Source organism: Gopherus flavomarginatus, chromosome 7 (genome assembly GCF_025201925.1).
Source record: "Gopherus flavomarginatus isolate rGopFla2 chromosome 7, rGopFla2.mat.asm, whole genome shotgun sequence".
In the NCBI taxonomy this organism is placed as follows: domain Eukaryota; kingdom Metazoa; phylum Chordata; order Testudines; family Testudinidae; genus Gopherus; species Gopherus flavomarginatus.
The window spans coordinates 82,820,449-83,108,806 of NC_066623.1; the positions used below are offsets into that span (position 1 = coordinate 82,820,449).

The 288,358-nt window shown below is 42.2% G+C and overlaps 4 protein-coding genes and 1 non-coding gene across 15 annotated transcripts; 3 read left to right on the top strand and 2 right to left on the bottom strand.

Annotated features, from left to right (window-relative positions):
- The first annotated feature begins 41,089 nt into the window (after positions 1–41,089).
- DIPK1A (divergent protein kinase domain 1A) lies at positions 41,090–79,248 on the top strand. 2 transcript variants are annotated; one of them, XM_050963614.1, is made up of 6 exons: positions 41,134–41,208; positions 64,527–64,620; positions 70,675–70,809; positions 72,178–72,285; positions 75,132–75,308; positions 78,343–79,248. In XM_050963614.1, exons 3-6 carry the CDS (start codon positions 70,690–70,692, stop codon positions 79,153–79,155), a joined length of 1,218 nt encoding a protein of 405 aa, XP_050819571.1. In that variant the 5' UTR covers positions 41,134–41,208; positions 64,527–64,620; positions 70,675–70,689; the 3' UTR covers positions 79,156–79,248. The 2 variants fall into 2 exon arrangements, with proteins under 2 accessions (XP_050819570.1, XP_050819571.1); XM_050963613.1 differs by lacking the exon at positions 64,527–64,620 and having other exon boundaries at positions 41,090–41,208.
- A 4,341-nt stretch (positions 79,249–83,589) lies between these two features.
- On the bottom strand, positions 83,590–92,723 carry RPL5 (ribosomal protein L5). 2 transcript variants are annotated; one of them, XM_050963615.1, is made up of 8 exons: positions 92,606–92,723; positions 91,417–91,486; positions 91,190–91,305; positions 89,715–89,849; positions 89,056–89,258; positions 87,789–87,966; positions 84,516–84,604; positions 83,590–83,751 (listed from the first exon to the last, which is right to left on the bottom strand). In XM_050963615.1, the coding sequence occupies exons 1-8, from the start codon at positions 92,606–92,608 to the stop codon at positions 83,652–83,654; spliced, it is 894 nt and encodes a 297-aa protein (XP_050819572.1). In that variant the 5' UTR covers positions 92,609–92,723; the 3' UTR covers positions 83,590–83,651. The 2 variants fall into 2 exon arrangements, with proteins under 2 accessions (XP_050819572.1, XP_050819573.1); XM_050963616.1 differs by lacking the exon at positions 91,417–91,486 and having other exon boundaries at positions 92,606–92,698.
- Positions 88,203–88,298, bottom strand: LOC127056105 (small nucleolar RNA SNORD21). The gene has a single exon (XR_007775746.1). It is a non-coding gene; the product is annotated as a small nucleolar RNA SNORD21 (small nucleolar RNA).
- Positions 92,724–109,519: 16,796 nt separating the features above from the next.
- On the top strand, positions 109,520–239,076 carry EVI5 (ecotropic viral integration site 5). 6 transcript variants are annotated; one of them, XM_050962150.1, is made up of 20 exons: positions 109,520–109,654; positions 131,486–131,715; positions 134,685–134,874; positions 140,545–140,769; positions 142,914–142,988; positions 143,941–144,066; positions 144,681–144,824; positions 145,953–146,042; positions 146,143–146,240; positions 147,799–147,859; positions 151,012–151,065; positions 153,964–153,996; positions 154,565–154,708; positions 162,166–162,300; positions 165,015–165,155; positions 165,768–165,926; positions 169,914–170,060; positions 181,439–181,534; positions 203,022–203,117; positions 237,811–239,076. In XM_050962150.1, exons 2-20 carry the CDS (start codon positions 131,567–131,569, stop codon positions 238,123–238,125), a joined length of 2,478 nt encoding a protein of 825 aa, XP_050818107.1. In that variant the 5' UTR covers positions 109,520–109,654; positions 131,486–131,566; the 3' UTR covers positions 238,126–239,076. The 6 variants fall into 6 exon arrangements, with proteins under 6 accessions (XP_050818107.1, XP_050818109.1, XP_050818110.1 ...); XM_050962152.1 differs by lacking the exon at positions 154,565–154,708 and having other exon boundaries at positions 109,521–109,654; XM_050962149.1 differs by lacking the exon at positions 181,439–181,534 and having other exon boundaries at positions 109,562–109,654.
- Positions 239,077–258,118: 19,042 nt separating this feature from the next.
- GFI1 (growth factor independent 1 transcriptional repressor) lies at positions 258,119–273,975 on the top strand. Of its 4 annotated transcripts, XM_050962198.1 has the most exons (8): positions 258,125–258,200; positions 258,307–258,483; positions 261,954–262,188; positions 262,899–263,105; positions 268,553–268,968; positions 269,059–269,196; positions 270,993–271,158; positions 272,558–273,975. In XM_050962198.1, exons 3-8 carry the CDS (start codon positions 262,074–262,076, stop codon positions 272,734–272,736), a joined length of 1,221 nt encoding a protein of 406 aa, XP_050818155.1. In that variant the 5' UTR covers positions 258,125–258,200; positions 258,307–258,483; positions 261,954–262,073; the 3' UTR covers positions 272,737–273,975. The 4 variants fall into 4 exon arrangements, with proteins under 4 accessions (XP_050818157.1, XP_050818155.1, XP_050818158.1 ...); XM_050962200.1 differs by lacking the exon at positions 258,307–258,483 and having other exon boundaries at positions 258,119–258,200; XM_050962201.1 differs by lacking the exons at positions 258,125–258,200; positions 258,307–258,483 and adding an exon at positions 261,221–261,509.
- The last annotated feature ends 14,383 nt before the right edge of the window (positions 273,976–288,358 follow it).

Consider the following 288,358-nt stretch of genomic DNA (forward strand, 5'->3'; position numbering starts at 1 on the left):
GAAGGCAGGAGATGGGAAGTCATATGAGAGAAGGAATTTAGACCCAGCTACCCGTCCTAATTCTAAAATCACAATAATAAACCTCTTGTACATTTATATCAAACATCAGAAATGGCCACTAATGGATGGATAGCAACTTAAAATCTTAAATGTAATTTTTAAGTCTTTTCTCAATAGATTTTTTTTTTTCACTTTGGATCAGTATATCCTTTGGCCCTATCAGCACTACAGAAGAAGTGTGTAAAGTGTCTCTGACATACTATCTGACATAGTTGCACCTAACACAGCTTAGTGCTTCCATTCAATTGCACTTTTTCTGATGCTAGCCTTTCTAGTCCCCTCACACAGCAGAACCGTGTTTGCATCAGATATCAGTGCACTCTGGGAAAATCTGTTCCATATTACCTCAGTTTCTGGTGTTCATAAGTATTTTTAGGGTGCAGTGTTCTTAGAACTACTAATTAAATATCACATTTTTAACACTATTATAGACAGGATGTAACATCTTTACAAACATGTTAGCTGTCATGGTCAATCTAAGGGCATGTCTTCACTAGCAACATTAAAGCGCTGGCCGTGGCTGTGTAGTGACGGCATAGCTCCCAGCATTATAAAAAAACACCTCCACCACGGGAATGGCTCCCTGCACTGTCTACACTGGCACTTTAGGCCTTGGCTACACTCACACTTTACAGCGCTGCAACTGGGGTGTGAAAAAACACCCCCCTGAGCGCTGCAAGATACAGCACTGTAAAGTGTCAGTGTAATCAGGGCAGCAGCGCTGGGAGCGCGGCTCCCAGCGCTGCACGCTACACCCGTAAGGGATGCGGTTTACATGCAGCGCTGGGAGAGCTCTCTCCCAGCGCTGCCGCTCTGACTACACTCACACTTCAAAGCGCTGCCGCGGCAGCGCTCCCGCAGCGCTGCTGGGGCAGCGCTTTGAAATTCCAGATGTAGCCATACTCTTACAGTGCTGAAACTTGCAGTGCTCTGTGGGGGAGGGGGGGTGAGGCAGTTCACACCCCTGAGCGAGAAAGCTGTAGTGCTGTAAAGTGCCAGTGTAGACAAGTCCTAAGGCTCCCTACTAGGTTTGAAATTAGGGTAAGTCATTCGTGCACGCTTAACAGTGGTGCAATGCATCTACCCAGGGGGAAGGGTTGCATTAGGGTGTTAGAGCATATTCCTTCACTCTCCCACTTCCCTGGTCCTTCTTGCATGAATAGAGAGCAACAATACCCGAAGTCCAAACATGCAAACAATCGGTTTATTGGGGTGAACTTCCAGCAAGCTTAAATCAAAGTTCCTTTTCTCTTATTTTTGAATCCCAACTTACTTCCTGTTTGCCCCTAATTTATACAGTAATATTCTTAGCTATACCTTAACCAATCATTCTAAAATTTACCTAACCAATCCTAACATTGTAACATGATTAGCTAACCAATTATATCCCACCACCTTAATTAGTTTACACCCATCAAAATTAATTATACAGCAGACAGAAACAATCACAGAACCAGACAGTGACCATGCAAATAAACATAGCAAAGTAGGAACTATAATGACAAAACAATACAGAAGTGAGGATTTCACAACTACATCTATACAGACATAAGGATTTCCCAGCTGTTGTGTCCACTGACAGAAAACTATCAAACTAAATTTTCTTTTACATCTTCTAGGCTCTTCCTTTTCTCCGGAGGTGATGGATCAGATCACCTTCCTAACAGCCCCAGATAGCCTTATTTCAATATGGCTAGTTTGGAATGGGAGGCTGTGACTGCATGCTTCGTAGCTTATGGCTGCCGCTTAGCCAAAGGCGTTGGCCTAAGAACAGGGCCTCAAATTGTCACAGAGAGAAGGCCCTTACACAGATTCTTTCTTTTATCTCTGTAACTAGCTAAATTATAAACATATACCTAAATTCTTAAAGTATAGGCCTTTACATACAGGCTTGAATATCGATATCCTAACATAGGGTAGCTATATCCTTAGCCAAATTACTTGTATTTTGATCACTTGGATCAGAATAAAGCCATCACTTCCCATTCCAGGATTAATCGTGTAGATTTCCCTTATAATTCAAATATACTTAATCACATAGTACAAAAATATAAATATGAATTAATCAGTACATATGACAGGTAGATCTAGATAAAAGTAAGCATTGCCATATGGGGTGTTGAAATTTTTATAGTGGGGAAGGCTGAAAGCCATTGAACAAAACAGTAAACCCTGTATTTGATGGTTATTACTACTTTAAGCCAAGGGGTGCTGCTGCAGCCCCAGCACCCGTAACTCCAGCATCCCTGCATCCACATTGATCATCAAAAAGTCTCCCTTTATTCATATTTGTTAAAGGTTAATTTAAAGCTTAATTGGAGCCATTCAGATGCTAACCTTGTTGCATTCAACAAAACAAATCAAATGAAGAATTAATACATTTGTCTCCATAAAATCCTGATCATTCTGCTTACTTGTTATATCCTTTCCTGTCCCATTTCATCTGTCTTGTTAAACCCATAGATTGTAACTTTTTGAAATGTGGGTTGTTTTAACATATGTTAGTATAGCCTAGCAGAATGGGGCTTTTAGACGCTACCAGAATACAAATTATTGCAATTATTATGAACAATGGGATCATAAACCTCTAATGGCCTGCATACATAATCCCTAAGAGCCTAAGTACACTAGCTGTGTGTGTCAGGGGTTGTCTATATTGTAGCAATAATTATGCTAGGTGACTTGTGTCTTTAAACCATTCTACAGGCATGGTCAGGCCAAACTTCAGTCAGGTCTACTAGGAAAAATGCAATGAATAAACCTCTGGATCTAACAACAATGCACTTCAAACTTATTTTAAATTGCTGAGAAATATCTATCCAATAAGAGGTCAATTTTAGAGATTCCCTAATATGCTGGCAGATCAGGAGCCAGTTCATGTCAAGATCCCCGGCCTCATTGAACACTGACAAATGCATAGCTGGAAACCAGTCTGGCTCACCTGTGGGTTAGTATAGTTAAAATAGATATTCTTGTTATAAGACTGTGTTTAGACTTTATGGAATGCTTTTAGGATGCTGCATGTATTAATCTTACTTATAATATCTGTATCCCATGCTATAAAAGTAATTATTCTATAACTGCAAAATGTTCTGAAACACTGTAACTCACCAGATAAGAAAAAAGCTTCACCTAATACAAAATGCTGGATTCCTTCAGAAAGTGTTATTTCCTCTTGTCAGTCATGGGGAACTATTGAATTGGAATGGGCCATTGTGGAACAAAGACTTTGCTGATTGCTCCTCCCACCTACCTATAAACCGCTTATGTGCAGAAACACTCATCCTCTCATCTTGGACTCCAGGGACATGGGGATAAAAATCTCTGACCAGAAGGAATTAGGGTCTTTTCAGGCTGTTTGGACTCTAAGGGTCAAAGTTCCTTAAACATAAGCAAGAGATCCCCAGGACTAACCTGGATTAGCCCTAATGGACATAGAGTTGCTGAAATATGCCAGCTCTCTATCACCATCTGAAACCTAAAACTGAAACTCATTTGTGTGTATATGTTTGTTTTTAAATAAGTCTAGTAAATAAGCTTCATTTCTTTTTCTAATCAGTTTATTAAAGGATTGGCTATAAGAATTGTCTTTGGTGTGAGATGGAAGATGCAAATTGACCTGGGGTAAGTGATTGGTCCCCTGGGACTGGGAGTAACCTAAATATTTTATAATCTTGGGTGTAAAATGAACATCATTACAGAGTCAAGCTTCCCTGGGTGGCAAGATAGATGGGAATGGTGAAAAGGATTGTCTGTAATGCCATGTTAAGGCTGTATAGTGCCTGAGAAGTTCATTCTTGTTACTTGGTTCATGAAATCTAATTAGAGAACTCACCAGGGCTGGCTCCAGGCACCAGCGCAGCATGCAGGTGCTTGGGGTGGCCAACGGAAAGGGGCGGCATGTTTGGCTCTTCAGTGGCAGGTCCCTCAGTCTTTCTTGAAGTGAAGAACCTGCAGCCGAATCGCCGCCGAATAATGAAGCGGTGGCGGTAGAGTTGCTGCCAAAGTGCCGCCGACTGTGGCTTTCCCCCTGTCCCGCCACTTGGGGCGGCAAAAATGCTGGAGCTGGCCCTGGAACTCACAACCTGTTTGGGGATTGTCCTGCTTCTAAAATCTGCCCTGAAGTTGTTGATCTTGCTCATGCGCCACTCCAGACAGCATAATAACATACACTTACTAAATTTATGCAAAAGAATTCAAGTCCAGATTCTGTATCACTGAATTTAGTTTCTTCTACTTGTATGTAGATTTTGATCAGCAGGTGGTCTGTAGCTTGCAACTGAAAACACTTACCAGCTGTTAAATTCTCACATAGTTCTAATTTAAAAGCTTAATTATCTTCAATTTGCAGTTCAGATGCCCCTCTCAGATGGCTGAAAACCCATTTCCCAAAATGAAATCTAAAATTAAACGAACTATGCTGTTCCTAGAAGAGTGGAGGTGACCAAATAAGGAGTCTAATCCTGTAAACCCAGTATCTACATTGGTTGTCTTAAGTAGGACTACTCATCTACTCATATTAGTACAAGGGTTTTGGTTTAGACACCCCTCTGCTTTTTTTTTTTTTAAATGTGAGTTCATGCAAACACAGGGTTTGTTGCCATGTAAAATTGTGAATAAAGATATGGAGGAATTTTCAGTTCTTGTTGCATTTCCATTCTCTGCCACAGTTGAGGTTAGCAGGAGTGCTCAAACTGGGACACATTTCACATATAAGATAAGGTGCTCCTGACCCCTCAACTTTGAAATTCACTCCCCTTCCACAAATCTGTTGGTCTTTCAGGCAAGCTGCAAAATCATCATCTTTTTGAGCAGGCCCTTAGGGAGGGATGAGGTGTCTAGCATTACGTTCAGATATGTGAGGGGTAAGAAAATTTATATTTGGCCTGTAACACATTTTTGCTAGCTGGTGCTGTTATGAGCGTAAGGAATGTGCTGCAGCTTTCATTTTCATAATGATTTTTGCATGATATTTTTAACTAATCACAAGGGCACGTAGAGCTCAGGGCAGGCAGTATTTTATGAGTGCTATTTAAATTCAGATAAAAAACAACATAAGAGGGTCCCAGGCTCAAAGGACAGAGCCAGAAATCTATGGTTGGGGATACATGGTGCTGGAGGGAAGATTGCCAAAAATGGAAAACAGAAGTTAAACATCTCTGAAATGGGAATTGATTTTAATCCTGCTTCTAGATTGCTTTTTGGCCAAATACAAAGCAGCAATGCTGTGTTAGAACAGAATCAGGATTGTCAGATTATATGGTATGAATGTGAAGAGATTCAAAGTATGAGTGAGGTTTTAAATATTGTTTCAACAAGACCAAAATGCTTAGACTGCACCTTCTGTCTGAGATTCTCAGTGTTCACAAACTTGGAAAGTGTGTACCCCATTTACAGATAGGAAGAATGAGGCACACAGAGGTTAAGTGACTTGTCTAACATAACTGGAAGATAACTCTGTAAAATCTGGGATTACAAAACAAGTCTCCTGATTCCAAGTATTGTGTTCGTTGGTGATTATACAGTTTTAAAGCACTCAGTGCTTGATGCAGAACACAAAATGAAAACAGTCTGTACCCTAAAGATTTTTACAATCCATTAGACAGTTGAGAATCTGATAGTCTTTTTCAGAATAAATTGACAATCTACTAGCAAATTTACAGTCCAAAGCCCTGATCCTCCAAACACTTACACAAGTGCGTAGTTCCACTGAACACAGAGGGACTGCTGAAGTGCCTGCAGAATCTTGTTGTAATTATTTCCGAATCATAAGACCTTAATGCTTCCATCTTCATAAGAGAGATGCCATAAAAAGTACTTGTTAAAATTAATGGTAAAACAAGGGAGTCTGCAGATAAGTGGGACTTGGCAAAGTCTGCTGAAAGGTTGAGGAAAAAGACAAAAGCTGCATTCCAGTTGGTGGGAGCAGAGAAGGAATACTATATTAATTCTCCCTGCAACCACACTCATGTCCAGGAGATATTTTTATTGTAGATAAAACAGCAATACTCTATTATGTAACTCTGTCGTGAAGGGATGTTAAACATTTTTTGCTTCAGTTTAAAAAGTTAAGGAGTTTGTTTGTACTGCAGTGAGTGCTAACCAGTGGTGCAAGTAGATTATAGCTCTTACTGATACAGTTCTCAACCTCCCCACACACAATTTTTTTTCCCCCTTGACTAGAGCCCTGTGGAAGCAGATATCCACAGAGAGAAATTGGTATCTGCTGAACTGCAGGGCCCTCCCAGGAACTGCAGAGGTGAGAGGAGCAGAACATGAGGCTGCCGTTCCAAGGAGCCAGCGCCCCACGCCAGCAGCTCCTCCAGCACAGCTGCATCTCCCATCTGGGGTCTGTACAGCCCCACTGAAGTACAGAGCTGGGGGCAGGGCTGAGGGTGGTACACCCACATCAAAGGAGCTGCTGGTGGGAGGAGCTGGCTCCTCTGAGGGGGTGATCTCACATTCTGCTCCTTTTGCTACCCCTGTGCCAACAGAACTCCCGGTGTAGACACAGCTATTGTGTTGGAAGAGTGCTTCTGTCAGTGTAACTAATGTCATTCAGGGAGATGGGGTTCCTACTCTGACATCCTGACATATCTGTTCCTGACATACTATTCCCTTTACTTCCATCAGCCCCTGGACTTTTTCCATGGGGCACACTCTAGTCCAAGCCCTGGTCTACACCTAAAACTAAGGTCAACCTAGCAACATCACTCAGGGGTGTGAAAAATTCAGAAAATTAAGCCGACCTAAGTCTCAGTACAAACACATCTAGGTATTCCATTGACTAGATACCATCTCTCAAGGGAGATGATTATGTACAGCAATGGAAACTCTTCTGTCGCTATAGAAAGTGTCTACAGGCACAGCTGCTAGGGCTGGCCTTACCATGAGGTGAACTGAGGCGGCTGCTTCTGGTGCCAGACTGGGGGGCAGGGGAGGTACTACTAGGACCCAGAGTGTAGAAAATTGTGTCTGCTGCTGGTGCATATGTATTCTCTCTGCTCTAGGTGCACAGAGATGGTGGAGTGCTGTGCTGGAGGAAGGAGGGTACAAGAGACATAACAGGCAGGCAGGAGAAAAGGTGAGAGGGAATAACAGAAAGCAGCAGGAGCTGCAGGGGGAGAGAGGAAGAAGAGCCTCTTAGGTACCTCTCTCTAGGAGCACCCCCAGAAGCCTGGACTGATTAACACCAGCTTCTCATGGAGCTTCCTGTTTCCTGCTGCCTCCCTGAACCCACTTGAGGAGAACAGGCAATCCACTGACATCGTAGGAGCCAGTTAGGCCCTTAAAACGCTGATATCTTTCCTCACTCAAGCCCTGCTACCAGCCTGCTTGTTTGTTCCCTTCAACTGAATGAAAGCCACTATAGCTGGCACAGAACAGCAGTCATAAGTGAAAGAAGAAAACACCCATCTGGGGCAGCATTCAGAAAAAGAAAGAAAGCAAAGGAAGCTTTTCTACCTAAGCAGAAAGGAGCTCTCCAGAGAGACATAGACACAAATGTTCATGGTGAGCCTTCCGGCCCCAGTGAGGATGTGAGTGGTGAGGAGATACCTGATCTTCTAGTTAGTCAGAGTGCAGGTGACCTGGCAGGTACTGCAGCATCCATATCTCCATCTCAAATGGATGTAACCATGCACATTCAATAAGAAAGTGTAGATCAGAGAAGAGTGTGGTGGAGGTGCAAGAAACAGCTGCTGCTGAGTTTAGTTCCTTAAGTCTAGATGATCCAGGACTGTGGACCCACTTGAGCAGTAGCCTGAGGGACTTCCTTGTACTGCATGGGCCACAGCAAGTGAAAAACGTCATGTTCCCCAAAGACAAGGAAAATAGAAGTTTCCATCCAACACATTACTGGTGTGAAATCCCCAATGGTGACCAAGTGGAGAGGCCATGGCTTATGTACTCAAACGCCAAGAATGCTACATGCTGTTTTTGTTGCAAACTCTTCCAGTCTAATGTTCCAGCCACACTGGGTTCCACAGGAAAAAAGGACTGGAAAAATCTGGCTAGAAATCTGGCATGCCATGAGAAGCAAATCACCAGAGAGCATTCCATAGGTGGAAAGAGCTTGAGATGAGTGTGATGGGTTGGATCACAGAAACCCTCTTGGGATCTGCCACCTAAAGCACCACTTTAATTATTCAAACAGATAAAAATGCCACTGTTTACTATGCAGACAAGAAAAGTTACATTTGCTGTTCAGGCATTTGAAAGTTAAGTGTTACTTAACATTTTTGAACAAGGCATTTTAAGTTCTTCTTTATTGGGGTAGGTAGCAGAGCAGTACCATGAGAGGAGTAGAACAGGAAGAAGGCAGAATTGAGACCTTTCAAAGTTTTGGCCCAAGCGAGGGGGCATGAGGCGGGGAGCTCAAATGATGCCCCCAGGTGCCAAAATGTTGTGGTCCGGCCCTGACAGCTGCAGCACCATTGCTATGTCACTGTAGTGTCTGTAGTACAGAAATACCCCAGTGCTGCTTGCCTTGCATTGCATAGTCTGGAAAAGTGGGCTTGGACATTGTGATGGGGGCAAATAAACCACACAAGAGCATGGAAGGGGTAAGGAACTGCTTTTGGGCTGGAAGGGCCCTGCCCCTCCATACCTGCATATCATGCCAGCACTGGAGGAAAAGTTAAAATCGAGGGAACTCCCCTCAGACCCAAGCAACCCTAGGAAGGGAACAAACAGTTGAGACTTCTGCCCTGAAGACTTGCAGAGCCCCTGCAAGGAGAGTGCAGGACCCCTGAGCTGAAAGGGAAAGAATGTAATGCCTCTATATAAATCCATGGTACACCCACTGCAGATCAGGTTGCCCTATCTCAAAAAAGGTATCTTAGAACTGGAAAAGTACAGAGAAGGGCAAAAAAAAAAAAACAAAAAAAAAAACTAGGGATATGAAACAGCTTCCATATGAGGCAAGATTAAAAAGTCTTTTCAGCTTGGGAAAGAGACAACAAAGAGGGGATATGATAGCAGTCTTTAAAATCTTGTCTGGTGTGAATAAGGACAAGTTACTTTTCCTCCTTCATGTATTACAAGAACTAAGAGTCACCGAATGGAATTTATTAGGCATCAGGTTTAAAAAAAAGAAAAGGAAGTACTACTTCACACAATGCACAGTCAACCTGTGGAACTCATTGCCAGAGGATATTGTGAAGGCCAAACTATAATAGAGTTCAAAAAAGAACTAGATAAGTTAATGGATGATAGGTCCATCAAGGGCTATTAGCCAGGATAGGCAGAAATGCAACACCATACTGTGAGTGACTCTAGCCTCTGTTTACCAGAAGCTGGGTGTGGACGACAGGGGATGGATCACTTTATTACCTGTTGTGTTTATTCCCTCTGCAGCACTTGGCATTGGCCACTGTTGCAAGACAGGATACTGGGCTAGATGGACCATTGGTCTGACCCAGTGTGGCATTTGTATGATACTTACATTGGAACCCCAGGGAACTCTGGAGTGGATGGTGACACTCCAAGGGCCTTTCTGAAGTAGGGCAGGCACATATCCTGGAGAGAGCTGCTTACCAGTTTTCTTTTCCATTCTTTTGTTTAACCCCCTTTACTGACTGCTAGCAGTACTGCGGCTCTGCCTGGAATCTTGGGAGGGGATGAGACTCCAGAGGCCTGCTAGAAAGACACCCTGTAACACCTGCTAGGGTGGGGGATAATTGGACTCACATATGTGCTCCCCTTGTAGCTCCTCAAGGTGGGGCTCTACCACGGACAGGTTTGTGACTTGCATTAACTCCTTTTGTGCAGCTGCTCTGCAAAACAAAGGAACTTTAGAAAAGTTAACTGCCCACTCAGACAAAGGAGAGTGCTTGAACTCATACAATCCCCTCAACCACTGTCTGGGCATAGAATTGCATTGGGTAACTTTTTAATTCTTTCTCTGTCTAGTGAGTTTGGTCCTGAGTCCTTATACAATGATGACTTGTAACCTTCATGACAGTAGCAACTCCGGTCATAACAATAGATATAATAAAGTTTGTCTATATAAAAGATAAATTCAGCCCATCTATTAACTCAGATTTTCATGCCTACATTGCTTTTCTTTCAGAGATTCATGTCATACATTTAAGTGAATAAAAGTTTTCATTTAGCTGGGCTGTCTGTGTGTCCTTTTTACATGTCTACTATTTTCATTATAGTTACTTTTCAGAAGAGTAGGTTACATTTAAAATGTAATTTGCAAAACAAAATTGCAGGGTACAAGCAAACCCAGCCTAGTAATGACTTAGTTTCTGTTAAATCGCAGGGATGATTCTGAGCTGGTCTCTATCCAAACAAACCATCAAATATCATATCATCTAATTTGGATACACCCGGGGCGGCTCTAGGAATTTTGCCACCCCAGGCACGGCAGGCAGGCTGCCTTCGGCTGTGTGCCTGCGGAGGGTCTGCTGGTCCCGCAGCTTTGGACCGAAGCCGCAGGATCAGCAGACCCTCCGCAGGCAAGCCGCCGAAGGCAGCCTACCTGCCGTCCTCGCGGCGACTGGCAGGGCGCCCCCTGCAGCTTGCCACCCCAAGCACGCACTTGGCGTGCTGGGGCCTGGAGCCGCCCCTGGATACACCACTTAGACACAAATATAAAAAAACCTCTAAATCTAATTTCTTATTCACAGTATAACTATAACTTCTTTGGCCAAACCACTATAAAACAGTAGCCTATGACTCTACAACAGTGATGATACATAATTTTATCAAACTAAAATCTCTAATTACAGAAATATTATACATTATAATTAGCAATTTCTAAGGTGCTTCTAACCCCAAATTACCTGCTGTTCAGTGCAATAAAGAACAATTAGAAACTGAAATACTAAGAAGTTAATGTCTTAACATTACTAGCGTATAGCTACATCAAAGGTACATATTGTGCAAAAGTGTGTATATATAAAGGAAATCTCATCACAAGACTCCCCCTGCACATTCTGTCCTTTTCTATCTACTTTGTTTGTTTTTTATGGTGTTGTGTTGAGTGTGTCTGTGCATTCAGATATTCAAACAATTGCAGTTACGCTATTAATACTTTATGGCATCTTTTATGCAAAAGATCCCAAAGTGCTTTACAGAAAGTTGTACAGTAATTAATTAATCTATAATTGAAATGCAGCTACCTCTGGGGAAGAAACACAGCTGCTATTCTGTGCCAGAAATTTACTTAATTATTACTTTGAAAAGAAATGAGAAATATTATATCAAGTTGAAACCACAATGAAAATATAAGTAGATTGTAAATATTGGTATCTGATTTAGAATTTAACCAGAGCATTGACATGTCCTGCATAATGTGGGATTTTTCAGAGATTTTTCAGAGAAAAGTTAACATGATATACAAGTAACCTCAGATTTATCAGGTTTAAGAAAATATTAAAAACCAACAGATGGTTACATTGCTCTAACACACACAAGCTTTTGAATCTTGAGGTTAGATACTCCATGAAGGGGATGAGTTATTTCCTAAGCATGCTCACTGATAAGAAACCTCAGATTATTCATTGCAAAACTCTTACATTCCTAACATAAAGGTCTGTGCATGATGGAAGACTAATACACGAAGAAAAAAGTGGAGTAAGATTATTTTATTTTCAATCATTAGTGCAAATGTTATAAAGGATGTGTTATGCAAGGCCCTGGGACATGCTCTCACTCTTATTCGTGGATTCATAGGACCAGACTCTCAGCTGGCATAAATTGGTGTGGCTCCACTGAAATCAATGAAGCCATGCAGATTAATACTGGTTGAGGAGTTGATCCATAGATTTTTAAGGCCAGAAGGGTCCATTATGATCTAATTGTACCTGTTCCATAAAATAATGTTTTACTTGGTGATTTCTGCATCTAGCACAAGAAATGGTAGTTTGAACTAGAGTGTATATTTTATAAATATTTATATTTTACAAAGATTTAGTCTTAACTTAACAAATCCACATATTGAAGAATTTACCTCATCCCTTAGCAATCTATTCCAATGCTTAATTATCTTCAGTGTTCAAATTAGAGATAAGATGTAAATTTTTAACTTTGCTGACTTCAGCTTCCACTGTTGGAACTCGCTATGCCTAGGTGTGTTAGGTTAAAAATTGTGAACAAGTTGACTCTTAACCTTCTCTTCGCTAAACTAAATAGTATCAGAAGGGTAGCCCTCTTAGTCTGGATCTGTAAAAGCAGCAGGGAGTCCTGTGGCACCTTATAGACTAACAGACATATTGGAGCATGAGCTTTTGTGGGTGAAAATCCACTGCATCCGACGAAGTGGGTTTTCACCCACGAAAGCTCATGCTCCAATACGTCTGTTAGTCTAGGGTGCCACAGGACTCTCTGCTGCTTTTAAACTAAATAGATTAGTCTCTCGCTGTAGGTATGTTTTCCAAACTGTGAAAATTTTCTTAACTCTTTTTTGATCCTTCTCCAATTTGTGTACATCTTTTTAAAAATGTGGACATTATCCTTGGAGACAATATTGCATTTGTGGTCTCATGAATACCATATACAAAAATAATTGGAGTCTCAGAGTTTAAGGACAGAAGGATCACCAGATCATATAGTCTGATCTCCTGTATATCATAGGCCATTGACACCACCAGGCACCCACACACTAAAACCCATAAGCCCATCTTCCATTCCTGCTTGATAGTCCCCTGTCTATACATCAAGAGATTAAGTTTTTGCCACAGCATCACCCTGGGAACTGATGTTCATCTGGTTATCAAAGTCCTTTTTGGAGTCACTGCTTTCCAGGATGCAGTCCCCACCTTTTTGTAAGTATGGCCTGTGTTCTTTGTTCTTCTATGATTTACCTTACATTTGGTTGTATTAAAAAGCATGTTGATTGACTGCACTCATCTTACCATATGATCCAACCTGCCCACTATCAGTGCATCCTTGACAAAATTTATCACCCCACCAATCTTTGTGTCATCTACAAACTTATCAGTAATGATTTAGTATTATTTTCCAATTCATTGATAAAAATATTGAATAGCTTCCTCTGCCTCCATTTTAAAAAAACTGTTTTTTTTTTGTTTTGCTTTGTGCACCCATGCCTTTTTAAATCTTTCAAAAACATGCTTGAAACTTAACATTTGTCCTACCAAATAATAAATAGGCAGTATGGCATTACGTTTTGGGAAGGTATCTAATGGGACATTATACAAATCCTAAAATTATCCCATCTTGTTCAATATCTTCACTAACTACAATGAAGAAAAGTCAAAAGCACATTAATTAAATTTGAGGACGACTCTAAATTAGGAGATGTGGCAAACACCAGGGAAGATGTACCCTAGGAATAGTAAAGAAAGGGAGTTAGAGAGAGTAAAAAAAAAAATGAGCAGAAAGTAACAATGAGATTCAACATGGAAAAATATAAACTAATCTGAAATCTACATATTCAATGAGAGATTCTTAGGCCATGTAACCTGCATCAACCAAAGTTTGTAGTGTAGACATCAGCAAAGAGTCACCACAGTGAGTATGCATACTTGGCTCTTTGCACTAGCGCTGTGTGTATTCACTAGGAGTGCCTGAGACGATGCACAGTGAGGTGCACCATGGGTAGGTATCCCCGTGTACAACTTGCCATTGTCAAGTGCACTGTGTTTTGCATGATGGGGCAGGGATCACAGGGAATGAGAGACCAAGTTCCTCTCACACACCTTTTTCCATCTCATAATGCCATCCCTATGCCATAATTCTCATGCCTTTGAGTTAAAATCCCACAAAACCACTTGGCACTTATCTGCCATCTCTGACAGAAGCATGGAGCCTGTAAAGCTCCGTGCTATTGTCATGAGTGTTGCAAACACAGAATGTACGATCCTCCCCCTCCCCCCCCCCACTTTCCTGTTGGGGCTCCTGGGCCTTTCTTCTGTCCACTCTTTTTCCTTCATCATACAGTCTGAAATATTCATCCTCCAGGCCCTCCATTCATGGCCCAGTACAGCACTGGCTTAAAGGGTCTCACTGTACATGTCATCTTGAGTCCTCTTCTTTCCCCTCCTTACCTGGCTCAGGCATTCCATGAGTGTGGAACGGGAACCCCTCAAGGCCACAGATAAAACATACAGAGGTACCATTATCAGCACAGTCACAGCGAAAGTCAAGTTTCAGAACTCCCTTCCCTTTGACCCCCATGTAGAGGAAATAGAGAAAATGGACTCCTGTGTCAGTTGGTTTGAACTCTGACACTTTAGTAACTGTTATCTGGAGACAGCAGCAACAGTCCCATGTAAGAACACCCTTTGGTGCACTGGTGTCATACACAGAGCAGTATGATCTCATGCCTAGATGGCAGTATACTGAATTTGGGTAAGACTAATAAACAACATGTGGGACAGTATTATGTTTATAGCCTGGACTAACAGAGTCAGTATAGTGTGTCAGTTTATATGTTGAAAAAAAATATATTCCTGGTGGAGAGGGCCAGTACTGTGTAGTGATCAACCATCAACGGTATTTTTATGGTCAATTGAAGCACAAGACCTCAAATTCAAAATTTGTATTACACCAAAAAGGCATATATATAGATTTGCCGTATGATCAATGTCCCCTGAACCTGTTATCTTCACTATATTGTGGTGTATGCATCAGAAAATCAGGGCTTTAAGCAAAAGGTATCAAGTACTACCCCACATATTTCCTGTGGGAAATCAATCCCAAATTATATATGCACCAAAAGAACCATTCAACCTCAGGTAATCACTCAACCTCAGGTAACAATACAAATAACTGAATAATTATGTTTTCATTTGGCCTGCAGTTACAGCAAGGGTATAGCAGGTACCAGAACACCCTTATGCAACTAGTCATCCCAGACAGTTAATCACAGCCTAACAAATGTCTTAGCCTTGTCCTGGAAATCCAGTAAGGCCCTAAATTTATGTGATAGGGTTTATTAATAATCACCCTATCAAAGGGGCAGTGGGACTTCTAGCCTATACATAAGGCATAAGTATAAGTTAAAGTAGTAAAGCAATGAGCCTACAATCTCAAGACCTGTAAGATAATAGCTGAGCTAAACTAATCAAAGCATAAGGCCCAGAAAGCTTTAACATAAGCAGCTATCAAAGAGGAACCTTAGATCGTAAGGTATCACAATATAGACAGCTGCTAAACTGCTGACAGGTAACCACAACATCTAGTTTATGCCAGTTTGAGATATTTTAAAGTTAGGAAAATCAGCAGATGCCCAACCACAAAGATGCTATGGTAACTAATTGATGTTTATGCTAATAAGCTTGAGGTAAAAGGATTAGTAACCTATGGGAGAAAGGCACCCCAACATTAGTAGGGTGAGGAAATACAAATAAGGAAAAGGGGAGAAACCTCTACTGAATATGCATTAGGCATAGTGGTGTCAGCTAAAACATTATAAAAGTTATAGCCTGGTCTGTGTGCTTTGGGAGATGTAACTCTTGGGAGATGCCAGGATGATGACCACTGGTTGATGGTAATGGTGAGTCTGATGATGAGGAAGACAATGATTAACATTTCAAGTTGTTTTGCAAGGAATGGTGTGAGTGTATGGATGCTCAGATGCACATTCTATATTATCTCTATCTACCTTGCTGTGTTGGAGTGTTTTCAACTTTGCTAACTGTGTTAATAAAACTTTTACAAATACAGAGGGTTTTTCCTAGGTGTGAGCGTTGCAACTGGTGCACATTGGGGTTACCAACTGAACAGTAATTTTAATAATACTAGGCCTGATTTTAAGACAAGAACCTGTCAAATCTCAGAGCACTAACTGGGATGTTAAGTAATCAATATAATTAATATACAATCAATAGATCAGGCAACTATCCCCTAAAGTTTTAAACAAGATACAGTAACTCCTCATTTAACGTGGTCCCACTTAACCTTATTTCAATGTTACATGGCTGCTCAATTAGGGAACATGCTCATTTAAAGTTGTGCAATGCTCCCTTATAATGTTGTTTGGTTGCCTGCTTGTAAGATTCTGTGGAAGAGCAGCGACTTTACAAGGGAGTATTGCACAAGTTCCTCTTCTCCAGCACTTCCCCCACCACTAAACAGCTGTTTGGCGGCCCTTAGGACTTTCTAGGAGGGAGGGGCAGGAGCAGGGAAGCGCCTCGTCTCGAATCCTCCCCCTCCCTCCTGGAAAGTCCTAAGTGCCACCAAACAGCTGTTTGGCAATGCTTAGGACTTTGTGGGGGAGGGATGTGGCGTGCTCCAGAGAGAAGGTGGAGTGGGGGTGGGAAGAGGTGGGCCTGGAATGGAGTGGAGACAGGAAGAGGCAGGCCTGGAGCATTCCCGGCAAAGTCCAAACCTGTTCTTCTCTGGGGAAGCTGCTGCTGCAAAGGTGCGTCCTTGCCTGCAGCGGGCTGTGCCTGTGTGGGGTAAGCCAGGGTACTTCCCAACCACAGTACAGTACAGTACTCTACAGTATATAATGCCTTTTGCTTGCCCAAAAATTTCCTTGAAACCTAACCCCCCGCATTTACATTAAATGTTATCGGAAAATTGGATTCGTTTAACATTGTTTCACTTAAAGTTGCATTTTTCAGGAACATAACTACAACGTTAAGTGAGGAGTTACTGTATGCTCATTGACACTTCTGTTTCAGAGCACTTGCACACAGCACTGCTCTCCAGTCTCAGCCATGGGGAGTATGGCTTGCCAGAGGTGAGGGGGTGAAGAAATGAGTAGGGAATTGTTCGGTTGCATGAAACAATAGGAATATAGGGCAATGGCACTGAGTACTAACACTTTCCCACAGGTGGTGGTGATTTTAGATCAGGGGTGGGGCAAACTTTTTGGCCTGAGGGCCGCATGGGGTTTTGTACATTGTATGGAGGGCCAGTTAGGGGAGGGGATTGTGGTCTGGCCCTCCCCCAGGACTCCTGCCCCATCCAACCCCCCCGTTCCCTGACGCCCCCCCCAGATCCCTGCCCCATCCACACATCCCTGCTCTCTGTCCCCTGACTGCCCCTGGACCCCCGCTGCCCCATCCAACCCCTCCCCTCATTCCTGATGGCCCCCCTGGGACCTCTGCCCCTGACTGCCCCCTTTCCTCCCCAACCCCTATCCACAACCTCTGTCCCCTGACCACCACCCCAAACTCCCCTGCCCTCTATCCAACTCCCTGCCCCCTTACCGTGCTGTCTAGAGCACTGGTGGCTGGTAGCGCTATAGCTGCATTGCCTGGCTGGAGCCGGGCCACATTGCTGGTATCACCATGCAGCACAGATACTGGGTCAGGCTGGGCCTGCAGCTGCGCTGCCCCAGGAGCTCACAGCCCCACTGCCCAGAGCATAACACTGGCAGCGGAGTGAGCGAGCTAAGGCTGTGGGGCAGGGGGAACGGTGGGGGAGAGCCTGGGGCTAGCTGCCTGGGGCAGGAGCTTGTGGGCCAGGCAGGATGGTCCCATGGGCCGTACTTTGCCCATCTCTGTTTTAGATGATACCTCATTCCTCAGGGTAACAAAGGCAGTGAGAGCACAGCTGTTGCTGGAGTCCAGAAGCCATTCAGGCCTGTATGCTGCTAACCTGTTTACTGCAGTAGAACCTGCAGAGGAAGAAATAAGGCTGTCATCCTTAGAAACTTTCGGAAGAGGATTGCAGAGTACCTCCTTGGAAGTTTCATTGAGACCTCTCAGGAGGATTCAAAGGACATCCTTGGGTACACAAACAAATTGCTCCACATTCCAGGCTCCAGCCTAACTCTAAGGGAATGAAAAGCAGGTAACAACCTCTCTGTTGTACTGTGACCTCTTCTAGTACTAGTAAATTAGTGAAAAGTCAATAGCTCTGTCCTACTACACTAGAGTCTAGCACCTTCAGTACATTAAATACTAATGGGAAATATATTCACACACTTACCCAAGGCTCCTTCCCTGCATCCAGCTAGCCCATGCGTGACTGCTGGGACCAGCTAGACTGTGGTCAAGCCTTAAACAGGTTCTGGCTAGTGGCATAGCTAGACCTCCTTGGTTGCATGTCTCCCATTATCCTTCTTCTTGCTGTTCATGGCAGGGCTCTGGCTTGGGCTTCTGGGAGGTATCCATGGTGGTCTGCAGGGTACTAGTTGTAAAAGCAGCAGGTCTGTGGCTCAGCACTGGATTAATGGCTGGCCTCCCGGGTCTTCTGACATGCCTGACATAATTCCTTCACTTTCACACGCATGGCTGCTGATCCCAGTCATACCCATTCACTTGCATCCCCCAGGCAATCTGCTTGTAGATGTCAATGTTACTATGACTGCTTCGTAGCTGTGCCTGCACAGCCTTTTCTCCCAACATTCCCAGGAGATTCAATACCCCGATCTACTCCAGGTAGGAATGCATCTGGAGCATATAGCTGGCCTGATCAGGTTGGCAGTTGTGCACAACAGGGGAGAGCTGCTAGATGTTCTTGCCAAGCTGGACAATCAGGGAAAGGCTTCCAGTCTCTGTGACCTCTAGGCAGTGGATGTCACAACTGAGACCAGAGTAGTCTGGTCAGTGTTGGGCATTGTGGGACAGTTGCTGAAGGACTGTTAGGATCAACATAGGTCATAGAGTGTCTACATCTGCATTGTGTTGACATCAGTATGTCAACCATGGGTCAATGCCATTTGGAGAGGTGGTCTTACAGCATTGGTGAAATGGGGTACTGTAATGTTGGTGGGAGACACATGCACAATTAAGTTAATGCAAGGTACCTTACATCAACCCAACTTTGTAGTGTAGACAAGGCCTTAGAAAGCAACAGTTATGTTGAGACTTATATGTATAACTCTGTAAAATGATGTGGGAGTAAAATAGGCTAATGCAGTTTTGGTGTATACATGAAGAGGTATCACAGTCATGCAGTAATAGTCTCTCTCTCTTTCTCCCTCTTTGGATTTGGGGTCCTACACATGAAATTTAAGTTCAGTCTGGGCACTACAGTAACAGCAAAGGCTTTTCCCTCTCCACCCAGCATAACTGGCTTTCACTTACTTTTCTCCCACCAGGATCCCTGCCTCAGTTAGTGCACAGGATGGATGCACATTGGGTCAGAATTAAGGTTGCCTGAGTAACCATATAGCTGGCATTTCCTAGCTTTTGAATGCATGACTTTACAACCTAAATAATGTTCTTTTAACATAGCTTTTTTGTTTTGTATATATGTGGCTTGCCTAACAATGGATATATAAGGAGAGGGAAAAATGATACATCTACAAATATTTCAAAGATTAAAAGGTAAGGGATTGCTTTAGGATTTTGCTTTCAGTATGAAGAAGCTGAACCATTTTAGTGGGCAAAAGAATTGCCCTGCAAAAGTGTACTAGGTTGAATTACTGCTATGCAAGAAAGGGAAAAATGCTTATCCACGATGATTACCTGGGAAGACTATTAAGGCACTCTCCAGAGGGACCAGGGCGGCTGTATAATATCTGGTGCATGTGGAGTTCTACCTCTGGTAACCTTTCCTCAGTGTGTTGCCAGAGACAAACAAGTACTTTGAGGAAGAATTTGTAACTGTGAACCAGACATAGAGTTTTCTTTTAGATCAATTGTCAGCCTTTTTACAGAGTTTGACCAGAGCCATCTTTATTTTTTTAAAGAAGATTGGGTCTGTAAGAGGAAGAAAATCTCAGGGTTACATTGTACCCCAGGCTGCACAGCCATTTAGGGGCATAAGACCTCCCCCAACACCTCTGAGTAGCCACCTGTACTTGGAACTGGGCATGTATTAGTAAACAGGTACTGTATTCCTACTCTCCCTAAGTAGGTGAGGGGGTGGGAAGAAGGTAGAGCCTGTGCTTCCCTTCCCCTCTGTCCTCCAGTATGTTGGCCAGCACAGCTAAGGAGGCATGGTAGGGTGGTTGTGGTAGACTGCTACTAGTGAGGATTTATAGCAGATTATTTCTCTAAAGCAAGAGGGGAGAGAGGTATGTGATGGGGTGTTCATCTCACACTTGTCCTGAAGGGGTTAACGTAGGCTAAGCAGGGTAATTAATGATACAGGCCACAGTTGAAGGAGATCAAGTAGCTTAAGTAATCCACTGACTGAATAAGGAAAGAACATGCCCAGCTGAAGAGGAATGAGCTAGGCTGAGGCCTGGTCTACACTATGAGTTTAGGTTGAATTTAGCAGCATTAAATCGAATTAACCCTGCACTTGTCTACACAAAGCCATTTTTGTTGATACTCCTCCTCGAGGGGAATAGCGCTGAAATCAACACTGCCAGTTTGAATTATGGTTAGCGTGGTTGCAATTCGACGGTATTGGCCTCCGGGAGCTATCCCACAGTGCACCATTGTGACTGCTCTGGACAGCAGTCTGAACTCAGATGCACTGGTCAGGAAGACAGGAAAAGCCCCGCAAACTTTTGTATTTCATTTCCTGTTTCCGCAGCGTGAAGAGCTGATCAGCACTGGTAACCATGCAGAGCTCATCAGCACTGGTAACCATGCAGTCCCAGAATCGAAAAAGGGCTCCAGCATAGACCATACAGGAGGTACTGGATCTCATCGCTGTATGGGGAGACTAATTCATTCCAGAAGATGGAATGCCAAAACATTTGAAAAAAATCTCCAAGGCCATGACGGACAGAGATCACAACAGGGACTCAACACAGTGCCACATGAAACTTAAGGAGCCGAGACAAGTGTACCAGAAAGCCAAAGAATCAAATGGACGCTCCAGGACAGAGCCACAGACATGCTGCTTCTACAGTGAGCTGCAGGCAATACTGGGGGGGGGGCCGCGACCACTACCCCAACCCTGTCCGTGGACTCCGATGATGGGGTACTCGGAGTCGCCATGCCTGAGGATTTTGCAGACGGGGAAGATGAGGAGGACGACAAGGTTGAGGAGACCACACAGTACACCATTCTCTCCCCAACAGCCAGGATCTCTCTCTCACTCTGACTGAAATACCCTCCCAACCCAGTATCTGAGACCGTGAAGCCATAGAAGGGACCTCTAGTGAGTGTACCTTTGTAAATATAAAACATGGTTTAAAAGCAAGCATTTTTAATGATTGATTTGTCCTGAGGACTTGGGATGCATTCATGGCCAGTGCAGCTACTGGAAAAGTCTGTTAATATGTCTGGGGAATGGAGCGGAAATCCTCGAGGGACATCTCCATGAAGCTCTTCTGGAGGTACTTTTTGCAGAAGGTTTCTGGGGAGAGCAGCCTTATTCCATCCTCCGTGGTAGGACACTTTACCATGCCATGCTAGTAGCAAGTAATCTGGTATCACTGCATGACAAAGTCTGGCAGCGTATGGTCCCGCTGTTTGCTGGCATTCAAGCAACAGCCATTCTTTATCTCGCTGTGTTATCCTCAGAGAGATCGTTCATGGTAACCTGGTTGAAATACATGAATTTAATTAAGGGGACATTCATAGGTGGCCGTTCCTACTGAGCTGTTTGCCTGTGGCTGAAAAGAAATCTTCCCTGCAATTAGCCAAGCAGTGTGTGTGTTGGGGGGGGGAGGGCATTGGCACTGAGCTGTTCATGTTTGGCTAGCAGGGATTGTCCCTGATACCAGCCACGTGGTGTAGGGAGGGTTAAAGTGGTCATCCCAGAGAAAAGGGGGGGGGTAGTGTGGTTTCTGCTGCTGCACGTTAACACAAAAACCACAGCCCTAAATGGGCAACTCAGTGGGCTTTGCTTGGTATAGGAAAGGACGGTACTGCTGTTATGAAGGTTGCAGAAGTTGAAAGACTATTGCTTACCATGGCCTCCTGCAAACTGAATTCTGTTGCCTGGCATGTTTGATCTCAACACCAAAGCTGCAGGCACTCAATATAAGATGCAAAAAAATGACCTTGTACCAAAATCACATGCGTTATGTAATGTGAATAGTATTGTTCACTGTGAAAGAATACCCATTGTTCTGTAAGATGTATCTTTTGCAGCAGCAAGGAAAAAAAAGGGAGAGAGCTATTTAAATGTTTCAAGCCTCCCTCCTCCATCCCAAAGGCTCTCAGATAAGGTGGTGGAAAAAAAAAAAACACGTGTGATAAAGAGTTCTGAGCTCATGCAGGCCACCCACACTGAAAGAGCTCAGCAGAAAGGGTGGAGGGACACAGTAGCATAGAACAGGAAAGTGGCCCGTGAACATGAGGAGAGGTGGCAGTAGGAAGATCAGAGGATGCATACAGCAACACTGAGGCTACTGTAGGAACAAATGGACATGATTCAGCATCTGATGGAGGTTCAGGAACATCAGCTGGAGAGACTGCTGCTGCAGCCCCTGTTTAACCACCCTCCCTCCTCCCCATGTTCCATAGCCGCCACCTCACCCAGATGCCCAAGAATACGGGGCATAGGCTCCAGGCACCTCAGTGGGCAGAAGGCTGTCATTTGACAAGTATTGAAGTGGCCTCTTCCTTCCCTCCTCCCCCACCCCACCCAGGCTACCTTGAGTTATCTCCCTATTTTTATAATTAATAAAACAATACATGGTTTTTAAACAAGTGACTTTATTTCCAATTTGTGATCAAAGGGGTGGGGGGGGGAGGGTGGTTTGCTTACAGGGAATTTTAGAGTCAATCAAGGGCATGGGTTTTCATCAAGGAGAAACAAATAGAACTGTCACACCGTACCCTGGCCAGCTATGAAACTGGTTTTCAAAGCTTCTCTGATGCGCAGCGCTTCCTGATGTGCTCTAATTGCCCTGGTGCCTGGCTGCGCGTAATTGGCTGCCAGGCAATTTGCCTCAACCTCCCCCACTACCATAAGCATCTCCACCTTACTCCCACAGAGATTGTGGCACACATAGCAAGCAGCAATAAAGGTGGGGATACTGGTTTCACTGAGGTCTGAGTGAGTCAATAAACTGCACCACTGACCCTTCAGATGTCCAAATGCACATTCTACCACCGTTCTGCACTTGCTTAGCCTACAGCTGAATAGCTCCTTACTACTGTCCAGGGTGCCTGTGTATGGCTGCATGAGCCATGGCATTAAGGAGTAGGCTGGGTCCCCAAGGATAACTATAGGCATTTCAACATCCTCCAACAGTTATTTTCTGGTCTGGGAAATAAATCCCTTCCTGCAGCCGTTTAAACAGACTAGAGTTCCTGAAGACATGAGCATCCTGAACCTTTCCCAGCCATCCCGTGTTGACATTGGTGAAACATCCCTTGTGATCCACCAGTGCTCACAGCACCATTGAAAGGTACCCCTTGTGGTTTATGTACTGTCTGCCTTGGTGGTCCAGTGCCAAAATAGGGATATGCATTCTGTCTATTGCCCCACCAGAGTTAGGGAATCCATTGCAGCAAAGCCATCTACTATGACCTGCAAATTTCCCAGAGTCACTACCTTTGATAGCAGCAGCTCAGTGATTGCATTGGCTACGTGCATAACAGCAACCCCCACAGTAGATTTGCCCACTCCGAATTGATTCCCAACTGGCCGGTAGCTGTCTAGTGTTGCAAGTTTCCAGAGGGCTATCGCCACTTGCTTGTGAACTGTGAGGGCTGCTCTCATCTTGGTATTCTTGCAGTTCAGGGCAGGGGAAAGCAAGTAAAAAGTTCCATGAAAGTGCCCTTATGCATGCAAAAGTTTCAGAGCCACTGGGAATCATCCCAGACCTGCAACACTATGCGGTCCCACCAGTCTGTGCTTGTTTCCCAGGCTCAGAATTGGTGTTCCATGGCATGCACTTGACCCATTAACACCATGATGTCCACATTGCCAGGGACCACACTTTGAGATAAGTCTGTGTCCATGTCCTCATTGTGCTGCTGTCACCTCCTTGCCTGGTTTTTCAGCTTCTGGTTCTGCATAAGTGTGTGAGGTGTTTACAATGCTCAGAACTGCTGTGGTGAGCTGAATGGGCTCCATGCTTGCTGCGCTACGGCATCTGCACAGAAAAATGGTGCAAAACAATTGTCTGCAGTTGCTCTCATGGAGGGAGGGGGGACTGATGACTGTAGCTATCCCACAGTTCCTGCAGTCTCCACCAACCATTTGAATTCTGGGTTGAACTCCCAATGCCTGATGTGGCAAAAACATTGTCACAGGTAGTTCGGGTACATGTCATCAGCCCCGCCTCAATGAAAGCAACAGGAAAAAAGTCTCACCTTTTTTCATTGTCACCGTATGTCTACTGGATGCTGCTGGCAGAGACAGTACTGTAGCACTGCACAGCAACATCTCCTTGCCTTGCGGACAGTAGATGGTACAGTATGATTGGTATCCATCATTGTAATCCCGTGGGTGCTCCTGGCCAGCCTCGGTGAGGTCGGTCAGGGGCACCTGGAAAAAAAGGGAATGACTTCAGGTCATTCTCTCTAAATTGTGTGTAATGGAGATTCAGTCCTGCCTGGAATATCATGAGAGCTGGAGGCTTCTGCCCCAGGCTGCTCTCCCAGTTGGCAGCACTGCACAGTCACACCTACCCCAGCCTACCCCTTGCTCCCATGGCTCATGAAGCCTGGACAGCAGTAAGGAGTAGTTCAACTATAGGCTGAGCAAGTGCAGAATGGTGGTTCACTCTCCCTCTCCTCCCCGCTTTGATCTCTGCTTGCAGAGGCAATAAAGTCAGTGTTTCAAATTCATGCATTCTTTTTTACTTCATCACACAAATGAGGGGATAACTCCCAAGGTAGCCCAGGAGGGAAGCAATGGGTGGGGTGTTGTACGGGCACCCCCTAGAATGGCATGCAGCTCATTGTTTGTGGGATGTCTGGGGCTCTGACCCAGAGCAGCCACTTGTACCTGTGGTTCTTCAGTAGGCTTGCCTGATATTCTAGGCAGCACTGAATCTCCATTAGACAACATTTAAAGAGAATGACCTGAGGAGTCATTCCCATTTTTGTCCACATGCTCCCAACTGACCTCACAGAGGCTGGCCAGGAGCACTCATGTCTGCTTAAGCACCCCCGACAGACCTCACTGAGGCCAGCAAGGAGCACTCATGACAGCAGCAGACAGTACAGTATGACTGGTAACCGTCTTTGCAAACTTGTAAAGGCAAGGAGCGGCTGCTGTCTAGCACTGGAGTACCATGTCTGCCAGCAGCATCCAGTAGACATACGGTGACAGTGAAAAAAGATTGAATGGGCTCCATGCTTGACATGCTATGGCATCTGCTGAGGCAATCCAGGGAAAGGGCACAAAATGATTGTCTGCTGTTGCTTTCATAGAGGGAGGGTTGACTGACAACATTTTACCCATAACCACCCGCAACAAATTTTTGGCCCCATCAGGCACTGGGAGCTCAACCCAGAATTCTAGTTGGCAGCGGGGACTGCAGGATAGCTACCACAGTGCACTGCTCTGAAAGTCAGCACTTGCCATGGTACTATGGATGCACACCGCTGAATTAATGTGCTTAGTGTGGATGCATGCACTCGACTTTATACAATCTGTCCCCATAAACTGACTTCTGTAAAATCAGAGTAATTTCGTAGTGTAGACATACCCTGAGCTTAAAAAAGCCAGGAAGTAGTTCTCACTGAAGATTACTTAATTCACACCACAGTTATCTGCAGGCACTCTTTGGGAGAAATGAGGTGAGGTTGCAGAGGCTATAGAGTCAAAGTAGCCCACAATACCCCCCACCCTCCAGGATGAGAGAATTTCTGTGTTGGTGAACAGGGGAAGGGAGCCCAGATGGTTAGGAAAGGCTTAGGGGAAAGGCAATAAGGTACAACATGGGACAGACTGCAGCTGCTGATTAGAGGGTCCTGAAGCTGGAGTAAGGGGTGGGCCCATGTTCCCCTATCAGCCACTGGGGAAATGGCACTGGTTGGGCAGTGAAGAGGAAGACTGCCTGAGCCTGCTTGGAATAAGGGGCTTTGATAGCCTGCAAGGGGAGAACACATGTGACTTGGTTGGAGGCAAAGCCACAAACAGAGCATCTTGTCTTGCGGAGAGTCAGAAGGAGACGGCAGGGCATATGGCAAGCAGTGGAAGGGAGGTGTGAGACCTAGAATCAGCTAATCTCCAGAGCAACCAGGAGGAAACAGAGTAGTAATGAGTAGATCCCATGACAAGGTGCTGCTTTTATAGGGCAGCTTGGAAAATTGCAGTGGAGCCCCATGTTAATGTCAGCTGGAATATTTACCTTAAAGAGCAAATACACAAAAAAGAAAAGAATTAAGTCAACATTGACAAAATTATTTTTCAGTGGATGAATATTAAACACAAACTAAGTAAACAAGTATTTCTGTAAAAAAATGCAAAAATTTTAAGCAATAAACATGTGTATTAAATTACTAACTCAGATGGGGAACAGCCATAGACAATCAGCCAAAGTACCCATAATGAAAATTTGGTAGTCCTCTAACATTAGGTTAAAGGACTTTTGTGAAGATTTTCAATATCTGATTAAAACCTTTCCCCAAAGCTTATAATCTAGAGGACTCTTGAACAAGAGAAATACAATAATGTTAGCAACTGTGTACCAATCGAGCCTTTTAAAATTCATCTCTGAATGAAAATCCTGAACCTAAGGAAAATTAGCAATTAACGAAGGAAGTAGGCTGGAAAGGATGTGTATATGTGCACAAAGGAAGACTTTTTTTTAAATTGGCTGACTGAATCTGAACTGTGTAGTCTTTGTAGACTTTGAAACAATAAGAACACAGATACAGACTGTTGTATAGATTTGCTAACAATTGGCCATTAATGAGGTCTTCATTTTCATGACTACAATCAAACCTTTTCCTCTGAACAGAGCAACTTTAGAATATCCTAAGTGCCCTAATATATGCAGCCTGCTATATTGAATTTATTAAAATAGATGTCCAGTAATTTAATTGATAGATACTTCTTGTAAAACATCTGGTGAAGCTCAAATTGCTTTGAAATTCAGAATTGAAATTAGATGGTAGTGTTTGAGTAAAGAGCTCCAGTCACTTCGCAAACATAACTGATTTCACTAACTCTATTTTCTTAATAGCTAAGTCCACTACATGATTAACTTTGATGAAATAATGGCTATATAGCTCTTGTTTTAAGATGTAGGAACATGTTGGGTCTAAACTCTTGGTGAACTTTGGGGAGCCAAAACACACCCAGACTGGCTGTCTCTGCATAATTCTTCCTGAACCCTTTTGAACAAAGCTCTGACCTGCAAACTACTCATGACACCCCCTTTCTCAAGTAGCCATTAGCCTTTATCTCTATGCATTTACTTGTTAACTTGCTTTTCCTGTAAAATCTTGATTGATTATGCATGACCATTATCTTTTGTTAATCACTTTGTTTACTTCTGTGTATAAATATTGATGCTCACCCCTAATAAAGGGGCCACACTTAATCTAAAGCTTTTAGAGCTAAGGATAGTGTGAGCCCGTTGATCAACGCATTGGTGTCTGGTCTCTGACAGAATTGTGTGCCCCATACCAACTCCGCACGAACTCGGGTGCTGGAGAGGTGAGTGAGGACTTGCTTTATTTACCTAACAATTTGGGGGCTCGTCCGAGATTCCTTCTGGTGCGGTACCTCTGTCCAGTGGTCAGACCACTCATATATGAATTGGCAAGGCGCCACAGGAGATTTCTCCCAGCCAATTCAATATTGAGGGGTCGTGTACTGGACAGCAGGGTAAACGCCAGTTGGAGGGCTCCTGTCAGACACCATGGGTCAAGGGACTAGCGTGCCTCTTGAGAGTCCGTTGGGGATTGTAAATAAGTTATGGAACGAAGGGAAACTCCCAGTACAGACAGGAATGTCTAGGAAGAAGTTGTACACACTATGTGTAAGGAATTGGACTGGGTATACCGCGGTATTGGCCGACCCGGAGATGAGGTGGCCTTCGTATGGCTCTTTCGAACAGGCTGCCTTAAGAGGAGTAAAGAGCCAGATCGAAAAAGACCATCCGGGACAGTTATGTTACTGGTTTTGTTGGGACACAGCAGCAGAGCTGTGGAAATCTTTAAAAATTATGGCAGTCAGGTACTCTCCCGAGAGTGAACCCCCTCCAGGTTATTTCGATGAAGGGTGTAGACCACGGCGTGTTTTGACTCGTCAGCTGGTCCCCTCTGCACCTGCCCCTATTCCTCCGCAGGGGGACTCTCTCCATGTAGCAGAGGGGAATCTGCAGGATCCCAGATTGGAATTTCTGCAGAAGGATGAGGAGGAAATGAAGGGGCAAACCTCGGGAGGAGTAGTTACTAGGCTAATGTCCAAGCAGATACAGCAGGGTGCATGCCCCCCCCATGAGGATAGCCCAGAGGATGTCCCCGTCAAATCTCTTGCGAGTAATAAAAGTATAGTTAGAGAGATGCCTTTACAGGTGCACGATCAACCTTATATGGGCAATGATGGACGGTTACAACATGCTAATATTGTGGAATATAAAGGATGGCTAGAATGGGACTTGAAAGAGTGGGGACAGTTGTCAGGGTCTTTTGGGGAAAATCCCCGAAAGATCATAGAACTTCTAGAAAGATTGTTTTTAAGTTATAATCCTACTTATACGGATGTGGATCAGTTGTTAAGTAGAGTTTTGACCGGAGAGGAACGTAGTAGATTGTGGATGGCAGAAAGGACATGGGGAGATAGCAATGCAGTTAATCGTACTTGGATGGATAGGCGGGATCTGGCCGCTGGCTGGAATCCCCTAGACTGGACTCAGCCAAGGCTGACTCAGCTGCGAACAGATCGAGAGCGATTGTTAGAGAGACTCAAGGAAATGGCTCGCCGCTCGCCTAATCAGGCTAAGTTCATGCAGATTCGGCAGGAATCTGATGAGCTGCCCAGAAAGTTCTGGTCGAGGCTATTGGAGGGGGCCCGAATGTTCACTCAGATGGATCCTGAGAGAGAAGCAGACCACCCTACTCTTATTTCGTTTTTTGTGAATCAGTCGGTGCCCCCTGTAAGGGATTACTTCTTAAAGTTTCGCCCTGGTTGGGGAGGTGAGTCAGTCACTTCAGTGTTGGACGTAGCTGATTTTGCCTGGGAGAAAGAAAGGGAAAGTAGTAAAAAGAAAGAGAAAAAGGAAGAATATAAGCTGATGGCTTTAGCTTTTCATGGCGGTGTTCGAGGCAAAGGCCGTGGCCGTGGCAGGGGATTCCAGGGTGCTCGGGGAAGAGGGTCCTGGCGACCCCAGCCATCAGGAAATTGTTTTCAGTGCGGACAGCCCGGTCACTTTAAATGTGAATGCCCCTGGGGACGCCCAGAGGGTCTGGTTGCATCCACAGATGCTTACACAAGTGAGGAATACACCCCTGCACCACCAGCTCAGCCCATTCCCCAGGCCTGGATCAACTACGGGAAACAGCAGCGGCCGCAGCAAACTCAGCCTCCTCAATGACGGTACCCCGGGGGCGAAGGCAAACAATGTGATGGTCTTATTTCCTTAATGTCTTTAGCCGGCTCCTTTCTCACTTTCTCCCCTCCCAGCAAAGAGCCTCGTTTAACCCTTTCAGTCCAGGGACTGCCTGTCTCTTTCCTCATTGATACTGGGGCTACTTTCTCTCTTTTAAATCATGCCCCCTCTCCCTGGCTATCCTCTGAGGTTAAAACTGCGACTGGGGTGGAGGGCAACCCACAGTCTCTGGAACTCACTTTGCCTTTGAATGTTATTTATGCTGATAAATGTTTTCCTCACCGTTTTCTTTTTTCCCCAGCTTGTCCGATCCCTTTGATGGGCCGGGATTTACTCTGTAAGCTTGAGGCTACTTTAACCTGCACTCCTGAAGGGGTAGGATTATTGATGACAGTGTTAGGAGATTCGGCCCCCACTCAGGGTAATTGGGAAACACCCCCCTCTCTCTCCCCTGACCTCACTGACTTGCCTTCAACCCTCTGGGGAATTTCTGACACTGATGTTGGCCTGCTCCTTTCGGCAGAGCCCGTAAGGATTCAGGTGAAGCCTTCCTTAACCCCCCCGTCAGTCCCTCAATACCCCCTGTCGCTGGAAGCCCGGGAGGGCATCCGCCCCATTATCGAGGGATTCATTGCACAAAAGCTAGTCCGCCCTCAGCGCACTCCCTGTAACACCCCTATACTGCCTGTCAAAAAGCCTCCTAAAAAGGACGGAGACCCTGTTCGTTGGCGCTTTGTACAGGATCTACGAGTTGTTAATCAGTATGTGGTCCCTCTTCATGCAGTAGTTCCTGACCCAGCTACTATCATCAGCCAAATCCCCTGGGATGCTGAGTGGTTCACTGTTATTGACTTAAAATCAGCTTTTTTCAGCATTTCTGTGCACCCAGACTCTCAGTATCTCTTTGGTTTCACCTGGGAGGGACAAAGTTATGTCTGGCAACGACTTCCTCAAGGCTACAGAGACTGCCCCACGATTTTCAGCCAGTGCCTCCGCCACGACTTGGAAGGTTTCACCAGTCAGCAGGGATCCACATTGGTCCTATACGTAGATGACATCCTATTAGGTAATCGTGAAGAAGCTGCCCTCCGCATCGATGGTAAGGCACTTTTATTATACCTACACACCAGAGGCCACAAGGTAGACCCTAAAAAGATTCAGTGGGTCTCACAGAAGGTCCGATATCTGGGCTTCCTGTTAACCCCAGAGGGAAGACAGATGGACCCAGCCCGCATAAAGACTATTCAAAACTGCCCTCTACCGAACACCAAGAAACAACTTCGAGGTTTCTTAGGATTAATTGGCTTCTGTCGCCCCTGGTTGCCGTCCTGCGGGGAGTTAAGCAAACCGCTCCACCGACTCACTGCTAACCTTGCTCCTGACCCTTTGCAGTGGTCCCCGGACACTATTCAAGCCTTTCAGTTACTCAAGGACAGTGTGGCCTCCTCCATGTCTCTCCGCCCCCCCAATTACAGCAAACCCTTTCACCTTTTTGTCCACGAGAGGGGCGGAATTGCTAGTGGTGTCCTTACCCAGCTGAGCGGGCCCCACCATTTCCCGCTTGCTTTTTACTCTCAGCAAATCGACCCTGTCGCTCAGGGAACCCCATCCTGCACCCGGACTCTGGCAGCAGCTGCCCTGCTGATCACAAAGGCAAAGAGCCTAACCCTGGGTCATTTTACCACGGTTTGGACCTCTCATGCCTTGTCAGCCCTTCTGCGTAGGGGCACAACCCAAGTCTTTTCGGCCCATCGTAAGCAACAGCTAGAGGCCGAACTCTTAGAAGACACTAACCTAATTTTTGAAAGGTGTGGACCCCTTAATCCAGCTACCTTGCTTCCTGACCTGCCAGTCCTCCAGGATCAGCACGACTGTGTGGAAGTAGTTTCCAGCATCTTACAGATAAGAGACAACCTGTTTGACGTGCCACTGGACAATCCCGATTGCATCCTCTTCTCGGACGGAAGCTCCTTCTATGTTGATGGCAAGCGTTTCACTGGTTATGCTGTCACCTCTGAATGGGACATTCAAGAGGCCGCCTCACTGCCAGGCAACTGGGGAGCCCAAGCCGCTGAACTCTATGCCCTGGCCCGAGCTTGCCAGTTGGCCGCTGGTAAGACCGTTACCATTTTTACTGATAGCAAATATGCTTTTGGAGTTGTGCATTGTCATATCCACCTCTGGAAGTTTCGAGGTTTCCAGACAGCTGCCGGTAAACCCATTCAGCACCTCCGCCTCATCCACAAGCTTTTGGACGCCCTCCAAAAACCCTCTGTCCTGGCTGTAGTTCACTGCCGGGCCCATACTAAAGATAGTAGCCCCATTACCCGTGGGAATGCCCTGGCTGACGCCTCCGCCAAGAAGGCTGCCACCTTACCTTTAGCCATGCCCACATTGGCTATTGCAGCCTCCTCCTTTACTCCACCGCACCCCGTACCAGTACCCGCTGCTGAACTACAATCATGGGAGAGCCTCGGGGCCACTCTGGTCAAAGGGACCTGGCTTATGCCAGATGGCCGAGCCTGCCTCCCTCGCTCCACATACCCCGTGGCAGTTCGCTGGCACCATGATAAAGGGGGTCACTACGGCACGCACGCCCTCGTGGACACCATCGCTCGCTTTTGGTATGCTCCAGGCATTCAACCCTATTGCCTATCAATAGTGAAAGCATGCAGCACATGTCAGCGTAATGGACCTGCTCCGCCTCTTAACAAAATTAAGGGTGGAAGACCTCCGCCTGCTGCTCCATTTCAACATCTTCAAATTGACTTTGCAGATATGCCAAAGGCTTTTGGGAAAAAGCACCTCCTTGTTTTGGTTTGCCCTCTGACTTCCTGGGTCGAAGCTTTTCCTACTGCTAATTGTACTGCTGCCACAGTGGCGAAGATTCTCCTTAGAGATATTGTACCCCGTTTTGGCATCCCTCTTGTGCTCGACTCAGATCGCGGACCTCACTTTACTGGTCATGTCCTTGGCCGTTTAGAACAAGGACTGGGCATTTCACACTCCTTTCATACACCCTACCACCCCCAGTCTAGCGGGAAAGTTGAGCGTATGAATAGGGAACTTAAGTTTACATTGGCTAAATACTGTCAGGAAACAGGATTAAAGTGGCCTCAGGTACTTCCTTTGGTCCTGTTTCACCTTCGTACTCACCCAACCCGCGCATTGGGATTATCCCCCTTTGAACTGCTCTATGGACACCCCCCTTTCAAAGGCGGGGCGCTACCACGTGCTGATGTTTCACTATTGGGAGGGGATCATATGACCGCGTGTCAGTTTCTCTCCCTACAGGCTCGCCTCCGTACCCTTTGGAAAGCCTCGCAGTTTTCCCAGACCGTGCCGCTGGAGGAACAGATCCACCCATTCCAACCAGGGGACTTCGTCTGGGCCAAAAAGTTCGTTCGTGACGACACCCTCCAGCCAAGGTTTACTGGACCCCACCAGGTTCTTTTGACAACCCAGACGGCAGTGTTCCTGGAAGGACGCAAATCTTGGATCCACCACTCCCACGTCAAGCCAGCCGTAGTGGACCACAGTGACGGACCAGCAGCTCTTGTCACCACTGAGGACACTGCCTTCGACCAGTGGACCAGCTTACCTCTCTCAGACATTAGACTTAAATTGACTCGAAAAAAATGAGAGGACCCTTTATTCTGACAACTGTATGGTTTTTTTTATGCTTTTTTAGTTTATTTTCTGCTTACGAAGATAATGCTTTTATTAGATATTCCCACGAGGTTAAAACTCGTATTTTAGGAAATAGAAGTGATTGCTGGGTATGTACTCAATTTCCAGTAAATGCAGCACAGGGACTCCCCTTCACACGCATTCCCCTAACCACTGCTAATATGACTTGGATGCCACCGACTAGAATAAAAGATCCAGTCCAACCCAATCTTACATGGGACAAAACAGGAGTGCCAATTAACAAATATCTCAGGGTAACCAATCAAACAGGATCACTGTGTTTTGTTAAAGAAAAAGGGTCAACTTTTGTGGGAACAAGTAAATGCAACATATATTTTAATGGCACCGCCTTTAGTAAAAATCTTGGCTTCAAGCCTTGCGCATCCCACTTATCCCATATGTGGATCCCTCACCCCGATCCAACCTTTTCAACTTTTTCATGGAGGGGCAGGTTTTCAGAGTCAGTTTTTAAAAAGCCCTGCTCAGATCTCAAGGGTGTCCAACTAATTGTTAAAGGATACACAATTGCCTTCTACAACTGCTCAAGCAGTACTACACTGCCCTTTGAGAACAACACTACCAAATTGTGCCTCTGCAGTTCACACAACGACCCCTCTGCGTTACCAGGGGAACAGTGGTACAACGGGTGGTGGGTTACCTCCTACTTTGAGAAATGGAATACCCAAAACGCATTATATGGAACATACTGGGTGTGCGGGCCCAAAGCTTATTATTTTCTCTCCCCTGATTGGGCAGGGTCATGTTATTTGGCATGGCTAGCACCGCCTTCTCGCATCTCCCTCACTCCCCCTCATTTTCCCCACGTTCGTAACATCCGTGAAACTGACAGAGATATTAATCTCCGTGATGGTTTGTCCTGGCAGCGGTGGGCTGGTCACACTAGCTTGAAGGGTGCTATCATCCGTCTACAGGGACTATTAGAATCTTTGACAAATGAAACTGCAACCCTATTTGAAAATCAGGCCGGGGAAATGTCCCAGCTGCGCCAGTTAGCTTTGCAAAACAGAATGGCTTTAGACATAATGTTAGCAGCCCAGGGAGGAACTTGCGCCCTCATAAATGAAGAATGCTGTGTTTTTGTAAATGACACCTACTCTGACACTTTTCAACGTACCAAACACCTAAGGGAAATGGCTAAAAACTACTCCTCTGGCCAGCCACCTTATGATTGGTGGGGAGCCTTATGGAATTGGCTGCCCGAACTTGGGTGGGTTAAAAACCTCTTGGTGGGTGTTGTTGGGGCCATAGTAGTCCTTATAGTACTGTGTTGCTGTATTCAGTGTGTCCCCTCCCTCATAAACTCATGTAAGTCAGTTTATTCTTTTCCCACTTCAGCTAAAAGCCTTACTCTCTTCGAATTGGCCCAGGCTGAAATTGCCAAGCGGCCCTTAAGATCTTGAAATAGGGTGTAGCTTTTTGATTAATAGTTATCCCAAAGCTACAAATTGAGGAATGTTGGGTCTAAACTCTTGGTGAACTTTGGGGAGCCAAAACACACCCAGACTGGCTGTCTCTGCATAATTCTTCCTGAACCCTTTTGAACAAAGCTCTGACCTGCAAACTACTCATGACACCCCCTTTCTCAAGTAGCCATTAGCCTTTATCTCTATGCATTTACTTGTTAACTTGCTTTTCCTGTAAAATCTTGATTGATTATGCATGACCATTATCTTTTGTTAATCACTTTGTTTACTTCTGTGTATAAATATTGATGCTCACCCCTAATAAAGGGGCCACACTTAATCTAAAGCTTTTAGAGCTAAGGATAGTGTGAGCCCGTTGATCAACGCATTGGTGTCTGGTCTCTGACAGAATTGTGTGCCCCATACCAACTCCGCACGAACTCGGGTGCTGGAGAGGTGAGTGAGGACTTGCTTTATTTACCTAACAAACACAAATTCAAAACAGCATTATTTGCTCAAGTAACACAGGTTTTCTTCAAACATAGATTAGACCAAGCTCTTTATTTAGGAGTATACAAATTCTACTGGATGACTGTGGAGAGCTTAAATTCTTCCTGAAATCTTCCATGTTGTTAGTCCCACACTCTCTTTCAACCTATGGCCAAAGCACACTGCACTCTGGATGTTCCAACAAGCGTAACAGCCTTCAGACTGTTTTAAATTATGCTGGGTCCCTAACCAGCCCCAACAGGGCTGGCACTTCTATTTAGGTGACCTAGGCAGTCGCCTAGGGTGCCAGGATTTGGAAGGGCAGCAGACTGCTCTGGTGGACCTCCCGCAGGCACGCCTGCGGCAGGTCCACCGGAGCCACAGGACCAGAGAGAGCCGGCCCTGCGCCTAGGGTGCCAAAAACACTCGTGCTGCTCCTGAGCCGCAAGCTGTCTCCAGAATCAGGAATGAGTATGAGAAGTTGGTGTGCCAGGTACTGTTTAGTGCACCTGAGGATTGAGCCCTATCTAATTGTAAACAGAGTCAGGATGAGCTCTACCCTGACATCTGGTGGTGAATTGTGGCAAGTTGTGGAAAAGAACTTCAGGGGCTGATCTTGTTTGCATAGGCACACCCACCCCACCTAACATGAGTCCAAATGTTCAATTGGGTTGCTATAGGATCCCCAGTTTCTCTGTTATTGGGGCAGGAAGAATAAAGCATTGTTACTCTGATTATGTGAATCAAGGACAATGAAACTGTTTTATGACAGAGGGACTCGCTATCAACTAAGTAGCGCTCGCTAGACAAGGGTTCCAAAACTCTAGCCCCAACCTCTCTCAATTTACTGGTAGTTGTACTTGATTGTGTGGGTCCGCTTTGAGGGCCTGCAATAACATTTGCACCTTTTTCTTAGTCTACTGTAGACTATTAGAGCTAATTTTAATTCTATTAGGAGTCTAGTTACAGGCTGCTGAGCTGAATTCACTTTGGGCCAATGGTGTACTGGCACTGAGGCTCCCCACTACAAGCTGAAAGAGATAAAGTTACTGAGTGCTGGGGGAGGCTGAAGGTATGTTGCTAAGCAGCTGGCAGAGCAGTTTGCAGAGTGGAGCAATTCACGGTGAAGGCTGCAGCAGAACCCCATGGAGAGGCAGAGCAGTTGGCCTCGGATCACATAAGGTGCCCTTTACCACCACCATGTGCTGCCCTCCCCCCTCCCCTGGCTGGGAGGTAAGACTCTGCAGGTAAACTTTTGAACTCTGTGGCTCTACTGACCAGGAACAGAGATTTGTGGTGTTGGACTTAAGACTCCGAGGGGAAAAGGATACTGCCAAACTTACTTGGGGTGGGGTGGGGTGTCTTTTGTTCATGGTTTGTGTTATAAATCCTATTTGTGGTGTTTCCCCCCCATAATGCTGCATTGTTTCCCTCCTTTATTAAAAGCATTTTGCTATACTCAGACTCCGTGCTTGCAAGAGGGGAAGTATTGCCTCTTAGAGGCATCCCGGGGTGTAGTATGTAATTATCCAAGGTCACTGGGTGGGGGGTTTGAGCCAGTTTTGCATTGCGTTATTGAAATGGAATCCCTAGATACTGAACCCGGCCCTTCTTGCTGCCAACTCAGATGGGCAGAAGGGTTACATAATTACTACAAAAACCTTGGTTTTATTTGGAAATGACACTGAATACAATGGATGAAGTTCAGTGTTGACATAAATTGTGGAGAAAGTTACATGTTGGGTGTAAGTAGTAAAGCAGTGTAGCTTGTATTGTTCTGACAAAACACAAGTTGCAGAGCAGAAGGATGTGTATATCAGGAAAAACCATCAGGAGTGGGGGAGGGATGGATGGCTTTATGTTGCACCTTGTTTGATTTTCCTGCTGTGTCCCTCCCTTTCCATTCCTTCAGAACATTCCATTTGTTTTGCACTCCCCCTGAATGCCAAGTCAGTAAAAGCTATACCTCTTCTGCTGCTATTACTGCTAAATTGGCCTGGAGATTCCATGTGAATTGCACCCACATACACTAGCCTGAATTTGGCCAACTCTATTTACAATATAACCAAAAAAAGTTTACCTGACCCTACATAAGGGAACAAAGAAAAAATAAACTCCAGTGCTGGAAAAAAGCATCTACTCCTATAGTCAATAATGTGACTGAAGTCTCATGTACTGAGTGAGAAACTTAGTTAACACATGCCTGGATATGGTGGGATCCAGACATAATCAGAAATGTGACATCTAGACCTCTGACTACCATGTGAGAAACCCTGGCCCAATGCACTGGATGAAACAATTGCTTCAGATTATTCAACAAGATTTTCAACTTTTGCTCTGTGTTGCCTCTAATGCTCTCGCCCTCTCCCATTCGGAGGGAGGCCACTCAGGCTAGTCCTATAGGATCCAGACCAGAGTCTGAGAGACAGGCAAATAGTCAATAACAGGCTTTAACCTGGTCTGGTGTAGCTCAGGTAGAGTTAGCCCTTAACTACAGTTTATCAGGGCTGTCTTTGGTCTGGGCAGAACTTGTCAACTAGCAAACCAACAGTCTCAAAGGGGCTGACTGTAGCCAGAGTGGAGCTCAAGTGGCCAGCAAACAAACAGTCTCAACAGAGCTCAGGCCAGTCAGCAAACAGTTTCAAAAGTGAATGAGTTCCTACTCTTGCACCAGGGTGGAGGGGGACACCAGCCCACACTACTCCACTGCATCTCAGCCCAGAGCCCTGGCAGGGGCAGGGGCAGGGGCAGGACTGGCTGCCCCTGTGTCAGCAGGGGTCCAGACACAACACACCAACTGAGCCACACTGGGTTCTGCAGCCAGCTACTCCATGGCTGTCCCTGAGCTACTTCCTGCCTCCCCAGGGTTTAGTACCTGCAGCCTCCAGGCCTCTTCCCGATCTTTGGGGTAAACAGAAGCAGGTACTATGGGCCAGTTCTTGGTCATACCAGGGGATCAGGAACAGCCAGATATGGGTTCCTCTCAGGGCCTCCAGAGAGCAGACTGAGCATCCTCCTGTGCTGCAGGGCGGGCCTTTTATACTTCTGGCCCCACCCTGTCCTCCCAGTGAGGGAGGCGGGGTGATTGAGGCCCCGCCCCCTCAGGGACATGGATTGCTCTCGCGCTCTCCCAGTCGGAGGGAGGCCACTCAGGCTCATTACATTGCCTTTCTGTTCCACCCCCACACTGTAGCTGGACTAATACAAGGAGGTGGAGTGAAGAGAAGAGTAGAAATGATGCAGAAAGCATAGCCAGTGCTGGGCCTGTTGCTATAGGAAGAGAAGAAGAGAACATTCTAACTGGTAAAATGTTGACTGTTAAAGTCTGGATTACTTTAAGAGGTACTGATCTTGTTCATGAATTAGCAGGGCTTCATTTCAGAGAAGGTCCATCAGTGACTGTGTTATTCCAGAAGTGTTACTCACAGCATCCCTGGGCCTTAAAATGCAAGACACTTTAAATTCTGCACAATTCTCTACAGCTTCATAGCTTCACAACCATATGTAGTTTCCAGACTCACTTCCTTCTTTAAAAGAAGGTCCTGCCACAAAACCACTACTTAGAAGCTCAGCCTAGTATTTTTCTTTACCTTCAGTTTAATCAGAACAGCCTTCCTAAAAGAATATAATAAAATATATACTTGGTATATGCAGAATGCTTTTCCTCCATACATCACAAAGCCCCAGATTTTTAAAGGTATTTAGGCTTTGATGTGCTCAGTGCTGCAATGTCTAACTGATTTAGGAGCCTAGGTCTCCAAATCCCATACTGTCAAGGGGATTTAGGCTCAGGCATCTGCTGATATATGATTGTTTGGAGGAACCTAGTGACCTACAGATCTCTGGGGTACCGTAGGGGGAGAGTTGCTTCATGGGAAATCCTTGGGGGCCTGTGGGTTGGACACTGGGGATGCTCTTGATCAATGAGGGCTCTGAGTCTCCTTTTGGGCAATTCTAGGCTGTGGATCCCCACCTTGCTGGGGACAGCAAAGACTATTTTTGGGGAAAGTGGGGAGAGTGGTAACCCCTTGGGGTTTAGAGAGCATGTCCCCTTTAAAACCTCTTAAGGCAGAGGAAGTGCTGGTTGTTCCAGTGGGGAGGGGGCTGAGAGAGAGAGAGAGGTGTGAGTGACAGTGACAGGTGTGAGTGTGGTCTTTACATAGCAAAGCAGCCGAGAACCAGCCAAAATACCAGGTAGGACAGAGTGCCAGCCAGGAACATCCCAGGATGGGAGGCAGGAGGAGTGCTGTGCTGGGAAGGAAACACCTGAGAAGGACAAACTGAAGCCAGACCCAGTATTGCCACCACCCAGAACTATATGGGTCTGTGAGTACTGGGGCTTGTGACTTTGCACTGGGAACTAAGGAGGGAGGTTGTACCTAGTTAAGTGAGGTTGTTGCACTGCGTGGGTGTGCAGAGAATGGCAGAAAAGGGCACTGGAAGGGTTTGTTGGGGAAAGTTTACTGGTGCCAAAGACAATTAGGAGCACCCAAGAATCACTGCTGGACTGGAAGTCTGCCAAGGATTCCTGAGGTCTGAATCTAGATGCATTGCTCAGTGTCTATCCTTGTATACGAGGGTAACGTTGGGCCCGTGGGTCCTTGTGTTGGATGTAACCTTGCTTTACTGCTCCCCCTCCCTCTTCCCTCTATTTTCCTCCATTCATCTCACTGTCAATAAATATTTCCTTTCCCTGTAGTCATTGTACTAATCCACACTGTTATGTATTTAGTCAGTGGGGTTAGGAACAGGTGCTCCTGGGCTGGAAGGGGGATTCTCTGCTGTGTTCCTGCATGTGCCTTTTCTTGGCCAGAGCTGCCCTGTAGAGTGGACTCCATCTTGGCCATGAGAGTAGGGTGGCCAGATGTCTGGTTTTTGACCGGAAAGTCTGGTTGAAAAAGGGACCTGACGGTGTCCAGTCACATCTACTGACCAGACACCCTAAGTCCAGTTATGGTGAGCAGAGGAGGTGCCGGGTCATCACCTACTCCAGCCCCTACTCAGACAGAGCCGACTGTCTTCATCAGGCAGCTGCAGCTCCCAGCCCCAGCTCTGCAGGTAAGTCCCTCCTGAGCTGGGTGGGAGGAGGAAAAGCAGTGAGGAACTTGGGGCATGGGGGAAGAAGAGGGGATGGGAGCAGGGCAGGGGTGTGGGGGGGAAGAGATGAGGCAGGGGAGGTTCTAGCACTTCTGCTAGAGTGTCTGGTTTTTAAATATTACCAAGTTAGTAACCCTACATGAGGGTGCTGTAGTTATACTGAATGTGGGAGGTGACCCACTAGAGAGCTATTGCCAGAGCTGGCCTGCAAGATACTCAGAATTTATGGATGGTGAGGCCAAGGCCCAGTTTGCAAGTGCAGCAGAAAATTTGAACATGACTGCCTAGGTACTACTGGGACAGATGTATTAGAAATCCCATAGTGAGGCAGATAGGAATAGAGTTGTTGGAATAATCAGCATGAATAATGTATTTCAGTTCTTCCTCATCAACTATTCAATAAAGATTTTCATTATTCAAATGCCTCTGTACTACTGGGATATTATTTTGTGAATATCTTTAACCAATCTGACACATTAGTAATAACTTCCTCCCTTATTTGACCAGCACTAGATGGGACTAGACCTGCTGCTGCTGTCTGACCACATGGGTGGAGAGAAGGGAAAGGAGAGATTAGGGGAAAATTAACCACACTGGGACAGTGCCCAGTGCCCAGCAGCTTAACTCCAGATCTGGGTGCTACTCCCCCCCAAAGGCCTAGAACTACGGAGAAGGGCACCCTAGCTCCACGGCATTGGCCCAGGGCCTGCGGGGGAGGGGGGCGTGGATCTGGGCTCGTGACTGAGGGGGTGTCCTACCCACTATTGCAGTCGCTGCCCCACGTACTGGGAGGGTGCTCGGCACTAGGCTGGGGGGTGGGGAGCAAGCCCGGCCCCTTAGCGTTGGGGCGGCCAACTTCCCCTTTAAGCCGAGGAGGCGGCGCGGGCGGTCTGCGTCGGCAGAGACACTGGCCGGCCGCCCTTTAAGACTCCGCGCTGCCCTGCCAGTAGCTGCCGCCGTCAGCGCCGAAGGGCAGCGAGGCCGGAGCCGCTACCTGCTTCTCCTGCGCTGCGGGCCGCAGCGGCCCCCCGCCCCCAGCCCGTTCTCCCGGCGCCGCGGTGCGAGCGGAGGGGGCTGGGCGGCCGGGCGGGGAAGCGCTGCCTCCGCTCCGCCTCTGAGCGCAGCCCGCTGCGGGGATGTGCCATTGCCATGGCGAGGAGGCTCTTCCCGGGGGCCTGGCTCAGGAGACGCTACTACGCTCAGGTAGGCCGGCAGCGTGCCGCCCCCCGGCGCTGGGTCGGGGCCGGGGGTGCTGTACGGGGCGGGCACCTGGACCGAGCCGGCGGGGAGGGACGTGCCAAGCTCCCCGAAGCTCTGGTGGGTCCGGCCCGGCTCGGCTCCCCTCTGCCCGTCGTGCAGGGGCGCTGCCGTCGCGGCCCCTCTTGCCTTTGCCGTCTGTGCGCGGCACAGAGGTGCGGGCATTCCCCGGCCGGGCGTCCGCGCAGCTATCCCCGCGTGTCAGGCGGCGCGGGCCGGCACCAGCCAGCTGCCCGCAGCTGTGCGCGCTCCAGCTGGCCGCGGGGCTTGGGCAGCTTCCAGGAGTGGGGTGTGGAGCAGCCTCGGCCGCGTGGCAGGTTAGACATCCCGGGGCTGTGAGACCGGCAGTGTCGCAGGGGCACTGGACCTTGTAGCCAGATTTCATTGGTAAGATCGAAAACGCCAGCCGCTAAGCTGAAGTATCAGCACCAGTGTCATGTGCATGTCATGGGTTAATGCAGGTGTATAATGCCACACCATGCGCTCCCGCTCTCTCACTTCCTCTCTCTGTGTATTGACTGTTAAGACTAGTATATGTTGATGGCTGGGCTCACTGGTTCTTCATCAGGCCTCCTAACACACTGTCCTAGGTCTCTCATCAACTCTATCACTCACCTTAACCAACTCTCTTCAGCATTGCAGTATTGATGATCATGTAGTGTGTAAAGTCATCTCTGACATAAAAGGTTCAGAGAAGGGCAATTAAAATGATTTTGGGGTTTAGAACTGTTCCCATATGAGGAGGGATTAAAGAGGCTAGGACTTTTCAGCTTGGAAAAGAGGAGATGAAGGAGGGATAGGATAGAAGTATATAAAATCATGAGTGATGTGGCAAAAGTAAGGAAAAGTTATTTACTTGTTCCCTTAATATAAGAACTAGAGGCCACCAAATGAAATTAACGGGCAGCAGGTTTAAAACAAATAGAAGGAAGTTCTTCACACAGCACACACTCAACCTGTGGATCTTCTTACCTGAGGAGGTTGTGAAGGCTAGGATTATAAAAGGGTTTAAAAGAGAACTGGATAAATTCATGGAGGTTAAGTCCATTAACGGCTATTAGCCAGGATGGGTAAGGAATGGTGTCCCTAGACTCTGTCTGTTTGTCAGAGGGTGGAGATGGATGGCAGGCGAGAGATCACTTGATCATTACCTGTTAGGTTCACTCCCTCTGGAGTACCTGGCAATGGCCACTGTTGGCAGACAGGATACTGGGCTAGATGGACCTTTGGTCTGACCCAGTACGGCCAGTCTTATGTTATGTTTACAGGGATTATCAGAAACCAGAGAGAGATGCTGGTATGTAGACTAATGTGTGTAACAAGTTCCAAGCTGCTGTTCAGATGGCTAGCTGCACCTGTCATATTACCAGTGGCTTTCTGCCACCATTGTATTCATGTTATATATTTTAAAACTCTACAGACATCCATTCCATTGAGAAGAAAATGACAGGATTCAATAACCGTTTAGACTAAATGTAATTTTTTATATGGGCAGCAAGATGGTTCATTTTTGACACATCTGCCCTAAAAGCAAACCATTTGAAAGGGATCTGTATTTTGTTGTTGGGAAGAACTGTATCTTGTATATGCAACAGATGCTTCACCCTGCCTGTGTGCACATGCATGTCATTGTGTGTGTGTACCTCCGTATGTAGTGTAGGCAGTATAAATGTATGCTATGAATCTATATTACATAAATTGTCTGTGCATACACTTCCCCCATCTGTAATATTAGGGTAATAATAACTCAAGATCTTCTGGTAAAAAATGCTCTTTGTCTTAAGAATACTTTGTGATATGGAGTCTCATATTGAAATCCACAGACTAACTATGAGCTCAGTCTAGGAATGTCTTCAGGCATATGGGGAGGAAATTCCTTTTATTTGCTTCATATTTGCATTTTCATTTCAGTGAGTGTCTATTGCTTTTTCTGTTTTGAGAGGGAGTAAATAGAGCACTTGTCTAATCTTCTCTGTACTATTATTCAATTACTATGTCACCTCTTTCCTCATTCTTAAACCTAGTAACTCTAAACTATCTTTTTCATCTCTTTGTACTAAAGTATTTTCAGATCTCTAGTCATTTGAATTGCCTTTCTGTAGACCTTTATGGGGGTGTTTGGAGTGGAGGGGTGTAACAATGCTGGTTTTGGTGAGGCCCAATTGAGAGTGCCAGTTCAGGACAAATTGCTTAAAGCAGGGCGGTTACAGCCCAAGGCTGCGGGTTTTCCACCTCTAAAGCAAACCAAACCAGACAGGCAGAGAGGACTTTGATTTTACCCCACTGGCTAATCACAAGTCACACAAGCAATTCCCTTAGACACTTGAGTTTCCCAGTATCACCACCAGTGCCATTTGTTATAGGGACAAATGATTATGAAAACCAATGCCCCAGTAAAAGAAAAAAGGGTCTCCTGATCCCAAAAGACCAAGCCCCAGACCCACGTCAATATACAAATCAGATCTTGCCCACAAATCATGCTGTTGCCAATCCTTTAGAGTCTAAAGTCTAAAGTTTTATTCATAAAAGGAAAAAAATATAGATGAGAGCTAGAACTGGTTAAATGGAATCAATTACTTACAGTAATGGCAAAGTTCTTGGTTCAGGCTAATAGCAATGATGGAATAAACTTCAGGTTCAGTCTCTGGAGTACATCCCCAGCTGGTATGGGTGATCAGTCCTTTGTGTAGAGCTTCCGTTTGTAGCAAAGTCCCTCCAGAGGTAAGAAGCAGGATTGAAGACAAGATGGAGGAGCTGCAGCAGCTTTAGTCTCTTGCCATGTGGACTCTGCTTTCTTTATCCCAAAGAGAAGCTGTCAATCACATGGCATGGAAAAACCTCAGAGTTCTATCCATAGGCATGCCCCTTGTTGAGTCACAAGGTGTGTCAGCCTTCTCTCAAAGGGTCTGCTGTATAGCTTATGGTTCTTAATGGGCCATCAAGCAGGCTAGGCAGAGCTGACACCAACTTGTCTAGGGTGTCACCCAGAAGCATAGCATAAGTTTGAAATACAGACAGTATAGAACCAATATTCATAAGTTCAACAACAAAAAATGGTACATCCATATAGACAGCATAATCATAACCAACAAACCATAACCTCTCCAGAGACCCCTTGCATGACAACCTATTTTACAATATTTGCTGCAAATATATAACAGTGGTCACAACAGTCATCTATTCTAGTTACAGATTATGTCAATAACGGTCACACTAGACCTTTATAGGGGGTATTCGGAGTGGAGGGGATAGTATTGACTTCTGTAATGAAGCTGTTGTTTATTTTGCAATATTGTCAATAACATTTGCATTTAAATAGTTTAAGGATAACCCTTCCCATTTTATTTAGTTAAAGTACATGCTATAAAATACATTTAAAAATTAAATGAGACACTTGTACAGGCTTCCTAGCTAGAATCCTCCAAACTAGTTGCCTCCTCTACCCTAATATGACTCAATCTAACCACCATCAAATCTCACCATTTTACCTCCACTCACCCCTCACTGGGCTTGGGATGGGAAAACTTGGCTTTTGAAACCACTTTTTGCAGAGACACAATTTTGAAATATACAGAAAACATGAGTCAGAATGTGATAGAACTTCTCATTGGGATCCCTGGAACAATTATTTTTCCTTTTAGTTTCCTATTATATCTATTGGGGGGTGGGAGGGGGGAGAAGGAAAACTAGTAGCCATTGTGACTTTGGGCTGATGCCTCTAAAAGACTGTTTTATGGCTATGTTTTGAGAGGGTTAATGAGATAGCCTTTGAGTGTGAATTTATTTTGCTATGTTATATGTGCCTTCTGCCACTTGATACATGTGTAGAATTGGCAGGAGGCTGTCAATATGTTGGCTTTACTTCTTGTTATGTGGTGATATTCCCACAATATATAGCTCTTCCTTCTAAAGATCCAAAAGGGCTCACCAGACTTTATATAGAGGGTTCATTTAACCCATTATTGAAATGTAGTTATGTCTGGGATGGCGATTGGAAGACTCTAAACAACACATAGCAATACTACATAACAGTGCAGGACAGAAAGGGAATTTTATTGTAAAGAGGGAAAGCTATTGCCTAGTTCAGTGGTTCCCAGCTTCATTGGTTCTTGTACCACCTTCAATTTTTTTCTTTTTTTTTAAAAAAAGAATTGATTAACATCTCACTCATGTAGCAAGTTTGGGCCTCCAAAGGTTGGTTAAAAGTGAGGATGCAAATCTAAACACTTTACTCTTGTTTAATGTGTAAACCAGATAGACATTAGACCAAATTTTTTACTCTTATCTGGCCATGTTGTGTGCCTCAGGCTGTACAAAGGGGCTGAAATCTGGTTATAGTTGGCTGATGGATAATACCCTGGCCAGGGAGGATGGAGTGGTTTGATCTCTCAGCTGCTCTAAAGTCATCAAAGGCCCCTCCCAACCCTGGCATCAGGGGCGGCAGGTTTGTATAATTTTTGGTAGTGCCCAGAATGGGTCCAAGTCCTCCCCTACTCCCACCTAAAGCTCTGGGAGGGAGTTTGGGTGTGGGAGGGGTGCAGGCTCTGAGATGGAGTTTGGGTGCTGGGTGTAGTCTCTGGGCTGCGGCAGGGGGTTGGGGTGTGGGAGGGAGTTTGGGTGCAGGAGAGGTGCAGGCTCAGAGTGAGTTTGGGTGCGAGCTCTGGGCTGGGATGGGTTTGGGGTGTGGGAGGAGGTTTGAGGTGCTGGGTGTGGGCTCTAGGCTGGGACAGAGGGTGCGGTGCAGGCGTGGGGCTGGGCCAGGGATGAGGAGTTTGGGGTGCAGCAGGCAGGCTGCCCTGGGGCTGGGGGCCAGAGAGGGGGACTCACCCAGCCCTCTCTCTGCAAGCAGCAGCGAGCTTTGGAGGGAGAGGGGGGTCCTACCTGACACTCACCCAAGCCCCACCCCCGGCTGCTGCTCAGGAGGTCAAGATAAACCCACCTCGCCCTTGGAGTTGACTCAGTTGCCTGCTGGGGGAGGGGGGGGGTGCTGCCATGTGCCTCCTCTCCTCCTCCCTCTGCAGGCGCAACAGCCACCTCAGGCTGCCCTCAGTACCGCTCCCTTGTAGCCGGCTGCGGCCGGTGAGGAAGCACAGCACAGAGCTGAAGGGGACAGTCACCTGCTGCCCAGGGCAAGCAGGGATGCTTGGTGGGGAGAGGGCAGGCAGGGCTGGGGGATGCTGTGGGGACGGTGTGCAGGGGCAGCAGGTGGGGCCGGGGGAGAGATTGGGCCCTGAACACTGGTGGAGCCAGGCCACGCGGGCTGTGAATTTGCTGGAGCCAGGCACCACGGGCCCATACAACTTGCTGCACCTGCCTGGCATAGGTACTAGGAGAATCAAGTGTTTTCTCTGTAGTGTTTCTCCACTAGCATTTATTCTTTTAGGGAATATAGAGCTGCCCTGGGCTGCAATAATTTACACTGGTGTTGGGACAGTACAGACCAGCCCTCAGAATCTGGAACCCAGAACTGTCTTGTTTGATGCTCCCCTTTTTGGAACATGACTTCAGAAGAGAATCTGTCTTGCTGCTTTTTAATTAAATCTTCCTTACTAACAGTCAAAAGCAGTATATCCTGAAGTGTGGGTATATTTTCCCCTGGGGAGGCACAAATAACTAGCCAGAATGGCACTGGCAGATCTGTTTTTTAGAGCCACAGATTTCAAGCCTCTTACCCTTTTAAAGAAACCAAGTCTCTACTTGTTATGGTTGTAAAGAAAAACTTGACCATGCATCTGACGAAGTGGGTATTCACCCACAAAAGGTCATGCTCCAATACGTCTGTTAGTCTATAAGGTGCCACAGGACTCTTTGCTGCTTTTACAGATCCAGACTAACATGGCTACCCCTCTGATACTTGACCTGTGTATAACACACAGAACAAGTATCTGATGAAGCAATGTCTGCCTGAGTGTGAAGGAAGTCTGAAACAATGGCTCTGAAGTATGAAGTACCCCATTGATTTCAGTGGATGCTAACTCAGTAAATAATTTAAATGTTAACACTGTTAACCATTTCACTGCTCATCAAACACACCTGGGTGTGTCTGAATCCCTTTATTTTGAAGGGAAGGGGGTTTAGCTTTTAAAAGTTTGGGGGAATGCTGATCTAGGTTCTTCCTAAGAGCAGCCAGTTTACCTGCAAATCTTTTAACTAGAATAACTGTATTGTGAGGCTGAAGAGATTGACAAACTAGTAAGTTCATGTATAGCAACAGTAGTGTAGAGAAGAGCTTTTCATGATTGGAAATTTGAGCTACCAAGAGAGATACTGTGCTTATTTTTTTCAGTCATAACATGTGCAGTCCTACTGGCTTAAATAATATTGTGAGGCAAAATTTTGCATGTTGTCTTTAAAGATCTGAAGTGCAAGCAATCAGAAAAGTCACTGGTAGCAGAAAATTACTGTCATCTGATTTCCCTCAGTTTTTAATCTTATTTTCCATCTTCTTTACTTGTGAGAGGACATCCTGTTTTTCTATCTTATCTTTTACTATAGTAAATGTCCATTGCTCACTTGTTCCTCAAATTGGTGATTATTTAAAATATAAATAGTTCAAGACAGTCATCATCATAATGTATATGTTCACGACTTTTAGAGAAAGTGTGAATGCATCCATGCCTTTGCAACTGAAGTTCTCCATTATTCACAAACTCCAAATGTTATGTGTTCACACCAACCTGGCTGAAACATACTGTGTCTTTATAAATCGTTTAAAATAGAAATGAGCAGATAACAAAAGGAAATTCATAATGTGGTCAAATGACAATATTAATGAACTGGAAGCATAATAAACATTACCGGGAACCTGCAGTACAGAACTGGGACCTGTGTTCTATGTAGTTTATTTAAACATGGATATATATAGTACAGTGGTAAAACACTTTTTTTTTTTTTTTTTTTTGGTAGAATTAACCAAAGGGATACATGTTACTTAAAACCTTCTTATAGCAGAAGAATATAAAGTAGTTACAGAAAAACTGGCTAATAATTCTTCCTGATATCTTTCAGTTTGCTATTACCCATGTCATAGAATATTGGGGTTGGGAGGGACCTCAGGACGTCATCTAGTCCAACCCCCTGCTCAAAGCAGGACCAATCCCCAGACAGATTTTTGCCTTGATCCCTAAATGGGGCCCCCTCCAGGACTGAACTCAAAACCCTGGGTTTAGCAGGCTAATGCTCAAACCATTGAGCTTATCCCTCCTCCCCGTCCTCTAGAATGCATCCAGCTTTGAATTTTGCCAGAAGTGGTTTTACCAGATCTGCATCCCAGGGGATGACAGTATAATTACCATGCAACACACACTTTTGTAGAATGTAAAAGTGATGGCAAGATGTTTGACTGTGTCTATACTTTTTTAGGTATGTCAAGCTTCTTCCTTCATACCTGTGTTCCCTGGCTCATGTCCAAGACCAAGAGTATTGGTGAGAATGTAGAATGGAGGAAAAACAGTATTAGCTGGTTCTGAATTATTTTCTTCCTTTCTGGCTCATCTCAAAATTCTTGCCCTCCCAGAGTCCTAATCATGTAATGATTGTTCATAGTTTCCTATACTAGATTTCATATGGACAGATGGCAATATCTGTATGAATAATTATCTACACAGTGAATATATTAAAACAAACTTTCCATAAAACCTACATTCTTCTTTTTCCCTCGGTCACTAGCAGATTTTCTAAAATTATGTTCTGGCGTAGTTCTGTTTCTGTTCTACAGTTGATCAGCCATTATGTTAAAACCTTTAAGCAAACAAAACAAAAAAGAAAATCCTGTAGCTGTTTACCAGGATACTTTCTAAATAAAACTTAGTGCAAAGAGGTTTTCTTCACACTATTTGCATTAACTTTCACTTGCTGTAATTTCTGGTCAGTTGTGCCAATCTTACTTCCATAGTTTGTGTGGGGGGAAGAAAACTGAGGAAAGCATGTTAAATATGCTTTACAAGAATTGTAAATAAATCTATATTGTGCTTCTGAATTATAACTTCTTTGTCGAGGGGAGTTTTGCAGGGAAGAAACCTGTAACCGGCTGCAAGAAGGCAGTTTTTAGGATTGCCTTAGGTTCTAAGGATCTGATGAAATCATTCTTAGCCACTTTTTCCTGTAGGTATTATTGAAGATTACATCAAGAGCAGGGTAACTAAACTAGTTACAAAGCAGCAAAAGATTCACTCATTAAAAAATCCAAGGAAAGAAAGGGTCTTCCTGCAGTAGATCAACAGAGTACCTTTCTTTCCAGCCAAACACTGCCCCCAGCGTCCTGTTATCTGCAGACTTGCTGCTCTGCAACTGCAGTCCTTCCCAAGAGAATCCTTCACCTCTTTTGTTTAATTGCTGTAAATTACTCTGGCATCCTGCCTAAAGTTGCTTGTCCAAAACAAAGTTTGCAGGCCATATTGATCCCAGAGTTGTGTGAACAGCTCTTTCATACAAATGCCCTGCCATGAAGAACATTCAGTCTGTTAAAATCAGTCTTCCTAAAATGAAAAATATGTCTAAAGGACAAAGTTAAAGATGAAATGCAAAACTAGAGTGAGAGTGGAATTAAAGTGAGAGTGGAATTAAGTCCAAAGTGCATGCTGAATAGCTCCTACTAACTGGTCTTTTTCTGTTGTGGTATGTGTGTTTGGAGGTGGTGGCGCTTAGAAATAAGTTTGTGTGTTTTTTTTTTTTTTTTTGTTTTGTTTTTTTTTGTTCTGGCCAACCTGGGCAATAGAGTTTAAAGGGAGTAACTGAAATCCAGTCTTAAGCTGATATTTACTACTGATGTAGTACTATTGCTATTGTGTATTCTGTAGAACCCCAATCTCAGGTACTGAACAGAATTGCCCTGGACTATACCCTGAAGGAGCTCACAGTGTATAAATACTCAGCTGATTAGTTTATTGACATCAGTACACATTACATTTCAATTGTATGTAGATACCTAGTTGACGTACATTAATATTGCTGAGTTCTAATTTAAAACAAAACAAGGGGCTTGTCTTCACTGCATTGTTGTTTTGAGGAATACTTTCAATGTTGTCCCTTACCTGATTCAGGTCTGCACACAAACTTCTCTAGCTAAAATCAAGTGGTGCATTAAGCTTGAGGTAGGTGCTGGTGGCCCGTTAGGGTGGATGGGTTGTAGCTTGAGTGCAGCTGAAGTCTGCATAGTAATACAGTCAGGACTCTACTTACAGTCCAGTCCATTCAAGTATCAGGCAGTCCCCCCATGCCTTCCTGAAACTTCCACCCAGGTTAATTGTTGTCTATCCTCCCCTTGCATCTTGATTGGACACTATTTCCACCCTGTATTAATACTCAGTTTGATACTTGGACCCTGTCTTCTGTGTGGCCCTCTGCACCTGTAGCATTTGTTCTAGCTCAGCTATTAAATCACTGAAGACACTCTACTGCTGGGAAATGACCTAAGTGAAACCCTGGCAAGCTTACTCTACTACAGTTTGACTGGGTGATTTCCAGCATGCAGCTCTATACCTGGGCAACTCAAAGCCTCTTGGGAAGTTCATGAGTGACTGACCATGGAGGATCCTGAGTAGGACCCAGAGCTGGGCCTGTTGCTGGTCACAGAGTTCTTGGGTGAGGCAGAACCAATGCTAGGGGCTGCAGTCACTCCATCCTTGATTAAGACTCTGGGAGGAGATGCTGAAACAGCATTACTTCAGCCAGGTGAGGACTTGATTGACCATTGTTATGGTTAGAGGGGATATGAAATAAGGGACCTGTTATTGGTTCTACAAAGGTAATCTATACAAGGGGATGTGATGTGATGTAGGGTGGCCTTTAAGAGATGCCATCTGTAGCTTCCCTTTGGGGTATGGGAACAACCATTACCTTCACTATCCCTGGCATCCAGAGGGTAGGTTTTAGGTAACACTGCCTCAGTGTTTCTTGCTGGGCATAGGAAACCATGATCTCCTTTCCCCCGCAGAATCTGGCATCCAGTAATGTCCACTCAGCGCAGCATGGAATGTAGACGTACCAACTGACATTTCACTTTGCAGCTGCTAAATTCCAGAGTTCCTGAAAAGTTTCACTTAAGGCCTTCACTCCCCTCCATTAATATCTTGATGTGACAAACAAAGCTAAAGGGGAGATTCTCTTCCTTTTTTACCCTGCACAGTAAAGCTATGTACTGTTTCTTTGCTTTAAAGCCCGTCTGCATAGGTGCAGTTCAGCCACACACCCAAAAGGTCACTGACTATCAGAACCAGAGTCTAGAACCAGAGAAGCAGAAGGTAGAGAACACAGGAGGACCTTTTGATGGAGATGCATAGGGACTTTGGCAAAAAGTCTGACCTGCTCTTTGAGCTTCAAAGGGAGATGCTGGAGCAGGAACAGCAATTCCAGACTACAGCTAAGAGGATGCTGGAGAGGGAGGAATGCAAGGTGGCAGAGTAAGTTGCCCATAATGTGCTATGTGCGAGCAAGACTGCTAGCAGAAGCACGGGGAGAACCCACACCAAATGATTGCACGTTTTCTAGGCATTGCGGTCAGCAAGTGCCAGAACAGCCTGGCCACTGCATTTGCCCAGATTCATCTCCAGCCTAAACTTGCAGCCATGCACCATAATTAAGGCTAATATTTTGTAACAGATTTTTTTAGTAAAAGTTGTGGGCAGGTCACGGGCAATAATAAAAAATTAATGTAAGACAGTGACCTGTCTATGACTTTTACTAAAAATATCCATGATAAAATGAGGAGCCTGAGAAGCTGTGGGTGGGCTAGGAGCTCCAGGGTCCCCCTCTGTTGGCAGCTACAAACTCTGAAAGTTCCACCCATGAACTGCAGGGGTGCCACGTGCAATGGCCAGGACCTGCAGGAGGTCTGCCTATTGGCGGCGGCAGGGGACTGACCCTGCAGCTCCCAGCCGGGGCTGGCTGAAGTCAGAGATCCTTGGAAGTCACAGAATCCAGTCAATTGGCGATTATTTTTGGACCAGTCAGATGCCCACCTAGACTGAGAGTAGGTCTACCTATTGTGGTTATGACTGAATGTTCTGCGTATGCTTGTAGCCATCCTTGAGCTGTAATTTTGTTCAAACTCTCAGGGTTTGTCTACACTTACAGCACTGCAGCAGGCAGCGGTACCATTTCTTGAAGGCACTACTTATGCCAGTAGGAGAAGCTCTCCCATCAGCATAGGTACTCCACCTTCCTGAGAAGTGGTAGCTATGTCTGTGGGAGAAGTCCTCTTGTCAATATAGCACTGTCTATGCTGGGAGTTAGGGCGATATAACTGCATAACTTGGGTATGGTGATGTAGTTAAACTGACATAAATCTGTAGTGTCGACCAGGGCTTAGGCTAAGCAGGGAAAGACTTGATCAACATCTGAATGGAAGTCCTTCAAGGAAAAACCCGGCTGCTGTAGAAAATGTTGCTGCTGATTCAGTAGTTAGTACCCTTCCCTCCAAGTTTGTTGAAATCATATAAATTTTTTTTTTAGTATCTGTTCTCTACTCTTGTCTTGTAGAGAGAATGTTGCTGTTGTAACACTAGTTTTGCACATGTATTCTGCACTGAGAGTGACTACACAACTGAACTTGTTGGGCTCTCCACTTCCTGCCAAGAAGCTGCAGGATCCAGCCCAAAGCTGGTAAAGATGCATAAGGAGTTGGGGTAATTAGGTAAAATGTGTAATGTTGAGCCCCTATATCTTGTGCTAAGAACCCTTCCGCAGCTGGAACTATTTCAAGATATGTTGAATATGATCTCTTCAGATTGTAGGGGAACTGAGACTGGGATCTGATGCTTCCACTCTGCATTTTCTTCTCGGCATAAATAAGAGGCAATAGTCAGTCCATAGTCCATATCATTATTAAAGAAAATTGAAAAATAGGTCCACTAATATATTACGTTATTTTTTCCTAATTTGAAAAACTGCAGTTTGCATGTGCTCCTAGAGACTTGCTAGAACTCTGCAGCTAAAATCTCTGTGTGCTCAAGCCAGGAGCTCAGCAGACTTTTTTAATCCATTCAGCTGCAGCTATGGGTTGCCATAGGCTGGGACCAAGCACCTAAACTGAGAACAGGGAGAGAGTCTCCTGTTCTCTGTCCCTTCCTGCTGACACCAAGACTACCTGGAGGAGGAAGCTATCTGATACTAATGCAGAGGAGACAAGAACAAGACCGGGGGTGGCAATGGGAGTTGATCAGGACAAAGCCTCTGGGAGTTGTGGGGAGGACTAGAAGCTGAGAGGGGTGGGGGAAAGAAAGGGGAAATTGAGAATTAGTAGTGAAGGAGACTAGGACTGGCTGGGCAAGAAGACTGGGATTGGGAGCTGGTGTAGGGAAGTGATGGGTAGGGGAACGGGACTAGGAGCCATTGGTTGGAGAGAGAGACTGAACTTGGATGAGGAGTGGAGGACTGAGAGCCGGGGGGACAACAGGAGACAGGCAGATTGGATAAGGTGCCAGGAAAGGATGAAATTGGGACTGGCTGAGCAAAGAGACTAGGAACAAGGAGGTAGGGGGAACTAGAAATGGCTGGGCAAGGAGAATGGGTTTTAAACTTAGGGGTGTCTGGAGAGAAGGATGTGGGTGGAGAAGCTTGAAGAGCCAGATGAGAGGCAGAGCTGGCTCCAGGGTTTTTGCAGCCTCAAGCAGCAAAAAAAAGAGCGCTGCAATCTGCAGCACTGTCGCTGCTGCCTCATTATTCAGCAGCAGGTCCTTCGCTTGGGGAAGGAGTGAGGGACTTGCCATTGAAGAGCTGGACGTGCTGCCCCTCTCCGTTGGCCGCCTCAAGCACTTGCTTGCTAAGCTGGTGCCTGGAGCTGGCCCTGATGAGAGGAATGGGATGAGGAGCCAGAAGTGGACAGGGATAGGGCAGAAGGGATAAAGTTTTAGGGGGAAGGGACAGAAGAGGCTATGTCCACTAGAGTATGTTCTCCTCCAGAGCCTGGAATGGAATCCAGATGCCTGAGTCTCATCATTCCTCTGCTGATAGAAAAGGATGGGGCACTGTCACTGGATTTCCAGATATTGCTAATACTGGTCCATAGAGGATGACACTATTACTGTTATGAATTGCTCCCTTTAACTTAAGTGGCAGAGGTCTTCGTGATGGATCTTGAAGTTCCAACCCTGGTGGTGACCTATATGGGTGTCAATATGATGCCACAAGATGGTTTTTGTGTGCACTTTGCTTTTTAACAAAAAAACCAAAATCTTAGAAATGAAGCACACACAACACCACAATAGAAGAACATTTTTAAGGTCGCAAAGTCAAGCACTCAGAAGTTATGAAATGCCAGAATTAAGGCTGTCTGTGCAGCCTTAATTTAGCCCCCTGGTGTATATACATTATGATACAGTCTTTAATTACATGATCAACTATTTTTTTGACTTGGGACTCCTGCCTTATTTAGTGCACGCAATGAATGGTGCTCAATTAAAAAAAAAAACAAAACATTTCTCATTGTCCTGTCTGTGGCTCTATGCCTTATTTTTGTATATGAACAATTAGAACATAAAGCACCAATTTTCGGCATGGTTGGATTCTTTTTCCTCAATTTATCTCTCACCGGCAGGGCTATTGGGAACCATTAATATAATGATATTTGCTTAATATATGTGTTTGTTCCGCAAACCTTTTATTATCTTTAGGCACAATGGTGAAATCCCTCATACCTCACATTCTTTCCCAAGTGACCTTTTAAACTGTAAATCTAAATAGTGTAACACATCATGGATCTAACAAGTTTAGTAATTGTATTGTAATGGCACATTTAAAGATAAGGCACCAGTTCTTCATAGCTATTACAATCCTTCTACAGCATCACTTTTTCTTATGTTATTCCCATTTCTTCATGAAAAACAGTTATGTGCTGTCAATACTATACAAAACTTAATATAAATTACTACAACGAATTCCTTTTAAAACTTGTATGTGCAGCAGCATATTTTACTACTGCTGAAGAATTTCTACTGAATCTTTTGGGGGGGTCGTATTGATGATCTTTGATTTGTAAGTACTGTGAGTATTGCAAATCTTAATCTGTTTAAAATCTAATAGTTGAGCTTTTTTTTTTTTAATTAAGCCAGTGAATGACATAGGGAAGCAGCTATTTATAATAGTCAGAGTTCTCGTCTCTTAATCTAGGATTAAAATTCTTAATTTAATTGGTGATAAAGGAGATGAAAAAAGACTTTGAAGGATAATATTGTTTTTTATAATGATCCTAGCAATAGGGTGATGTATAAAGACACGTTGGATTTTTTTTTTCTCATCATATACCCTAGAGAAGTGCTCTCTCTACCCAGTGCAGCCTCCCACTTTGATTTTTTTGCGCTGTCGTTGCATGCTAATCTTAAGAGTTTTTATAGACAAAGCAACAAAACAGGATGGTTCGGATTTGTTTGCCAAAGCCACATTTTATATCATTAATTCTCTTCTGCTTGTGTATAATGCAAATAGAATCTCTGAGGGTCTTTCAAGAATGTACAGTGTTACCTGCTGTGCATGCAAATATGGCTTTAGATTTACCTTCTGTGCCATTTTGTACTATATTGTTTTGCAGCAAACTGCTTGGGGGTATGTTTCACTACTGAGTGTGGAGCTAGGAGAATACTGCAAAATCTTTCCACAAATGTTTGATTTTGACTGTGTCTGGGTCCTTCTTATGTTTGTGGAAAGTATTGCAGAATTACTTTACTGTTAGAAATGGTTGGAGAAACAAGTAGTATACATTTGAGAACATTCACAGAAAATAAAAGTTGGATTTTTTAAGTTACGTTACACACAATTATCAGTTACGTTTCTGATCCCTATTTAGATTAATCTATATCAATAACTAAAACACCTTGAATTTTGATTATTAAATAGTCCCAATTTGCTGCTCACAAATAAATTTATGGCAAAGATTAATTTCAGAATATATACAATGAATAATTTAAAATTTGTACATTTGAGAAAACTGACTTGTTCCTGGATAATGTGTGCACAGAAAATGGAATAATTTGAACTTCTCCTTTTATCCATTATCTGTCCAGTTCTACCTGAGGACTTGGGATTTGCGGACAGTCCCAGCTTGTCTTGGCTTTGCAGAATTTATGGTATAGTTCTGACCTAATAATTCCCTGGCAGAGTTATCTTGCCTTTTAATGTGAATGCATTTTTTTTAATGGTTCAGTCTTAATTCAGTGAAGCAGTGGCACAAGCACATTTAAAAACTTGGAGTGTACCAGGAGTGTTGAGAAATCTAGGAATGATGAAGTACTTCACCGTGAGTGTAATTTAATAACAAAGAATTAGTCTTCCCTACAAGTTTTCAATAGAGAATCTGTTTCCTTTAAAATGTTATCTGGATCCCAAATATCAGATCTTTTTAAGGTGTTCCAGGATCTACCATTCTTAATGTAGGGAAAACCAAATTGTAAAGAGCAATGGGAGAAGCTCTTCAGAGTAGCAGTGTGAGGTACAGTAGTAAGGTCTCTAGTGAATTTTCTAAAGAAGTAATATTTTGTTTGAAGCATTTTGATTAGTGCTGTGAAGTGATTAAAAAAATTTAATCACGATTAATTCTGTTTCTTTTTAAATTGCAATTAATTGCACTTAAACAATAATAGAATACCATTTATTTAAATACTTTTGGATGTTTTCTACATTTTCATATGTTGATTTCAATTATAATACAGTGTACAGGGATCACTTGATATTTTTTATTACAAATATTTGCACTGTAAAAAACAGTTTCAGTTCCTCCATTTCAAGTACTGTTGTGCAATCTTATCATGAAAGTTGAACTTACAAATGTAGAATTGTGTACAAAAACACTGCATTCAAAAATAACACAATATAAAACTTTAGCGCCTACAAGTCCACTCAGTCCTACTTCAGCCAAACAAGTTAGTTTACATTTAAAGGAGATAATGCTGCCCACTTCTTGTTTACAATGTCACCTGAAAGTGAGAACAGATATTTGCATGGCACTGTTGTAGCCAGAGTCACAAGATATTTATGTGTCAGATGCACTAAAGATTCATATGTCCGTTCGTGCTTCAGCCACCATTCCAAAGGATATGCATCCATGCTGATGACGGGTTCTGTTAGATAATGATTCAAAACAGTGTGGACCAATGCATGTTCATTTTCATCATCTGAGTCAGATGCCACCAGCAGAAGATTGATTTTCTTTTTTGGTGGTTCGGGTTTTGGTGGTGGTTTCTGCATCGGAGTGTTGCTCTTTTAAGACCTCTGAAAACATGCTCCACACCTCATCCCTCTGAGATTTTGGAAGGCAATCCAGATTCTTAAACCTTGGATTGAGTGCTGAATCTGTCCTTAGCCCTGGTCTACACTACGAGGTTAGGTCGAATTTAGCCACATTAGGTCAATTTTTAAAAGCAACGCGTCTACAAAACAGATGGAATGGGGTTGACCTAAACGGCTCTTAAAATTGACTTCTGTACTGCTCTCCGGTGAGGGGAGTAGTGCTAAAATTGACCTTTCTGGGTCAAATTTGGGGTAGTGCAGATGCAATTGGACGGTATTGGCCTCTGGGAGCTATCCCAGAGTGTTCCAATGTGACCGCTCTGGACAGCACTTTGAACTCCGGTGCACTAGCCAGGTACATAGGAAAAGCCCCAGGAAACTTTGAATTTCATTTCCTGTTTGTTAGTGTAGCGCAGGTGATCAATGCAGTCCCCCCAGGATCGCAAACAAGCTCCAGCATGGACTGAAAGGGAGACACTGGATCTGATTGCTTATGAGGAGAAGAAGAATCTATGCAGGCTGAGCTCTGATCAAAAAGAAGAAATGCTAATATATATATGCCAAAATTACACAGGGCACGGTGGACAGAGGCTACAACAAGGACACACATCAGTGCCGCATGAAAGTTAAGGAGCTCAGGCAAGCCTGCCAAAAGACAAAGGAATCAAACAATCACTGCGGGTCAGAGCCCCATACATTCCACTTCTATGATCAGCTGCATGGCATTCTAGGGGGAGACCCTACCACTGTCTGTGTACACCTGCAAGGCTGGTGGGGAGTCTCACGCAACAGGGAGGAGGATTTTGTGGAGGAGGAGAATCTGTTTTCCCCAGCAGCCAGGACCTTTTCATCACCCTGAAGTCAATACCCTCCCAAGGCAGGATCCTGGACCCTGAAGCAGGAGAAGGCACCTCTGGTGAGTGCACATTTGTAACTACAGTACAGAGTTTAAAAGCAATTGTGTTTTAATGTTTGACTTACCCTGAAGGATTAGGATGCATTTGCAACCAGTACAGCTATGGAAAAGTCTGCTAATGTCTAGGCTTTTGAGTGGAGCCCAGAGCTGAAGTGTAGACTAATAGGTTTTTGCCCAGAGCTGGAGCAGAGCAATTCAAAGATTTGATTGCTCCAAATACCTAGTTAACATGTCTGGGGATGGAGTGGGAATCCTCCAGGAACAGCTCCATGAAGCTCTCCTGGAGGTACTCTGAAAGCCTTTGCAGAAGGTTTCTGGAGAAGGTTGCCTTATTTCGTCCTCCACAGTAGGACACTTTACTGTGCCAAGCCAATAGCAAGTAGTCTGGAATCATTGCAGCACAAAGCATGGCAGTGAATGGTCCTGGATTTTGGTCACATTCAAGCAACATTCAGTCTATATCTTTCTGTATTAGCCTCAGGAGAGTGATATTCATAATCGCCTGGTTGAAATAGGGAACAATAAGGACCCCATTCATGCTGGACTGTTTGCACTTGGCTAAAAGGGCCCATCCCAGAGAATAGCCTCATGGTGGGGTCGGGAGAAGTGTGTGCTGCACATCCACCTGAAAATCGCAGCCCCTTCTTTAAATGGCAAACCCAACTGGCATTGCTTGCTATGGGAAAGGAGGGTGCTGCAGTTTGAAACCATTCCCACATGTTATGAAGGCAGAAGTCAACCCCAGGTACCCTTTGGATTACCATGGCTGCCTGGCAACCAAATTCTGTTGCCCAGTCATGTGTGATGTGTCACCATATTGGCAGGCGCTCAATATAAAATGCAAAATGTGACCTTATATCTAAAGCACATGTGCTGTTTGCTGTGAATTGCTTGATTCACTGCAAAAGAGTCTCCCTTTTGTTCTCAGAAATGTAACATCTTAAATTTTCTTCTCCCTTTTTATGCCCCCGCAGGTGCAAATGTTTCTATGCTCTCCCATCTCTATTCCCTGAGATTTATTGCTGAGGCTAATGGGAGAGTGGTGGAGCTGCAGGAAAGGCAACAAGAGCACAAACAGCTGCTGCATCCACTGTATAACCACTTGCCCTCCTCCCTAAGTTCCATTTCCTCCTCACTCAGCTGCCCAAGAACGCTGGGGGTGGGGAGGCTTCAGCCACCCAGCCACTCCAGAGGATAGCTCAAGCAACAGAAGGCTGTCATTCAAACAGTTTTGATTTGTAGTATGGCTACAACAAGCAGTGTGGCCTTGTCCTTCCCTCCTCCCTTACCCTACCTTGGCTACCTTGTCTATTATCTCTCTTGCATGGTTTCAAAACAATAGTGACTTTATATCCTTTGCCAGCTGTGATCGAAGGAGGGAGGGTGGTTGGCTTACAGAGAATTAAAATCAACAAAGGGGGTGGGTTTGTATCAAGGAGAAATGCACACAACTGTCCCACCGTAGCCTGGCTAGTCATGAAACTGGTTTTCAAAGCTGATTCAGTGTGCCTAGCCGTGCTCTTCTAATCATCCTAGTGTCGGGCTGCTCCAATTGGGCACCAGGCAATTTGCCTCAACCTCGCAGCCGGCCATAAATGTCTCCCCCTTACTCTCACAGATATTATGGAGCACATAGCAAGCAGCAATAATAATGGGAATTTGGTTGTGCTGAGGTCTAACCTAGTCAGCAAACACCGCCAGCGAGCTTTTAAACGTCCAAAGGCCCATTCTGCACTTGCTCAGCCTGTCGTTGAACTGCTTCTTACTACTGTCCAGGCTGCGTGTGTATGACTTCATGAGCCATAGGAGCAAGGGGTAGGCTGAGTCCCCAAGGTTAACTACTGGCATTTCAACATCCCCGACAGTAATTTTCTGGTAGGGAAGTAAGTCCCTTCTTGCAGCTGCTCAAACAGCCCTGTGTTGTTAAAGATGCGAGCTTCATGCGCCTGTCCCAGCCATCCCACGTTGATGTTGGTGAAACATTCCTTGTGATCCACTAGTGCTTGCAGCACTATTGAGAAGTACCCCTTGCAGTTTATTTACTGGTTGGCAAGGTGGTCCAGTACCAAGATAGGGATATGCATTCTGTTTATTGCCCCACCACAGTTAGGGAATCCCATTGCTGCAAAGCCATCCACTATGAGCTGCACATTTCCCAGAGTCTCTATCCTTGATATCAGCAGATCTGTTATTGCATGGGCTACTTGGATCACAGCAGCCCTTACAGTAGATTTGCCCACTCCAAATTGATTCCCAGCTGACCGGTAGCAGTCAAGCATTGTAAGCTTCCACAGGGAAATTGCTGCTTGCTTCTTAACTGTCAGGGCAGCTCTCATCTTGGTATTCCTGCACTTCAGGCTAAGGGAAAGCAACTCACAAAGTTCCAGGAGAGTGGCCTTACGCATGTGAAAGTTTTGCAGCCCTTGGGAATCATCTCATACCCACAACACTGTGTGGTTCCACCAGTCTGTGCTTGTTTGTTGGGCCCAGAAGCGGCGTTCCACTGTATCAGCCTGCCCCACTGTCACCATGATGTCCCAATTGCCACATCCTGTGCTTTCGGGAACATTTGTGTCCATGTCCTCGCAATTGTCCGCATGCTGGCGTCTCCTAGCCAGGTTCTGTACATACTGCAGTATAATGTGCAAGGTGTTTACAGTGCTCACAGCAGCACTGGTGAGCTGATCAGGCTGCATGCTTGACATACTATGGCATCTACCCAGGTAACCAAGGGAATAAAGCATTAAAGAATTATATGCCGTTGCTTTCACGGAGGGAGGGGAAACTGACGTACTGAAAACCACCCACGACAATCTTTTTGCCCCATCGGGGATTGGGAGCTTAACCCAGAATTCCAATGGGCAGCAGAGACTGCAGGAACTGTGGGATAGCTACCCACAGTGCACCGCTCCGTGAGTCCATGCTAGCCATGGTATTGAGGACACACACTGCTGACTTAATGCACTTAGTTGGGACATAGACAATTGACTGTATAAAATCACTTTCTAAAGATCGACTTCTATAAAATCGACCTAATTTCGTAGTATAGACATACCTTTAGAAAGCTCACAGTGGTACCTTCTCTGTGTAACCCTTCTGCCCCTCTGAGTTGGCAGCAACAAGGGCTGGGTTCAGTATCCAAGGGCTCCGTTTCAATAACACAATGCATAACCGGCTTGAGCCTCCACCCAGTGACCTGGGACACTTACATACCACACCCTCCTGGGCACCTCTAGGAGGAAATACTTTCCCTCTCGCAAGCACAGAGTCTGACTGTAGCAAAATCCTTTTAATAAAGGAAGGAAACAATGCAGCATCCCATTGGAAAAACACCACAAAACAGGATTCTAACACAAACCATAAGCAAAAACCCACCTCCAAGTATGTTTGGCAATGTCCTTTTCCCCCTTAGGGTCTTAAGCCCAATCACCCCAAAGTCCAACAACCCGAAAGTCTCTGGTCAGTGCCACCCCAGAATTCAAAAGTTTATCTGCAGAGTTTTACCCCCCCCACCCTGGGTGGAAAGGGGGTGGAGGAGTCCACACAAGGTGTTAAGGGGCACCTTACATGGGCCAGGGCCAAATGCTCCGCCTCTCCGTGGAGTTCTGCTGCAGCCTTCACCACGACCAGCTCCACCACACCAGCTGTGCCGCTCCTGCAACCATCCCTGCAAACCGCTTCACTCGCTCACTGTTCCATGGGCTGCTCCAACATACTGCAAACTGCTCCGCTCTGCCAGCTGCTTAACAATAGGTCTTCAGGCTCCCCTACTAGTTAACACAGCACTCAATGATCTCAGCTCAGCTCTTTCAGTGATTTCAGCTCTTAGTAGGGGAGCCCTGGTGCTGGTGCACCATTGGCCCAACATGAATTCAGCTCAGCAGTCTCTAGATGGACTCCTAATGGAATTAAAATTAGCTCTACTCTTTAACAGTGGAGAGAGAAGGATGTGCAATTGGTGTTCCGGGCCCATACCACCAAGTACACACACCCATCCCCAACCTCTCTCCATTCACTGGGCTTTGGAACCCATGTCCCTCATCTAGCAAGTGTCACTTAATTTATATTGAGACATCTCTGTCATAAAGCAGTCTCATAGTTCCTCATTCACATAATCAGGTGGCAACACTTTATTTATCCTGCCCCAATAACAAAGAAATTGGGGATCCCAGAGCAGTCAAAATAACCATCCCAGGCTGCCTTGGGCTATGCTGGGCATACCCATGCAAATACCTGAGATTCCACACTTCCTGAAATTCTTTCCACGCTTCCCATAATTCACCACCAGATGTCAGGGTAGAGCTCATCCTGATTCTGCTTGCATCTGCATTTTGTCAAATCTGCTGTGAAAGTGTTCTTAAAATGAACAACACGTGCTGGGTCATCATTCAAGACTGCTGTAACATGAAATATATGGCAGAATGCTGGTAAAACAGAACAGGAGACATACATTTCTCCCCCAAGGAGCTGAGTCACACATTTCATTAATGCATTATTTTTTAATCAGCATGGAAACATGCCCTGTGGAATGGTGGCCGAAGCATGAAGGGGCATACGAATGTTTAGAATATCTGGCATGTAAATACTTTGCAATGCCGGCTACAAAAGTGCCATGCGAACGCCTGGTCTCACTTTCAGGTGACATTGTAAATAAGCAGCATTATCTCCGGTAAATGTAAACAAACTTGTTTGTCTTAGCAGTTGGTTGAACAAGAAGTAGGACTGAGTGAAGGCTCTAAAGTTTTACAGTTTTGTTTTTGAGTGTAGTTATGTAACAAAATCTTCATTTGCGAGTTGCACTTTCACAATAAAGAGATTGCACTACAGTACTTGTATGAAGTGAATTGAAAAATACTATTATTGTTTTTACAGTGCAAATATTTGTAATAAAAATATCAAAAATAAAGTGAACAGTGTATACTTTGTATTCTGTGTTGTAATTGAAGTCAATATATTTGACAATGTAGAAAAACATCCAAAATATTTAATAAATTGCAATTGGGATTTTATTGATTTTTTTTAGTTAATTGCGTGAGTTAACTGTGATTCATCAACAGCCCTAATTTTGACTTTAGGATCCCCTTAAAGATACATACTGTCATTCAGAGAATGTTTGGTACTCAAGCTTCTGCAATGTCACTTATTTATTCCTCTCGTAATAATTAAATTTCCCTTCTGTAGTTCCATGCTGTTAGATCTGACCTCTATTAAGTTAGGAGGAAAGAATTAAATTAGATCATGCCATCTTAAAATTGCTGTGTTTTTAAAATAATTCCATAAACTGTTCATAGAACATTAAAGTTGAATGAATAAATATCAGTAAACACCAAATTAAGATGCATATGCAACTTTAGCAGTGGCCTCTTGTACTATTATATTTAGTTATATTATGTATTTGCATTATTTTAATTACATTAGAGCATTATATCTAAAATAATATAGTATCTTACAACTTTTTTTCTACAACCATGAGTAATTTCCTCCAGAACGAGTGAAGATACCCCTTTTCAATAAGGTCTACATATTTTTATGCCAAATTTCAATCCACAGCTAATTTGGCTGTGGATTTGAGTGTGTGTTTTGTTTTATTTTAATAGAAGTTGCAAATATATTTTTTATAATGGGAAAAGTGTGTATTACTTTTCTACCCTCCTATCTGTGCAAAAAAGGTCAATTGATTTTATTCATACTTTCCAAAATAACTCACCTCTGGGCAGAGCCCATGCTAGGAAATCTTCTTCAATTAGGTTGTTAGGCTGGTGACAGTTCTGCAAATTCAACTGTAGCTAATATTGCTCCCATTACAATAACATTGTATTGTAGTGAAGCATAGATCATTACTGCCGTTTAATTTGGTATGAAGGTCAAAATCCCTCAAATGATTCTTTTGTGGCACTTTGCTACATTTAGGATGCAGATGTTAAAATAATAACACAAAGCATAGGTCCAAAGCTTTAAAAACCCAACTGTTTTTCCTAGCAGGGACTCTAGCTCCCAGGCTTAAAAAATTAAGCTAATGATTTAAAAATCAATAGTTTACTCTCAAATTAAATTTTATCATCAATTCTAATGTGCATGAAGGTTAAGGAACTGGCTGTTCTGGAAACTGAAATCCTCTGTTTATTCACAGGTCAGATACGATGCAGGCAGCCAAAGTGTGAGCTTTCTTACACTGGCCTATTGCTGACCTGAGCCCTGATTTGGAGGGACCACCTTCTATAAGGGTAAGAGGCAATTCAGTCTCCTTACTACAGGTAGTTCTCTCCCAGGCCTTTCTCCATCAGAGATTTCTAATAGTAGTTTACTTTGAGTTTTGTATGAGATGAGTGTTTATAGTGTTAATGACTCTTCTTGCTTAGAGAAAATATGTGATCTGAACCAGGGGTAGGTATCCTATGGCATGCGAGCTGATTTTCAGTGGTGCTCACACTGCCCGGGTCCTGGCCACCGGTCCAGAGGGCTCTGCATTTTAATTTTAAAGGAAGCTTTTTAAACATTTTAAAAACCTTATTTACTTTACATACAACAATAGTTTAGTTATATACTATAGACTTATAGGAAGAGACCTTCTAAAAATGTTAAAATGTATTATTGGCACACAAAACCTTAAATTAGAGTGAATAAATGAAGACTCGGCAAACCACTTCTGAAACGTTGCCGGCCCCTGATCTGAACCATAGACCCATGATACTATACCCCTTTATTTGGATTATAGAATTAAAATCTTTTCTGTATGGATAATTCCATTATGAGGTTTCTTGCACCTTCCGTTGAAGTGTCTGGTACACTGTCAGTGCTGTCTACTCAACTAGATGAAGTATTTTTCTGATTTGATAAGATAATTCTGGTGTTCCTATATAATTCTTCTGTTGTAAGTTGCAGTTTTCTCTAAATAGTTATTTGAGGAAGTGGAGAGGGAGAGAAACTAGGTGTAAGTAAAAGGAGCCTCGAGTATTCGAGTTGTTCTAGGCTACCTGAATCCTTAAAAGTCAGCTCTCTTTAGTAAGAGTTGATTTGGTTAATCTTAATTCATGTTCTGTTCCAAAATGTGTATTAAAGGTATGTAATATCTTGTTAAACCGTAGATTGAACATTCACAGAACCCCGAACAGTTTTAAAAAATTCCAGTAATCTTTTTCAAGCATCATAAGCAAAAATTTAAGTTCAGTTACTATAAACCATGGTACTTATCCTTTCATAGAAAATGTCAGAAGCCAGTAGTTACAAATACTTTGAAAAAGTGTTTATATTTTTTAACAACTGTGACTATTATTTCTAGGTAAATATTCTCTTTGTATTTAAAGGAAAACTGCACTCATTTTATTCTCTTCAGTGTCGAAGTTAGACTGAGGACTCACGGTTTGTCAGGTTTCAGAGTAGCAGCCGTGTTAGTCTGTGTCTACAAAAAGAACAGGAGTACTTGTGGCACCTTAGAGACTAATATTTATTTCAGCATAAGCTTTCGTGGGCTACAACTCACTTCTTTGGACTACTCTGTTTTATTAGCACAGCGCTCTGCTAACAACAGCGAGATAATGTGAGCACCCTGCAAGACACAAACTATCTTAGGGCTTGGCTACACTCGAAACTTCAAAGCGCTGCCGCGGCAGCACTTTGAAGTGCGAGTGTGGTTGCAGCGCCAGCGCTGGGAGAGAGCTCTCTCAGCGCTGCATGTACTCCAGCTCCTCGTGGGGATTAGCCTGCAGCGCTGCGGCACTGTTTACACTGGCGCTTTGCAGCGCTGTATCTTGCAGCGCTCAGGGGTGTGTTTTTTTCCATACCCCTGAGGAGAAAGTTGCAGCGCTGTAAAGCGCCAGTGTAGCCAAGCCCCTCCTGTCTTTCTGCCCCCGCACCCCCCTGCCCCAGCTACAGCGTGAGCAGGAAGAGGTTAAGCCCTAAAGCTGCATTGTGCACCAGGGCCCAGGGAATCTAGCTGCAGGGGCTTCAGCAAACCTGGCCAGGGAGGTGGCTCAGCAGCAGAGGGTGCCTAGGGGACAGAGAAGTGCTGCTGTCCCTGGGGGCAGGACCCAACGTGGGAGGGGGCAGGTGAAGAGGGTGCTAAGCCCCGGCCTCGGGGCTGCTGTGGAGCCTGCAGGTTCAGGGCATGAACAGGTTGGAAATCACACACACACCCCCATCCCCACTACTCCAGAGCTTAGCTGAAGGGCAGAGAGGCACCCTGTGTCAGCACTGTGTGGGGCTTTGACTTTTCCTGGCCAGCACCCTGTGCCAGAGTGTTTTGGGCTTGCCTGGGGCACTGGCCCAGGCAGAGGCAGTGGTGGAAGGAAGGAGTCTGCCAGTGAGCTGAGCACTCCAACCAGGGGTTGGTTCTCCACACAGCACTGGGAGCAGGATGCTGGGGGAGATATGGAGGAGCAGCAGGAGAGAGAGAGAGAGAGAGAGAGAGAGAGAGAGAGAGAGAGTGTGTGTGTGTGTGTGTGTGAGAGAGAGAGAGAGAGAGAGAGAGAGAGGGCAAAGCAGGGAGCAGACAGTGAGAGGGGGAGCACATAAATGGTAGACAGTAGAGGTGACAGGTAACCAGCCACTGCCTAGTGCCTGCCCTCACTTCCTGGCTGCCACAGCATGCAGTTAGTGCTGGTCGGAAATGGGATGAGGAGTGAGGCCCTGTTGTCTGAGAGCTGGCATGCAGCAGGGGCTGCACTGACAGACCAGTAGGGGGAGCAGCCGGCCCCGCACACCTCATAGACTCATAGACTTTACGGTCAGAAGGGACCATTATGATCATCTAGTCTGACCTCCTGTACAATGCAGGCCACAAAATCTCACCCATCCACTCCTGTAACAAACCTCTAACCTATGTCTGAGTTATTGAAGTCCTCAAACTGTGGTGTGAAGACCTCAAGCTGCAGAGAATCCTCCAGCAAGTGACCAATGCCCCATGCTGCAGAGGATGGCGAAAAACCTTCAGGGCCTCTGCCAATCTGCCCTGGAGGAAAATTCCCTCCTGACCCCAAATGTGGCGATCAGTTAAATCCTGAGCATGTGGGCAAGACTCACCAGCCAGACACCCAGGAAAGAATTCTCTGTAGTAACTCTTATCCCTCCCCATCTAACATACCATCACAGACCACTGGGCTTACTTACCTGCTGATAATCAAAGATCAATTGCCAAATTAATTGCCAAAATTAGGCTATCCCATCATACCATCCCCTCCATAAACTTATCAAGCTTAGTCTTAAAGCCAGATATGTCTTTTGCCTCCACTACTCCCCTTGGAAGGCTGTTCCAGAACTTCACTCCTCTAATGATTAGAAACCTTTGTCTAATTTCAAGTTTAAACTTCCTAGTGTCCAGTTTATATCCGTTTGTTCTTGTGTCCACATTGGTACTAAGCTTAAATAATTCCTCTCCCTCCCTAATATTTATCCCTCTGTTATAGCTGCAGCTTTGCTCTGCCACCAATCTTGCACCCCAATTGTCAGCTGAGCCACTGGACCCTCTCACTCACCGCCGGTGGGCAGGTAGCTGGTGAGCAGGGATCCAGCCAGCAGCAGGACCCACCAGTACTAATGTGGAGGGGAGAGCGGAAACAGAAAATATGGGACAATTTGCCCAGTTTTAAGAAAAAGGACACCTGTAGGAGGGCTTAAATATGGGACTGCCCCTTTAAAAACAGGATGTCTAACCCTACTTACGGACTTTGTTCAGTGGCAAAACTTAACTAAATTGATATTTAATTTGTTTTTATTAGTCTTCAGAGCTAACACGCAATTGAGATGAAAAGGAGCAGTATGTACTCAATATGTACTGAGTTTGTGGACTTGGGCAGACTTCACTTCATTGGTTTACACCAAGTTCATGTTCTGAAGGTTTTCTTCACAACCATAAGGGTTAGAGACTTACGTGTGTGTTAAAAATTAAAATCTTAGATTTGGAGGGGAAAATAGCAACCACCACAGAAAAGTACCAAGTAACACTTGCCTTTGCAGAGGTATAAATGAGTGTAGGAACAGAGTAAAATAGTTTTTGTTTCTGCCCTAAATGCTGCCACAGAATATCTCCTACCTTGGTCACGATTCTGACCCTGCTTAGTTCCTCTTCAAGTTCCCTTTACACCAGAGCCAGAGTAAGGCACTACAGGCCTTTGCCCAGGTTCCCCATTTTTAAAGTTGTGATCAGCTTTAATTTTTCATAGATTAGAAAAGAAAATCAAGCTTTCCTGGTTTTTCTATTTGCACTGGTTTCTTTATTTGAATGAACTAGTCATTGAATGGAAGAGTGCAGAATAAATTGAAATGAAAGCAATATTTTGTCTGCCTTTGAGGAAGAGGCTACTGGTTTAGCACTGCAGCAAACTCTTGTTCCATGTGCATAGCCAGTGACTTCTACCAATTCAGTAGTTTGGCTCTCTCTAATACCTCAGTAGCAAACATGTACTACTTTAATTTAAATTAAATTACTTTAATAGATTATAATAAATTTAAGCCTTAACTTGGGTTGTTATAATTTCTAAATTAATTTTAAATGGGTTTATATTAAAAGAAACATATTTAATTTAAATTAAAAATTTAATTGGGGGTTGGGGGAGTCAGGAGACAGGGAGCGGGACGAGTTGGATAGGGGGTGGGGAGGGTCCTGGAGTGCAGTTATAGTGAGGGGGTCTCGGGAGGGGGTGATCAAGGGACATGGAGTGGGGGGGTTGATGGGTTGCTTGCGACCCTTGCGGGTTCTATGGGGGGACAATCGGGGGCAGGACATGGGTGGGGATCGGAGAAGGGAGGACAGGCTGTTTTGGGAGGAACAGCCTTCCCTACCCAGCCCCTGATACAGTTTTGCAACCCTGATGTGCAGGGCTGGCTTTAGGAAGTGCCCGATTCGAACAGTTTTGATGGTGCCCGGCAGGGATGACTAAAAAAAAACAACACATGGGGCTTGTACTCACCGGGCGGCGCTCTGAGTCTTTGGCGGCACTTCGGCAGCAGGTCCTTCACTCACTCCGGGTCTTCGGCAGCACTGAAGGACCTGCCGCCAAAGTGCCGCCAAAGACCCGGTAGGGAACCCTTTGTTAAGATTTTGGCAGCTCATCGCTGGCTAAGATGCTTAAACAATTTTGTATATTCTCTTTGAGTGGTTTAATTTAAAGACATTATCATTTACAGCAATCCAGTATTACAGAGCTCTCTTTCCTGGAATTGCTATCTCCAGCTGAAACTGGTATTCATATTTATTGTGGGTGGATCTTTAAAGGCCTCTGGTTGTGATTTAAGAACAAGAACCTTCAGAAACAGAATCTTTTATGTACTTTACTACCTCTCATATCCATGCTTTTGCATTCCCATCTCTCCATTCCTTGCATGCCTGCTAAGTCTCACTGTTTCTCTATACAGAGCACAGATTTCATGTGGCTGAAGAAGAATGAACAGGCATTTTACATTTACGTAATCTGAATTCTCACTCTTTATGTTGCCAAGACTGGTCTCTGCTGTTCTGTTCTCTCCAACACTTTCAGTTGTTCCTGAGTGCAAAATCAGATCCTAAGCACTGCATATTGTCAGTATTAAAAACTAAATGGCCAGATCAGCATCTATCACTGCTTGTTTGTTTTTTAAAACCGGACAGCAGCAGCCCACCCTCAGACTTTAAAAACCCAAACAACCTTCCCTTGTCCAAAGGGATAACATGTAGCTGATGGGGTAGAAGCAGCCAGAAAATGAAAATATGGCAATGTAGAAGACTGTTGGAGATCAGAATAGTACATGGAAATTCCCATCGCCCTCCTTTGAATTCCACTAATTAGCCACATAATGGAAAGTGTTCAAACACATAGGAATTATTTCCATCTACACCACCACCCTCCATATACTGATGATTTCATATTTGTTTTTCATCTGGATTAGGTTATATCTTTCATTAGTTTCTGCTCTGTTGGAACTGATTTTCCAGAAGTAGCGCTTCTAAGTGACTGACAATAAATGCTTCTTCCAGCTGGACTGGCATAGGTGGAAATAGTAGAAATTTGGCAGTTTCAATTTTTTTACAATTTGGTAAACTTTTACCAACCCTCCCTTTGGTCTCATTTTTCCAATTTCTTTTATCAGAGTTCTTCTTTTTCCCCTATAGCTGGCATCCAGCACCATTTCTGTTTGATCCTGGAACTTATTGTTCTAAAAGGATACTACACTTTAATAAAAAAGATGTGACTGGATTTTATATAGAGTTTTTGTAAAGACTGAATGGCAAATCATGTTAGGACAATGGAAGCAGTTCAGTCTATTCCTGAATTAATTATCTTCATGTTTTTCTTTTATATCTTCAGGTTCGCTTCTCATATATGCGAATGAAGTATCTCTTCATCTCTTGGCTAGTAGTATTTATTGGCAGCTGGATTATATATGTTGAGTACTCCACTTACACAGAGCTATGCAGAGGTCATGACTGTAAGAAAATAATAGTAAGTATATTTGTATGTCCTGTTTGTTAAGCTTTTTTATCATCTATGGATCTACTTTTGGATTATCCGGTAGTTACCATCAAAAAGTAATATTTTACTATTACATTATGCAAATACAATAATCCTAATTTCAGTTACCTACAACTAAAACCAATTATTTTTGTACTTTATTTTCTCATTGATTAATGGCTCAGTTGTAAACTGCCATGTGATCAAATTCACTTTGAGACAGTTTTGTTGTGGGAGAATCAATTATAACTGACATACTAATTTTAAGTTAGTGATTCCCCCTGCCTTTGTTTAACTCCTTCTGATGAGTTAAAAATGATGCATGCTGCTAGAGTACCCACAAGACACTCAGGGAGAATCTCACTCTTATAAGAGAGAAGCAGCTGGCAGTGTGTTCTCCACAGGGGCCCTGTAGATTTGAAACTTTCTCCTTCATAGTCCAAAATAATTTTAGTTTATTGGCTTTTTAGGGCATGCTGTCCATTTGTTTTCCCTGGCTGCAAGGGATCGGGAGGACTTTGGTGAATGATTTTAAAGATCTCAAATATGTTTTTGTTTGCTGGTCTATTATACCTTAATTATTAGACAAAGGGGGGTTGCTAGAATAATCTAATCTTATACTTGTATTTTTAAAATGTGTTGGAGCACCTACACCAAAGCATAGACCACTTTACTGAAAGAATGTATAGATTAAAAGAAATAATACTGTGAACTCAGTCGCAGGCTGTTCCTTTTTCTATTATTTCAAAATGGTGAAATCTGAGGATTCCACGTGGAAGTAGAAATACATATTAGCAGACCCCCATGTAAAAGCAGAGATAAATGCTAGCAGATGCATTAACAGGTTTGAGGCATTAGCTGTCATTGTGCTTCTTACCTCCCTCAACACCCCCCCGCCTCCCCAACCCCCCAAAAAAAGGCATCTTCTGGCACCATCTAATATGTAGTTTTGTTTGTTTCCTGTTTTCGGTAAGTCTCTTTCGATCAAGAGTAAAAGCTCCCAGTCTGTCTCCCAGTTTGAATCATTGACCCAGTAAGGCCCTGATCTTGCAAACTGCTCCATGCAGGCAGACCCCTGGGCCTGCGCAGAGCCCCATTAGCTTCAACATTCTGCTGTATTCTATTCTATATAGTGACCTCATGCAGATGCAGGGGGTTCACCTCTGCAGAATAACTTGCAGAATTGAGGTGTATCTGAATATTTTTTTGTACCCCAGACACATTTCAGAGTTTCTACAGCTTTTTCCCCACTCATTGTACAGGACAAAAGCATAGATATTGGAAAAGCCAACAGGTGTATTATTTCCTCTTTCTATTCTTCAGTTCTTTCTAGAAACTATTTTCCTCTTTGTCTTTCAGTGTGATAAATATAAGACTGGAGTTATTGATGGATCAGCATGTAGCAGTCTTTGCGCTAAAGAAACTCTATATTTTGGAAAATGTTTGTCAACAAAACCCAATAACCAGGTATGACTTTATTTATATGAGCTAATCATACGATTCTTTATCTAAACCAGGTTTGGGGTTTGTTTGGATTTTGCAGAATATTAAACAGGCCTTATGTAAAAGGCCTGGTTAACTTGACTTCAGTTAAATTTTACTTATTTAAAGTTTTGCTCACTGAGATATTCAAGGGATGAGAATTTTAAACTAGGGATTCTGTTGGCACAGCATTTATAATCCCAGTCTAAAAGCGAGAAATCTGAGCTGTTAACCAATATAGAACACTATCTTAGAAACAGCAGACAACAATTCAGAATAATGTTTGATTCCATTTTACAAGGATCATACTTGTCTGAATTTTGTATTTAATTCACATTTCTGTTTCCATGAAATAGGATGTTTGCCACTCAATCATTTTTAACTTTAGGCATTTTAAATCCAGTATCCTCGGTTCAGCAAATCTGTGATAAATTGGGTATTGGGGGAAAAATGAGGACAGAGATTTATCTTTTACAGTGATTTAGATAACTACTACTGTCCAATAAATGTATAGATGTGGTATTTGTTAGTGTATTTGATGATTTGGCATATCATATTATACAGATGTGTATGTATGCTTTAAGTAATACTGTCTAACACTCTACTTCTCTAATTTTACAAACACCACTTTTAAAAAACTGAAACTTTAAAATGTACAATAAAGCTATACTTGGTGTGGACCCTGCACTAGAACAGCTATGAAATCCCATTTCATAATCCCAACTATATATATTGTGACAAAGTTCCTCCTCTACCTTGGTGGGTCCTGCGCTTATCGGCAGATTTTCTTACCTCAGTGATCTTCCCCACAGTCTGGATCAACTCCTCCTGTGTCTGATCAGGAGTTGGGAATTTTGGGGGGAACCCAGGCCCGCCCTCTACTCTGGGTTCCAGCCCAGGGCCCTGTGGATTGCAGCTGTCTATTGTGCCTCTTGTAACAGCCACATGACAACTACAACTCCCTGGGCTACTTCCCCATGGCCTCCTCCACACACCTTCTTTATCCTCACCACAGGACCTTTCTCTTGGTGTCTGATAACACTTGTACTCCTTAGTCCTCCAGCAGCACTCCCTCTTACTCTCAGCTCCTTGTGCCTCTTGCTCCCAGCTCCTCACACATACTTCCTCTCCTCTGGCTCCTCCTTGCCTGACTGGAGTGAGCTCCTTTTTAAACCCAGGTGCTCTGATTAGCCTGCCTTGATTGGCTGCAGGTGTTCTAATCAGCCTGTCTGCCTTAATTGGTTCTAGCAGGTTCCTGATTACTCTAGTGCAGCCCCTGCTCTGGTCACTCAGGGAACAGAAAACTACTCATCCAGTGACCTGTATATTTGCCCTCTACCAGACTCCTGTACCCCACTGGTCTAGGTCTGTCACAATATATAAAATGATGGGGTCCAAATTAGCTGGTACCACTCAGGAAAGAGATCTTGGAGACATTGTGGATAGTTCTCTCAAAACATCCACTCAATGTGCAACAGCAGTGAAAAAAGCAAACAGAATGCTGGGAATAATTAAGAAAGGGATAGATAATAGGACAGAAAATATCATGTTGCCTTTGTATAAATCCATGGTACACCCATATCTTGAATACTATGTGCAGATGTGGTCATCCCATCACAAAAATTATATATTGGAATTGGAAAAGGTTCAGAAAAGGGCAACAAAAATGATTAGGGGTATGGAACAACTTCTGTATGAGCGGAGAGTAATAAGACTGGGACTTTTCAGCTTGGAAAAGAGACGGCTAAGGGGAGATATGATTGAGGTCTTTAAAATCATGACTGGTGTAGAGAAAGTAGAAGGAACCTTAAGGAACTGTTTACTGCTTCTCATAACACAAGAACTAGAGATCACCAAATGAAATTAATAGGCAACAGGTTTAAAACAAATAAAAGAAAGTATTTCTTCACACAACGCACAGTCAACCTGTGGAACTCCTTGCCAGAGTATGTTTTGAAGGCCAAGACCATAACAAGGTTCAAAAAAGAACTAGATACAGACATCTCCCGGGTTACAGAAACCCAACTTACGCAAATCTGCACTTATGGAAAAATTTCCATAAGCTAGAAATGAGGTGTGTCTTTTTTTTTTTTTTTGGTAATGGTCAGGTATACGTTTCCGACTTACGCAGATTTCGAGTTACGCAAGGCATTCCAGAACGAAAAACTTGCATAAATTGAGGATTGTCTGTAAATACATGGAGGATAGGTCCATCAATGGCTATTAGCCAGTATGGGCAGGAATGGTGTCCCTAGCCTCTGTTTGCCAGGAGCTGGGAATGAACGACGGGATGGAATACTTGATGATTACCTGTTTTGTTCATTCCCTCTGGGATACCTGGCACTGGCCACTGTGGGAAGACAAAATACTGGGCTAGATGGACCTTTGGTCTGACACAGTAGGGCCATTCTTACGTTCTTACGTTCATTACACGGTCACTTCCAAAACTGCTGACACTCCAGATCCATTAAAGGTTTTTACAGAGTGCCCATGTTCCAGTACAGTGTGCTTCCTCTCTCCCATCCTGCATCACCAAACTAAAATAAATGCCTCTTATCAGCCTTAACGGAGAAGGTGCTGATGCCATTGTAAAAGCACACTTTTATGGAGCATGGGCATGTTGCTCTTTAAAATCATATTTGGATACAGTGGTCTCTCTTAAATATCTTTTAAAGTGGCACATTGTGCAGGGAGCTGCCACTACCAGTCTGAATGCTGGCTTCTTGCAGTTTCCATGAGCAAACCCAGCATTCTGACTCAGGACAGTAGAAGACAGGAGAACTTTTGAGGAAATTTTAATGTGACTATATCATTGCCTTTTCTCTGCATAGATGTATTTAGGAATCTGGGGTAATCTACAAGGTGTCATAAAATGCCAGATGGAAGAAACTATTCATCTTGATCTTGGAACTGAACTGGAACCAAGAAAAGAAATAGTTCTGTTTGATAAACCAACTAGAGGAACTACTGTTCAGAAATTCAAAGAAATGGTATATGGTCTTTTTAAAGTAAGTATATGTCAAAGAAGAGAAAATGAGCATAGATGCTCATTCTCACCACATTTATTTGTTTTTAAAGAAAAAAATTTTTTTTGCCTGACTCATTTGTCTGTTTATTGTCTGTTCGTTTGTTTTCAGCAGGAAGAGTACACAAATTAAATGTAAAGTCAAAACCTACTAAGTTGCAATTCCAATTACATTAGGGATGACCTTCTATTGTAGCTTTGAGAACCATTTTCATATTTTTTCATTTTAAGAATCTACTCTGATTGTGGAAAAACTCAATTATGTTCTAAGCTACAGTGGTTGCTGGTGAGTAGATCACATAAGCGTGAAAAATTTCAGATCCAGAGTTACATGTTAGAGACAAGCATGTGTAATTTAAAAGAAAAACAAAAATAGAGGGGTGGAGGTGGCGGGATAGTTATTGGAATGAAAGCTAGCATGCAACTTTTACATATTTAAGGCTTGAACCTGTTTTTGGCCCTTAAATAGGTATCTCTTCCTCTGCGCTTTTTCTGTATCATACTATAACTATTCTATCCTACTAAGTAGTCTACAGCCCAGTTTTCCTAGTATAGAAGCATTGATCTAAGGATATGTTTACACTAAGGGTTTTCTGAACTTCTCCCTCCATTGCTCTTATCACTTGTGCAGCTCCAGTAGTGATAGCAACTGTGGCAGTGTGAGTTTGAAAACCAAACAGAAAACCTGACAGCTGATCTACAAGTGTCACATACCCCTATTCAAAGCAGGTCTATGCAACATGATTGTAAGAATGTTGGCGATGGATTTACACTAGTGCTTTCCCCTATAATTAACATTGGTGGAGCTGCAGAGATGCTAGAGTAATGGCAGGACAATATCAGAAAATGTTCAGTGTAGACGAGGACTCGAAAAAATGTCCTGTCTATACTGGTCATAGATGGGTGTAGTGCAGTTTTGATTCCAGAAAAGACAGGACTTCCCTATTCAAAAGCACAGCAGCAATCCTGCTGGTTTGTTTAACCAATGAAATGAAAGTTATTATAGTAAGTGACAGAACTAAGTATGAAAGTACATTTATTAGTATAAGAGTAGTACTAAGAGATATTAAAAACATATTTATGACTGGCTAGAAATGATTGTATTCCCTGTAATCTCTAGTCACTATTGCAAGATCCAAGCTTTAATCAGATGAATTATAATAATCAGAGCTTGTTTTACTATGAAATGGTGTTTGAACTCTCAAAACTTTTCTAGCAAAAGAACCACAAAATGTTTTTATTATAAGTAGGGTTGTCAAGCGATTAAAAAAATTACTCGATTAATCACTCAATTAAAAAAATTAATTGCGATTAATTGCACTGTTAATAATAGAATACTATTTATTTAAATATTTTTGGATGTTTTCTACATTTTCAAATATATTGATTTCTATTACAACACAGAATACAAAGTGTACAGTGCTCACTTTATTTTTTATTACAAATATTTTCACTTAAAAAACAAAAGAAATGGTATATTTCAATTCACCTAATACAAGTATTGTAGTGCAATATCTTTATAATGAAAGTTGAACTTACCAATGGAGAATTGTGTACAAAAAATAACTGCATTCCAAAATAAAACAATGTAAAACTTTAGAACCTACAAGTCCACTCAGTCCTACTTCAGCCAATCGCTCAGACAACAAAGTTTGGTTACAACTTGCAGGAGATAATGCTGCCCACATCTTGTTTACAGTGTCACCTGAAAGTGAGAACAAGCATTTGCATGGCACTGTTGTAGCTGGATATTGCAAGATATTTACGTGCCAGATGCACTAAAGATTCATATGCCTCTTCATGCTTCAACCACCATTCCAGAAGACATGCGTCCATGCTGATGACGGGTTCCACTTGATAATGATTCAAAGGGGAGCGACCGATGCTTGTTCTTTTTCATCATCTGAGTCAAATGCCACCAGCAGAGGGTTGATTTTCTTTTTTGGAGGTTCGGGTTCTGTAGTTTCCGCATCAAGAGTTTTGCTCTTTTAAGACATCAGAAAGCATGCTGCACACCTCATCCCTCTCAGATTTTGGAAGGCAGTCCAGATTTTTAAACTTTGGGTCAAGTGCTCTATCTATCCTTAGAAATCTCACATTGGTACGTTCTTTGCGTTTTGTCAGATCTGCTGTGAAAGTGTTCTTAAAATGAATATGTGCTGGGTCATCATTCAAGACTGTTATAACATGAAATATATGTCAGAATGTGGGTAAAACAGAACAGGAGACATACAACTCTCCCCCAATAAGCAATTGGCTGAACAAGAAGTAGGATTGAGTAGACTCAGAAGTAGGACTGAAGGCTCTAAAGTTTTACATTGTTTTGTTTTTAAGTGCAGTTATGTAACCAAAAAAAATCTATATTTGTAAGTTACACTTTCACAAGAGATTGCACTACAGTACTTGTATGAGGTGAATTGAAAAATTCTATTTCTTTTATAATTTTTACAGTGCAAATATTTGTAACCAAAAATAATATAAAGTAAGCACTGTACACTTTGTATTCTGTGTTGTAATAGAAATCAATATATTTGAAAATGTAGAAAAACATCCAAAAATATTTATTAAATTTCAATTGGTCATCTATTATTTAACAGTACAATTAATTGCGATTAATTTTTTTACTCACATTTAATTTTTTTAATCGCATGAGTTAACTATGATTAATCAAGAGCTCTAATTACACGATACCTAACATAATTTATTAAAGACTCTCTTACTGAGGACAAGGTGCAAATTTTTAGGACTTTGAAAAGGAAGAAAACACATACTTTTATTGCACCATACACATGAAAAGAACACTCAGTATATAGTCCTAAAAAGCACTGTGTATGTATCATTACTGAAACCAGAAAAAACAGAGCATGACCATAGACACTGCTTAGGTTCCACATGCAGCTGAGTAGAATGGGTAAAATACTTCATTGACTATAAAAACACAGGACAGGTAATCAGTTTTAAGTTTTTAGAAGAAAAATGTATATGGAATTAAATATATATATATTTGTTTTTTCTAGCAAAAGTTGGGTGAACAGGGAAATCTTTCTGAACTGGTTAATCTCATCCTGTCAGTTGCTGATGGAAACAAAGATGGTCGAGTTTCCTTACCAGAAGCAAAGTCAGCATGGGCTCTTCTGCAGCTAAATGAGTTTCTGCTCATGGTGATCCTCCAGAATAAAGAACACACCCCAAAATTGATGGGTTTTTGTGGAGATCTCTATGTGATGGAAAGAGTTGAATATACCTCTCTCTATGGAATAAGCCTTCCATGGATCTTAGAACTTTTCATTCCCTCTAGTTTCAGAAGAAGCATGGACCAGTGGTTTACTCCATCATGGCCTAGAAAGGCAAAAATAGCTATCGGGCTTTTAGAATTTGTGGAAGACATTTTCCATGGACCTTATGGGAATTTTCTTATGTGTGATACCAGTGCCAAAAACTTGGGTTATAATGATAAGTATGACTTGAAAATGGTGGACATGAGAAAAATTGTGCCAGAAATTAATTTGAAGGAATTACTTAAAGATCGTCACTGTGAGTCTGACTTGGACTGTGTTTATGGTACAGACTGTAGAACTCTATGCGACCAAAGTAAAATGAAATGTACCACAGAAATAATTCAGCCCAACTTGGCAAAAACATGCCAGTTACTAAAAGACTATCTGCTTCGCGGTGCTCCATCAGAAATACACGAAGAGTTAGAGAAACAACTGTATTCTTGTATTGCCCTTAAAGTCTCAGCAAACCAGATGGAAATGGAGCATTCTTTAATACTAAACAACTTAAAAACTTTATTGTGGAAGAAAATATCCCATACAAATGATTCTTAGTATCTTTAACCACAGAAGAAAACGTTGCCACTCTAGGAGATTTACCACTTTTTATCAAATGCATCTTTGGCATTTTAAAAATATGTCTTCTTAGCTCAGAATTCATTAACTTTCCTAACTCTTACTCCAGCAAACACTGCTACTATAGCGCTTCTCAGAGAAAGAATGTGCCACTTAATGAATTGTCTGACAGAAGTTAAAAGAGCCTTGTGGTTAGAATGCTCCATCATGGAAATAAACCATGTGCTTGCCCTCCCCTTGTACTTTGGCAGAAGACCCTAAACTGGGGTCTCCTGCTGTCAATATTCACTGTGCTACCATATTGACTAATTTAACTTTTTTTTAATGCTGTGACTAGCATCATTCATTTGTAAATATCCACTGAGAATTATTTTTTTCCAAGTAGTGTTACAAATACTAGCCAAAAGACCCACCACTATTAGAAATAATGAGCTTGAGTCCAAGAGACTCTTTTGAATGAACTGAACATTTTGAGGATGAAGTTTACTAATAACTTAGCATGGCAAAATTTGCACAATGGAAGATTTTTAAATTGCTAAACTCAGCGTGACAATTAAAATGTATTCCAGAAAACTGGGTATTTTAGTATGAGAGATTTTTAGTTAGATTTTGTTTGCATACACCTTTTTACCTCATACTTAAATATATCTTGAATGTTACCACACTAGCTGAAAGTTCTTAACTAAAGGTCCTGGTACAACATGCCATGTTGGGAGCTAAGAATTTAAAATATATATTATGTATTTAAAAAGTTGCATATGCTAGAGCAACAATATACCGTTACACAATGGGGAAACAGAGAAACTACAAAGCCAGAGTCTTGAAATGTCAGTAAGATAAAAGGAAAGTTAAGCAATAGCTAGTTTTGAAGCCAGGGATTTTGTGGATTAAAAGGGTCAGGAGTTAAATAACTTTTAATAGTTTTGGTAGCTGCAGTGTTGTAGCCTTTATAATGGAGATCCTCATAGTAAAGGTTTAGAGTCCTTAGTTTGACTTAAGTGAAAAGTATCTAACAAACTACATTTCTAACACTGATGTAGTCTAAAAGTTTGATTTTGTAGCTAAGGCTGTGTGGCAAGATGACTTGCATTTAGTCTCTCCTGGTTTACTTTAACAAATGTCTAAATTATAGCTAGGCCTAAGCCACGGGACAGAATCTAGATCCTGATCTGGATTTTCCTAAATTTTGGAAGTGTTCAGATATGGAGTTTTTTGTTTGGGACCATCTTTACCCTAAGCACTAAATCAATAATTAGTTTATTATTGGAAATATTCTCCTTGTCACGTTCTTGTTTAAATTTTTGCAGGGTGCTAGGTTTTTTCTCTGCAGCTCTGAAGCAGAGTGAATACTAGACTTAAATCATGAGGGAAATAACTTCTCATCTTAACTCCCATTTGTCCACATTCCACACTGTTCTTGACTGCTCAGGAGTGGCTCAAGTCACAAATGAGACTTTGCAGAACTCTGTGTGTATGTAAAGCACTTGTGAACACTATGCTTGTATTCACCCATTACTAAACCTTCGTAAGCACTTCATTCACTTCTACCTTTTGTTCAAGGGAGATGAGGAAAAAACCTTTTATTTAAAAAGTACTATTTAAAGTGTTAATTCTTTTAATTACTTTGCAGGCCTTTTATGTTAAACATGTTTCCTAAATGATTATTAGTATCTGGATTCAACAAAATTCTTGTTCATGAAGGCATATAACGAACATACTTAGAGAAGGTAAAATCATCTATCTTCCCTCCATGTATACTGCGGGAAGTATTAATTCTCTTGGTTTAGGTGTGGTTTTGCTTTTTTGTAAATATTCCGTTGTTTGACTCTTGCACCGTGTCTACCATTCTGCTGTCTCCTTAAAGTTGACTGATCTGCCCTCCAATATATCTGCAACTAGTAAAGAAACCAAACATTAAGCATATCATTTTCTTACCAGATAAATCTGAATGTGAATACTATGATGGCTATTAGGCATTGAAACTATTGAACAAAATAGTGTGACTATTTTAAATGCTTTTCGGATAACTGGAAACTTGTCAACAATGCAGTTTATTGTACATTTTGATTGCTACCTGCACCACCTTCAGGAGCTTTCATTTAGTTTTGTTTACAATAAATCAAAGGAATCCTTTCCCTCTTTTACAGCAGTATTTTTTATAAATTAGCACTGGGTGTTTGAAAAACTCTTACAAGGAAGGTTTATCTTAAAATAACTTCAAATATCCAGCTTCAATTTGATTCTTAATTTAAATTATAGAAAAGGAGCAAGTCACTTAATCTTTAATGAGCTCAGTTACTGCTTAACGTATATACTCAATCATAAGCCGGTTCCTTTATAAGCCAACCCCCCCCACCCAAGATAGATAAGTAAAAATGGAAAATTTTTATTATTTGTTCATAAGCCGACCCTATAATTCGGAGTCAGCAGACTTTGGCTCCCGGGCCATCAGGATAAGCCACTGGTGGGCCAAGATGGTTTGTTTACCTTGAGCATCTGCAGGCATGGAGGTAAACCTAAGTAAACAAGTGTCCTGGCAGGACAGCAACTGGTGGGGAAATTTTGCGCGGGGGGGGGGGGCGGGGAGGGGAAGCTCGGAGTCAGGGGAGTAACCCCTGTGACCACCACCCCACATGACCCCACCCCTAGCCCAGGACCCCCCCACTCTCCCCAACCCATCCCTTCCCACCTTAGCTGGGGAGGATGGCTCTGGCCTGGCTAGAGCTGCTCCAACAGCCTGCTCTTGGGGGAGGGGCCGAGCTGCAGCCTGCCAGCCCCAGAGCTGCAGCTGCCTCAGAGGCTGAGGGGGAAAGCAGCATGGCCAGAAGCAGAGACTCTGGCCCCGCCTCTTCCCTTCTGGCTCTGCTGCCTCTCCTTACGCCCTCTGTTGTGTCCTACCTCTCCCTCATTATACCTGCTCATAAGCCACCCTTCTCTGGTGCTCCCCTTTTTTACTCAAAATATTCAGCTTATGAATGAGTATATATGGTAATTTTCATTGGAAGACAATCTCATTCGATAGTTTTCATACTACTATTGGAATTATAAAAATTAAAAGGCAGGAACAGATTAATTTAAGCAAGGTTTTAAAACATGGAATTAGCCTGTTTTAAGAAAGTATGATTGGCAGTAGTTTTTGTTTTGTTTTGTTTTTTTTTTAAGTGTTCAGCATCCTCCCTTCAATAGCAATTGCTTCAAATGAAATTGGATATTCCAAAGAATATTAGAGATTAAAATCAACATTGGTAGGATAAATCATGACTCAAGGTATCCCACTGTTTCAATTATTAGTTTTTATGTAGATAATTTTTTTTAAAAATTATTCAATGAATCTTCTCATTGCACAGCAATGTCATTACTTTGTTGCTAATTAACTGAAAGAACGCTGCAAGAAAGCTCATACACTAGCATTGCCGCCGATATTCTTTTACATTTTCTTGGTACTGAGCGGGCTACCAAATCCAATGAACACTACATTTTTGTCCTTGAGCAAGTTTACCCTTGCCTAAGGACAAAATTGAGAGTGGGATGTGCCAGCCAGGAATCTCTGCAAGGAGTCTGTGTGCATCAAACGGCAACTCCCCCAGGCTAGTAGTTTCAAACCCCCTCTGCCAGGAGCAACTGTCTAATCTCCCAAAACCAACTGCTGGGCAGGGGTGATAGGCTTTGGCCTCTTCAGATCAACTCCAGAGCCTCCCAGAACTGGATGAATACTGCAGAGCTGTTGCTAAAGGAACTGTCCCACCACCTCCTCCCCACAGCCAGGAGTGGCCTCAAGAGGAGGAGGAAGGCTTTCATGCCACAGGGGAGTGTCGCCCAGCACTGAGCAGAGTACAATAGGCTCTTAAAGGACCAGATCACAGCCTTGCTGGGGCCACAAAGAGGAGACAGAGGCACAGTTTCTGACATGTGCAGCCACATGTGTGCAGTTTACAGGAGACACTGATTGCCACTATTAAATACATATTTTAGTTAGGAGGAACGGATAATTACATGCATATATAACCCCATTTAATTAACACTAATTTTCTTTTGACTATTATCTAGACTCACCAATGCCTATGACTAGTCAGCAAAGTGTATTTAAAAATCTCGTCTTACTTTCCAATGCATAAAGCTAAAACTCCAATAGAACTACAGACAAAGGTAGTTAAGTGAGAAATAGAGCCAGTGCCAAAAATTCACAGGGTGAGAAAGTCAATAGGTGACAAAATGAAACTTTACAACATTATCCAGTGGTCTGTGAAATACATTAAGTTGGATCCTTAAACATACTAAAGTTACCTTGAAAACAATCATCATGAGTCTAACGCTGCAGAATATTTTCTAAGCCTCTTTTTCAGATAGTTTGTTTGGACTTTCATTTAGATAAAGCATCTTTAGATCAAATGTCAATAAGCCAATGCTACACAGTTGCTGGTTCAATAAATTTATTGTACTTTTCAAAGTCTTCATAGAAAATTGTGGAAGATATCTTAGCTATCAGCTGTACGCTCCTGGGCCCTGAGGAAGCTAGCCTTCTTCTGAGCAACACGATCCTTCTTCTGGGCAAGGGATAACTTGGGACGGTTCCATCTGCAATGCAAACATGGTATAAATACACAAGGCAGTAATAGTAAATCTAAATACCAGAACACCAGGAGTTACATGACCATAAGGAATGAGTGTGAGATTATGCCTACGAAATAGTGTTTCAGAGATTACTTTCTATAGCACTCTTTCTTTCAGTGGTCAAGGCAATGGGTTAGTTAGTATACCACAAGGTTTGGTCACATTATGAAAGTGCATCATGTTTTTCACTGTAGTATCCAGTTTACTACCAAGGGAAATAATTCTAACGTGAGGTGGCAGCACTGTCAAACAGGCAACTAGCCTAGATGGACCTCAAGTCTGATCCAGTATACCAGTTACGTTCCTAGATTAGCTGTTCTCAAACTGTGGGTTAGGACCACAATGGGGTCACCAGAGCCAGCATTAGACTTGCTGGGACACAGGGCTGAAGCTGAAGTCCGAACTCCACCCATGGCAGTGGGGCTTGGGGTGTGGCCACCTCTCCTCAGACCTAGGGCGGCAGGGCTCAGGCTCCAGTCTCTGTTCCCTGCACCCAGGGCAGCGGGGCTCAGGCTCCAGCCCTCCCCCTGGTGTCATATAGTAACTTTGTTGTCAGAGGTGGTCACAGTGCAATGAAGTTTGAGCACCCCTGTCCTAAATCATGTCTGAAACATCTAGTTAGTTTCAACACCAAACAGGGACTGGAGGAATTAATTAACATAAATGCCACAGCTCCAGAAATTTGCTTTGTAACAGGCATATCTAACTCAAAGGAGGAAAAATTTTACCTCTTCTTTTTGACTTCTCTCTTAGGTTTCTTTTCATGGACTGGATTCTCCCGTATACCAGCATGGGCTTTTTTATACATTTCTTCCATCTGCAAGAAATACAATGTAGTCCATAAAGTCATGAATGTCAGAACTTCATTCAATCAATACAAGTTGGGAGTTATCCCATTGCCAAGAACATACTAGTGAGTAGAGAAAGAATACTGACTAAGGTCAAATGTGTTCTCTCAACATCTTTAAACAGTCCTACACAGAAGTCTAAACCAGACTGGGAACAGAACACAGGCACCTAAGGTGCTAAGTCTTCCTCCAGAAACAGTAACTTAAGACAGAGCAAGGCTGCCGACACTGTGCACCTTACAATGGCTTCTGTTGCAAGGTGCGCTGTTGCTGGGAGAGCATTCTCCTGATGACAAAATAAAACCATCTCCAACAAGGAGCTGTAGCTTAGTCGCCAGGAGCGTGGCTCCCACTGACGAAGTGCTGTCCACACCAGCACTTTTTGTTGCTAAAGTCTGTCATTCAGGAGAGTGTTTTTTCACATCTCTGAGCAACAAAAGTTTAAGTGACAGAAGTGCCAATGTAGACAAAGCCTAAGATGTAGTTCAAAGGAGCACCTCAGAAAGGCAATAAGCCTGCAGCTCCCACAGGAACTGTGCACACAGGCATGCACTACAGATTTCACACCAGAAACTTCCTGCTGCAAAACCTATCTGAAGTTCTAAAACTACTACTGACATCAAGTGCCACCCTTCAACCAGCAGTGCACTCTTGTGCTCAGGAGATAGGATTTTACCACAAAAAAAAAGTCATCCTTCAGTTAAGAGCATGATTGGCTTTGGAATCCAAAGAAACCTTTTCTTTACAGGGGGGGAGAGTCATTGGTCTCTATCTATGGTGCTTAGATGGTCCCACCAGTTACTATAGCATAGTATGAGCACCTCGCAATACGCACGGCAGGCAGTGAATAGAGGCACAGAAAGACTAAGTTAGTTGACCAAGGTTACAAGAAGTCTACAGGGGAACAGGGATTTGCACCAGTTTCATGAAACCCAGGAAGCATCCTAACCACTAGATCATCCTCTCTCTGAAATCTATCCAGGTTATGTGCATCGCTTTTGCAAAATGTCTCCTTCCTCAACCTAAATTAAGAACTAGCTCAGGAAGTTCTCTAAATAAAACTGGAATGTTTAGCATGTCCCAGGCAAAGGAGGAAAACTCAAGTCATGCCAGTTTCTCCAAAGACAATACAAGTCTGAGGGAACATTTTGTTAGGTTTTGGTTCAAGTCAGTGACCAACAACAATGGCCATGTGTGAATGAAGTAATCTGAACTAAAAAACATGCAATTTTTCACAATAGTGGTAGTTTTGTACAGCTGTGCCTCAATAAAGATAGAAATTTTATTAATGCAGGGGTGAGAGAATGGCAGAGTCTGAGTCACTAATTCTTAAGCCATGCAATTGATGAATTTATCAATTAGGTGTTAGATCATCCCATCAGAAATCACTTCGTTGTGGGAGGTAAGGGAAATACATCTCTAAACAGAAAACCTCCATCTTAGCATACCTGAAAATAAAAATTCCTAGTTCTTAAATAGCACTTTTCAGCTGCAGATTTCAGTGCTTTAGAAAGGAGGTCAACATCTTTATCCCTGTTTTATAGATGGGCTGAGGCACAGAACAGTAGTGATTTGCCCAAGATCACACAGCATACCAGTGACAGAGCCAGGAACAGAACCCAGGTCAGCAACTTCCAGTACAGTGCTCTATGCACTAGGACTAGGCCACTACTAAGGAACAATTCTGACTGCTTCAGCATAAGTTTTCTTGTCTAATATAGAGGTTCTCTTTAAACATGGAATGCATCTAAACCGCATCTCAGGGACATTTCTCCTCCCTTCATGACTGCAGTATATTCCTGGCAACTGCATACATGGAGGTGTACCATTAGTATTCTTTAATGCAGATTAGTGCCGGGGTGGACAGTGCTGTGCCGGCGGGACAGTGTCTTTGACTGGCACAGCTACCGCCCTTGTCGGGAGTGGTTTAATTATGCCAGCAGGAGAGCTCTCTCCTGCTGGCACAGAGCGGCCATACAGGAGACCATACAGCAGCACAGCTGCAGTGCTCTGGCTGTGCTGCTGTAAGGTCTGTAATATAGACACAGCTAAAGTTAGCTTGGTAAAAATTTGTATGTAGGTCGGCCCTGAAAGGATTTTGAAAGCTTACAGCTCTTTAGCATATCTAGTGTATGGGCACTAGGAATGAGTTCTTGCTGTAAGCATAAGACTTGAGTACAGACTTCATGGCAATATCAACTTCATCAATTACTTCAGAGAATAAAGAAGTTAAGATTGTAAATGCCAAAGTTTCACTGTAATTTTCATGGAATTTCTTAACTGTTTAGTATGCTAAAATTTAGTTGGAGTTATTTTAAGACAAGACGTTAAGACATACTAGCGAAATGATTTACAAGATACCAACATAATACACCTCTACCTCAATATAACACTGTCCTCGGGAGCCAAAAAAATCTTACCGTGTTATAGGTGAAACCGTGTTATATCGAACTTGATTTGATCCACCGAAGTGCACAGTCCCACCCCCCGGAGCGCTGCTTTACCGCATTATATCCGAATTCATGTTATATCGGGTGGCGTTATAATGGGGTAGAGGTGTACCTAAAAACTAACAAGTAAGGGGCTGTATATAGTGTTCTCACATTGTACTGCTATTTAATTGGCTTTTTCAGGTGATACAAACAGAACATTCTCAGACAATCAGGAGTGACAGGGAAACAAGGAAAACAACGTTACAGTGGGACAGGCAAGAAGCCACTGGTAAGGAAGAGTTAGGAGGAGGGAGGGCAACAAAATTATTCTGGTAGAACAGTGTCATGGAAAGGAGTAGATCCTTGGTCTGATATCTGTCAAACAAGACATTTAACAAGCTGCTAAGCTTTTTGATAGCAGGTCACACCTTTATCATCTTTTTGGTGAAGCATGTAGCATGACAAGAGAGGTCATACATTTGGCCTTCATTACCAGCTGTTCTGGGTTCAGGGAATGTGTCCAACTTTTAAAAATCATAGCACTAGGTTTGCAGAGGCCTGCATTGGGAGTACCCCTCTGGTCAAATAACATGCCATCTACATGGCCCACATTACTATTTTGCAAAGTATTTGCATTCCTAGCATCAGTTTTAAACAAGACAAATTATCTTTTAGTGCCACTACTAATATGCAATTAATTTACAGACAGACAGTGTCTTACCATGTCAGGTGTTACATTGTTCTTTATATACTGGGAGAACTGTTTTTTGTAGACATCTTCATCCTCCTCCATCAGGTAACGCATGTAACCTGCAACATTCTGACCCATGATGTGTGTGCGATGAACCTCTGCATTAAACTCTTTGCTTTCCGAGTCATAACCAGGGAAACGTTTGGTACTATGAAACACGAGTTACAGGTTAGTGGTTAGAATTTTACATCATCTAATCAAAGTTGGTTTAAGAAGTTCTTTAAGATTCAGACTGCATTCTACAAGTCTCAAGTGACTGATACACTATAGCTCCCCTACAGGTAGCTGGAAAGCGTGATCAAAGAAAAATAATTTTAAACCAGCTGACAGATTATACTTTCTAGAAGCAAAGTTAAGAAATCAACTTGCAAATTGACATCCTTAGCTGCCATCAGTCCCGTCTTGAAACAATGACATACATCATACACAGACCGAGGACCAACTACAGACTGCTCAGTCACTGGGGTATCATCATACAGCAGCCAAGTTAAAGAACCGACACAAAGCTGACAGCCAAAAAAAAAAAAAAAAAAAGCGGCAACACTAAACTTTCCCCCTTTCCTTTAAGTTATCCCAGCTACTGTTTGCACTATTTTTCACAACTGCATTCATAGAAGCAATCAACACACATCAAAATTAGACAATGTAGACTACAACCCTGAGTCATGATCAATCACTGACCCTAGCTTAAAGCAGAGGTCGCCAGGACTTCTACACAGAAACCTGTGCCACCACTGTAGATGGATTTTAGATTCTGGCCCAAGTTTCCACTAATAGTTGTATAGAGGGCTTAAGGCCAATGATCATTCTGAATGTGGTGTACAAAACAAAGTCAGACAAATAGGAGTTAAGGCAGAAAATTAAAAAGAATTACACATTTACTACAAACTGTTTCTATGGCAATATAACAATAAGAAGTGTTTACTCTGCTTAACTGCAGTCACTAGATATTCAAGGTGAAAGGTGATTATATTGCTGTATTTTTAGTAACCTTTATGGAAATAAGCATTAATCTTAATCCCTTAACTTCAAGAGTCCCTGGGAGGAACGTCAATAACATCTACTGAAAACAAGTAAATACAACTTGGATTAAACTTAATTACCACATTAACAGGGTCACTCCACAGTGAATTCAGCTAACTTAAGGTGAAGCTGAAATATCACTATAATGCATAAAAAAATGTGAAGTCTCTGTTTTCAAAATTCCCTTTTCACCAATTTATCTGAGATAAGTTACCTATGAGGGATGGAAAGGCCACCATCCACTGCGCCCTTTAGTGCACCGAAGACTTTGTTTCCAGTCGTAGTTCTGGCAAGACCTGCATCCAGGTAGCATGTAAAAGCACCAGGCTGTCCATCCACACTTTCCACATTATATTCATCACCAGTCACTTCAACTTGGCCTTCATAAATCTTATCAAGGCCAAATTTGTTCAAAAGCTGTAACAGGAACAGTACAGTGTAAGTATGTTCTCCTCTAGAGTTCTCTCCACACTTAGGTGCTTTGATATAAGAACCAAAATGAAGTGTTTTCATGTTGCAAGACAATCGTCATAAAAGTTGATTCTGTATTTGTGGCAGTACCCAGGTATTCTACATTAATGCTTTCTCACTAATAGTGCACACTAATCTTACCCTCAGAAGGTTTTAACAGGAATCACTAAATAAATCTGTGCATACTTTAGCCCACTCATGTTTGTTAGACAGCCACGCTGGGCAATCAAATCAATCTACAAATTCAAGGTTTTAAAAAATATTTAGAACACAGTTCCAAATAAGTCAGTGGTACATACAAAACAGAGGGTTCCACTTATGTAAGACAAGAGTCCTTTATTTTCTGCTCATCTGCTAAAGCAAGCCCTTTGACATTTAGATATAAGTTTAGTGGGTACATACCCTGCGGGCCAGCAGCAGGCCCGTACAATAGGCGGCAGCATAATTGGTCAAGCCAACTTTCACACCGTACTTTGGCAGCTCATGAGAGTACGCAGCACAGACTATCATATCACCTTCAATCCTGGCATATGCAATCTGACAACAAAATAAATGTTAGTGTTCTCACAGCGGTTATAATATTGTGGGCTCAAACCTGCCTCCCATCTGCATGTGGAAATCCTATTAAAGTCAATGGCAGTACTGCAAGACCTCCACATGCAGGTTTGGAAAAAACAAGTTTAGATCTAAATTCTTCATCTTTCCTCATTTAAGACATGACGATGAAAGGTTTAAAAGTAAACCTCAAAATGTAAAAACTATAAAAAATTTAAAGAGTTGAAGTACAGCTCTGTGATGATGCAGCCTCAATACTGCTTTTTCTATTGCATCAGCACTAAACTGACAAATAGAAATGAAGTCACTTCTATCTGAACCTCCGCCCCAACCTACCATTACAATAGTTAAGATGACAACAACAGTTATTTTCTTAGTTTCACCTTTGTGTATTTGACAGCAATTACATCTAGTTAACTTCACCATTCACCTGCACTGATATTTCCCCTATTTGTGTGGTACTTTCAGACAGCAAGAGAAAGGAATATGTTTTTTAAAAACCGAAGAGGACTAAGGGGCATGTACAGCATTTGTACATATTCTACATTTTTATTGCAGTTATCTGTTGTCCTGTTTTCTTCAAACTTGGACTGTGATATAGTCCTCACTAAGGACTATAAAAAACAACTTATATGAAGCTTCCAAGCTTAAAGCGTTCTATTTGCACAGATAAGAGAAGTCTATTCGCACATAATTCAAAAGGTGTCATAGAATCAGAATATCAGGGTTGGAAGGGACCTCAGGAGATCATCTAGTCCAACCCCCTGCTCAAAGCAGGACCAATCCCCAACTAAATCCTATGATTCAGGATTTTATGGACAACCTGTTAAAAGCACATTTGCTTCTGGACCCAACAGAATGTTTGGGGGTGAGAGGAGACCCCACAGCAGTGAAGGAGCAGGACCTAGCTGACAAGACCTCATGGTCAGTCTTGCTTCTTTCTGCCTAAGAAAGATGGAGATAGCTCACAGTATGTGTCATTCTGAACTGAAAACTAGCAGTCAAGATTAAGAAAACCACTTCATTTCTGCTTCAGCAGTGAGGGTTTGAACTGCCTCTGATGCAATTTCATCAGTTCAACTGTATTTGTACTATTCCATCTGGGAATAAGCACATTTATACCTGTGTAACTACATCCATGATAGAACTGCAATGCGTTATCTATAATGATCAAAATCACACTCCTAACAGACATTGCTATACCACTACAAAAACTGTGGTTAGACCAGACCTTAGAACACAGGTCTTTTTTTCCTCCTTAGTGTGTAAAGGTAAAAAAAGGCAGTGCTTTGGTATAGCCAAGCAAGCAAAGAAATCCTTACCTGGCAGATAATATCTCTGTTGGTAATACGTACTATCATCCTATATTTAGGGGTGTTATACTTGTTTTTATCTTGAATCACCAAACGCTTACGGGCATAATAATCCGTCTTTCCCTCTGAAAAGACAATAGTATGGACATGAGAAATAAACAGCAAAGACGTATAGCAAAGGTGTACGTCAATATAGTTTACCAGTATAGTTTGAGTTATGGAAAAATTAACTGTACCTCTCCTTCTCCTGAATTTCACTTGGTACCTCTTGAAGTAGGCCTTATTCTTGACAACTTTCACAAACCCCTTGAACAAAGAAAACAATTACAACTGGACACAGTTACCACAGCACCAAGAAGTCTACTGATGGCTACTGTGAATTAAAAAGTGTCTGTGGGAGGAGGGGTTGAAAAGACAGGAAATACAGTGTCTTCTCAGACTAAACACATTAAAAATCAGAAGTTACCCCAAGGGAAGAGAGGAAAGGAACCTTCAAATTCTAACTTAAGGCACATCTTATTGTCTCATTTCATGTGGATTTACGTGAAGTAGAGAAATACAGCAGAGGACCATTAGATGTATAATATATATTCATTAGATGCTTCTTAAAACTGTTACCCAAATAAATTAATTTAATCACTTATTACCATGTATTCATAATTATTTTCTTGAGCAAGGTAATAGTGTCAAAAGGACAATTACCAGCTTTAATGTCTACATGATAAGAAAACTTCCAACCAGTCTCCACTACGTATCACTGACCACACTGACTTGGCACATTCGCATCAAAGCCCACCTGTGGCAGCGAGGGGAACGGGGAGAGAAGACAATATTGGTATGAAACTGGCGCTGCCAAATTTGAAGCCAACAGCCAGTGGCTAGAGGGAACATGGAGCATTTTCACAACAACCCAGGGAGACCGACAAAGTCTTTCCGCCCAGGAAGTGTTTCCGCCCAGAACCCCCGAGTCCTGCCTCCCCCCCCACGTCTCACGCGCAGCTAGACAGCGCCGAGCACAGCCCTGCCCATACGCTAGGAGCCAGGCCCGGCCATGCATGCGCGGAGCAAGAGCTGCCATGCGGAGCCGCGAACAGGAGCTGTCCGCCGCACTCGGAGACATGGCGGAGACACTCGGCCCGCCGAGCCGCTGACACAGGCCTGAGGAGCCGGCAGCTGAGGCGCGGCGCAAGGCCCGTGCCAGCGGCTCTTGTCCCCGGGGAGCTGCCGGCCCTGTCCCGGCAGCAGCGGACCCGGCGGTGGGGGCGGCCATTAGGCCACGCTGGAAGCTGCAGCAGCCGGGCCCGGGCGCCTCCCCAATCAGAGTCCATCGGGCCGGCGGGGGCCGCGCTGGAGGCCGCAGCGGGCGCGGGGGCACCGGCCCGTGCCGCCCCTACCCCAGCGGGGCCCCTGGTGCGCGGTACTGACCATTGCGCCAGGTTCTGTCCCGTCTCGGCTTAGGCCGGGGGCCGCTCAGCGCAACGTCCACAGCCCGTAGTACTGGGGGAAAAGGCCGTGCCCACTGCGCAGCCGCAGCACCTAGCCCGGCCGACGAGGCGGAGGGAGGTGCCGCGAGAAAGAGCCGCCCTGCACACTAGGGGCGCGAACGGAAGTTGGTGCCCCCTCCTGGGAGGCAGAGAAATCGCACGCCGGAGCCGTGAGTGCAGAGGGAGGTTTCGGCTCCCAGGAGTGGCAGCGCCTGAGCTGCCAGTGGCCTTGCTTAGCTTGTCTTTCTAGACTTCCCTGCAAAGCTCCGGGTTCCCCAGCGACCCCCTCTCGGCTCCCGCACATCCCCATGGTTGCGTTAATTCATCCAGGGGTCCCCAGGCTCCCCTCTTCCCCAGGCACCCAAGGACACACACACAGAGGGATCCCCGGGCTTTCATTTCACCCTTCCCAGGGCTTCTCCAGGACTCCCCAGCCTGGCTCCCTCGCCATAACTCTGGGTGGCCAACCTGAGCCTGAGAAGGAGCCAGAATTTACTAAAGTACGTTGCTAAAGAGGCTCAGTAATATGTCAGCAGCCCCACATCAGCTCCCCCTGCCCCGCTTCCAGCACTTCCCACCCACAGGCAGCCCTGCCGATCAGTGCCTCCCTCTCCCAATCTGCTGTTTCCTGGCATTCAGGAGGATTTAGGGGAGGAGCGATGGCACTGCAGGCTGAGGGGAGGGGATAGGAAGGGGTGGAGTGGGAGTAGGACTTGTGACAGAGGCACACTGGAAAGTTGGCACCTGTAGCTCCAGCCCAGAGTTGGTGCCTTTACAATGAGCTGCATATTAACTTCTGAGAGCCGCATGTGGCTCCAGAGCCAAAGGTTGGCCATCCCTGCCATAATGCAAGATTCCCCAAAGCTCTCCCACCCAGCTGGATTCCCCAGTGCCCTTGCTCCTGGAATGTCCCCATGGAGTCCTCCCCAGGAATCCCACTCCCCTCCTCCTGGATCACTTAAACTTTGTCTTCCCCTTGAAATTTACTTTCTGCCAACAGTGGCTTTTTTCTTAAGAGCGAAGGCACCCTTCCCTCACAATTGTGCATCTTCTTTGCAGTCACTGGAATGCTTGATTACATACAGTAATAGTTAGTCACTGACAAAACCATCCTTAACGCAGTGTTAAGGTTGCTTTGTAGTACCTTGTCCCCTTCCAGAACCACAAATAAAGAGTCGAGGTATTTTAAACTTCTGAAAATCAGGAAATTCAGAGTTAAGGTACATGCCAATGCAGCTTTAAGTCTTCCATCCTTGAGCAGGCAATAGCCAGTGGCAATTATCTATCTGCACTCCAGCTTTCTTCACTGTGTTAGGTGGAGTTGTACTGAATGGTGGAGGAATTAGTTGGAGTATCTTGGCAGTGGTGTGATTGGGATATGAGGAATTCTGTGGGTCCCCAGCCCCACTTGGTTGATCTGACCATCACCTTCCCTTCCCACCGCCCCCCTGTATGTGTAGTGGAAGTAGGGTGACCAGATGTCCCGATTTTATAGGGGCAATCTTGGTATTTGGGCCTTTTTCTTATACAGGAGCCCATTTCCCCCCACCCCGTCCCATTTTTCACACTTGCTATCTGGTCACTCAAGGAGGAGGAGGTGCATCCTTGAGATATGCTTCATTTCAGTTCTGTAGGTTGTGTCAATGGTCGAGCACAGGGGTCTTCTTGCTATGGGGATTTCCATCACTGCAAGGGGGATATGGGTTATGGGACGTGGTTTGTGGGTTTAAAGCTCAGTAAGTGAAAATATAGTGTTAGATTGAATACTGTGGGTGAGAGTGAGTGGGTTGAAAAAGAGGTGAAGGGGTTGTAAAATGTATTAAGGGTGGGGTTGTTTTTGAGGCTCATTGAACGTAGAACAGGGCTGGGTAACTCATTTAAACACAAGTTTTGTCTTAGGAAAAAGAAAGTATTGACTCTGTGCTACAGTTGTTATGTACCCTATTCCTTGAGTGATGTGCACTATCTGCAAAGGAAGATTGCGGAAGTGCATTGTGGGTGTATTGGCTCATCGCTCAAAGAGGACAGAGTTAAGGTTGTGTTTGCATGTATCTTAACTCTATATTTCAGGGTTTTCAGAAGTTTAAGTTTTACTTAGTTATATATATTAATGAAGTTTTTGGTCAATTTCCTATTTTTTAACAGAAAGATAAATATTTGTTGTAGGAGTCAGTGGTCATGTAGGCAGTAGGAGTTATCATATAGGTTTGCAGCTGAGACACTACTGTGGCTAAGAGCCAAGCTACACTGTGAACTTACACTGGCATAGCTAGAGTGCTCAGTGGTGTGAAAAATCCACACCCCTGAGTGACATAGCTAAACCAACCTAACCCTTGGTGTAGACAGCACTAGGTCAACAGAACAATTCTTCCATCGACATATCTACCACCTCTTGGGGAGGTGGATTATCTATGCCGATGGGAGAACCTCTCCCATCAGCATAAGTAGTGTCTACATGGAAGTTTTACAGTGGCTGCTGTAGCATTTCAAGTGTAGATAAACCTTAGGTAACTATACTAATACCTAGCTATTATATATCACTTTTCATCGCTAGATCTCAAAGCACTTTATCAAGGAGGTCAGTGTCGTCATCCCCATTTTACACCTGTGGAAACAGAGGCACCAAGAGGGAAGGGATTCCCCCATAGTCACCCAGCAGGCCAGTGGCAGAGTCAGAAATAGAACCCAGGACTCCTGAGTCTCATAGGCTAATCTAGAGAACCTAACTCTTTCTGTAATAACAAGTCCAATATTGTTTTGCCAAAGGGTGGGTGCCATGCACCAGCTAGGTTAAATGTTAGTAGTAGCTGAGTGAGGGATGATCAAAGTCATGGTTTGAGCTCCAAGAGTATGCAAAAAATGTTGGTAGAATGTGCTGACTTTATGAAATGCTGGTCGTTTTTTTCAGGGGACTCCCTTGCTCAAATCAGAAGCTGCTCAAGGCAATCCGCCATCCTTGACAACCCTTGAGTGTGGCACCCCATCCCATTCAAATTCGGCCCAGCCATCCCTCCATCATGATGAAGGGGCAACTGGACCAAATTTAAGGTAATGGTGTTGCGAACTGGCACACGGAGTCACAACATCACTCAGATCTGGCCTGGATGCCCCTGCACCATGACAGAAGGGCAACTGGGCCAAATCTGTCACCCTAGGCAGCTGCCTATATTGCCTATAGCTAGAGCAGCCTCTGGCTCAACTGACCTCAAATTTGGAGCACTAACCCTACCCGCTGCCCAGGAAGCACACCAAATTTCAACTCAATTTAACTAAGCATGAAGATTTTAGAGCACTCGGTAAGTGAAAGTAAGAAATGTCATTTTTTAAACATGCGGGGTTTGCCAATGTTAATCATAGCAGAGCTGATGTGCTGATATAATACTGTAAGTCATCAGCAACTGCTTTGTTATAGTCAAATCCCCAAACAATAATCCCAAAACAGGGATTTTTTAGCCTAGAGAGAGGATGGAAGGAAGGGGCTCTGTACATCCATCTGCTGCATAAGAGGCTCAGAGATATGTGAGGTAGCCAATTCATCTCAATATCATAGTCTCAGAATACCCTAAGGAGATGAATGCAGTCTGAAACAATAGCTCTGAGCCAGGTGAACTGCTTTATTCGTCTCTGTGGGTGTTCTCATTCCTCCTCCCCACTGCCAATGTTTGAGAGCCTGTGATATGCGTCAAGCATGCCTGTTATCAGCTCCTGACCCACTCTCAGCAAGATGTTCTTGGTGCTGCTCCCAACATGCATGTTCTCCACTCCCCTCCCAGAGGATCAGAACTTCCCCAGAAGTCAGATCACATGGGGAGCAGGGAGTGGGGCTCAGACTTCTCAGGATGCTGGCTCACAGTGGGCAGAGAGAGGGACTTAGACACCCCAGAGGGGTAGGGCTCCCCTAGAACCTGGCACACACACAACAGGGGAAAATGTGGGTCTGACAGCTATCCTCCACTCCTAATCTCCCCACTTGCCCTGCCACCCATGTCACCCTGGCCCCAGTGTCCCACCCATGCCAATGCCAATGTTACCAGTGTCCTGCCTGTTTCCTCCCACTTCCCCAATCCTCCCTTCCCCTGATCTGTGACCCCAACCTCTCACCCCTACCATCCATCCCTATTTATCTCTCTCTTTCTGGTCCCCCTCCTCTCGCTGCAGCTTCAAACTGCGGTCCCCATATTCTTCCCAACTTCTCTGCCCTTCTTATCCCCCCTTCCCTCCCAGCAAGCATTAGTAATTTATTTTCTTTTTAAAAATAGTTTGAGTGCCCTCTGAATTTTCTGCTGTACTCATTAAATTTCCTCAAAACACCCCACCCTCTTTGACACAGGGCAGCAACACACCTACATTTCACTTTTGGATTTTTGCCAGGGGTAGCAGAATTTACAATGTTTGAGTGTTAAGCAAATTCAGTGGCCACAACAACTCCCCTTGAGCCACACAGGTAATGTGAAAATTGGCAGGCTACTAACTCTCTTGGGTAAACTGTCAACACACGCGCCATGTAATCCATTTGGCATGTGAGTATTAGGCTTGAGCCCATGTGCACATCTTAACTCTTGGTTGAGTAATATTCAATATTGTGGGGTAAATGTCAACTGATAGAGACCCTTTGGGGCCCAACCAAGCTATGGTTTGATCCCCTGGTGTGTGTAAAAAACATTGATAGAATCATTTATTGGTGAGAGAGAGAAGCTTTTGAGCTTACACAGAGTTCTTCTTCAGGTCTGTTTAAATTGTGTGTGAACTCTGTGTAAACTCAAAAGCTTGTGTCTCTCATCCACAGAAGTTGGTCCAACAAAAGATATTACCTCACCCAGCTTGTCTCTTTAATATCCTGGGGCTAACATGAGTACAGCAACTCTGCATATATTGATAGATCTGTCAAGCATAAGTGGGGGGTTTTGAGGGGCTATATCTTGGGAACTCCTCTGTCAAAATGATTCCAAATTTGAATCACTAAACCTAACCCGCTCCTCGTTGAGGTACACCAAATTTCAGTGCAATCTAGGTAATCATGCAGACTTTCGAGTACTTAGAAGAGTTGTCCTTTGAACAGAAAGCATTCCTCAGCCTTAACTATAGTGGAACAGGTAGTCCCTTTTAAATTAGGACAGTTGGGAGAAGATGAAAATTATTAATTGAAAGTGGTGGATGAGAATGTTTGATGATGTCCCTCCTATTTGGTACATGTACTGTACTATGTATTTCTTCTGAAAGATTTTATACTAAGAGTTAATCACCAATATTGCTAAACACTCCAGGTCTTTTGCCAGGGTTTGCAACCGTGCCTAATGTAGGAGTGTAACAAGGCACAAGTAGGCCCCCTCTATCTTCTGCTACTTCTACACCCAGAAAAACAGTCAGAGACCTCTACTTTGGTACAATCACCCATGCTCTTTATTCACAACACAAGTTCCCACCACCTTATAACTACAGCCAGCATCAGGTTTGCAGCTAACAATGCCTCCCAGGCTCTTTCATTTTCTCCCCCTTGGCTTCCTTCCTGATCCTGACAGTCTTTATGTAGTCCCTGGCTGATGAGGTCAGCAGCTATTCCCCATTTGCCACTTAGGCCTGGACTTACTCAGCCACCTCCAATTCCCCTTTTCTGATTGGAGCTGGTGTGCCAGAGGTCTAGTCCAGGGTTTCGTAACCAGCATTCTGTTACAAGGAGCCTCTGTGAATGTAGTTCATGTACTGTTTATTCTGTCTTCAAGAATATTAATGTAGATTTTAAATCTTAGGGTATGATACAGTGGATAGGGCACTGGAATGAGACTCAAGTGTATTGCCTTCTCTTCCTGGCTCTGCCACTGGCTTGCTGTGTAATTTTGGGCAAGTAACTGCACCACTAGATTCCTCAGTTTCCCCATCTGTAAAATGGGGGAAAAGATACTTACTTCTTCTGTAAAGTGATTTCAGATCTAATGACAGAAAGTACTATAAAAGGGCTAGATACTATTAAATATGAAGGACCTAACACAGTTCCTTATGGTTTCCCCTCAAATGCCTCCACAACTGCATATATTACTGTTTTTCTTGACCTTTTGTTTATGGTCTTTCCTTCAGTTTTTCAGTCTGTGTCAGTGTTGTATTATGAGAATAAGATTATCAAATTGCTCACAAAAATCCACTAATTTTACACTATTAGGAAAATCAACTTTAGAAAGATTTTATTTTTTATAAATCCATCCTGCTGATTGTTTATCATTCCAATTACCTTTTAGATACTCAGGGCATGACTTTGTGAAGTGCTGAGTGCCTACCTTTCTCAGTAGAGTCCATGGAACTTGATACTACTCATCACATTTCAGGATCAGGCTTTTACTGTTTTTCTCTCTTAGCTCTTGATCCTGCAAACATGTACACACATGCTTCACTTGTAAGTACATGAGCAGTTCCGATAAATTCAAGTGTGTACATGTTTGCAGGACTGAGGCCTTAGTTTCATTATTTTGTTAGGGACAGAGCTTAGACTTACAGGAGGACAATTTCCAGGATCTTTCTTCTTTCCTTTTTTTGAAGATCTGTAAGTAGTACATCTGCTTATCTCTAATCTTCTGGCACCATTACCTCCCCAATAATGCATCACTTTTCTAAAATAACTGTTGGATAATTCTAATTCATGGACAAATCTTGGCACTCCTTGCATGGCTGTTGAAGGCAAAGCCAATATGGTTTTTCTGCATGGGAGTAAGGGCAAAGGGGGCAGATCTTAGGAAGGCTGCCCAGGATTCCAAGTCCCATAAACATGATTTTAATAGAAAAAATAAGTGTCCTGAGTTTGTTACTAGCAGTTTACCTCTTAAAGCCTGATCCAGAACCCACTGAAGTCAGTAAGAATCTTTCTATTAATTTTAAGGGGCCTTGGATTAGGTCTTTGACTAGTTGGGAGTGCTGTAATGCTCAGTTTGGAATCTTCTACGTTTTTCATGAAGAGAAAGACAACAACAAATGTAGGTTATATTTGTGGCCCGTGAAGCTCAGGAGAATCATTCAGGAGAAACATCTGCACTTTCCTTTCCAGTTTTCTCTGATTTTAAAGAAAAACTCATTTTTATGGTTGTTTTTATTATTTTCCTGAGTTAGTTATAAAATCTGATACATTTATGTCTTGCTTTATTGTATTTGGGTTATGTGTACTTGTTTTGTGTATTAAAAATGAGATTAATAAGAAAAGAAGAAAGCTTAGTTCCATTAAAACTGCATAGGATTTTCTCTTCTTTAAAATTCTAATCTTCTAATGAATCACGTCAGATTAAAGAAAACAAAGAAAAAATTCTGATGCAAAATGAGTCTGACTGCTGTCATCTAATGTCCCCTTTCCTCCTGCTTTCAATGTCTCATCACTTCTAGTTCTTCCTTCTGCACCCAAAAGATACCTAAAAAGTTTTAAGAACTACTGTATTCCTATTAAGAGTTTGATGCAACATTAAAGTCAATGGATAAGGTTCAAATTTATTGTCCATTGGGAATATGTTTCATGAGTTTGATGCCCTGGTGCAGATCTTAAGCAAATTCACATGAACATCCATATAGTTAATACAAAAATAAAAAAGCAGTCTAACGCCAAATATTCCCAAAGTAATTTATGAATGCATACAGTCATTGATGTTTCATGGAAAACTCTGAAAAACATTCCGATTAGAACTAGATCTGGGTATACTGGGTCCAAAGTGTGAGGCACGCAGACACTTTCATATTTCTTTCCTCCACTTTTTGATTATTAAAGAAATGGCATATAAACAGTTTATTTGTTCCTGACAGACCCATCTGTGCGTTCCTCAGATGAAGCTATAATGTTGCTTGTGACATCATAGTTATTTGCAATAGAGATGACTGTAATGTAACAAATAGAAGATTATGACTTAATGGGCCTAATCCTGCATTCTTTGTGCACCAAAATCACCATTCACTCTAATAGGAGTTTTGGATGCACAATTAATTCAGGTTTGAGTCCTAGTTGGGGCAAAAGCAGGAGTAGCTGCACACTAAAGAAGGAAGTTGGTGATCTTCAGGGACAATGGGTACAGTCTTCTCATTTGGACCTAGTGGCTGGCACATTAGAGTGGAACTCAGGACACCTAGGTTCTAATCTGGGCTCTGCTATTAGCCTTCTGTTTGACCTTGGTCAAGTTACTTCCCCTCCCTTAACTCAGTTTTCCCATCTGTAAAATGGGGATAATTTAACTGCCGTCCTTAGTCAAGTGCTTTGAGCTCTGCTGAAGAAGAGTGTTATATAAGAGCTAGGTATTATTATTAATCTTAGTCAAAATTTTTGTTGCGGTTCAGAGTATCAATAAGCTAAGGATAAAAAAAAATCAAGACAAACATATAGAAAGTCAAGGAATTCAGATACAGATTAAAGTAAAAAGTTTTCTGAACATTTGCAAGTATGGAAATGCATAATTTAAGCATCCAGATGCTCTTAACTCTGCTCCTGTAATGATACCAGCTTCCAATCTTCTTTTTTATTTATTTTATACCTACTTTGTAAGAAGTGATTTTTGGATCAAAGACTTCTAAGGGTTTTAAGAAGTCCACAGCCTATAGCTGCACACATCTTCCACTTGTAAAAGCCACTATATGCGTATAGTGACTGTGCCAACACCATCCTGCCATCTTTTCTTCATTGTTCTTTTGTATAAGGTCTTTAAAAAGTCTGCAGTCTATAGCTATGAGCATCTTACGTTTGGAGGTGGCACTATACAGTAAAGTTTATGAGGGATGTATTCAGATGTGCTCTGCAGAACATTCGTTTAATAACTGATTTCGTAAACGTGTCTGATACTGAGTGTAATGCTTTATCACAACAATGATTTTGCTCTTTTTTACGTAACAGCTACAGTTTCAGAAGTCTGGTCCTAGGTTTATAGGTATGCAAGATCCCTTTTTAATGATGTGTATAATTGTAGCACATAGAATCTTGCTACAGAGAGGGGGATGACTGCCTTTCATGGGTTATTTGCAGAGCCCTACCAAATTCACGACCATGAAAAACACATCACGGACCGTGAAATCTGGTCTCCCCCTATGAAATCTGGTCTTTTGTGTGCTTTTACCCTATAATATACAGATTTCACAGGGGAGACCGCGTTTCTCAAATTGGGGGTCCTGACCAAAAAGAGGATTTGGGGGGGTCACAAGGTTATTTTAGGGGGGTTGCGGTATTGCCACACTTACTTCTGCGCTGCCTTCAGAGTTGGGAGGCCAGAGAGTGGTGGCTGTTGGTTGGGTGCCCAGCTCTGAAGGCAGTGCCTGGCCAGCAGCAGTGCAGAAGTAAGGGTGGTAATACCATACCATGCCACTTCTGCACTGCTGCACTTCACTTCTGCACTGCTGCTGGCGACAGCTCTGGCTTCAGAACTGGGATCCTGGCCAGCAGCCACCACTCTCCAGCTGCCCAGCTCTGAAGGCAGTGCTGCCGCCAGAAGCATCGCAGAAGTAAGGGTAGCAGTACCACAACACCCCCTACAATAATCTTGAAACCATGGGTGGCAGGTATAATAGGCCAGGGAAGGCCTTGCCTTCCCTGGTGCTGACACCGCCAGCCACCTGGGCTGTGGTGGCCCTGGCCCTTCCCTGAGACCCCCATCTCCTCCTCCACTCTATACCCCCCCCACCCCCACTGCTTGCTGCATCCTTCCTCCTCAGGTGCTGGGGCTGGTGGCTCAGCGTGGGAGCAGAGCCTTCAAGGGTGGAAGGAGCTGGCGCTAGGGGGCTGTGGGTTGGCTCAATAGACACTTGGGGGTTGGGGGAACCGGTGGCTCAGCCCAGTGTGGGGGAGGCCAGTGGCTTGGCCTGGCCCACTACTGAGGGAGGCGGGTGGCTCAGCCCAGCCTGGCGCTCGGGGTGGCCGGCGGCTTGGCCTTGCCTGGTGCTGGGAGAGACCGACAGCTCAGCCCGACTTAGGAGAGGTAGTGGGTTAGGGGGGCCAATGTTTTGGCCTGGCAGTCAGGTGGGATGGTGGGGGCGGTAGCAGCTCAGCCCAATGTGCCTGGGCCAGGGTGGGGCCAGTAGACTTGCCTCCCCAAAGCTGGGGTTCCCCCACTGCCCATGTTTGCAGTCCCCTCCCACATCTCCTTTTTGTGTCAGGATCCCTAGAATTACAACACCATGAAATTTCAGATTTAAATAACTGAAATCATGAAATTTATGATTTTTTAAATTCTATGACTGTGAAATTGGCCCAATAGACTGTGAATTTGGTAGAGCCCTAGTTATTTGTGTAATCAGGAATTTGTAAATTACAGCTCTTTCCGTGGCCCAAGTCTGGCTTGGCAACAAGAAAGTCAAGGTTGATGCAACCACTGTACAAATGAGAGTAAGGAATTTTAGTTTTTGTAATCACTGAGGGTGTATCTGAACCTCTGTCATGAATGGATAACATAGTCTCAGAATGTCTGGTTTTACTGGGAGCAGATTTAAGGTGACTGGAGTGCCTGTGCATGTTTGGGTTTCTTTTAAGTTTAATTTTTACTCTGATTTTTTTTGTTTTTGGAAAATTCAACGTTCTTATGGTTTTTTTTAAACTTTAGATTACTGATATTCTCCACTTTAACTGATTTTTTTTGGCCTGGGAATTTCCTTAGGTTTTTAATGTAAACAATGTTTCTCACATGCACTAGAAGACAAGGGAGCGAGGAACCAGCTACGACATGAAGCTCTTAATCTTTACAGAACACTGGGACAAGATGAGCTGGAAACACTGGAACTCTGCATAGAACTGTGTGTTAGTGGGAGGAAGAGGGTGAGAAAACCTGTGGAGCTTAGGAGCTCTTCATAGTTCCTGGCTCCTACTGGTTCCCAAAACTCAATACCTAGATTCCTCCTTCCATTACAGTTTTACTGTACAGTGGACCTTCAAAAGTCTATAGGACATGTTGCATATCATTATATCTGCAGAACCCAGAGATCCAATGCAGATGTTATAAAGTCAGCAAGGAGACAATGCTGGATCTGGGAGTAGGGGTCATGTTATGGGACTTGGGGAAGCAGATGAGGCTGGGAAGTAGGAGGATGTGATTTGAGGAAGCTGGTGGGGGTTCCAGAATGACTGCAGTATCCACCCTGGCCTGAGGAAGGTTGCAAAACTTATGAGGTCTGGAGGTGTTCTGAGCTTAGAGGAAAGGGGAGCCCTCTTAGTTTAGTAGCTCTGTTGAGATACAGGAGTTGCTGAAGCCAAGTGAGGTGCAGTCCGGCTGTCTGTGCTGATGCACTGCAGCTGGTGGCTGTGGCTTCTCCACTATTTACTTGTGCACATGAGAGAGCATTTTAAATCCTGAACTACCCTGTTTTATATAAAAAGAAAACATGTAACAGTAATTTCGCAGTAGTGTTCACAGAAGACAGAAGGTGAAATCCTGACCTTAACAAAGTCAATGGGAGTTTTGCTATCAGCTTCAAAAGTGCTGGGATTTTGGTGGTTTGATGAAAATTCTGCCACTGCCTACATCTCCTTATACAGGAGCCTGAAGTTCATACAACCACATGTTCCCGGAAGGGAAGGGATTGAAGATTCTCGCATTGGACAAGTACATTAGCATATGCCCTAGATGCCTTTGAGAGGATCCTACCTGAGGCAACGCTTCTGCAGGGGACAGGTCAGGGTATGACCATAAAATCCCTGTAGCGGCTAATCCTCTGGATGCTCCCTCATCAAAATATAAAAGTATGTCGTCTGTAAACAGACTATGCTCCCAGTGGAATCAGTCCACGGATAAGAAGATTTAAATTGTTGTAGACTGCATCCCAGTAAATAAGGTTGACTTCTATCTAGTCAATGACTTCAGTGAGAGTTTTACCTGTGTACCTCAGACCAGAATGCGGCCCTTAATTTGGGAGTTTCAACCTAGTCTCTAGTGTCAGTTTTATCAATAACACTCAATTTAGTAAAGTTCGGCATGACTATCTCTCTCATATATATGCAGACATCAGATCTTGATGTTCAGCTTTGGTAAGCAGTGGATGATCTGTGTATCAAGGGAGGCTAGGCATTGTAGACTGCCCTCCAGATGCTGGGTTGAGCACTAGTTCCACCACATGAGTTATTGACTATGACGTTGCTCCAGACTCCTGAATTTACTTGGTGCATTAGCTTCTTTTCTAGCAATGCTTCTACTCTGCAAGGACATAAATTTCAGCTCCCTGGCAGTGTTGATCATCGTGCATGGGAAAGGGCCAGTAGCCCTCTTGTCCAAGAGTACATGAACTGCCATAGCAAGGGGGTGTTGAGAGATCAGAGCCATAGCATTAAATCCTGGACCATTGCAGGAGGATTCCTTCCCTGAATACAAGTATGTAGACCTTCGAGCTGGCCCCGGGTGTCGTTCCCTGTCTGAGACTTGGGTATCAGCCAACTGGAGATGTAGTCGGTTGGTTTCATCTGTTGCCGTTCTCCAAAAAGACTTAACAGTAATGGGATCTTGTCGAAGGTCTGATTGAACTATGTGCACTAGCACGTATAGACTGGAAGTTCAAACAGCCAGTAATAATATGAATGGCCTAATTCAGCTCTGTGTTGACAAGCTGAGCGTGGCAGCTGCAACCCTGGACCGCAGAGCAACATTCAGCTGGAGCAAACACCTGGCCCAGTACAGATGTACGAAGGACTTGCTCCCCAGGAAATTCCCAATAATTTTCATATCAAGGCGTTATGGGAAGGGATCTTCATTTTCCTATTCTGTGTGAGGCTGGTATGTCAGGCTATGGTTGAATTTTACTCCCGTGTGTGACAATGAGATCAATGGATTATTGAGAGAGCTGAACCTCAGCAGCCTCACATTCAGAGCAAGCTGGAAGGGAAGTACAGAAGTTTGTTTAGCTGAAAAAAAGATTCTTCTGAGCTTGACAGGCCATAAATGTAAACTTGTTTTTTTTATTGAGACCCTAGGCAGAAACAGATTTAAAATGCTGTCCCCTCCCACTTTGGCCCTCCTCCTTAGGTTTACTCTACTTCAACAGACAAGCACAGTAAATATTTTAGGTTTTTAATTATCCAGGTATCCTTAAATTACTGCACCAGGATATAACATGCAATGAAAAAGGAAGATAATGCAGTTACAGCCTTAATCAAGACCCTGATCCTTTAAACAGTTATTTACACACTTCACTTCATGCATGCAAGTACTACATGTAAAGTTAAGCACCCAAGTAATTGCAGGATTGGGGGCTTCTGTTGTAAGGGACTCTCTCTTATGAGCTCTAAGACTCCTAGAAAAATGAAGCCTGGAACTGGCTGGGGTTATAAATGACAAAAACAACAAACACACCAATTTTGCAAGCTGCTGTGTATGGATACGGAGATCTGTCCATGGTGAGCTGTTTAAAGGATTAGACCCTTAAAATGTCTTCGCATTTATTGGTTTCTATTATAATTTTAATGTCATTTTAGACTTTTTAACGTATTGTTTACATAAAAATAACTTTAACGAGTGCTTAATTTCCACCTGGTCAGAATGGCTCCTGTGCTAATAGACATAAATTGGAACTGTACCTGTGTATCTAAAAATACATTTAGGCACATTACTATACAACAGTCTTCAAAACAGGATTTGTACCTACTTCTCCAGACATGAAGAACTGTCAGTTAATCTGTCAGAACTGTTTCTTAAACTACTGGACAGGTTATAGGAGTTCTTTGGTGACGGTAAATTAACAATACAAGTAACTGCAAGTAGACGTCTTTCTCCCATTTATTTCTAAAATGCTGTATGGATTACATTATATTTTTCAGCCTTTGCTGATAGAGATGCTTTTTGTTATGAAGAACAATGGGAAAAACAACCATTAATCCTAAAATACATTATGCAAAAATAGTTTACACACAAGAGTTCTGCGAGTTTTAACTATCTGGTAAGTTTGAAGAGTCTGTGTTGTACACATATTGCAGTCATTAGGGGCACATAAAAGGTCTAACGCTGAGTGCTAAATTTCTTTAAGGACCAATTCTTAATTCCTAAACTAATTAAACAGCTTCATTTGTAAATTCTGAGAAAATTCATCTTGCACTCAAAGAGCAATTGCTGTAATTTTGGGGAGGGTAGGCTTTATTTTTCCATTCAGAGAGGCTGAATCCCTGCTCTAAAGGCAAAACTCAACTCATCCTTTACTATGGAGTTATTACTGCATATTTAATGAATATATATATATATATTTTCCAAACACACACTTTCATTAAAAACAAACTTCCCAAGCCAATCTATAAACACCAATCACAATATACAAAACAAATAAAAACAAAATAATCTAAGTCTGAAGTAATCTTGGTGTTTGCTGTGACAATTAATTAATGAAAGGAAAAATACAGAAATAAGTGACTCTCAAAATCATAATATTTTCTTAAATCAAGTAAGCAGCACTATGCCTCTACATTTTGCTAATTCCAGAAATAGTTTAACCATGTCTGGGTTAGAACTTTAGAGGGTTCAAAATTCTACCCTATTTTCTTTTTCCCAGGAAGAAACCATTAATAGCAAAGTACTTGTTTCTTTTCTTATAGTATGTCTCTCTAAAATAATGCTTGTTATCCAATAAGAATTCTCACAAGGGTCTTACATTTTAATATAAATATCTATAGTTAAAAATATCCCAACCAATATTACACAAGACAGAAATAACTTAATTTCCCCTCTTCTCTTCAGATAGAGCCTTTTTGCATGTACAATGTCTTAATATTACCTACATCCCCATTATGAATAAAACAAAAGGGAGTTGTGTGGGTAGATGTAGGTGGAGTCACTTACCACACCCTCCTGAGTCAGCTATAAATTCAGACCAAATCCCTTTTCTCAGTTTCTCTCCCTCTAAAATGTTTGCTGCTAAGATGACTACTATCTCTAGAGGCCATGGTTTCAAGCAGGTAAAAACAAAGATGTTCCATTTTGTAATAAAAAACTGCTTCCTGAAGGCAATGCCTTATAATTAGAAAGGGTTTATATTTGAATTTTTCTCTTTGCAGCTTACCACCATCAAACCTTCAGTTTCTGTGTTTAAAGAAAAACACTTTTAAAATCCATTTTATGTTGTGTGGAACAAAGAAGTGCACAAATCCTTGATGGAAATGGTTTGTCCATATCTGGAGGGAAACCTGTTTGAGTAATGTAATTATTGCTTATACTGTAAACCCTTTGGAATAGGAACTGTCTCTTTGGTGTGTGTTTCTAGAGGGCTTGGCACTATAGGGCCTTGGTCCATGTATGGGGATCCTTGGTGCAATAAATTATTTTTTTATCCTTATTGAAGACCTCTACTTCTGTCTCTGCTGTAATCACAGCTGTGATATTCTTTGTGATATAGAAAGTCATAGCAGCAATCTAGGATATGATCTTACAGTAGGGACTATCTTTTTTTGAAGCAATTCCTTTGCCTTTTTAAGTGTCTGTCTTTGATTAATGTATACACTCCTTTTGTAGTTAAAACTAAACTGCATATTTCCTTTAGCTGCTGTTCCTCAAACTATTCTGTCCAACTCTGTAGCATACTTATACAGACCAACTAGGGTCATCCTTAATGCTTACGGTGCTTCATCTGGTGCTTGGTATTAAAAGTTGCTACTAATAAAGAAAGCTTTTATTTTATTTCTGTGGTGCCTAGCACAATTTGAAGGGACTCCTTCACTAGTAGAATTGGGGCAGAGACAGTCCCTTGGTTTTTTGTATACTGCTTAAAACCAAGGGCCTCTGAGCTCATTATGCTAAATACAAATAGGCTACAATGTTGAACAAGGCCTTTGGGTACAATCATAAAATAAAGGCATTGTTATATATAGCACCAAATATACTAGGCAAAAGAGCCTACATGTGAAGTGTGACAAACAGGATCTCCTGCCTTTTATATAAGGAGAAATGTGGCAGCTATGTTTTGTAATTGCTGTGGTTTCTGGCATGATTCCAGTGGAAGTTTTAGAAATGAAGGCATCAGCTACTATTTGAGGTCCACTGTGGGGGTAGGGAACAACCTTTTTAGGGAGTACAGTGATGGCAATAAATGAAATGCTGTTAGTGGATGGGTGGCTGGTGGATTCAAATAAGGGCTGCTCCTAGACTGTGTCTAAACCAAATGATAGCTGGTTCTAATAAGCTTAGAATAGCCACTAGTTAACAAAATCAGAGAACTGGCATTGAAATCAGGGAATACTCAACATGAACCACACTTTTATGCAATTCTCCCAGCTGGTCACTGAGTTGGAGCCAATATCTCTCTTCCAGTCTCTACCATCCAATAAGATGGTCATGGGTGGGAGATGGGCCTGGGGCAGTGGCTGCTGCCCTGAGAGGACTCTACAAAGGGAGCCCTGCAGCCAGTGCTGTCACCCACTGGAATGGGTTACTGAGGGAGGTGGTAGAATCGCCTTCCTTGGAGGTTTTTAAGGCCCAGCTTGACAAAGCGCTGGCTAGGATGACTTACCTGGATACTGGTCCTGCTTTGAGCAGGGGGTTGGACTAGATGACCTCCTGAGGTCCCTTCTACCCTGAGATTCTATAAGTCTCAGCCCCCCTTGTCCTCCTGGTGTGGGGTGTCCAACTCCCCTCGCTCCCCCCCCCCCCGTCTAGGGCTCAATCTTCCTGACCTTAGGGGACACCTGGCCCATTTCCGGCCAGCCCCCTCCCCCCCTCGGCAGCCGACCTCTCCTGGAGGGGGTGCTGACCCCAGCCCCGGACGTGGGGCTCGGCTCCCTCCACCAGCCGGCCCCTGCTCTGTGTCGGGGGACGCGGAGCAACGCGGGGGCGCTCTGCTGCGCAGGGAGGGACGTATCCTCGCCGCGGCCGGTGGCTCGCTGACGGCGGCCTGGGCGGAGGGTGTGCGCCTGCGCGCCGGCCTCTCGGAGGGACGTGGCCCGGTTGCCTGGGGCCGGAGGAGCGCGGCGAGCTCGGGGGCAAGGCAGCAGGACAGGCCGGCCGAGGAGCTCCGAGGCAGCGGCGGCTGCGGGCCGGGCTGCACGGGAAGCCGATGTTCGCACTCCGGCCCCCCGGCCAAGGCTTCCAAGGTGAGGGGCGGGCGAGACCCCAGTCCCGCTCAGCGGGTGTAGCAGGGGTGGGGACGTACCCAGCCGCCGGGCCTAAGCGCTCTCCGCAGGCTACGGGGATAGCCCGGGGCCCCCGGGCCGGGGAGGAGTGACGGGGACATGCGCTCCCTTCCGGCTTCCAGCCGCGAGCCGCCCTCTCTCGCTTCTCCCTGCCTGCCTCCCCCGGGGGCCGGGCCGGACCGGATCGGCCCCTCGCCTCGGCCAGCGCTGGGCTCAATCTGCGGAGCCGGGAGATCCGCCTTCCTGCGAGTGCCGGAGGAACAGCCTCTGCTCGCCCTGCCGTCTCCGGAGCGTGGGCGGCGGTGGCTACTGCGGCGACTTGGGGTTTGCCCCGTGTGGGGTGGGAGCGACTGTCTCGGTTTCGGGCTGTGAACCCGCTGCGAGGCAGCCCCCGCGTGACCCGCCGGAGCTCCCCTGGGCTGGGGGGAGGAGGTGGCGGTCTACTGGGATTGCTTTGGGTTCTCATACACAATCTATCGGGTACTTGAGCCCTTCCTGACGGCGAGAAATATCAGCCCTGCTCTGACCCTGCGTGAACGCGCTGTCCCAGCCCCACTGACGAGCGTGAGGGGTAGGATGCGCCAGGATAGCACCAGGCTTCAGTCATGCAAGGAGGAGATTCCACTGCGGCATAATCACAACATATATTCTGCTGTTACACGTTCATCTTGTTTTAGAGGGTGTGAATTAACTGCTGGCATGGTTTCAGTTTGTTTGGATTTAGTGGTCTTTAAAGGTGGTGGACTGTGGTGATTTAAGTAGAGATGGAAGTGGCTAGCTTATAGCATCACAATAAAATAGGACCCGTATGAAAATGTCAGCCTTCTTTAGAGGTGACCTAAAAAGAGCTTGTGCCTTTTGTCCAAAAGAGATCTTGATGGTCTTATCTGAGGAGAGTAATTTATCTTGATAAAATGGAGTTGACATATTAAACCAAAAAGGTTTGGGAGTTTCACTCTTCCACAGCTTTACTTAGATTCTTGAAATATTTCAAGTATCACAGGTGTTAGTCTGGATCCGTAAAAAGCAACAAAGAGTCCTATGGCACCTTATAGACTAACAGATGTATTGGAGCATAAGCTTTCATAGGTGAATACTCACTTCGTCATTCACCCATGAAAGCTCATGCTCCAATACATCTGTTAGTCTATAAGGTGCCACAGGACTCTTGGTTGCTTTGAAATATTTCATTCATTATAAATTCTTGTCTTCAAACATGGTCTGTACTGTTCTGGTTATGTAATGGATAAAAATTGAAAATTTAGAAGTCTCTTAATGGTGGTTGGTCAGCGTGGAGTCCTTAATTTTTTTTCTGTATTTCAATTTGTATTTCCATCATATTTGAGTTGGATATAATTCCTTCTTTTCCTTATTATGAAACAGAGGGAACTGCTTTATAGTTAAATTTGAAACTGATTTGCCATTATCTCAATTTTCAATTCTCCAACTACCCAAGAAGAGCAATCTTATCAAAATTTATATACTTCAAGAAATCATCACAGTTTTTCCTCAAAAGAAGCTTGGTTAAACACTTGAAGTCTTGTTCTGAAAACTTACATGATCATTCTTCCAAAATTTCAGGTGTTCTGACTCATATTTCCAAAATGGGTATGAGAGTGGAGGGCTAGTGGAGAAGATAAAATCCATAATAGAAATAAATACCTTTCTTGATGCTCTCAGTTGTATGTGAGAAGGGGTTAATAGACCTCAGTAAAACAGGGTTATTAAACTGAGCCAATGGAATTTTGAGATGGTGTGAGAAGGAAAGATAGAGGAAAATGTTTGGCCTGTTGAGTTTATTCAAGGAATCATCATTCAGGAATTAACTAGGAAATGTAAGGACTATGTACTTCTTACGGCCACTTTGAAAGCTGAATATTTTTCTTTGACATATTTGTTGATGGAGGGGAGGGATGCAGGTGGGGAAGAGAAGTTTTGGGCTAGAATAAAGACAGTTTGGGATTTCATTCACTAATCTATTGGAGTGTGCTGGAGAAATGCTCTGCCAAGGAATGTCTCTTAAAGTGCCATATTTTATTTTCCCTTTCTCCTTTCTGCAGTTACAGCCTTTGTTGTGCTTTTACAGATTGATTTTTCACATATACAGATCAAGACTACAGCCTCAAGTATGGGTTGTTAAGGGAAATGTAGAGGGGGGAGGAATCTGGGAGGTATGATGGGGCCGGTGGAGTTGGAGGGACATGAGCAGGGGACTAGGTAGCATGAGACTGCTGCCTGGTGTTGGAAATCTTAATGTGTTTGAGCAGGAAGCAGACAGTGATGGGAAAAATTGAAAGGTTGAAATGGGGGAAGTGTAGAGAGGAGGAGAGAAGATGCAAGGGAGAAGATGTCTGTGGTCCAGAGGAATAGAGAAGAGACAAAAATAGTGACTTACTTTGTGTTAAGTGGTAAATGTATCAGTTGCTTACAATCATCATCCAGTTAACAATGGTTGTAAATAGACTAGTAGCAAAATGAAACTGGGAGGAAACCCCCCTACAAGGGGATTTTTCCCTGAAAAGCTCCCTCACCAGGAAGTGAGATTCTGTCCTGCTAGTACAGAGATATAAAGTCAGGATTTAAAGAGATTCAGAACAATGAGCATTGGCCTGCTGAACCCAGGGTTGTGAGTTCAATCCCTGAGGGGGCCATTTGGGGATTGGCCCTGCTTTGAGCAGGGGGTTGGACTAGATGATCTCCTGAGGTCCCTTCCAACACTAATAATCTATGATACTCATGTACAGTACAATCTTATTTAAATCAATTTTTAACTTGGTTTTTATTACATGTTGCTTGTTCTCTACTTCCTTCTCATTTTACAGTCTTCAGTTGTAAAATGGGTGTTCTGTACTTGTTTCTTTAGTTTACTAATAGATGATAGACCTCCAGATTTTATGTAGAGATTTTTTTTCTTAGAAGTTTCACACTTAAAATGCCTTTTTTTTTTTTTAAATGCTCTTGCATCCAGCACTCTGGGCACATGTACTCTTAAGAATAACAAATCTTAAATTAATAAATTATAACCCCTCCTTACTGAAATAGCCTGTAATATCTCTCTTGATTCCATTCTAATTCACCTACTTCTTGAAGGCCTGGTAAAACAGTGTCTTATGTACAACATATCCGAAATGAATAGCATGGTCTCAACTTTTTCTGAAGTTTAAATAGCAATGAAAAATATAATTGTTAGGCTATTGTTCAAGAACTGAGAACATGTAGCACACTGGCTTATAGATGGCACAGTAATGCATTTCTTACCTATTTATAGGTTTACTTGTTTGTAAATTTTGGTTTAGTTGATGTTGGAAAACTAGTATGGTTTCATCATAGGCTCTTGTGGATGTTGGCTGCAGCACAAAATAATGCTAATTGTGCTGCCTTTTTGGAAAAACGCTAAATGGAATAGAAGGGGTAATGGAATTTGGGACTAAAGTGTATTGGCACAATGTATAAAGATTCTTGAGTGAATCATAGAATCACAGAACTGGAAGGAACCTCGAGAGGTCATCTAGTCCAGTTCCCTGTACTCAAGGCAGGACTAAGTGCTATCTAGACCATCCTGACAGGCGTTTGTCCAACCTGCTCTTAAAAATCCCCAATGATGGAGATTCCACCACCTCTCTAGGCATTTTAGTGCTTAACCACTCTGGCAGTTGAGAAGATTTTCGTAATGTCCAACCTAAACTGCCCTTGCTGCAATTTTAAGACGATTGCTTCTTGTCCTATCCTCAGAGGTTAAGAAGAACAAGGAGGAGGGAGAAAAATTGTAACAACCTTTTATGTACTTGAAAACTGTTATCATGTCCTCTCTCTGTCTTCTCTTCTCCAGTCTAAACAAACCTAATTTTTTCAATCTTTCCTCAGAGGTCATGTTTTCTAGACCTTTAATAATTTTTGTTGCTCTTCTCTGGACTTTCTCCAGTTTGTTTGCATCTTTCCTGAAATGTGGTGCCCGGGACTGGACATGATACTCCAGTTGAGGCCTCATAAGCGCAGAGTAGAACAGAAGAATTACTTCTCTTGTCTTGCTTACAATACTCCTGCTAATACATCCCAGAATGATGTTTGTGCCTTTTTTTTTTTTTTTTTTGCTTGCAACTGTTACACTATTGACTCATATTTAGCTTGTGATCCACTATGACCCCAGAGCCCTTTCCACAGTACTCCTTCCTAGGCAGTCATTTCCCCTTTTGTATGTATGCAACTGATTGTTCCTGCCTAAGTAGAGTATTTTGCATTTGTCCTCACTGAATTTCATTCTGTTTGCTTCAGACCACTTCTCCAGTTTGTCCAGATCATTTTCCAATTTTAATCCTATTCTCCAAAGCACTTGCAATCCCTCCCAGCTTGGTATCATCCACAGACTTTATAAGTGTACTCTCTATGCCAGTGCTTCTCAAAGCCAGTCTGCCGCTTGTGCAGGGAAAGCCCCTGGCAGTCCGGGCCGGTTTGTTTACCTGCTGCATCCGCAGGTTCGACCGATCGCGGCTGCCACTGGCCGCGATTCACCGCTCCAGGCCAATGGGAGATGTGGGAAGGGCGGCCAGCACATCCCCCGGCCTGCGCCACTTTCTGTAGCCCCCATTGGCCAGGAGCAGTGAACCGCAGCCAGTGAGAGCTGCAGTTGGCTGAACCTGTGGATGTGGCAGGTAAACAAACTGGCCTGGACCGCCAGGGGCTTTCCCTGCACAAGTGGTGGACCGGCTTTGAGAAGCACTGCTCTGTGCCATTTTCTAAATCCACTGATTAAGACATTGAACAGAACTGATCCCTGCAGGACCCCACTCATTATGCCCTTCCAGCATGACTGTGAACCACTGATAACTGCTCTGTGGGAACGATTTTCCAACCAGTTATGCACCCACCTTATAGTAGCTCCATCTAGGTTGTATTTCCCTAGTTTGTTTATGAGAAGATCATGTGAGACAGTATCAAAAGCCTTACTAAAGTCAAGATATACCACATCTACTGCTTTCCCCTATTCATAAGGCTTGTTACCTTGTCAGAGAGAGCAATCAATTTGGTTTGACACTATTTGTTCTTGATAAATCCATGCTGTCTGGTATCTGTATTACATATGCATATGAAATACAGTTTTACTTTTAGAAGAAGGGAGAAGGGACATTTTAGGTGAAGTCCAATGTTTAGCCCAGGTAATATAATTGTTACTTAATGTCTTTAAAATGTTTTCCTTGATGTTTCAGTGACTGCTCTCAGCATTGGTTCCAGTGTCAAGCTGATATTGTGAGGAAATTTTTTTTTCCTCCTATCTAAACCTGCTCTCATGTAAGTTACAGCCTCACTGTAAAAATTTCTGTTAATGTGTTTGAGCCATGACGTTCCTTGGATGTCCAGCTTGTATAAACTGCCTAAATACTGAAGTGTTTTTGAAGTGTTCCATCCAGGAAAACTTAACAAATATAGTACTATACTGGAACAGGCAGTTTGCTCACACAGAGGTTCTTTAGCAGTGGCCTCTATCTGATATTTCAGAGGGGATCTTATGAAGTGCCTATCTTCTTGTGCCTAGCCTCCATATAAAAGGGAGGTGTTTCTTCCTGGTCCTTGCAGATGATCATGTTATGCTCCTAATCAGGTTTGAATACCCTTAGCTTATTTTGGTTTGCATAGCTGAAAATGTTGACTATTCATTCCTCTTTAAAATCTAACTACTTTGTGCGGTCTCTTGTTATAGTCCTTTCCACTGGTGCAGTGGGGATATATTTGTGGTTAAGGCATCAGACTAGGAAGCAATTCCATTCTGCATACTGTTTCTGGCTCTGCTGCAGACTGATTCCACTGAAGTTATTTAATCTATGTAATAGTTCCCAGTCTGTGCAAACTGGTTTTAATTTGGAAAGCAATCAAGCCATCACATAAGTTGTGAACATTTCTGCTAGCCCAGTGCTTGTGAGCCATCTCTGATAGCTTTCCTTATTAAAACCTGCATTTTCTCATCTAATCTTTTTGTTGCCTGTATCTTATTTGCACAGTGACAACGTTCAGAAAAGTGAATGGAAGTATTTTTATAACGGTTAAATACAATGGACTCTCCACAAGATCTGCTAGTGAGTCTAAAATGAAATGAGCAGAGTTTAAATTCATATTAATTTTTAAGACTCCTGAGTATTTTTAATGTGGACTACTGAACAATGTCTGATGGCAGTGTGTGAATCAGGGTGATAATTTGGTATTCATTTGGCAATGTCCTAATAGATGTTTAATCAGTTATTCTAAGTGTTCTAAAATAACATAGCATAAATACCAGCTGAATGTAATTATATTTGCTGCATAATTTTTCTTCAGTGTATAGGGATAAGTCTTCTAAAAATGGATTGCTATTGTCTCAGGTTGTGGAAGGGCTCCTGTAGCTTTTATTTGGTAAGATGGCATGGCAGAATTAGCTTAGTATGATCTTTGTTTGTTAATAAAACATATTGAATTTAATGCTTGATGGTGTTCAAGTTGTGTTGCTTGTTAAAGACATCTACCTTCCCTGGAGGATATGTAGCCCCATCATTCTCTATGAAGGAACTTGAATAAGAGTACGTTGAGAAATGGAACTCCAGAATTAAGCAACTTTAATTTTGAACTTAGCAAATTTGACTTTAAAAAATTTATTTCGAATGTTCTTCCTCATGTTACTTTAGTTTTAGGAATGTGGGAAGCCATGATCCTTTTTTAGCTCTGGAAAACAAATAAGACATAGCTTTCTTTTTTGGGGCAGTCTCCTATAGATTATTCAAATTGACTTTTGTATTGGAGGATTTGTAGGCTATGTGGACTGGATATTGGGGCTTTGCTTAAGTAACTGTTGTCAACTCTGTGCGAAAAGTAGCATAAATCAGCTTTACTGTCTCCCTAAGATCTTTCTTGCCAGTCTCCACTAATGACTCTTTTTTTTGTAGAGTCCTAGAATAGATGGAATAAATTCTTCTTACAAAATGAGTACACAAAATGCACTGGCCAAATAACTCTGAAATGTCATTCATTTTTATAAGTGTTGTTGGAATATGAGTACGCCTCTGGTTTTTAATGAAACCACAATCTTCATTGTTCCATTAATCAAATAGCCAAAATGTTTATTTCCTTCATTAGGTGCTCTGCTCCTGTTTGAAAGTTTATTGGAACTTGGTCATGGACTTCAGTGGGACCAGAGTAAGATTTTTCATAGAGCAACAGTTGTACTAATCTCAAAAAAGGCATTTTCTCCTAATAATTGTACTGTAAATGCTTGTGAAGATAGGTCATGAATATTGTAAATGTATTAACAGGTAAAATTTAAATTCTAGTGCATTACAAAAAGACCAAAGGTGTGAACATACGTCAACTTGCACTGTGGTCAGACTACTGATGCAGCATAACCTATATTTGAAATCTGTGCTGCTTTTGGTGAATAAACTGGCTTTCCACTAGATAGAGTGAATTCTACTACCTTTTGAAGTAGAAACCATCACTTTTAGCAGTAGGGTAGTAAGAGTTTTGATTTCAGCCTACAGATTGTGATATGCAGACTAAGTATTGTAAAGATTGTTTCCCTGTAATTATGAACAGTTTATATGTAAAACTGAGCTGTTTGGATGCTTTAACTGTTTCCATATTGTCAAACATTGGAGTCTTTTTAAACTTACCAGCAGAATTCCTGGTTTACTAATGCTTGTTATGATAAGAATTTTCACCCTCAAATTACTGTTATGCTCCATCTTAATTCTGGTTTAATGAAGCTTTCTTGGAACATCAACGTGTGATTTGGTGGTATTTTCCCATTTGTACAGCACATAATTAAGGCTTATAAGTAAGTCTTGCTATGACTTTGGCAATATCTTGCTGCATTCTTGATTTCCGTAGTAGCTATACTTATGTCTATCCCAAAAATAAATTGACTAGAAGCAGCATTGTGGAAGTTAGTGGTTGAGTGAGAAGTGGGAAGAGACTATATTTTTGTAAATATCTGTTAGTGGTAAAGATTGAAAGTCCAAAGACTTATCATTTAAATCATAGGGGAGGAAACTGATAAGACGTTAGTCATTTCCCCCAGAAATTCAAGTAAGATTTTATTGTCTTCAGTAGCACTGCAGTGTCTTGCAATCTGTTTCTTTAAACAGATTTTACAGAAATGTCATTGGTCATCACTGATGGACTTATTCTTCCCACATCCTCTACCTCCGAAAGATCCCATGCCTTCAAATATGCTCAACTTTACTTTTGTGAGTGAGTCTAAGTGTTTTCAGGATTGAGGTCTACCAGTGCAAAGAATCGAAGGGCGTAGTGTAGTTTCCATTTATGTCGTTGTGGCCTCTAAACTTCTCTTCACAATTTCGTCTGCCTTTTTGTATCAGGCTGCAAAGTAGGGCCACCGCAGTGCAAGCAGCTGTCTTTCTGGTTGTGGAGAACTTTAGCTCAAAATATTTAAGAATTTACCTAAGTGTCTAAAAGGGAAGTGTTATGAGAATTTAGCTAAATTCCTTAAATGCAACACTGAGGAACTGTTACTTTGTTTTTCTTAAAGTTCAGAAGAAGACTACAGAGCATACAGTATTTGTTGTATTTTTAAATGTCTTGCTGTTCACCTTAAAATGAAATGTGATCTGCTCAGATCACAGCATTTGTAAAGTTGTTAAGATATCTCATAGAACTGGAAGGGACCCCAAAAGGTCATCAAGTCCAGCCCTCTGTCTTCACTAGCAGGACCAAGTACTGATTTTGCCTCAGATCCCTAAGTGACCCCGTCAAGGATTAAACTCACAACTCTGGGTTTGGCAGGCCAATGCTCAAACCACTGAGCTATAAACTAGTCAATAATGCTGTTTTATTGCTAAAACATGTGCAAATTTCCCAATTCAGTGAAATGGGAAATTGATTAATTTAAAAGCAGTTCCTGGTACACATACAATTAGGGATATGTAAGAATAAACCTGTTAAATGAATACCCTCTGTTTAACTAATGGGAAAATATGGCCAACTTGTTAAGTGCAGCCATAAGCAGTTCTCTGGATTTTTTGTAAATAATAATACACAATCCAGAAATGTTCATGGAAAAAATTTACAATTACGTGAATGTAATCTGAGGTATTGGTTTCCCTTTAGTATTCCTCTTTACTTAAACCTTCACTATGCTGTTACCTCTCTAGATTCCTTTATTAGAAACTCAGAGCCTCAACTCAACACCCCATATTATATGTATAATAAAACAATTGCAATTAACCGATGGTATTATATAACTTGAGCTGATATAAATTAAAACACCCATTACTCAGTATAACTTATTTGCAGATACACATGATGCATAGTGGTGGTTATAATATATCTTTTACATCCTGGTTAAATATATACAGAATCTTGTAGTAGTTGATGAGAACACTCAGAACAGGAATTGTTTTATGAACTAAAAAAGCATGCAGATATGTCACACCACTAGCTGATATATTATGCTAGTAATTCCTCAGTTTCTTTTGGTAACAGTGGCTGCTAATGATATGGAATTGTAATATGTAGACAATCACATTAAATGATTACTATGAAAACCTTGTTACTGCTTCTCATTAGTGAAAAGCAAATTGTATTCTGCAGACATTGTAATATCACATCCATCACTCTGGTATCAGACTTCCAAAAACTCAAACTTAATAACATGACCTACTAACATAGCTTTAAAAGTCCTGATCTTTAAACTGACTGAGAGGATTTCATACTGAGGAAGACAGCAGTTTTAGATACTTAAAGGAAATGTATATTTCCCCAAAGAAAGTTCATTAAAACTAGTTATGGTTGTTTGGGTGGGTGTCCACCCATACAAATCCTTACCTTAACTGGACTTTTCCTTTATTTTATCATCCTTTAACATACCTTACTTAATTCCCATATATCACATTCATCACTTTCACTGCAGACTCTGCCCTTATATAAAGTCCCATTTGCCTTTGTTAAAAACAGTAACAATACAATACATATGGAACTTTCCTCATGCTTATACTAGATTGCAAAGCCTTAACTCTGACTTCAGCAGCATCAACATACATATCTGTTAGACATGTATGGTGTGTTTTCTCATAGGTAAGTATGAGGTCTGAGTCTTGCAATGAAAGTGGTGGATCTGGTGTGTGGAAATTAGGGTCTATTAAAGGACACCTAAAATGGGTGTTTCCTCTTAGTCTCCCTTAAAATATCTTGTTGTTTTTCTGTTTGGACACTACCTACCACAAAGGGATCCTGATCCATGACTAGGGATCTTTGATGCTATGGGAGTATATTTAATACAAGGCTACCATTAATCTGTGTCTCAGTTCTTTATAGTGTCGGCTTTGCAGGAGTATCTCATTTTTAGAGGATAGCAAAGCCTAATCTTTCTGGGAACAGTCTGGCTAAGTGGGTGAGACTTGATTCTGTCAAGGTAGAGACCTGGGTTTTACTCCCAGCTCTGCCAGAAAAGTGATTGTTGTGTGCATTCTCTTATTCTAGTTACCATATCTGTTAAATTGGGGTGAGAAGGGGATGAAACTGGAAGTCTTGCTCAGTCATAAAAATTGAAGTATATAGTTAACACCACTCCAACCTCACAGTCTGATCTGTCTTAAAAATAATTGGCTCCTGTTCTATTTTTTGCCAAAGTTCTAATAACTTCAGCAAATTTATAAAACGTTTGTAGTACACATGTGCAAAGACCAGAATTAGGATAAACACAAATACAAGGGGAGGGACATATATTTTAAAACAGAAACAGTGGAAGGGATGATCTCTCCCTTTTGGCAGATAAATAAAGTGACAAACTGACAGTTTTATTGCATGCTTTGGGATTTTGTTTTATTTTTAATTGAAGGTAGGATGATTGTAAATGGCAGAAACAGGGTTAGTAAGAGCTAAACTTTCCTTTAAATGCTATTTATGAATGGTTGTAGAAGTGACGTATTCCATAACTATTGGAGTAAAATTAGGATTATTGTTGCCCTCAGTTTGGCTCTTTGGACTGTATTGATGTAATCTTGGCTTTATTTTCTTTTGACTTTATTAAGTGGATGAGACTTACCTCCTCCCAACTACTTAATTTTGTCTTCCGCCAAAAAGCTGATTACATCTTTCCTCTTCTTGTTCTTCATTCAGGCACTTGCAGTACATCATTCCAAGCCAAGGTGTTCTTGATGTGTTTGCTTACATGGGCAATATTACTCAGCGGCATTGCAAGACTGTCTCTCTATAGTGATCATATTAGCTGTACTTTTTCTTAAGATCAACCTGATTCTGTCTACATTTATATTTGGAGGAATTGCAATACTTAGCATTTTTAAAGCCATACAAAGACTTCGACAAACTAATCAGTTCCTACAACATCCTGTGAGGTACATTATTAATCTTTATAATAATGCTGTGTATATAAACTGAAGCAGCAATAATTTATGCCTTCACTGCAAGAGAGCATCCTCTATGCTCTCTTGCAATCTGTATGATACATGCATATATGTGTTTAAAAGTCTTCAAAACTCCCATTTAGCTTATCTTTTTGTATGCAAATTGCTACCCAAACACTGATATTGAAGCAGATTTGGTTTCTTAAAGCTGATCTTTAAATAAAGGAACATAGTTTTCCCCTCTCCCCCACCAAGTCCTCTGAATTGGAGGTGGGCAGACAAGTTCAGTTAAGGTAAACTAGTTTGAACCTTTTCTCAAGCTTAAAGTAGGACCTCACTGTTCCCATATGTGCCCTATTACCCCCATCTTGATACTTCTGCCTTTGGAGATTCTGCAGGGCTTGGCAGGATCTGTTCACATTTTTTTGAATGAGTCTTGCTTATGAAAGTGGGGGATTCATAGCACTCTGTAGGAGAGCTTCTGAACACCTTGTTGTTAGGGTGGGTAAAAACCATACATGACTTCTCCTCCTCAAATAGCCATCTCCTTCTCCCTCATGACATTCAGCAGATCTTCCCTCTCAATATTAGACATAAAATGAGAGGGAAGATTTGACCATCTTGTGTTGGTGAAAGATGAGCTTTTGAACTTACACAGAGATCTTATATCCATGGATATAAACTGGCCATCAGGAAGTTTAGACTTGAAATTAGACGAAGGTTTCTAACCATCAGAGGAGTGAAGTTCTGGAACAGCCTTCCAAGGGGAGCAGTGGGGGCAAAAGACATATCTGGCTTCAAGGCTAAGCTTGATAAGTTTGTGGAGGGAATGGTATGATAGGTTAGCCTAATTTTGTCAATTAATTGATCTTTGACTGCTAGCAGTAAATATGCCTAATGATCTGTGATGGGATGTTAGATGGGGTGGGATCTGAGTTACTACAGAGAATTCTTTCCTGGGTGTCTGGCTGGTGAGTCTTGCCCACATGCTCAGGGTTTAGCTGATCGCCATATTTGGGGTCTGGAACTAATTTTCCTCCAGGGCAGATTGGCAGAAGCCCTAGGGTTTTTTCACCTTCCTGTGCAGGGTGGGGCAGGGGTCACTTGCTGGAGGATTCTCTACCCCTTGAAGTCTTTAAACCACTATTTTAGAACTTCAATAGCTCAGACATAGGTTAAGGGATTGATACAGGAATGGGTGGGTAAGATTCTGTGGCCTGCGTTGTGCAGGAACTCAGACTAGACGATCATAATGGTCCCTTCTGACCTTAAAGTCTATGATTCTGTGATCATCTTCAGGTCACAAATTCCCAGCATTTGACTCAAGTTAGTATACAGGCTTGTATGTATGTATGTATGTATGTATGTATGAGAATCTTTCCCTTGGAGTCTTGATAACAAGTTTCTCCAGAGCGAGCTGCAGGAATTTCAGAACTGAGGAGCCTATCTCCTATTGAGTGATACAGTCCAGCAAAGCTCACTTGTTTCCTGTTGATAGGTAGCCTAGCCAATATTTCCCTTCCAGTATTGAAGCTTTTGTTCTGATATTTTACTTCAAGAACACCCACACTTCCTCTAAACCACACTTCAGTTCCCTAGGAGTTGGTTGATCTCTAAGATAGATACTCCTGAGGACATTCTGCTCCAAAAAATTAAAAGTTTATGCCAAAAAATTATAAATTCTGCAAGTTTCATTGGTCAATAAATAAATGCAGAGGCTGCAGCATGGTAGTGGGGCGCACAGACCACTGGCTGCACAAATGTGAAAGATCACCCTGCAGCCTCCCTACCCCACACCCTTGGGACACAGACTCAGTGGTGAGGCTGCACCTGACCCTGACACAGCACAAGGCCTGGACCTGCCCCCGAAAAACCCTGGAGCTCTGCCCATCTGTACCAGGTGTGGGGCAGGCAGGATCCAAGTGTGGGGTTAGAGGATTCTATGGGACAATCTGGGTGCAGGCAGCTCAGTGGGGGGTTTAGGTATAGAGGGATCTGTATGCACAGAGACTTGTTAGGGAGGTTCCAGTTGAAGGGGCAATGGGACTCTGCAGGGGCTTCCAGGTGAAGGTGGTTGGGGGCTCAGCGGAGGAGGGGGTCTCAGGGGGGCCTGGGTGCTGGGAGAGTGGGGCTTGGTGGGTGGAGGTCTGGGTGCAGCTAGTTGAGTCAGTAGTGTGGATCTCTGGATGTTGGGACTCAGTGGTGCAGTGGGTGGGGGTTTGAGTGCAGGGAGCTCAGTGCCAGGTGATCTGGGGCAGGGGGTCTGTGTGCAGGGAGGCTCCAGATGTAGGGGTTGAAGTTCTGTGGGGTGGGGTTCAGATATGGAGGTCTTGGGGGGGGGGTCCTGGGTGTATGGGGTGAGGCTTGGTGGGGGCATGTGGGTATGGGAAATCCAGATGCATGGGAGTTGGATGGATGGGGGAGCAACTCCCTATACGGTGAGCTCTCCCCCTGCAGTTGAGGAGTGATGGGTTCAGGAAGCAGGGGAGGGTGCTGAGCTTCCTGGAGCTGTGGGAGGCTTGTGGGGGTGGGTCTGACACAGCCCCAGCCACTCCTTGCAGGGGAAGAAGTCCCATCCTCTCCCTTCAGCCCAGCCAGAATTAGCAGCTGATCCTGGCTCAGGGTAGGAGCCATTGCCTGGGGTGTCCCCAGCCCTGTGGTGATTTACCTCTCCACTGGCTGCTCCGGGTGCCTGAAACAATGTACCTGTGCAGCTGGGAAGTGGTGCGTGACTGCTCTTGCAGCTTCCCTTTGCTTCCCTGTCAGAAAGTCATTTTTCTGTAGGGAAGCAAAGAAGTCTGTGGGAGACATGCACAGTAGTGCAGAATTCCCCCAGGAGTAGATGGAGGATAAACTCAAACCTTAGGTGATCAGATACATAGCAAAAGGTCCAACATAAGAACCTACCTAGATGGATTACTTGGAGAGTGTGCAGTTCTTGTTTCCTGCATCCACTCTACATTGGACTCTCATTTTGGCTCCTTTGCCATCCAGAGATATAACCTCAGACTGGCAGGTCCAAAGAAGGGCAGGTAAGAAGGAAGAGAAAAGATGAGAATAGTATATTGGCTATAGCCTTTGAAATATGATTGAAGGAAAATGTAGAATTAAACTGCAGGATACACTCATACCATACATGGGCCACAGGCCTATTATTGAGTTTCCCTGGAGGGGCAGCAGTAGGGTATATATGAAGGAACCACTTTTCTCCTCTGGACCATTTTTTCTTCATAAAAGATGGGACTAATGAGTCAGTTCCACTCACCCTCTCTAGGACTTAGAGTCCGGCTGCCACAAAAGAATATTTGTTGATTTTTCTCTTTTTAATCTCATTTCTTGTTGCTGATCATGTTACATTTACTGAATGAAAACTCACTGCACTGTGTGAGCTAGCCATTATCTGGCAGGCACTTAGCATGCTCATTTACACGCTGCCTGTTCCTTCTGCGTGATTTTGAAGTCCTGAGTAGTAAGCACAGCTTTGGCAGCGTGATATGGGTTCTGACAGACACCCATTTCCATACTGGGCTAAGATCACCAAAATATCATTTGAAACCATTTTTTCATGTCTCCGGAGCTGACTAGTTTGTTTCTTCCATAGGGGAAAGCAATATTTTAAGTTCACATCCATGCTATCATTGTTCTTGTTCTCATGTTTTGCTACGGATATTAAAAACTACATATAAGGCCTTGGTTTTGTTGTTAAATGCTTTTTTTTACATATTCTGTTCTTTAATGAGTTTTCAGTGACATGAAATGGCAAAACAGTAAGCAGTAAAAACCTTCCTTGAATGTTTCCATTTATAGCGAGTAGGCTATAACATGAGATAAATACATAAAAGCACAGAAGAAAAGGGAAAATGGAAACATGATAAAAGTGCAGAAGATTCTTACAATTCCATTAGCTATTTTGGTTATGTAAGCCTAAATATGGACCTAAAATTAGTGCTGACAAAGCCCTACAAGAGGGTCCAGTTTTAAAGTTCAGAAAATGAATTCAACTACTGTATTTGTGTGTGGTGTTGATTCAAGTAATAAAGCATTAACAGAATTCGGTTTAACTCTGCTTCACTAGGTGGAGCCTGTAGGGTCCAAATAGATAAAACTATTTTTGACTTCATTGATGTAGAAAAGTACAATAAAATCCTTGTGTAAATAAATCTGGAATTAAAATAAAATTTTAATTCTATGCTGCCAATTCTAAACTGCTTTGAGCATTAATGTTTTCTAATTTGTATATTTTGCTAGTAATGTTCTTTGCAAGTCCTCTTAGTAGACACTGTAAATTAATAAAAATCAATTGCTGGAATGATACCATTTATTTATACTTGTGAGCCTTAAGATAAAGTGTTTAATTGCTGCAGAATGCATGTGAAGATGGTAAAAAAGGTAATGTGGAAAAATCATGGGCTGCATTATGCTGTTTTCATAACTGGTTTGCCTAGTTGTGTGTTGTGTAAGAGTTTTGTTGCACTTCACCTTTCATATCAGGATCTCAGTGTCTTATAAAAGCTGGGTAAACATTATCCTCATTTTACAGATGGGTAAACTGAGATACGTCAAAGTTAAGTGACTTGTCCAAAGCTGCAGTCAAGAGTTGAGCATTGAACGTGGGTCTTCAGTTTTCCAGTTCAATTCTCTAACCACTAGACTGTATTCTTGAGTTCAGCAATTTCTGCAACTAGTGAACTTTTGCAATGAAATATGCTCATTCAGTAGATCACTGTTTACATGTAAGGTTCCCTTTCAATGCTAGCCCAACTGACAACAAAATGAAGTTCATAAGTTCTAACATATTGTCTTGATTTTATGTTTTTGAGCTAGATAGGATTCCTGTGGCTGAAATCTCCAAAGCTTTTAATGTAATGTTTGACTTGCAAAGCAAGTAAAAGGTTTGAGGCTGACACGAAATAACGTTGGAATTTTTAGACATGCACTTTAATCTGCTGTGAAAGCACTGAATTTACTTGATCACTTAATAGTAACGGTGTAGTTCAGAAGAAATTATAATTTGCTTTTCTTACCATCTTCCTCTTTCAATTAGACTTCAAACTGCAAGGCTGCTTTGCATTTTACTTCAGCAACTTTTTTCCCCTCAGTTTAACTGTAAGTAACTTGTATATCTTTATGTTTTGGTGGAATTAAAGGCATTGAATGAACATTGAATTTTACGTTTGTGTGCAAAAGCAATTCAGAATTAGTGACTAGTACTATCAAGCCTTTGTTTAAACAATTACTACTTACACTTCTCAAATAGAGTTTAACCTTTATTATAGACATGGGGCTGACAGCTTTGAGAGTGAAGTCCCATCCACAGAAGAGATGCAATACAGACATTGTCAGAATAGGCTTCTCCATAGTGTCCTGTCAGTGTGCTGTGCTGTACTATTCGCTTGGATGATGCACCTCAGGGGGGAAGTAGGTTGGCTCAGACACTCTACCTTGCAATTTTGACCTTTCTTGAGGCTAAGGTGCTAATTTGTGTCAGTTATGACTGCAGCTTTTTTAATGTGGATGGTTCAGACTGGACTGAAAATGCTGGTTTATTCCATGTAGGCTACTTTACCGTAGTCTGATAGTAACAACTGACTTGAGTGGGGCTGGATTTGAGGAACTTCAGTAGGGAATAGCTCCATATGGAATTACCAATTCCTGAAACTGAGGGTTCCCAAACTTGTTCGTTATGTGGACCACATCTCATGGGTCATCTACCCTTTCATTCATGATCGCTTCGCACTGCTATGATCATTAGAGGAATCCCTTATATGGACTATTGTATTTGCAGCTGTTAATGATTCATCATCACCATACGACTGACTAACAGGTGCTGTGTGAACCACTAATGGGAACCATTGCCTGGAACAATATAGACAATTCAAACATATTTTTAAACTAAACTCCTTGGCTTTTAGAACTAAGTTAACTGAAATTCCATTAAACTTCAGTGCACTCAAATTTTTAACAGGGAGCATTGGATTGATCAAAGAATTATGGTGGTGTTCCTAACTAATTCAGTTTGCTTTTCCTGATTAAGGAAAAGTAGAGCTCTTCAATGATATTTAAGGATGTTTATTGAAATAACTTGTTAGCACAATTTTCTCATTAGGTAACACGGCTTAAAATAACAAGAACAGCATAAGATGTTTTGGCTCTATGTTAATCTTAGAAATTTGTAATGATCTAACATTGTCCTAACTAGGACTGCAATATTAAAGCTTGAATCACCTTTTTTCTATAGGGAAACTTTTTTTAGCGCCTAGAGCCACTCCGAAATGTGGCCAGCTTTGCTTTTGTGGATGAGCTCCATAGTGTTACTATACTGCTTTTTGAAACTAAATTTCTTTTCATGGCTATAATGGACTTTTCTGATTTAAATAAATTGGTTTGAAGTAAGTTTATAGATACTAAACTTGCATAAATGTTTAAAATTACTCTAAATATGAAGATAATTATACTGGTGTTCTAGGGTTCTCAACAGTTTTTTTTGGTGGCCTCCAGTGTGGCCACCAACTCCTTGCTGGTGGCTGCACTGACAATTTTTCCTAGAACACTTTAATTAACTTTAGGAAAAACAAATATGCATATTTACATGTCCAAATCATTGTAATTTATTTATGTAGGGTTTTTTCAGACTCATTAATAAAATAATGTACAGTGATCTCTTTTTTACTGGACCTAAACAGAATAGAAACACTAAGTGCTTTGCGTGTTCTTGTCTTTTGTTGTTTTCTTCTGCTTTTTTGGTTGCTTTTTTAAAAAAACGTGCTAGATAGTAAATCTACTGCTGTGAAAAGTGCTATTTGTATGTTTAATATCACTTTTCACAGCAGCCTTACTCAGCCTCAGCAAGCCCTTGGACAAATTAAGCCCTGGATGGAGAGGTGGGCAGGGAGGTCGCAGGGCCCAGGGATAATGATGTGGGTGGTGAGCCTGGGACAAGAGCCTGTTACCACGTGGATGGAGCCCGAAGTCCTGTGGTCGAAGCCTGCCCACCCTGCCCCAAGAAAAGTGGAGAATTCACCAGCTGTCTGCACCTCTAGCATTTGTCTTTCCAGAGTCGGGCAGGGAGGCTGTGGCTGCAAGAAAAGCACCTGGTGGCCACATTTGAGAAACACTGTAGGACGGGCTGTATGTGTGTTCTGCTATGTGAAAATTCAGATGCTTAACTTGTTTATGTTTATTGCATAACTGCAAATATACTTTGCAGTTGTATAAAGCCTCCAATTTGATATTACATATCTAATGTACATATCTAATGTAATGCATATCAGTAAAAATGGGGAAATTGAAACTCCAAGATTAAATAACTTGCCCATGGTCATACTTCAAGTATAGAACCTATTCCAGACTTTTTCCTGTTCTTAACTACAAGTTGATACTTCCCTTTGTTATCAAAAAGTAAGTTACAGAATTATAGGGTCAAACTTCTGACAAATTATTTTAAAAAATCTTGGGTGTTACAAGTGGGAGATAAATGTAGAAAAATAATGTTAAATTTAAAGTTCTAACATGGAGCTCTACCAACTTGGAATAGTTGTAACATAAATTTATAGGCAACAGTTACCAGCCGAGACAAGCATTTGACACAGTGGAGCCTTGATAGCTTGCATACTCTTGCAGCTCAGTCACTGCAATGAGACCGTAACATCCCCACTGAATCTCTATTACCCTCATTGTCTCCTGAAATGACCTGGATTTGGAGGACACAGCATCAGCGGGAAGGAAGAGTCTTGCATACAGAAACGCCTGGTGAACTTACTAGTCAATGTGACTGCGGTACTGGTCTGTCTCCCTGCTTGCCTCAGTATCCAAAGATGAGACTGAAGGACTTTCTTCTAATCATCTTTTGATGGAGGTGGATGCTTCTCTGGTAAAGGATATCTCCATGCTTCAAGCACAGGTGTAATGTTGGGCTTCCCTTACCAAGTCCTCACTTCTAACCAGTCTTTATACCTAAGAAAAGGGCAAGTAAAATCTTTCCCAGTCAAGTTCCATCAGCATCTGCATAGTAGAAGTTTTCATTAAATACATTTATATCCCTTATGGCTCATTTATAAGTGTAGCCAATGCAGTGTTGCCTTCCAGAGCCGGAACTGCTAGTGCCTCTTCTCACTTTGTTGCAGCTTGGTAAAGCTGAGCAGAATTCACCAGTCTTGTCGGTTTTCCTAGGTGCTGCTAGAACCTTATGGGCAGTAATCATTGAAACTAACCACCAAGTCAATTTCACTCAGCTTTTTTCCCAGGCTGCAGCAAAAGTGATCCTAGGAATCAAAAGACCTTGGGTATGGTGTTGTGTAGCAGAGCTGCTAAAAGGCTCTACATAGGGAGGTGGGGGAGATGGGGATTCCCTTGTAAGAATTTTTACCCCTCGCCTTTCCCATTACTGGAGCAGAGGTTTATTTTTCACCATATGTTGCTCCTAATGTTGCTCCAGTCTTCTGGATCACTCTTTACTTAAAAGGTTTAGTCCTGTGGCTTCTGAATGTCTAGTCCGGTATTGAAGTGGTTCAGGGAACAAAGGAAAGACTGATAAGAAATGGTAGCAAACAGAAGTGTGAGGCAAATGAGATCTCTTGGGAGTCAGGGAACATGGTGTAGATGAGTAATACAAGGAAGTAGGGAAGAGAAGGAAGAGGAAACATTGACAACCATGTGGGCAAAGACCCAATGATCCATTACAGGGAAGAGAGGGAAAGATGGTAGAACAAACACAAGGTTACTTAACTTTATTTTATTAAACACCAACTATGCTATTGCAAAGGATGTGGCTTTGAGCACACAAATGCACAGAATTACAATGTCTGTGTAGACAAGAGGTCTTGTCTACATGGAGACACTCAAGAAAATTTATCAGAATTAACTAAAGGTGTGAATTCAAAGTGAATTAGTTAAACTGCATTAAATCCTTGTGTGGATGCTGTAGCCTTAATTTGGTTTAGCAGAATTCACTTTGGAAGCAATCTTTGCTTTCGATCAGGCTTTTTTGCAAATTGTAAAACTTCCCCACTGCACAACTCAATGTATATTGATTCAAAATGTGGTACTTAGCAAAAGAAGCATGGTTTATGACAATTATACAGTTTTCCAGTCCAGCCTCCAAGGAAGGGCTGCCTGTCAGCTACTACTAAACCTGAACATCTGAAGCCTGCTTTAAAACATGGCTTTTTGTCATCCAACAGATGAAATGGAAGTTGTCTGTTTAAATTACACTTGAATGAAAGATCTCAAGGAGTGGGATGGAACACTTTCCTTGTGGTTCTAATTGTTTGATATGTTTGCTATAAGCTAGTATTATTGGGTAAGCTGTATTTCACACGATTTGTTCATGCCAACCTGTCAATGTACGGAATTCTACATATGTCAAAATAGGTAGTTTTCGGCAGTGTGACTTGAAAGAAAATTTCTTCTTCAGTCTACTGTTCTCCTTGACAAACCTTGACTTGTCAGCCACCTTTGTTCTGCATTTTCAGGTGTGGCCCAAGTTTTCTTCTGGTGGACAACTTGGATAAGGGTTAGGCTTGCCAGTAGTCTAGATATTCTGTCACTGAGGAAGTGGTTCACTTCAGAAAATAGCATAAGCCTCTTACATTCCTTCAGCGGTAGAGCTTCGAGGAAGTTCTTGGACTAGGTCTCTTTTATTTTATTTTATTTTATTTTATTTTATTTTTGGATCAGTTTCCTTTGCGTTTTTCTGAGAAGTCTAGCTCAGGGTTTTCCCAAGTAGTCCTTCTCTAACCCACTTGTGGGAGTAGACTTGTGTTGTATTCTAGAATCTAGATTCATTTCAAAATGACTATTTCATTCCCCACTGTTAGAGATCTCAGGATCATTTTCTTTGATTTTTAGCTGTGGTTCTTGTTGACTTTTAGCCAAACTTCCAGCCAGTCCCTCTTTGAGATTAGAGAGGGTACTGAGAGCAAGAGGAAAATTTAACATCTGTGGTACTTACTCATGAATTCCTTCCAGTGCATGTCAGTCCTCAAGTAAAGTTATTGTCAGAGGCATTTTACCTGCTTTACTTGATTTCGGCACTACTATTTTTATCAAGAGATTTTGAGAGGATCTCACTACTTGTGTCAGAGGTACAAGATGGTTCTGGAACCATAGGCACTACACAGAAAAGACTAACCCTGTGGCTATCTTTGGGTAATTTCCTCGATATCCTTTTGGTGAATCTGCCGCATACTTTATATATTTGTTCTCACATAGCATCTTAACATAATCCCATACATTTCTCTTGGGCTGCTTCCAACAACTTTGGGATTTCTGGGAAACAGGATTACCTTAAGTCATACTCTTTAGAAGGTGCAAAATATATGACAAACACTTCAGTTTATTTGTAGAATATAGCTATCCCACTAAATACATTTTCCACTGGTTTGAGTGGGCTTGCTGATCAAAGTCTACAAAAATAACCTCTACTATCCCTTTTTCCTTTTGTAATTTGCAGGTGGCGACAGACAAGGTTGCAGGAAAGCTGAGTTCTACTCTCTCATGGGTGAAGAACACTGTATCACATACTGTCAGTCAAATGGCCAGTCAGGTGGCAAGTCCATCTGCCTCATTACACACTACATCCTCCTCTACCAGTCTTTCTACTCCAGCGCTATCACCATCCTCACCAACACGGTTGAGTCCAGATGATTTAGAATTATTGGCTAAATTAGAGGAACAGAACAGGTGAGTGGGGGAAACATGGCTTTCATATTTTGCTCTTGAAATTGTAAAATGAGAACTAAAATAGACTTAATGGATTATCTGCTATAATTTTAATAAAAGTGATTTGTTTTTCCTGGACCAATATTTGACTCAATTTAAAACTACTAGCTGCAAGGAAAAGATTGTGCATTTTAAATATTCTTAATCTGAGATTTAAAAAAGGATCTGCTTTTTCAGAACCTCTAAAACATTTGTTACCTTTTCTAGCTTTATAGAAATCATTAAACATTGTTTCTAGAATTGTACTGACAACTGATGCTGGAGCCCATGAGATTCTGGGATACAGTTTAAAGAGGGATTCTCAAGTCCTGATGCTTTCACCTAACCTGGTCTTTGGTTTGTGATATACTAATGCTGGCTTTTAAACCTATATGAAAGGATGCAGACTTATGACTCCTAAGCAGTCTAGTTTTATCCTTCTCTGCTCACTGGGGGCTTGTCCAGAAAAGCCCCCAATGAGCCAGGATACAAAGATTTTTACATGGTGATCAGTAGCACTTCAGACCTCTAGTTGTCCAATTGTCTGGTTTTAGTCAGGCCTTTTGGTAAACCTTTCTCTAAGCAGTTTATCTCATGAACTGTGAATTGTGCTCAGAGGTCCAGACCCTCTGTTACAGTAAAGTTGACATTTTAAGAACATGCTTTTTATTTAATTCTATAAAACAGCACTTGGTTTAAAGTCTAAATAAATTAATTTTAGCAAACAGTTTTCAGACAGCTTTCAAAACTTTCCATAAATGGAATAATCTTATCCCCCTTGCGTCTTGTTTTTACGGGTTGGATTGGAGTATTTCTCCTTGTCTCTTGAAAACAGGCCATTTTTATTTTAGCTGTAGTGAAGCTTATATACATTTCACTAGAACTCCATTATTGGTTGACACACTCAATAGGCGATAAGGAGTCTCCTTGCTTATCTTCCTTCAAACAGTTCACACCAAGCCTGCTTTTTCACACCAAGATAACACTTTTTCAAGGAGAGAGTTGATGCACCTATCTTGGAAGCTGCTGTGTACTGTCACACAACTTTTTGAATCTGCTACTTTTTTTTTTTTTTAAACTAGAACAGCTCTTTGGAAGTAAAGAATTGAACTCTGAACCCAGGAAGCCATACTTGTTTCTGCTCGCCAGACAAATTGCCGCTGATGATATCTTTAAATTCAGGTTTCCTTGTCTGTGTGGGAGAGAAACTGGCCTACACATGAATACGGGGATATAGGTGAATTAAACAGTTCACGCTATAGTGAGTGTGAGAGAGCAAAGGAGAAGTGACACAAGGAAACTTAAACTTCCTGCAACCAAATTATATGGTTTTAACCTCTTAAGTTAGCAAAACTGTCTACTTTTTATTGAAGGCCTCCTAAGAAGTGTATTGGAATGGTGCAGTCCAAAGGATCTGTTTGTGGATAGTAAATCATTGATAGGGTTTTACATGAATCTAAGCGGTTTGTGTTCTGTGTTTAGTGACTACTTACAGTATAAAGAAACTACATGTTACAAATCTGAGGGCAATGGATTCAGTAAGGTAAGGTTCAAATTATAATAGAACTTTAGTAGAATTTCATAAACTGAGGAAGAAAACCTGGACTGTCAAAACCTTAGGTTTTGCAATCTTAAAATGTTTGTTCTGTGCTTTAAAAGTACATACAGCTCTTCTCTCTGACGGTATTTGGAGTCTAATCGGGTTTAACATGGTGCATGTTGAGAAAAGCAGTTCTAGTTTTTAAGTCTGTAGTGGTATGTGGTAGGTTAGGCTTGTAGAAGTTTCAAAATGCGTTTTCGTGTGTACACAGTACAACTGGCTAGTGATTCTGTTCATCTCAGCTTTGAGTTCTTTTTTTCTTGTGAAAATGAGAGTTTTTTTTGTTTCCATTAATTGGGACTAAATTCAGATTTAAACTTCTGGGACCATTGAGGTTAAAGGCACACACTACTTCTTTAAGACTTTTGTTCAAAAGCTGAAAATAATAAAACTGCCAAGATCACTCTTGTAAGAAGTTGCTTTTTATGGATTAAATCACATTCTGATACATGCTTTGTTTACCCAGTACTTAGGATTTTATAGAAATGCTAAGGGGCAGAAGCAGAGAAGGGGAAAGACAATGTAAATATCTGAATTAAATGTTTGTTCTATCTGAGAAACTGAATGTGTAGGTGCACTGAGATTTATGCACATACATGGTCAATACTGTGCAGAAGTTTATAATTTCCTGAAAAAAATTAACGACTCAACCTCACCAATATGGTGGTTAGATGCTACTTTTTAGCACAGGGACATCAGAATTGACTTGACTCCTGGCTTAGCTTTCATAGCAGCCTCCCTTTCCTATAAATACAGCCCCAGTGCTAAGTGAATATGGAACATAGTACATGGTCTCCTAGACTTCAAAGTGTAGTCTGATATTTTGCTTCCTACCCAGTACCTAGACTGAAGTAAATGGATATATTTTTATTACATGGCTCGTTGTTACTTGAAGATAGGTAGATCTTAAGGCCCTGTGCCTGCTGCTCCTGAGCTTTTCACAAAATCAGTAGCCAACAGGAAGCAGGTGATGAATCCAGGCTCAATATTTAGTCTCTCTGTCTGGAGGGGCACAGAGGAATAAGGGCATAGCTACACTAGAGTTTACAGCAGTGCAGCTGCATTAGTGCAGGTGCGCTGGTGTAAGCTCCCTAATGTAGGCACTGTAAGCCAACAGGAGAGAGCTGTCCTGTTGGCTTAACTACAACGCTCACAGGGTTGGAGTAGTTATGTCATTTCATTTACAATTTTTATTACAAAAACACATTAAGTAAAACAGTATGAATGAATGGATTTGTTGGATACATTCTATGAAGAGAGGGTGGAAGAGTTATCTACTTCGCATCATTGTTGATAATCGAATTGTTTAATCTAATATGGTTAGTACTGTAACTAGCTTTGTATGTTGCAGACTGTTGGAGACAGACAGCAAATCCTTGCGTTCAGTAAATGGGTCAAGAAGAAACAGTGGCTCCTCCCTTGTATCTAGTTCATCAGCTTCTAGCAACCTCAGCCATCTCGAAGAAGACTCCTGGATTCTGTGGGGAAGAATTGTAAATGAATGGGAAGATGTACACAAAAAGAAAGAAAAGCAAATTAAGGTATTAGTCAGTATTGTAGGACACTTTTTTATAGTGCAATGCAACTGGTGCTATTTGGTTTATTCTCCAATTGGTCTTCCATGTTTTTTGGAAAATAAGTGATAGAAACTAGGGCTATCAATTTAATTGCAGTTAACTCATGCAATTTAATTTAAAAAGGTTAATCGCAATGTTAAACAATAGAATACCAATTGAAACTTATTAAATATTTTTGGATGTTTTTCTACGTTTTCAAATATATCTATTTCAGTTACAACACAGAATACAAAGTATACAGTGCTCACTTTATATTTTGATTACAAATATTTGCATTGTAAAATGAGAAACAAAAGAAATAGTATTTTTCAATTCACCTCATACAAGTACTATAGTGCAATCTCTTTATCATGAAAGTGAAACTTACAAATATAGTTTTTTGTTACATAACTGCACCCAAAACCAAAACTGTGTAAAACTTGAGAGCTTACAAATCCACTCAGTCTTATTTCTTGTTCAGCCAATTGTGAAGAGGAACAATTTTGTTTACATTTATGGAAGATAATGCTGCCCACTTCTTAATTACATCACATGAAAGTGGAACAGGTGTTCGCATGGCATTGTTGTAACTGGAGATGCAAGATATTTACGTGCCAGATGCGCTAAAGATTCATATGCCTCTTTGTGTTTCGGCCATCATTCCAGAGGACATGCTTCCATGCTGATGATGCTAGCTTTTAAATAAAAAAATAAATGCATTAATTAAATTTGACTGAACTCCTTGGGGAGAATTGTATGTGTCCTCCTCTGTTTTACCTGCATTCTCCATATATTTCACTTTATAGCAGTCTCGGATGATGACCCAATACATGTTCTTCATTTTAAGAACACTTTCACTGCAAATTTGACAAAATGCAAAGAAGATACCAATGTGAGATTTCTAAAGATAGCTACAGCACTCGACCCAAGATTTAAGAATCTGAAGTGCCTTCCAAAATCTGAGAGGGATGAGGTGTGGAGCGTGCGTTCATAAGTCTTAAAAGAACAACACTCCGATGCAGAAACTACAGAACCCAAACCACCAAAAAAGAAAATCAACCTTCTGCTGATGACATCTGATTCAGACAATGAAAATGAACATGCATCGCTCCACGCTACTTTGGATCATTATCGAGGAGAACCAATCATCATGTACGCATGTCCTCTGGAATGGTAGTTTCTTGTTCACAATGTCACCAGAGAGTGAGAAGTGGGCAGCATTATCTTCTGCAAATGTAAACAAACTTGTTTGTCTGAGTGATTGGCTGAACAAGAAGTGGGACTGATTGGACTTGTAGGCTCTAAAGTTTTACATTGTTTTATTTTTGAATGCAGGTTTTTTTGTATATAATTTTACGTTTATAAGTTCAGCTTTCATGATCATGAGAGGTTGCACTACAGTATTTTTCAATTCACTTAATACAAATACTGTTTCTTTTGTTTTTTACAGTGCAAATATTTGTAATAAAAACAAATACAAAATGAGCACTGTACACTTTGTATTCTGTGTTGTAATTGAAATGAACATCTGAAAATGTAGAAAAAAATTCCAAAAATATTTAAATAAATGGTGTTCTGTTGTTTAACAGTGTGATTAATCATGATTAATTTTTTAATTGCTTGACAGCCCTAATAGAAACTTACAACTTATTCCTTCCATTCTGAAAATCAATTCTGTTTATGAGCTAGCAGACTTGTATGCCCCATCTGTCTTTATGTAATGCCAGATATTTAGTACGTCCAGAATATTGAACATTTTCAATGAAATCTGCCATTGGAAATGCCTTGCAAGCTAGAAAAGATTCCTCATTTCCTTAATCTTATTTCTGAAGACAGAATATACTTCATGTTCAGAGCCTGTGCTACTTATGTAAGGGCATGTGACAGAGCATCACTTGTGCAGATGAGGATACTTTAGATCTCTCACCCAACATCTGTCAAAAAAAGACGAGAGAGCCCACTTGTCTGAGGCAAGTAGGAATGTTTTTTCCTAGCAAGTGCAAGCAGTTTTGCAGACTTAAAATTAGGTTTCTAGCACCTTATAGGTGCAAATAGAACTTCAAACTATGACCAGCATAAACCAATGCAGTGTTGTCCTCCCAGAGAGAACTGACCAGTGTCTTGTCAGTTTTGCTGCTGCTGTCAGTTTCACTACTGTACACAGGGCTCTGTAGAAGAATCAGGTCAGTTTTATTCCACTGATGTTTGATCTCTGTTGCACAGCTGTGTGCTGGAGCTCTTCAGTGGGGAGGAGAACTCACAGGGGCTCTGTGGAAGGAATACAATAGCTTGAGATGCCTTACCACTACTATCCATGCAGCAGCCAAAAGGACAAGAGGAGAGGAAGAGAGGGTGGTTTCTCTCTTTTTTTTCTAACAGAATATTTTGAGGGAAGGAGGGATCTGTTAATGTCTGGTTATTAGATAACTTATGCTCAGGGGCTCCTTACTTTGTAGGGTTCAGGGAGAGCACCTTTCCCAGTGGCTTGGAGTGGGGTGAGTGGGAGGAAAATAATTTAACTAAGAATTGGCCTGTGACAGTTGGATCTGGCCAGAAATTGATATGGAAGATGGCAGGTAGGCTTAGTTCTGCTAGATATTGAATAACTTCCAAGCCCCATGTAAGTGGTTGGGTATTTGTGTAAAGTGAGGAGCCGAGATGGAGAGAAATTAGAGTAGTTGTGTGTGTGTGTCTAATTTCTTTGAGATGGCTGTGAAGAAAGATTTGAGGTCAGAGAAAAGAAGGAAAAGAGGAAATGGACTGTTTCTGCTCACACAGCAAAGACAGCTTATGAAAAGGCACCCATAATAGATCATGGAAAGAGAGTGATTTGAAGTCAAGAGGAGGGAAGACTAGACAAAAGCAAGAGACTGTAGTAAGTAGGGCATCTGAGTAGGATTCAGTGAAAATATTTGAGTGTCACATACTCTAATGTCAAACGGTTTTTGTGGTATTTTCACCAATTATAAAACTAGTCAAAATACTATTTCAGGGAACATAGTCAACAAATGTAACGAATGTTAATGGAATATCTTTTCAATGAGTGTTCTTTTGCTGTTCAGCCAGCTCTACTGGTAAGTTACACTTTTAAAGCTAATAAGGTGGATTGACAATTTTACAATTAAATACAGTGTAGAACAGTATGCAACAGCTTCCCATTAATGCCAGTGGGCATGGCGTTCTCTGAAGAGATGTCTTCAGATTTGGCGACAAAGGCTGCCCTTGGGCTTGTAGACTTGGGGAAATTTTTGAAACTCTGAACATAAACATATGGTACATTATTTTTCAGGCAGATTGATGTATGTTCCATCCTTGGCACTTTCATCTACCTCAAAGCATGGACCTGGACATAATTCTGAAAGATGACCGTAGGGGTTCTACCTTTCCGTACCCCTAGCATGCATAAAGAATAATGCTGTGCCTGTTACCAAGTGTAGTATTTTCCTGGCATATAGACCAGGTACCACTACTGTTTCTTTAGGTGTGTAGGAAGAGTTAATCTTTGTTACCTTGTAGAGCATACCTACATAGGTAACTTAATTCAGTGGGGATGAAGAGTTAACTCTCCTCTGCCACATTGAGTGAGATGTAGGGGATTGAGGGTGGTGCATTGTTGGGAAGCAATACCTGGAGGCAGCTTTTGGGAGTTTAGGGGCACAGTTATCACATGGGAGCAGGGATGGTGGGGCATGTCATAAAGGGCTTTTATGAGCTGATGGGAGCATAGCTGGCTCAGGGAGTTTAAGCTCTGCTCCCTGAATCAGCAAGGGATCATCAATAGAGCTACTAAGATACTGCTACAGTGGAGCTCCAGAGGGGCATTGTTCCCTTAAGGAGATTAAAGGGCTGAGTTCACTACTGTAGAGCTACAGAACAGCTCCTGCTGTAGTGAAGGTTCTTTGTTAATTACATTCCTTTCCTTGTTGACTTCACCAAGAAACTGTGTAATTGTTTTTTTTAAATTGTTACTTTTTAAGCCCTGTCCTTGCCCTTGGAAACTCCCAGAAGAGACAATGCTGAGAATGATTTTATGTATTTGTCTTTCTTTTGACAAATAGAGAGGCAGTCTTTGAAAACTTTAACATGAAGCTAAATTGAAGGTCTTGAAATTAAAAGTACCCCAACTTTCATAATACTTGGACAAATAATTACTGAGACTTATCCCTTAAATTAATAGAGGGTTACCTGCAAGGGTGTTTGAAATAGCATTGTAATGAGGTCCTGGTTTCAACCTTAACTATGGAGAAGTTTCTACTTCACCATAATTCTTATTTAATAAACTTACAGTAATGACAGCTGCCAGTTTTTTTCCTTTTCAGGATTCGATATTTTCTTAGTGAAAGGATTACTTAAGTAAAAGAAGGTTATCCTGCTTCAAGAACTTACCCGGAACAAATGATTAGATGAAGTGCTAGAAAATGCATAGGAAAGGAACTATGTTGCATTGTTGAGGGAATAGCTCTGTGGTTGGTGGTTGTCCCCATGATTCCTAAACTTTCTGGGCTGTATCTTTTTTTCTTAAAATCTTTATCAAGCAGCCAAACCCCTTGTCACTCAGTCTTTCTTGACAGATCTGTAAATACAAGTACAATACTCAAGCACCCCTGGAATGAGACAGAATATATAGGTAAGTTGTTAGGGACCACAAGAATCTGTTCCTGATGCACCAGTTTATTCAGGAGAGGCTTGTATTGTGTAATAGCTGTCTGTCTCTTTTGAGAGAATTTATATATGTCCCATAACATGGAACCAAAAAAAGTCAGAGAACCTGAACATATTACCCTCTTGGTATGCCTTTGTCTCTGAATACATGTTCAAATAGCTTTAAAAAAATATTTGAAGCACTGACATCAGTGAAATTAAGCAAAAAAATTAAAAAAAAAAAAAAAAAAGCAAGAATTTCTGGTGGATATTGTCTCTAGCCAAGCAGACCCTTATCTGAATAATATAGAAGTAGGACTTTTGTTGTACTATATTAACATTTGAAGCCTAACATGCCTAAAATGATAAGTTTGGCAAATATCACTATTGGCTAATACTATGTAACCGTTTTGTTAATTACTTTTCAAATTTTAACTCATTGGGGATTTATTCCAACCAAAGATTTCTCATTTCTGAATCAAAGGTTACAAATGTAACAAAGGGTGTTGTCTCTTAAAGGCATTTTTTTGTGGAACGTTAAAATACTGTAACTGCATCAGTTTATTTCTGGTGCATAGTAGTCTTGTGGTGGTGCTTGAAAGTATGTGCAACTGCTTAGATGCTCAGAAAATAGGCACCTTGTTTTGATAAGTCTACTGAATGTAATTACTTATCCTCTGAAAATACTTACAAAGTTTTTAGTGTTTATTAAGTTGCATACTAATCCTACTCCCAGCATCTTCTTGGTCAACGCTCCTTTCTTTTGCTGTTAAGTGAAAACAAAGCTGAGTTTAGGTGCATCACCATTTAAACACTCATCTTTCAAGTGCATATTGTGGACTATGTAATTGTTTTAGAATGTACTTTTCCTTTGTAAACCAACTTAAGTCATGAGAAATTTCCTTCACAAAAGAGATTTAAAATATAATTTCATTGTAGTTTTGTGTTAGAAATTTACATTTTTATACTGTAGGAAGCACTAATGAGTTTCTTTTCCTTTTTCTTATGCTTTAGGAACTTGTTCGAAAAGGGATACCCCATCATTTTAGAGCAATAGTTTGGCAGCTTTTATGCACTGCTCAAAGCATGCCAATAAAGGATCAATATTCAGAGCTTTTGAAAATGACTTCTCCTTGTGAAAAACTGATAAGAAGGGACATTGCTAGAACATATCCTGAACATGATTTTTTTAAAGAAAAAGACAGTCTTGGACAGGAGGTTTTATTTAATGTTATGAAGGTAAGTTAATGATCGTTCTTTTTGAATATACAATACTGGAACACTGATGGAGGCTTTAAAAATAACATACCCGTGTTGCATCTTTAAGAACCACTGGTCTTTGGCAATGGAACTTTCAAGGCTGTAACATAGTATAAAAATTGTTTTACATCTTGATAGCCCAGATTCAAAGTTGGCTTGCAGATATTTGTATATTTAGCTATAGGATAACTTTACTTTATCAGCAGTAGAAAATATTTACTTGATTAGCTTAGATTAAGATAAAATCAATACTAAATACTAACAGCATAATGGAAATAGCTTGTGCAGTAAAACAAAACACACACATTGTGACAGTTGGCTAAAACAAGAACTTGAAAATTAGAAGTACCATTCAATCTTCAAACAATCCTGTTGAGTCTAGGTGTTGTAGCACAAAGTGAAGGAAACATCCAGACTGATCTGTTTGCTACAGTGCTGAAGAACAAGATGACTTCTAACTGCAGAGTAATATTTTATCCAGAATTTCCTTGCATTTATTAGCTGACTTAACTATTCTGAGGCTTAATTTAGGAAAAAAGATTGTCCAGGGCCCATGCTGAAATCCTTATTTAGCAGAAAAATTGGCCTGCTGCCAAATCCAATAACCCAATAAACCTTAGCTACTCTTATTAAAATTAGAGCCAACTGAAAACGCATGAAAATTGTCTACCTCTTAACTCCATAGCATTTGCTCCTCCGTGAAATGGCCCCACAATAGCTGTGCTGCAGACAGGAGCTACTCCCTCTGTAGGCCAGGCTCTGTCATGACAGCTGTGGGAATTGGGGGTGACGGGTTGGGAGAGAAGAGGTGATAGTATTGTGCAGCCTATTGCCCAGGTTTGCCCTTGTATCTTCCTAAAATTAACAAATTCCTCTGGCTGAAGACTGCTTGCATCCCTTTCAAAAGGGGGTGACAGAAATAACATGAAATGCTTCTGCTCTATGCTGGCCTAGGGAACATAGAATTGAGCTCAGTCCTCTGAAGCATCATGCTACCACTAGATCATTTGACCTCTAAATAGAAATTCTGTAATCTATTAGGAATTCAGAAAAGGAAGGGTAATCTGAAGGCCAGATTATTTGTAGAAATAGGTACAAGTGCTGTGATCCCATTAATGCTGCTCCCTTGCTGTCATGATCTGTTTCAGGCAAACTAGGGAGAGGAAATCTTTCCAGCAGGAGCGGCGCCAGGGTTTTTGGCGCCCTAGGCGGGGATCATTCCGTACTCCTGGTCGTTGGCGGCAATTCTGTGGCCGGGGGCGGGAGGGGTCCTTCCGCGGCTCCCAGTCTTCAGGGCACTTTGGCGGCGGGTCCCGGAGCGAGTGAAGGACCCGCCGAAGACCCAGAGCGCGAAAGGACCCCCAAATCCTAGCACCCTAGGCAACTGCCTAGGTCACGTAAATGGAAGCGCTGGCCCTGCTTTCCAGCCATCTTTTTTCAACTAGTGGAGTTAAAGGAAAATGATTAATGTAAACTGGCCTTGAACAGAGCAATCAACAAGGAAACAGCCTGGCAAACATGAAGCTTTGGTCCTTCAACTTCACAAGTAGAATGTCTTAGTTTAGAAGACTTTTTGAAACCCTTTTCCATAGCCCACTTGAGGATACAAAACTAATGGCTGAACAAGAGCACAGTTTTGAGTGGCTGTTTCCATATACAATCCATAACTTGACAAATATAATAGATCTGTGGCTGACATAGGAGTGTCACAGTCTTGCTATGCTGAGAACCATTAAGGACTTGCTGCTATCTTGAAGTTTAAAAGCCTTTACGGTTTGCATTTAGAAATGCTTATTTGAATATAGCCAATGTATTCATTCCAAAATGAAAATCTTTCAAACCTTTAATCTGCCCTTGGGAGCTTGCTCTTTAGACGCTGATCCAAAATAGCTTCAGTTGTCAGATAACTGCTCCAACAGGAAGGACCATGTCTGTATTTCAGAGGTTAACTACTCAAGTATTGTGTTCAGTTTAAACACAAGTCACTTTGCTTGGCATTTTAAGCTTCTGCCAACTGAAAGGATTGGATAAAAGTTGAAACAAAAGCAGAAAAACAGCAACCAGTGTGGAAATAAGTGTTTTAATTGTTGGTTTTCAAAATCTTAAAGATTTTTATCTTCTAGGCTTATTCTTTAGTGGATCGTGAGGTTGGATACTGTCAAGGAAGTGCTTTTATAGTTGGGCTGCTGCTTATGCAGGTAAACAGAGTATTATGTCAAATGTGTAGAACCTCTAATGTTTTACTAGAATGCAGAACACTGTGTAGTACCATGTGATGGGATTTCTTTTTCTGTATATTTCCTTTTCCATAATTTCTTTTAACATAGTGGACTCCCTGATACTTCACTAGTCAAGGACATTTAAAGTTATTTTAGAGTCAAATTAGTATTTTTTTCCTTTGCTTCCGTCCTTCCCAAGAAGCATCTCATATAAGGAGTGACCTTTCTCAATGGAGGGGAACACTTATTTCTCAAACTTTTTTCAAAAGTTACTTCAATGTTACCCTAGCTCTTACTTATTTCAACTTCAGCGGCCTTAATTGCTGAGTGACCACAAAGTGTCATTTGAATTAATGATGTTCCAAACTTCAGAGCAGTCTCTTTATTTCACACTTAGAGAATCAGTGCTCTAGATTAGAATAAGCTTTATAAATTCCAAGGCCAGAAGGGACCATTGTGATTACCTAGTCTGACCTCCTGTATTAGTCCTAGAACATCTCCAAAATAATTCCTAGAGCAGATCTTTTAGAAAAACTTCCAGTCTTGATTTAAAAATATTCGGTGAGGGAGAAACCACTGTAACCCTTGGTAAATTGTTTCAATAGTTAATTACTCTCTGACTGGAAATAAGGCAAACATTTTTAAACAGTGAAATTGTCTACTTCAGCTTCCAGCCATTGGATCGTATTTATGTTTCTATACTAAATTAATGAACCTGTTGTTATATGTTTGTTCCCTACGTAGATTCTCTTAGGTTCATGCTGTCAGAACAGCGATGTGCATTTACTTTGAATAACTCCAGCATGAATCCTAAATTAGCCAATGTACTTCTGGGTAAACCATAAGTGGTTACAAGTCCCGTGGGGTAAAAAAAATTGGAATGTCTTGGCTTGTGTCCTAAGTTTTCATAGTGCCTTTATGTCTAATATAGATGCCAGAAGAGGAAGCATTTTGTGTGTTTGTCAAATTAATGCAAGATTATAGACTTCGAGAACTCTTTAAACCAAGTATGGCTGAGTTGGGCCTTTGTATGTACCAGTTTGAATACATGATACAGGTAACTGTAAAAGCTGTTAAATGTATAGTATCTTACATAGTTAGTTAGGTATTAGCCTACTTCTGTTGTATACTTGTAATCTAAAATATTTTTTTCAGCTATTGGGCAAAACATTTGCTTATAAGCAGATTAAAACTGCCACAGGAACTCCTACTGCATGAGCCAAGGAGGAGGGGGAGAACTGCTTTTTTTTTCTCCCTCCCCCCAAAAAATAATATTTAGGGCTGTAGGAATGGCCATATCAGATCAGACTAGTCCATTTGCTAATGTAGTCTCTCTGACAATGGGTTGTGCCAGTGCTTCAGAGAAAGATGAAAGAAATCCTATAAGATACCAATGTAATATGCTTGCTATCTGCTTCTTTACCTCAGTCATGCAGTGGTTGGCTTGTATAAATCCTCATGTTCGAGTACCCTTATTTTTAATCTTTTTTCTACTGTAATTGTATGTAATCTGTATAAATGCTTAAACATTTTTTTGTATCCTAAAACTCTTGGACTTGCATTCTCCACTGAATGTCAGTGATTCCCCCCCCCTGCCCCTCCCATTAGCTGAAACTGTAGGAGGTGGCATTAGCTCTTGTTTAATATGTACTTTCTGATCCTCTCTCCCAGGAGCAACTACCGGAGCTTTATGTGCACTTTCAGTCTCAGAGTTTCCATACTTCTATGTATGCTTCATCATGGTTTTTAACTATCTTTCTTACAACTTTTCCACTACCAATTGCAACAAGAATATTTGATATCTTTATGTCTGAGGTAAGCAAATATCTGTAATACATTCACCACTCCAGCAATGCTGTCAGTTAGGTAGTTCTATAAATTCTGCTTTTCTGGGGGGTCTTGCATGCAGATTTGAAAGTAAGCATTGTTTATCTCATTGGTTTGTTAGGGAACCAGTCTTTCTCTGTATGTATTTTGTGAAGAAAAGGCTAATCTGACTCTGTGGTATAAGTTCATCCAAAATAGAAGTGTTAAAGGGGGGAAAAAAGCAATGAAATGTTGACCACATCTGACCCCTGCTCTGGATGAAATGGGCAGCACTAGTTTGTAGTAGACAGGTTTTCAACTCACAGCTAGAGCATCAGACTCTTTCAGTAAAGGAATAGAGTTCAGTGGGCAGAAATGCTGCCTTCTGGTCAAAGTTGAGAGAGCTTGAGGAGGATATAGAGGAGGCAGAGGAAATATTGGAAGGCAGCAGCTGCCTGGTGATTATCTAACCTGCAGATAAATAAGTTATTCTGCAGGACTTTCAATCTGGCACTTCTCACAAATTCAAAATGAAAACATTAAGCTTCATGGGCTTCAGTTTGTAACATTTTTTTCACATTAAATGCTGCTTCTCCAAACTTGCAAGTTTTAGCACCAATAGGTGCCAATGCACATCTTATTGTCCTACATCAAGAGTGTTCTCAGTACTATAAACGTGTCTCACATTCCTTTGTAGCTACAGAGGACTATTTAAATAGCTACTTGAATTATTTCAGAAGTGGTATAATACGACTAACATTTCTTTCCTGAGAGAGAGGTGCACTGTTTTTACCAAATAGTTCACATAAGACTTTATTAAAGGTTGCACATGTATAGTACCCTTTATGTGAATGGGCTTACTTCACCAGCCACTGAAAGGCTGTCACTTCTGAGAGGCGTTTGGTAGCTTTTTTGGCAGTGTTTAATCCTCACTGCATAAATTTAGGGTGAGGTGAAGAGTGCAAGACTGACTGTAACTTAAATGGGATTTTAAGAAGGCATATTGTCATGACTTACTCTGGGATTTGGCCAGGATGCTGGGCCAGCTCCCTACTTCACTGTGTAAGCTGGTGGTTATTCTACCTTACGGAATTCCAGCAATTCATTTTTTTTTTTTTTTGAAACTTCTGTTTCCAGGGTTTAGAAATAGTATTTCGAGTAGGTTTAGCAGTTCTTCAGATGAACCAAGCAGAATTAATGCAACTTGACATGGAAGGGATGTTACAGGTAAATTTACAATCAAGTATTAAATGCAAGCTCATTTGAAAGCCATGAATATATATATTTGCCAATACTAATTACTTATATTCTCTGAATTGCTTTTTAGCACTTTCAAAAGGTCATTCCACATCAGTTTGACAATGGCCCAGACAAACTAATCCAAGCATCTTACCAAGTCAAATACAATGCAAAAAAGATGAAAAAGTATGTGCTGCATTTTGAGAAAATACTGTACTGTTGCCTCTTGCTTTGTGAATCTGTAAAAATATTTGCCCAGTATTTTAGTTTGCGCTTTCCCTGTTAAGTAGTTCTAGTATTTTATTCCCTAAATATACTATTTCCAGCAAATGGCATGTATAAATTTTTATCAGCATAGTAATTCTTCTAAAACTAGTAATCGCTATTTTTTGCTGATTACAGTAATGAAAATGTCTCAGAGGAAAAATAAGCAATCTAAAATACTTTTTGAAAAGCTGCACGATCCTCATAAATTACACTGACTTTTGTAAACAGCATATAAACTAAAATATAAAAAACAGTTTGAAAAATATTAGTCTTGGATTCATGCTTATGACTTAGATTTTCTAGAGGTGAAAAATCCATTCGCACAACAATGAGGATTGCTTGTATGATCAAGATGAGTGCTGTTTGTAATCTGCACAGTTGTAACTTTTTTACTGCTGGTTAAGAGCTCAGTACTACTGTCATGGTTACAAGGCTAGGTTCACCTCTGTCCCCTTTCTGATCTCTGAGTGCACCCTCTCAGGTCTTGTGTATCATGCCTCTTCCTATCCTGAAGTGGAACTGTGCAATTGTCCCATTCTGAGACTGGGCCCTGTGTCCACATTTCTTACTCTGCAAAGCCAAATGAGTTTGTGCACCTGTAGTTCTTCCCTTTTGGGGAATCGCTGGTGATCAGTGGTGTACAGTGATCAGACCACCTTCTTAAAACCAAAGTATTGTTTGTTTTGCAGTAGGAGCAAAGGCATTTAGAGTGGATTTAAAAACCTGTCTACACTCATCTGTCCTACCTAAAGTTGTATCATCCCTTTGTGGTAACTTAGGCATGCCTAACTTCAGACATCCTCAGGAGGGTGTTGTCTCAGTTTGGTACCTCCGAAACCTGGCAGAGTTCCTTTGTCCTTCTGTGTTCCTGAGCCTTTTCCTCTCATGATCCAACCATTTTTGTAGATTGGCTGGAGAGGAGGCAAAATAATTAAAGCCAATAGATCTGGTATTCCGTCTCTTTCTATAGAGGTAACTCAGTGTATTTATAAATCAACATCCCAACAACCAGGCCATCCAGTATTAATAATACAGGGCAGCTCAGAATCCATCAACTACAAAAATAGAAATGAGTTCTAATTTAAAAAGAAGGTCAAATTTCTGTACAACGCAAAATCATGAAAACTGTTCAATGGTCACTTTCCTGGAGCATTAAGTAGGCTTGAGCTCTTTAGGGAACTTACTCACTGATTTAATTGGGCTTTGGGTCTGTCCATTGAATTCAGTGGGTTTTGGATTGGGTCCCAGATACTCAGATGCTTTCATTTACTTGAGGATGCCCTATAATTTTTTTCAGATAGCTTACTATAAGGAAAAACGTACAGGCAACTCTCGAGCAGTTACATTAAACAAAGGAAATGTCAATCATTCATCGGCATGTACATTTTTCTGCTGTTGTTTATTGGGCATATCCATATACCAGGCAGTAAATCAATTGTTATATTTCTAATAGATATTTACCATTTTTTATTTTTAGGTTAGAAAAGGAATACACTACAATAAAAACTAAAGAAATGGAAGAACAAGTTGAAATTAAAGTAAGCATGACGCAGCAGTGTAAATGTCTCTGAAGATCAGTTGGCTTGTGGGGTGGGATACTAGTCTGATCTGGGGTATCTGCAATAGTGGATTTCATGAGGTACTAGAATGACAATAGTTGTACTTGGGCTGTGGGTTCAAAGAGGAAGTTTGTAATGTAATCTGTCCCTTCATTGGAATTCTGATAAAAATAGATACATTATATAGAAATAATATGAAATGCTGCTTTTTTGGTAATTAAAGCATGGCTACAAATACGTTTGTAACATTCTTATCTAGGTGTGGGTTTCCCACAGAGGATCTTCTGGAAAAAATAAATGTAAATGATAGGGAAGAAGCTTAACCTTCATTTAAAAAAATTCTGACATGTTTGAGCAATGCATTATCTGCTGGTGTGAGACATTGAATTTCTTGTGCATTGAGGTGTGAGATCAGAAGCAAAATATTGGAAAATTTTTACTCTGATAGTTTTCATCCTTGAGTTTCTGGAATTAACATATGTAACATTTAAAAAAGAACCTTTAAAGTTCAGTTCTGCTCTGAAAAGTCCTTGCAAACGTGGCCCCTTATTACCAACTGACCAGCTTCCTGTCTGTATTCATTTATTGTATCTGCTTGCTTTGGTAACAAAAACAAGCTTTTGCTGTCTTTGTACTGTTAGCCTTATTGGCTGTACAATTTGAGCTAGATTCCTCTTCATGGGTGTCAATATATTCATTTCCAGTCATGGCTCATCACAAACCCTTGCCTCATTTCCCACCAGCTTCTCTATCCAGCTACACGTGCCACAAAGCATACAGAATCTATACATTGCTAAATTAGTGACAAACAATGCATAGTTGGTGAAGATGTTTTTAAAACATCCTAAGATACTTTGCAATGTTGCAATCTTCTGATGGTTGGATTTCAACAGTAATGTGAACATTATTATGCAAAAAGAAAATCAAATCCTTAGTCTTGCCAAGAACAAATATTTACGTTCGGTTCATTAGGTGAATGTTAAAACCAATGACAATCAAAATTTTAAACTTCCCTTTAGTAGAGTGTCTGAGGTCATTTGCCTGGACATAGGTTTGGGTTTGATCCCTCTCCCCCAGCCACTAAAAGCTGTGTGAAAATGAGATCACATATTTGGCTCTAAAAACAACTCCTTCCAATATCCTGTTAGGGGAGAAGCCCAGTGGTGATGGGAGATGTCATGGGGTATGCGGCCAATTTGCTAACCTGGGTTATGCTAGGATATTCAGGATTAAATATTGAAATTGTTTCAGGTTGCTTCACAATCTTAATCTATTCTTAGTAATGTTAATTTATTTTAACATCTGTTAGGGTAATGTGTCCTTTCTGTAAAAGAATAAAAGGCTGAACGTGAATAAACGGTTCTGATATTTATTAAAAAAAAGGGCATATTTAAAAAAGTTTGCACTTCTGTGGTAGGCATCCATCCTGCTGCTTCCAGCAAAACTCCTGTTTAGGGAGGGGGAGAGGTAAAACTCCCATTTGTTGGTATTCTTTATTGCTGTAATCTATTGAATCCCTTCTTCCTGATGTCTGTATTGTATTCATTGCAGATTTCATTCTCGCTTCAGGCACACATGCCACAGATACTGGCTGTGCATTCAGCGTATAAGCAGACACGATGCTGCTCCATTTCTAAAATTAACTACTTAATACTCATAATGATCATTTGCACATACCAGTAAAACACATAAACAAAATAATTGTTAGTCTGACAAAACAGAAGGTCCAGCTGAACTACCTAAAACCCAGATATAAATCAGACAGGTTACAGGTTTATATGGGAACAAAATACATACCGAGATATTTCCATCTCAGGGACTTATAACAGTTTGAGGGTAGTAAATTAAAGGAGCAGCTGGTCTTTAAACTAAAGGACAGGACTGGAAGTTGGGAGATCTGTGTTCTAATTCCAGGTCTGTCACTCTTGCTAGTCACTTCTATTTTTGTGCCTGTTTATCTAAAAAAAGGAGGACTCTTGCCTTCTGCACATTGGTATTGTGTGGAAGTAATTAATGTTCTGAAAATATATTGAGATTTTGATAAAAAGCACTGTTTTTGGGCACACAACTTTAGATTCTTTATAGGAGTCTGACTTTGAGAGGATGGATGCTCAGCTTTTGAGTCACTATATCTAAACACTTCTGAAAATGTAGGCGTGCTTCCCCGTTATGCCCAAAGAGATTTGGCAATAGTACATAAATAAAAAGAATACAGTGAACAAACCTTTGAGATTCTCAGCATAGTAACTGTAATCTTTAGCACCACGATTAATGTGAAGATTGTTTAGTTACTCTAAACTTGACTTTATCCTGTGCAGCTTTGAACAAAGGGGTAAATACATTCTTAAATTGTATGCAGTTAATTATCATGATTGTATGTGTAAGTGGCCATTGAAAGCCTCACATCTGCTTCACGCACAGTTGTGGCAACGGCATGAACAATCTACGCTCTTGTGCATATGCAGAAGGTTTAGAAGAGCCATTATAGGCTATTTTCTTAAACTGGTGAAATCCCCTCTACAGCTAAAGCTGGCACTAATAGTTTTCTGCATGGGACCTGCAAGAAATGTTCTCCCCCATTCCCTTACTTGCTTTCTCTCCAAGTGATGGGGATGTTTTCACTTTTGAGACTAAGGAAAATATTTTTCATGATAACGCTAACTTTCTTGAATTCCAGCTAGCTAGTTTTCATCTGGCCTTGTCTGAATTGTATAATCAATTTTATAAAGCTAATGTTGTTTACCATGGAAGCTTGAACAGCCTTCCCTCTCAAATGTTATGTAGGCAGGTCTTGTGGCTTACAGCTTGTCTAATACTTAATACCCTTTGTTAGAAAACAAAGTTGAGACCAAATTTGCAATCTTTAACAAATCCAGTTTCCATATTTTCTATGACGTGCTAGGGTGTGTGTGTGAAAGGGATGTTTGTTACTGCTGCTTTCTTTACTCATTTATAATGTGTGTTTCGTAGGTGCTGAATAGTGTGGATTTATTTATTTATTTTATTATGTATTTTTTTTATTTTAAGAAATTGTTTAAACTTGTTTGAGTTTCTGTTGTCACTTGATTATCTATCTGTTTAGCACATATTCTCCCACATGCACATTTAAAACTATCTTGCTGCTTTTACAGAGATTACGAACAGAAAACAGACTCTTAAAACAGCGCATTGAAACACTAGAAAAAGTGAGTACATGAGTGACGGTATTTAGCCTGCATCTTTACGATATAATTGCCACAAACTTGAATACATGAAATGGGTACCTCATAACTGTAACTTGTTTATAAATTTTTGTGCACTATTCTGCAGTATTTGTTAACTCTACTTAGCTGAACAGCATGGCAATAATATAGTGCTATGGATGCTGCTTACAAATGCAATGTTCTTTAAAACTTGTATCTTAGGGTTGTACTAAATGGATAGAATTGCATATAATTTAAAAATCCCAACTTCATCTCTCTTGAATTGCATTTCATGCGTCAGAAGGATCTCTGCAAAATACAAAAGGATTAGAGTACACGTAGTTTGAGGATTCTTAACTATCCAAAGTCCTAAGTTTCTAGCCACTGCAGGTGAGGGCTGAATGAAGAGTCAGCGAATGCTCACTGTGAGCTAGTAAAAAGAGGATCGAGATGAATGTGGGTTCCACCCGTTTCTGTATTTCCAAAAGTCTAATAGGCTGTTTCAGCACTCCCAGTCTAATTCAGTCTGGGAAACCTGGTGCCTGGTACACATCCATACAAGAGGCCAGAGTATTACATTAGAAAATCGGGTCAGGGGCAGGAAAGACTTGGGTAGGCTTTCAGATAGATCTAAACTTCTTAGACTTCTTTAACCCTTGGACTTTAGTACAACTCTGTGGATTTCATTTTGTTTTTTGAAAGTGCATCCGATTATAAAAGTAAACCAGTATTGATGTATTGTCAAAATACAGGCACTGCTCATGGATAACCTCTCCGTCCATATCCTGAAATCATAATTCTGGTTGTAAATTTGTGTATCTGATCTGGTGGTAGGTTTAGAAATGTAAGTGGTTTTTTTCTTCTGACTTGCAATATTAAATTGTTCACTTTCCAGATTAAATCAGACACATGTATAGAGCACATAGCAGTCTTTATGCACTAGTAATTTCCTGGGAATTTACATGCCCCCCAGAGACATAACCCTTTTCAAATGGTAAATCGATATAACAGTGCCTTTAACAGGTGTTGTATCAAATTCTGATTTGTAATAGCAATAGAGAACATTAACTTGCAATAAATCACACTATAAATAAGACTGCAACATTCATGAAGCAAAAAATTGGGCAAGAAAACATTGGTTTAAAGAAAAGACTTTGGGAATGTTTCTACTTTTAGTGTTGATAATATACTGGCAAAACTTACATGAAAAGAACGGAGTCTGGTGGCACCTTAAAGACTAACAGATTTATTTGGGCATAAGCTTTCATGGGTAAAAAACCCCACTTCAGCTGTATGCAGTGAAAATTACAGAGGTAGGGATAAAATATACCGACACACAAAGAGAGGAGAGTTACCTTACAAGTGGAGAACCAGTGTTAACAAGGCCATTTCAGTCAGAGTGGATGTGGTCCACTCCCAGTAATCGAGGAGGAGGTATCAATACCAAGAGAGGGAAAATGCCACCGGACTCCTCATTGTTTATTGTGGATACAGACTAACCGGCTACCCCTCTTACATGAAAAGAGAAGCCTATTTTTGAGACTGCTAGCGGCTGATTGCAACAAGTCACTCAGTAGTGAATTTCCATTATTAAATATTGCAGTTTTACAAATAAAAGTACAAGAAATCTTTCAGAGGAATTTGAATATAAATTTGTAGAAAGCTTTTTTAATATACTCAATCAAATATGAGAGCATTTGGTAATTGTGTACTTCAAGCAAAAGTTGCAGCATTTCATCTTCAGGGTATTCCAATATTAGTTGTTGCTCTTAAGTGTCTTTCTTTTTTTTTAACAATTCTATTAGTTTAGGAGTGATTCCCTATTAATAGGGAAATAACTGTACAGGAGCAATATATTGCAAACCAATAGGAATGTTAAGTGCACCTGTTGTGAGGAAAAAGATGCTTTTCCTTCTGAAAAAAAAAACTAATAGTCATAATATAGATGACTTAATTGTGACTTTGAGGAACATTTGAACCTAATTTAAACAGCTAAGTGATCAGCTTAATATAGATAAGAGCTAAATTCTCTTAATGTGACTGAACTTTCTCTTGATAGTTTAACAATATATTTTGTCTGGAAGTAGTAATTTGTATGAGGGAAGTCTGCTTTGTTACAGAGAATCTGAAAAACATGTAAGTGCATTAAAGGAGAATAGACTTGAAACTGAACTTGCCTGAAAGGTTCAGTGGGTTCTTTGGCTAAGCAGAACTGCTTTGGATAGAATGCTTGTCAGAGTACTTAGAGATCTAGGAAAACTTTTCTGTTGTAGAACTTGAGCAAGGTGTGTTAAACTAGCAAACTAAGTTATTGCTAGGATGTACTAATGCAAACTATTGGCTCCTAAACCTATTTAGAATAAGTTATTGGCTCTTCATGCCTGACATTTTGCATCATTTACCTTTCTTGCTTTTACCTCTTGGGAGTCTTGGTATGGCATGAATGCCTCTGCCTTTAGCGGAGTTTTAAATGATTAGATTATGCCTTCCTTTCATGGTATAACCATGGGTGAAGTACTTTATGTGCATGTTCATATTCAGAATATTTCAGATACTGCATTACTATCTAGTGTAAATGACTAAACAAAAAATGGTTCACATCAAAATGCCTAGTCTCTTCTAGATGAGTTTTTTAAATTCTTAGTTTGGCTTTTGAGGACCTCCTTCCATTGACTGCTAAAAGGGAATGCTATAGATTGATACAGAAGGTAATCATTGCAGTGACTTTCAAACATAAATTGTATTAATTTGTATGAAAAGTCAGTCCTGAAAGATTACTGTTTGTATGGAAAATGGGTAGAATTTGACATTCATTCTTAGATCTTAATTTGTCACTCTTACCTCTCCTCTGTTTTTGTTTCTTTTCCCTTATCTTCCTTTCTAAATTTTTCCTTTTTGTAGGAAAGTGCTTCCTTGGCAGATAGATTGATACAGGTATAGTTCTTAAGTATATTACCTTATATCTCCCCTCCCATCCTCAAAATGGAAAACACTGTATTTAATGCATGGATAGTTCCATGCATTTACTTTGAAATGCAACCTTACCTACTTAATTTGGACATAAAATATTTTAGCTAATTCTTCATTAGAATTTTGTTTATGTTTAGATGCTAAAAATAGACCAATCTGATATCTGCACGTTGTAATATTTTTCTAACATGAAGTTTGTAATCCATGGATTCTGTGGCATAATATTAACATTTACCCTTAAACTGAACGCTGAAAACTCTTAGCAAACCGGTGCATGTATAACAGAGTAACATTGCATGAAGTGAATTTTATTGAATGCAAGTACACAACTGAACTTGCTAAAAGATGGTAAGCTTTAATTTCACAAATTAGAGCAGTACTAAACTGCTACATTTTACTAAATTGTTATCAATTGTAACTAAGTTCTGTGCTGTTTGAGATTTAATATTGCAAAGTAAATGGCTAAGCATCACAAAGGCAGTCTTTCTTGGATCTGTCCTCAACTGCTTTAAAAAGAAAATTATGTCCTAAGGGACAAGTGACAAGGGCCCAGGAGGCTGAGGAAAACTACCTCATAAAACGGGAGCTAGCCACCATCAAACAGCAGAGTGATGAGGCCATTACTAAACTGGAGCAAGCTGAGAATACCATCAGGGAGCTCCAGCAGCAACAATGGGTAAGGAGCCTGGTAGCACTTCTTCTCATCTGTCTCATTCACTTGTTTTTTTTCTACTGGTCATGGCATGATCTCTGTGCTGTCCTTGTAAATATTTTGTTTATCATACTATCTGCACTCATGAAATTATACAAAATCCAACTTGTCAGAATGATAGACTATTTAATAGCGTGGTTTGACTTAATTTATAGACTAAATTAAACTTCTTTACATATATCCTATGCACACATCAGACAGACAAGTTGTTATTTTTCCTTCAATATTTTTCTGTAGGTCTTCAAAAATGTAAGTCCAGGAATTGCGACTTAATTCGTAAAACCTTTGCCTAGCCTCTTGTTATAATTTAACATGGAATGATTTTAATTTTTCTACCTACTTAGACATTTTGTTGTTTCCTAAGATTAGCTTTTGTAAACCAGTTAGTAGGATATCAGCTGTAGGCTTCTAGTGACATGCTTTTTTGGTACAGCATAAAGTCTTAGCACTTTTTACTAAAGGAGAACATTAACTATGCTGCTGCAGCATATTTTGGTTTGTGTAGAAATAAAGTAGATGTGTAAACTGTAGCTAGCTTGTGTAGAATATGGAAGCTTCACTAAGTGGTCATTGCTACAAAATGGATTCAAAGTGTCATTTTGCTCTAAGCCGCTGTCAGAGCATTTGCTATTTTCTCCTGAAAGCTATAGGTGTGCCTCCGCAGTCTAAACTTGCATTTAAGAAAAAGTTATGTATTGGCATATAAACTCTCATATCCCTTTAGACCATGCATCACAAAGTACCTGTCCGGAGCCCTAGACACGTCTGGCACATGTCTAAAGCACAGTTGTACAACCAACAAGAAAATGATCAAATCAAAATAGAACTGTAGCCCTCCCTACCAGTACCAGCCTTAACTGCACAATTCCTTCCCTAAAGCTCAGGAAATACTTGCACCTGCAGTCTGGGAAGCTGGAAAATGTTTTTCATTTGACAAAGGTAAATCTGTATGACCACAATACAACTGGAATACAAATTTGTAGAAATTGAAGCATTTTGTGCATATGCAATCTCTATTTGTAATGCCCGAATACTGTATTTCAGAGTAGTTGTAACAAGAAAATGTAGTCTGACTAGATCATAACTGCAAAGAGAGCTGTGACTGACCGGCATGTAACAAATCATGGCTTGCTTAATTGTGGCAAGTTTCCAGTTAAACAATAAGAAATGGATTGTGGGAATGGTGGAGAAGTTCTTGTAGCTGTTTTTTGACTTAAAGCATTCAAGTAAATACATTTCCACTGAAATGAAACTTTTTATACCCACAGCCACTTGTTAAGTTTTCAAAAATATATTCTCGTGTGCCGATTATCTAAATGTATTTCTGGACATACTATAGCATCTCCATAGTTAGTGTTGCATTTAAATTTGCAATTAAAGTGGGACTAGAATCTATCTTTAGCAATTTACTTTGTTAAATTTGGGAGCTAAATTCACTCATTGTGTATGGGGCAAGCAAATTTAATTATTTATTCAGTTATTTTACTAGTCAAGCTGGCATTTTAAAAACTAGCCCTTTCTAAAATGATGTTAAAGGGCCTCCTTGGCACGTCTGCTTTCTGGTGTACTAGGCACAAGGATGAGGGAGTCCATCAAGCATATTAAGTACAGAGAATACCCCCACCTTTGCCCCCCTGGAGAGTTTGTCCACAGCCCTCTTAAATACCAACTCTGGCATCACTGCTTTCACCCTCTTGAGTCTCTGCACACTGGGCAGTAGCACTGAGAGTCACCAAATATGTAGGATTAGCTGCTGTGTAGGTGGAGGATGGGATGGATATTGTAGGGATGGTGAGGCCTGGGGATGAGGGAAGGCATTTGCCCTGTAATCACTGTGCATGTACTAAATTGCCCTAAATGTCACATCCACACTCTTGATTCCAGCTGCCTGAACTGGTGCCTTCCTGTATTTTTAATGACTCTGTGTTGGTGGAGTTTACATGTTAAACTCGTTTTTAACATGAGGAATAGATTCAGTGACTGCAAAAACTTTGAATGTATGCACAGCACCACCTAGTGGAAGCTCATAACATTTAAAATCTGAAGTTCAAAGAGCAGCAAAGAATGCTGTGGCACCTTATAGACTAACAGACGTTTTGGAGCATGAGCTTTCGTGGGTGAATACCCACTTTGTCAGATGCATGTCTGACAAAGTGGGTATTCACCCACGAAAGCTCATGCTCCAAAACGTCTGTTAGTCTATAAGGTGCCATAGGATTCTTTGCTGCTTTTACAGATCCAGACTAACACGGCTACCCCTCTGATACTTGAAGTTCAAAAGAAATTTATAACTATCAATTTTGACAGGAAAATTGAGGCATCTCATTATTTTGATGCTGTTGCTTACTACTGTGGGTCCACTCTTGGGGATATTAGAACATCTTGATATCAATATAGTCTTATAACTTCCTTTGTTTGTTGTCATTCATCCTGAAGGATTCAAAAATTATTTTACTGGTGATGCGTTAATAGCCATCTCTGAGTGGCATTACATATTAAGAAGTATTTGCATGGTATAATTTGCATACATGTCAAAAGTACAGTCCACGCCATAAATACTTTAGAGTTGAAGTACCTTGTCCTGCAGTTCACTGTTTATGGGCTCATATCTGCATCTGTATGCCATGAATTGCAGGATTGGGGCCTAAATTTGATAGATACTGAACATTAAGATAACAAATGGAAAGTATTCATGCAGCAGTCTCTCTTAGACAGCAGCAGTAATGGACTTTAGGAGGGAAAGCAAACTTCTCTAGATAAAACTTCGGAAACAGATTTAGATAGACTGTATTACCCAAGTTGCAATTATGCTAGCCAGGCTGATGTGAAAAGTGCAATAACTCATGTTCAAATACTAACCAGATTTGATTCTAACTGTTGTGAGATCTGAGATTTCAAGCTCACATGAAATGACTAAAGGCCCTATTATAAGATTACCTGTGTAAAATGTTTTGTCTTAAATATCTTCTACACAACTGCTCTGTGAGACTACAAATGAACATAAAATTGTACGTGTTACCCAAGTGTGCCTGTTGACACCAGAACCCTGACTTGTATGCAGCCTTGAGATTTTTCCTCTTAAACCTGTAGTCTAAATATTTGTAAGGAATTTAACAGTAAAAAGAAGTGACTTTATTACAAATTGCTAAAGCTGCTTTTTGGGGCAGTTTTTGTGGACTTTTGTTTCTCTGTGGAAGGAGGGGAAAACTTCTTAAAGTTCTCTTCAGGTAATTATGGGACGGAGTTGAAACTACTACTGATAACTTTGTATGCTGAAAAAATCTTGCTCATTTCACACACATCACATCTGACAATATTTTATATGTAGGATAACAAGATCCTTTTTCTTTGTATAGCCGATTATATTAAGGTAGTAGTCTGGCATGAAAATTTGACTGAGATATAATTTCTGTTCCAGATCCTAAACTGCATTTCCTAATATAGGGCAACTGTGTAAATTAACCACCTAAAAGTTTATTAGATTGCCAAGTGGGGAAGGGGAGCAAATGCATTGTAAAGGCAGCCATATTCTGAAATAAAAAGGTTGTAAGTAGCATTTGTGCCAAATGGAACACAATTTTAAAAGCAAACCAAAAACTTTGGTTGGTACAGCTGTTGTCTGGAAGAAATCTGAAGATGATTAAAAATGTTTATATTTCATGGGCTCTTGTCAATATATTTCAAAAAAGAAAAAAATTTAGTAACTTGTCGAAGTTCTCTGAAAACATTGGGCAACCTAAAGATTAAATCTAAGGAAACAATTTAGCACAGATTTACTACAGTTTAGCAGGTAGTATGGAGGAAATTTGTGTTCAAAATTCAGCAAAATTTGAAAGTTAGTAGTTAATTCTAAAAATGTGATAATTTTTTAAAGGGAGTTGGTGAGGTGAGTCAAACTTTCATTGTACCAAATCTCCAGTAAGCTGACTCCTATGAGGCAACTTCAGATTTTTTTTTTTTTTTGGTAAACCAAATATATGAATGCTACAATATTTAATTTGCTTAGATTTGTAAAAGCTGGGGATCACTCTGATCTCTCAAAATCGTTAGACACAGGTCTAACTTGAACCTTATGAGGAAGCAAAGGATCCTTTTAATATTTCTTAAATTTTCTTTTGAGTTTGCAAGTTTGTCATGCATTTTATAGTCTAATTCAATTAGACTATAAAATGTGTATTGAACACAAACCTCAGTTTTCCCCCTAAATCACATAACTTAGAAATAAATCTAATTTTGATTGGAATAAATTAAAAATTGTAAGGGCTTGTGCAGCCAGGGAAAAAATGGTTTCAAATATCTTAGAGAAGCTCATGATGGCTAGCTTTCAAGCTTAGTAGACATTTAAAGGAGTAAATATCCTATTTGAATAGTGATGCTTCCTGGAAGGGGACTAATGCACGTGTGTTCAGTTATGTTCCTAATGCCGTAGAGTTCAGCTTTTTTTCAGGAACACCTGCCAGAATGTGTGATATTGAAAAGCATAGTATTGACCAAGGAAATACAAATTCATTCACTAAAGCATTTTAATACTGTGTATGTGCATAGCGGCAAACTTTTTAGCTTGATTGTTAAAGAATCATAAAACAAAACGTAACTTACCCAAGGTGAATCTGAAACTAAGTAGTTTGGAAAAGATTGTGCTTGATTCTATAAGCAAAACTGAGGGTGCAGCTGCTGGCCAAAGGCAACTCTGTGAGCAGCCTTGGATTTCACTGAGCCAATAATCTTCATGTCTTCACTGTAGATCACTGCAAAAGCATTTCCTGGGGATTGTGGCCATGTGTGACAATCTGACAGCTGCCGAAGACATTTTATAGTGGCTGAAATTCAGTTCCTGAGTTTTTAACATCTGAATGGGTTACCTAGAGTAATGTATCCATTTGTGAAGCTAAATGAGAAAAGTACTAGAGATTTGTCTCCATGGGAGCTTGAACAATTTGTATGGTTCATTGGCTTTCAACACCCCCAGTACACTGGCCTTGAAGCCAGAGGGTGCAGGAGCACTCACACCTTCCCTAGTTCCAGCACTTACGTTTGTCACTGTGTATCTTGGAACTGTACTTATGGTAGAGGTACACTTTTAGTATACACATGCATCTGTGTAACATCTTCCCAAGGATTAAGAGTGTTCCATTGGACTGGGACTGGGAGATCTGGGTTCAGTTTCTCACTCTGCCACAGGCTTCCTGTGTGACCTGGGGCAAGTTACTGGCATCTAAAAACAAAGTTGCTCTGACTTTGTGAAATTTTCAGTGTAAAATCACACCTTTAAGTAGACTCTTAATTGTTTATTATCTAAAATTATGCTGATTCTGGTAATTCATTATGTAGAACGGAAAATCTAATCTCTTCTGATATCATCATGATTATTGGATGAACAAAAAGCTGTAACGCTGAACGTTGCAAAAATCTGCTCCTGGTTATTCTGACTGTGCTGGGCAATCAACATAAAGTTAAGGTCTGCTGTAGGCACATTCATGACTTGCAAACAGACTTGAAATAAAGTAAAGATTTGAAATACAAAATTGCATTCAGTTACAGTTGTGATATCACAACAATGAGGAACAAAATACTGGTCAGAAAACATGCACAAATTAGAGTAGTTCCCACCTGTCATGGACCATTTTGGTGCAATGGACTACATGAAAGCCAATTGAAACTTGCCAAATTAGAAATAAAGTAGCTTACTTTCAATAAGCACCTCATCAAACTTATATTTTTTTAAAAAAATAATTTCCTTGGAGCAGGAATTACTGTTTTTAAGTAGCTTTTCAAGTCTCCGCTTTCCCATCAAAAAATGAGTTGTTGTAAATTAACCTTGGTTAAAAAGTAAAATGAGGATTTCAACCTAAAGGGAACAATGCCATGTTTTCTTTGCATGTCCTATCTTAAACAGAACTTGGAACAAGAAACCTATAACAGAGCAAGTTTGACAGTCTAAGTATCATTTATAAAATGGAATAAAGGACCTATATATTTTTTGAAGTAAGCTCACTATGGGGCTTAATTATATAGATTTGGAAAAGTGATGTGAATTCAAGTAATGTGGTCATAAAGGAAAACTGATAATCACAGCAAAGTACTTGTGGTGGTCCCTAAATGTTACAGTGCATATTCATTCTGTCACAGTTAGTTATTTAGGGCCAACACTTGCTTGCAATAAATGAGTAGTCACACTGAAACAATGGGACTGCTTGCATGAGTAAACTGAGTAGGATTTGGCCCTTGAGGTTTGTAAACAACCCCTCCCTATATAACTCTAATGTTCTCATTTGGTTGAGTAAAATAGATATACAACGTCTTAATTCCAGACGTTATAGTTAATGATACTATACGATAGAAACTATATTCAACTCTTGCCCCTCAAATTAGACTTTCATAGTACTTATGCATCTAAAAACTCTAGAGACCACTGCTTTCTTGGAGACTTAAACAACAATCTTGTCCAAATGACAGAACCATAAACTTCATGGAGAAATTCTCAGGTAGGGGGATGATATTGCCTATCAAGCAGTTTCTGCAGAGGACTATTTAATTGTGAATCTTCCTAGCTTTGTGGTGCCAACAAAGTCCTCTGTTACGCTGCTAAAACAGTCTCTTGAAAGAAATTCTTTTTTTATAATGTGGCTGTCGCAGGAAGTGAAATACGACTGCACTGAAGTAACATCCTGCTTGGTTACAAGTTCTCAGTCAAGCCTCCCTGCTGGAAGTGGCTGCTTTATCCACTTTACAAAAATATTCTAGTTTAGAGGGGGGATAGAAGGATAACATTTTATTACTGGAGTTGTGGGTTGTTTTTTTAAAATATCATGGGCAAGTCAATTGAAGGGAGCAGCAGGATTGGGATTCTTCAGTAGTCCCAGGATACAACTGGAATTGTGGTATCACTAAAGTAAGCAATGATTTTTGAGCTAAGATCTGTGGTAATCTTTCAAGGGTACTGAAAGGTTGCTGAAAATTTCTGACTAATAGGCTGACTGTAACTAGGACACTTGTGCCAAACTAGTCTTTCTATAAACTCTTGTTTTTGCACATCACAAAATCACTGTGCCAGACTTAACCCCTTATTCACGTTGGTGATCAGTTACTGTAACAAATATTCCTGTTGACTTCATTGGGACTAAATATGGGAGTAACCCAATGGAATTAAGGGGCTCATGATGTGGTCCTATATGTTTGGGTGTATGTAGGGTATTTCTGGTTGAGAGGCACAGCAATAAGATATCTGAGTCTGTAAATCTGGATGGAAGCGTATTAGAAGAGCTGTGGACAGAAATATGTACTGCGCCTATCTGCACTGTCAAGCATACTGCTGATAATCTTCAGCTTTCAGGAGCACACTTTATTTGTAGGTTTAAGTCTGTGAAAACTTTTACACTTTCTTATTCTCACTTGATAATGTATTTTTGCAAACTTTATAGCATAAGTGCAGTTCCCGCTACAGTGAAGACTTTGTGCTACAGCTGGAAAAAGAGTTGGTCCAAGCAAGACTAAGTGAAGCGGAATCCCATTGTGCTCTGAAGGAGATGCAAGATAAGGTTCTAGAAATGGAAAAGGTAAACCAAAACCAGGATCCTCAGTATAAAGTAACACTGTAAATAACCACACAAGTCCCCACAGTTTAGCTGCATGATAGATTTTGGAATACAATCATGTTCGGTTTCTAGCTCATAGTTGCAAAAAACCTTCAGAAATCTGAGATTAATGTAACCAAAAGCAAAGATGTGTGCTTGAGTCTTCACACCTGAGTATTGCTCCAAGATCTCAGAACAGTTCCATGTGATCACTTTGAAGTCTGGTGGTTTGAGTAAACATTTTGTTTCATTATTGATCGTTTTGTCAAGCCTCAAAATAGTGTCCATCCAATGCTTGGACTACTGGTAGATACTGATGCAGGGCATAGCTAGCTGCTGACAAAGGTATCTGTAATGGGGAATGAGGAATTCAGGCTCTCCTCCGTCCCAAATTTTCAGGTGTTTGTTGGGCAGGAAAATTTCCAAAATGGGAAGGCAAAAGATGCCCCCTCTTCACAGTACCAAAAACCTCAACTGTCTTAGTTTTGGTTTTGACATCCATCTCCCTCTTTTTCACATTCATTGAAAGTTACAATTGTCCTCCAACAATCAACTGTCAAAACATCCAGCTTCCTTTGCAGAACAAAAATTTGCAGCACATCAAACATTTGCAGAATAAGATGGAATAATCCCAAATGATATAACTGATATGATGTACTGATTGGGGGACTAGGCAGTCCCACATATTCAGGATTGTAGTACGGCAGTCTGCCTCTCACAGGGTCCGTTGAATCAGGGAACAGAAGCCCTGGCAGAAATTGGGAACAAGCCAACCAGCAGATGATTAACTGATTCCCAGAGGGAAGATGTGAGTGAGGATACAGCTCTGTAAGGGTGGCGGAACAGGAGAGAGACAGACATTTCCCTGACCAACAGCAGAAGACTGTAACAGGTTGGGTAGGCCCTGTGGTCTCCCTGAAGCTAAGGGGAGGACATGACCTCTTGAGATTCTAGGGTGTAAAGGACCCTGCAGTATCGGGCCAGGTCAGGACTGTCTCTTTTTGTTACTTTTCTATGTATCTTGCATCTATGTGGCGGAAGAATAAAAGCTTGCATAGAAGGCTAAAATAGAGGTGGCTGTGACTGACTGACTTTTGTCCCCAAGCTGGTAGACAGACCCACCAGATTACATGGACTTTGATCAAAACTTATATTTAGGCAAAGTAAGACCTGGAGTACAGTGTTCTTAAAAGTAAAATCTTGACTCAACAGGTAAATCAAATGATCTAGGAGACTTGGCAGGTGTGTGGTGGGGTAAGATGCATAAAACATTAATATGTTCAAATAAGAATTCATGATCTGAGGGTCCTACCCCAAAATTCAGATGAGTATTTACCTATATTTACTCCTTTTCAGACATGGACATGATATTCTTTAAATTAAAAATTCAGTGTACATCTGAAAAAAGGAGTTGTAACCATAACAGATAAAACCCAGTTTTAGGAAATAACTTTATAAAGTTACAGCATCTCTGGACTGGAGCATGTGCACATGGGTGAATGAGAGAACATAAAATAACCAAAAGTTGCTTTGACTACTGCAGTCTGCTATCTTTAGACAATATAGGCTGGGAAAAAACATTTATTTTCCCAAGGTCTGCACTGATGCGCTAATAGTTCAGGAGCCTAGCAGGATATACTGTAGCTATTCGCACTTGTAAATAGCTACAGCACTTACTCTGAGACCTTTTGAAGCTGTTACAGTGGATGTTTACTATCTGTTAATTCTGATGGTACTACTGAATCCTATGTTAGCCAAATCATCATAATCCCCAAATATACCAAAGGTACAAAAAACAACCAGTGTTTTTTAAACACTAAAAAATGGTAGGGAGGTGGAGGAAAAATGCAATTAAACTTTGAGTATTTGACGACAGTTCAAGTCCTTCACACCTTTGCAAAGTAATGAGCAGGGATGCTCTTGTTCAGGTGGATTTTTTTTAAATTTCCCTGCCACTTTTTGGTTATTGTTTTTTAATTTGTTTCAGTAATTCCATGTTAGTATTTTTTTTTTTTTAACTTTTATCCAAGCTGTTCTTGTTACCAGCTGCTCTCCTTTCTGGTTAGTTTCCCTCAGACTTATTCCTTTTTCTCTGTCCTGTAGGGTTCTGCTTCCCTCCATTATTTCATCTGTGTCCTTGCCCAGCTGCCATTCTGAATCTTCATTGACCCTTCTTTTTTCAACATCACTTTCTTCTGTCTTTTTCAGAGATGAACAAACTTTCCAAAAATTGAAGTCTGAGATCTCATTCATTAATAAGATGTTAGGCTCAAATGGTAAAAATCACCATAATGGTATAACATCTATTTCTCCTTCACTTTACCTAGCAAAAATAGAGTTCAAAATCTTCAGATATGTTTTCCATGCATTTTTGTTGGCATCATTAATACCAAAGACAGTGTAAGCAATCCAGCTCCATGCCCTGCTTGTTAGTGATGCTATCAACTCCAGCATGAGAAGTCTAGAGGCCAGGAGGTCTGAAATCTTGGTATGTAATTTTAGTTAGACAAATACCTTTTAAGTATTAACTTAAATCCATACTTTATTCTATCTACAGTCCCAGATTTAGATTTAATGCTTTTCATTTCATCTTAAGGTGCATCAGGAATAGTGATCACTCCATGTGATCTTGGAACAAAACTTCCTAAATGCACACGTCTTCAATTAAATGTTTAAGAGAGTGTTCTTTGCTGCAGAGGAACAGCTCTTTACCTGATGAGAATAATGTTGCCAGACTTCAAGAAGAACTGATTGCAGTGAAGTTGAGAGAAGCAGAAGCTTTGATGGGCCTAAAAGAACTTAAACAGCAAGTTAAGGATTTGGAGGAACACTGGCAGGTATGGATATAAACCTCTTGATAAACTTAAATATTTTTGAATAAAGTAGGACAATTGAACATGTAAGTCTGAGAAATGGGGTAAAGTAGATTGGTGACTGGGGCTGTACAGAAATGGAATATTAAATGAGGGAGCCACAATCCGTTTTCTACTTTAAAAATGTAAAATTGATCCAAGTTGTAGATGAGGGCTTTCTACCTCATGCCACAAATTACTTTCACTTTATACTGTATACCTCCCACCAAAACAAGTGTTTTAAAGATTCTATTTCAGTGAATGCAAGTAGAGGTTGGAACTTAGCAAAATCTTGCTATTCAGGTGTTTGAAATACTCAAACTTCTCTTGTTTAAGAATATAGTTTCAGTTCTGTGATTGTCCGGATTGAAAATTCCTGTCCCCCTTCCACCATCTCTTAGTTCTTGTAACTATGTAACCTGTGGCTGTTTGTAGTTCTTATGATGAACTGTAATGCTGTATTAGTCTTCTGTTTGAGTCTTCAAAATTGTGGTGGTGGATTGGGAAGTACTTCATTCTTCAGCAGATGAAGTAATAGTATTTTAAGAGAGTCCATAGATATAGATATAAATAAAAACCCATTATAAATGTTTTTAGCGTCATCTAGCTCGCACTGCTGGAAGATGGAAAGATCCATCCAGAAAGAACACTGTGAATGAATTGCAAGATGAATTAATGACAATCCGATTGAGAGAAGCAGAAAGTCAGGCAAACCTAAAAGAGATGAAACAAAGAATGATGGAGATGGAAACACAGGTACGTTATTGAAAACTAGTACTGAGATGGCAGAGAGTTGAGCATTATTGTGATCCAAACTGAATGCTGTCACCTAGGGATGCCAAGGGATAGCCTTTACCAATGACAGTAGCATAATGAGACAATACAACACTCCTATGCTTCATGCTGTTAGACTGGTTAAGAATGAGACTCCAATTTGGTTCCCTTCCACTTTTCAAGACTTACAGTATATGAAGTTCACCTTTCTAAACTTCCCACCTTGATGTTAAGCAATGAACTCACCATGCTGGGTCAATATGTATGAATCTCAGTTGTTTTACAGTCCTAATTTAGTACAGCACTAAGTGTGTATTTTTAAATCAGTTGTTAAATTTAACAGGCCCTTACCTGACAAAAATACTATCTGCTCCTTTACTTCCCCTTGGGAGTTGCCTATGTGGCGCTGCCTGATCGTGACCTCCTTTCTTTCATAACCCATGAACCTGGCTCCTGAATTGACCAGAGGATCCTTGCAGATCAGCTGTGTGCTGCCAGTACTTAAGTGCACCGACATTTTGTCAGTTTAGCTGTGATAAATTCCATCTGACTGGGGTGTTTGTGAAGAGAGAAGAGTAACTTGTTTACCTATTTAAATTCTGCTATAACCAAGGAATAAGGGAGAATCACTTGGCAAAAAACTCTGTATTATGTGGACTTCAACGAACACTTATTTGTTCCTGAAATTTCTGTTGACACTATAGCATAGTATTGAACTTCTGTGTAGGGTGACCAGATGAAGAGGAGGAGGAGAAAAAGAAAATATTAGGACACATGGGGGGTGAGGTTGTCTGCTGGCAGAGCAAAAAAAAAAAAAGTGCTGCCGGCGGAGCGAAATATCAGGACGTCTGGTCATCCTACTTCTGTTACTTGAAAGGAGGTGAGGAGTGAAGGCTTTGCAATAGGATTTTTGAGGAATCCTCTCATGAGAAAAAGGCTCAAACGTAACTGACACATGGGGAAACATGGTGCATTCAGAATGTAAAATGTATCTCAGTCCTACCATTCCCTGCTGTCCCAGGAAGCAGAAGATGGGACACATGGTGGTGTGGTGTAAAGAACTGACTGTGCACTCAGCAGTTGGCCCAGAGTCACCAGTTAGAACTTGTTACAAGCCACTGATGGAGTAAAAAGCTTCATAAAATACCTCAAACAAATTAGCAACCCTAATGAAAAAGGTTTTAACAACTTGGCCGTGTAAGAATTACTTTCAGTTAATCCATTTTTAATTCAATCAGCAGGGGGCATAATTATCCTGTTTTATCATATGCCATGTACTAACAATCACAAATAACCTCACTTCAGTGTATTTCCTGAGTGCTTCTATGTAGACCTTCAAATGGAAGGTAACAGCATACAATAATTTGGTTCATATATCATTTTGTGTCTGTGTATGTGTATATAATTATATATATATAATATACAAAGTCTGTTTATATGCAAAAATATAATTTGCCTTTCAGTGTTTAACATACTTTAGTTACTAATCTTAATGTTCTATATACACTAGGTCAGGTGTTCTCTGAACACATTTGTTGGTGGCTGCACTCCTCACTGGTGACCACACTGACACTTTTTCCTAAAATACTTAATTAACTGTAGGAAAAATAACGGGTTGGCACCTGCTGTCGTGCAGCTGGGGTAGGGGATCAGTGCCAGGGGCTGGAGCCACGCGGCCGGAGTTGTGGGTTGGCACCTGCCACTGCACAGCCAGAGCTTGAGACTGGAGCCACGGGCCAATGCCCACTGCCACACAGCTGGAACCAGAGGCTGGAGGTGAAGTCCCTCAGCTGGAGGCCAGGGCCACGTGACCAGAGCTGGTGGGGTGGGGTCAGTACGCACTGCCCCACACTCGGAGCCCAGTGCTGTACAGCCAGGCTCCTGAAGTCCTGCTGCTGGAGCCTGACGCTGAAACCCTCTTCCCCCAAGGTTGGGTCAAGAACTCCCCTTGCTACTGCAGCAAAAGGTAGATTGTGCCAAACCAACCTGATCTCCTTCTTTGAGAAGGTGACAGATTATTTAGACAAAGGAAATGCAGTAGATCTAATTTACCTCGATTTCAGTAAGGCATTTGACACGGTTCCACATGGGGAATTATTAGTTAAATTGGAAAAGATGGGGATCAATATGAAAATTGAAAGGTGGATAAGGAACTGGTTAAAGGAGAGACTACAACGGGTTGCACTGAAGGGTGAGCTGTCAAGCTGGAAGGAGGTTACTAGTGGAGTCCCTCAAGGATCAGTTTTGGGACCAATCTTATTTAACCTTTTTGTTGCTGACCTTGGCACAAAAAGCGGGAATGTGCTAATAAAGTTTGTGGATGACACAAAGCTGGGAGGTATTGCTAACACAGAGAAGGACCGGGATATCATACAGGAAGATCTGGATGACCTTGTAAACTGGAGTAATAGTAATAGGATGAAATTTAATAGTGAAAAGTGCAAGGTCATGCAATTAGGGATTAATAATAAGAATTTTAGTTATAAATTGGGGATGCATCGGTTAGAAGCAACAGAGGAGGAGAAGGACCTTGGAGTATTGGTTGATCACAGGATGACGATGAGCCGCCAATGTGATATGGCTGTTAAAAAAGCTAATGCAGTTTCAGGATGCATCAGGCGAGGTATTTCCAGCAAAGATAAGGAGGTGTTAGTACCATTATATAAGGCACTGGTGAGACCTCATCTGGAATACTGTGTGCAGTTCTGGTCTCCCATGTTTAAGAAGGATGAATTCAAACTGGAACAGGTTCAGAGACGGGCTACTAGGATGATCCAAGGAATGGAAAACCTGTCTTATGAAAGGAGACTCAAAGAGCTTGGCTTGTTTAGCCTAACCAAAATAAGGTTGAGGGGAGATATGCTTGCTCTTTATAAATTATATCAGAAGGATTAATATTAGGGAGGGAGAGGAATTATTTAAGCTTAGTACCAATGTAGACACAAGAACGAATGGGTATAAACTGGACACTAGGAAGTTTAGACTTGAAATTAGACGAAAGTTTCTAACCATTAGAGGAGTGAAGTTCTGGAACACCCTTCCAAGGGGAGTAGTGGGGGCAAAAGACATATCTGGCTTTAAGACTAAGCTTGATAAGTTTATGGAAGGGATGGTCTGATGGGATAGCTCAATTTTGGCAATTGATCTTTGATTATCAGCAGGTAAGTATGCCCGGTGGTCTGTGATGGGATGTTAGATGGGATGGGATCTGAGTTACTGCAGAGAATTCTTTCCTGAGTGCTGGCTGGTGAGTCTTACCACGTGCTCAGAGTTTAGCTGATCGCCATATTTGGGGTCGGGAGGGAATTTTCCTCCAGGGCAGATTGGCAGAGGCCCTGGAGGTTTTTCGCCTTCCTCTGCAGCTTGGGGCATGGGTCACTTGCTGGTGGATTCTCTGCAGCGTGGGGCATGGGTCACTTGCTGGTGGATTCTCTGCAGCTTCAGGTCTTCAAACCACAATTTGAAGACTTCAATAACTCAGACATAGGTTAGGGGTTTGTTATAGAAGTGGATGGGTGAGATTCTGTGGCCTGCTTTGTGCAGGAGGTCAGACTAGATGATCATATTGGTCCCTTCTGACCCTAATGTCTATGAGTCTGAGTCTGAGCATTGTGCCCCACCACTCCCCAGAGGCAGTGCAGGGTGCTGCCTAGGAGGCTGTCATGGCCACATGAAAACCTCCTGGTGGCCACATTTGAGAAACGTTGCACTAGACTGCCTGGTACCTGAGTATACTTTGTACAAATGCAGTTGCATCATTTTCATTCGAAATAAACATTAAGATGAGCAATTTTTAATTGCAACAAATCTTGGAATGATTTTGGCTCAATACAACCTTTTTGGTTTACTGTATTTGTAAATCCTGTTTATAAAAAGTCTACTGGGAGAAATGTGTTAGTGCTTTCCTTGTCTAGTTAGGTAGGTGTGATCAGACCTCTTCTGACACACTTCTTTTTTTATAATTTGTAGAACCATATCAACAGTAACCATTTACGGAGGGCGGAGCAAGAGGTCACCAGTCTACAAGGAAAGGTGCAATATCTTTCTGCGCAGAACAAAGGGCTTCTTGCTCAGCTGAGTGAAGCAAAACGTAAACAAGCAGAGACTGAGTGCAAGGTAACCAGCATCGTGAGCACACAATTCACGTACACAGTATATAGTTACATTCTTCTGTCTTGCTTGCTACAATCAGATCCATATTTTCAATGTTATATAGATGACAAAGCTCACAAAAGCAAAACTTTACATCTTCTAGTGAATTAGTAACATCATCTTGGATTTACCACGCACCAAAAGGAGGGCTGACAACCTTCTCCTCTAATTTGTCGTCCGGTTAACTTTTCTGGTTAGAACCACACTTTAAAGTGATTATGGATAAAAGGCACAGACTTGCACAGCAGACTCAGAACATGGTTTACTCAGACACATATCTGATTACATTCATGACAAAGAAGTTTGTAGTACCTTAATTCTGGTTAACAGAATCAATATAGGTATGTGAAGGGTTGCAAGGGTAGAATTAGGGTGGAAGGGGATGTGTCCCCAGGGTAAGGTATGTGTGACAGTACCCACTGTCAGCCTGTCTTTCTGTAGTGTCTACAATTGGTCAATGTGTGTCTAAGAAGGCTGAGTAGAACAGACCTCTTGATTGTGGTTAATGCACAAAAATGAAAGAGTCTGGCTTGACTTTGAAATCCGAGGTTCAGTTTGCACTTTCTAGTTTAAAACTGTTCTTTCTTTCTGAACTGTGCAAATTTGGTATGGCAGTCAAACACCATAAACGTGGAGTCTTGTGAGGCTCTTTTAGTAACTTCCTTGTAAAACCACACTTGAAAGCCATCATTGCCCCTCACCTAAAAGTGAGCCTATCTAAACCAAAAGTTGTTCCAGCTCAGGTGTGTAAAATTTTTTTACGTGTCAGAAGCTGAAAACAAAAGTTAAAAGCGTGTTTCAAATTCATTTTCAGTACACATGGGTGGTAGGATTCCTTTAGTAAAAGTAAATTAAAATATTCAATATAGTCAAAATCCTATGTGCCTGTTTTTAGTATTATCCAAAAGAATATTATGAGCAGCACATCAGTAATCAAACTAACATCTTAAACCTTCAGCTGTACACTGTTGTGTTCATATACTGCATCAGCTTCCAAATGTGTCCATGAACATATGAGTTTTGTCTTAGCAAAAGGAAATGGGTTACGTTTACACTTGAGTTCCAGATGTTTCCAGATTCATTCATAAAGGGCAAAGTTGAAAAAATATTTCAAGAAAAAATTTCTCAAATGACACTCACTTATTAAAATGTATGCGTATAATAAGAAATAACATGCACCCAAGTGTATGTAAGGCTGTAATTCCATCAAAGAGTTCTGATGACAGCATAAACCAAGAGTGACACTTGAGTGGTTTTATCACTGTCACTAGATTCCAGTGATGAAATTACATCCTTATTAATATGTATAGTTTTCTTACAATATCACACACCTGTAAATACTGAAATTTGTGCATGTTTCCAAGTGTTCTCTTCAGGTTAATACAGTTTAATTGACTAGATTTCTGTATACTAAACTATGCTGACCTAACTTTAATCACCCTAGACTATGAAGTGTAGTGTGTATTCAGCATCTCTGTCTCTTAACCAGTCTCCTAATTAACTTCATTCTGCTAGTGAAGGGTTTTTTATTTAGTTTAATTTGATTTTAATTTAAGGTGCTTACCATTTCTTAGATATACTATAGTCCTTCTCCCCTAGGACATTCAACATCTCTTTAGAAAGGATTTTCACTTTTCCTGCTGTTGACATTGTATACTGTTGCTAGCCTCCTGTGTTTCTAATGGACGTAAAATTAAGTATACAGGTAATTGGGTACTGGAATTTGACAAGCCAGTGAAAGTTGTTTTTTAGGGATCTGCCCACTGAATATTAAATATTAAATGCAAGACCTCATTCTGACTAGAATCAGCACTTCATTCTACGTAAGAGTTGGTTTCTGTGCTGAATCAGTTATTGCTTTCCATATGTTGATTTCCTTACTAGATGTTCACAACTGTTTTATATATTGGTGGCATTTTTTAGTGTATAAGTAAACATTTCCCCACCTGTAAATTCTTGTTTCATAGGGTTGAATACTACTGATCACATCAAATCCTTATTAAATATTGCAAAGAGGTGAGATATCCTCATCCTTTTCATAAAGTAGAAGAGCACTTTGAGTGTCCTCTAATCCAGATTCTGGATTAAGTTTTTGTATCCATCCTCATCTGGATAATTGGCATGGAAAGCCTTGCTCTAAAATGGGTTGGGACAAGTTGCTGGTGGATGCTCAATGCAAGCGGGGACTATGTGTTTGTCAAGTATAATTCCTGTGGCCAGTGAATGAGGTGGAAACACTGACTGTGATCCTGGCTACACCCTGAATTTTGGATCATAATCATTAGTCCCTGAGAGGTGTATGAGGCTTACATCACAACATGCTTCACAAATGCACGTTTGTGGTGGTCTGAAATCTGTCAAGATAATGTTAATATGAAGTTAATCTCAGTTTAGTGCAAATAAATCGATTCTATTTGGTATTCTGGCTCATTATTTGAACCGTGACCTTGACTGTAAGCTTGGAACTGGCCCCATATCTGAGTGTTCGTACAGAATCCTACATTGTAGTATTCATATACATAATTTTTTTATTTGCAAATTGTATTAATAGATCATTGTGATTAACTTGCTTAAGTAGGACTCTTCTAATTGAATTTTCCCTCCTCTTTCCCCTTCCCCTTCCCCAAAATCCTTTCCTCCTTTATCCTATCATTGATATAATCTGTCGTGCCTGCTGTCATCCTGTTGTCCCCACACCCACTCCTCCCTGACTTGCCTCTTGCTTTTTCCCCTTAATAAAAGTGTGCTGTGCTCTCTCCATCCTCAAGAAGCAGTCCCTTGATTCCACTAGCCTTTCCAATGACTTCCTCTCCCTTCCTTTAATCTCTAAACTCAAAGGTGCTATTTGCCACTGCCTACAGTTCCTCTTTTCTAGCTCCACTTGGCCCCTCCATGCCACTGAAATTAATCTCACCAGGATTTCTAATGACTCCTTTCATGGCCGGAATTTCTGGCTCTCGACCTGATCCTCCTTCACTTGCTTAAAAAACTGCTTACTTGCTCTTTCTTGACATCTTGTCCTACCTTGGGTATTTGTGTCCTCTCCTGGCTCTTCTACCCTCTGATCATTCTTTCACTGTATCTCAGTGAATCCTCCTATTTTGCGAGCAGTCACACAGGCTCTTCCCTTGACCAACTTCTCCTTTTACATCTCTTTTGGCTTCTTGCATGATTTCAGCTACCATGTGTATGCTAATGGGTTTCAGAGTTTTCTTTTCCATTTTTAATCAGCTCCTTCCAACCTAGCCCACATCTCAGCCTGTCTTTCTGACACCATCTTTAATGTGTCACTACAATTTAAACACAACGTGGGCAAAACTGACCTCCGTATCTTTACTTTCAAAACCTCTCCCTCTTATCCTTTTTGTTACTGTTGACAATACCATCATCTTTCCTACTGCCCATAAACCTAGATGTTTATATTTGACTCTTTCTGCCTTGTCCCACATATCCAGATTTTTCTATAACACTTTTGAGCGTGCCTTCCCTCTTCATTGATACAGGTAAACCTCTTGTTCAGTTCCTCATCTCCGATCTTACTATAGTGACTTCTTGACCTCCCTGACAACCACATCATCCATCCCCAGGCTATTCACAGCACAGCTGCTAAGATCTTCCCTGTCTTTTATTCTAAACACATCTCACACATCCATTTGCTCCCCCTCTTCCACAGCATTTAGTTAAGCTTCTAATACGGTCCTTATGACCATTCACAGTTCTGTCCCTCTTGTCTCCTGCTCTGCCAACAATGCCCTCCTTGATTGCCCCAATGTTTGCATCTCCAGCTCTTCTTGCGTTTTGCACACACCCTTATGCTTGGAATGCCCTTCCTGAACTGATCTTTAAGGGCAAATATTGCCTTCTTGCATTCCTCCAAGACCCACTGTTTCTATGATACTTACAAAAAGTTAGTCAACTAATAGGTTGAAGGGAAGTTGAATGTAGTTTAAAATGTGCATCATGTGTGCTGTTCATATAATCTTGATTGTATCCCTATTCTTCACACAGTGTGTGTTTGTTTTAGACAACAAGCTAAAGCCTGGGTAGTGTCCCTGCCTGCAGGTATATGGGATCTTGGGGAGCAATTACCACACAGGTGGGGTGCAAAATAAACTTTATTAAGAAAATGCAAAAACAGGGAAAATTTAATAGTGAGGGGTATGGGGTTTGTTAAGGTAGGCAATTGGGGAGGGAGTTCTTTTGGTATAGTATAGGGGGTTTCAATAGTGGGGTACAATACAGTTGGTAACCAACTAACACTGAAGTATAAATGTAACAGGTAGCTAACAATTTCTAGGTAAAGAGTGTGTCACAGCAGCATATAACCAACTAACAGTTATGGGTAAAATGTGTTAAATAACCAACAACTCTAGGTAAAAATGTGTCACAGTGGTGTAAATGTAAAATGTGAGGTGTGTGAGAGAGAAAAAGGGTAACCAATGGGGTTTTATGCTAGACTTCAGTAATACAATTGAGGTTTGGCAGCAGTAGGAGCGGGGTGAACACGTGGGGGAAGGGATTAAAAGAGAGAGAGAGAGAGAGAGAAAGGCAGTGGTAGAGGAATGAGGTTACGGGATGGGGGAAGAGGAGCACGTGGTGGAGCAGAAACCAAAGATAGAGGCGCTACAGAGGGAGATTTAAACTCAGGGAGACACAGAGAGCAGACAGGCTGCAAGTTTAAACAGCAGAGAGACTGCAATGAGTGACTGGGGAGCTCGGGGGGGGGGGGAATTGGGGCAGTGGGAAGACAAATTCAAATAGTAAAAACCTTATCTATCCCCTAACTTAATCAAACTTATATAAAATGACAAGCAGCTACAGAATACAACCAGGCAATGATTTTCTAAACTTATCTTAACCAACAATTAGGCAACACAACAAATATCACAGAAACTTACAAGCTCTACAATCCTAACAAACTATGACTTATTAAATTAAAAAAAAACAAGACCTATGGTGCACCTTATGCTATGGGGAGGTTACAGAGGGCAGAGTGGTATGTATCCAGGACCCAGCTCCCAAGGAAGCCAAGGGATGGTGGCTACAGCGGTGGATACAGCTGAAAGCAGAGAGCCTCAAGGCAAAGCCCACAGGAGCAGAGCTTAGCAGTGGCAAAGAGCCCTGTAGTTTAAGAGAGGTTTTAAGACACACACCAAGGTTTAGCTTGAGTCTGTGTGCTGGGGAAACAGAGCCAGCAGCTAAAATAATAAAATAAAAGTATAGAAAGTTTTACAGAGGGATTCTTACCAGTCCCCAAGGCAGCAGCAAAGGCAGAAGCAGCAGCAACATCAGAAGAGGCAAGGAGGGTTCGGTACAGTCTCAATAATCAGGAGATCTCTCAGGTAGCAATTCGTTCTTCGTGAGGGGGGCGTTCAAAAACGGGGGTACGCTCAAAAATAAAACGAGAGCGGAGAAAGGACCCCCCAGAACCCCTGGCTGATCAGACCAGGCAGCAGTGCAGGAACCTTTCTGAGGTGTGTTTCAAAAATGTCTGGTTTTAAAGGCAAACTTGGGCAGTTTCCCACCAGTAATCCTGATAGGCTCCCTCTGTCACAGGGGAGGGGGCACAGGGGAAAAACTGAAGGTAAGCCCAGAGACATGCCTGGACATAGTCCTGTGCAATAGGTGACTCAAGAGCACATGAGACTATGACTCATGCGCAGGATCTTAAAACCACAATAGGCCTTGCAGCTCTGGACATTGCCTACCCTACACCAAGCCCAGGTTCAACGAGGTGATAACAGGACTAACCCTTTGAAAAGGGCAGTGGTCCCACTTAGCATGCAGCACAAGTGGCCATCCCTTTGAGAAGGGCAATGGCTCTTGTTAAACAACTTAAGGGGCCCTCCCTTTGAGAAGGGCAGTGGCCCTGGTAAACAACTTAACAGCCAGGGAAGGGCGGCCACAGGAGAACAGAAAACAAAATGGAGTCTGGGGAAACAAAATGGAATAGGGGAATAGCTGTAACGGACAGGTAGTTGCTACCAGAATACAAGGACTTATTTAAAGCAGCATTTTGTAGTAGAAAACCTCTTAGAACCAGTTTTATAATAGCACTTTGCTTATTACATTTTTGGGTATGTTTTCTGTTCACTTGTAAAACTTAATGCAAAAGTTTCACCTTCTCTGTGTGCAAGTCCCCCCAAGCAATATATTTTTTCATATTAGCATTACCTTTTGTGGAGAGAGCTGCAGATTTGCTTCTCCCCACCCATTTTCCTCTCTAATAACAACCTAATACATCCTCAAATCCTTAATCTTCATTCTTCCAGGTGAGAACTGAATGGGTCGTCCATGTACATAAACTGTTCTTTAATTTCCCTAGGCACAGGAATAATAGTCCAGTGGGCAACCATTCACTAATATTCCAAACCTAATAGGGTTGATCTCTTCCTTCATGTTCCTCCATCCAGTGTTTTAAGAGCTACCTAATTAGACCTCCCTTCCATGTAATTAACAATGTTGAATGTTCCTGGATATAAATTCTTAAACTGTGTACACCTCTCTGAGATCATATCCTCTCATCTAAAACTTAATGCATCAGAAATGTGTAATATTAGGACTAATTAAGAGAATTGTATATCTGAGCAAATGTAGAGACTTTCAAGTATATACAAAGTCATACAGTCAGGATAATTTTTCTTGAAAAAGCTTGACACCCCCGACCCGCCCCCCCCAAACCCCCAAAAGCAAAACTTAGACTCCTGGCCTAATGGCCAGTCTCCTGGCAGGAGGGAAATAGCCCCTTTATAATGTTGTTTCCTTGTTGGATGATATTGCTTTGCAGTTTAATTCCTTGAATTTCTCCAAGAATAAGTCAGGTTGAGCAAAGTTCACTGATCTATGCAGCATCTGACTAAGAGGCTGCTCAGTGAAAGGAGCTAGGGTTTTTTATTGGCACACTTCCCACTGCTGAAGTGGAAGATGCTGTATCTTCTGGTTCTGAGAAGTTAGCTGGTCCATTGTTCACTCCTCAGTTATTTGTCATGAAACTGTAAAATCACCTGCTATGTGTGATCAGTGTATTAGTCTCATTTTGAATAAATTGATATGTCTCACCTTAACTGAGAGCAGATAGTTATGAACTGATCCTCAGCTACATTGACTTACCATGAACACTTCAAACTTCTTCAAGAATTTGAAGTGTCAGTGTGTTCCTCTTGTATCTGATCAACAATTCGTGGGCTGTATGATGAGTCAGCTTGAATTGTTAGTAATCAGCACAGTCAGATTAAAAGGAATCCAGCTACTAGTACTGCTAGAGCTAAACTCTGCTTTAAGGTAAAGTAACCCAGCAGCCCTGCATGGGTGGAATTCGGCTCTCGGGGTACGTCTACACTATGGGATTATTCCGATTTAACATAAACCGGTTTTATAAAACAGATTGTATAAAGTCGAGTGCACGCAGCCACACTAACCACATTAATTCAGCGGTGTGCGTCCATGGTCCGAGGCTAGCGTTGATTTCTGGAGCGTTGCACTGTGGGTAGTTATCCCGTAGCTATCCCATAGTTCCCGCAGTCTCCCCTGCCCCTTGGAATTCTGTGTTGAGAGCCCAGTGCCTGATGGTGCAAAAATCATAGTCGCGGGTGGTTCTGGGTACAGCCTCACCCCTCCCTCCGTGAAAGCAGCAGACAACCATTTCGCGCCTTTTTTCCCTGGGTGAACTGTGCAAACGCCATAGCACAGCAAGCATGGAACCTGCTCAGATCAATACCACAATCATGGACTTTGTAAACACCTCGCGCATTCTCGTGCAGTCTCTCATCTCGAGCGTCTCTCCTATCCTCACATTTGTCCCTCCTATCCTCACATTGGTCCCTCCTGTCCTCACGTTCACTGGCATCTTTCCTGTGCTTTGCTACCACGTCCTTCCACTCATTCAGATGAGCTCTTTCATTGCGGGCTACTTCCATGATTTCCAAGAATATTTCGTCTCGCGTCTTCTTTTTCCTCCATCTTATCTGAGCTAGTCTTCAGGATGGAGTAGGGAGGCTTGAAAAATGTGCAGCTGCATGAGGGAGGGAAAAAGGGAGAGAAGTATTTGAAGATACATATTACAGAACAATGGTTATACTCTTTCACAGTGAACAACACTATTCACCTTACATAGCACATGTGATTTCACTACAAGGTCGCATTTTGCATCTTAATACTGAGTGCCTGCGTCTCTGGTGTTACAGATCTCACAGACGCAGGTCCGGGCATCAGAATTCAGCTTGCATGCGGCTGTGGTAAGCCATTGTCTTTTGGCTTCTACAGCCTTCATATTCACAGTGCCCTCCTTTCCCAAATACCAGACAAATCCCATTCAGTGATGCTTCTTTCCTGTTAACATGCAGCAGAAGCCAACCCCACCCCCATCCAATTCTCTAGGATGATTGCTTTACCCCTCCCCCGACCGCATGGCTGGTATCATGGAAGATCACTGCTAATCACCCTCCTTTCCCCTCCACCGCGTGGCTGATAGCTGGGAAGATCCCTGCTAGCCAAACGTGAAAAAGCTCAGCGCTATTCCCCTCCTCCCCTCCCCCCGCTTGGCTACGTGCAAGGAAGGATTTCTTTTAAGCAACAGGCAAACAGCCCAGTAGGAAAATGGCCATCTCTGTCCCCTTAATTAAATTCCTGAATTTCAACTAGGTTACCATGAACGATATCACTCTGCTGAGGATAACAGAGTGAGATAAAGAACGGATGTTTCTTGAATGCCAGCAATCGCCAGGACCATACGCAGCTATGCTTTGTCATGCAATGATACCCGATTACTTGCTACATGCATGGCGTGGTAAAGTGTCCTACCATGGTGGACAGAACAAGGCTGCCTTGCCCAGAAACCTTCTGCAAAGGCTTTTGGAATACCTCCAGGAGAGCTTCATGGAGATGTCCCTGGAGGATTTCCGCTCCATCTCCAGACATGTTAACAAACTTTTCCAGTAACTTGACTGGCCGCGAATGCATCCCAAGCCCTCAGGGCAAATCAAGCATTAAAAAACGCTTGCTTTTAAACCATGATTTATATTTACAAAGGTACACTCACCAGAGGTCGCTTCCATGGCTTCACTGTCTGGGCTAGTGGCTTGGGAGGGCTGGGAGGGTAAATCCGTCTGGGTCAGAAAAAGCTCCTGGTTGTTTGGGCTAACGGAGTCCAGTGTGCTCTCTGCAAGGTCGTCGTCCTCTTCCTCCTTCTCATCTTCCCCCTCCGCAGAATCCTCAGCCATGGTTGAGATTACAACTCCCACCTCGAAATCTACGGACGGGGTGGGGTAGTGGTGGCGCAGCCCCCTAAAATTGCATGCAGCTCAGCATAGAAGTGGCATGTTTTCGGCCCTGACCAGGACCTTCCGTTTGCTTCTTTGGTTTTCTGGTAGGCTTGTCTGAGCTCCTTAACTTTCACTCTGCACTGCACTGAGTCCCTGGTGTGGCCTTTTTCCATTATAGCCTTGGAAATTTTTTCAAATGTTTTTTCATTTTGTCTTTTGGAACGGAGTTCTGTTAGCACTGAATCCTCTCCCCATATAGCGATCAGATCCAGTACCTCCCATGCGGTCCATGCTTGAGCTCTTTTTCTGTTCTCAGGAGACTGCATTGCTACCTGTGCTGATGAGCTCTGTGTGGTCACCTGTGCTGATCAGAGCTCCACACTGGCCAAACAGAAAATGAAATTCAAAAGTTCGCGGGGCTTTTCCTGTCTACCTGGCCAGTGCATCCGAGTTCAGATTGCTGTCCAGAGCAGTCACAGTGGTGCACTGTGGGATACCGCCCGGAGGCCAATACCGTTGATTTGCGGCAACACTAACCCTAATCTGATATGGTAATACCGATTTTAGCGCTACTCCTCTCGTCGGGGAGGAGAACAGAAACCGATTTAAAGATCCCTTTATATCGATATAAAGGGCCTCGTAGTGTGGACGGGTGCGGCGTTAAATCGGTTTAACGCTGCTAAAATCAGTTTAAATGCGTAGTGTAGACCAGGCCTTAGTCTGAATTAGATATGAGGTCTGAGTCTGTAGCATTTGTTTGTTTATGCTACGGTTTTCATCACTCTGACAAATATAAGTAACTAATGCAGTAAAACAGATCCACAGTTATGAAAGTCAGAATTTAGAAAAAACACTTTTACAATATCAAAAATAAGAGGGAGTACAAAGGCTGAAAAAAGCAATCATCTAGTAACTACGGTAAATCTGAAATTTAATTGAATTGATGGCTATAGAAGTGATAGTCAAGTAACAAAAGGAAAATAGTCCACAAAATGCTCTAATAGTGCAGTGATGGGAAACAACTGATGTTCTTTGTTTACAAGATCCAAATAAAAGGCCAACTTGAAAATTACTGTAATGACTGTTCCGGAATAAAAAAGTACAGTTCAAAATCCAAATGGGTCTGATTTTGATACTACCTTTACATCAGAAAGTCTCAATAAATAAAATAGAACTAGAGTACAGTTATCAGATTTCAAATATCTGAAAAAACAGATATGACAATCTCCAAATTTAAGGAAATTTATTCTGTAGACATGTAAAGATATTTCACATGATAGGAATCTTATAGGACCTTCATGGTCTGAACTAATTTCCATTCCCCACAATGTTTAACTAAAAGATTGTTTAAACTTAATTAAAAAAATGAACTGGAATGTCAAACAGCTGTATTGTAGAATGGCATACACTTAAAACACTGCTGGGGTACATGGCTCAGGTGCTTGATTAAAAGGACTTTAGTTCTACTGGTTTGTCATTGTTACAGATATCCAGCTTGTTGGTAACATTACCAGTTGCCTTATGTGAAATAAGTCAGGTGAAAGGGAATGGACTCTTGTGATGGATACCTTGTTAGCACTGGGAGGTCAATGTTTGAATTACTATGGAGACTAAGCCTTTGACAGCTGGGGGTGTGCTTTACATGCCAACTGTTGAGGTACACTGGTTTGCAACGTTACGGTCCATGCTATATCACTTCTGTGGATGAAGAGAAGACTTGACTTGTACTCTTAATCTAGTTCTTCTCCTGGGTATTAAAATCTTAAATAACTTATTTATATTTCTTTCTCTCCCTCTTCCCTCATCCCCCAAATAAAGGGAAGACAAAGAACAAAAGAGTAGAGGAATAAGGAAGGAAGGGGGACGGGGAGGAAGAGCCACATCTCAAGTTTCATCTGCTAGGAATAAATTAGAGTATATCTACATTACAGTTGAATACCCGTGGTGGGCTCAGGCTGCAGGATTGTAAAATTGCTATGCAGGTGTTTGGGCTCAGGCTGGAGCCTCCCCCTCACAAACCCAAAACATCAGAGGAAATTTATCTCTTGATTTTACAGCTTAGCCCTATTGAACTCTTTTCAGAACAAGGAAGAAGTGATGGCAGTAAGACTCCGTGAAGCAGACAGCATAGCAGCTGTGGCAGAACTCCAGCAGCATATTGCTGAACTAGAAATCCAGGTAACAAATAACTCTTGTAAATGCTAAATGTGTAACATCGTACTGGCCCCATCCTTATTTAGCATTATCCCTTTTTTCTTTGCTCCCTTTTCCTTCTCACCTAAGCACAAGGCTATGCTTCTGTAATGTTGGGTAATGCTGTACTGTTGAGTATTTCCTTTTAGAAATAAAGACCTTGTGTTCTGTCAAATAGACTTCTGGGATGTTAATTATTGCTTCTATGCAAGTGACAGAGAGCCGTGCTTTTCCTCTTGGCTTCTAACTTGCCTGTTTGCCTTTGCTGACTTTGTCAATGTAATGTAAATATGAAGTACCACTGAATATTTCAACGATTGAAAACCTCCGTTTAGATTTTTAAAAAATGTTTGTTTGATTCCAATCACCTTTCTTGTTTAGCCTAATTCTGCCTACGCTTCTGGCCCTGGCAGTATTGTCCTAAACCCACATTTCAGTTGTCTAAGTCAGGGGTGGCCAACTAGTTTGTGAAGGAACCAGGAGTTACCAATGTGCATTGCCAAAGAGCCACAGTAATATGTAATGATTGTATGTGTACATACATACATACACACACTCATTATATAAGTTGATGTATATTTATTATACATTTATAATGTATAGTTAACGATAGTAACTTAACCTTTTACTTAGTGGAGCTTCTGAAAATCTTTGCTTTCAACAATTCCCTTGAAGTTTGGTTTGTGTTCATTTGTGCTCACGCAGCAGTTCTTAAGTGTCTGTCTGTCAAAATGGATTGATGCTTGTATTTCACGTGTCTGAGTGTTGTGAAAACAGATTCACGAAAATAGGTCAAGGCAAACATCGAGATAAATTTTAGGGCTGCATTTCTGATGTTGGGGTATTTATGCTTTGGTACAGATTTCCAGAGAGTAAGGTCCCCTCTGTCTTCTGAACAGATTCCAGTCTGTCATCTTCCAAAAGTTCTGTTTCCATCTGGTATGTTGCTTCATCAGTGACTAAAGGGGGCTTCAGGACTAAAAGGGTCAATCAGAAATCTGATTTGAGGTCTTTTCTGCTGCAAATCTTGGAATCTTTCCTCAAAACTGTCCTTAAGATCTTTAATTACACTTGCTTATCTAGTTGTGCTCCGTTTTAGGGGTTCTGCTGCATCTTCTTGAAGTTGTGACATTGAGGGAAAGTGTCTCAGCTCTCCTTCAAGCATTTGTCCATGAAACTGCAGTTTGTTCATGAACGCAAATACGCCTTGCACTAGATCAGACAGCAACTGGAATTTTCCTTGTAAGTCCATGTTTAGTTTATCCAAATGCAGCAGCATGTCTGCAAGAAATGCCAAGTCTAGAACCCATCCAGGATCCATAAGCTCAGGATGTATTCTGTGCATTTCCTCTGTAAACAATTTTACTGGTTCCAGGAGCTCGAAAAAACAGGAAATAACATTACCTCTTGAGAGCCATTGAACTGCACAGTGAAATGGCAAATCGGCAGGGGTGTTGTCGTCTTTCAGTTCTTGAATTAGATTTTGAAATTGTCGGTGATTGAGTGCATTTGAGAGACTGAAATTCACAATGTGCAAGACGGGTTTCATGACGTGATCAAACTTGAGATTTTTAGATACCAGTTGTTCCCGATGAATAATATACAGTGAAATGTCAAAAATCCAGGAAAGCTCTCATCAGATTTACAAAGCCTTACTAATCCATTCGCAGATTCCCACATAGATGGAGCCTCATCTGTTGCAATGGCAGTGAGCCTCTGTAAAGGCAAGTGGCTTTTTACAACTACCAACATCAATGCCTCCTTCAGATCTCGTCCACGAGTTCTGTTCTTTAATGACATGATATCAAGGAGTTCTTCCCTTACAATGCAGTCGTCAGACACAGTGTGGACAAATACTGATAAGGTTTATCCTGTGCATGGCACAACTCATCCAAAGCGATGCTCAAACACTCACACTGCTTAAGTTGCAAGTACTGCGATTCAATGTCACTGTTCAGGTTGGAGATTCTGCATTCTGTTGTGTGGCGTGAAAGCTGCAGGCCAGAAATTTTCTTCGACAGAGTCTCATTCTCTGGTGACAGGATTGCAATCACATCAGTGAGGCATGTTTTTATAAGCTGTCCTTCGGAGTGGGGCTTTTTCACATGGGCTATGTGCCAGGCCACATAATAGGAGGCTAACGTTACAGTCTGCGATCAGTTGGCAAATCAGGTGAAGAACTGGGCTTTTACATTTGTTTGGTTTTTTTGCAAAGTTTTCAGTTTTAAAGTGCAGAGTTCAGAACCTTGTGGGAATTCTTGATCCATATGTGCCATCGCTAGAAGTGAAATGACGCTGCAAGTTTGAAGATTTGGACTGAGAAACATGCAAAGAAGACACATGGCCTTACCATTCTGTTCAGTGAAAAAGTACTTATTCTCCCACCCCTGTTGGAAGTCTCGATTTTCATTTGTGTATTTTCTTTTCTGTTTGCCCTTGCCTTCCATTGTTAGATGGTGTAAGAAAAACTTTTGATTAAAGATTTCCACACCAGCTAGTCACCGTGTACTTTATTTAAGGAGACACTGGTGCCATCCTGGGGGTGCTGGACCCCTTGCTCTGTCCCAGGCCCTGCCCCCCCCACCCCTTTCCCCAAATCCCCATTTTCTCTTCCCACCCCCTCCCCAGAGTGATCATCACAGAACAGCTGATCACAGTGGACAGGAGGCACAAGGAGGGAGGAGGCAGTCCTGGGGGAGGGAGTGGTGAGGCTGCACACCACATCCTTGCTCCTCCCCCCTAGAGCCACCTCAATGCCATGAACAGCTGATCGCTATGGGAAGGAAGGGGGCTACACGCCATGTCCTCACTCCTCTGCCCTTTCCCCCACAGAGCCTCTTGAACACTGCAAAACAGCTGATAGCAGGAGGCACAAGGGAGGGAGGGAGGAGGTGGTGCTGACTAAGGGAGGCCACCGGTGGGCAAGAGGCACTGAGGGAGGGAGAGGGGGCTAATAGGGCTGCACCCACCATTTTTCTTCAGTGTCAGCTCCTAGCAGGAGCCACGTATTCTCTTCTGAAGAGCTGCATGTGGCTCTAGAGCCACAGGTTGGCCACCCCTGGTATAAGTGCTGTATATTGCTTGACTTTCACTATAGTAGTCTTGTTCTCACTATGGCCTGTAGTATCTGAGCGTGCTTTCTTAAGCTTCTATTTCAACTCCCTCGCTTCCAATCTGTACTTCTGGGCTAGGGTGACCAGACAGCAAGTGTGAAAAATCGGGACGGGGGTGGGGGGTAATAGGCACCTATATAAGACACCGCCCCAAATATCAGGACTGTCCCTATAAAATTGGGACATATTGTTCCATGGCCTGACGACTTGCTGGCTCTAGGGATAATCAGTGACAACTATGTACCCTTTAGGTACTTTTCTGCTTTCAAAAATCTGACCCCATGTCTCACCTACAACTCTCCCGTCTTAGCTCTGCTGTGCCAGTTTTGATGGTCCTCCTTGCAACTTCTCATAGCTAAATGTCACTCTTCAACCTCTGTCCTAACTGGGACTACTCTGAGTTGCTGTCACAGCTTCAGTCGAGAGCTTCCTCTTGCCTACTCACCAGATTGCTGTGAGGGAATAAAGCCACTGAATCCTCTGGTGTTCTAAGGCTCCAGAGTCAGAGCAGAGTCCAGGCACTGCTCCTGTCTTGGAGTCTCTAGACATGTTCTCTGGAGTGCAAACCCTTTGTCTAGCATGCCCCTCCTGAGAATAGTGATCACACACCCCACTGCCCAGGCCCTGGAACCAGTGTAAGTCCTCAAACTTTCCTCCTGCACTGCCCAGCTTAAAAATTCTTCCAGAACTCCAGCCAGGTGTTGGTGTGAGTCTACAGTTTACTACTTCATGGAGTGTGTGGTAGGCATAATGCATGAAATTCAGATACTTTGCACAGGATTCTAAATCCTTTGCTCTTTATTTGATTGCATAACATACATGAGTCTAGAGTTTTCTTTTTTAAAAACTATATATTACCCTGCCTGAGTTTCCTCAACACTCCAAAGTATACTTTGGGATGATGATTCTCTGGGAGCTGTCCAGCTTGTGTTCTGAAATGTGGAGTCTTCTCCCCCCCAGCTCCTCTTCCTCTTGCCTCTTTCTTGTGCTGATCTTTTCCCCTGTGAGTCTTTTTTTTTTTTTTTTTTAACCCCTCTTCGTGTGTCATGTTGCTGGTAACTTTCCACTTTCTCCATTTTCATCACTCCTGCAGACAAATTGGGAGAAATCTCTTCTGGCTTAAATATATTCTTGCTTCAGGCATTTTCACCTGAATAGGTGACCATTATGTTCTAACGAGTCGTCATTGTCCCTGAGCTGGCAGCGATGTAGTGCCAGCTCATAGTGGATTCCATATTTACTTAGAGGCATTGAGTGATGCTGCAATTTCGTAGCACCAACTTCATAATATCAGCCAGAATTCCTAGCTGTACGTACAGACAGACTTCCTAAGTTCCCAAACAACTTTCTAGTTATTTCCTCAGAAATGTTGCCTTCAAAACCTTTCTCTTTTAGCTTATGGTGGCCAAGCTTTTCTCTCCCTTTGATCCCTCAACTGCTGTATCCTTTTTACTTTTCCCGTAGCTATACTTACATGCTCCAAACTCTTCTAAAAATCCCAACTTATTCCTTTACTGCACTCTTGTCTCGCTGTCTGTATGAGAAAGTCATACAGCATTTGTTCATTTTTTTTGCGATGCTAATGTCCACTTTATTTGTACACAACAGCCTACAAAGCAAACAGAGCCTTTATGAACCGTCCTTTACCATGACTATTTTTCCTCTAGCACAATAGGCACAAAAATGATTGAAAGATAAAGCAATCTGTTTTATCGCATTGTGCCCAGATACTATAGTGGTAAGTGCCTTAGAAATGTGTAGACAAGCAGTTGATCTGTAATATTAATTTTACTTATCTCTGAAACAAGATAGCAAGAAAATAGCTGAGTTTTAGTCAATCTCTTCTCATATGTACTCTTCATATGTACTAAAAAACGTTTTGTTAAAAAAAAGTGTACTGCATTTTTATCAGCTTTTCTAAATTATAGATTTTAAGACCAGAAGGGGCCTTTGGATCATAGTGTTCAGTGACGCGAGTCTCATGAGTAGTTGCACAACACCTCTGCAGGCCACATATAGAAAGAAAATGGCATCCTCCGTGCAGTGTGACCTCACACGTACAGTGCGTGTGAGGTCATGCTGCACGGAGGATGCGATTTTTGTAGAGCAGGTCTGCTGCACAGGTGCATATGTTCAGGAATTGTCCAGTTGGGCTAGTTAGTCTAGCCTCCAGCGTAACAAGGCTGTAGAATTTCACCGTTATCTCTATATTGAGCCCAATAACTTGTGTTTTACTAAAGCAGATCTTCTTTCAGAAAGGCATTTGGAGAATTCACCCTCCCTTAGTAGGTTGTTCCAGTAGTTTAACGCTGTCTTAAACTTGTGCTGTATATCTAATTTGAATTTGTCTGGCTTTAACTTCCAGCCATTTTTCTTGTTTGCTTTTCTCCATTAACATGAGTTTTTTTCAGTACCTGAAGAGCTTTGTGCAGCTCAAAAACTTCTCACTAACAGAAGTTGGTCCAGTAGAATATATGACCTCAACCACCTTGTTTAATGTCATGGGATCAAGACTGCTACAACATTTAGTTTAAAGATAGTACTTGGTAGCAATAATGAAGTTTATGCTCAAAACTTGCTACTTTGGGAACACATATCCAAAGCCTTCAGAACACCTTAACCAAAAAACCAGTAGAATAGTAATGGAGAATAAATGCTTATTGCTAGAGCTAGTGAACTATAGAACATATAGCCCCAAATAAAACAAACAGAAGTTTTGCCTTTAGGAAACTGCAGATCTATTTTAATGTAGGAGTTTTTTGTGTGTAATATAAACATTAAGGTTGCAAAGTCAAGCACTCCAAAGTTAAGAAATGTCAGAATTAAGGTTGCATACATAATCTTAATTTGGCCCATTTGTGCACGTGCATTATCATGCAGTCTCTGATTATATTATCACACACTGTTTTATTTCTTAACTTTTGAGTACTTGACTTTACAATCTTGATGTTCTTTTAACATAGTTTGTATGTAATTTCCTATCTTCTTAGAAAATTGGAGAAGACCGATTCAATCATGTGGCATCATGTTGACCCGTACATGGTTCACGAGCAGAGTAGGAACCTTAAGATCCACAATACAGACTTCTGCTACTTGAACTAACAGAGTAATTGGTAGCAGAAATAGTGTCTCATCCTCTAGGTGGACCAGCACTAGAGGAGAAGACGCTGCTAGTGAGTGATGGCTATTTGCTGCCAGCAGAGGAATGGTGACGCAAGAATCTTGGACTTGATCTGGGCTTTGGAGGAGTGTTCTAGTGGGCACAGACTATTCTGCCATTTTACCCAAGTTTGACCCGTTCTGACCCATTCCCTCCAACCTGTCCCTGTTTCTATCTCACCACTGGCTCCTCATCCTATTCTCTTCTCACTTGGGGAGTCCCAGTTTCCTTTCGTGGCAAAACCTAATATTACCTCTCTGTACACTCCATCCCAGTCTCCCCACTCCTCTAGTTCCTTGTCCTCAGTTCCCTTGGCTAGCTAACTCAGTTCACTCCCTGGTCTGCAGTTGCCTGCCTCTGCTGCCCACACGGGGCTTCTCATCTGATTTGTGTCCTCGCCTCCCCTTGCTTCTTGTTCCAGTTTTTTCCCAGCCAATAACCATGCTCATCCTGGCTTCTGGTCAGATCTCCAATCCCTCCCCTACCTGGTTACAAGTCCCAGTCTTTTTGCCCTGCTAGTTTCTCTTTTGCCCCAGCCTCTTCCCCAGGCTTGTTGTGCCATCTACTCCCTCACAATATCCTGGGTCTGGTTCTTTGTTACCTATGTATTTGTCAGGTGGGTTCTTCTCCCACAATGCCTGGTTGCCAGCAGAGGGGTCACTGAGAATACAGGGAAGACAAGCTGCTATCTGTCAGTTCTGGGGCCTGGCCCCGGTTCAGGTTCAGTTTCAGTGCCTGGCTATTTGCTTTGTGGGGATTGTGCTCACAATGTGGTTAAGGTTAGGAGCTGTGAGGGAATGGAGCATGCTCAGTGAGATGTAAACCTCTAGCAAGTCTCCACAGAACATGTGTGGGCTACAATTTTTTCAAAATCTGATACATTGACCTAATTTGAGTGGATTTTCACCAGGGTGACAAAAGGCACATCCCTGACACAAAGTCTACTACCTGCCAAAATTCAGATCTTTGCTCTATCATGGCTGTGCTTTAGAGCTTTCCCAAGAGAATTTTAACACTAGAAATTTTGACACTGGAAAATCTGGTAATTTTCTCTAGTCTTGTCCTTAACTGCTGAACTGTTTTGGCTGAAATTTTCCAGAACAGATGCAGCTTGAGGTAGACACCCACATAGAAAATTTCATTCCAAACAGCTGAAAGTGTCAGGCAGCCTTAATACTAAGCTATGCTACTGCCCGACGTATAATAGACAGATGAGAATTCTCTGCAGAGAAGGATCTGCCTCCTTGTGTCCTCTTAAGATTATTCTCTTGCATGTCACTTCCAACCCTGTCATAATTGCTCTGACCTAACCTAGAGATGCAAGAGGTTCCTTCAGGTTGACTCCTCTTTAAGACGTTACTACTTGTATTTCAAGTCTTAAAGTGCACTCTGGATAACAGGCGTTTATGAAGTATCTGTCTCTAAAACTAAGTGATTACACTTAACTTGGGGCATCACAAACGGCTACACTTGTGGCAGTGTTGTAGGGTTGATAATGCAGGGGGGAGTCAAGTTACCACATACTCTTGCTTTTGAGGGGGAGGGGTGCTTTTCTAAGAAACTCTAGGGATTAAGTGTCAGACCAACATGGGCCATAATCATGTTTAACCTAAATCATGCATTTTTCTGTGAATTTTTTCCTAGGTGCAAGTGCAAGACATTTGGTGTTAAATTTGTAATACATATGAAGTATCACTACACCCACACTAATACTGATCTGACTGTACATATACAAGTGCTAAATTTAAATCACTGTTTTGGATCACTTTTAGTTTAGGTTAAACACAATGGTAGATAAAAGGAAATCAAAATTCTAGTACTTAACAGTGGATATAATTGTCTAACAAAATAGCTTTTGATTATTTTTCTATAACCATAGGATATTTAGGTACATTTCATAATAACCAGGAATGTGGTTTTTTGATGCATTGAAATGCAGTTTTCCCTGATCATTTAAGGCATTCAGTTCCTAATGTTGGTAGGTTTTGAGGGTTTTAGTCTCAGTGAACACATTTAAGTGCAAAAAATAATCCATTCGACAGAGATTCCTAAGCAAAAGATATATAAACCTGTTCCTTGTTTCATTTCTGTGTAACTTGGAGTACTCAAGTTTTAAAGAGAACTGAAAACAAATGGAAAATTTAGCCTCTGTCTAACAGCATGGACTTAAATCCAAGAAATGATTAAAAAAGTAAACTGACAAGATCCATACTAGTAAATGAATTGTCACTTTTGCCACTCTTCTTAACTCTGCTTCCCCTATTGTGTTTGACCACCCACTTGTCAGTTTAAATGTAGATTATAAAGTCTTCAGGGAAGGAATCATGACGTGTTTCTGAGCTTTTGAAAAATTAGGTTTGAGTACAATAGTTTTCATTTAAAAAAAAAACAAAACTAGTGGTCAGAATTCATTCTCCTATCCTTTAGGTCAGTCTGGACTGTGGGTAACACTACTTTCTCCTGGCTCACTTCTAGGCAAAGTCAAATAATTTTGTTACATCTACCCTGTCCCATCCATGTAAAAACTCAGTTGAGAACAATTGTAAAGGAAGTCCACGATTGTGCTAGCTTGCCTCCGCAATCTAAGCTTGTAACACTGTTTTTCTAGAATAAAGCCTTTCTGTGAACTCTGTTCAACAACTTTTCCAAGTACCGACTTAAGTAAAGAAATTGTTTCCATCTTTTTCAAATTACAGGAAACCTTTTTTTTACTCTTATCAATAGCGGTGCATGATGTTTATGATGTGTTTTTTGAAAGTCTAGAATGAGTCATCCTAAAGTCACTGAAAGGCCACTAGTCACCACATTTACCCCTCTGAATAAATTTCATTTGCATTTTCTAATGCAAAGTGTCTCTTCACCACACAACAAGAGTTTAAAAAGCCTCCCAAGGTGACTGTGAAAGTCAGGTTCAGGCAGATTACTGCTATGTAGACAGTTCTAAATCAGTAAAAACATTTTAGAAGGCAAAAGAGTCTTTCCTTTTGGCTACTGTTTGTTTAATAATTTCTCATACAGTGATCTGAGGAACTGTACTGCTCTGATCGTCTCAGAGTTAGCTCTGTAAACCATTTTTATCTTCTTCTTTTGCACATTTCACATCTAGCTTTCTCAGTCTCTCCACACTTTGAACTTTCGCTAATAGGTAGCAGGGGCTATGTGCCTTCCCCACCATAAAGGCCTTATAAACATGGTCTCAGGATCCCACATAAGATTGGTCACTTGCCTTTGGGAAAAGGTCAGGGAAAGTCAGGCAAATCAGTGATGAAATCTGTGACATTTCAGCTATGAGAAACAATCTGTCTTGAGTGGGCACAGAGGCTTCGTCACTAGTGCTGAGAAGTGAGCCTTTCAGTGCCAAACTTTCTGTGCTGATGCAAAATCCAGCTTTTAAGGAGCCCATTTGTGTGGGTCTCAATATACAAAGAAACCTGGTTTAGGTTAAACTGTTTTCATTTCAAATTGAGGATTGGGAGTGGGGAGAGCTGGGAAAAGAATTCCAAAAGTGAGGATCAAGAGAACACTGTGCCAGCAGTGTCCTTTTAGATCCATGGGACTCCAGTTCTCATGCCTCCACTATCTATAGGGTGGCAGCGATGCAGATACACTCTCAGGTAGGCGTATAGGTTGAACAGCTGGCTATTTACACTGTCCTAAGCACTGACTCGGTTATCTGCTCCAAGTGAATCTGGCCAACATGCATCAGATGTTCTCTGGAGCCAGGGACTCATCCACATAGGGACTTCCAACATTCGTTCAGCTCCCCCAGTGGAGGAAAAAATACCTAGCTTAGACACCCCGTAATGGGAATCGGTTTAGCAGAAGGAATTGTGGTGGCTGAGGCTTCTTGGTTATCTTGTAACATTGGCATCTGACAGTGCCACAAGAGAGTGCTTGTTGCAACACCCAGGGGAATTGATTTTTCTAGAATTCTCCCGAGTCAGCAGCACCAGGAAGTGTGGGGGTTGCATCCTACAAGTGTGAATATGCAGAGGCAACACTCCTGGGGGGTTCATTCATTGGCATTCAGATATCCTTGTGATACAACATAGGTTTAATTTGATATTTGAGCATACATTCTGACGTTAAACAACCAAAAAAAAAACCAACTCGCCAAAATCCTAAAAATGTTTAGACTTAATATTTTCTTAAACCCTTTCACTGTCTTGATAACATACACATTGCTTGCCAAAATTGTTTGCCGGAGATTGCCTCTTGTCTTTTGTAGATTGGTCTTCAGTTGTCCTATAAATGTGTAGTTTTTAAAATAACACTCATTACTTGCCTAGAGACCAGATACTCTGCTTTGTGTCATGACCTCTACTAACACCGCAGATTTTCTGTAATAGTGCTCCCAAAGAAAAACCCACATCCTATGTATAAGCTTAGATTTTTTGAGACCTATGTGAAGAGAGATTACTAATTGCTTCTGTTATTTCCTTTAATGGTGTGATCTCTACCTTACAAAGACTAAGATTCCATTTAGAATGCACAAGTTCAATTCTGAAACAGCCCTGCAGTGAAGAAAAGTGTTTGTCAGATATAACTAGCAATTCTAGTTAAAAACAAACAAACAAAATTATTGGCATTTAATACTGTGGCTTTATTTTAGCACAGAACCATGGGAAGCTGAACTGAGTTCTGAGCTAGTGTTAATATTTAGCCCCAGGCAAGATGATGGATGCAGCATGCTCCCTTCCTGTTGCTTCATAGGTGGTCATGGCTTCTGAAGGAAGCCTCATCAAAAGTTCTATTGTCACAATCTTTGTGGCCAAGGTACAGGAATTTCAGGGTGAGGACTTTAAAAAGGAAGGCAGCAAAAAGCCCAGAGGACTACTTCTGCTAGAAGGTATGGAGTTGGCTCTGTGATAGTTTCAGGTATATTTAAAATGTGTTTTGTTGAATTAAATTGGAAAATTAGTAGTATAACTGATAAGTATAGTACTCCTGTGGTTTGCCACCAAGCTCTGCTCTGGAGCACAGTTTGAACTATTTTTCAGTAGTATTGACAAATCGTAGATTCATTTTAGTATATTGGGAAACTTAGAGCTTCTGGTAGCTGGGTAGCAAACAGTTTGAGAAAGTGAGATAAGCACACTAGCTTGGATATTTCTGCTAAGGTAAGCAGTGAGGTAGCTAACAAAAAGTTGAGAGCAAAGACTGGGATTCTTAAAGGAGCCTAAGGAAGTAAGATGCTCAGCTCCCATTGAAATTCAATTAACTTCCTTAGTTTCCTTTTTTCAAAATCAACCCTAAATGGCCTTAACTAGGTTTCAGAGTTAACACCATTGATGATGATGATGAGGGTGACAATTAACAGCTTTTAGCTCTCTGCAGACACCCAGAGATGACAGTTTACCCCTTTTCACATTTGTTATTCTTTGCAGCTATAAGGGCTATTGAAAAATGTACCTTTAAAAATCTTTTAAATTCTTGATCAAAATATTACAACAAAAACCCACAGCCAGAGAGTCACTGAATATAAAGGGAGCCTGCTGGTGGTTAGGAAGCCGCTACCCCTCCACACACCTTTTCTATAAATCTAGTTTAAAAAAAGAATTATATCTACTGTCCAGGATTTTGGGCACACTTCAATGTGAAAAATGCAAAGTGTTGCATATTAGAAAACATAATTCCAACTATGCATACAGAATGATGGGTCTAAATTAGTTGTCACTACTCAAGAAAGATCTTGGAGTCATTGGGGATAGTTCTCTGAATGTATCTGCTCAATGTACAGCAGCCATCAAACAATTAACAATATTAGGAACCATTAGGAAAGATAAGAAGACAGAAAATATCATAATGCCACTATAAATTCATAGTACTGCCACAGCTTGAATATTGTGTGCCGTTCTGGTTCCTCCTCTCAAAAAGTATTAACATTGGAAAAAGTAGAGAAGGGCAACAAAAATGATGGGATATATCCCAGCTGCCATATGAGGAGGGATTAAAAAGACTGGGACTGGTCAGTTTGGAAAAGATGCCTGAGAGGGGACATGGTAAAGGTCTATAAAATAATGAATGGTGTGAAGGTGAATAAGGAAGTGTTGTTTTCCTCCTCACATAACACACGAACTGGAGATCACCCAATGAAATTAATAGGCAGCAGGTTTAAAACATAAAGTATTTCACACAACACACAGTCAACCTGTGGAACTCCTTGTCAACTGATATTGTGAAGGCCAAAAGCATAACTAGGCTCAAAAGGGAATTGGGTAAGTTCATGGAGGATAGATCATCAATGGCTGTTAGCTAGGATGGTCAGGGATGCAACCGTTTGCTCGTTGTCTCTGAACCTCAGACTGCTAGAAGCTAGGATGGGCAATGGGGTGAATCACTTGATTGCCTTATTCTGTTCATTCCCTTTGAAGCATCTGGCACTGGCCACTGTCAGGACAGTAGGCTAGATGGGCTTTGGTCTGATCCGCTATGACCGTTCTTAGGCTCGTACCATTTAAGAGAGCATAAATTAACTGTTTTGGCTGTAGAAGACTTGCCAAATAAAACATTACTAAAGTGTAACTTCAGCAAAAGAACATTTTACTGAGTTCTGTTTTTTGTTCATATCCTAAACCAACAAGTGTTCCTTATTTCTTTGGTCTAGATAGGTCCTCCTCTGAAATCAAAAGGTCAGACACTAGTTGTATCACAACCTCAGTTTTAAACTGTCATTTGAAAATCTTACTTGGGAACTGTTTAATTTTTTTTCAAATGTGTTCAGTGTTTAACCATTAGAATACTCAGGAACTATATACATATTCTAAACTAAAGACTGAGAACAAAATGTTACTGGGCTCTTGTCCTTCTCACGATGAGCCAATAGCCTTCTGCTCTGCTTCTTTCCTTCAGTGTTCTAGTTCTCTTCCAACTTCAGTAGTTGAACTACCATAAACCACAGCAGTTTCTCAGGCTCAGAGGGTTTGGTTGGGAAAAAGGGAACAGGCCTCATTCAATCGAGACAAGAATCTGACCCATTCCTTTCTCTCAGAGGCTAGAAACCTTCCCTTTTCCTAGCACAATATACTCTATTGGATTTTAGGCACTATCCAGTCTCCAAAGTGTCAAACACCTGGAAACTAATCAGCTCTCTTAAGAGTTATAAAACCAGCTGATCATACCACAGGAGTGGGATGAAGATTGGCAGCAGCAGATCAGGGAGCACTTGGCTCACTAGAGAAGCAAAAGCAGTAGTAGGCAGTGCAGACTGTTAGGTGAGGTTCTCATCTCCACCCCCAATAGTGAACCAGAGGGTGCAGCAGCCATTTTCTCCAGTCAGTCCTCTTCTTGTAAATTGCTGTAGTAGCAGCCTAATTCTCCAGTCCTGAAGTAGATGGGCGCACCGTCCTGAAGCTGTGGTGGCTGCCAGGACCCCATCTTCAGGTACTGGCCTCTTATGGGGTAGATTATGCCTGGTGGGGGTGCCTGGACTAGTTGGTATGGGGTCAGTATGGCTGCAGGGCTGGGCATGCCTTTCTTCTTCCCTGCTTGCAGTGAATAGGGGTAGCAGCAGCCTTGCATTTGCTACTTTCTCTAAAGCAACCTCCTTCATCAGGAGCATACAGCCTCATGACGGCAGTCTGTTTCTTCAGCCTGAAGGTAACATCACATTATCTAGTTCTTCCCCCCTCCCCCCCAACCTGGCCCCTCGGCGAAGGCCAATTTGAGCCTAGTGCTTAATCCAGATCTGTCTCTCGTTACTAATTTGAGAAGGATACACGGTAAATGCACTAAGGCATCAAATCCTTGTAATAGATTTAAATTGTGGATTGTGGGAGAGAATAGCCTACATAGCAGATTTCATGAAGTGTTACTATCAGGAGTCCGTAACTTGGTTTCAATTCCATTCAGTACTTGTTATAGCTCCACTTTTCTTTTCAGTTCCTGTCCCATTTCCGTGTCCTTTTCAACCTTCTCAGTTCCCTATCTCTCTATTTCAGTTTAGCATTAATTCAGGTCCCTATTACAGCTACCACTTCTCAAACAATAAATTTTCAGCATAGTTCATGACTAGGAACTAAATGGAAAGATCAGTATTAAAGATTGGAATTAATTCCTCCAAATAAGGTCTCTTTAGGAAGCCAAAGCTGATAAACAATTTTATTTTTCTCTAGAGCATTGCAGTAAAGACCCAAAGGGAAAGCCTTTGTGCAACTTCCATCTGTAGGTCAACAAATGTTTTGAGATTCAAGGTGTTTGACCACCTCTGGGGCACGTGGGAGCATTTCACCAATATCATTTCCGCAGTGGCAGTTCAATCGCTGTCACAGCCTAGATGACTCTATCTAGAATTATGATGTGTAAGCAGTAGCCTAAGTTGCCTAGACGCGACTGATGGGTTTTAGCCTGGCTATGGTTAGGTGTTTTCTAAAGATACAAATATGTACAGTATAATTTCATAAGAGATGGAGGGGAGGGGAGAAATGGCAAATGTGAAGACACTGTGGTGGATTAGTCACAAAACTGTAATTTAGATTATAAAGCACAACCTTATATTGAGTTAAAGGCCCCAACTGAAACTGCATGGTTATGGAAACAATTGAACCACTGGAAGATCTTCCTTGGAGCCTTGCTGATGCTCAAGGACAACTTAATAAAAAAATTAGGCCTTATTTTGGTTTCTGCAATGGCAGTAGGAACTTGGTAGGCTAAGTTTTCCCCACATCAAGATAGCAGCTGAACATTCATATCAGGGTATCATCAGAATAAAAGATAATTCAGATAATTTTGATTTATGAGGAAATGAGGAGGAAAGAAATCTTCAATAGATATAGCCTGTTGTGAATCTCTAAGTAGTTCATCGTAATCATGGTCTATCTGTACTGGTTTGTCCTTGTTGTGTCCTTGAATCTCCAGGATGTGTACAGAACAATTTAACATGGTATTGTAAAGTTGTAAGGACCATTGCACAATCCTTGGTCAGTTACGGGCATCTGTGTAAATGATTCATTTTCTGTCATGAATCTTCTAAGATTTAAATAGGACACATTTTATTGGGTTTAACAAATCAGTGTATGCTCAAATCATACTTTTAAAAAAAATCTTAAGGTGCAAAAGCTCCATCTCATCCTAAACACAGCTATACTAAGAACCTTTGTCTTCTGTTGAGCTTTTCCTTTAGTTTGTCACTAGCTATACTGCCTTAAAATAGGAAGCCTGTTAACCGCTAGTCTGAAATCAGGTCCCTCACAAATATTAGTTGCATTCCCTACCCCATCCTGCTTATCAGAAGCTACCATATGGAAATGGCTAGAAAATAGTTGAGCTCAACATAAGTGAAAGAAAAAAATCTTAAAATATCTCTGAATAGTGAAAAGCAATTGATCCATTTTATGAAGTTAAAAACTTACTTTTATTTTCTGCATAAAATACATATTAGTGAGATCTCATCAGTTTTTGAGAAAATAATTTGAATAAGAGGTTTTTATAATCACACCAAACTATAAATCAGATCTTTACTTAAACACAATTTTATACTTCATAAACTTATGCCGCTGATTATTTGGTTAGACTAGATTATTACTGTCTTTCTTTTTTTTTTTTAAGGTGAGATAATTTTGGTAAGAGTTTTAGACTGATCATGACTGTAATGTCTTACATAATGCCTACAATTTTTTCCAACAAATTGGTGGTACTTTTGAAGTAGTAGTGGCTTTAAATAGTTACATTGGTGATGTAAACTGTCAACCCTAATATTGGTAAATTATTTTCAAAATGTTTAAATACATTGCTATATATTTTCAGGTCACATTAGCTTAGTGGTACATTATGTGATTAAGAACTCTAATGAAAATAAACTCTCCATCACTATTGAGAGAGAACATCAGCAGTCATGAAGGAAGGCTCTAGTACCTTTGTTCTGTGACCTACTTTGTTTCTCCTTCCCTACATTCTTGCAATTCATAAAAGGCTGAAGCTAGACTTAATCTGTTACTTATTACAGCCACTAAGAGCAACGACATCATACTTCTAGTGCTGTGTGTTGCAAGGGGAAGTTGCATCATTTTTCTCTGAAAAGTAACACTTGAAAATGGCACACAGGGAACCCCACGAAGTCAATTACTTGCACATCAAATATATTCAGTGTATGAACATTTTTTCTAGTTGCCAGTTCTGCAGACACCATGAAATCTGAAAGATAAGCTAGCATCTTTCCTTCCCTTGCATCACCAATAATGAAGATTCTGCAGGCAAAATTGTGCCCTTAGTGAGAGCTGTATACAGGTGTAACTGGTTGGAATTCAGTAAATAATTCTGTTGTCCACAAAGGGAATGGAATTAGCTAATCCTGTCATAACTGAGTTTGCTCTGCAATGTTTGCAGGAGGCAAAAGCAGCAAAAACTCACCTTAGTTACTGAAGTAAGCAGATTTGTTGAATAAGGTTTCATGTTCACAAAGCCGTTTTTCAAACGGAGCCCTCATTTTGTTTCCATATAATGTCAACATGGTTTAATTATACACTAGATTATCATTTCTGTTGAATTTGTTTTTCTGTACTCCTTCTATTACAAGGAATTACTCTAGATACACTGGCCTGATTCTAATGGGTTCTATTCCTGATCTATAATGGGAGTGAGTGATGTTACAGTGATGGGCTGTATCTTTCCCACCTTTCAAACTATTTATTTACTCCTTCCACTTCGCGGCATCAGTCCTCTAACAAAGGAGGAAAGGAAAATTTTGAAACTTCTGCTTATTTATATTAGAAATAGCAGGAACACTTTAAAGCTGCCATAAAAGGGACAGCCAGTTTTATTTGGAGGTGTTGAGGTTTTTTTGCCCTTTGGGTTGCCTCTAAATCTAGACTGGCAAAGCATTAAACCCTAAACAGCCCTGCATTGATGCAGGAAGCACTAGAGGAGTTGCCTTCATCTCATTTTCTGGCTCCATGGCTGCTCATTCTGTGGGTAGATAAATACTGTATATGCGAGGGTCTCTGAGCTCATCCCTAAATGGTCATTGAGGATTTGCTTCTAGTGCCCTCTCCCTCCCAATTTGTATGAGGTACACAATGCCACTGTACAGATGAAGAACAACAAGGCAGCAGGTCTAGATGGGATCACCGCAGAAATCTTTTTAAACGGTGGGCCAGAGCTAATTCGGCAGCTTTACCTGCTTACCCTTCAAATCTGAATAAAGGAGGAGATATCCAGTGAAATGAGGGCTGCCCTGATTGTCACCCTCTTCAAGAAAGGGGATAAAGTGGATTGTGGAAACTATTGTGGTATCTCCCTCCTAGCCATTGCAAGTTCTGGCGTGGATCCTTCTGCCCCTGTTAGAAGAAATTTTCCCAGAGTCTCAGACTGGTTTCTGACCATGTTTTGGAACTGCAGATATGATCTTCACAGCACAGCAACTGCAAGAAAAGTGTCGGGAGCAAAACCAACCACTGTATGTGGCTTTTATTGATCTAACTAAAGCCTTTGACTCAGTGAATTGCCGTGCCCTCTGGACTGTACTTAGATTGGATGTCCTGATAAAGACATGAATGTCCTAAAATTGCTTCATGATAACATGAAAGTGACTGTTCTGATCAGCACTGACTTAGAGGGTGAACCTTTCAGAGTACAAACAGGAGTCAAACAGGGCTGTATCATCACTCCAACCATGTTTGCGGTTTTTATTGCTGTCATTGTTTACCTAGTATCAGAGGGGTAGCCATATTAGTCTGGATCTGTAAAAAGTGACAGTGTCTTATGGCACTCATAGACTAACAGGCATATTGGAGCATAAGCTTTCATGGGTGAATACCCACTTTGTCAGATGGAAACATCTGCCCTCATTGTAATAGAACTTGTGGGTCAAGGATTGGACTTATTTGCCTCCTAAGGGCCCGTAACTCCCGTGGAAGATTATCATACTCGGTAACGAGTGATTGTCCATCACTGTATATGGATTAGCCGTTAGTCTAGTAATATATTCTGTAGTGGATACTTTACAGGTGTTGTATAATTAAGTTCAGAAATTGCATTTAATTATCAGTATTAGACAAAGTGATGGAAGCTAAAATTCTGTGTATCTTAAGACTCCTTTCTTAACTCGTGCCATGAAGCGTTTTGGAAGAAAGTACGTGGATGTGAGCTCAGGACTCTGGCCACCTTCTTATTAGCCTGGTATTTGTGTATATTGTGGTTTTTAATATTTCATATGTCTTAAAAGAGCTCTGCATGAATGCTTCTCATGTTGGCACTTCTTCAAAAAAGCATCACTTCTCTCCTCCCCCAACTGGTAGGTTTTGATTTAGAAATGCTACCAGACTCTAATGCTGGATTCAGTTTTTTCTACTTAAAGAACAGAGGCAACCATTCTTGTCTGGTGTGAAAAATATACTATCTTCACCAAATTTGTTGCCAGTGTAGGTAATTTTTTAAACTCAAATTGGATTTTTAAAATTAATTACTGTATTTACGTTTTTAACATAACGGCCGTACTAGGTCAGATCAAAGGTCCATCTAGCCCAGTATCCTGTCTACCGACCAATGACCAATGCCAGATACCCCAGAAGGAGTGAACCTAACAGGTAATGATCAAGTGATCTCTCTCCTGCCATCCATCTCCACCCTCTGACAAAAAGACAGAGTCTAGGGACACCATTCCTTACCCATTGTGGCTAATTAATGGACTTAACCTCCATGAATTTATCCAGTTCTCTTTTAAACCCCGTTATAGTCCTAGCCTTTACAACCTCCTCAGGTAAGGAGTTCCACTAGTTGACTGTGCACTGTGTGAAGAACTTCCTTTTATTTGTTTTAAACCTGCTGCCTACTAATTTCATTTGGTGATCCCTAGTTCTTGTATTATGGGAATAAGTAAATAAGGAAAAGTTACCTACTTTCTCCACATCACTCATAATTTTATATACCTCTACCATATCTCCCCTTAGTCTCCCCTTTTCCAAGCTGAAGAGTCCTAGCCTCTTTAATCTCTCCTCATATGGGACCCTCTCCAAACCCCTAATCATTTTAGTTGCTCTTCTCTGAACCTTTTCTAGTGCCAGTATATCTTTTTTGAGATGAGGCGACCACATCTGTACTCCGTATTCATCAGATTCTTTATTTACATGTTATTTCTTTACTTTCTTCCCATTTTATAGTCTTAAGATGCTAAAATGGATGCTTTATACTCTTAGGCTGTGTCTACACGGCACAGCTTACAGTGGCAGACCAGTGCCGCCAAAGCCTTGCCACACAATGTAGACACTCTTTATCCTATGTGTAAAAACAATCCACTAAATCGTTAGGAACAATTTTGCTTAGAAGTGATTTCATGCCACTAAAAAGTTTTTAGTAGCTCTAGTGCCATATGCTGTAAACATTTTTGTGTACATGCTTAACTTTAAACACATAACTATTAAGGTAAGTAAGATTATTCTTTAAATTTTCAGAATCAGGGCTGTAATTTTCAATGTTTTTCCCCTATAGTAGGTTAGTAAAAATCAAATAAGATGCTACCAGTAATGTTTTAATAAAGAGCATTTATAGTTTAGATTACACCTTTATAATGAACTAAATTTGCAATAGCAAATTTCAGATTATTTTGATAGTCTCAACCTAATTTAATTCCATAATTTAAAACAAAGATTTAAATTGCTCCACCCTGTTTATATCCCATGAGGTGTGAGTAAACGGTAAAATTTCCTTTTGGCTAACAAATGACTGGCTTATCCTTCAAACTTCCATATAATTAAAACTGCCTCCTACCTTGAAATGTAAACATGAAGACATTGTATTGTCTTTCAACAACATTAGTAACAATGAGGAAGAAGTCAATCTCTTTCATAATTCAATTTTTCTATATTTAAAATGGCTGCCATTTCCCATTGTATAATAGGGTCGAACATGCTCATACCTTCAATAAAGATGATATGAGGAACACTAGCCCCGTAGTGAAAGTGGCCACTGTTTACCATTGTTCTAATGGGACTGAAAGCACAGGCTGTCCACAGGAAGGAGGTCTTTCTCTCGTGCTATGAGTATCAAACGAAGAGGAGAGAGGTCTGCCATAAAATTTCTCAGTTGGAAAGCAGTGGGGAAGGAGCGCTTCTGTGAGCTCTAGTGCTGCGAGCTTTCAGGCCTCTGAAATGTCAACATACTCCTTTTGTTTTTAGGAGCTGTAGCTGGCCATGGAGTAAACATGGCAATTGACAAGTTCATCACACCCCAGAATGCAGGCACCATCAAAAAGGGAGTTGGGGAGTGTAGACACCTATCAACTTTCTCCCATACACACTTGGTTCTTTGACTCCTCCTCTTCAAACACATCCATACCCCTATATGCCATAGGGGCTGGGGGCATCCCTGTCCCCTTCATACTCCCTGAAGCCCTCCTACACTTCAGCAATGAAATTCCATAATCTAAAACTGCATTTTAAAGTGATTGGAGGATATCAATCACACTTGTCATACCTTTAGACGCATCCAAAAGAGCAAAGAAATGCCAGGTTACATTTCCTTGTCAGTTGAAGGCAGAAGGAAGTCCCTTATGATGATGCAGTACTTTCAATATCAGTGGAAATCTGTTGTATGGGCATTTAAGATGCATCTAACAAGTGGCCCAAACTTAATAATCCTTACTTTTGAGAAGCTGCATTGAAGAAAGAGATCACACTTAACATGAACCTTTTGTTCATAGACTTATTTTGGTTATATGCTGGCTTCCATACACTAACCTTTAACTCTTCGTACTTCTCTGCAGAGCTCTGCCTGTGTGCCTCAACCCTGTACTGAGGAGACTAATTCAGTGTATGCCATTTAAGCCTTCAGACCCTTATTATTCTCTGTGGAGAATAGATGATGGCTGGGGGGAGGGGAGGTAGTTGCTAATAACTAGAAACTGTGACAACTAACTCATTTCACAAAGGCCATAGTACCATCTTCAGATGGTGACATTTTTCAGTTACTGCTAGTCTAGTTGAGATTTAAATCAGTGATCTAGAAGTGAAAATCTCTGACTTAAACCTAGGGTGACTAGACAGCAAATGTGAAAAATTGGGATGGGGCTAGGTAGTAATAGGAGCCTATATAAGAAAAAGACCCCAAAATCGGGACTGTCCCTATAAAATCAGGACATCTGGTCATCCTACTTAAACACTTGATTCAGTCAGTCTCCTGAAATAAGACTGAATGTATTATAAACATGAAGATTTTGAACAAGCTTTCTTTCTTTTCTTTTTCTTTTTCTTTTCTTTATAAAAAACAGAAAGAAGAAGGAAAAATTCAAGGGCAGCTTAATAACTCTGACTCTAACCAGTATATTAGAGAACTGAAAGATCAGATAGCGGAGCTGAATGATGAGGTAAGTGATGGAAAAAAAGCTGTCATCTTGCTCATTTATATCTTTTGTTCTAGTATCTTGTAACAGCATAGCAGTTCTCGCTGATTATGAGAAACTACTGCAGTTTAAAGGTTTGACTTTTTCCATGGTAATATTTTTTTCACCTAACACTGTAAAAATAACATTCCAATTTATTTAGTGAGTTTTGGCTAAACATAAGGAATCAACATTTTGTCAATCTTTTTATTAATGTTAAAATGACCCAAAAATGTTACCCATGTTTTAACTAATTCTCATGAGCTTTTAGGAAAGGTATACAATAAGCAATGGTTGATCATGTGTTGAAATGTTACACTGCATTAGAAGCTCTTGTTAAAAATTAGTTATTTTAATGCTCATTTGCTTTGCTTTTTAAGGTGAAATAAGTTAAACTAAACTGTACCTTGTGATATTTACCGTTGAGAGGAAAGGTCTTTACGTGGCAGTATTACTGAGATTGCTAAAAAAAAAAAAAAAAGGATGCTTGCTTAACGTCAGTTAACAGATTTCTTTGTTTAAAAATTGCCACACTTTGAACCGATGAAATTCCTGACAGACTTCCTTGATATAAAGATTTTAGTAATTTTCTGTTAACTATAAAGATTCTGGAGGATTTTAAACACAAAAGGCTTATATAACCGGAACTCTTACTGGTATAGTTCATTTGTTTGTCTCATAACATTATGGAGATATGCCCGTGGCTCTTTTGTGCCATGAACAGTGTTTTGATAGTCATCTTTGCTTTTTTATACTGCTAATGTACACTTTCCAAATAAACAACAAAAATTAATACAGTCGGTTGAAATCTTAGTTGTAGAGCAATGCAACTGGTTCAGTTATTTGCCTTTCCTGTTCTAGTGTTCTTTCCATTAAATAATCACACCACTTACTTACCATAATGCAGTTACTGTTTTCATAACACGTACAAACTACTCTAGTAAATACAACTTTAAAAGGCTCAACCTTTTTAGGACCCATCCCTTGAGGATTATAATACAGTGGAGAATCTTCCACTGCTGTCTGTACTGTAGATAAAGGACTTCAGTCTCTAAGGCCTTCAATCCAGCACCTTTAGCATGCACTAAACTCACTTAAAAATAAAGTTAAAATCAATACCCTACCATCTTGCATTAAAGAATGTTATGTTTAAATGGATACAGTCAATCTGCTTATGCCCTCAAACTTCTTTAAGGGAAGGTAAATTACTTCTAGAATCCTTGAAATATGTATATTTTGCAAAAATGTAAGGAGTAACTAAGGAACAGTACCTGACTAGTGAAACTTGTAATTGAGACTGAACAGAGTTCAGGGAAAATGGGAAAGGGTCAAAAGAAGTCAATGAATTTCAACCCAGCTGTTCTTGGAAAACAATGTTTGAAGTTAACTTTTCTTTGTCCGATATCTTGCAAAAGCTGAATGGCTAAACAAAATTTTTGACAAAGCTGTTCCTGAGTGTAGTAAACTACATTAGATGAAACTGTTAATGCACGCTAAGGAACTTTTTAGTGTGCACCCACACGTTCCACGTGAGCCAGTTAGTGTGCGACATGCTAGTGCCCACTTACAGTCCTCTGGTGCAGACTAATGAATCATGTACACAGGTTCTAAATCTCTACTAGTGGGTGATTGGAAATTAATGTAGTTAATTCGTTAGTATCAACTCTTACAACATTTTTTTGGATTAATCTGTAATTTTTTTCCTTGCATGTATGTTTTTGCAGAAAAAATCTTAATGCATATCTTGACAAAATGATGAAGCAAAAATATGCTGGTTCAGGTCCTCAGTGTTTAATCTTTCCTCTTTAGGATTAATATAGTTTAGCAGGTACCTATACAACTATTGACCAATCCTGATAAAATTTTGTTCTGAAAAGAAAGGTCCTCTTTCTGTGTGGCCCAACAATGGCTACAAACTTTCTCCTTTAGCTAACTGATCTTTGGGTCTACTTCTCTAAAAGTTTATAGAAACGTTAAGAATAAACCTGCAAATTCATCTTCCTGAAGATAGGGCAATGTTGTACATGACATGCTGACCACAGCTATTCAGCTGGCTCAGATGTAAAACACATTCATTGGGATTAAGGAGAATTCATAGGAACTATGTAAAGTTACTGCTGTTTAATGCATTATAGCCACATGACTTTCAGTGCACAAACGTGGAGCTGACTGGAAAACAAAAGTCCCTTCCCATGAAAGTCACCTTTTTTACAAATGTTTTGTCCTTTTTTTTTTTAAACTGAAAATTTCTCTCCAGAAAATTTTGGTTTTGCATAAAGGGTGTTTTTATTGGAAAATCATTGCAATAACATTTTCAGCCTTCAGATTAAGGGCCAGATCCTCAGCTGGTGTAAAGTGATATAGAATCACTGAAGTCAATGAATCTCTGCCAGTTGATATAAACTGACGCTCTGGCTCAATACAGTTAGACTGGACATGGGGTGGAATATGGGCATGGACACAAGTATTTGTTACTGTCTGTGTGTGTGCGCGCGGAGGAAAGCTAAGCTAATACAAGTATCTATATGGAAGTGTTTGCATCAGAAAGTCTAGGTAAAAATTTCATTTTAAGCAGAAATAATACTGAATTGCTGCGTTTCAGGCCATCAGATTATGGAGCAAATCTTATTTTAAACTGAAGCTTATGTATCTAAGCGATTTATCTTTGCCTCAGGATAGCCCATTTGTACTAAAAATTGAGTGTCTCGTGAGAATTAACTTTAGAGGCCTACACTACTCCCCACTCCCCATTGGACTGCTTATGTTATTATACAGGTGCATACCTTGCTGAATGAGGGTGTTGGGACCTACCAAGTTTTGTCATTTTATCACCATATTTTACTTTTTATTTTTTCTTGCACTCAGTAGAATCCTTTTGTCAGGGGACTAATTTGTGTTACCACATTGACACCAGCACTTCAGCTACTTCTGCAGCCTGACTTCTCCCTCCTGTATAAGCCCTGGAACTGAATCAGTTCCAGTTTTAGTTCTGTGCCACGGGAAATGCCTTCTTTCAGCAGCTCTGCTTTATGGAGGGATGGACATGGAAAAAGGGCCTGTGGACGTATGACTGATGCTGGCTAAAGAGGATCCACCCTAACCCTTTGAATATCACAAGCTGTTGAACTCTCCTACCCCATCCTCTCTTAGTCATTTGCCTCCAGCCACATGGCATTCAACACTGGTTATAGCTGGCCCACTGGGGGCTGCCTTCTAGGGTGCACTAGTTCACCCATAGACTTGTGTTCCTAAATGAGATGTTTGGGTAGTTACAGTAGTTACTAAACTGTTCCTTATAATTACTGTGGGGATTATATTTAGAGAGAACCTGTTGCCACAGTTCTAGTGACCAGTCAGCTGCTGCTTCCCCCTGCCACTGCAGAGGCTCCTGGGATTTGCCTTGGTCTTCCTTAGGGTCCCCGTCTAACAAAAGAAGGTGTCTAATAGAGCTTAAAAAAAAACCCTCTAAGGGCAACTCTGCTTCCTCCCAGAGTGATTCAGGGTAAATGTATCCGTATTCCCGGTGTCAAACATTCTGGATTCTGAAAGGGTATGAGGTTTTGCTCGGATAAGAGACGCAAACCCGGGAAGCTACTTCCCCTGCTAGTGTGTATCCCAAGGGAAACATGTTCAGCAAGACATAAGTTGTCTCCCTGATGCTGTGTTCCTTGGAGGAGGTAGTGTATGCAGAGTGCATCAGTGTGTAGAATGATCCATTCCTAAGGTTTATGCTTCCCTTTATCTTCTCCTGAAGGAAAAGCAGTAAAAGTTTGGTGCCATCCCTGAGAGGACAGCAGCAAATACCATCTTTTTTAAGAGTCCTCTCTCTTCTCCCCCACCCCCGCCCTCATAGAGGGTACTATACCCTGTGGATAAAATATAGCACCACAGTATTTTGAGGAGTTGTCCTCTGTTTCCATCTTCAAACCCTCTTTGTCCTGGCTTCAGGCCATTCATTAGCAAACTTGTAGTAGTTGTGCAGATGTAAGAGCCTCACTAAGGCCAGGTCTATACTACCACTTACTTTGGTATAATTTACGTCAGTAAGTGGTGTGAAAAAGCCATCCCTCTGAATGATGTAAGTTACACTGACCTAAGTGCCGATGTGGACAGCTCTATGTCAGTTGGAGAAGCTCTCCTGCTGACATAGCTAGCGCTTCTTGCGGAGATGGATTTATTGTGCTGATGGGAGTGAACTCTTTATAGAGCATCTTCACCAGATGCACCGCAGCAGTACAACTGCACCGCTATAGTGCTTCTAGTGTAGACTAGCTCTTAGGTAAAGCTTCTGTTGGGTCCAACCATGATCAGAATTGGTATGGATGCCTCTCAGGGTTTGGGGAGCCCTCATGCTATCATACTCTTGCCAAGAGAGATGGTTTTCAACATAAGGCATGAAGAACATGACCTGCCTGAATTGAGCCACTGGGAATGCCTTCAAATGCCTTTCTCCTCTCTTGACCTCATCTGCCTTCCTAATGATCAGACAACAGGAACACAAAGGCTTAGCTCCCATCTGCCTGTCAACATGAGGCTCTTCTGTATAGGAGGCATCCTCCAGAAGCCTCCTTTGGGCAGAGAAGAAACCACTCTGCATTACAGCAGTCAAGGGCAAACTCAACACACAAGCCCATTGACTCAACCATTACAACCTTTCGCCAAGGAAATGGGAATTGAACAGTAGCGTTCTCCATCCAGTGTTCTCAAATGGGGCACTTGCTAAATTCTTCTTTGCCTTCTGCAAGAACAAAAGCTTGGATCTGGTTTGTTCCAGGCACTGGGAGAAATGGGCATGGAGGACAGATGCCTTCTCATTCAGCTACTCCGAATGTCAGGATTCCAACGTAAATTGAAGACAGGAATTGCCCTTGTTGAGCTGTCCTCAGCATACGACACTGTCTGGAGACAGGACCTCCTCCTCAAGGTCTCCTGCATCATTCACTGCCGGTGAATGATCTGCCTCTTGGCAGCCATGACTAGGGACCGCCCCTTTAAGGTAAACTTTAAGAATTCTTGATCTACTGATTTGGCCATTAATTTGGGCCTTCCTCAGGGCTGTCCGGGGCCCAGTGATTTTTAATCAATATACTGCAGATATACCAGCGATGGAGTCAAGGAAATTCTTGTATGCAGATGATATTGCCCTAGCTGTTCTGCGTACAAGCCTCCATACAATCAGCTGCACCCTAACCCAAGATCTTAGCACAATGGCTGATTATTTCCAATGCTGGAAACTTAGGCCTAATCCAAAAAAAACCATGGTAATTGCTTTCCATCTGAACAATAAAATGGCTAATACCAAACTTGATGTGCAGTTCTGTGGTGAGGCTCAATGGAGAGTCATGTGGAGCACTTCGACTACTCAAAACAAACAGCTAGTCATTGATCCTGTTGAGGAACCACCAGGATTTGATTTATGTTGGAAAGACTGGTGCTGATTGAATTGCATCAGGACATCTCATGGGAGATGTGGACAAACCCTCTGAAGTGGAAAATGAGGCAAACACCTCTGTGATTCTGGTCACCAGGCACAAACGATGGAGCACATCATATCTGAATGTTCCCTTTGTTCTTTCGCCGGGGGCCTGAAGGACATTCACCAACTCATTGCTGTGGCAGTGTGCTGGCTATCAAACTTAAATATAAATTTGTAATTGTTGCTACCTACTGAAGCCATACGGAAGAAGGAGGTCTGATGTATTCCTTGCCTCCTCTTTTACCTCTTGATGATTCTGGCAAGAAGATTAGATTGGGCAGGGCTGGGGTAAACCTGATAGCCTCCTAAAGACTCTCCGGCCCTGGTTGCCTTGACTCCAAGAGATGTCTCCCCTTCTTGGGAGCTACTTTTCTTGGAAGGAATCCTGATGCAAGGCCCAATTAAATTCCAAGATTCACCTAACAGCTTGGAACTTGAGAGTGTACAGCTCTAAATGTTTGGATATTTTGATGCCATGGTGGATTTATTCCTTTAGCCAGAAAAGACTCCACCTGAGGTTCATTATTGGATCTGTAAGGTGTAAGCACCAAATCCTGCCTAAAATTTTTGTTGGCTGGATTTATCAAAGGACTACGCCTCTACCTCTTGATTCAAAGTTGCTGCCCTGGGAACTCTTAAAGGGTATGTGTCCCCAACATCTTTTGCTTGTATCACCAGATTCCTGAAGACAATTTCCAAACTTTATCATCCTGTTAAGATACCTGTTGGCAACTGAAAGCTTAACATTTAGTCTTGAATCACCTTCAGAACCAAACCTTTGAATGAATAGCTATCATATTTAGTCTTCATTGTCATCAGTCTTGCCTTTTTGACTGCTGTGACTGCCAGATGAGCTATTGAACTTAATGCCTTGTCCATTAAAAAGCCATTCCTACAGTTTTTCCCTGGAAGAGAGATTCAGAATTATTTTGTGGTTTTGCCCTGCCATCTTAACCAGAACATATTCCTTCTTTTTGTCTTAGACCACCTCATCCTCAAGAGATCACAGGGGGCACTGTCTAGATATCTGCATAGCCTTCAAATCCAGCTTGATTAGGTCACGTCCTTTAGGAAATCGTATGCTTGCTTTGTTGCTTATGGTGGTAAAAACAAGGGCTTCAGAGCATCCATGGAAGTCATCTCCAAGTCTGAGCTCACACAACAAAATCTGTCGACGTCTCAGGCAGAAATATAGCCTCCGGCAAGGAGATGAGCAAAGGATCCAGCTGACAATCTCTACATTCCTTTCCCAAACCCTACCAGGTTGCTGACATCTTCAAATACAGCGTTTGTTTGCCCAGTTCTACAGTCTGCCATTCTCCCCTTACTTGCCTCCTTATTTTCTTCTGGTGTTCCCTCCACTGTCTTCTTTAGGAGGACTGTTTGTTTGGTCTAGAGTGTGTTTGGAAGAAGCAGAGTATTTTACAGCATGTGAGAATTGATCATTTGCAAATACTGCATCATTTGAAAGACTTACTGCACATTAGTCTTCTCGTGACAGGATTAAACCCAAAGGATTCCTCAATCTCAATATGTGGTTTTTTTAACTGTTTATTTTCTAGAGCACAAAATGTTGCAAGTGTCTTGACTGAGGCTGTGGTGCAGTTCCAAGGCTTACATAGTGATGCTGAGTTTCAGTTGCTTTGTAACCTATGTGGGCATTGTAACCAAAAGTTCACAAGTGATCTCTGGTCTTGACTGAAAAGATTTATTTGCAGTAAATTCAAATTGCTGTCCTCCTCTGTTGCTGAGTAAAACACCCCCCCCCCCATTCAGGAAATTGCCAGCATACATAGGAAATGCACACACATTGCTTTTAAATGCAGGAGGTAAATAAACTGAAAGTTTACTCTTCTAATCATTCAAATACAGTAAAAGTTGTAGATATAAAAAATTGACATGATTTTTTTAATAACCTGCCAATCTCCCTGTTTCCTCATATAGCCAGCTACTAATCTTCACCTTGTACACTGAAATAAGTTGGCTTCTTCAGTTGAAGTCTTCATCATTTTAAGAAGACACGAACACTATAGACAAACTCAGTATTATGGACCTCTCTTCTATGCCCCGCTCTCTTTCCTCCCTCCCTTTGTCTCTCTCACAAAAAAACCCACGTACACTGTCCTCTCTCTGCACTAACTCAGGAGTTGAAAAGATGCAATACTGATAATTATAATTAAAAATGTTGAATATAATTCAAATCTTCACAGCAACTAAAATTTTGCTTCTAAAACTGAATTCACTTGTCTAGAAATCATTCACTAATCTCTAATGTGAAAGCTTCCTCCATTAATAATTTTACTTGATATTTCCAATAAAAGCATATTGCCAAGCATTAACTCTGTTGTGCATCAGATAGCTACCCCTTTGAACTCCAGCAATGCAGACAGTGATATTCTGTACTTCACCTATCTTCTCGATAACCAGCACAGCTGCAGCAAAGGACTCTGGATAGTAGAAAGAAAATCAAAAGCAAAGACTCCAGGGTTTCCACTTTTAAAATATTTTAAAATATCTTGAAGCACTGTTACTGTGAAAGTCATCTAAATTTACAATATCAGATGGTTGTGGGATACTTCTGTCCTTACTGATTAAGTCACTTCATTGGTCACCAATTTTGTAAATGTTCTCCTTAAAGATATGAAGGTTGGGATAGTGTAAAAATCTGATGGCATTTTGGACGTTGTCACTAATTCAGACAGGAAGGCTGAACTGAGCTTGTGACAGAGCTGTTAGTATCCTCTTGATTTGCCTATTAAACATCTGTTCACCAATGTAATCCCATTGCCATTCTCCTTCTCTTGATCAAAGCCACTCCTGTTTGTAAAAAGCTGCTATTTTCTTCCTGCCCTAAAGAGGAAATCCTGGTATCAGCAACTGTTGCTTCCTGCGGTGTATAGTACCTAACAAATGAACTGCTTAAGAAATGATGCACGAAAAGAGTGGGCTATAATAAGTTTATCTGAGCAACTTAGTAAAGTTGAGAGTTTAAGGAAAACTAGCAGAGTACCTATCTAGAGCTGGATGCTGTCACCCAGTCCAGCATAAAATTACATACACTACACTGTGTACATGTTGACCAGTGTTTAATGGTTCTTGCTACCTCTCTTGTTCACTCTTAATTCAAACTGAATGGAATTAAATGATTTATAAACTACCTTAGTCCTAGGAGTGTTTTATGCACTACCTCTGTATACTTAGTCACTTTGTATGTATTGTACAGCAGCTGTGTCTGCTTCCTGTTGGATGTTGCAAGGTTTAAATGTGTTACCTAGATTACAGGAGTGGTACAAAAGATTAGCATTGACATGCTTGCCCGCAAACTATACTGACAGACCACAAGATACCTTTGGAGACAGAAGCAGGGTTTAAGAATAGTGGTTTCTAGTTTTACAGGTTTTGTGATTTAGGACTGAACTGCTTAAAACTTTGAAATTGTTGTTAGCTAAAAATATTAGACAAGGAATTTATACTAATGCAGTAGTGCAAATGCTTTATTTTGCTGTTTTTAATTAATGCAATCTCTTACACAGTAGAAAATGCCAGTTTTTGTATACTAATGCAGTATCTTAAATGGAGCAATTAGTTTTATTTTTATGGCTAGTTTCACATTGAGGCAGATTATGCCTGGCCTATATGCAAGTTTAAACGAGGGAGCCAGGCAGACTTGCTGTTCCTACTTTATGGGTGCATAACGTTCCAGAGAAGCATGACCAGGCCCCACACCTGCACTGGTCCACAAAGTTGGCTGGCTGCAGGGGGTAGCAAGCTGTACTATAAAAAGGGATGTAGCAGCAGGCATGATGTCTGCATACCTAGGAACTCTGCACCTCCCCCCATTCATTGCCTACAATGTACAAATGAGTGCTAGGCTATTTAGAATGTTATGCAGAATTGCATGTATTTAGAAGCTTATGCAGCAATAATAATGGGGACACTGTGTGGTCTTGCTGTCAAGGCATCATTCTGAAGCTCTTGTCAGTTAGTCGTGCGGGTTTTTTTCACCTATGTGCTGTACACATTTTAACTTAGGAGACACAGTGAGATAAGCTAAAGACCCGCTACTTCAACCCTGAAGCTTAAGTTCATGACTCCAGGATTTCGCTGAAGACAGCTAGCAATTTTACATCTGCTGTGGTTGGTAGTGAACATTAATGCTGGAAACACCTCTTTAAAGACTTAATTTCTTACAAAACAAAATAACTTCCTTAGGCTGGTGTAGGTATCCAGTACTTGTTTTTAACTGGAGAGCAGTTTAACACTACTTACTGAAATTAGTTTGGTTGTTTTTACTTATTATAAAGGAATTTTTTGGCATCTTTTCTAAAAATATTGTATTTTAAAGCTTTACATCCCCTGTTCATTTCAATGCAGTTGTATTTTTGGAAGCAAGAGGTCACGTGACAATCTTGAACCTTATAGGTAGCAAAAGGTGTATGTTGAGGCAACTTCTTGATCTTTATTCCTAGGCAAAGAAAGGCTTCCAGGTTGAAGACTTTGCAGGTTCTGCTAATAGTGTATTTTGTAGGAACACAGATGAACTACTGGAGATAAATCCATGTTCTTAAATGTGAATGCACTATTCTTGGAAATGTGGATGCTACAGGGATTTTGTGTCTTGGGCATTCCTAGGAAAAACAAAACGAATGAGCAAATGAAGAATTCAACTAAACTTTTTAAAGCAAAGTTTAATAAACCTGAAATAAAACTGAAGAAAGGTAAATGGTTTTGAAACACTGTTTCTTGAGATGACCTTTTTTCTATTCCTCAGATTTGTTCTAGTTATTGAGAGAGCATTCTCTGCAAATAGCACATGGCCTCAAGAATGAAGGGTTACTTACCACCTCACTTGGTCTAGCCCAGGGGTTGGCAACCTTTCAGAAGTGGTGTGCCGAGTCTTCATTTATTCACTTAATTTAAGGTTTCGCGTGTAATACATTTTAATGTTTTTAGAAGGTCTCTTTCTATAAGTCTATAATATATAACTAAACAATAAAGTAAACAAGGTTTTAAAACATTTAAGAAGCTTCATTTAAAATTAAATTAAAATGCAGAGCCCCCTGGACCGGTGGCCAGGACCAGTAGCGTAGCTAGGAGGAGAGCAGGGCAGCAGCTGCTCCCTCACCAAGCACAAATGACACCTTTTTAATTTTACTCACCTGGGAGCGGAAAAAAAAAGGCACCACCCACTGCGGTGCTTTTACTGACGGGGCAGCGCTCTGGGTCTTTGGCACCTTGGCGGCAGAACCTTAACTCGCTCCGGGTGTCTTCGGTGGCACTGAAGCTTCATCGCTGAAATGCCCGCCGAAGACCTGCGGAGCGAGTGAAGGTCTTGCTGCCAAAGACCCGGAGAGCTGCCCTGTCAGTAAAGGCTCCGCAGTGGGTGCTACCTTTTTTTTTTTTCTGCTCCCCCTCTTCCCTCCACCTGGCTACGCCACTAGCCAGGACCCGGGCAGTGTGAGTGCCACTGAGAATCGGCTTGCATGCCGCTTTTGGCACACATGCCATAGGTTGCCTACCCCTGGTCTAACCATTACCACAACATTAGTACAACCTGTCAAGGCCCAAAGTGAATCCCTTTTAATGCTGCTCTGTCGGCATCAATTGGAAGACACCCCGTATAGCCCCTCAAAAATAAATAAATAAATAAAGTTCTAGTTCTCCAGCGTCCTCAACATAGTCTACATGGGTTCTCATAAAAATGGAAGTCATGCTGTCTATGTGCCATTCTATTCCAAATTGTTAAAAAATATATACTCATTAGTAACACATTTTATGTACAGAACCGTGGAAAAGGAGTAACATGAAGACAAGCCTATGGAGAGGAAAACATCTCAGGCTATTAGTCTGTCCAATAATAGAGCAAATGTTCCATACTTTCATGTATGCTAGTTCTTTCCGTGGAAATGAAAACCTAGGATAGGAAAACATTTAGAAGTGAGCATGAAATCAAGCACTCTTCTCATTAGCAAAAACAAAATGTTATTTTAATTTTTGAAGTCCTTCTAACTGAATGATGAAATGGAATTTTATTATAAAAAAGCTTTCAGAAAAAAGATACAACAGTTAGAACATTGTTCCCCTAATCAGAGTTGAGTAGACTGTTTTAGTGAGTTCTTAGAAAATAACTTGCTGAAATGATTTTTAAAGGGAGACTCTCTAATTGTACCCTAGATACTAGTGTAGATGAAGCAGGTGGGAAGATAGTTTTAAATTTTTTTTTTCATTTTCAGTATCTGAAAAACTTAAGATTTTTGCGTTTGGAGAACTAGTGACCCCTCCCACTGGTGTGCAGTTCATCCTAAAATTGATCTGATATTGTATTCTAAGAACCTAATGCAGTCAGTAACATTCTGATATAGGTATTATCTCTTGGTCAGATCATGTTCCTGTTGATCTAACACTTTTAAGATTGACTTAATGAAAACAGACATAAAAGTTGGAGATTAAATACCATGCTTTTAAAAGATTCTGCTTGTGTAAATAAAATTCAAGACCCTTTAAGTAATTACTTTGGGGATAAATAATGCATAAGATATGACAAAAGGAGTAATCTGGGATATGGTAAAGCTGTGGATAAGGGAACATCTTGTAACTTTAGTTGCAGGAATGGAAACCCGGAGAGCTAATCAAGAAAGCAACGAAGGAAAATTTTAAACTAAGAACATCAATGTAAAGGATTAAAGAAATGACTATATATTGGTGCACTACACAGATCATGGTGAAACTTAATGGCCTCTGTTATATGAGAGGTTATACTAGATGATTTAATGGTTCCTTCTGGCCTTAAACTCTATGAATCTATATGATTAATGCTAGAAGTAAACTGTATACACTAATATTTAAATGAATATTTTATGAAGCTTTGAATATTTTCTGCCTTGAAAAGTGGAATCTAGCAACTCTGGCCTATTAGAAAGAAGGTTTCAGCTTGTGCCACATGTAAAGTAGTATTATCTGCCTTGTATTTCTTGGCTTGTAGACAGGTCAAGCAGTGCGGCCAATTGCTATTGGGATGGTACTGGATTTGGTTTATCAATGGTATTTGGATACCTTGGAAACAAAGCCCAAGACACTAGCCTCACAGCCTGTATAGGGAGTTGACGCTCTGTACCTCAGGGGAACACCCTACACCCCCGTGTTAATCTTTATAAAATGATTGTGTGATATCAATGCAGTCTGTCATGTTGAGTGTCTTCGGAAGGCTCATAATGCACTGAGCATGGTTGTTATAGTGATGTTCTAGTAATTGTTACAGTAATGTTATAGTATGGTTATAGGTTATAATTTCATGTATATAGTTCTGAGGCAGATAATGTGTCCTCATGACTTAAAGCAGGCTCATGCAAAAACTCCCCAAGAACAGAGAGGCAATTCACACCTCATCAGGGCATGGATGGGACAAATCAAGCCCAGCCACACAGGAACAATGGACACTGGCTTAGGCAGCAACAAAAGGATCTGTTAGACCAGGGGTAGGCAACCTATGGCATGGGTGCGAGCTGATTTTTTTTTTCAGTGGCACTCACGCTGGCCACCAGTCCGGGGGCTCTTCATTTTAATTTAATTTTAAATGAAGCTTCTTAAACATTTTAAAAACCTTATTTACTTTACATACAACAATAGTTTAATTATATGAATTAGACTTATGGAAAGAGACCTTCTAAAAACGTTAAAATGTATTACTGGCACGCGAAACCTTAAATTAAGTGAATAAATGAAGACTTGGCACACCACTTCTGAAAGGTTGCCGACCCCTGTGTTAGACCCTCCAGGGAGTCATCCCCTTCCTTTGGTCAGCTTAGAAATACGATGAGGTAATGCTCCCCTGATTCTGGAAGTGGGGGAGGTGGCAAAGCCAAGAGGACAGAAAGGACATAAAAGGGAGAGACACTTTGTCATGCTCTGTCTCTTCCACCTACATCTACAGACACCATCACCACCAAGCGACTGAAACGCTGATCAGAGGAGAGAGTCTGGCTGAAAAGTAACCATCCTGCCTGGGGTGAAACTCCATCAGAGAGGTCCTTTGGGGCCATCTGCCTGTCCCAAGTCAGGATAAAGGAGGAGGGTTGGGCGTGGGGCTAGCAACTCCACGTCGTAAAAAATCAACCTGCTACAGAAACACCAACAATAGAGACAACAGAGACTTTTACCCTGGAAAAAAAATGGTCTTCAACTCGAAGATGCATGAAGCTGGGTGGTAAAAGCCGTGAGGAAGCCACTAAGCCGATTACCCTTCTTGCAACCAGGAGGATTACCATAGGCACATGGAACGTGAGGACCATGTACGAGTCAGGAAAGACGGCGCAGGTTGCTGCAGAGATGAGGAGCAACAACCTGACCCTATTAGGCATTAGCGAGACAAGACGGATGCAAGCGGGACAGAGACGACTGTTGACAGGAGAGCTGTTGCTGTATTCAGGACATGAAGAGAATGACGCACCCCACACACAGGGAGTAGGCTTCATGTTGTCCAAGCAGGCACAGAGAGCACTGATTGGTTGGGAGGCACATGGTCCCAGGATCATCACAGCATCCTTCAGAACTAAAACGAAGAGGATTAAGATGAATGTTGTTCAGTGCTACGCTCCAACTAATGACAGCGAAGAGGAGGACAAAAATTATTTTTACAACAGACTCCAGAAAATATTAGAGATTCTCCCAGACAAAGACATCATCATCCTTATGGGAGACTTTAATGCCAAAATTGGACCTGACAACACAGGATACGAACAAGTCATGGGGACCCACGCTCTGGGAGAGATGAGTGAGAATGGAGAGAGATTTGTGGGTCTGTGTGCACTTAACAACCTGGTCATAGGAGGTAGCATCTTTCCTCACAAGCGGATCCACAAGAGTACCTGGGTATCACCAGCAGGCATGACAGAAAATCAGATCGATCATGTCTGCATTAGCAAGAAGTTCAGAAGACCCTTGCAGGACGTTAGAGTTAGAAGAGGAGCAGACGCGGCGTCCGACCATCACTTAGTGGTGGCCAGATTGAAGCTGAAGCTGAAAAAGAACTGGATAGACGCGTCAGACAGAAGAGTGAAGTACAACGTCAGCCTTCTGAAGGACCATAAGACCAAGGAAGATTTTGGACTGAGGCTGAAGAATAAGTTTTCAGTATTACAGGATCAGTCTGAGGAAGAGGAAGACAGTGTACTAAACAGATGGCAGAAAGTGAGAGAGACACTTAGGTCAGTATGCCAGAAAGTGCTTGGAATTAAGAAACACCAACAGAAAGAGTGGATCACAGCAGAGACCTTGATCAAGATAGAAGACAGAAAGAAGAAGAAGGCAGCAGTCAATAACAGCAGGACTAGAGCAGCAAAGGCCAAAGCTCAAAAGAGTATGCTGAAGCCCATAGAGCATTGAAGAGGAATATCAGGAAGGACAAGAGAGAGTATGTGGATGAACTGGCAGCAGAAGCAGAGCAGGCAGCATACAGCAGTAATATGAAACAGCTGTATGATACTACCAAGTGACTGTCTGGAAAGTTCAGCAAGCCAGAACGTCCCGTTAAAGACAAGCAGGGAAAGTCTATAATAGGAATAGAACAACAGATGAACAGATGGGCAGAGCACTTTGAGGAACTCCTGAACAGACCAGCACCACCAAATCCACCAGATATCAACCCAGCCAACGAGGACCTCCCAATTAATTGCGATAAACCAACCAGAGATGAGATCAGAAAAGCCATCACCATGATGAAGAATAGGAAGGCGGCTGGACCTGATGACATCCCAGCAGAGGCCCTGAAAGCAGACCTGGATGCTTCAGTGGAAATGCTGTACCCCCTCTTTGAGAAGATATGGGAAGAAGAAGTGATTCCGGTAGACTGGAAAGAGGAATATTTCATCAAAATCCCCAAGGAAGGAGATCTTAGCAACTGTGCCAATTATAGAGGAATCACACTCCTGTCGGTGCCAGGGAAGGTCTTCAACCGAGTCCTCTTAGAGAGAATGAGGGATGCTGTCGATCCACAGCTACGAGATGAACAGGCAGGTTTCCGGCAGAATAGATCATGCACGGACCAGATAGCAACGCTTCGCATCATAGTCGAGCAGTCTATGGAGTGGAACTCCTCGTTGTACATCAACTTTGTTGATTATGAGAAAGCGTTCTATAGCGTGGATCGAGAGACCCTCTGGAAGCTCCTTCGGCACTACGGCATCCCAGCAAAGGTGGTCAACCTGATCAAGAACTCATATGATGGTATACACTGTAGAGTGATCCATGGAGGGCAGCTTACTAACAGCTTCCAGGTGCAAACTGGAGTCAGGCAAGGATGCTTGTTGTCACCACTTCTCTTTCTCCTCGTCATCGATTGGATTATGAAGACATCCACTTACGAGCGTAGGAACGGAATCCCGTGGACGTTGTGGACCCAGCTTGATGACCTGGACTTTGCTGACGACCTTGCACTCCTTTCGCACAGTAAACAGCAGTTGCAAGAGAAGACCAATGTAGTGGCAGCGACGTCATCACAGGTTGGCCTCAACGTTCACAAGGACAAGACCAAGATCCTTAGGATTAACTCCATCAGCAATGACCCAGTCACACTGAATGGAAGCCCCCTGGAAGAAGTGCAGTCCTTCGCCTACCTAGGTAGCATCATCGACCAGCGGGGTGGCACAGACACAGACATCAAAGTAAGGATTGATAAGGCAAGAGCAGCCTTCTTACAGCTCAAGAACATCTGGAGCTCCAGAGAGCTGTCTTTGGCAATAAAAATGCGACTGTTCAACTCCAATGTGAAATCAGTCCTACTATATGGAGCTGAAGCCTGGAGGACAACCAAAACAACCATCAGGAAGATCCAGACCTTCATTAATAGCTGCCTCAGAAGGATTCTCCAGATCCGCTGGCCAGACACCATCAGTAACATCCACCTCTTGGAGAGGACCTGTCAACTCCCAGCAGAGGAAGAAATCAGAAGGAGAAGGTGGGGTTGGATAGGACATACACTACGTAAACAGCCAACTAACATCACCAGACAGGCACTGCGGTGGAACCCCCAAGGCAAGCGGAAGAGAGGCCGTCCAAGAAACACCTGGCGACGCGACCTTCAGGCTGATAGCAAAAAAATGGGCTATACCTGGAACCAGCTAGAGCGAAAGGCCCAGGATAGAGGACTCTGGAGATCTGTGGTTGGCGGCCCATACCCCGATTGGGGTGACGGGCATGAGTGAGTGAGTGCCTGGGGTGAGAAGCATCTCCGTTTTTAGGGACATTGAAAGTGTTAAAACTCATTCTAAGCTGATTTTGCTTTTAATTCAATTTATCAAATTTATAAGTCAATCTTTATAGCTAATAAATCTGTTTGTTTGTTTGTTCTACCTGAAGCAGTGTGTTTGGTATGAAGTGTGTCAGAGGCTCCCCTTGGGATAACAAGCCTGATACATATCAATTAAATTGACAAACTTATACCCACTGGACTCTGCAAGCCTATATAACTGGACACTGCAAGACAGAGGTTCCTAGGGTTGTTTCTGGGACCAGAGGTATTGGCTAATTTCATTTGTTTGCAAGTAGCTGGGAGCAGCTTATGTGCCAGAGGCCGTCATGAACAGCTCCACAGTGGGGGTTCTACAGTAGAGCAGGGTAAGGCTGGCTCCCAGAGTCTGGGATTGGAGTGGCCTAGCAGATCACTGGCCCAGACAGCACCAGAGGGGAACGTCATAAGAGTGTAATAAACCTAAAACGTTATCCCGTAATATGTTCTCAGTCTACGTACTGCTGTAAATGAGTGTCAGCCTAGATGATAGGTCTCACGGACTGAATCTCCCTTCCCATTGAAGATGGCATTTGAGTATACTACTTGCCTTGTATATTATACAAGGTTGGTTGGTTTGTGATTTTGGGCACCCTGGGATGTGTACAGTAGATGTATGCTGTCAGCTTTGCATGTATGTCTGCTGGCAGTTCTAGTTTTTTCACTGGCATTGTCATAAGATTTATCAGCCCCTCACCAGGCACAATGATATTGGTCCAGTTCTTGTTTTCAATGGCTTTTTCAGTAATCTGTAAATTTGCACCCATTACTATAGTATCTAAGTATGGACTGTTACAATCTTTTTATTAACACTTAAGATTCCAGTTAGTGTTCCTAAACCAAGCCAAGTAAAATTTGTTTGCATTAAGTATTCACCTTCTAAATATAATTTAATGTTAATTGTTTGAATTTTTGTTTAGATGAATGCTTTCAAAATAAGTGGCTGCATTTAAATGTTTTTCTGCTTGATAACAAATGCTGTGACTAAAAGGAAATATGTTAACCCTCAGATTTACAAAGAATAAGCATTTCAACTTGTGGTTGAAGTTTATAGTGCAATAAATCATGTGCTTTTCTTGTACCATATCTTGCAAACACAGTTGGACAAGAGACCATCAGATTTGCCCTCGCACAAGCAGAGCTCTTGCAAGGTTGCTGGCCAGCTAAAAATGCTGTTACTTTACTAGTACATGTCAAAGATAGAGCCTCTATGCTGGCGGAGTCTGATTTAAGTGGTTGTGGTCAGTCTGAGGAACCTGTGATGTGATAAGATAGCATTCGTGAGGTCATGTGGTTTGCAAGCACCCAATCTAACTCTGCAGCTTTGTCTGCCGTGTGTCTGTGTATAAAAATATAAAATGCATTTAAAAAGTTGTGTTCTTTAGTAACTGTGCCCTTTAGTTTTATATCCTGGAGAATCAGGGACATTTTACAAACTAGATAATTATAAAGATTATTACCAAGGTCGAAGATGTAGATAGTGTCCCATTCTCTAAACAATAAACCAAAGATGAAGAAGCAGCATTATATAGTTCTGTCTCTATTTCTTCTTCTTCCCTTGCTGAAATCATGTATTTTGAGGCTGGGAATTTTAGTACTTATCTGTTTTTGACATAACCAAATAATTGAGGCAAAAGCATTACTCTAGAACTGACACTGTATTTATGAAAGTTAGTGGTCTTAGCTGTCCACATCATCATTAACAGAAATTGGCATCTAAGATACACTTGGCAAAAAAAACCTAAGGTTGATTCCATAATAATCAGGGCTCTGTAGTACATAACTGTGGCCACAGAGTCTGCCTTGGAATTATGCTCCTGAATCTAAATTTTCTTTACAAAAAAACACCCTCTGTTCATCATGGCTGAAAGAAAACCTTACAAATGTGAGCAGTATAAACTGATGTGGTCTCTTCCTGACTCTGCAGACACATGAAACAATGTACTGGAGCAGCATAGACTGCTCTATTAATCTCAATGTGATTGAAATGTAAAGATGTCAGTTTAGGTGCCAACATTAACTGTTTCACTGCTGGCAATTTCAGATTAGATTTAATAGTAAAACACAAGTTTAATGTGCTTGTTTTATTTTTAGAAGCCTCCTTTTTAAAAACTTTTTAAATGAAGTAGCCACAGACTTTTCAGTCTACCACATCAGAGAGCTAAGGAATCTGGGTCCACTTTGCAGGGGAGTACACCAGTCCTTGAGTATTGTATATTGGGAACTATCAAAGCTATCTTGGCAAGTCCAAAAAACATCTGAATTCTTGTGCATATTGCAGTTCTCTTCTGCATTGTAGATGCTGTGTACATGCAGAAGAGAAGATATAGTCTGTGGGTTATATAATGCAAAAAATGTAATGTTAAAAAAACCAGACTGGGTTCTCATCAGTTCAACATGGAGCTACTTACTGAATGAGTTAAGGAAAAGTACTGAGGAATTGTCATGATTGTGTAGGTTGTAAAATATTTTCTGATAAACCCTTTTTTTTGGCACACAGGTTACCTTTAAACTTGTTCCATTTAACATCAGTTATTTCCTCAGAAGACTCCTCTAAAGCTGATATAGGAATGCTATAGCTTAAGTACGAAGTCCCACTTGCACAAACCCTTTATCCACTGAGATGTAGTTCTTACTAATATTTTTTTTTTACTGTTTTTTTGGTATGTCTTTCTGAATTAACGGCCACAGATACAGAAATCTTTTTAGCTGTTGAACAGTTAGACAGACAGAAGCAGTGTATACTTCCAGATAGCACTCTGCCAATATTCCTCCTTCACTGAGGGACAGCATCTAATGGTGGGAGTTCATTATGTATGTTGTAAATGCATGACAAGTGCCATTTGTTATAGTATTGTTAATATGTTCTTAGCATAATATTGCTAAATTGAAGCCATCTAGTCTTAAATTTCTGCTGTATTTTGAGCTTCCTTTGTTTTACTCAAGACAGCAGTCTGAAAGTTGATACGGTGAAGCCACTTTTTTGACATATAAATTACAAACACAAATTTTAAAATGTTTTATTTTCTGAGCAGGCTGCTCAGTCGTCCTAATGAGCAACACAGCACTTTTTAGATTAGTATTTAGAGGTAGCAAAACACTTGTATCTTATTGTTTTGCTAATTGCTTTATAGTTAAAGAATTTTGTAGTAATATTTCCTTTTTTTTAAAAAAAAAAAAAAGATTGAATCCACTGCCCCCCTTCTGATTGGTGTTCTCAGCATATACTTGGAGGACCTGAAGAGTGATCTCATGAGGCTGTATTTCAAATTAGTTTTCCATCTTCCCAACCAAAGGGCAATGAGAGAGCACTGCAACCCAAATTCCAGCATCACTATTCAGGTCTTCCTAACTTGATCCTTCAGTAGGGATTGATAGGGCTCAGTTCCTACCTCTAAAGTACAGATTCACGTTATGAAGTATACTATCTATGGTAGCTTTACACCTAGCTGGGATTTGGGCCCATGGCTTTCTACCATTCCTCCCCATCCAAAACATTGAGAGAGGAGAAATATGAAGGAAAATCATGGATTTCACTATGCAAGGAAAAAAATGCAAAAAGACCCTTGTAATCCTAATATGATGTAAACTAATGTGAATATCTGAGGTTAAAATTTTCTTACAGACTCCTCTGAATATCAGATTATTCTTTGTACTATCTGTGGATCCCAAGGTGGTCCTTCTTGGTACCCAGGAAAACCACGGCCCAATGTCCATTGATTTTTTGTCTTGTTTTGCAGGGAGGAAAAAGGGACTTGTTTTATTACTGTTGATGGAATATATGGGCCCAAACAGTCAAAGGTGTTAACATGCCCCTGTCACTGTACAATATTAATAGTATTTTTTTTGTTAAACAAATTCAGGGTTCCAAGTACAGATACCTGCTTATACCTTGGCAAACAAACTAGGACACGTCAAAGGTTAGAATATTATTGGTTGAGACACGCAAGATAAAGAATCAAGACAAGGCTAAATCATTGAAACTGAAATTGTTAATCAAAATCTTACTCAGTCAGTCTCTTTTTAGAGAGGAATATTGGTTAGTCTCTGATTCAATCAAGCAGTCCTTGGTGGGGAAGAAAGGATTTGTTCTGTTCAGTTTTGAGTTGAGAATGATTGATTAGTTAGTTTCCTACTTTCAACAGAACAAACACCAAAAGTGGGGTAGGGGGGAGAGGATAGCAAAATATGGGGGAAATGAGGCTTTTGTTGATTTTGGGTTATTCCATCATGGAAGGATGCCTTGGGTTGGCAGGTTGTCCAGAACAGTTATTCTTCTGGACCCTGCCTCACCTCCCTAGTTAGGTGCAACATTTGGTTGGTCTGGTCAGGTTCCTTTCCTTCACTGGTTCCTCTTAACCTGAGCAGAGCTAGATGGGCTTTCTCATCTTGTTATGCTGCTGCTATTACTACAATTGGTATCAGGATCAAGTGAAAAGCAAGCAGAGTTGGGACCAGAGGAAAACAGTGGTGGGGGAAGGGTGGGAAGGAGGACAAGGAAGAAGACAGAGCAGGATCTTGCATGTATCTGGCTGGGGTCCTTGCAGCACTGATGGTCAGGTATTGCCAGTGGTGTGCTGAGATCTGGGTGTCACAATGAGAAATGCTTCTGCTGTGCCTGTAGTAATGGTGATACTCCTGCCCCTTTCCCCCTCAGTTTCTCTTTAAGGGTCACAAAAGGGTGATGGGCAGAATAGCCCATCTTCTCATGATTTTGTCCACCAATTAGGCCTAAATTTTGGTTCCACACTCCTCTTGTTTACCAAATATGATCTTAACAACTCCTTGATGTCCTTCAGTAGACCTTTAAATTAAGTCCGTCTTTGTTTTTTGCATCTTTTTTTTTTTAAACAATTCTATGTAACAGTCTATTGGGACAACTTACAAACCTTTACCCACTTCCACCAATTAGGCCTACTCCAAGTGTGGGCTTTCTACTCCCAGTTCTTACAACAGACTCCTGTGTGTGTATAGCTCAGTAGAGAGTGATACTGCTGAGGCTGCTGCTGTCATTAGGGCTACTGTAAAATCCCTCCTGCAGCCATCTCCCATAACTAGCCACTTGTGCCTCTGATCACAAATAAAGGCAACTCAATGGCATGAAGCCACATGGTCTTGTGAACTGAGCATGGGTCTAAGAATGTGAGTCCTGCATTCTAATACTACCATTAATACTGATTGCTTCTTTTGCTTAGTCAAGTCACCTAAACTTTCTGCATGAATGTTCTTGGGGTTGGGGTGTGGGGGAGGAGTAGAGGTGAGCAGGGGTGGTTTTTGTTTTTGTTTGTTTTTTTTAAACTGAACTTTCAATTTTCATGGGCTTGTGGCAGAGATCACAAAGTGTTTATAGTATCAGAGGTGTAGCCATGTTAGTCTGGATCTGTAAAAGCAGCAAAGAATCCTGTGGCACCTTATAGACTAACAGACGTTTTGGAGCATGAGCTTTCGTGGGTGAATACCCACTTCGTCGGATGCATCCGTCAAAGTGGGTATTCACCCATGAAAGCTCATGCTCCAAAACGTCTTAGTTTATAAGGTGCCACAGGATTTTTTGCTGCTTTTAAAATGTTTATAGTTCACTGGAATGTACACAACCTTCCAGTGACTGAGGACCTAGTAGGCCCAGTAACTCTAGTTTATTTGAGCAGTTTTCCCTTGTAAAACATACATGAGATGTTGGCAACTGTACAACATATCCCAGCACCAACAGCAGGGTTCCACTTTAGCAAAAAGCTGAGGGCAGTGAGGCTGCACACCACTGAATGATGCATGCTCGCTCTCCTATCCCAAAGAATCCTCTCGATTACCTTCCTAAAATTCTGACTGCCTGTGATCATAGTGATGCGACCATGGTGGGTAGAACTCTTATTTGGGGTAGGAAGCAATTGTGTCCTAGCCAATTTAAGAATACAGCGTTAACCCATGGCTTTAAAAAGACAGCAGAAGTGTGAAGTGATCTCTTCTTGTAACAGTAGTATCTATGCCCGTAACATGTACGTACTCAGCCTCTGTGCTAACCAGATGCTTGAGGTTTCAGTAATTTTATTTATAGGTGCCAGCTATCAGGAAGAGGGAGTAGAGATGTTTAGATAGTTCCCTGGTCAAAGTGTCATAGCACTTGCAGTGTGGTCATAATGCTGTTCTAAAATATTTGGGCTTTAGCCCAGAAAGCTTTTGCCCAAATTTGTTAGCTCTAAGGTGCCACAAGTACTCGTCACTTTTTTTTAAAATATTTTTGGTGCCATTTCCTTACTTCAAATAAACACTTGTATTAGAACCTCTTGTAGAAAAAGATTCTGGGAATTTTCCTTCCACCTACCAACTAGTTATTTTATAGCACCTTCCCAGGAGTAAGGTCAGCTGAAAACTTTTTTTAAAATCATTGTTTTATTACAACAATTTTTTTCAGATTTTAAGAAAATTAATGAACTAAATTTGGTTTGTAATGACCAGATACTTTTTTTATGAATGGGGACAGGTTAAAAGTAAAGAATATCTTTCTCAACACTGTTTTGCTACTATTTCAATCATATTTGCTATAGAATTTCAAAATTTAATTGGATTATATGGCACTATATCAAAACCATAGTTTTCAGCTATGTAGTGCAGTGATCAAGAAGTCATGACCTCCCATTGATCGCTTTATTGGTTTCCTGTTCTGATTCACTGGAAACCTTCTGGTCTGAACATTTGTCACTAGTTTTAATCTTTGTCACGTTTACAATACAGCAGCCTAGGCTTTGGTAAAGCTGATACAGAGCACACAGTTAGCATCTTGTTTCCTTTTGGCTCTTGAGCCCTTGATAACTGATAAAGCTGTAAAACCACTTTCTATTAAAAAAAAAATCTCGTATTCATAGTTGTAAAAACAAATGCAGAACAATCTGAAATACAAAACTAAAAGGCAACTGGAGTTGAGATTTTTTTAATGCATTAAAATTTACATAAAATGTCATGGTTTTAATTAATTTACAAAGAATTGCATGATTCCTGCCATCATCTGTACAGCCACTGGAAAGCATTCTTTATTTCAAGACTGATTTCCAGAACCCGAGAATACAAAATGAAAAGGCGAAATGTACTAAATAGGTGCTATAAAAATAAGCCTGAAATGACTCAATCTTGGAAACTTGTTGCTACTGTTTTGCTGTTCGCTTATGACGTGTTGCTATGGTTTGAACTGTCTAGTGACATGGGCAGCAAAGTTCACTTTGCATTAGTATTTCAGTTTGTATGCGACTGTTAACACCATGTATTTGTTTCAAATTAGTAGTTTAGAAAAGAAAATTACTTTTGGATCATCCTTCAGAAATTGGAGAATTGAGCAGTTAGCAAGGTTCTTACACTGGTAATCACAGGCCTAAGGGGTTAACTGCATATCTTTACCTTTCATCATGGTTGCAGTTCCATTATCACTGTTACCCTTTTCACTCCCACTGTTCACAAGTAAACTGCAATTGTCTCAATCCAGAACATCTTTGCCTTTTTAAAGAGAACCTGTCATGTTGATAGGAAGCTGAATGTGGAAACAGTGCACAGGCTCCAGCTGCTACAGAATGTCTGTTGCCTCCATGTTGTGGGCTTGATGTGTTCACAGCAACTCAAGCTCTAGTGTCATACTGGCTCCCATTCAGTTTGTTTCCAGTTCAAATTTGTTGGCTTTTTTTTTTTTCTGTCCGAACTGCCAAAGCAATTAGTGGATCAAGCCCCGGGTACATGAAAAACTGAATTTCATTCAATGAACCAATAAGGCAGTTCTTTACTATCCCAGAGGAACACATCACTAAACCCAGCATGAAACATGGGAGTGCTAGGACACAATATTCTTAGTCAAGGGAATCTGGCTGTGGAACAAACTTCCAGAAGAAATTAAACAAATCCAAAGTCTTTCCACTTTTAGGAAATGCTGTAAAGCCTTCCTCTTTGGGGGGAGGGGGCGGGCTTTCTGACATAATGAGAATGACACAGTGCTAGCACTTTCTATCTGCCCCTTGTTACTCTTTCCCCCCACCCAAACAAACTCTACTCCAGAAACCATTTTATACCCCCCAGAGGAGAACAGCCAGACACCCTGGGAAGTCCTCTAGAGACTTCATTAAGGTAGGTTGTAGTATCCTAGTCATTGGAGGTATTTCAGAATAGGTTAGACAAAGGGCTGTGAGGGCTGGTCTTGGTTCCACCTGAGGGCAGGGGAATGGACTATGACTTCTTGAGGTCCCTTCCAGCCCTACATTTCTGATTCTGTAACTGCTAATCTGTTTTAGGTAGAAGGTGCCTCGGTACTATGGTGATAGTGGCACTATAAAGTCCTCAGACAGAATATGCTAGTACAGGGGTCAGCAACCTTTCAGAAGCGGTGTGCCGAGTCTTCATTTATTCATTCTATTTTAAGGTTTCGCGTGTCAGTAATACATTTTAATGTTTTTAGAAGGTCTCTTTCTATAAGTCTATAATATATAACTAAACTATTGTTGTATGTAAAGTAAATAAGTTTTTTTAAATGTTTATGAAGCTTCTTTTAAAATTAAATTAAAATGCAGAGCCCCCCAGAGTGGTGGCCAGGACCTGGGCAGCGTGAGTGCCACTGAAAATCAGCTTGTGTGCCACCTTCGGCACGCATGCCATAGGTTGCCCAGCCCTGTGCTAGTAGATAAGTCTGTGCTTCCCATTCATAAAGGGCAGTGCCTAGTTGTTTAGCCAGTCTATTTACTAAATATCTCTTAAAATGAATGTTCATTGTTCGTTTTTTAGAAATGCCTGTCACTGAGTATCTCATTCATGGTGGATGGTGCTGGGTTCTCACTCCAAGAATGCCAGCCTTGAGTTCCATTTAACTTCCCAAATGTACTAATTTGGGTCTGAATGCAGTCTTTAAACTACTTGGCTCTGGCCACGCTAACCAGCCAAACAGCGAAGCTGGGCGAATATTCAAATCTTGTTGCCAAACTCTCTAGTGTAAATGGGGGCCAATGGGAGCTTCTGTTTCACTGATAGATCAGACTGAACCTTCTGCTAGGAAGTAAGTTTGAAACAAAAAAAAATGTAGTTCAGCATTTTAATGCTTACAAGAGACAAGAAATGTCATTTTTGCCATAGCTGTATTTTTACAACACTCTTCAGTGATGTATTATTCACTGTTAACCCCAAAAAGTTTTGAAAACAAGTTTTGAAAGTCGCTTGCCGCACAGCATTAGTATGCATGATCAAGGCATTTCCTGTCTTTAACCTACAATACCTCTGCATCAGATTGTCAAAGCAGCAGCGTCTAGTTTGCTTATTTGCTTTTAGACACACTTACTCATTCTATTCTTTAATTAGACACTGTGATGAAAATTTTATGTATTGCATTGCAGTTTTCCCTTTTTAAAAAGCTACACTTACTGTTCATGTGTCAGTTATAGAAAATCCCATAGCTGGAATCTGAGCATCTGCTAGGAAAAAATCCTAGTGCTGCAGAATAGAAATGTGCATAAAGTTAAATGTGATGAGGTGAAGATTTTTTATTTGGTTTAAGGCTAACTACTGGAGTGGTGTAGGGAAATGATTTTGTGCTTTTTACTGCTCTGTTATGAGATGTCATGGCTACCTCAATTTCCCCAAATATTTTACTTGGTCAGTCTTTTGGTTTTTGCGTGTGCTTTTTTTTTTTCTTTTTGCTTTTTTTTTTTTTAATGCATGACAAATATCAGGTCTTCACTTCCCTTCCTTTATTCCACATCTCCTCCTCCATTAACTGACAGCTGGGAAAATTGACGGTTTTAGCTTTTTGTGGTACCACTATCTCTTTTCAATTCTCCAGCAACATGCAGATAATTACTAATGTTTGTATAAAACAAATCGTTTTAAGTTTCTGGACAGGAAAGAGAGGCTGTTTATACCTGAACAGGAAGTAGTAAAGGACAGACTGTATGGAGCAACGGCACAACTGTACTCCATATTTAGGGTATAACAGAGTTTGTATTGTAAGCCCAGTGTTGGTCCCTGCTATAAAAATCATATTCTCAATAAGTAAGTTAGTTCTTGGGCTGAAACAGAATTTTTGTAGAAAATTTGAAGTGACTCAAAATTGTTCCTTAAGGACACCCTAACAATAGAGCTACTAGGGGTTTTTTGGATGTGTTTGAAAGTGACACATAGTTAGACCTGTCACCTATGTTATTGGACTCTTCCAGCAGAGATCTAGTGCCTCCTAAGGCTCATTGGGGATGTCTACTCAATGCAGACCTTGGACAGCCCATAAGCAGTTAACTACTTCCCCAGATTTAAAATCTGGGACTATATAGGGTATTGGAGAAAGGAAGAGGTGAGTGGTGGGAGAATATTGGGAGGCCGCATCTCCTCCCTCTCCCATTTGAGTGGACTTCTGAAGTCAGGAGAAGGGGGAAAACCCCTCAGATTCTTTGGCAAGAGGGGCTGATGAACCTCCAGTCATGAAAAGCTCATACGGCACCAAATTCTCCTAACCCTTTAGCTCACTGGGCATTTCTGAGCCACCCAAAGTCCTAACAAGCCTTACTAGGGTTGTTACTTCCTAAGGGGAATCTGCTTTCCTGTAGAGCAGACAGGGAAGGAGTCTTCATTCCCACAAACCACTCTATAGGTGGTTTTCCCTGGTCTACTGACACCTTCCTTCCCCCCACCCCACCCCCCGCCGTCCTTCTACCAGCCATATCTGTCCTTCCTGTGAACCTTGGAAAGAGATCTCCAGTCCTTCAAACATTAGGAATGAACAGGAGGGCAGCTACTCTCCAAATCTGTCAGAAAGGAGCACTGATCCTGAGGACCTGAACATTTGCAGGAATAGTACTCTTACCTTGCAGACGTTAGGGAGTCCGGTATATTAGGACTCTCTCCACAAAACAGTGCTTCAGGACCATGATTAGTAGGAGACTGTAGTAAGCAGAGTAAGGGGACGTTCCCTTGCCTCAGCATCTCCTATGATCTGCTTGGTAGGGTCTCCTTTCTTGTGGATCATCTGGAGTTTGCAAGAACAAACTCCTGTCCCACAGACCTGGGGACTATCTTAAAAACTAAGTAAATTCCCACAAACTTTAAGATTAAAGTTAAAGTTCCTGGCATAATATCCTGGCTTGAGGATGCAGCTGCTAATATTAACTAAAAAGTAAGTTAAACAGGAAATGCAGTCACTGAAATAAAAACCACAACCTGAACTCTGTCCAATATAGTTGCAAGCATGTAGTATTTGCAGTGAATCAAAGTACTGTACAATTTCCTTTGCATTGGTATTAAGAGTATTTGTTCATTTGGTATCTTTACATGGAAAGTCCTTTAATAGAGAAAAGGTGCAATATGCATTGCTCGATTCATTTAAGGGCCAGTTGTGTAGCTCTCCTCAAAACATTTTTTGCATTTGATCCTGCATTTGAGTGAAAATTGTCCTGCAAATTACTGTAAAAATGAAAGATGTCCTGTTAAAGTGATGTCCTTTTAATTATAGTAAAATGTTTGCTTGAAAATAATTAACATAATTGATAACTAATATCATGCTTCTGCCTTTTCGAACCTCAAAGAGCAACAGACAATCTTATTTGAAAGTTATCTCCTTAAGATCAATGACAGAAGGGAAACCTAACTTTCTTGACTTACATGGAAACTAAATCTGTAGTGGAATGCATAGAGAATTGAATTGAACCCCATTTGGACCATAGTGTTATGACTGCCCATATTTGTGAAGACCTGTTTTAGGTGATAGATTGCTGATACTCATGTCTGCAACTATGAGATTTTGTCTATCTTCTCTCCTGCTGCAGAGTTCAGGTTGTGGTGGTTTGAGTGTGCATGGCTTATTGTGGAAGTACAACCTTAACATCTTGGGGGGGGCGGGTTCTGACATTTACTTTGCCTAACCCTCTTGAAAAGGAAAATGTATGGTCTCTGTTGATATGTGCCTGAAACCTTAGCTTCATTTTAAAGTTTTGGGAGTTTTTTGGTGTGGAAATATATTTCTGCATTATAGTTCACCCTTAAGGAGAAGAACTTCAGTTTTAATTGAGACTTAAAAGTCTGTTTTCCTGTTGACAGCTAGACAATTTAAGGTAGCATGTTTACCTCAAAATTTCCTTTAAACTAAATCTTTACTTAAAGAATAGGTATAGTAAAAGAGTTGTTGAGGATTTTTATAGAGAGCTGACACTGTTTCAGTATCTCTTTTGTGATCATCTTTAGGTTGGGACCGCCATCTTAAACGGTATTTTACTTTCAGCAGGGAGCAGAGGCCAACAGTCATGAGCCTGATGAGGACTAAGAATTCAGAACCCATTAGACACCATGGGAAGTTAGAATTAAGGAAAATTTTTAAAATTTTGTGTGTTCAGATTAACTTGCTGTTACTGATGCTTAACTTAAATAGCATTTAACTTGATAGCTCTTACATTTTTACTTAACTGCCTGATTCCCCCCCCCCCCCCGAGAAATGGAATAGAATCTGATTGGTTTTTGTTTGGGTTTTTTAAGCCTAAATCTGCCTCATAAGGCTGCTAAAATGGCAGCTTTGTTAGATTCTCTTACGATATTCACTTACAATGTTAAACATTCTCTGCTCTAATTAGATGTAGTGGTTAGCATATGGTTTCAGTAACAGTTGAGTTTTCTTTTGAATCATGTCTGTTTTATAATCAGGAAATCTTACTCAGGTCCAGAACAAAAAAGGGCTTTGATTTCTTCAGACTGTTCCTGTTGTAATAAGATTTGCATAATCCAGTATTGATTTTTTTTCCTATATGGATTTAATATGAATAATCTGTTTTCCTACCTTGAACCAAAAGAGTGCCCATGCTTTGATCCCATTTCCAGACTACAGAACGGTATTAGTAATCACTATTGAGTGCCTTGACTCTGCTAGGCAAGCATCTTTATGTCGAACATGAAGTACAGTTCTTGACTGCTGTAGAACTGTGGTTTCTAAAATCTTCAGAAGAAACAGAAATGACAGCCTCCCTTCTGTGCCATAATCTATCACAATCTTACCAGTATCAAAATATTAATCTATCATTTTTTCATTGCATCTTTTCCTTTTACTGTAGGCTGACATTCTAATGTTTAGAGATATTTCCTTAATAGCTTCAAAGAGATATAAAGGGAGTATCTTAAAAATATAATTTGTGCGCACTTATATCAGCACCCTTCATGTGCTAAAACCTGAAAATCTTTTTGCTGTCTCTTTCCTTCATGCATGGCTTGATGAGGCAGTCAGCTTCAGGTAAGAGTATATTACCAAAGTCCAGTGACACAATTGTTAATGTTATATGCCTGTCTTCTCTCAACTGCTCTGAATTAATAAATGTAAGTTCCATTAGCCTTGGACAATGTTTATAATCATAAACTCTTGGTGCATTCCCGTGGTTAAAACAAAGCATGCGTTCTGTTTTCAAAATGTTTCTAATTCATGGCTTCTTACATGAGAAGATTCTGTTCTTGATGGGACGGAGGAGGCAAAGGTGGAGTCAGTCCTCTTTTGGTCCTGTGGTTAAAACTTTGATCTCCTATAGGCAGCCTGTCTAGGCAGCAGTGAAAGTGTGGGTAAAGCTATTGTTACCTTGAGCTATTAAAGGCCTCCCTCCTAATGTCTGTGGGTCTACCAGGCCTGCTGTATTCCCAAGCCTGATCAGGCCAGAGTCCCCACAGAACCACCACATGAAGAAACCACCTAGTCTTCTAGAAATGAGCAGGGGCGAGAGATCAGAACGAGGCCTGTTAACGCCTTTCTGGGCAGAAAAGCCAATCGCAGCCCTTGAGAGAAGGACTAGGATTTAACCAATTATAACTCACAGAGAAGGGCTTAACTGCCTGGCAACGGCTGTTCCATGCCCCAGGGATATAACTCCAGCCCTCCTCAATCTGGGTGTCCTTGAAGGGCTAACCCTCTTTCCTCCGAGAGGAAGTGATCTTACGGTCACAGATGGGACTGGAAAACCTAGGTTTTATTCCTGGCTTTTGCCTGCACTTTGTGACCTTGACAAATCACTTAATTTCTATCCATTTCATTTTCCCAAATTATAAGCTAGAGAATATGGCTTTCCTGTCAGATGTGCTGTGCCTCGGTTCACTAATACTTGAAAAGAGCTTTTAAGATTCTGTAGATCCTCAAATTAAAAGGGGCACTGTCCATTTAGGTTCTTAAATTGGTACCAACTACTGTAGCATCTGATTCCCTCAGAGCACAGGCATGTCATGCTGAATTTTAAATTTTACACATACCGAGTAAGCCTTCAGTCAACAGCAAATTCACTGGGCATAGGGAAGGACAGGAGGATCTGTGCAGTGTATGCTTTGGTAATGAGCATCTACAGACCTATGGCTCGTAAGCCTACTGAGTAGTAAGTATCTAAGTACTTCCTTAGCGCTGGTATTTCACACTGCCTTGAATTTTGGACAGCGTTACCCTCAAGGTTCTCTCTTGAATGGTAGCTTTTTTTAAGGATTTCAGTTCTCTAACAATTGCTCATTTCTAGAAAAGAATGAAATTTGATGATAGTACAAGTCAAATTATTTTTTACTTTCTTCAGTTAAAGACCAATAAATTGTATTGGAATGTTTTCTGTTTTACAATTAAAACTTGCTAATTTTTTTTTCTTCTGTTGAGGAAAAGTCCAGGTTTTGCAGTAGGTTAGTGCACTGACATTTCACTTCAGGTCGTTTAGGGTCAAATAGCAATATTCACATTTTTAACAAGTTCAAACAGGCTTTGGGACTTGAAGCTTCCAGAACCGTTTTTATTGCTCAAAGAAGTGAATCCAGAATGGCAGCCCCAAGATGTGAAGCTAAGCTTCTCAGGGTAAAATCTATCTGCCAGATTTTTTTAAGTCATTGCTTCATACACAATACAGAATCGGGCTAGTGGTGGAGGATAGAAAGATCCGAAGGAGAGGCTAGAGTTCAAGGTTGGGATGGAGCAAGGTTTTGGCCTCGTCTATATTTTCTACCAACTGGCCTGCCCAGTGCCAGTTGGCTATGTCACCCAGACACAGGTGCCTGCAGATGCTGCTACTTAAAAACATGTCACTGAATTGCTATCACAATCTTAGCAAAATGTATGACTGACCCCTGCGTGATTTGCTTGTTCAGGCGTTTCTTTCTGCAAATAAGAGTTCAGATAGCAGTAGTTCAAGTCTCTGGTGCTTGAGGGCAGTTAGTGTTGGAAATCAAACCTTGCAATAGAACTGACGTAAGCACCAGTGGCCTACCAGTGCAGTCACTATATATTATGTGCCTTATTACAATGTACCAAGTCTGTAGACAGGGTCCCCTGCTCCCCCCTCCCCCTGGTGTTCCATTATTAGTCCTGTTTAGCTTTGGAAATACCATAGTTAAGTACTGGAAATGTTTGGGTTTGTCCAATCCATATTATGAGATTCTGCCACTTAAAGTGCAGATAGGCCTTTACGAATCAGTTGTTTTTTTTTCACAACTAGGTAGATCAGTGTTTTCCAAACTTGGGACGCCACTTGTGTAGGGAAATCCCCTGGTGGGCCAGGCCAGTTTGTTTACCTGCCGCATCCGCAGGTCCGTTTGATCTCGGCTCCCACTGGCCGCGGTTCATTGCTCCAGGCCAACGGAAGCTGCTGGAAGCAGCGCGGGCCGAGGGATGTACTGGCCACCACTTCCCGCAGCCCCCACTGGCCTGGAGCAGCGAACCACGGCCAGTGGGAGCCGTGATCGGACGGACCTGCGCACGTGGCAGGTAAACAGCCCAGCCTACCAAGGGCTCTCCCTACACAAGCGGCATCCCAAGTTTAGGAAACATTGAGGTAGATGAATTGGTGGCTTTTTCCAAATACATTATACTGCTCCCCTTCTATGTATGTATCTATTTACATTATTTGACACAACATGGGATATAACTGTAATACAGCACAAGATACACACGCTCAAAAAGTCCTTACTTTATGTAGTCAAATTTCACTCAGCAGGAGGACTCTGCAGGTAAAATGTAGGAGTTTGATCATTTGTATGTATATTCCATTCTATGCATCTGAAGAAGTGGGCTGTAGCCCACAAAAGCTTTTGCTCAAATAAATTTATTAGTCTCTAAGGTGCCACAAATACTCATCTTCTTTTTGAAGAGATGAAATCCACCTTCAAACCTGGAACCCAGGCATGGGTCTGCAACATGTTCTGCCACCCTATGTGTGCACCACTCCCCCCCGCACACATACACTCTCTTCATGGAGACTTTCTTGGTTAAAGGCTGAAATAACTGCAACCCCTTCACACAATTTCCATTGTATATTAAGGCCACTGAAGTAATCATAGACAGGGCCAGCTTTAAGCTGATTCCCCCCTATTTCCCAGAATTGGGCCCCGCGCCTTAGTGGTTTTTTTACTCACCTGGTGGCGAGGGGTTCACTCCGGTCTTCGGCATTTCCGTGGTGGCAGAGGGAGGAAGGGGTCTGCTTCAGGGCTTCTGTGGCGTTTCGGCAGTGGGGGGGTCCTTTGGTGCTGCAGAAGACCCAGAGCAGACCCTCCGCCACCAAATACCCCCAAAGCCCCATACCACCTCAGGGTATTCAAATCTGGCCCCGCCCTCCATAAAGTCAGTCCTGATCACAGATTTTTCCTGCTCCCAGTTCCCACCCTCTGCACCATTCTCTGTGGAGAACACCAGTTCCTTTGCAAACAAGTGTGGAAGTTCCCTGTTCTTTGCTGTGCCAGCAGCATTACCACACTGAAATGAGTCTGTGTATGGAGGTGAATTCCTCCCCCCACAACTCCCAGAACTCTGCAACGCAAACTGGGCTTGTTAATGTTCTGTATAATTCAAACTTTCTAATCAAAGCCTCTGTGTTTAGATTTTTGCCCTTCCACCATTGTCACGGCCTTTGCATTGCAAGCAACTATTTGTCTAGCAGAGCAAAAGTGATGCATTTTCATACATGGCCTTTTAAGCTCCCAAAATGACGGCAGGAGGTTTCTACAAAGCAATTTTATGCCCTTTCTTCGTCACCATGATTTTTGAGTTTGGTGCTGTCTCTGAAGCTGTCAGACTGACCCCTTAATATTGACTGACTAAACTGATCTAGGTGAATTCTAAGAACGAACCTCACAGACCTCTTCCAACAGCTAAGATTAGTCTCACAAAGTTATGATGTGACTTGCTGAGCATTAAGGTTTTTTTCTTCCTTCAGAGTAGCTTTAAACCTGTGGTCATAGTAGCTAGTTTATCACTGTAGTTTAGTGTACTTGAAAAGCAAATATTAAGTACACTTTACCTGCGCCCCAACCAGTTTTGTTTTGTAAGACATTTCTCTTTAAAATTGAGAATAGTCTGCTCTTCTATGAGGAAAGTTTCAGAGCAAGAATGCAGGTTAAAACCTTCATGTTGTGATTCATTGGAGGTTGATGCTCTGTATCTTTCAAGATGGAGAGAACTACTTGTATTGCTCTTGAATGTTGTTCACTTGCTCTTCCACAAAACATTGGCAATCACAACCCCCGACAGAAGCTTTTTGCCTTGTTTTTTCTAATTAGATGACAAGCACAAAAAACTCTTCCTGAGATAATACAGAAAAGTAGTGACTGTCCAGTAATAAATAGGGCTACCTGAAATCCCACAGCTGTAGTATATTCTCAGTGGGAATGTTCAAAGACACAAGATTTAGCCTCAATAACCAGAGGGACTTGTACATACAGTTCAACATTTTCAGGAGTACGATTAGTGCTTTTTGGTACCAAACCTGAAACACCCTAAAGGGCCTGATTTCAAAAAGTGCAGAGTACCCATTCAGCCCCTTTCTAAAGTTTCTCCTCTTGGACATTCAAACTCTAGTAACTCTTGGCAATCTTGGTCCTGCTTGCATTTAGAAATCATTGATTGTCAAGGATACTTTACTTCTCAAACATGTTTTTATTCCTATTGCTGGACTCTTCACTTGTATTTAAATGTCAACTCTTGTTTTTAACAGATCAGATGCCTAAAAGGCCAGAAAGACTTCTCAGACCAACCCACTTTTGATGGGATTCACATTGTCAACCATTTGATAGGAGATGATGAGTCATTTCATTCTTCTGATGAAGATTTTATAAGTAACTCCATACAGGAGGGTAGAGTCCACTTTCATTTACACAGAAGGACTGGACAGATGGCTTTGGGCCCAACTGTGGTAGATAGCAGCGACAGTGATACTGAAGAAGGTGTTCTAGACACTGGGGATACGACCAAGATTATTCCAAAGCAAAAGAACCAGCAAAGAATGGAATCCTACTCCACTACTGTGTGATCATCACTGTGACTAGCATCTAAGACTTCAGATTTCTTTTAATGACTAAAAATGCCCAGCTCTTGGATTAGATCGTTATTGTGGCTTGTCTGACACATTTTATATATTATATATGTAAATATGTATACACACACTTTACTGTTTGCCTTCTACCTTTGCCAAATCTTCATCACTGACATACCATAGAGTAGATTGGGAAGAAGTTGATGGATGACCGTTCTAACAGTATTACTGAATGTTCCTTGTTTTAGAAAATGCAAATATATAATTTCTTTAAATGCATAACTATTTTGCCATTCATAAATGTGGGAAATCTTTTCTTCAAAAGAAACTGCTCTTGTGCAATATTTTATACCCTGTGAACTAATGTGTTCTTTTTATATTGTTATCCATTTGTGATCAAGATGGACGTTAGCAAACTGGCTGATCATGGTGTACGCCTAATTATTTTTTGTTGTTTGACTGTTTCATTTTAATTAAAAATAACTATTATTGGAGACCCATAAAAGGCTCCAAACACAGGCTTTTGTTTTTAAATACAAATTAATGGTCACAAATGTCAGGTTTTTTAAATCATTGACTTTTAATTTTTGTGCATCTGCTATTGATGTGTTGCTAATAAAGAACCTGGTCAAAGTATGTTAACTACAATAATGTTTATTTTGTACATGTTTATATATCTCTCTGCAGCAAGCTGAAAATGTACATTACACATTTTATATGAGGAATGTAAATGTTACAAAATGACTACTTTGGCATTCTAACAGGAAAATGAATTCTGTGTAGACATACTGATAGTGAGTTACAAAATAGAGGCAAAACACTAATCTTAAATTTAATCTGTTTAGCTACTGACACTAGGAGGTTCATGACCAACTAAAATGCTTGTTCAAAAACAGACTAAACTTTTAACTTCATACTATAACTATAATAAATTTTTTCATGATTTAACACTTGTTGTAGCACTTATTGCTTAGTAATAACTAATGTCCGTACTCTAGAGAGTCTGTAGGTGATTGCACAGTGCAGATCCAGAGAGTAGTTCAGATAAAGATCGAAAGTATTTTTATCTGGTTTTAAATTAACTACAGTTCCAGTGAAGGATTGTTCAGAGCAGTAAAACCAGATATCTATATTGTTGTTCTGAGGAAGATCAGTACAAGAATATCTAAGAACCAAAAAGCTAATATTAGTGCATCTAACAAAGATGCACATGATTTAACATGGAGAAGACTTAGAGTGAATGCATGCTGGGTGCCTGGTCATTCCTGTCTCTTTCCTCACCCCTAAATGAAGCCCTGATTAGATCTCAAATTCTTCCTGTCCTTTTCAAGGCCTTTTGAGCAAAATGACTTGCTACTTCTGTCCTGCACAGCATTTTAGACATTAGTCTCTTAGACACTCCCTAGCCCAGAATATTTCTTAACAAATGTACCACTGCAATTCTCAATTACAAATTCCATGGAAGTATGTACAGTTAATATTAGCAGCTGGACGGCTTGTGATTTGAAAGGAATTAAATAATACTGCAGGCTTATGGCACAAGCTTGCTTCTTCTAGAAATATTGAAGTTCATCTAGGTATTTAAGCATGTGCTTAGAGTTAGGCATATGCTTATGAGCGTCAATGGCACTACTAATATGCTGACTTAAGCACATTCTTAAGGACCTTGTTGAACGGGGGCCCTAGTCTCCAAGTCCCCTACTGGGCACTTGCATCTCCTTGGCTTTTAATTTTGAAGATTCCTAGTCTTTTTGAATGAGGCCATCACAGGATTCTTTTTCACTTAATGACTTAAACTAGTTACAGAACCTAACAATTTAAAGGAAACCAGCTCCATGAAAGAAGTGACCTTGGGGCATCTTGGTCACACTATCTCTCGTATGTTGATCATATCCAGGCAATAACTGACCATAAAATGGGCAGGTGACATCTCTGAAGTTAGCTACTAGTTGCGCTCCTGCTACTCCTGGGCTTTGTCTCCATTACTTTGAGTGTACATTATCTTTATCAATGACAATATATATCTCATCACACATGGTGAAGTTTCACCCTATTGCAATAAACATTTACTGTTTTAACACCCGAACCCTGCTAGAAATGTATCAAAGCAAAAATAATCCGAGCTCTTGCTCACTAAAATTTAGGTGACAGTTGCCTTATTTTCCCCTAAATAAGCATCTGTCCACCTTTGTTTGCACCTAGATCATTGGCACCCATGTGGATAGATGACAAATTATTTTTGTCTGTCAATACCAGCTGCAAGTCTCTCTTAAAGGTAATGTGCTGCATTAAGTGGCAGGAGCAAAATTCAGTTAGAGGATGGTCGTAAAATCTTTTTTTGTTTGAACAGCAAAGTGTTATGATCTTGCAATAACTGCCTGACTGCCCAAGTGATAGTGAATGAGCCTAATTGGTAAGGGCTATTTCCTGAACTTTGTTTATATACATGTTAATAGCCTAGATCGTTTTAGTAATGCTGCTACTTTCCATTTCATTATCAAAATATCAGGGAAAGAGTACTAGTGAGGTTAATCCTGATCCAAATAGCTGAATTCTACAGAATAGCTAACTGCACTACAGTGCACAACCTTAACTCACCTTCTATTGGGACCTTATTTAATAATTTTCTTAAAATTGAAACCTTACCATACATTAGACTGAAAAACTATAAATTTGAGCAAATTAAATGATAAATAGGGTGGGTGGATGTATACATTTAGTTTTGGGCCTGAGAACTGGACCAGGGGCCAGGCTGCGAAAGGGAGTAACAGAGAAATGCAGTGCTGGGGAGCCAGTGAAACAATCTGTCTCCTCCATTTAAGTTATATTTCATGTCCGGGACTGAAAATGCTTGTTTCCTCTTTGGCACTCTGAGATGACAGAACATAGGGCGGATATCAAATCAGTATCTTAGATGTCTGTATACAAATGTGAGAAATATGGGGAATAAGCAGGAACAACTAGAAATGCTAGTTAATAAACACAGCTATGATATAATTATCTGAGATTTGGTGGGATAATGCATATAGGCTGGAATATTGGTAAAGGGTACAGCTTGCTCAGGAAGGATAGGCCCTAGGGGAAAAAAGGGATTACTTTTGTATCAATAATGTATACACTTTGACTGAGGTTGAGATGGAAATAGGAGACACACTTGTTGAATGTCTCTGGATAAGAATAAAAAGGGTAAAAAACCAAGGGGGATGTCAGGTTAGGGGTTTACTACAGACCACCTAACCAGGAAGAGGGGGTGGATGAGGCCTTTTTTTAGACAACATCATGCAAAGCACAGGACTTCAACTACTCGCACATCTGTTGGAGGAAAATGACACAGCAGGGCACAGATTATCCAACAAATTCTTGGAATGTATTGAAGACAAACTTTTATTTCAGAAGGTGGAAAAAGACAATAGGGGAGAGGCTGTTCTAGATTCGATTTTATCAAATAGGAAAGAACTGGTTGAGAATTTGAAAGTGAAAGGCAGCTTGGGTGAACGTGATCATTAAATTAGATTTCATGATTCTAAGGAATGACCGGAGGGAAAACAGCACAATAAGGAAAATGGATTTCAAGCAGGCATACTTTATCAAACTCAGGGAGTTGGTAAGTAAGATATCTTGGGAAGCAAGTTTAAGGGGAAAAACAGTTTGAGAGTTGGCAGTTTTTCGAAGAGACATTATTAAGGGCACAAGAGCAAACTATTCTGCTGTGTAGGAAAGACCAGAGGTATGGCAAGAGAACACTATGGCTTAATCAGGTGATCTTCAATTATCTGAAATTAAAAAAATAATTCTACAAAAAGTGGAAATTAAGTCAAATTACAAAGGATGAATATAAACAAGTAGGACAAAATTAGAAAGGCCAAGGTACAAAATGAGATTAAACTAGCTAGAGACATAAAATGTAATAAGAAAGCATTCTACGAATATATTAGAAGCAAGAGGAAGACCAAGGACAAGGTAGGCCCATTATTCAATGAGAAGTGGGGAAACAATAACCGAAAATGTGGAAATGACAGAAGTGCTAAATGACTTTTGTTTCAGTTTTCACCAAAAAGATGAGTAGCAATTAGACATCTAACATAGTGACTGCCAGTGAAAATGAGATAGAATCAGAGGCCAAAATAGGGAAAGAACAAGTTAAAAATTCCTAATACAAGTTAGATGTCTGCAAATCAGCAGGGCCTGATGAAATACATCCTAGAATACTCGAGCTGAATGAAGAGATATTTGCCATTAGCAATTAGCTTCAAAAAAACATGGAAGATGGGTGAGATTCTGAGGCCTGGAAAAGGGCAAATATAGTACCAATCTATAAAAAGGGGAATAAGGACAACCTGGGGAATTTGAGACCAGTCAGCTTAACTTCAGTACCCAGAAAGCTAATGGAGCAAATAATCAAGCAATCAGTTTGCAGATAGCTAGAAGATAATAAAGCGATAAGTAACAGCATGGATTTGTCAAGAACAAATTGTGTTAAATCAACCTAACAGTTTTCTTAGAGGGTAATAAGCCTTGTCGATAGGGGGAAGCGGTAGATGTGGTATATCTTGACTTTAGTAAGGGTTTTGATACTATCTCACATCACCTTCTCATAAACAAATGAGGGAAATACAACCTAGCTGGAGCTACTATATGGTGGGTGCATAACTGGTTAGAAAACCATTCCCAGAGAGTACTTATCAGTGGTTTACAGTCAAACTGGATGGGCATATCAGGTGTGGTCCCACAGGGATCATTTCTGGGTCCAGTTCTGTTCAATATCTTCAGCAATGATTTAGATAATGGCAAAGAGAGTACACTTATAAAGTTTGCAGACGATACCAAGCTGCGAGGGGTTACAAGTGCTCTGAAGGGTAGGATTAAAATTCAAAATGATCTGGACAAACTGGAGCAGTAAATTCAATAAGGACAAATGAAAAGTATTCCGCTTAAGAAGGAACAATCAATTGCACACATACAAAATGGAAAATGACTGCCTATGAAGGAGTAGTGCAGAAAAGGATTGGGGGAGGGGTATCATAGTGGAGCACAAGCAAAATATAAGTCAACAGTATAACACAGGGTCAGCAACCTGTGGCATGCGTGACAAAGGCGGCACGTGAGCCCATTTTTACTGGTACACTGCTGCCAGCCAGGGTCCCAGCCGCTGGCCCCCCTCTGCAAGCCTGAGTGAACGGAACCCCCGTCCGGCAGCAGCTGAGTGAGGCTAATGGCCAGGACCCCAGCTGGCAGGAGCCGGCGGACGGAACCCTAGACCGGCAGCAGGCTGAGGTTCTGTCTGCCGGCCCCGCTCAGCCCACTGCCAGTCTGGGGTTCTGTCTGCCGGCCCCGCTCAGCCCACTGCCGGTCTGGGGTTCCGGCCCTGGCCCCTTGCCAGGTGGGGTCCCAGCTGAGCCCGCTGCGGCCTGGGATATCAGCCACTGGCCCCACTCACCTCGCTGCTGGTCTGGGGTTCCAGCCACCTGGCCCCCTGCCAGCCGGGGTCCAAACCTCCAGCCCTGCTCAGTCCTCCTGCCGGCCTGATACCAGCAGCCAGCCCAGGGCTCTGCTCCTGGCCTGGTCTCAGCACTCTGCAGCCCATATAAAAAATTACACTACAAGTACCTTAAAAACTTTGTATATTACAGTAATCATTAAAACATGTATAATGTTAATAAATACATAGGTTTGATGAAACAAAGTAGTTGTATTTATATGCCTGTGCTTAACTTGTGTTTTCGATGATTTACCTTCTAAACAAATATTGCATGCCTCGCACCGCAAAAAGGGCGTCTCACACCCCCAGGTTAAGAACCACTGCACTAAACTGATAATTTAATTTAATTTTAAATGAAGCTTCTTAAACATTTAAAAAACCTTGTTTACTTTACATACAACAATAGTTTAGTTCTATATTATAGACTTATAGAAAGAGACCTTCTGAAAACATTAAAATGTATTACCGGCACGTGAAACCTTAAATTAGAGTGAATAAATGAAGACTCGGCACACCACTTCTGAAGGGTTGCCGACCCCTGGTATAACACTTGTAAAAAAAGCAAACACCATTCTGAGATGTACTAGCAGAAGTGTTGTAAGCAAGACACAAGCAGTAATTCTTCCTCTTTACTCCATGTTGATTAGGCCTCAACTGGAGTATTGTGTCCAGTTCTAGGCACTACATTTCAGGAACGATGTGTATAAATTGGAGAAAGGCCAGAGAAGAGCAACAAAAATGAATAAAGGTCTAGAAAAGGTGACCTATGAGGGAAGATTGAAAAATTTGGATTTGTTTAGTCTGGAGAAGAGAAGACTGAAGGGGGAACATGGTAAGTGTTTTCAAGTACATAAAAGGTTGTTACAAGGAGGAGAAAAATTATCCTCTGAGGATAGGACAAGAAGCAATAGGCTTAAATTACAGCAAGGGCTGTTGAGGCTGGACATTAGGATAAACCTTCTAACTGTCAGGATGCTTAAGCACTGGAATAAATTGCCTGGGGAGGTTGTGGACTCCCCATCATTGGAGCTTTTTACGAGCAGGTTAGACAAACATCTGTCAGGAATGGCCTAGATGAGTGATTTGCAAACTTTAGCAATCCAAGGACTCCCCATTTTGATTTAAAAATTTTGCAGACCCCCAAGCCCTCCCCACTCAGCCCCAGGCCCTACCCCAATTCCACCTTTTCCCCACCAAGACCCCACCTCCTGCCCCTCCTCTGCCCATCCCCCGAGTGCATCCCATCCCCATTCTTCCCCCTCCCGCCCCAGTGCCGCCTGCACAGTGAGGAACAGCTGTTCTGTGGCAAGCAGGAGGCACTGGGAGAGAGGAGAAGGAGTTGACCAGCGGGGACCGGCAGCCCTGGTCATGATTCTGTTCCTTCCCAGAGCGCACCCCATCCCTGCTCTTCCCTCTCTCTCCTAGCACCTCCTGTATGCCGCTGAACAGCTACTCCCCAGCATGCAGGAAGCACTGGGAGAGAGGGGGAGGAGTTGCTCAGCAGGGCCCACAGACCCCCCCTGGCATATCTTTGCAGACCCCAGTTTGAGAAACGCTGGTCTAGATAATACTTAGTCCTGCCTTGAAGGCAGGGGACTGGACTAGATGACTTCTCACAGGCCTTTCCAGGTCTATGATTTTTTCACATGAAGTTGGGAGAATTTGGAAGCTTAAAGCTTTTGAGCACTGTCCACAAACACCTGAGTGCTTTTTAAAGTATTCTCATGTGGGGGATTCAACACTTTTTACAGCTGAACTACCCCAATGCTATATTGTAGCAAAAGCTATGCCGTAAGCCACTTTTTAAATGTAGGAGTGTACGTTAGTAATGTTTTACTAACACTGTTACTCAGAGTCTGTTCTTTACCCTTTGTCTAGGATTTATGTTTTAGAGACTCTGAATCACTTTTTCAAGGGTTTCTTCCCAACTGTGAAGGCCAGAAACTTTTTCATGTAAGTTTTTTAGGTTCTGGATTAGCTATGACACTTACTATTTGTTGACAAAAATAGTTGTTTGTGCTCATCATGTTCTTTAATGGTCTTAAGGTATCTAAAGGTCTGTGTGCTATAGATTTTTATACTGCTCTCATCACTGTAGTATTGGAGGGTATGTCTACACTGCAGTAAAAGACCTGCGGCACAGCCATGGTTGGGTCAGCAGTTTTGGGCTGCTGGGTCAAAAACAGCCATGTTAGAGGCTTGCTTGGACTGGATCCTGGGCTCCGAGACCATGTGTGTGTAGTGGTGGTGGGGGTCTCAAAGTCAGGCTCCAGTCCAAGCCTGGCTACCTGCACTGCTGTTTTTAGCTCCACTGCCCAAGTCCCATGAGCCCCCGTCAGCTGTCCTGGGGTTTGAGATTAAGTGCGGCAGGTTTTCGACTGCAGTGTAGACATACCCTGAGCATCTTCCAGGAGTGCATTAAGCAATATGATTACACATCTGTTGTGCGTTTTGTTCTCTCATCCTTGCCCTAGAGGGAGATGCTTGTGTTAGTACTGTCGGATTTTGATAAGGATTGGCATTTTCTTGTTTTGGTTTTTTTAATGTACCTATTGCTACATATTTGTATTGGAGAAAGCATGGTCAAAGAAAAGTGCCTTGTACTTGGAGCAGAAATTGGTCAAGTTTTGTGATGGTCCTTAGTTCCTGAGCGAGTTCATTCCAGTCCCTGACCACTCTCAGAGAAGTTTCTGTCTCCCACACAGAGGAGCTTTACTCTTATTGTTGAACTTTCCATTGAAGTGAAGTTATTAATCACGGTCTTCATCCCAGAGCTGTACACTCTCTTTTAGGTGTTCTGGGCCCAGGCTTTGACAATAAAGCCCAAATCTTTGAACTTGATTTAATATTTTATGAGAAGCCAGTGCAGGGCGCAGAGGACAGGTGTGATGTGCTCACTGTAGCCTGTGTGGCTGAGGAGACATGCTGCAGTGTTTACTGTTTGAATTTTCTAAGTGTTGAAGGGTTCATGCCTAAGTACATCACATTGCTGTAGTCCAGCCAAGAGGTGAAGAAAGCAGGAATGATTGAGGTCAGGTCTTTATCTGCCAAAATGGGACAGAGTCTCCTAGACAACCAGAGATGATTAAAAAATATTGTGCATGGCCGTTGCGATGTGAGACCCCAGAGTCAACCAAGGAATCCAAGTAGATTGTGGACTAAATTGACCAATTATGGATGTGAATCTTCAATCAAAGACGACTGCACCATGGCTGTAGACTACTCCAAATACTTTCCTCTTTCCACCAGCATCAGCGCCTTTAAACAGTTAAACCAGTGCAACTGTGTCTCTAGACACCTGCTGCTTTAAACTGGTATATTGATTTAGCCAAGCTAAACTGATATAAACCAGAATTAAAGTGATTCAAGAGCATTCACACAGGGCACTGTACCAGTTTAACTAAATCAGTTCTTGAAATTATTTAAAATGGTTCAACACCTGTGCAGATCAGCTCTTAATTAAACTGCTGTAAGTTTGCATGTAGGTTAAGGACTCCATTTGGTTGTACGGATTTGCAAGAAATGCATTTATTTTTCTGTTTTAAGTTTTAAAAAACCATCCTAAGTCTGAGATGTACTGAAGACAAATTTCTGGGTGAAATTTGAAGCCCATGCAATATTTGTGTTTTTAAGCTAGAGGAACCCAAAGGAATGTAAGGCAAAGAAGGCCCAAATTTTTAAAAAAAGGGAACATGTCTAAATGCTTCCTCTTCAAAAGTTATAGAATCTTTTACTGATGAAATAATTTGAAAATCCAATTGCCCCTTGAAGAGTCATTGAGCGAGACTTGAAGACTAGATTCAGACAATAATGTATAAAACAGAGATTTTAGTCCTGCATTAAGTGGAAAATCTCAGTACAAAGTTAACGATGGAGTCATTTCTGACTCTTCCATAATTCTGGGCATATTGGGAGGGAGGAAGGGGAGCTTGCTCCTATTCTGCTCCTTTTGTGTGGTGAACTTTTAGGTTTTGACAAGGCTTTCCATAGACTTTCGTAATAAGGTCTCAAATGCTATAGTGAGACTGCTTATTAAAACCCACATCGCTGGCCGTGGTAGATTTCTGGATTGAGTTAGTTTACATTTAGTTCTAAAGCAGAGTTACACATTTTCAAAGATATATGAAATTCTTGATCCTAAATAACATACACTATGAATTTTTTTACATCTTTGCTTTAGAGCAGTGTATAAACTGGTTCAGACTATAAAATAATAGTTATGCAACATGTTATCAAGTAGCCCATAGTATCAAAGACCATATGCTGCAGAGTAAAAATCACAAAAACAGCAACAGTGTGATTTGCAATAGATGATCTGAGTGGCATTAAATTTCTATAAACAGCCTCTTAGAACAGTGAAAGTGTTGCTTAACTCACACACAAGTTGGCCACAGTCTTATTTTCATTGGTTGGTTGGGGCTAAATTGTGATAAATAAGAGACAAGACCAATCTACAACAACTATGCACGTCTACTTTGCAGGAATTAATTATCCAATTAAATACCAAAATAACTTGAAATACAAAAGCAATAAGACATTCACTATGAATCAATGTATGTTACACTATCTATTGTATAATATAACTGATACCTCCAGTTTCTCTAATCCTTGTAATGACGACAGCAAGAACAAAAGCTGTAGCCATAAAATATGTGAAATGATATTTCTAGGGAAAAAAGAAATATAGAAAAAATATATGTGTTCAGTCTTTACTTTTGTAGCCAGGCCAACCAGGCCTGGCACCAGGAAATATGCAAGCATGTTACTACTCTTTTAAAACCACAGGATGTCACGTTAGCTCATAACTATTAACAGTGCACAGGGTTTTTCCCTGCATATGGTGATCTGGCTTTAAGATTAAGGCTCAATCCTTGCAGTACAATCCTCACATGGACAAATAAGCCTTATTTGGTATCAATGATACCTGGTGAGGGGCTGAGCATCCTTACCTCCAGCTAATTGTAAAAGAAGGTGTGGGTGCTTGGCACTGTGCAGGTTCAGGTCCTCTGGTGGAAGTGAGGGTCTGGAGAATTGTACTGGACAAAACTTAAACTTACTCCACAATCAGAGAAAGTGAGAGACGTAGCCAAAAATATCTTGGAAAAAGTGATGAAAAACTCAGCTGGGGTTTATTCTGTCTTTAAATTTAGTTTTCCATGTGCCCTGTAGAATCTTTAGTTCTTTCACATTCACACAGTTCATGGGTATATCTGACAACACACACAAGCTGACATTTCATGCACAAAACCAGTTCTACAGTTCATCTGCTTTAGAGAAAAGATGTTAAAATAATCTATCATCTTTAACACGTTATTAATAAATAAGAGTCAGATTCTGCCATTATTACTTGCTTTGGTGGCACTTTATCTCCCATAGTCCCAGGACAACAAAGGTAAGGGGGCAGAATCGGGCCCCAAATGTTTAAAATAAACGATGTGGTTTTCAAATATTTTTTAATTGAGAAATTGGCCCCTGAATCCAGAATGGCGACATGGGCACCAGCTGCAGGCTACTAGTGAGGACCACACTGTCGCTGAAACCACTCCCAATGCAGGCTTTGGAACAGGCTCAGCAGCAAATTCTGGGTCCACTCAGGTGCTGTTTGATTGTATTCCCCAGGAACAGCCTGCTGCCAAGCCTGCAGCAAGCCCAGCGGAGACAGAAGCTGCCTGTGAGCTATGGAAGTCTCTGACTCTTGTTTAAAGTTTATAGCTACAGTAATGGGAGGGTTTTCTGCTCCAAGAACCAATGGAAAAGTTATCAGAAGTCCCTGGCTTCCAGAGTGTAGCCACGAATAGCAGATTGTATCCCAGCGCTTGGTATCCCCCTGACCATGTGGCATTCAAAATGGTGACTGGGAAATGCAAACAGTAAAGAGTAGCTTTAAAGAGTATTGTTTGTGGAAAGGCACATCTTTTTGCAGGGGTGATTCCTGTTTTCTTTAAAACAATATTACACTGCTGTGGCTTTAATTTTTCTGTTCTGTAATCACTCAACAGTCTAGTTTGCTGCCTGGAAATAGTGAACTGTGTGTGTGTGTGCGTGTGTATGTTTGGGGAAATGTGTTCATTTACAAAACTAATCCCCTTCAGTTAGGGGTAGTTCATGGGTGACAAAGTCCCTTGTCCCAAGCATGAGTGGGGTTTCGATTTTTGTTCAGAAATGTGCCAGCGGCAGAGAGGAGGAAGGCTGTGGAGTTCTGCGTGTTTGCATGTAGCCGTAACAGAGTAAGCCATGTAGAAGCTAACGTAGCATCTTATTGATTCTCTCGTGGATTCTGATCCAATCCCAGGTGCTGATAGTTGCAAACTTCCTGAAGAAGGAACTCCAGAGAGGTAGACCCACTGCTGGGAAGGGTGTATTTTCCAGGGCCATCTGGGTAGCTGACCAGTCCACTCCACTCAGAGATGTGCTGTTCAGTCACTATATGTTCTAATACCTGGGCTGCATTCTCTGCGGGTTTCCCGTGAGCAGCTTAGAATAACATCTCCCTTTGCCAATAGGGCACCACAAGAACAGTTATGTCCTTCAGAATGTGAAAGGCGTGAAATGATAGAAAAAGCCTTTTGTAGCAAGGCCACTGGCCACCCACCCACGCACTCTGCAACCTAAGTGGTTATGTAATCCTTATAAGACAAACAGCTTATAATTTTAAACTTACCACTGTCTCTGCACTTCTATAACTGCAATTAACCAGGCTGTGTCCAGAGAGATTCTGTGGCCTGAAACCTCCCTTTCACAATATATTGCAGTTCGGTTTTGAAATGTAACATTTTAGGTCCTTGAAATTCCACAAGAATTAATTCTGAGCACCCCCTTGAGCTATTTGAGACAATAACCCTCTGTGTCTTATCCCTTTCAGGCCCCTTGAACTTTACTGGCTGCTGTACTTCCTTGGCCCAATGTACCTTCCCAAGAAGAAGTGTTTCTGTGATGAGCTTATGCTCAAAAGTTCTTGAGGGGGCTGACAAGTGCATCCAGGTGCAGAAGCAGGACTGGAGGAAAGGCCTGCCAAGAGTCGAGAGGAAAGACTGAGGCCCACTACACAGCTAGAGGACAGGGTTTGATCATGGGAAAGGCACTTGCAACATGGTTTCTGAAACAGGAATGGCAGCTAAGGGAGGAGGACAGAGCTCAGCAGAAAGAATTGTTTGGGTTGCTCATCTCTTTCATGGCCCAAAGATGACCAGGTCTTGCTGCCTCTGCTTCACCAGAGCCTGATCTCCTGCAATGGACCCTCAGTCCAGAAACAGCCTGGACAACTCCATGTGTGGGTGGCCCATGCAATTAGATCCCAGGAGTGGCTGGACAGGGCAAATAACCCCATACAGCCTTCCTTCTTGATCTCCTCTCCTGTGGACACCTCCCTCCCCCTACAAGGTTTATGGAACACCAGGCAAGGAAATGAGAGGCCCGGAGACATGCAAGCAGTAGGAGGTTTCTGTTATGTTTGCTCTGGTTAAGGCACTTCTTTGTTTTGGAAATGTTCTTTTGTAACTGGTGTTTGGATGTTGCAATGATAGCTGGCCTGCCTGGCAATGGGTGACTGCTGTACTGTTTAACACTTAGTTACAAATAAAGCCTTTTATGTCATTAAGCAAGTTGATTGCTATCACTGCATCTCATCATACAATCACAATTTGAAATAAAGCAAACGTTCAGGTGCAATTAGACATTACTAAGCAAAGGCTATTCTTCTATACTGTTAGGTACTGCAATTCACACTTCAATCACTGCCTTATGTGGCCCCATACTGTGAATCATCCCTCCCCCCAGACTTAAATTCTTATAGCCTATTTCCTAGAGCCCCCCCTTCACCTCCCCTTCCTCAACATGCTATAAAAACTCCAGGAGGGTTGAAAATATCTGCCAGAGCGCTGCTCTGGACAGTTCTGGCTGAATTAAAGCCCTGCCCGCCCCCAATTTATAATTCATACGTCATTCATAAGTACATTGCATGGCACTCAAGCCCCCCACCTCTCCCAAGCATTGAATCCCCCCAAAATTAATTAGCCCTATCCCCCAACAAGCACATTCTGAGAAGTACTTTTCCTCCTCTTCCATTGGGCCATGCAAATTCTTAATGTACGAACACAAAGCATCCCTGATTCCTGTTCCCTAAGTACATCCAGCTCCAGCTGTGGTAGGTGAACTTTCTGGCTGAGTGCAAAGATTCAGCAGCCCCTCACTGCCATTGGGCCATTCAGGGGGAAATGGCTCACCTCTGGCTTCACAGAGATTGTGAAGAGCACAGCAAGCCACAGTGGTGCAGACAGCACTGATGACACTGGCATCCAAATGAGTCTCTAGACATCTCCAATGGGATTTCAGTTGGGCAAAAGCACATTCAATAAACATTCTACACCTGCTGAGTGTGTAATTAAATTGCCTTTGGCCAGGGCCTCTGAAATCAGGGTACGGTTTCATAAGCCAAGGCAAAAGAGGGTATGTGGGGTCCCCCAGAATAATAACGAAGACAGTAGCTCTGTTTATGACGAGATCATTTGGTGGGAATAGTGTCCCAGCCTGTCTATGCACGTAGACTCCTGATCAGCAAAAACTCTGGCATCACAAACTTTTCCAATGCAGCCGCTGCTGACATTCAGAAATTGCCCTCTGTGGGCCACGAGGGCCTGCATAACAGCAGAGTAGCACCCTTTATGGTTTATGCACTTATGTTCCTTGAGGAGGGCAAACTATGGGCACACAAATCCCATCACACAAGTTTCATGGCCCTGATGCAGTCTGGAAACCTCAGTCTCTCAAAGCCAGCAATTACCACAGGAATATTAGTTATGCCCACCACTGTGTGGTAAACCACCCACCTCAGAAATCTCTGCCACCACTTTACCTACAGTCAACTTGCCAACACCAAACTGGTTGGCAACAGTCCTGTAGCAGTGTGGGGCAGTCAGCTTCCAGCCAGCTCTAGCAACCTGCTTCTGGACCAGCAGTGGTGGCCTCATGTGTGTCTTTACACTAGAGAGTCGGGCAGCAAGCGGCTCACAAAGTGCCAGCAATGGAGCTTTCTTCATGCGGAAGCTCTGGCCCGACTGCTGGCCATCCCAGGACTACATGATGATGTGAGCCCACCAGTCTGTGCTTTTGGCCCTATGCCAGAAGCTCCAGTCTATGTAGGGGCATAAGTGGCTATAGGGTGCGTACAGAGCAGCTTCAGCCAGTGCTAGCCTGCCATGCCAGGTTACTCGTCCTCCGCCATCGCCTCCTGCTCCATCTAAAGCTCTGTCAAGTGCCTTTGGTGGGTTAGAAAATGATGCCAAAATGTCCATCAGCGCCTCTGGGAACTGCTGCCCATTTCCTGACACAAGAATGAAAGTGCAAACCAGAGACTGCTTGAAATGGGATCTCCTCCATGATGCTTGGCAGGCCATATCTGCGGGTTGTTCAAACTTCCTGTAACATGCAGGGTGGGCAGTGTCGCAACCCGAAACTCACACTTAGGCTTTCGGTCTGGCCGATCATCGATCAGTACAGGGTCAGCGCAAGGTCAGTAAAGGGCCGTGTGTTACTAGTGGGCCGTGTGCTACTAGTGGGCTGTGTGCCACTTGTGTGCCGCGTGCTACTGTAGGGCCGTGTGCTACAAGTGTGCTGTGTGCTACCTGTGCCATGTGCAAAAGTGGTGTGTTGTGTGCAGCCCCTAGTGTGCCAGGTGCAGCTTCTACTGACGTAAAGGGCACCAGCTCAGAACCCGATAGGTGCAGAAGCTGGGAACCAATCCAACGCCAACATGAGTAAGAGTCTTCAGATAAAACTGTATCTCGCGCCAAAAACCATTAGAAGTGCCCACATGTTAGCTGAGAGGCCTGATCACCCTCTCAGCCAGGTCTTCTCCGTTCTTTGCCGGCTTGTGTCATGTCATGTTAGGATTACTTTCCACCAATTCACCATGCACTCGGTGTCTGTACTGCTGGTCAGCTGCATCTGGAGCGTGGTAAGAACATTTTAATTTTTATATATAATCCGTTTTGCCCAGTTACCTTCCTTTGTTTTTCTTTCCTGCTTTATAGAGTTGTATTAAGTTGTGTATAGAGCTGTGTACATAATTGCTGATATTATTCTTGGCTGATAAATTGTCTTGTTCAATTTGAATTGTAATTTACTCCTATTGTTGGTTTAATCTGGTTATTTCCTTGTTGTTTTTGTTGCCTGATATAGAGTTGTGTATGTTCTATTCTGATAGTATCTGTAGTTGTTGAATTGCTCCCTTTTAAAATCCAAGTTGCAATTTATCCTTGTTGCTTGTTCAGTTAATAAACAGCTGTTTGGTTTTGAACTTTACTCGGTTGCATTTAGTTGCTCCTCACCCGATTAAACACTTAATTGAACCTGATTCGTCTCAGTCAGACAGTAAAGTTTTCCTACAGTGCCCTATGGACAAAGGGCTAGAGTGGCCACATTTTGGGAGGATGCGAGGGACACTGGGATATGGTTGGTTTGATGCAGGTCTGCATGCTTCAGTGTGGATGCCAAAGACCCAGGTACGAGCCTGGGTTAGAAAATTTTTAACATAGGGCTAAGAATCAGTGTATCTGTTCAAGCCCTAGCTTCTCTAACATGGGTCAGCAGACTTGAGTGCCATGAACAGTGGGCTTACATTGCTGTTTGGGGCCCCCTCATGAGAGCTGGGTGCCTAAAATATCTTTGAGGATCTGTGCCTTAGAGCTTATCAGGAAATTAAGGTTCAACCAGAGCGCTCTGTAAAAAGCTGGGGAGAGCCTCTGAGAAGGCGCACGGCCTTAGTTAGGGGTTAGTGGTTGGTTGTTGTCGCTGAGCTGAATGTCAAGTTTTCCTGATCATGTAAAATCCTTTTGATTGATTTGATTCTTGAAGGATAGAATAGCTTTTCCACATTTACAAGTAATGTTGATTTAAACTGTGCAGAAGCCCAGACTGTGCTGTAGTCTTGTATGGCTTTTAACTATTGGTTTATAAACATGGACACAGACTTTTTGGTACCCGGTTGAATGCTGTGTAGTAATGATAGCACAATAATAATATTTCCACCTGTAGAGCACCTTTTCCGCCAAGGATCTCAAAGCGCATTACAAAGGGAATTATTTTACAGATAGGAAAACAGAGGCACAGAAGTTAAGGTCCAGCTTTTTAAAGGTATTAAGGCAGTGCTGTGCTCAGTGCAATGCCTAACTGATTGAGCAGACCTAATTCTCATTCGCAAAAGAGATTTAGGCATCTTAAGAGCCAAATTCTCATTGGCAGTCAATGGGAGTTAGGTTCCTCAGGGCCTAAATTATTTCTGAAAATGACACAGTGTATGTCTGCACAGGGCCACCAAGAGTGGGTCTGGGCCCCAGTGAAAAAAATTTTCAGGCTCCCCAGCAAGGGTGAACCGGCTAAACAGGGCTGACAAAGCTGGGCCTCGGGCCCCCTTCTGGACCACCAGGCCCCAGTAATTTGTACCGGCTTCCCCCAGCTCTCATCAGCCCTGTGTCTGCAGTTGGAGCTGGACGTGTAATTCTCAGCTCCAGTTGATGTACTGGCAGGACCAGCGCCAGGGTTTCTCGCGCCCTAGGCGCACGGCCATTTTGCCACCCCTCGCACTGATCCCGCGGCTCCGGTGGAGCTGCCGCAGTCATTCCTGTGGAGGGTCCGTTGGTCCATGGCTCCGGTGGAGCTGCCACAGGCATGCCTGCGTGCGGTCCATCAGAGCCACGCGAGCAGCCGACCATCCGCAGGGGTGCCTGCGGCAGCTCCACTGGAGCCACAGACCAACGGACCCTCCACAAGCATGCCTGCGGCAGGTCAACTGGAGCCGCCTGCGACCCCCCCAGCAAAATGCCACTCCCCAAATAATCCTGGCGCCCTAGGCGATTGCCTAGGCTGCCTAAATGGTAGCGCCGGCCCTGCATACTGGCACTAGCTCTTAATGGGCTAGTGCACTAAAAATAGTAGCATTGCTGTGGTGGCCCAGGTGGCAAGGGCTAGTCATGCTAGATACAAACCAGCCTGGATCCCGTGAGTCAGTGCTCAGTGTGGCTGCCATTCAGTGCTGTCTGCACTACTGTGGCTACACTACTGGTTTTAGTGCACTAATTTGATGAGTGCTATCTCAAGCATGTCTGAGTGAGCTGTGAAACACATCAGTAGCTCCAAGTGTAGACGTAGCCTCAGGCTTCTAAGAGAGTTAGGTATTGCAATGTTGAGTGCAGTGCCTAAATGGTTTTAAAAATCTGGGCCTAAGTGCCTTTGTCAAAGTCAGAAATGATGAGTCCGCAGCACATTCTTGGAATTATGGTCTCCTGACCCTGTGTTTTATAACTACTAAAAATCACACTGGCTTTGTTATTCTCTCTTGGTTGGTTTCAACACTTACTTATAAAATTGGCATCAGGCATAGCCTTCCTTGTAATTTAATCTACAAAGGCTAGAGCAAGAGAAAAGAAGCCCTGATAACATATCAGTATATGGATGCACTGTAGAAAACAGCTGTTCTTAGCACCCTGGAACTTTCTGGCAGCAGTGAAAGTGTTAAGGACAATGTGTTGGCCTGAAGTTTGAATTTCCTTTATGTCACAGCCTCAGCATCATTTAAAAGGTTAGCATCTTCATTTGTTTGATATTTTTGTCTTTAGTTCTTTTAAGATTGTTAATGATAACAATTAGCACACATTGTAGATCAGTTTTCATCCCAGGATTTCCAAGCACATCACAACCATGAAATCAACCTCACTACACCCCTTGTCACCTACACAAATCATTCATGAGTGTAGAGAAGAACCTATTTAGCAACTGGTGTAGGTGCACAGGCAGGGGCAGCTCTAGATATTTTGCCGCCCCAAGCATGGAGGGTCCACTGGTCCCGTGGCTTTGGCAGACCCTCCGCAGGCAGGGCCGGCTCTAGCCATTTCGCTGCCCCAAGCATGGCGGCACGCCATGGGGGGCGCTCTGCCTCTTGCCGGTCCCGCGGCTCCGGTGGACCTCCCGCAGGCATGGCTGCGGGTGCTCCACCGGAGCCACGGGACCGGCGGACCCTCCCCAGGGACTCCTGCGGGAGGTCCACCGGAGCCGCCTGCCCCCCTCGCGGTGACCGGCAGAGTGCCCCCCGTGGCTTGCTTGGTGTACTGGGGCCTGGAGCCGCCCCTGTGCACAGGGCAAAGCATGACGGTGCTTCTGGATGTGAGAAGGGAGGATGAGAGGCCAGGTGCCAGCAGGTGGGGACCCAGAGTACTGTGAAGCCACTGAAGGCCATGGGAGTCTTTCTGTTGACTTCCTTGGGTTTTTAGATAAGGCCCTGTGGAAGCTCCTGAGAGCTTCTGTCTTCCTCCATCTTCGGTAGCGTTCCCAATTCTCCAGCTGTTTCTGAATCAGTTCTTCAAAACACGAGTGTCAGCTCTGTAGTGCGGCCAATGTTTGCACAGTCTTGACTATTTCAGCGAGGACCTTCTCCCCTGAGCAGCAGGAGTCAGGGAGTGGGGTGTCCCAAAGTCTCTGTGCAGGTTGGAGAGCTGAGCTCTCCATTCGCAAAAGTCGCAGCAGCCTACCCTTTCCCCTCCAGGGTGTGCGTTTACTCTGCCTACTGTGCATCGCAAAAGAAATCGTGTAACTCAGAAGGGCCAGACTGAAGCCTGGATTTAGGGCGCTGGGATGTGTCAGAATTCAAGACTAGCTCAGAATACGAATTATGTCAATCAATTGTCCATTCTCTTTTATAATGAGAGGAGCCAACAGCCCAGATCGGAGCACCAGCAAACTTTGGGGAGCGGGGCAGGAGAACTGCAGCGGTGTGAGCCCCTCTCTAATTTTAAAGGACGTTTTTCTTGCACGAAGTGAGTAAAGAGCTGCTAAATTGGATAATAACGGTGCACTAGCCGAGCGGTGCTTTCCTCCGCCCCTTCCCCACTAGCTCTGGTGACTTCAGGTCTGCACGCTGCGTGCAGCAAGAGCCTTTCTCACAGATCCTTTCTAATTTAGCAAACTGACCACCGGAAATTAGGTAAGGAAGGCTGCTCTAAGGCAGTCGTTTCCCGAGTGTGTGTCTCTTGCCTGCGGTGTTTGAATCACTCTGTAGCTACAATAACCTCTGTGCAAAGGGAGGGAGAGAATCTCGCCTACCTCTTCCATATTTAACCATTGCCTAAATCCAAAGGGAAATGAGCAAATCTCTAGGTTTGGGTGTCACGGTATTTTCAGCGCTGCTGGGTGTATTTATCCCAAAAGAGTTTCCACAACAAGTTAATTCTAGGGTAGGGAAGGGCTCCTTTGTACAATGCTCTGCCTTAAACCCGATCCATAATACAACCCCCGTCTAGACTGGCCCGTGGGGGTTGTTCAGCCCTCCCAGGACCGGCGGGGGGGCTGAGCTGAGAGGTTTGAATTTCCCTGAAAGTTTTGTGTCAGTTCCTCCGAGCACAGTCCCCAGCCCCCGCCCCCCCTTTTTGAGTCAATCTGTGTTTTGAATCTGTGACCTGTTCTCTTTGCGGAAGTTGAAGAGGATCCAAGAATAGTTCAGCTAGCTGTGTGTAATTTCTAGAGCAGAACCCCGAGTGAAATGAAACGCCCTATTGCAGAATGACACTTGGATGTCACCCCGGCGAACCCTGCCAAGCTGAATACGGTAAGACCTGTTCATTTAAGGAAAAGAGAGAGAGAGAGAGAGAGAGAGAGAGAGAGAGAAAACCCGGTGTTGATTTGATAAGTTTTTAAACGCGTTTTTGTTGCAGAAGCTCCTAACGCTCAGGAAGTGGAATTTGTGGTTTTGGGGGCTGAGCTCTGAAGGAGTTGAGAGAAAAAAAAGAGCAAAGTCAGACACCAGCTCTCCTTAAGGGAGGCTAAATTTAAAGTCACCTAAACTAGCAGCCTGTGTGGCACAAAGCTGTCTGCAGCCACGCTTCCAAATGGTAAGCAGCTTTCCTTGTCTTGCCTTGCGCCCCTGGCCGGCTGGGGGAAATGTCCTGTCCCCCTTGGCCCGCGGGTCTCCCTGAGAGCAAAGGACAAACCTACCAGCGCTGCTTTTTGCTCAGCCCCTGGGAGACGGCTGCTATTTGCTCATCCCCGAGCCCCGAAGGGGAGGGGGGCTAGACACACGTCTCCCCAGGGGCAGAGGGCAGATCCGCTAGGAAAACGGACTCCTCCTCGGTTCCTCCCCAGCAGCCGTCCGGAGCGCAGGGCGCGTTAAGGGAGCGCCCGGGGCACTGCAGGGAAACGGAACTGGCTTTGCCCGGCCCTCCTGCGAAGGGCTGAGAGTGCCCAGCTGTGCGGGCGGAGCTGCTCACTGCCTCCCTCCCTCTTCCTATGCAGCGAGGAGAACAGTTAATAACAGCCCGGCCACTGGGAGCGGGCAGAGAAAATGAAACGAAAGCACGTGGCGAATAATAACCATAAATGGCCCAAAGATAAAATATAACAGGCTGCTGGAAAGCGAGGCCTGCGCCCTCGCCGCATCACTGACTGACCCCGGAACAGGCTCGGAGCCTGACGTCCATGTGCCCGAAAAGCCCGAGCGCCAGCATCACTGGGGAATGTGGGTCTCGCTTTGATTTCCTGGCGCAGAGGGAGAGAACAGCTCTGCTGTTGGTTAAACGCTCCCCGAGTTCCTGCCATATGTTTCACTTCCTTACGGGTGGGTCGGATAATGCCAGGTGGGTTTGGGAAACCGTGTTCCCACATTTACTGGCTGGGATTATCTGCCATCTCAGAAAATTTGGCCTTGGCTTTCAGCAGGGAGCGCAGATTTAAGCAGCAGCCAGAACTGAGATAAGGAAACCGATTTGTCTTGTTCAGAGAAAGCAGCGAGTTACTCTAACAAACTGGAATCAGGCAACGAAGTAACTTTCCTTTCCAACGGTGTGTGGAAGGAGTGCGCGGGAAGACAAGAAGCGCAGTGTGGACAGCCCTGCGCGCTCACACGTGTTGGAGCGCACGCCAGGAGCGAAGCTGGGGGGTGCTACCCATCGCACAGACGTGCCCAGGCTTTTGGAGGGAAAAAAACAGAAGTTGAGATTTTTAAAGTGTTTGAAATATTTTTGAGGCCCCCTCGGCGGCGGTGTTAGCGAATCAATAGAGGGCAGGCTCCTGTGGCTCATGATAAATATGTCAACAAATTTATCAAGCCACTTTGATTTTTATCCCCTTCCTTTCACAGTTAACAGTGCCTCCTTCTCAAGGATGAATTAAGGAACAGGTGGAACTGGGGAGAAACTCTCCCACCAGTTTAGCAAACAGAACGATCTGAAAATACTGTAGCGAAGAGAACAACTGCTTTTCGGGCGATCCTGTCAAAAGAACCTCTATTTTAATGTACAGGGAGTTAAAAATGATCCCACTGAATAACATTTACTATATTTGTTTACATCTTTTCGATGGCAAAAAAATGAACGAGGCAGAATAAATATTAAAACACCTGCGTGAGCAATGAACGGCAATCGATTGCTGGTATTGTAAATTACAGAGCTGCCAGCTGAAAAAAATGTATCTGCAGCAATTGATTGGTTCCCCTCTGGGCGCGGCCCTACCAGGGTAAATAAAATCAGACAAGACCTCTTTTAACTGTTCATAACAAACTGAAGCCATTAGAGAAAAACCAAACCCATCTTAAATTCAATGCCGCGTGCGTGACAAGATCCAACGTCTTCCTTTGTTGCCTCGTAGAAAGCGCAGGCTGGCTCCTTACCCCAGGAGTGGTGAGCCGGCGCTGGCGGAGGACATACCGGCATTAGAGCTCAGACATGGGGTATATTTCTCTTTGCAAAGTGCCGAGTACAGGTGTTGTGGCAGCCCAGCTCTGAGGCTCTATGTGACAGAGCTGATCTCAGTAGCACACCTGTCTGTTCGTTAAACCCCTGACTCCGGAGACCCCAAAGGAAACCTGTAAACAGATTTTCTCCCCCAGGTTTCTTTTCGATGCAAGTGTGTGGAGAGATCTCAGTTCTTCCTGTTACAGTTAAAATTTTTTTTACAATTCAATATATTTTTAAGTTTATTCAACAGTGGACATTTGAACTAGGACAGGGATGTACCACGATACTCCAACATGAATAACTCTCAGATTTTGGATTTAGTCTGTAGATTTAATTATACTCTCTCCCCCTAACCAAATTAATCCCATTTATACTGATGTCGCCGAAAACCCTTTAGCAGACAGTCTCTGGGACAGAAATACGATGTCATTCATACATGTCCAGTTTACATGCAACTGTTGCATCGTTTCAGAAAGTGTGTTGTCTCCGAAGCGGCTACGCTTTGCTGCCGATTTGTAGCTCTTCGATCTAATGCAAATATGAAGAGACCGTCCACACCGAATCATGTCTGGCGGGGACTGTTAACTGAGTAGGGGGGTAGGGGTAAATGAACACTGGTGATCTCACTAAATTATCCAGAGATCAGACAGCAGGTTGAAGGCTGCTGCTCTCCTGACTTCCCAGCAGCAGCAGACAGCAGGCGCGTAGCTGGCATTTCTTTCCTGATGTGCTTGAATAAACTTTCCCTTCTCCCAGTACTCAGTATCCAAGACCGTCCTTGGACTGATGCGCAGCAGGACAGAGCAAGACATCGCTATTTTCTGTCTGCAACTTAGCCCCCACAAAATCAATCTGATACAAGCTATTGCTTGAGAGTATGTTAGAGGGAAGATTGTTCCTGCACCACTGATGAGCTTTAAAAATGTTTACAGGCATGCAAATTATGAAAACATTAAACTATTGTAACTCAGGCATCTCGCAAAAGTTTGGTTAGAAATCAGTTTGTCGAGCTATTTGTTATTATTAGCAGTCTCGGAGGGAATGAGCGCACAGTGATACTTGTGGGGCCTTTCAATCTCTTGGGTGAGTGACGAATGGGCTCAGTTTCACCTCGGTAAATTGGCACACGAAATGATCCGCCTCGTTTGCACTGCCTGGGCAGATTGCTCCTGTGTGAGCTCTCCAAGGTGAGGATGGTGCAAAAGGCGACTAGCGTGTTATTTCTCCCCGTCTGTTGGTTGCCTGTTGCTCAACAAGCTGCAAGCAGCCCCTCTCCCGCCAGCCCACCCTCCTGATGAAAGATAGGAGGGGAGGACTGCGTCACGCCCTCTGGAGTAATAACAGAGTGAACGAGCAGTGTCGCTTCTTCGCAGCGCGGCGGGTTTGATTTCCCAGCTGGTTGGAGACACCTAAGAAACGACCCCCGCAGCCCGAGCCGATAGCCTAGTTTGTGGCTGATGCGTCTGGAGATGCGTTGTTTTGAAACCACCTGTCTGAATGCCACCTGGTGAACGGAGCCGTCCTGTACGCATGCTCCTCCCCTGCCCCGTCCCCTCGCCCCTCCCCGCCCTGTCCCGATTTCCAGTCCCCCCGGAGATCCCTAACCAATGGCTTGTCAAATCTCTCTGCAGAGCACATGCAAGGCTGGGGATTTAAGGCGATTCACGGGTGGCGCTGCTAGTGATTTGGGGTGTCCGGGGCGCGGACACAGCCGCGGAGAGTGACAGGCGCCTCGCAGGAGCAGCCTCACCATGCCGAGGTCTTTCCTGGTGAAGAGTAAGAAGGCGCACAGCTACCACCAGCCCCGCTGTCCGGACGAGGACTGCAGCCTGCGTCTGGAAAGCCTGCTGGCTCAGATCTGTGCTGGTAGGGCTGGTACCTGCGGTCAGGGGCCGCGGCACTGCAGCTTCGGGCACCGGGTGCAGCGGTACAGATGGAGGTGGGGGATCAGAGCCTGACCTGCGCCAAGGGGGCTGTGCCAGGTCATTGCAGGCAACCACAGAGCCCTGGGAGGGCCGGCAAGGGGCTCGGGGGAGCTCGCGGGGCAAAGGCACGCGGCCCCGGGTGTGTGTGTATGTGTGTGCGCGCGCGCGCAGGGGGACAGGTGCTTGTAGCAATGGAGCACTGGGGAGGCGGGGTGGGGAGATGCGGCCCAAGGGTCAGGGGATCCCAGCGACCAGGTCTCTGCCCCGCGTCTGCTCCTTGCCAGGTGCCCGCCCAGTACTGGGGCAGCTCAGCGCCTGGCAAGCGGCAGTCGGGGCTGCAGTCCAGGGGCTGTCCCCTGCCGCCCGAGGACTCCGCTGCCCTGGGCTAGTGTTTGAATGGGGACCCCTGGCAGCCGGCCCGAGCCTAGCCCCTGCACTGGCCGAGTCTGCGGGTCTCCCGGAGAAGCAGCGGGCCGGGGCTGAGTGCGGGAGCGGTGGGGACAGAGGGAGGCGCTGCCCGGGTGCTGGGGCAGGGGCGCCGCTGGGCGGCCGCAGGGGGACGCTGCCCTGGCGGGGAGGCGGGGGCCCCGCGGCCCGGGCTCTCCCCACCTGCCCCGGGGTAAGGGCCCTTCTCGCCTCTGTCCCCCGCAGACAGTAAGATCCCGGCAGAGACCGGTCTGTGCAGTTCCGGCCTCCGGGACCCGGAGCCCCCCCGGGGCCGCGCCTCCCCGGAATCCCACCTGAGCGAGGCCGTGGATGGCGCTTCCGACTCGGCTCCCAGCTGCGAGGGCAGCGTCTGCGACCGAGCGTCGGAGTTCGAGGACTTCTGGAGACCCCCGTCCCCGTCCGTGTCGCCAGGTAGGGCCCGGAGCCGGCACCGCCTGCGGGCTGGGGGCTTTGGCTGGGAGGGGGCGCGGCTGGCAGCCCAGGGCAAGGGGCTCGCTTCCTCCCCAGCCTCTTCTCGGGGAGCCGCCGTCGGGGGCCGTCCCAGCCCAGGGAAATCGGCCGGGCTGGAGAGTGGCTGTTTTGAGATGATGGGGGCTCCTGGCTGCAAACCGTCCTGCCGGATCCACTCCCGGCCAGCACCGACCAGCACCCATGCAAACGCAGCAGCTGTCGGTTGTGTTACCAATGTGCCTGTAGCTGTTAAGAAGAAAAAGCCTCCACTGTGTGTTACACTGAATCCCGACAACCCCTGTACATTGCGTTGGGTTAGAAATGAGCTTCCCTGTGCATCTTACTCCGGTGTTAAACATGCACCCAGAGAGATATTTTAGTTTACGGAGTGCAGCGTTCCTGTTGGCTTCACACAGAGCAGGATCTAGCCCGGACTGAGCATGAACACGAGTGGATATAGAACAATAATTTGACTGAAGAGCCTTGAAATACTGAAGAATGCAAATCACAGGAGTATCAAATTGGTGTTGGTGTCTAAATATAATAGGCTGCTACAGTGTCTCTGAGTTTGCTCATATGATAGATCGGACTGCGCTAGGGGATACGTGTTATGAAAACTAGTAAATGTAGATACACGGCTATGTATACACCTATAGTAAACATAAGTGTGTATGTGTGTGTGTGTGTGTGTTTGCATTGTCCGTTAGATACTTTCCAAACTCCCATTCAAGTTATTTCTTGTTTCTTGTCTAAAAAAGGTTTTTTTTCTTTTCTAAAAATGCATTCCTGAAAAACATATGAAAATAATGACGGTCAGATTTAAACACCCCAAATCCAGGAAGCTACAGCTGTCTCTAGCTCCCTGGTTGTGTCTTTGATGTGGCCGGAGCAGTGGGAGAAGATGCAGACCTGACTTTGGCTTGAATACTATCTCATTTAAAAATACAATCGTGTCGTTTTATAACAAAAATAACAAAGCTTTTTATTGCCTCCGTTAAAAAGCTGCAGCTGAAAAAAGACATAAACTCGGTGCAAAAAGCAACAATTTCTGTCGCTGGAAAGGAAAAAAATTGTCTCAGCTTTACAAGATCAACAAACCCCCGCAGACAAACAAAAACCTGTTCCTGATTTTCATTCCTACCTTGTCCCTGTAATGTCTCTGCATAGCCACGTCTGTATCTAATAGGGGAGCAGCTCTACATTTTAAAAGCCCCCAGGGTTTGATTCAAGGCAAATAAAATGGTACACACGACAAAATGCGGGGATGAAATTTAATCTGGTTTGCTTAGTTATCTGCCTTTTAATTAATAATAGCAATATAATTAACACTACCCCCCCCCAAACTAATGGCTTCTGGAGAGGGTCCTGTAGATCGCGCCCCAGTCGCCGTGTGTAAACATGCGGAGCGTTGTTGTACCCGTTTTGGTTCCAAGTCCAGATATTAGAGGCACAAGGTGGATGAGGTAGAGTCTGGTGAGCGAGACAAGCCGCCCAGCTTACTAGCCCCGAAGCAAAGCTCTGTGGACGCTCGAAAGCTTGTCTCTTTCGCCAACAAAAGACGGTCCAGTAAAACCTGTTACCTAACCCACCTTGTGTCTGTAAACATGTGGACACAGATCGCTGGAGAGACAGTCTTCACGAAATCTGCGCCTAGGTTTTGGTTCACGATTATTTTTCCCCTCCTAAAATTCACTTGCCTACAGCGTTTCATTTGCTGTGAGTGCGTCGAGGAAAGTGCGTTGGGAGCTCGTGTCTTAACAAAATGAGATAATTTTTTATAGCTGAAACTGATTATGCGATGTGGGCATCAGTACTGGAGGGATCTGTACCCGTTACATTCTTAACGAACTTATATCCCAGGAGTGAAGTGGGGATTGCAGGTGTCCCTGGCATCCACTGATCCGACCCGACAGGCGTGTCACCTAATAATGCTGCTGAAATCTTTACACTGAATACTTCAGCCAGCTTGGCATCGATAGAGAGGCAGGTACGAGCTGTCTGGCAAGCCTGAAAGCAGTGTCAGGACAGCAAGCTTCCTCCCGCCAATCCTTTCTCCTCCGTCCTCCCCCGCCGCCCATTCCCTCGCCAACTTCTCTGTCCCTGAAATTTGTAAGACCACCGAAGGTCTAATTAGGTCACGGGGATGTATTGATACCATATTTTAATTTTTCACGGCAGGATTTATTCTTCTGTGGAAAGATCGTTGCTGTGCTTGACAAGTAAGAAAAGAGAGAAACAGCTTTTCTAAATGAAATCCATGTAGGGCAGAGGCACTGAGAATGTGTATATAGACACAAACGCTATTCCATGTGATCTGCAAAACGAATATATGTATTCACATTTCATTAGTGGGTAAAATTAAATCTAAATATTGTATTTATGCCATAGTAATTTGCATAGAGTAGATTTATTTATAGTATTATTAATAATATTTATAAATACCATACATCTACTGTATTTATGCAAATTACTGTGATATATAAATACGTTATACCTATAAGCTCTCTTTATATGTATATAATAACACCTGGCCATACATATTCATAATGTATAACTGATTAATTTAAATCATATTAATATATACTATTAAATATGTCATTGCTATTGTATTTGCATGATATCTTTCCCAGGGATAAGACTCTAGCTAGGAAGGCAGAGAGATGGGGTGTGTGTTTGTGTGTGTATCTTTGTGTACATAGAGTGCTGCCTATTCATTTATTAGTTCAGTCATTAGGGCTAAAGTCCCACTAGCCCTTATGGGAGGTGGAGGGAAGGCGGGACATGATTCTGCCCAGGCACTGGTGTGGGATAGGGGAGGGAGCAGATTGCACTGCCCTTGGTGCTGGGAAGCGTTCTGGGGCAGAGGAGCAGTGTCACCCCGCCCCACCTCAGGGCTGTGCCTCTGTGACTCCATCCAGTCCTTAGTGAGGGTGTGCCCAGTGTGTGGGGTGCTCTGCCCTGGCACCTGCACTCGTAGGAAGGGTGTGTATCTATGTGGGTGGGACTCTACAGGACTGGTCTGCACTACCCAATGTTACCACATCCCTATTGCCTACTCCAAGGGTTCAAAATCAAAAGTCATTCCCTTCTCCCACCCCTAAAAATAAGAGACTGGCTTAAAAATCATGAGATTTTAAAAATAAGGCCCTGGGGGGTATTTTGATTTGCCTTCTAGTGCTGGAGCATTGAGGGGTCATGTTTTCAAGCTTTCCACCCCAACCATGAGTGTGTGAAAATTACTTTAATAACAGAAAGAAAGCTGAAATGCTGATGAAATCACATCCTTCCGGAAGCTGGGGCTTTAAGAGAACAGGCAAATACTCTGAGACTTGTGATCAAATTGCAATAGTTGACAACACTGAGACACTGGTTGTGAAGAACCGAGAGAGCTGACATGTTACTGACCACAGCTTTGCAGTCAGTGCAGAGCAGGACAGACGGTGTTCACCATCGTGTCAGCATTACAGACCCATTTTGTATGAGTGAGTGTGTGTGATGTGTGTGGGTATGGGTATTCCCACACAAACATCTTCCTTATTTTGATGGGAGGTTTCTAGACTGCATATCCCACCAACATAAAGTGTACAAAGCAAGGGAATAAGAGCCAAGTCATTCAGTGCGCCATCTCCACTCATCATTTTCTTTTTCCTTCTCAGCTCCCTCCTTTACAGCATTCATAGCCACGTATCTTCACCCTCATCTTGGTGTGTCAAGGGGGTTTTGAGAGAGTGTGAGGCTGCCTCTGACTGGGGATGTGAGGAGCCAGGGGAGTAATTGTGGCTATAGAAGTGGGAGTTTGCAGGAAGAGGTGTTTGGCTGAAGGAGAGGTGAGGTTGTTCAGGCAGCCTGAGGTGATGAAGCCAAATGGCTTTATGTGGAGGCATCAGCATGGGAGAGTGAATTAAATACTCTCCACTGTTGCCTCTTCTTCCTAGTCCATAGTGCAACTATTCTGTGGAGAACCCCTGATACACAGATGCCTCAGCACAGAGACACTCGACTCCCCCTGTGCTGCTGGATGGTGTGATGGGGAGCCAAGGAAGTGGTACTCAGGAAACCCTTTAAGGTCCAGTGTGTCAGGGCTGAGATAGTTGGGTTCCATCTCTCCATGTCTCATGTCCTAGCTCTGAGCTACACGCCCCAAGCCTATTTCCTCCCTGTCTCCTGGCACATCTCTGTTAACCCTCCTGTTTCTCAAAAGTCCCACTTGACCAGCCATGTCCTCCAAACCTGGCTCTCCCTGCTCAATCCTCATGGCTCTCTGAAGCTCATGCTCTTTCCCAGAGCCCATTTCTACATCCCTGCTGCCCATCTGCCTCACTAGGGGTATGAACAGAACTGCTGGCTCAAGTTAGAGCTGGCTGGAAAATGTTGGCAAAGCAAAAAACCCAAAGCATCTCAAACATTTTTGTTTTCATGTTCTTGGCAAAAACAGAAGTAAGTGATGGATCTGAGCCCCAACAATCTGTTGTGGTGCAGGTCGTGTAGGTTATGACCAGGAAGGGCAATCACTCTCGTTTGTGTCTTCAATTTTACATGTGGTTTATGCGCATGGTTTTCATAATATTTGTCAGGGCTGGAGTTTGTTAAGTTCAGAGTTTTTGGGGCCCATGCTTGTTTCACTAAAGGAATCCAGAGAAATGTGAGCATTACACATCTCCATTTCAGCAAGGGACCATTTTAAAATGTTTCCTCTGCAAAAGTGAGGAATATTACAGAGATAATTCAACTGTACTCTAAAGCCTTATGGTGCCAAATCTGGAGACTAATTCTGACATTAAATTGGGAAACAGAAGGATTTCAGTTCTGCTAAAAGTGCAAAATGCAACACACCATTAACTAGGGAGCTGCTCCTGGCATGTCCATAATGGTATGTGTAGGAGAATATGAAAAGTGTTGTATAAGAGCTAGGCTCATTATTTATTTATTTATTATGTGTGCTTTACATTACTGCCTAGTCATTCAGGCCAAAAATTTCAAATGTAGCCATTAATTTTAATTGGCCAGTCTGAGGCACATATTGGGTATGTTTTTCATGGGTGCTGAGTACCCAGAACTCCAGTCAAAGTCAAAGGGAGATGCAGGTGAGCAACATCTGTGAAAATCAAGCCAAAGGTTCCAAGCTGGCCACCCAAAAACTGAGACACCCCAAATGAGTGGCCATTTTTGAAAAGCTGGCTTTGGCAGCATGTGCAGAGTGTAGCAATGAATGCATTAAGCCTATAGTGCACTATTCAGGGTAACAGCCCCCTCCTGCCCCTTAGAGGCAGCCCTCATGTGAGTGAGTGTGCAGCACTGATAGGTTTCTGGCTTTGGAACCTGTGTTTAGCTTCTCAGGTGCTGCTTTGTGCCCAATGGGTGGTGGCTATGAACCCCACTAATTGCTCCCTCCCCTTGTGTTTCCACAGCGTCTGAGCGTTCTGTTTGCCCCTCCCTGGATGAGGCGCCTCCATTCACAGTGCCCTTCAAGCCATATGCATGGAGTACCCTGGGCAGCTCTGAGCTGAGGCATTTGGTGCAGAGCTACAGGCCCTGCCCAACCCTGGAGCGTAGCTCAGCCCTGGGGCTCTTCTGTGAGCGGAGCTCAGAGTCTGCCCTCTTTGGTGCAGACTGTGGCTCCGCCCTGAGACTTTATCGTGACTTCAGCTCCCCTGGGCCGGGACTCTTCGAGCGGCCATCAGCAGCAACACCCAGCCTCTATGCAGAGGCCCAGCCTGGGCTGCAGCAGGAGAAAGGCCCAGGTGGGATCAAGGTGGAGTCAGAGCTTCTGTGCCGCCCACTGCTGATCAGCACTGGCTCCTACAAGTGCGTCAAGTGCAGCAAGGTAGGAACCGACCTCCTCCACTCTGGTCCTATCCAAGCCCCTGCCTCCTCATTTTAGCCTGCCTGATCCCTGTGTGCTCTCTCCCCTCAGGTCTTCTCCACCCCACATGGCCTGGAGGTGCATGTACGCCGCTCGCACAGCGGCACCAGACCCTTCGCCTGTGACATGTGTGGCAAGACCTTTGGCCATGCAGTCAGCCTGGAGCAGCACAAGACTGTGCACTCCCAGGTAAGAGCAGGGTAGGCACATTGGTGGGGGCATTCAGTGCTAAGGCAGGTAGCCAGGACCATGGGTACAGAACCAAAGAGGCAGCTGAGGCAACTGAATGGTGGTAGATGGGCACTTAGGGTGAGCGGGCCATGGTGCAGGAAGGCACTCAGGGTGAGGGAGTCAGAGAGGCATAGTGGCTTTCAGAGGAAGGAGAGTGCTGAGGCTGATGGCGGCACAGTGGCAGGTGGGCTCTTGAATGAGGAGAACATGGTGACAGGTAGACATCTGGGATCCAGGCACTATAAACACGGAGAATGAAATTAACAAAATAGAATACATACCAAACTTCCTCCACATTTCCCAGGCCCTATGTTTGTAATGAGCTATGGACACCTATTGTACTTTACAAATAAAACAACCATTCATGTCACTCTCACACGAAGTCAGGACCTTGCAGCAGGATGGTGGACTTTTTAGCAGTTAAAGAAACTCATTGTCTCCACCCTCCAGCTCTCCTCCCTCTCTCCCTCCTTTTTAGTTACTGTGTGTGTGTGTGCGCGCGAGCGCACAGGGAACACCTGAATACATAGTCCTGTGTAGAGAGCAGACTTCACCCATCTCAGCGTGATCTGAGTCACACACAAGAAGAATATGGTCGTTAATTTTGGTAGGAGGATTTGTAACTTTTTCCACCTGCTGATATTGTACCATATTTTCCCTTCACCCACTCACTTGGCCTGACAAATCTTCCCTCCCAAAGTCAGCTTCAGGAGGACAGAGTTACAGAGAGACTTGTTTGCTGTTTTATTTGCAAGTGAATGTGTGTGTGACTGCAGGGTGTCTGAGGAAGGGAAATATCACCAGTTAAACAGTGGGAAAAAGAGCAATTCAGTGTATTCAGACCCTGAGGAGGAAGCGTTTAGGTCTGAGAACAACAAGCAAATGCTGCCTGCCAACTACAGACTTAAAGCAGATGTGTCTGAAAAGCATAATATGGCCTTGGAGGAGGAGAGTGAGTGCTGGGAGAAGAGAGGAGTGTGTGGTAGGGGAAGAAGCACTGAAGGAAGGGAGGATTTTGTGATGAGGTATCTAGAGAGGGAGCATAGTGAAAGGAGGAGAGGAGTGCTTGGTGGGGCGTCTAAGGATCTGACAGGAAGTTGAGTGGAGGGAGAGGTAGTGGTTCCAGTGTATGTATTTTGATTTATAAAAATATTAACAACAAAAAAGGCTCTGATCTTAAAGCCCTAGGCACCTCTGACCTGAATGTTGATGAAAAGTAAATCTAGCAGCAAGCAATAACTGCCCAACAGAATTCAACCCAATCCAAACATTCCCCTAAATGCCTCACTCTCCCAGGTCCTCAGCACTGTTAAGATGTCAGGTGGGGTCCTGTACCTTGCAATGTCATTAACCAAATGCCCCACTGTGCTGTATTGTGGCCATCAGGCTGCTCAGCGAAGTCTCACGGCTTCTTCATTGGAGCCCCCTGGAATGTGCACATATCTAGTGCAAAGTCTGAGGCACCAAAGTAGCTAGTCCTAGACAGTCCCTTCGTCTGGAAGAGCGGTTCAAAATCACTAGGTCTGAGTGGTGCATAGAATTGGGAGGAAGGTGAATTTATCTGACTGTGAATCAGGGATGTGTTTTACCAAGTGGGTCAGTAATGCCAAGGTTAGTGCCTTCACTGGGCCTAATGGATAGGAGGATGTGGTTCCTGGGATGGGGGTGTTTGTTAATGCACTGGCAGGCTAACTGTATTGCGAAGAGATCTCAGGAGTGGCATAACGGGGTGTGTGTCTTTCCTCTCTCTGCAGGAACGCAGTTTTGATTGTAAGATCTGCGGCAAGAGCTTTAAGAGATCTTCCACCCTTTCCACCCACCTGCTCATCCACTCGGACACCCGACCCTACCCCTGTCAGTACTGTGGGAAACGGTTCCACCAGAAATCTGACATGAAGAAACACACTTTCATTCACACAGGTCAGCCCTGCTGCAGCTGATGTTCAGCCCCTGTTAATTAGATTCTGTTAATTAGATTCTGGAGAGGAGATTCTCCCCTCCCACCAATCCAGTCATCTTCAGCCAGACCAGTGCATGCAGCTACCTCTGCTGGGCCCTTGCCCCACCGGGGTAGCTCACACTGTGGAAACCTAAGCAGAGCAATGGTGCAAAGAAGGGAAATTTGAACTTGGTTTCATGAACAGCCTCTGTTTAATACCTGAAATCCTCACTGTCCAATCAGCGTTGCTTTAATAGGATCCTCCCTGTGGTTATTCAGAAGGGCTTCTCTGTAAGATGATTTGTAGAACAATATATTCATATGGCCTTGATTTAGAGCTATGACAGGTGAATCTGAGTGCTGCATCTCCATCTGCATAGCCTGCCACTTTATAATAGCAGCAGCAGCAGCCTCCTCCTCTAGATTAAACACTAAACTCAAGGGCCCAGGGTCGAACTTTCAGTCTAAATATTTACTCAAAGATTATCTATCTATTGGGCTTCCACCCGGACTTTCCAATCAAATGGTTGCAGTCTGGCATATAATGGGAGGAGAGGTGCATAGTTCTCAAGTTTCATTGTTGATGATAATGAATATGGAAATTAATATACTGCAGATAAATTACTCAAGGAAAGCATTTTTCAAAGAATGTTGTTGAAAGAGGCAGAAGATGTTCTCAGGGATCTTTAAAAATAAAGCTTCCCTTTCAAACTGATAGTGATCTGTATATACATATATAAAATCAGTGCTCTTTGTCAAAGTATTTGACTTTCAAAAAGGTTGCAGATGGTTGTGAAAAACAAACTTAAATATTATTATTATAAAGTTGTCTCACTTAGTTCAGTGTAACTTCAGAGTAAATCCATTGGCTGACTTAGAATTTGTCTCAAGTTGAGACAAACTAAACTTTAGTGGCTACATTTGAAAAATTTGGTTCAGCTGAACCATTTAAATAGTAAAATGGGATAGGGGAAGAGAAGAAGAAAGACAATCAGTTTTTTTTAAAATTGGACTTTATTGGCCAAATCTTTGGCCAAATTCTAAATCAGCTGATCGATTTACTCTGGAGTTACACTGGCATAAGTGAGACTAGAATCTGGTAACATACATTACTGAAATGAGACATAGGTTGAAGTCCTGTCCCTACTGAAATCAAAAGGAGTTTTGCATTAACTTAAATGGGGTAGGATTTCACCAATAGTATTGTCCCAGGGAGAGTGACCCTGTTCTGTTGTCACTTAGAGATGACAGTATTGTAGCGTGGTAATCACTTCAAAGTGTGGGACGCATTGACTATGGCTAGTTTGTCCTGGATCTGCCTGGATGTTATGTTGATTGTCTAAGATGGGGCCTGCCCTCTTTATCCCCTTCTCCTTGTAGGTGAGAAGCCCCACAAGTGCCAGGTATGTGGGAAAGCCTTCAGCCAGAGCTCCAACCTCATCACTCATAGTCGTAAGCACACTGGCTTCAAGCCCTTTGGCTGCGATTTGTGTGGCAAAGGCTTCCAGAGGAAAGTGGATTTAAGGAGACATCGGGAGACACAACACGGTCTGAAATGAGACCCAGCTGCGATACAGAAAGCACCTACAACACTATATGAAGAGACCCTCTTGCTTCCCTGATGGCCCTGAGTCATGCCCTTTAGCACAGACCCTGGCATTACTTTTTGGGGAAGGATCTCAGGGAGGATAGGATGGGACACAGCTTTGAAAGTTCAACCAGAAGGACTCTGAAAGTGGATCTGAAAGGCTGGACTTTCTCTCTCACAACACTGGAAAATAAATGTTTCCATCTGAAACCTGAAGCTCCAAGTGTGGATAAGCTAGAAAATATCGGTGAGCTGGCAAGTTCTTCACCCACGGCAAAGATGAATTCCTTCATCTTTTTATTTTTGAAATTAACTTGCCGGGAAACAGAGTTTACATGATAAACACACTGAGCTGTTAGGTAATGTTATGAAAAGTGCTTGCTTTTGTTGAGTTTAACTGTTAAATAGCTTTACTGATCAGTCTCTGTCTGGAGGGCTTGTAGTGGAGGAGCTGGACTGATATCTTGCAGCTTTCAGCACCAAGGAATCAGTTTGGGTTTGGTTCTGATCTCACTTACACGGGTGTAAATCGGGACTTACACTGCTGTAAAACTAGTGTGAGAAGAGAGTCAGGTCCTTGTCTCCTGTCCTTCCAGCTCTCTCTGTCTGTCTGTATAGACAAGGCCTGGTTGGGTGAGTGTGTGTGTGTGTGTGTGTGTGTGTGTGTGTGTGTGTGTGTGTGTGTGTTAGGAGTGGGGTTGCTTGTCTGAAAAGGTTGGGATTTTGCTGTACATCAGTTGGGGAAGGAGAAGCCTATGAAGGACTCAACAGGAAAAGCCAAAGCACAGAGTAATGCCTTACAACTAGGAACTCCTGAGAACAACTGATTGCCCCTGACTGAAAAGAACAGGACCAAATAGCAGGCACAGGCTTTCTATCCAAATGACCATCAGCACCAGCACTCTGGGTTTGATTATAAATAACTGGGAAGTAGCTAACAAGTTACTGATAGACTTGTTTGTATATTAAGGGTTTTTATTTTTATTTTTAAATGCTGCCATGCCGAGGCTGGGCAGGAATAATTATGAACGTGTAATTGATTGAATTTGCCTTAAATGACCCTGTGTGTACCTCAGTGAAAAAATATTCTGTTTTTACTTTGTTGGCAGGATTGTAAATGTCTTTATTTAGATTTTATGGAGTGTCTTATGTTTATTGGTACATATTTATTGGAATAATGTTTTAAATTAATAAAGTATTGAGGATCCTCTATAGTTATTTTCCTTGAAGTACAGAAGTTCAACAGAGTTAGGAAATTTCACTCTTTATTATTATGCAACATTGTATAAGAACATACGAATGGCCATACTGGGTCAGACCAAAGGTCCATCTAGTTCAGTATCCTGTTTTCTGACAGTGGCGAATGCCAGGTGCCCAAGAAGGAATGAACAGAACAGGTAATCATCAGGTGATCCATATATATTGCGATAGGTGGGCATGGCACTTTACACATGGGGCAGATTTTCAAAAATGCCCTAATAATTTAAGAACCTAAGAGACAGGGGCTTAGGAGCATACGTCTCATTGAAAGTCAGTGGGACATAGGCACTAAGACCTATATCCTTAAAGGTATTTATGCACCCAACTCCCATTGAAATCTAATGAGACGACTAATGTTCTTAAGTCAGTTAGGCCTTGCAACCGTGAATGCAGCAATGCCTGAGTACCTTTAAAAATCTGCAACTAAGTTACAGATTCACTTTTGAAAATTTTACCCATGAGCCCTTTCTCACAGAGCTGTCAACTGAAGGCCCTCTCCTGAAGCACATACATACGTGAGTAAATTTACACACAAGTAGGCCCATTGAACTCAATCAGTGAGACTACTGAAATGCATCAAATTACATGTATGAGTGCTTTCATGGTTGGGGCCTTTATTAAGCACAGAAAGAAATGACATAAAGGAACAGGATCACAGCAGGCCAGGTGGAGATGGGGAAGAGTATGCACAATAAGATTCTGTAATTGTACATTTTGGTAATAGTTCATGTAGGGAGGGATACTCAATAAGCTTGCATACATGGAGATATACCTATCTCATAGAACTGGAAGGGACCTTGAAAGGTCATCAAGTCCAGCTGTCTGCCTTCACTAGGCAGGACTAAGTACTGATTTTTGCCCCAGATCCTTAAGTGGCCCTCTCAAGGTTTGAACTCATAACCCTAGATTTAGCAGACCAATGCTCAAACCACTGATCTATCCCTCCCCTGGTAGAGCAGTTAATTTTTAGAGGAGTTGTGGGAAAAGTGGGCTGTGGGAAGGTATTTGAAGGAAGAGAGAAAGAGGTGACATGGCATACAGGACCCAGGAGGATAGTCCAGGTGTAGCAGGGAGCACTGGAGGCAGCACTGGTGAGAGACAAAGCTACGGAGAATGAGGTGTAGGCTGGATGTAGGTGACAAGAAAATATTTTAAATTGGCTTTAGAGGAAAACCAGTAAGCAGATGTTGAATGGAAGCTGGAATATTGATAAGTGAATTCACAGAGCGGACTCTCCTGCTGACCTCAGATTTCAGTTCCAGGAGAAATACTCTCCACTTTCACTCTTCAGAGGGATTCTTTTCACTGATGAGCAGACTCACCATCATCAGAAAGATGACTCCAAATTAAAGCACTTTAGAGCTTCCCAGTGCTTCAGGCAGCCTGAACCTTCAGCATTTACCTTGATTTGGTTGATGGTAAGTGCAAGTTTTAGGTACCAGGTTACAGCATTGAACTAGGATCTACCTGAACAATGTCTAGCCAGGGACTAATGTTGATAGAAGGCTAGGCTAGGCTAGCCAAGAAGTAAGAAGGTCAATCTTGGTAGGCTAATCCAACAGCCTGAAAAGTGTAAGGATTTGGGTGCTTTTCAAAGGGAAATACAATGAACTAATTGAAAAATAGGTTTCTACTTACAATTTACTGCAACCTATAGACCAAATCTAGAAGTCCTTATTCAGTTTTTGCTCAGGCATGTGGCCCATCACAACCAGGTGGGTTTTACTTGTGAAAGGACCAAGTTAAAATTAAGCAATTTCATCAGGATTCAGAATAGTGACAAATTCCCTTTATTGTGCATACAATTCTGGATTCTTTACCAGGGATGCTAGTAGGAGGTCTGCCCTTGATGTCAAAGAAGTGCAGGCTCAGGTCCATAAAGAATGACAATTTCAAGGCTATCTATTTGAAACAAATGGGCAAAAATAACTTTAATAATAATCTAACTGGTGAAGAATCAGAACAAATTACTGAGACTGTTACAGTGTAAATTTGAAGATTGCAAATATCTGTCTTAATGTTATTACTTAGTTCTATTAAAAATGTATTATGCATATTACATGATTCATTATTCATGAAGCAGGTTCCAGACCTTTTGTCTGCCAGCGTAACAGTAGAAAGGGTAATAGGAGACACCAGAGCACACCTTTGTGTCTCTCTGTAAATTTTTAATAACACCTCCAGCTAACCAGTTGGTGAAGCTTAGTGCCTGCATGAAAGTGGAAAGGCAGAGCTGTCTAAGAGAAAACTAAGTCTTTCAGGAGTTAATTTGCGTTTTTGTTCATCCACACCAGTGATGATTAAATTACCTATCGAATGTGCAGAGCTATCAGGCTTCAAGCCATTAAAAACAAGGTGAATTTATCTGATTGTTTTAAAAAACATGGATGGAACAACTAGGAAAAAAAATCTACCTCCTCTTGCTGTTATAAAAATACTTACTTCTGACAAGTTACCTGATTTGTTAATTAGCCACCAAAAAGCTGTGTTGAGCCGCCAGTAACCACACCAATTCCTTGGGGTAAAACTGCTTTAACCAAATCAGTTAGCAGGATCAACTAATTCAGCAGGAGGAAATGAAGCAACTTTTATTAAGTTCCACCCTGATGTCTAAGATAGCTTGACATTAAACTATAAGTAGCATCTATGGTTTATAATACAGCGAGTTTCCAAAAGCAGATAACACTCAGATTCTATTTTAGCTCATGTAAGTATAAGGTCAGTTCTTCCAGGTCTTGGGCCTTACTCAGGCAAAACTTGCATTTAAGCCAGTGGGGTTTTTCCCTATGTAAGTAAGTACTGATAAATAGCCTGCAGGACTTGAGTAGTAATGTGTTTGAAAGTTGCACTTTGGTTAGAATAGTAATAGCAGAGTATTCTTAGTACTTTCTTGCTTTGTTGATGTATGAATGCTCGCAACGTTTTTTAGTTTCTTCCAGATTTAATGTAAACTATAAATTAAAAATACACCACCACAATGCCTTTTGGGTTGTATGGACCAAATTCATTTCTGGCAGAACCCCATTGATTTTAATAGGGTCACACCAGAAATGGATCTGGCCCTTACCGTTGAGTTTGGGTCTTAAAATCTGGACTTATCTATCAAGAGTGAAGTATAACTCAGCAGAAAGCCCTCTGAGAGGTTTTGTTTTAGGCTGTGATTCTGGAATGCACTTAAGCATGTGCATAAATTGCTATGAAGTCAATGGGATTTATACACATGCTTAAGTACTTTCCTAGGGGAAGACCGCACGAGTAAGATTCTGTCAGATTTTTTGTATCAAGGCCTGATCCATGATCAGACACTAGTAAGAGCCAAATCCCATGTGTGCCTTACAAACCTTGATTTTAATAAGGTGGCTTTTGAGCACCAAGAATGGCAAATTTAGTTATCTTTTGATTTTCCACCAGGCAAATAGCTGTTATTCCCATTATACATGGAGTTTGGGTCAATGTGAGCAGTAGAACAAACCAAACAAGTTCAAGGGACAAGCCCATGTCTACAATAACTGTATTATAAGTAATCTAAAGAGAAAGAGTTATAGTTTTAAAGGTATTCTGGGTGCATACAAATTCATATGCTGTTGAACATCTACTAGGCACCTATCTGCAGCTGTAAGTGCCTAAATATCTTTAAAAATCAGGCCATAAATCTCAGTACATTTGATGGGTCTTTCTCACAGCAGCTGTCTGTATATAACATCTATTGAATGTAAATAATGAGAGTATAAAAGTTTGGAAAAAAGCTTTATGGATCATAAAACTGCCTGCCACACCTTGTTTGAGCCACGTTGCATGGCCTAACAAAGATTAACCTAGAGTTCATAAACAATCTTTCCAGAATGGTAAAAGCAAAACACTTTTTGTATGTGATTGCTCTTATAGTCGCAGTCTTGCCTGAGCTATTAGTTTGCATGAAGATGATACCGTAGTACAGATAAATGAAGGAAGACACTAGAAAGTAATCTGGGATATTATGAATTCTCCCTCTTCTCCCCCCACCCCCGTCAATATTCTCACTCAGCGGCTGACAAGTAACTGGTGTATATGATAGATCATACACACACTTCGATGGGCTGTCTAGCTAGCTGGCATACTGCCTTGGCTTAGGTACCTTATTGCCAGCAACTAGACTTGGAATTGGAACGCTCAGACACAATACACATCACAGTAGGATACAATAGTTTATTTTTTTACATTTTCTTTCGCTCATTTTTATTTATGGTTTCACATCGATTATGTTCATAAACACATCCTGATTGAACTGAGAAGCAAACACAGGGGAAACTGGATGACAATATAATAGGGAAAAAAATGGAAATATCTAAGTAGCTTAAAGAGAAAAAAGAAGATTGACAAGTTAAATTGAGAGCAAATGAATCAGTTGGGCTCCCTGGAATGGAAATGCCTGCGTTATAAGAAGCATATGCGTTGATGTGAGAGACACAAATAATCACTCAAATTCAGGAGTTAAAGTAGCAGGTGGTATGGACCAGATCCTCAGCTAATGTGAACTGTTGTAGTCAATGATCAGTATACCAATTAGTCCACACTGATTTTCACTAGCTGAGGATCTGGCCTGTTATCTTCTGACCCATTTAAATTCTCGCCTGTTGAATTCCCCACTTTTTACATTTTCATCATTGCTTCTCTTTTTTACCTCTTCATGTGAAATAAATGAAATTAATGGATATATGTTTTGGGAAATTTGGGGAAAAAGACACTGGATGAAAGGCTGATATAAATATTAGAATGAATATTAAGAAAATCAAGTTGAGTGTCTAAGGTTTTAATAACTCTGGGGAATGCCCTATATAGATCACCTAAAATCAGTGAATCAAACATATTTTGGAATGACAAGTCTTTTTAAAGAGCAAGTCGGACTGCACTAGTGATCGGCCATAAGTTTGCTGCTGTTTGTCATATTGATGGACCAAGTCATCAAGAAGATTCCAATGGGACAAGATGAGACGCTGCTATATGCAGACAATATAGCAATAAGAAAGAAACAGTAAACCAGTGATATGACCAGCTATAATGGCATATGATGAAAATGAGCATGACTAAAATGGAGGTCACATGGTCAGTAAAGGTGCAATAGGAAATTGGACATAGAGAATAATGAAGTGAGAATAAACGAGACTGATCAGTTCACGTACCTTCATAGGAGGGCTGTGGAAGATGTTGAGCTTGACCATGAGATACTGTCTAGACTGGGGAGTGCTGGAAGAGTGTGGAATAACATCTGAGGGGCTCTGTATGACAAAGGTATGCCACTGAGCCTAAAAGCCTAACTGTGCAGAACAGTGGTGTACCCTGCAATGCTATATGACGCAGAAGCATGGCTGAAAAAGAGATGTTAGGTTTGATGCCTACAGGTATTTGAGATGAGACATCTTCATGCCATAAGAGGCATTACATGAAGAGACAGATTTTGAAACGAAAGTGTTAGGATGGAAGTTAATGTCCGTGATATAGCAGACAAAATCCAGGCAGTGTGACTTGTCTGGTTTTGACACAGATGCAGAGGCTGAATGAAAGGACCTCGTGAAGCTAGGAACAGGTGGTAGGAAAAAGATCCAGAGGAAAGTTGAGGAAGCAATAGATGGATCGCCTCAGAGAAGATGGTAAGCAGGTGGACCTTAGTGCTGCCTTAGACAGACAAAGATGGCGGATACTTGCACGACAACCCAGTCCCAGTTGATACGATAAGGGGAAGATGAAGATTAAGAAAACTGAGCTGTTTCATGTAGCCTGTTCCAAACAGGGTTCTTTGAACTGTCACATTGCCCGTGGTAGCATGACGTATGTCATAAACACTGGCTGTCTGGCAACTAATTAAGACCTGATTGTGATAACCTTACACTGAGTAATATTCAAAAGTCAGGCATAGCTGTCTGACTCTAAACTGAAAGCTCTGGAGGGCAGGGAACAGCATCTTCCTGTGTGTACAGTGTGTAGCACAAAGGTGTCCCGATACTGTCCGGGTCTTCCGGGTGCAATAATAATAATAATAATAATAATAATAATAATAAATTATACAAATGATACCAGCTGGCCATTGTTATTTTGCTGTCAGTAACTTAAAGCTATAGCTGTGCCAACATATTATGCAGATAGTTCTGTAGCGGTATAGTGGCAGATTTGTTTTGTCCTGCTGTGACCTTAATTTTAATTTTTGGCTGCATCTAGAGAGAGGTCTGTTTTCTGAACGATTTTTCATCACTTGAAATTTCTCAGCCATGTGAGCCAATCTGTGGTAGGAGTCAGTTTATTTGTGCACGTTTTAAAAAAGAAGTTGGGTACAGTTAAGAGTATGGGGCCTCATTTACATTTTGTTTCCTACAGGTTTGGCAATCTCTGGATTGATTTTGTGGCCAGTAGAGATAGTGTGTTTGCTTAGTTGTCAGTTTGTTACCTCTCTTTGATTCCAGTTAAGTGTTGCTATGTTCCAATGTGTACTTCCTTCCCAGTTTCCCCAATCTAAATTGCATCACAATCTCTTTCAGGGAATGGAGTAGAATAGCTGTTGTTCTTTTATGGAAGGAATTTGTCCTTACATTTGCCCATATGTTTTATGCAAATGGAGTAAGTTCTGTCCTTTGTTATTTTCCCACCATTTTCTAGTTACCTTTGATTGTTCTTAATTATTGATTTATACAATGCCCAATTCACATAAGAGAGAAGTCATGGCTACTACTTCTGTCTTTTGAGATTGTTGTGGTTTGGTTTCATTGTGGCTTTTTTCCACTTGCCATTTTGGATGTCTGTTCAGTTGTTGAAATGTCATGTTTGAGCAATTCTTCTGTGGAGTACAGTTTCATTGCTGTAGCCACCAGAGTGCTTTTTACAGATATTCTTACTAATTTTGAGACATTAGAATCATATTTATGACTATTATTTATATTTCAGTAACATCCAGAGTTCTCAGTCAGACTCAGGGCCCTGTTGTGCCAAGTGTTATAAAAACCCATAGGAAGACACGGTTCCTACCTTAAAGGATTGCAATCTAATGCCCTGATTTGGCAGTTTATAGCATATAGGTGAAGCCACTTTGATCTACTGATATTAGACTGATTTAGACTAAATAAATGTGTTATCACTCTTTATCTGTTAAAAAAAAACATAATAAAACAATGTGAATACATTGCTATGAGAATGTCCTCTATTGGTGTAATTCTCACAGAAGAATTTGGTCACAATATATAGAACAAACTTCATATTCAATCTATGTTATAAAGTCTTTGAGCCTCATCCTCCTTTTACTTAAACCAGTGTAAATAGGCAGTAATTCTGCTGAAAACAAAGGCATCCCACCAGTGTGAGGCCCTTTGTGTCAATTGATACCCCCTTTAACCTGAGAAGTTAGCCTATATTTGGGGTCTTGTGGGTTCTTTCCATTAGGGGGGAAATTGATGCTGGAGTCAGGTTTCTTCGATGCAATCCTGTTTATTTACAAAGAATGTATAAAGTCTTGTTTCTCTGAACACAGTAGGAATCAAACAACAGACAATAAAATGTATTTATTTATTTATTGTTTATAACAGGAGCTAGTTTCCCTGTTCTATATTCCAAACCTCTTTTCCCAGACAGCACTCTACCCACAAGCTTTCTTTCTTAGCTGCCTCTCATGCTAGAAGTTGTCCTTGGCTTTCTGATACATTCTCTGGCTGCTTCTGTGGTTTTTAATGGCTGCTTCTGCTCACACACACGGAGCGTCATCACTCTATACCCAGCCCCTCCATTTGTATCCAACCCCTAGTGAAGCACCTCTATCCACATGGCCCAAGTCTTAACTGGCCTTGTATGTGGCCAGTGTTTTCGGGGGAGGATCCTCTTCTTTCAGCTATCTTACACCAAAAATAGCTACACAGTGTCTGACACTTACCCTGAATGAAGGGTGGCTATTGTGGCCACCAGATTCAACAAGAGTCATCCAACTCCCAGCATAACAGTACTTGGTCACCACAAACAAGAGTGAAATGAGCCAGATTCTCAGTTATACTAAGGCTGTTTTACATTGCTCTGGCAGTATAAAGGGCCTTAGAGTGGAAGAAAATAAGCTCGTGTTACAGATTTGTTTAGTGCTCAGTGTACTGAAATTCCCCTTTTTGCTATGAAATAGCAAACTAAAATGAGTCTTTTTTAGATGTAGAGAGTCTCCAGGCTAATGAATCATAATACTATCTTCTGTCTTGGTGCAATAAAGACATAGCCCTGTCACATTTAATGCTGCACATCCATTGTTTATGAAAAAGTGTTTGAGCTCTGGACTGGTGAGAATATTTGCAGTAGGGTGACCATATTTCCCTATGCTGAATACAGAACACCTGGTAAAATTACTCATATTCAAGCAAGTTCAACAGCAACCAATCAGAACGCTGCAGTACAAATGTTCATCAAGTCAACATCAAGTTGACTAAGCCCCTGTTAAAAAGAAATATTGCATAATTGGATTCTTTTTATTTACCTTATTATCTTAAGGCTTTAGGGTTTACATGAGGAGAGGTGATACACACACTCTCCATTCCCCCCCCACCACATTCCTGTACACCTCTTTCACACAGGGGAGGTGACTGACCAACCTGACCCTCCCTGCCCAGCGCTCTCTGCCCTCCATGCCTGGCTGGGCCCCTGGGACAGACCTGCCTCTCTTGGTACCTGGCACCGTGTCTTCCAGAGGCAACACGTAGGGACAGCACACAGGGTCACATGCTCGCTACCCCCAGATTTCTGCCAGGGTTCACACTAGAATGTGGCCAGCAGCAGCCTTTTGGCACTGTGTGTGAGGGAAGGGACAGGGGCTGCTTCCAGCTGCAGGGGAGAAGGAGGGGGAAGGGATGACCTGGTCAGTGTCTTTGCAGAGCTCATCTCCCCACCCCCGCCCCTTCCTGCCTGCACAGTGTCGAAGAGCAGCTAACACCTCCAGGCTGCTGCTGGCCACCAACATAACCCAGCTACCTCCTGTCCCCTGGCTACAGCACGGGCAGGAAGGGATTAAATTCTGAGGATGCATTGCGTACCAGGTCCCAGGAAACCTGACTGCAGGGACTTCAGAGAACCCAGCCAGAGAGGTGGCTCAGCACAAGAGGGTGTCTAGGGGATGGAGCAGCCCCATGGTCCCTGGGGACAGAATCCAGGGTGGGATTGGAGGGGGCGATTAAGAGGGTGCTACACCCCTGCCCTGAGGGCTGCTGTGAAGCCTACATGTTCGGGGCATGAAGAGGCTGGAAATCACTTCCCCACCCCCACCGCTCCAGAGCTTAGCTGAGGAGTGGAGAGGCTTCCCATGCCAGCCCTGTGCAGGGCTTTGGCACATGCAGAGCTTGGTTCCTCTGGCCTGGCATTAGGAGCGGGGAGTATGGAAAAGCAGCAGGGCTGAGGGGAGGGTGATGGGGAAAAGCAGGGAGAGGACAGTGAGAAGGGGATCACGTAAAGGGCCAGTGGGTGGGCAGCAGGGGTGACGTAACCAGCCACCGCTGCACACAGCCAGTGCTGGCCAGAAACAGGACAGGGGCTGGGTCCTGCTGACTGAAAGGGCTACGCTGACCGACCAGCAGGGGGAACAGCTGGCCCCATGTGCTGCATCTTTTCCCCGCCACCTGCCTTGCACTCTCATCCCCATCATTGGCCACTGGAGCCCCCCATTCACCACTGGTGGGCGCTTGACTGGTAAGCAGGGATCCATCCGGCAGCAGGACCCACCAGTACTGATGTGGGGGGGTCGGGGGAGAGCAGAAGAGGAGACAGAAAATATAGGATAATTTGCCTGTTTTTAAGAAAAAGTTGGGACACCTGTAAGAGGCCTTAAATTTGGGACTCTCCCTTTTAAAAACAGGATGTCTGATCACCCTAATTTGCAGTCTTGTAAAATTCAAAGAGAAACTTTAAAGTGGCTAATTGCGTATCTCACTAATGTGGTACTAGGTAGTGTTTTGTAATCCTGATTGACAAACAGGCAGAGGAAACTCCAGACATCTGCAAAAAAAAAATTGTCTTCAGAGAAAAATGTGTAGGTGAGTGCTTGTTTGGTCTGGCAAATCCAGGCAACCAAAAGCCATGGCTAGAAAAAAATCAGTGAAGAAATGAATAAAATACAGATGGAATTATTTGATTCCCCCCTATAAGTGACTGAAATGTCTCTTGAGGTGAACACCCCACAGAACACCCGTTAAAGCCACAGGAGGTGAAATCCTCAAGTAGATCCACAGGAAGACAGCGGCAGGATGGGTGTACATGTAGACAAAACACCAAGACCATTCTGGATCTCAGTGAGTGGATTGTAGGGATCAGATGCAGAGGTGTGACACTGTATTAAAGCACTGGATAAAATCACATCATACAGATCCTTCCAGCCATGAGGCATATTGACTGTAATATACATTTCAGAGATACTCTGCCAAGGAAAACCAGTTACCCCATGAGCTGCCCTTTGATTTACAGCTGCAACAGCAGGACCTGCATGAATATATGACAATATAGCCCAATATTTACTTACTGGTAATTTCAATGTTGAATTCAGATAAAAAAACCACCTAACCCAGTGGTCTCCAAACTGTCGGGTGTGCCCCACTAGGGAGGTGTGGAGGAACATTCAGAAGGGTGCAGTGGGGCCTAGGTCAGCCCTACAGGGGGCAGGAAGGGAGCACCACCCAGCCCCACTCTACCCCTAGCTCTGCTCTGGCCCACCCCTGGCCATGGCTCCACTTTCAGCCCCCGATCGTGGCATGGCTTCTGCTCCCAGCCTCAGCCCCCAGCCATGGCTCCATTCCCAGCCCCGGCCTTGCTCCCAGCCCCCAGCTGTGACCCCAGCCTTGGCCCCCTTACCCTTGTCTGCGCCCTCCCCTCCCTCACGGGAGTGCAGTGCAGCTTATGGACCCAGCTCTGGGGTGAGGGGAAGGTAAAGGAGGGGAGCAATTGTAAAAAGTTTGGGGACCACTGACCTAACCTAAGCTCTAGGAGCCTTTGCTAAAATTAAAAAAAAAATTAGTTTTAATGCTACAGGGTAAATCTGTGTTTCTGTTGACTGGCTCAACTTCACAATGGTGAATGTGTTAGGAAAAAAGAACAATTCCATGGACTCACAGGAACAAATCTTTAATTCTTTGTTCAGAGCTGACTTGGAAAAGATCCCATTCAATTCCCTTTGAGTTCAATGGAAACTGCAGGCGAGTCCCCCCCTTAGGATCAGGCCCAGTGAAAGTTTTGTCTGAGTAAGGCCTTCAGGATTTGGACACTAGATTGTAGGGCCAGAAAAGGCTACTGGGGTCAGACAGTCTGATTGTGCCAAGGTGTGTGTACCTCATCCTTGGCTGAATCATAGAGAGTGTTAAATTCCTTCAGGGGCTGAGAAGAAAAGCCCAGCCCATGGGGGGACTGCATTAGGCATTAGGTCTGGGGGAAGGGGATGGCAGCTGTTGCCCCTTAGTCAGTTGAAAAGTGGAGCTGACAGCTGTGCCTCACGAACAGGGAAGCCATAAAAGCTGAAGCTGCCAGTACAATTTATAGGAACTGGGGGTGGGGGGGAGGAAGAAGAGTTTGTGCCACTCTGGTTAAGGGTTGCTATCTCTTTTGAAGTGATGGTAATCTCATGCCTGGCTGTGTACTATGGTGTATCTGTTGCAGATATTGGTGATATGAAACTACTTATCTGTGATTACGTCAAAACCTAACCGTAGCGCTCGTGTGCTTTTGAAGCACTTATTAGGATATTACTAATGAGCTCATTCAATGAGGAAGCAGTCTTAGGAAATACTCTGTTTTCTTCTAAAGGTGGTTTTAAAAACAGAAGTGTTAGCTTGTTTTTACCCTTCTGGTTTATGTTTGTACTATGGTCTAAACTTACTTCCAGCTAGTGTTTAAACCAGGGGTTGTTGTAAAAATCTTTTTGGTGGCCTCAAAGTGCGGCCACCAACTCTTGCTGGTGGCCGGTATGACAATTTTTCTGAAAAACATAATTAGCTTTAGGAAAAACAAATAAATATGCACATAGACCTGTCCAAATCATTGTAATTTATTTACGTAGGGTTTGGTTGTTTTTTTTCCAGACTCAGTAACAACAACGCCCAGTTGTCTTTATTCTTTATTGGACCTAAACAGAATAGAAACACAAATAATGTGTTTTGCATGTTCTTCTCTTTTTTGTTGTTGTTTCTTTTGCTTTTTTTTTTAAATAGAATTGCTAACTAGTAAGTCTGCTTCTGTGAAAAGTGCTATTAGTATGTTTAAGATCGCTTTTCACAGCAGCAGATTTGCTAGCTAGCTGGGAGGAGGTAAAAAGTGATCTTAACAAACATACAAATATCACTTTTCACAGCCAACTTACTCAGTTCTGGAAAGGCGGGGGACAAACTAAGCCTTGGATGGGGAGGTGGTTAGGGAGGCATTGGGGGCCAGGGGTGGATGGGTCATGCCCAGGGGAGGCAGCAGCCACCACAAGTGATGAGGTGGGTGGTGAGCTTGAAGCCCAGTGTCTGGAGCCTGCTGCCACATGGCTGAAGCTTGCTGCCTGCCACCCCAGGGCTGAAACTGGAAGCCTGAGCCCCACTGCCCATGGGAAGGTGGAGAGCTGACACTAACTGTCTGCTCCTCTTGGGTTTGTGGCTCTAGAAGGAGGCAGGGCCCAACCCATACTTGCAGACCCAGAGGAGGGGCAAATGCTTGGCCCTCCCAGTCACTGCCCAGGTGGCTGTGGCCTCAAGAAAAGGCTCTGGTGGCAGCATTTGAGAAATGCTGGCTTAAATTAATATCTACAATGGGCCAAATCCTACTTGCCTTAGTCATGTAAGACCTCTTGACCTTGTTGGGCCTTCTCCTTTGAACATGGTGAGCAGGATATGACCCACTCATGCTTCTCCATCTCCCTCCCCCACCACTTTTTTCTCTCTCAGGGGTACTTGACTAACTAGAGTGTGGAAAAAATGCCTACTGATGTCTGACTTCTGCCACCAATGAAACACAAACCTCTCCTAAAAGCTAACAATTAGACAGAAAAGAACCTTTGACTATAGGCTCTCAAGTGTAACTAAAGTTGATTTCTTTTGGTTTATTTCCTGTTGCTTTTTTTTCTCTTCTGTCCCCATAATGCAATGCTATGTGTAATGCTGCCAAAACCACACGCAAATGATGATTGTGGTGGGAGAGCATAGATACAAAGGGAATAGCTACTCAACTAAAAAACAGTGTTAGATTTCTCAAACTGCCTTTCCACTGCTTCCGATTTTTCTCTCTGGGATGGGCTGTTCTTTATTTACAGGTTTTTATTACTGCTGGAATTGTGTCCATTATCTATCCAAATCCGGCATGGTAAGTAGGAGAGAGAGGAGCAGGTAATTACCTCTCATAGCTGTGGTCAAAAGACTTAGCACATTTAAGGCCAATTTTTCAAAAGAGCTCAGCATCCAGCAGCTCCCGCTGCTCTCACAAAGAACTGATGGGTGCTGAGTTCACTTGAAAACTGGCCCCAGTTGTAGGTGTTGAGCACGCTTGAAAATCTAACCCTAAGAGTAAACCTGGATAATTTCTGAATTATCTGACAGATTTTTCCAGGTGATCTTCAGTGAGAAAAATTTACAGACTTGGAGGACTCAGGACTCAAGTTCATGTAGAAAACAAAAGAGCTTCAAAAGTCCAAAATATCACTCACTATTATTAATGGCCAGATGCTTTAGTAATGTAATTCCAAAGAGCTCGTCAATTACAGATGACCTGCTTTATTGATCTATGCTCCCTCCCCTTCCACATGCTTATTTTGCGTTTTACTATGCATCACAGTTGTTAAAACATCCACATTCATTTTTCAGGATCTGATCACAAAGCAAATAGCTTTGTAAAGTAAACACGTCAGCCTAGCACTTTTATTTTCCCAAATCGCTCCTTTAGCTAATGTTTCAAAGGTGTATATGTGACACATCTGGTACAAACCAAATATTTTCAGTCAGTTGGATTTCAAAGTCAATATTTGCCAAAGAAATTGTGGAGACAATGGTAAAGCCCTGAACCAGGAGCAACCAGGGTGACACTTACAGCCTTCTAGAGTTTGGAATGGAACCCAAGATTCCAGACTCCCACCTTTCCTTTGCTGTCAGCAAATATCTGTTAAGCCCACTGGCAAAGTGTCTCCTCCCCACTGTATGACTGGTCCAGAACTTAACCACCTACTGCAGTTATCAGCTACTCCTCTGTCACATGAACTAACAGACTGTGTGCTGGGATCTAAAGAGTCCAACCCTGCTGATGATCCAGATGGGTGTCAATATGATGCCATATGATGGAATTCGTCCTTTGTTTGCTCTTTCTTAAAAAAACACTAAACTAAACACAAACTATGTTAA

What these genes read in the sequence shown, in the direction of transcription:
- DIPK1A (XM_050963613.1), top strand. Translation starts at nt 41,155, where the DNA reads ATGGCGAGGAGGCTCTTCCCGGGGGCCTGGCTCAGGAGACGCTACTAC. An exon ending in GGAGACGCTACTACGCTCAG is followed by an intron (nt 41,209 to 70,674) that starts GTAGGCCGGCAG and finishes TTATATCTTCAG; the next exon opens with GTTCGCTTCTCATATATGCG. An exon ending in CAACAAAACCCAATAACCAG is followed by an intron (nt 72,286 to 75,131) that starts GTATGACTTTAT and finishes TTCTCTGCATAG; the next exon opens with ATGTATTTAGGAATCTGGGG.
- RPL5 (XM_050963615.1), bottom strand. An exon ending in GCCTGCTGCTGGCCCGCAGG is followed by an intron (nt 89,259 to 89,714) that starts GTATGTACCCAC and finishes TTCCTGTTACAG; the next exon opens with CTTTTGAACAAATTTGGCCT. An exon ending in AGAGAAGTCAAAAAGAAGAG is followed by an intron (nt 83,752 to 84,515) that starts GTAAAATTTTTC and finishes TTTGCATTGCAG; the next exon opens with ATGGAACCGTCCCAAGTTAT.
- EVI5 (XM_050962150.1), top strand. Translation starts at nt 131,567, where the DNA reads ATGGCCAGTCAGGTGGCAAGTCCATCTGCCTCATTACACACTACATCC. An exon ending in TTTTATTTAATGTTATGAAG is followed by an intron (nt 140,770 to 142,913) that starts GTAAGTTAATGA and finishes TTTATCTTCTAG; the next exon opens with GCTTATTCTTTAGTGGATCG. An exon ending in TTGATATCTTTATGTCTGAG is followed by an intron (nt 144,825 to 145,952) that starts GTAAGCAAATAT and finishes TTCTGTTTCCAG; the next exon opens with GGTTTAGAAATAGTATTTCG.
- GFI1 (XM_050962200.1), top strand. Translation starts at nt 262,074, where the DNA reads ATGCCGAGGTCTTTCCTGGTGAAGAGTAAGAAGGCGCACAGCTACCAC. An exon ending in GTCCCCGTCCGTGTCGCCAG is followed by an intron (nt 263,106 to 268,552) that starts GTAGGGCCCGGA and finishes GTGTTTCCACAG; the next exon opens with CGTCTGAGCGTTCTGTTTGC. An exon ending in AGTGCGTCAAGTGCAGCAAG is followed by an intron (nt 268,969 to 269,058) that starts GTAGGAACCGAC and finishes CTCTCCCCTCAG; the next exon opens with GTCTTCTCCACCCCACATGG.